The following is a 288,358-nucleotide window of genomic DNA, read 5'->3' on the forward strand; positions in this document are numbered from 1 at the left end:
CCATCCCTTCTCCCCCCTGCAATGACTGCCTAAAAATTTCCAGTTAGAAAAGCTTTTACCAGAAACATCACCTCTGTTTCCCTCCCATTAAAGACCTTAAGACCATAAGATATAGGAACAGAAATAGACCATTCTGCCCATCAAGTCCCCTCCACCATGAGCTGATCTATTCTCCTGTTCAGTCCCACTCCCCTGCTTTATAAGAATAAAGCTTCCAGCATCGATCTTCAAGGTGTGAGGAGGTTGCAGAGATTGGGTGGGACGATGAATTTGAAACATAGAAACATAGAAGATAGGAGCAGGAGTAGGTCATTCGGCCCTTCAAGCCTGGTCTGCCATTCAATGAGATCATGGCTGATCTTAAAGTTCAGTACCCCGTCCCCGCCTTCTCACCATAACCCCTAATTCCCTTATACTGAAACAGTATACTGACACAGGTGAGAATTAAAAATTTATAAATTGAGGGGACACCAGATGGTTGAACAGAACTCGAAGCAGGAACATGAACAAAGACATGTAAAGGTAGACATAACTAGAGATTAGATATACATGAGCACGTTCCCATTGATATATTGACAGACACAAATGCTACCTGAGTGTAGCTTCAGAGGTACACTTGGTTTGAGCAGGTGCAATGTTCAAACATAGAGTTTGGGTGGAGTAAGCAGGTCCTGAAATGTGAAACAAATTATATTATGCCTCTGTGCGGTGGGGGCTTTTGTTTTGGTCCATTTATTTGCGAATGGTTAGAATTCTCCTTCCCTGTAGGTAACATTCCTGTCATGTGACCTATCACCGCAGGTAGAGGTTAAGGTTCCCAGCAAAGGAAGATCAAGTATACGCAGGTGTGAAAGTCTTTCAGAAATGTTTTGATTCTTTCCACCAAATAGGATGACTTGAATTCCAAACGGATTATCAATCTTTCAAACTTGCTAACTCCTCTCTGTTATGGATAAACAAGGCACCCTGCTTAATGCCAGGACCCACAGCTGTTTCATCCTGTAAGACTCAGAAAGGTAGAAGAGTTTGGGGATATTAAAATATGGAACATTTTAGCTTTTGGATTAAATTCGGAACGAGCTTCATTTCCATTCAAAGCTCCATGGAATGAACTGATCTAGAAAAGAACATTAAAAGTACAGCAGAGACAAAGGCCACTTGACCAATCGGTTCAAAGTGTTCGTTGGGTCTGTTGCTGTTTAGATAAACGGAAGTCACAGGTAGATAGACTCATAAAGAGAGCATTTGGCATATTGGCCTTCCTAAATCAAGTATTGAGCAGAGGAGTTGGAATGTTATGTTAACGTTATACATTCATTGGTGAGGCCATATTTGGGGTAATGTGGGCAGTTTTGATCACCTAACTACAGGTAAGATATCAATAAGATTGAAAGTGTGCAGATTTATAAAGATGTTGCCCAGACTTCAAGAACTGAGTTACAGGGAAAGGTTAATTAGGTTAGGACTTTGTTCGCTGGAGTGTAGAAGAATGAGGGGAAATTTGATAGAGGTATTTAAAATTATGAGGAGTGTAGACAGAGTAAATGTAGGTAGGCTTGAGGGTAAGTGAGATACAAACCAGAAGATATGGGTCAAGAGTTAAAGGGGAAAAGTTTAGGGGAACATGAGGGGGACCATCTTCACACAGAGAGTGGTGGGAGTGTGGAACAAGTTCAATTTTAACAAGGCTCAATATGGACAGAGATAGGAGGGGTATGGAGGGCTATGTACTGGGTGTAGATCAGTGTGATTAGGCAGAATAATAGTTTGGCACAGACTAGAAGGGCTGAAAGGCCTGTTTTCTGTGCTTTAAAGTTCTATGGTTCTTTGGATGTGGTTTAGCTGTGACTTGGGAATATTTTATAACTTTCAGCAGTTTGTGAGATGTGCTCAGGGATCTACCTTATCAATCTGATCCATTCTGACACCCACTTCCTTTCCCGACTCAAACCATAATCCTGATTTTTTTTATCTTCACCCCAAGATGTGATTGCCATAGGTGCTCTATGGTTAGTAAGGGATTACTTAAGGTGGTATGTGAGTGCACAAAAAGATGGTTGAGGAACACTGGCCTATGGAATGAGCTGCCAGAGAAGAGGTAGAGATGAGTATAATTACAATCCTTAACAAAATGTTTGGATATTGGAAGGTCTTGAGCAGCCATTCTCAACGGGGGCCCTGCGGCACCCCCCCAACCCCACCCCAGAGTCCACAGCATAGTTAAGGGGGGGGGGGGCATAGATTGAAATCATAAAATCTTTTTTTATGGAGAGAAGTACAGAAGAAACCAACTAAACGACTGCTTTACAGCGAAGGGACCCATAAACTTTGAGCAGGGCCTAAGAGGGCCATAGCCAATGAAAGATTGAGGATGGCTCATCTAGAGGGAGCAAGCAACAATTTTCTGGAGCAACTCTGGGTCAAGATGCTTCTTGGAGATAATGGACAGTCAAAATTTTGGGTTGAAACCCTACTTCAGGACACTTTCCTCCACAGATACTCCCTGACCTGCTCCCAGCATTTTGTTTATAGCTCAAGATCTCAGTATCTGCAGTCTCTTACATCTCCAAAGTCCAGGAGGATGGGGGCCAACCACAGACATGAGGGATCAGTTCAAATGGGCAGAGGAAGAGCCTGTTTCTGTAACATCACACTCCATCGATCCATGAATCAGATCTGAGCAATAAACACAAACCATTTCCCCTTTGACATTTATGTGGCCATTGCTGGTAATGCCTGTTTTGGTGTTTTTTCTGTAACACTGGCCTGGAGGCAGAGGCAAGCTATCTTCTTTTTCTAATATTTTATTTATCATTTTAAATATATTTAACAGTCAACAATCATACCAAATACAAAACATCAAGAGAATCCCCTCCCTCCACCTCCTCTCTATTAAACAGAGAAAGAACAAAAACAACCCCAAAAAGCGTCCCATTGTCAGTGTGTACAGTAAAACATATGGAGACACGATAAAACCACAGTGTTAAAATCTTTACAGTGGCTGGCCAGTGAAGTACCTATATGCTGTAAATAAGGCTGCCAGATTTTTAAGAAGATGTTATATCCCTTCCTGAGATTGTATATGACATTTTCCAGTGGGATGCAGCTATTCATCTCCGAAGACCACCTATCCATGAGTAGATGGGAGTCAGACTGCCATGTTACTGCTATGCATTTCCTGGCCACACATAAGGCAATTTCTGTGAATTTAATTTGAGAATTAGTTAATGATCTACCAACCGTGGTAAAGTTCCCCAGAAGACAAAGCTCTGGGTCTACTGGGAAGGCGACTCCTGTGATCTTGGTTAGGGTGTCACAGAGGTCATACCAGAAGGGCCTCACCTTCATGCAAAGCCAGGTAGAATGTAAAAAGGAACCAATTTCTAGACCACACCTAAAACACACATCTCTGATAATTCAGGTTTATATTGGTGTAATTTCTGTGGGGTGAGGTACAGTTGATAGAGAAAATTATAATGGACCAATCTATACCTGCCATTGATAGTAGCCAACAAATGTCCCTGACATAGATCTGACCAGAGTTGTTTGTCAATTGTTGTGTCTAAGTCTGACTCCTATCTCACCCGAGATTTATGCAAGCCTGGCTTTGGCTCTCACTCATCAATAAACGAGCTGTCTTCTTGAGCGATTGTCATTTTCGTGGGTGCTCCCACAAGACGATTAGCAAAGGAGTTGCAGTATCCTTCAAAGTAGGGACCTTATTGACGTGGTTTGTGAAGGCACTGGTCCAGAAAAGTAAACGAAAGGAAAGCCCATTCGCCTTTCCTCTGAAAAATCATTTACAATCCAACCACACAAAATCCTTTGAAAGAAACTTTGGCACAAGTGTTCCCCGATGCGCAGTTAATAAAGTTATCCATCTGAGCCCTTGTGCTTTCAGGCGTGCTTAAAGAACATAAGCCTCCTTGTATGTCGGGTTTTTTGGTTGCAATCCCAGAGCAAAGCATCCTGGGTAGGATGCAAGGAGCTCAGCCTCATCACTTTCTTCCCAGCTCTCATTCCATCAAAGAGCTGGCTCATGCAGCCCATATAGGTGACAGACGTGGGCTCATGAGGAGGAAAGGGACTCAGAACATCTCCATTTCATGGATCACATAGTTTACACCATTTAGTCAATGTGCGTGCAACACCACAATTCTTTAATTATAATTATATTTGCCTTTCAGATTCACCTGACCACCTGCTTAATTTTTTTCTACAATGTGCCAGCATATTTGCGCCATTACAGCCATTTGGCCCATCTAGTCCGTGCTGAACTATTATGTAAGAGGTATAGGTGCCACAAGACTCAAATCACCAGGTACAGGAACAGCTGCTTCCCCTCCACCATCAGACTTCCCAACAACAAACTCAATCAGAGACTCATTTAAGGACTCTTACTTTTGCATTTTATTGATGTTCTTTTTTTCTCTCTGATTTGCACAGTCAGTTTATTAAAGTCTCAGAATTCAGACAATCCTGGTTGGGGACAAGCATTAATCAAAGAGCCCATCCATATTAATGACCTGGCAAATCTTTTTGGAGTAAGCCTTTTGAAGTCACAGACACACACAAGAACAGCCCCTTCAGCCCACCTTGCCCATGCCGACCCTGATGCCCACCTACACCAATACAGTTTGCCCGCAGTAACATTGGATTTCTAGCTGGACTTCAGGCCCTGAAATTTATGGAACCAGAATTCATGTTCTGCTAACATCACAGATAGCATAACACTATTACAGCGCCAGTGACCTGGTCCAAATCCAGTGCTGTCTGTAAGGAGTTTGCACATTCTCCACTTGGTTTCTTCCAAGTGCTCTGGCTTCCTCCCACCCTTCAAAACATACGTGGGTTGTAAGTTAATTGGTGTATTTGGGTGGGCACGGGCTTGAGGGCGGGAAAGGTCTGTTACTGTGCAGTATCTATAAATTAACTTGAATTAACACCTCACCATCTAATATTGTTTTGATATTTGTAGATCAATGGCCAATTTACCGGTTATTATGTCATCAACGATTTACAGCCGAGCAGCCCAATTATTCTGAGACAATGTTTATGTTCTAGCCCTTCTTTCTGAATATCCTTCTATTCCTTTCCTCCATGTGTATTTAGCAAGTTTTCTCTTAAACCTGACAACGTTATTCATCCCAACGTTTGCTGGAAGTTTACTTGCAATTTTTATTGGATTTATTTGAGATCATGATGAAACCACCTCATAATTTTAAAAGATTTGAATTCCATCATCAGTCAATCTTATTTTATAGAGACTGCTCAGTATTTTCTGGGACATAGAAGCAGGAGTCACATATTGTATCTGCATAGAACACAGAAACTGGCCCTTCTGCTCTATTTTTCTGCCTAGTCCCACTGATCTGCACTTGGACCATAACCCTCCATACCTCTGTGTCCATGTACCTGTTCAAATTTTCTTAAATGCGAAAATTGAGCCTGCATGTTCAGCTGGCAGCTTGTTCCACACTCCCACCACATACTTGACATGGTTGCCAGTTCCATCAAGTTTGTTGCTTCCACAAACTATTTTCATCCTAATTTATTTTAATTAAAATAAAAATAATTTTGGGATACAGCACGGTAACAGGTCCTTCCGGCCCATGAGTCCATGCCACCCATGTGATCAATTGACCTCCTACAGATAAGGGAGTGTGTGGATGATAGGAGATGGGAACAGGTAGGGGAGGGGGAGAATTGGGGAGGTGGGAGGAAACCAGAGAACCCGGAGAGAAGGTACAAATCTCTTACAAGCAGCAATGCATTTGAATCTTGGTCTTTGGTGCTGGAATAGCCTTGCACTAACCATGCTGCCACTTTTCCGAGGATTACTGCCCAACCCACCACATCTCCAAAAAAAGTCAGGTCAGTTGTTCTAGACTTGCAAAGAGAAATCAAGATGAAGCTTCAAAATCTTTCAATCAAGAGGGTTCAGTTAAGGATTGAGGATGGAAACTTGCCTTGGCAATAAATAATGTTTGTCAAATGATGACCTTTCAATCTCCTGCCAACTGAATGATGGTCAGCACAGAGTCAATGGGCCTAAAGGCTGTTTCCCTGCCCTATGACTCTATATCATTACACAGTGGCTTTGAGTACAGACTAGGCGTGTAACATGTCTGTGATGGTAGTCTGAAGATTACTTTTACATTTTCTTTTTTTTTTTTTTTTTTTTTTTTTTTTTAATTTTTTTATTTTTCACACCATAAATCACAATAGCCATGATATACACTTTTTCTTTTCCACACATTTACAGTGACTTTTTCTCCCTCCCCCCTCCCTCCTCCCAAGCCACCCCCCCATCCCTCCCCCCTCTCATCCATTTTAGTTATACAATCTAGGTTGCATTAATTCAGTTAGACAATGTTGTCATTCAACAAAAATACACCAGAAATTCTACTGAGTCCATTTTTTTCTTCTCTTCTCCTTCCATCAACTTAGGTAATGTTTGTTCCCGGTAGGTTTTCGCTATTGTATTTAATGTAAGGCTCCCATACTTGTTCGAATATTTCAATATTATTTCTTAAACTATATGTTATTTTTTCTAATGGAATACATTTATTCATTTCTATATACCATTGTTGTATTTTCAAATTATCTTCCAATTTCCAGGTTGACATAATACATTTTTTTGCTACAGCTAGGGCTATCTTAACAAATCTTTTTTGTGCATCCTCCAAGTCAGTTCCAAATTCTTTATTTTTTATGTTACTTAGGAGAAAGATCTCTGGATTCTTTGGTATATTGTTTTCTGTTATTTTATTTAATATCTGATTGAGATCATCCCAAAATTTTTCTACTCTCTCACATGTCCAGATTGCATGAATTGTTGTTCCCCTTTCTTTTTTACATCGAAAACATCTATCAGATACTGTTGGGTCCCATTTATTTAACTTTTGCGGTGTAATGTATAGTCTGTGTAACCAATTATATTGTATCATACGCAGCCTCGTATTTATTGTATTTCTCATCGTTCCAGAGCATAACTTCTCCCATGTTTCCTTTTTTATCTTTATATTTAAATCTTGTTCCCATTTTTGTTTAGTTTTACCATTTGTTTCCTCATTCTCCTTTTCTTGCAGTTTAATATACATATTTTTTATAAATCTTTTGATTAACATTGTATCTGTAATCACATATTCAAGGTTACTTCCCTCTGGTAAACTCAAGTTGCTTCCTAATTTATCTTTCAAGTAGGATCTCAGTTGGTAATATGCCAGCGCTGTATCTCCCGTTATATTGTACTTATCTCTCATTTGTTCAAAGGATAAGAATCTACTTCCTGAAAAACAATTTTCTATTCTTTTAATCCCTTTTTTTCCCCATTTTCTAAAGGCAAGGTTGTCTATTGTAAAAGGGAGTAGCTTATTTTGCGTCAATATTAGTTTTGGTATTTGGTAATTTATTTTATTTCTTTCTACATGAATCTTCTTCCATATATTGAGGAGATGGTGTAATACTGGAGAAGTTCTATGTTGTACCAATTTTTCGTCCCATTTATATAATATGTGTTCAGGTATCTTTTCCCCTATTTTATCTAATTCTAGTCTCGTCCAGTCTGGTTTTTCCCTTGTTTGATAAAAATCTGATAGGTACCTTAATTGTGCGGCTCTATAATAATTTTTGAAGTTTGGCAATTGTAAGCCTCCTTGTTTATACCATTCTGTTAATTTGTCTAGTGCTATCCTCGGTTTCCCCCCTCTCCATAAAAATCTCCTTATTATTTTCTTTAACTCTTTGAAGAATTTTTCTGTCAGTTGTATTGGCAATGCCTGAAATAAGTATAGTATCCTTGGAAAAATGTTCATTTTAATACAGTTTATCCTTCCTATCAGTGTTAGTGGTAGCTCTTTCCAATGCTCTAAATCGTCCTGTAATTTTTTCATTAGTGGATTGTAATTGAGTTTATATAATTGGCCTAGATTTTTGTTTATTTGCACACCTAGGTATCTTATTGCCTGCGTTTGCCATCTGAATGGGGATTCCTCCTTAAATTTTGAGAAATCCGCGTTATTCATAGGCATTGCTTCACTTTTATTTACGTTTATCTTGTATCCCGACACTTCTCCATATTCCTTCAATTTCTTATATAGTTCTTTTATTGATAGTTCTGGTTCTGTTAAGTACACTATCACATCATCCGCAAACAGACTGATTTTATATTCCCTGTCTTTTATTTTTATTCCTTTTATATTATTATCTCTTCTTATCGATTCTGCTAGTGGTTCTATAGCTAGCGCAAACAATAATGGTGATAGTGGGCATCCCTGCCGCGTTGACCTGCTTAAGTTAAATTGCTTTGATACATGTCCATTTACTGTCACTTTCGCTAACGGTCCCTTATATAATGCTTTAATCCAATTAATATACTTCTCCGGTAAACTGAATTTTTGCAATACTTTGAACAAGTAATTCCATTCTACTCTGTCGAAGGCCTTCTCTGCGTCTAAAGCAACTGCTACTGCCGGTGCTTTATTTCCTTCTACTGCATGAATTAAGTTAATAAATTTACAAATATTGTCTGTTGTGCGTCTTTTTTTGATAAATCCAGTTTGGTCTAAATTTACCATTTTCGGTACCTGTTCTGCTAATCTGTTCGCTAATAGTTTAGCTATTATCTTATAATCTGTGTTTAGCAAAGATATTGGTCTATATGACGCTGGTGAGAGTGGATCTTTCCCTTGTTTTAGTATCACTGTAATTATTGCTGTTTTACATGAATCTGGTAAGTTTTGTGTCTCATCAATCTGGTTGATTACATCCAGGAGGGGCGGTATTATTAGGTCTTTAAATGTTTTGTAGAATTCTATTGGGAGTCCATCCTCTCCTGGTGTCTTATTATTTGGTAAATTTTTTATTATCTCTTGTATTTCTACTGTTCCAAATGGTTCTGTTAATTTATTTTGTTCCTCTATTTGTAGTTTTGGTAGTTCAATTTTAGTCAAAAATTCATCTATTTTCCCTTCTTTCCCTTCGTTTTCGGTTCGGTATAATTGTTCATAGAATTCTCTGAAGTTTTCCTTAATTTCTTTTGGATTATATGTAATTTGTTTGTCTTTTTTCCTTGTTGCCAATACCATTTTCTTAGTTTGCTCTGTCTTAAGCTGCCATGCTAGGATTTTGTGTGTTTTTTCCCCTAGTTCATAATATTTCTGTTTTGTCTTCATTATATTCTTCTCCACCTTATATGTTTGTAATGTTTCATATTTTATTTTTTTATCCGCCAATTCTCTTCTTTTGGTTGTATCTTCCTTTATTGCTAATTTTTTTTCTATGTTTATTATTTCCCTTTCCAACTGCTCTGTTTCCTGATTATAGTCCTTCTTCATCTTGGTTGCATAACTTATTATTTGCCCTCTAATGAATGCTTTCATTGCGTCCCATAGTATAAACTTATCTTCCACTGATTCCGTATTTACTTCAAAGTACATTTTTAATTGTTTTTCAATAAATTCTCTAAAATCCTGTCTTTTAAGTAGCATGGGGTTTAATCTCCATCTATACATTCTTGGAGGGATGTCTTCTAGCTCTATTGCCAATAACAGGGGTGAGTGGTCCGATAATAGTCTAGCTTTATATTCCGTTTTCCTAACTCTCCCTTGTATGTGGGCTGATAACAGGAATAGGTCTATCCTTGAGTATGTTTTATGTCTAGTCGAGTAGTATGAGTATTCCTTTTCTTTTGGGTTTTGTTTCCTCCATATGTCCACAAGTTTCATTTCTTGCATTGATTTAATTATAAATTTGGTTACTTTGTTCTTCCTGTTAATTTTTTTCCCCGTTTTATCCATATTTGGATCCAAATTCAGATTGAAATCCCCTCCTATTAGTATGTTCCCTTGCGTATTAGCTACCTTCAAAAAGATATCTTGCATAAACTTTTGATCTTCTTCGTTAGGTGAATATATATTAAGTAGATTCCAAAGCTCTGAATATATCTGACATTTTATCATAACATATCTCCCTGCTGGATCTATTATTTCCTCTTCTATTTTAAATGGCACATTTTTGCTAATTAATATAGCCACTCCTCTTGCTTTTGAATTATACGATGCTGCTGTTACATGTCCTACCCAATCTCTCTTTAATTTCTTGTGCTCCAATTCAGTTAAATGTGTTTCTTGGACAAATGCTATATCTATTTTTTCCTTTTTCAGTAAATTTAGTAGTTTCTTCCTTTTAATTTGGTTATGTATTCCATTAATATTTAGAGTCATATAGTTCAGCGTAGCCATTTTATATTTTGTTTATCTTCTCTTTCCGTTTTTCCATCATTACCTTTCCTCCTTTTCCATTTCTGTTTTCTTATTTTCAACTCTTTACCAGACAACATTCCTACAACATCCAACATTTTCCTTATTCTCCTATTTCTATCTTCTTTATCCCCAATCTCCCCTTCCCCTCCTGAGTTGCCCTTTATCCCTTGTCGGACAACCACATCTCCCCTCTCCATTTGGATTTGCGAATCCACTCGCAAGCGTCAACTGATTTTGCAGTGACCGCTCTTTTCCCCCCACCCAGCCCCCCCCAGAAAAGATTTCGTTTTTTATATGTCACAAAGGTCACTCTTTTAGTTCCCTCCTTATTCTCTCTATTCCATTACCTTCCCTTATTAATTCTTGTCTATACTTTCTATGTTTTCCTCTAATTACAGATACTTTCACATATGCCCGTTGTCTCTATTCACTCTTATACCTCTTTACCCGCATACATATCAATCGTGGTCATTTTTACCCTCCTTACCCGTCTTCATCCCTCAGTCTATTTTTGTCTTTACCCACATACATATCAATCGTGATAATTTTTGCTCTCATTACCCGTCTTCATCCCTCAGTCTATTTTTGTAATTGTTCTGCAAATTTTCGTGCTTCTTCTGGATCCGAGAATAGTCTGTTTTGTTGTCCTGGAATAAATATTTTCAATACCGCAGGATGCTTCAGTGTAAATTTATATCCTTTCTTCCATAAAATCGCTTTTGCTGCATTGAACTCTTCTTTTACATTTTCTTTACAGCACAGTAGAAGTTGGTTCCAGCCATTTCAACATGCCACTGAATTACACCCAAATTAACCCACGTTTTGGAAGCTGGGATGAAACCGGAGCACCCAGGGAAAGCCCACGTGGAGAATGCACAAACTCCTTACAGACTAGAATTTGAACCCGGGTCATTGGCGCTGTAGTAGCATGTTAGTAATTAGCAGTCCTGGGGCCTGGATGAGGTCGTCTCCACAGTGGGAGTTGGGAAGTTACATTCAACTTATTAAATATATCAGGAATAAATGTTAGCTTTCAGTTCTACAGTCTCTGTAAATTACCAACCTCTATTAAAAATACAGCCAGCTTAGACCGTCCTGGTTGATCTGCTTTATTCTTAACTCAGAACAAACGGCGGTGAGGCAGACTGGAAAATGACCTGGGTAGCTGTTAATGGGTATTGTGCTGAGAACAACTTTTATTGTCTAACCCTACCTGGCCTACCCCCACTCCCACCTCATGCCATCGCTTCTGAAGCTTGCACCTGTGCCTTTGTTACCTCAAAACTTTTAGAATACTACAGTGGCTCATCCTATCTTTAAAGATTACATCATCCACAACTAACCCCGCTCTGTCCTAACTTGAATGCTACTCCTATGCTCATTGATCTACACTGGCTCACAGTTCATCAATACATTGATTTTAGAAATTTAGAATTTTCATCATTTATTTCAAAATGTACAGGAGGTTGTGTAATTGGGTATTTGGACAACATGGGCTCATGGCCAGAAAGGCCTCTTACTGTGCTATATGTCTAAAAAAATTCCAATCCATCCTTTAGTTCCCCCACCATCTCCCCCATCCTCATGCCCCTTCCCCCACCCCCTCATCTCTGTTCTCCTCTGGTCAATAAGGCTCCCAGATATTTCAAGGTAGAAAGAGTGCAGAGAAGATTTACTAGGATGTGGCCTGGACTTCAGGAATTGAGTTATAGGGAAAGGTTAGGACTTTAATATTCCCTGCCGTGTAAAAGAATGAGGGAAAATTTGATAGAAGTATTTAAAATTATGAGGGGGATAGACAGTAAATGTAGATAGGCTTTTTCCACTGAGGGTAGGTGAGATACAAACCAGAGGACGTGGGTTAAAAGTGAAAGGGGAAAAGTTTAGGGGGAACACACAGAGAGTGATGGGAGTGTGGAACGAGCTTCCAGCTGAAGTAGTGAATGCGGCTCAGTTTTAACATTTGAGAGGAATTTGGACAGGTGCATGGATGGGAGGGGTATGGAGGGCTATGGACTAGATGCAGGCCAATGGGACTAGGCAAATAAACAAAGATTCAGCACAGACCAGAAGGGCCAAAGAGGCTATAAATTTCTATGGTTCTCTGGTTCAATTTTTATCTATTACTTATTCCTGAATGAAGCCACAATAACTGTGCCTTCAGATGCCAGAGCCCCATGCTCTGACAGTTACTCTCGACACTTCCTGCCTCTGTACCTCCTTTATCCTCTTTTAAGAAGCTCCTTAAAACTTTTCCTCTTTGCCCAGTTTCCCCTGTTTGATGCTGCGCCTTGAGGTGGTACCAAAAATAAACGCTGCAGCAGTATGTCTTTCTTGTTACATTCTTTGTGGTGAAGATGCACAATACCACTGGGCGAGGACTACTAGGATTTAGAACCGGGAACAATGAAAGGAAGATGATATACTTCCAAGTCAGGATGGCGTATGACTTGGAAGTGTGTAAGTTGGAGGAGCAGATTCACCAGGATGTTGCTGGGACTGGAGGTGTTAAGTTATAACCATAACCATATAACCATTTACGGAGCGGAAACAGGCCATGTTGGCCTTTCGAGTCCGCACTGGTTCACTGATTTTGTGCGCCCTCTTCAGGCATTGGTCCCGGTTTGTATGACTCGGTCTTGCACTCGTGAAACACCTTGCAGGTGCAGATTTTTACAGTTATAGGGAGTGGTTGGATAGGTTGGGTCTTTACTCCCTATAGCACAGGACACTGAAGACTGAACTTGCATAAGATAATACAGAAAATGGATAAAGTGAATGCCTGTAGTCTTATTTCCCCGAGGTAGACAATTCTAGAGTTAGGAAGTTTAAGGTGAGAGAGAAGAGAGGAGTGAGGGGAAATCTTTTTACTCAGAGGATGGTCCATATCTTGAATGAGCTGCCAGAGGAAGCTATTATGATATCTAGAAGAAATTTAGACAGATGTAAGGATGGGGAGGGGGGGTTTAGAAGGATATGAACTAAATGCTGGTAAATGAGACTAACCCAGAAAGCCAACCTGGTCAGCAATTACTGTGCAAAACTCTGGGTTTGGTGTTCTTAACGTTTGCTCTCTTGGTGGGAATATTCTCAGGCTTTGGCAGCTTACTATGTGCAAATGGGTTGTTCCAAACATAAACTCACTTCAACAATACTTTGTTGGTCGAAAATGCAGGATCAGAATCAGAATTTACTGTCATGAACATGTCACAGAACTTGTTTTGCGTCAGCATTGCAGCGAAAACATTTCCATAAATCACCTTTTAAAATAGTTAAGAATAGTGCAAGAAAAAGTTGAAGTAAGGCAGTGTCTGTGGTTTATTGATCATTCAGGAATCTGATGGCGGAGGGGAAGCTGTTCTGTGCCTCTGAGTGCTCATCTTCAGGTTCCTGTACCTTTCTCCTAACAGTAGCAGAGTGAAGAGGCCATGGCCTGGGCGGTGGGGGACCTTGAGGATAGAGGCTGCTTTCTTAAGACACTGGCTCTTGTAGATGTCCTCAATGGAGTGAAGACTGGTGCCTGTGATGTCACAGGCTGAGTTAACAGCCTTCTGGAATTTTTTATTATCTTGAACGCTGGCACCTTCATACCAGACAGTGATGCAACCAACCATCAATAAAAGCTCTATACAAATCCACCTTTAAATCATACATTATTCCCACCCCTGGACCGAGCCATTGCTGGCACAAGATGGATGTTGAATGGGCTCCGCAGCATGAGCTGTGCAGTCCAGGAGCAATTTATTCTGCCTGAAGGTCTTTGAGGTGTTTCAATATGAAAAGGTACTGTATAAGAAAGAGCTTCCAGTCATCGGGAGCCCCTCACAACACTGGCGGCCAAAAGCACATTGCAGCCAAAGAAACTCCTTTGAAGTGCAGGCTCTGCTTATTTTGCGAGGCAAGGTGGCAGCCAGCTTGAGCTGAGGCCCCAGAAAAAGCTCTGTGATACATGACCCCATAACCTGCTGCTTGGTGGAGCAGTAAACATTGGCCGAACTCCTGAGCCCTCAAGAGGCACTGTGGTATCTCTTCCACCATCTGAAATTGGGATGGGGTTTCAAGTCAGCATCTTCTCCTCCAGTCCTTGACATTCAGGTGTTCAGGTCTGATGGGGGTGAGGCCAGAACCCTTGACATGAAGCAAAAATAATTTGTTAACTTTCACCACCCCGCCTCCATCCCTGCCCCCCCCCCCCGCCAATCCCAGGAGAGATCTGCCATTGCTACTCTGCGAGTTCGAGAGGATTCATGAAGCAAATGGTGCAGACCCAATTCCTCATACACTTCATCAGAGGGATCTCAGTGTGATTTGGGGAAATGATGGAGGGAAGAGAGACAGCAGCAATTATACTGCAATACAGCAACTAGCTTTGTACAATAAGGCCAACTGAAGCCAGCTGGAGACCTTGGGCGAGGGAGTACAAGGAATTTCATTGCCACACAAGTACCCACCAGCAGTGCGGTTTGCTGTCTTGGCAGATACGAAGCTTCGAAGTCATTTCTTTTTATTTTTTTTTAATCTGTGTGCTTTCAAACTCAAACAGAAGTGTGCTTTGTGCATTCATAGCTCTCACAGCCAGAAAACACAGGAATCCGAGATTATAACTGTCCATCTGGATGGATGAATCTGGCCCTGAGATTTATTTTGCAAAGAAACAAGCTTGCTGTCATTTCTATCAGGTTCTTATACAACAATAATAATGCACAATTGTTAGTTTTCCTGTGACACATCCCAGAGTTACTTAGCTAATTCACTTTGGTTCAAAGTGAAATGAAGAGGAATGTTTTAGTACAGCAAAGGTAACTAGGAATATTTCCTCATTAGCACTTACCTGACCTTGGGGCGGCACAGTTAGGGTGGCTGTTAGCATAATGGTATTACAGCGCCAGCGACCTGGGTTCGAATCTGGTATTGTCTGTGGGGAGATTGCATGTTTTCCCTGTGTCTGCGCGGGTTTCCTTCAGGTACACTGGCTTCCTCCCACCTAAAATGTACAGGGTTGTAGGTTAATCTGGGTTTAAATGAATGGCCGGCATGATTTTAAATGGCTGGAATCAGCCTCTACCATGTAAATAAAATTTAACATTTTAAATTTTAAAAAAACCTGGGATCTCTAGCACATAGTTCCTCAGGTCCATGAGAACATTACTCCTTTGACATCTCTTGGCCACACATCCATTGTCCATGAAGCGGATTGCAGAATATTGACCAACCTGTGCTGTGTGGTGGTTCCTTCACCACAAGGACTGAGAGGATAAAGGAAAAGGATTCAATATTCCATACAATGCCACGGGAAGTGCTCTTCTCAAATCCCCAAGAAACTCCGTATCCAGTACAGGTCATTACACAAACCAACCTCCCCTCCATCGACTCCATCTATAGCTCCTGCTGACTTGGAAAAGCTGCCAATATATTAAAGGACCCATCTCACACCGATCAAACTCTCTTCTGCCTCCTCTCGTTGGATAGAAGATATTTGAGCTGATAAATGTGAACCTCTGGATTCAAAGGTGTCTTTCTATTGATGGTGATCAACTCGCTGAGTTCCTCCAGTAGATGATAATGAGAATGAGTTTATTGTACAATGTGCAGATTCATGGAAATTCTTACTTGCAGGTACAGTAAAAAAAAAAAAGCCCTATTATCCAGAATTTAAGCAACTGGCAGCCTCAAGCAACCGGCAACAAAAAAAATAATGGAAAATAAATAGGTAAAAAAATACATGTTTAAAATTGGTGTGCCTTGCCATTAGTTCTCCAATCATGCAACATGCAGTCTCAAGCAACCAGAAAATTCACTTATCCAGCATCTATCAATCCCCATAGGTGCCGGATATCAGGGTTTTACTGCACTTAATTAAGAAGAGCTACAATTGTATATATTCAGATGACACAGTTAGCGTAGCGGTTAGCACAATGTTTTACAGTGGCAGTAAACTGGGTTCAAATCCCCCACTGCCTATAAGGAATTTGTACATTCTCCCTGTGTCTGTGTGGGTTTCCTCTGGGTGCTCCAGTTGCCTCCCACCGTTCGAAACGTACTGAGGTTGTTGGTCAATTGATGTATTTGGCATGGACTCGTGGGCCAGAATGGCCTGCAACATTTATTCCCTACACCTGTTTCTCTTTCAGAGGTGAGTTGCTTTCTTGAACTACTGCAAAATTTCTGGTGAAGGTGTCAATCAATCAGAAGGTAGCTCTAGGACCCAAGGCAGCAACCGAATGTAGTAGAAACATATGGTATATTTTTCCAGGTCAGAGAGTCGGAGATGAGTCTACAGATTGTGATTTCCCTGTACCAGATGAAAAAGGTCCTGCGTTTGCAGGTACCCCTGAACCTCTGAGAGACTCCACAGTCAGGACGATTACACAAGTAGGAAGTGGAAACATAAGCCCAATCCAACGGCAGGTGCAGTGTTTTGATTTTGAGGTGTGGTTATGCTGTGGATGCTGGTACTGCATTGTAGAAGGCACGGTCTTCAATCAGGTGCAGGCCTTCCCCTTCTCCGTGAACGCACAGGAGGCAGGAGGAAACAGATTCAAGGGGAAAGGGGCGAAGGAGAGTTGTGAGGAAGGGCAACATGCAAAAATCTAAAGAAGACCAATTCAGAAGGATCACATCGGACATGTACACCTGTGTGCCCCATTCTTTAATGTGCTTAATTACAGGGATCTTTTGTCTTGTTACTTTCTTCGTCTGTGAAGCAGAAACACTATTGATTGGATGCCCTGTGGTTTTCCATGGATGCTGCCTGGCCTGCTGAGTTCTTCCAGCACATTTGTGTATTGTTGGGATAATGTTTGACGCTAAAAGTTTGATACAATCATTGTAAAGTGATATCCCTTTAAACTTTTAGATGAGTTTTCAACATTGAAAAAAAATCTTTTCTTGGAGAGATAATGTATAAAAAAGCACATTGAGAGCAAACCCTGCATTTCTTGCCACCCTCAATTTTATCTTCTTTAAGAGCACTTAAAGCCTCTTTGGACAGACTGCAAGAGCTGATTGACACTCATTGTCTGACACTTGCTTTGCCCGAGTTGTTGTCCTTGTCCATTCAGAACATTTAGTGCTGAAGGCAGAGTGGAATGCAACTCCCTTTTGTGAATTGTGTGGCTGATTTCACCATAAACCCGACCCAATTCGGTGGGAACGTGGAGGTTCAAGGTGGCGCTTCCATCCTTGTCGAGGCCATGTTAGGAATCAGGGAGAGGGCTGGGAGAAAGTTCAGCACACATTCCACTGCTAATCATTCAGAGTCTAACAGCAGAGCTGCTTCTCAATGCTACTTGATTGCATTCCCTGAAGAGGAAGACATTTGAGCACAGTTCCAAATCGACCTCAGAAATGACCACAGTAATAACTGAGGCAAGAGTTTATTGCCATATATACAAGTACATTGTGCAGAGCTACCAAAATTCTTGCTTCAACCACAAAGGTACACATGATGTGCCAACTATAAATTAAATGCCAAGGCAGAAAGAGAGATAATAAGTACAAAAGGATAGATGAATAAATATTCATATTTACATTTATTGCAAAAAAAAGTGAAATTTCATTTGTTCAGACAGCTCTTGAGCTGGCCCTGGGTTTGATTATGTTTAGAGTAATATGAGAAGATTCAAGAGCCTGTTGGATAAAAACTGTTCTTTAACCTCAAGATGCTGGACTTCACATTTCGGTACCTTCTGCCTGAAAGTAGCAGCAAGAAGAGGTTGTGGCCAGGGTGATGGGGATCCTTTATGATGTTGGTAGTATCTCACTAAGATGTGTTGAATGAACAGAACATTGGTGCCTGTGAGAGACTTAGTTTGCCAGTATCTGTTCGAAGATAGAACATAGAACATTACAGTACAGGCCCTTCGGCCCATGATATTGTGCCGACCCATATATACCTTCTAAAAAAATACTAAATCCTCCCTACCTCATAACCCTCTATTTTTCTTTCATCCATGTCTAGTTTATTGTTATCTGATTGTACAAGTACGATCCTACGTAACAGTGTTCTACAGTCCTTGGTGCAAAACATGCAGACACATAACCAGACATAATGCATGTACAGGACAAATATTTCATCTCTACAAATAAATAAATATTGCTTCATGAATATGAGAGTCTCAAATGGTCAGTGTGAGCAGTTCCTTTGGTCGTTCAGCATTCTCACTGCCTGTGGGAAGAAGCTGTTCCTCAGCCTGGTGGTGCAGGCTCTAATCCTCCTGTATCTCTTCCCCAATGGGAGCAGCTGAAAGTTGCTGTGTGCAGGTTAGGAGTCCTCAATGATTTTGCACTCCCTCTTCAGTCAACGATCCCGCTAGATCATGCCGATGAGGGGGAGGAAGACTCTAGTAATCCTCTCTACCACTCTTATGGTCCTGTGGATTGTCCTCCAATCTATTTCTCTGCAGGAACCATGCAGACTGTGATGCAGTCAGCTAGGCCTATAGAAGGTTGACATAATAATGCTTGATAGCCTTGCCTGCTTCAGGCTTCTCAGGAAGTGCAGTCACTGTTACACCTTCCTGACAAGTGAGCAGATGTTGAGTATCTACAATAGGTCAATGGTTAAGTAAACTCCAAGGAATATGGTGCTTTCTCTCTCTCTACTACAGAGTTGTCGATGTGTAGTGGAGGGTGGTTATTCTCTGTCCTCCTGAAGTCCATGAGCATCTTTTTCTTGTCTATAATGAGACTGAATTTGTTACTCTCAAACCATTTCATGAGATTTTCCAACTCTTCTCTGTAGTGCAGCTCGTTGTTGTTGCTGATGAGGCCGATGACTGTTGTGTCACCTGCAAACTTGATGACACTGTTGGAACTGGATCTGGTGATGCAGTCATGGGTCAGTAGTGTGAATAGGAGTGGGCTGAGCACACACCCTGAGATGCGCCAGCGCTCAACGTGACAGTGCTCAACATTCTGCTACGGACCCAGACAGACTGTGGTATTTCCTTTAGTAAGTTCAGGATCCAGTTACAGAGAGGGGTGTTGAGACCCAGCAAGGACTGCTTCTCCACCAGCCTTTGGGGAAATTATCATATTAAGTGCCTAGCTGAAGTCAATGAACAGCAGCCTGGCGTGTGAGGCATCATTCTCCAGTGGGTCGGGACAGAGTGAAGGGACAGGGCTATAGCATTGTCCATGTAATGGTTTGTTCCTGTGCCTGTCTAAGAGTCTCTTAAATGTGCCTATTGTTACAGCCTCCATTGCCACCCAGGCACTTCAGGCACCCACAATTCTCTATGTTAAACACTTATCCCTGATGTATCCCCTAAACGCCTCTCTTCATTTTGTACAGAGATGTTTGCTACTCCTGCCCTGGGAAGAATGTGCATGTCTTTATCTATACCTCTCATAATCTTGTAGACCCTATTAAATCACATCTCATCTTTTGCTCCAAAGAGAAAATCCCTAGCTCTGCTAGCCTTCCTCATAAGATATATTTTCAAATCCAGGCAACATCCTGGTAAATCTCCTCTGCACCCTCTCCATAACTTTAACAGCTTTCCTGCAATGAGATGACCAGAACTGAAGACAATATTCTACATGTGATCTCACCAGTGATTTATAGAGCTGCAACATTACCTCATGACTCCTAAACTCAATCCCTCGATTAATGAAGCCCAGCATACCCTGTATGTGCCAAACCTCCTCAGGCTTCATAAGGCTCCATAAAGGTCTTGAAAGAGGACATTTTATATTCTTTATCTTTTGGTACGTAATCATTACAAGCAAGGCCAGCATTAATTTCCCATCCCTAATTCAGAACCTGCAGCATTAGTTGGAGTGGAGTGATACAAATGTCTGGCAGGATGATGATGGGAGATAATGCTGAAGGATACAAGCAAATAGATGATGATAGCTCAAGACAATAATCCAGGGCCTTAAACAGTATGTATTCCATTCAGAAAATAACTTGGACATTCACAATTAACCCTGTTTCTTATGAATGAGCCAACTCATACTGAAATGCAGGTTCACACTGAAATACAAACACACAACAATAACATATCCATAACTTACCTGATCATCAATGAGAAAAAGTCCCTATTTGGATATCTTTTTGCCACAGCCAGGCAACACAGAAATAGTCCTTCGGCCCAACTTGTCCATTCTGACTAACTTGGTGACCCAAGCTCATCTCATTTCCCTGCATTTGGCCCATTTCCAACTAAACCCTTCCTATCCATGCATCTGTTGAAATGTCTTCTAAACATTGCCATTGCACTTGCCTCTATTACTTTCTTTGGATGCTTGTTCATTATTCCGGCACCCTCTGTGTTAAAAGGATGCCCTCTGTCTCGTCTTTCAATCACCTCACAGCTTCTGACCTTTTCCCCCAATTCTTCCTCATTCCACCTGTTTGTACCTGTCACCTGCCAGTCCATGCTCCTTCCCCTTCCTCTCCTCACCCTTTTGTTCAGGCTTCTGAATAGTTTTTCATTCACTCACCTTGGAGTCAAGACTGTGACTATTTACCATATCCATGGCCCACATGATTTTATAGACCTCTGTAACAGTGGTTCTCAACATTTTTCTTTCCACCCATATGCCACCTTAAGAAATCCTTTCCTAACCACAGAGTACCAGTGACATCCTATGCCATAGGTGCTCTGTGGTTAGGAAGGGATTGTTTATGGTGGTATGTAAGTGGAAAAAAAGTTTTGAGAACCACTGCTCTGTAAGGTCCTGCCTCAATCTTATTCTCTCCAGGGAGAAAAGATCCAGCCTATCCAGCATCTCGTTATTAATTAAAAAAATTTTTTTAGACATACACACGGTAACAGGCCCTTCCGGCCCACGAGCCTGTGTGACTCAAATACTCAGATTTCCCTACAACCCCTGAACATTTTGGAGGGTGGGAGGAAAGTGGAGTCCCAGAATAACCGACAAATGCATTACAGACAGCATTGGATTCAAACCCGCGCGCTAACCACCACGCCAACCACACCACCCTTATGATTTGAGCTCGTCAGTCCCAGTAATATTCTTGTGTATCTTTTCCACACCTTTCCCAGTTTAATTGTCTCAAGACCACCGGTCTTTGTGAAAAAAATGTCTGATCATCAATGTCGTTCAGGGAAGGAAGGCTTTTCATTAGCGGCTTAGACTCCCTAACCACAGCAAAGTGGCTGACCCCCATCCGCCTCCTGAAGCAACCTGGTAAACCACATAATTTAAGGGCCAATGGGGATGGCCAGCCCTTGTAAAAAAGCATATAAGAAATTATGTCTATACCTACCTACCAAACCCAGGAAGAATGAATGAACAGGGATGAGAGGCTGGTTACGCAATGAACAGAGTGCAGTTGTGCGAAAGGGAGAATGAGAATGAGCTGGAATGGCTTATGCTGAAGTTGGCCACAGAAACCAACATGCACTATGGACAATTACAGGGCTCTTTGCTGCATTGGTGCATTGGCTATCTCAGACAGACCAGCAGAAGAAACCGTGAATTTGCCAATCTGCGTGACCCAATGTGTGGACTGTTTACCTGCAGAACCACCAGGGGTCAGTCATCATTAGAAAGTGAAGATAGATTTTATGTCTCCAATGACACACCCCCTTCCCCACCACCCCCGGACCCCGACACATCCCAGAACACAATTTGTCTAGTGAAGCATTTTTGAAAGGATTTAATTAAAATTGTCAGGAGACTGTAGTCTGATCAGTCAGGGAAGTAATAGGTGGATCCAGAAAAGGTAGAGATGATTGGTGAATGGAACCTGATGGGGAGGCAGTAGGTTTAGTGTGTGGGTGATAGGAGATGGGATCAGATAGGGAAGGGGAGAAATGGTGAACAGATGGGGGATACATTATCTTTGGCATTCCAGGAATAAGGGCACATAGTACCTCTTGATCCAGAGGACCATTAATGAGAGAGAGGATCACTGGAGTCTCCCTCCCCCACCCCCCACCATGAAGAGGGTGCGCAAAATCATTGAGGACCCCTTCCACCTTGTGCACATAATCTTTCAGCTGCTCCCATTGAAAAGAGATAGAGGAGTATCAAAGCCAGCACCACCAGGCTGAGGAACAGCTTCTTCCCACCAGCAGTGAGAATGCTGAACAACCAAAGGAACTGCTCACACTAACCATCTGAGGCTCTCATATTTACAAAATAGTGTTCATTTATTTAATCGTGTATCTGAATATTTGCCCTGAATGTGTATTGTTTGTCTGTATGTGTGTAATGTCTGGTTATGTGTCTGCATATTTTGCACCGAGGACCAGAGAACGTTGTATCGTTGATTTGACTTGATACCATTTATTCCAGATTGGGATGATTCCTAACTTCTGGATTCTTACCTGCACAAGCAGTTTCTCCCCAGTCCCACACCATCCTGATTTGGAAATATGTTGCCTGATCTCTATCATTGCTGGATCCAGATCCGGGAACTCCCTCCTCAAAGGCATAATGGGGTCACCTTCATCAAACTGGCTGCATCGTTGGAGAAAGGCAACTACTCACCATCAGCTCAATTTGGGATAGGAAAATTCAGGCAACACACTGATGTAGAAAAGGAATAAACAAACAAAACCCGAGTGCCACCTTTGAAACATTTACTATATTAAAAAAGTAACTTTGTCCAGAGCAGATGACACAAAGATTAGAGATATTGTGGACAGCGAGGAAGGTTTTCAAAGCTTGCAAAGGGATCTGGACCAGCTGGAAAAATGGGGTTGAAAGTGGCAGATAGAATTTAATGCAGATAAGTTTGAATTTTGGAAGGAAAAGCCAAGGTAGGACATGCACAGTAAGTGATAGGGCACTGAGGAGTGAGGTAGAACAGAGCGATCTGGAAATAGAGATGCATAATTCCCAGTAGATAGGGTTGTAAAGGGAGCTTTTGGCATTATTGGCCTTCATAAATCAAAGAATTGAGTATAGGAGTCGGGATGTTATGGTAAAGTGGTACAAGGCATTTGTGAGGCCACATATGGAGTAATATGTGTAATTTTGGTCACCTAACTACAGGAAATATATCAATAAAATTGAGAAAGTGCAGAGAAGACTTACTAGGATGTTGCCAGGACCTAAGGAATTGAGTTACAGTGAAAGGTTAAACGGGTTAGGACTTTATCCCCTGGAGTGTAGAAAAATGAGAGGAGATTTGTCGATGTATACAGAATTATGATGGGTAGAGAAAGAGTAAATGCAAGTAGGCTTTTTCTGCTGAGATTAGGTGAGATACAAACCAGAGGATTTGGCTTAAGTGTGAAAGTTTAGGGGAAACATTAGGGCTAATTTATTCAGATAAAGAGTGGCGGGATTATGGAAAGAGCTGGCAGCTGAAGTGGAGAATGCAGGCTCGATTTTAACATTTAAGAAAAATTTGGACACTCTATGGAAGGGTGCAGTATGGCGGGATATGGACTACATGCAGGTCAATGGGGCAAGACAGAATAGTAGTTTGACACATACTAGAAGAGCCAAAGGTCCTGTTTTCTGTGCTGTAAAGTTCTGTAGTTCTAGTCCCTGCCATTGAATTAGTATGTCTGAACTCACTTCATACTGTGAAGTAAAAAAACTTCTGATTATTATGACAATAACCTACCTTGCAAGCATTTGATTTTCTAATCAATGGGTCAATTACATTACATCCCTTGGGATGGAATTTCCCTCTAAATTCCAAAACCCACAGGTTGGGATTTTAATTTTCCACACAGTAGGTACTGTGTCTTTGCTGAACACTTCCCTGTCTCCCTCTTCCACTGAAGATCCATCTTTCCTTGCATCATCTGCACCTCCCCCCCACCCCACCATCCAGCCCATTAGCTAGATGACAGGGTTTTGAAGCAGGGCAGGTGAGTGATCCTTGAGGTCCAGATTTATATGTATTCTTCAGATGACTGCACAAGAATATGATCACATTGCTATTTGAGGGCATCTGCTCTGCATGAAATTGGTCCTCAGGTTAAAACAATGATCACAAATTAAAAGTTACTGCAGAGCAAATTGGGATAACCTGACGCCCTGTGTCAATCTAAAACTTTCTTTCCCAAAGCATGCAGATGTGTTTTAGTGAGGAAACAATTGTTACAAGCTGAGTATTCTGCCCTCATTGAGTTGGAAAATCTTGTGGTTTGGTGTTCTGTTTTGTGACTGCCAGTACGATTAATTCTGTCTTTGGAGCATTGCAATAAATCACTGTAATTAGTGACTAACAGCATCATCTTGCGCAATGAGAAAAGAAAATGCGCTGGAGCTTATCAGTCAGGACTGGTCAACTGTTGCTTGAGTTATGGAGTGAATTGTACATCGAGAAAGTCAAAGTCCGACACAAGGACCATGTATTGAACAGATGGATGCAGCCCTTGCCCCAGAGGCCGATGAATCAGTCACAATGGCCTGGAAATTAGTACGCCGGTACTGATATTGGTTTGTGGAGTTTGTCATCCCCAGGCAACTGACAAGTGAGGAGTTAAACAGGAAAGTCAGCGGTAATCTCAAGTAGTCTCTCCCATTCAGTACTGACCAGATCTTAGTCTGCATGGCTTCTCTGATCAGACATCTTCAAGCTGGTAAGGTTGAAGGATGAGCTCACATGCTGATTATGAAGGAAGTGTTCAGGAGTTACCTGATGTGCATGAGGTTCCTGTAACCCACTGAATGTGGAAGGATGCCCAAGATCATACTGCCATGGTCTTGGCAAATTGCCAGTTGACAATGCATTATGATGTTCATCTGTTCAGATATAAGATAGCTAATTTTAGCCAAAACTGCTTTGTGGGAAATTGAGAAGATGTAGTAAAAGCCATCTGTAAACACAGAGAAACACAAAAGCCACAGGTGTGGATCGAGACCGTGCGAGATTTTAATCTCGAGATCTTGGTTGAGATTTTTTCTCAATAAAGGCTCCTGACCTGGAACGTTGACTGACCATTTCTAACAAGATCCTCTGAGTACCTCCAGAAGCTCAGTGATTTATCACTTTTAAATGTAGATCCTTATAATCAGTTCTTCATTCAAGCATGTGTCAGCATTCTGTGAAAGAAAAAATACAATTGCAATCATTTTGCAATCTATAACATTGATGCTGTTCATTTACAATTAGATTAGTCCAGTTTTGCTGGAGTCAAAATCCTGACTATGATGCAAGTGAGGGCATTATAACTGAAATCCATCTGATATTTGTTGAGCAGTGGGATGGACTGGATGTCCGCATGAATGACAGAATGGGCTGGAGGGACTGATTGCCCCATTTTTCCAGTGCATCAGCACAGAGATGATCCTACGATGAGGAATGGTGATCATTTTCACCAGAGCCAAGATGACCAGAGCAAACAATGGCACTACTAACAATGAATGCAAGAAGAATCAGGCTGAGTCTGCAAATATTTTGTTTCTGTAATATTAGGGGAATAGAAAAGGGAGGGAGCTGTAGAATGCTTCAAACCCATTTCAACTTTCATAGGAACATAATGTTGTATAAAGAGAGGCACAGTTAGCATAGAGGATACCATTACACACTGTCTGTAAGGAGTTTGTGTGTTCTACCTGTAACTGTGCAGTTTCCTCTGGGTTCTCTGGTTTCCCCCCACCCTCCAAAGATGTATGGGGTTAGTAGGTTAATAGGTCTCATGGGTGTACTTGGGCAGTGTGGGCTCATGGGCCAGAAGAGCCTGTTACTGTGCAGTATCTCAAAAAAACATAAAAATCTAGTATAGATGAGTAAAAACACAAAAATGATGGAGAAACTCAGCAGGTCTTACAGCGTCCATAGAAGGTAAATATCTACTGTATAACCAATGTTATGACCTGAACCCTTCATCAAGGTATGATCAAAAAGTGACCAGGTACCTGAATAAAAAGCAAGGAGGAGCACAGGCAATCAGGCAAAAGATGAGAATTGGACATGGATAGGACAGGTGAGAGTTGATCAGGGATGGGTGTGGCTCTGTGAAAGCAGAACTGCAGGATAGGAGATGGAGAGACAGAGACACAAAGAAGAAAGCCTGAAGAAAGGAGACATGGGGATAAGGAGTGAAGCATAAAAGTCTGCAGAAGCAGTGGTTGTAGTAAAAACACACCGAAATGCTAGAGGAACTCAGCCGGTCTTTTCAGCATCCATAGGAGACAAAGATACATTGCCAACATTTTGGGCCTGAGCCCTTCTTCAAGGAATAAGCAGAATAAGCCAGAAGTAAAAAATCTCAGAATTCAGACAACGCCGGCCGGGAGGTGGAATCCATGGAAAGATAAAGATGGTGGCAGGATGCGGGGTGGGGGGGGGGGGGGGTGCGAACAGAAACCGGATAGGTCGATGTTAATGCCATCAGTTGGAGGGTTCCCAGATGGAATTTGAGGTGTTTTCCTCCAATTTATGAAGGAGGTCTCAGTCTGGCAGTGCATGAGACCATGGAAAGTGATGTCAGCAAGGGAATGATATGGGGAATTGAAATGGGTGGCCACTGAGAGATCCAGGCTATTGTGGCAGACAGAGTGAAGGTGCCCAGAAATCTCGCAGTTTTCTCCCGATCTCTGATATAGAGGAGACTACAACAGGAGCGCTAGATAGAGTAAATGACGCCTGCAGATTCACAAGTGAAGTGCTGCTGCTCTTGGAAGAACTGTTTAGGTTGATGGTTGGCAAGAACATGGTGAATTGAAAGACCAGTTCCTATATGCTGAATAAATGCAACTTAGAACAGGACAAAGCCCTTGAGTCCATTCCACCATAACAAGAGGACTATTCCACCATCCAAGCTTGCTGTGGAATGAGGCTAGCATCTGGTTGTCTCATGATGATGAGAGGTTATTGTCATATATGGAAAACCAGTGTACAGATGCAATGAAATTCCAGCTGCAACTACAGATACATAGAACACACTAACAATGAATAAGCATTAATCAAATGAACATAATCTGCTACAAGGGCTACAGGTGTACTTTGGAGAGCATTCTGTCTGGTTGCATCACTATCTGGTTTGAAGGTGCCAACGTTCAGGATAGGACGAAACTCCAGAGGGTTGTTAACCTGGCCTGCGACGTCATGGACACCAGTCTTCACTCCATTGACGACAACTACAAGAGGTGCTGACGTATGAGACCCCCACCATCCAGGCCATGCCCTCTTCACACAGCTACCATTAGGAAAAAAAGAACAGGAGCCTGAAGATGAGCACTCAGCGGCATGAAAACAGCCTCTTCACCTCTGCCATCAGTTTCCTGATTGATCAGTGACCACAGACACTGCCTCACTTTGTATTTCTCTTACACTATTTTGATTTATTTAGAAATGCAATTTATACAAATGAACTGTGATGCTGCCACAAGCAACAAATCTTGTGATATATTCATGACATTAAATTCTGATGCTGATTCTGAGCAGAAAAAGATCATAAACATAAAAGGATATAGATATATTTACAGGTGCAATAGTATAAACATTATAAAAATGATGAGCTGTCCTGCATTTTACAAACAAGGGAGCACACAATTATTATTTGGTCACTGAACCACTGAGTGATTTCATGGGAGTTTGAACGCCAACTCGGATTGGTGAGAGTGAATGGTAGACCATTGGGGTCTTGAGTGGAAAAAAGGGACTTTAATAGCCAACCCACTGAAATTGTTTGAAAAAGGAGGTTGCCAACATCAGGGTGACTTGGAATCTGCAGCTGATGTTCATATATTCTGGACCACCCAAAGCTGTTGCAATGCTGCTTTCAATTTATGAGGCAGTAGCCAGGCAGAAACGGCTGCAGATAACACATGGAACTGATAATTCTCTGACAAATCGTGGAGATTCCGAGAGCACTAGGTAAAATGCTCAGCTCTTTGTTAGCACTGTAAACAATATGATAAAGTACCAGAGTTCTCTGGGTCAAATACCTCTGGCCTGCATGAAGATAATGTACAGTAATGGGCAATCTGCAGAAATCCATTGGAAACCTGCAGAAAAGGGAGGCACTATATTAGTGTCAGCAGTTTTTTAAATAATTTGTCTTTCATGGAATGTAAAGATGAATCAAGATTTCCCAGAGAATGATTGGATCATGGAAATGTTATAGCGCAAAGGAGGCTATTCGACTTATTAATTCTTGATTCCTCGGAAAGTAATTTATTCAGTCCATTTCCCAACTCCTTCCCTGTGGCCCTGTAGATTCAGTTTCCATTTGAAAACTATACAGGCAATACTCTAGCTAATAATTATTCTCTGTATACAAAAAAAATTCTTTATATCACCCCTGTATCATTAACTGATTACGTTTTTAATTTTTTTTATTTTTTACACAATAAACCATATTGACTAAAATACATACAGACATTTTTCTCTTGAATATATACAGTGTCATTTTCTTCCCTTTTTCCCCCTCCCTTCCCTCCCTGCCTGTCCCCCCTTCCCATTTATTCAAAGTTCAATCTATAAGATACATTAAATCCGTTAAACAATGTTGTCACTTAATAAAATAAACAAGAAATTTTTATCTTTTACTTTTATATACTGAGTCAGTTCATTTCGTTATCTTCTCCTTCTGTCATTTTAGGTGGTGGAGGTTCATGGTAGGATTTCTCTATTGTATTTCATGTATGGTTCCCATATTTGTTCGAATATTGTGATGTTATTTCTTAAATTATATGTTATTTTTTCTAATGGAATACATTTATTTATTTCTATGTACCATTGTTGTATTCTCAAGTTGTCTTCTAATTTCCAGGTTGACATAATACATTTTTTTGCGACAGCTAGGGCTATCATAATAAATCTTTTCTGTTCTCCATCCAAATCGAGTCCAAATTCTTTATTTCTTATATTACTTAGAAGGAAGATCTCTGGGTTTTTTGGTATATTGCTTTTTGTGATTTTATTTAATATCTGGTTTAGATCTTCCCCAAATTTTTGCACTTTCTCACATGTCCAAATTGCATGTATTGTTGTTCCCGTTTCCTTTTTACAGCAAAAACATCTGTCTGATACTGTTGGGTCCCATTTGTCCTCGTCGTGTCCACTTCTACCAAATCTCCTCTCCACCTTCTTTTCTCTCAGGAGAATAACCCTGCTTTCTCTATTCTAACCTTAGAATGAAATGACTCATCCATGGGACCATTCCACCTGCACCTTCTCTTCATATTCCCCTTAGACACAGAGCACCAGTTGTGATCCGATCAAAATTTTGTACAGATTTATGATAACTTCCTTGGTTTGAATATTAGTAAATGAAGCCCGATATCTCAGAATCTTGAGGCTCATTTCTGGAATGAAATAAACAATACTGTAACACCGAACAATGAACCACAGAGACTACTTCATTTCCCCCTTATTTTTACACTAATTTATTTATTTTTATAGCAATATTTCAATGTGACGCTGCCCCAAAACCACCAACTTTGTGCCATTTTTATGACCAATAAATTCTGATTCACTGGAATTAGATATTTAAATTTTTGTCTGGACATGATATTTAACAATTTTACAACAGAATATTTTTATTTATAAGACCACAAGACATAGTGGACCATCAAATCCACTCCGCCATTCCATCACGAACTAATCCATTCTCCCACTCAGCCCCATTCCTCCGCCTTCTCCCCATAACCTTTGATACGCCAACTATTCAGTTACCTATCAATTGCTGCCTTAAATACATCCAACAACCTGGCCTCCCCAGCTGCCCATGGCAGAAAATTCCAGAGGTTCACCACTCTCTGGCTAAAGAAATTCTTCCACATCTCTTTTTTAAATGGGTGCCCTTTAATCCTGAAGTTGTCCTTGACTCCCCTACTGTGGGAAACAACTTTGCCACATCTACTCTGTCCAGGACTTTAAACATTTGAAATGCTTCTATGAGGTCCCCCCTCATTGTTCTGAACCCCAATGAGTATAGTCCAAGAGCCATTAAACATTTTTCATATGCTAATCCCTTCATTCCAGTAATCATTCTTGTGAACCTTCTTTGAACCCTCTCCAATAATTTCTTAAAGAAGGAGCCCAAAATTTTAACATGTACTCTAAATGAGGCCTCTGCAAGATCTGGATATTGCTGGCGTTTATTGTCCATCCTTGATAACTTCTGACAGATGAAGCAGATTAAAGTCAACCACGTCTCAGTAGCCTTGGGTTTTTCCGTTATGAGGTCACAGCCAAACTGAGGGAGAGCTATGAAAAGAATTCCTTTGTTGAGAAGAGTAACTCTGAACTGAGCTCCAGCATCATGTGTCCTTTCCACATGATGCTCTCAGCTTTGAAAGGCAGTCTACACATACATACCTGACAAAGGTTGGTGTGTCTGGAATCACATGCAAATAGGGATGGGTGATTCCCCTCCCTGAAGGACATGAGTGAACCAGGTGGGCATTGGTCAACAATCTAGCAGCTTCATGGTTACCTACTCTGAGATAGTTTCAGATCTATTTAATTATACAAATTCCCCACACAAATGAAATTTAAACTCAGTAATTGCAAGACCTCTAGATTAACCGCTATCCTACCATTCACCATGGCTATCCAAAGCGGAACATGTTCACCATACAGGATTTGCAACCCATTCTAATGAAGAGCCATTTGTTTCCTCGGGGGATGATATGGGATTTGACAGTTTATTGTCATATACACCAGTACAATGTACAGATACACCCATGTATGTATGTACAGATGGACTTCAGTTATAATGCTGCAACCACATGGGAGAGTAAGATACCTCAGCAGCAATAGCACAATTTTAATTTGCACAATGTGCCATGAGACACATTGTGGAAATGTGTCTCACGGATGCTGTGATAGTTAGTGCAACGCTGTTACAGTGGCAGCAATTGGACCAGGGTTGGAATTCCCCGCTGCCTGTAACGGGTTTGTACATTCTCCCCATGTTTGTATGAGTTCCTCCCACCTTTCAAAACATACTGGGATTGTACGTCAATTGGGTGTAATTGGGTGAAACAGGCTCATGGGATGAAATGCCTGTTGCCATGCTGTATGTCTAAATTAAGTTATTTTTTTTGAGGATAACTAAATAAATAGGCACAGATGCAGTAAAATATAAGCATACAGCATGATAACAGGCCTTTCCGGCCCATAAGTCTGTGCTACCCAAATACTCTAATTAACCTACAACCCTGGTGTGTTTTGAAGGGGGAGGAAACCGGAGAGCCTAGAGGAAACCCATGCCGATACAGGGAGAACATACAAACTCCATTCAGGCAGTGGGGGATTCGAATCCAGGCTGTTGGCACTGTAATAATGTTGCTCTAATGTTAACCGTACCACCCAGTAAACAGTGATGTTTCAAAAATATATTGAATATTTATTATCAGTCCATTTTTGTGCATTTATTGTTTTTTTTAAAATTCATTTAAGTAATTAGTATGTAGTTGTTCATTTTTTTTACAAGGTGCCTGTTTGGCAGCAGCAAGTAAGAATTTCTGTGCATATGTACACTGTCCAATGTGTATGACAATAAATTCATTGTTTTCAATGGTACAGACTATTGTCCAGGGATTGTGAGTTGCTGGAATTAGCCATCCTTTATGTGCTCTGGATAATCTTTCATTGAGTGTGTTTGAGAGAGACAGAGACAGACAGACAGACAGTGACTGAGAGGGGGAGAGAGAGAGACAGAGAAAGAATGCGAAAGAGATGGGAACTGTGCAGAAAAATGGACAAGTTGATTATTGAAAGGCAGAGCAGCATATTATTCACTCCTGCTTCTAAATTCCTGGATTCTAAAATCCTTATGCATCATGGACTTTCACCAGCACTCACCAGCTCTGAGTTAGGAGGTTGAAGGTCCCAGATCCACTCCAGTGAATTGGGCAGAAAATGTGGGGTCATAGACAGCTAAAGTCCCCGAGGTGCCATCTTTAAGATCCAGGGTGGACTGTTGTGGGCCGGGGGAGTTTTCCAATAATTAGCCTTCAGCAGACAATATTGGGGTAAAATTTGTTTTGCAGTGTGGAGGTTTTACGCTAAATCTCAATGAGTCCACAGGAGATGGACATTCTGCCATAGGTCTAATCCTAACCGTAAACCTAAAACCCTAAAGGCATGTGTGATGCATGCGCATTGTTAACATATTGTCTGTCCACAGAAGTGCCCTGTGCTGCTCTGATTTCAATTACGGTAAACCCCCTGGTATCTGGCATTTATGGGGATTAGTAGATGCTGTACAAGTGAATTTTATGGTTGCAAACCATGGCAGAGGTGGAATGCTTTTGAACTTGGGCAGTTCCTTTATGCCTCCACACTTTGTTCTTGCCATCACTCTGATACAGGTTGATCTTGGTCTCACCTGTCCACAAGACCTATTTCCAGAAATTTGCATGCTCTTTTAAATTTTTGTTGGCAAACAATATCTGGCCAGCCTTTCTGTGGCTTACTAGTGGTTTCCATCTTCCAGCGTAACTTATGAGTTTCTGTTCATGAAGTCTTCTGCAGATAGTAGACATTGACATATCCACACCTGCTTCCTGAAGAGTGTTTCTGATTTGTCGGGCAGGCGTTTGGGGATTTTTCTTCATTATAAAAATTCTTCTATCATCAGCGGAAATTCCTTGGAAGACCAGTCTCTTTGTGATTACTGAGCTCACCAGTTCGCTCTTTCATCTTAACGATGTGAACTTTTCATTACAAATTTAAAACTGTGGAGCACAGGGGCAGATAAAGGGAAAAAGAGTCTTTGTCCCAAACATTATGGAGGGCCCTGTATTTCTCAGCAAGAATCAACAAGAAACAAGAGGAAAATGGGAAGAGGAAGGGCCCAACCAATGCCTAATTTAAATGCAGCTAGGCTAAATTTCTGAGGAAGACAAGCCGGTGGAATAGCTTGTCTCAATTGTGTCAGAAAACCAATGAAAATCCACCAGAAATCCTGTCTGAAACTTGTTAGTAATGAATACCAGGTACCAACAGTCTGCACTTGAAATGCTACACTGGAGAGGTCTTCCTGTCATCACCTGCATGCCACTAATCACTGAACATCTCCCTGTTGTTTTCACTTACACATATACTGACAGCTCTCACCATTACTTTCACCTGCGGGAACCAGCAAATGGCTGTTTATCAGATTGCTGAATGTAGAAAGCACTTCGCTTACTAGTGATGGCAGAGTCCACTGTGTGCCAAGTCCGGTGATGAAGGATGTGCCAAATAATGCCAATGTTTCTCTTTTTAAAAAAATGTATAAATTTAGAATCACAAAAAAATTGCATATTTTACAATATTGCAAATCCATTTCAAATACAGTGGTGTATATAAGAAAAAAAAGAAAGAATAGAGAGAAAGACCCCTTTTAAACCCACCACCCTCCCCCTTCTAACTCCCTCCAAAGCAAAAAAGTATTGGACAAGAGATCTTCTTGTAAGGGGCACTCCTAACTATAGGGCTTCTTCAGATATACAGAGAACCTTAGGAGAAAGGGAATGCTGAGTTTCATTTAAATATTCATACCCACACTTTGTGAATATGGGCATCATATTTTCCAAAATATATGATATTTATCTCTTCTAAGTAATTTTCTCAAGTGGTATACAACTCTGAACTTCCACATGCCATCTCTCCATTCCCAAGTCTCTATCAGATTTCCAAGTTATAGCCGTACATTTTCTAGCTATTGCTAAAGCAATTTGAACAAACTTCACTTGATAGATTTTCAATTTTAATTTAGGATTAACCCCTCTAATATCATCCAATAAAAATAACATTGAATCCTGTGGGAATTTAACCCCTTTTATTCATTCAAAATCTTGGACATTGCCAAGCGGAATGCAAAAATGTACCAACTTCATGTCCACATCTGAAGCATAAATCCAAGAAAGTCTGGTTTAATTTATTTAGCTTTTGTGGTGTCAAACATAACTGATGAAGAAAATTATATTGTACCAACCTATACCTCACATTTATTGTGCTTTACCTACTTTCTCTACACAACTCAATCCAATTGTGCTCATCTATTTGCTTATTCAAATCCATTTCCCATCTTTGTCTTGATTTATGAACCCCTCCTTTCCGAGTTTTCTTTTGCAACAACCTATACATTACTGAGATACATTTCTTTATGTCTCCATTACACAACAATGACTCCACCTCTGTCTTGGCTGGCAATAATAGATCTTGACCAAATAACATGATAATAACAAAGTCTGGTACTCTCAGATACCTTTAACTTCTCCTTCATTCTAATAAAATTAATCAATTTTCCCACTTCAAACAATCTTCAATCTTCTTAATACCCTAATGTTGCCAAATCTTTAAAAATTGATTTCCCATAGAAAATGGAATAAATCTATTTTGAAATAAAGGTGTTCTTCTTGACATTAAACCTTCTCCTCTAATCTCTTTATCAACCTTATTCCAAAATTCAATATGAAAGTTTCCCTATTCCCTAATCTTGAATTCCATTTATAAATACACTCTTGTGGGCTTGCTTCCCCTATTTTAACAAGTTCTCTATTCACTCAACCTGAATTTTGTCTAAGTCGTACATTTCATTAATAAAATGCAATTGGGCTGCTTTATATTAGTTCATAAAATTGGGGGGGGCTGCAAATCTCCTAAATCATACTTCCACTTTCATTTTTCCAAAGAAACTCTTGCCATTTTCCCTTTTCATAAAAATTTCCTAACACAAGCATTTAATTCCTTCAAAATTTTTGAGAAATTACCATTAGAATCGATGGAAAAGGATATTGTATTCAGGAAGTCAGTGTTACCCTTGTCTTCAGGGAGGCTGCTATTTCACAAAACCTCAGGCAAAAGAATAGGCCACCTTCATGCAACACTCTGACAGCATCAGGTGGTGTCTGTGAGGAGTTTGCACGTGCTCCCCGTGACCCGCATGGTTTTCTTCAGGTGCTCCGGTTTCCTCCCACCCTCCAAAACATAGGGGATTCCCTGACTAGCCACCAGGTTCAGGAACAGCTGCTCCCCCTCCACCATCAGACTCCTCAACAATAAACTCAATCACGGACTCGTTTAAGGACTCTTACTTGTAGACTTTATTGATTTTTTCCATCTCTGTATTGCACAGTTTGTTTACATTTCTTTATTTGTTTGCGTATGTTTTTTTTTTAATTTTTTTTTTATTTTTTTTTATTTTTCACACCATAAATCACATTAGCCATGATGTCCCCGGTAGGTTTTCGCTATTGTATTTAATGTAAGGCTCCCATACTTGTTCGAATATTTCAATATTATTTCTTAAACTATATGTTATTTTTTCTAATGGAATACATTTATTCATTTCTATATACCATTGTTGTATTTTCAAATTATCTTCCAATTTCCAGGTTGACATAATACATTTTTTTGCTACGGCTAGGGCTATCTTAACAAATCTTTTTTGTGCATCCTCCAAATCAATTCCAAATTCTTTGTTTTTTATGTTACTTAGGAGAAAGATCTCTGGATTCTTTGGTATATTGTTTTCTGTTATTTTATTTAATATCTGATTGAGATCATCCCAAAATTTTTCTACTCTCTCACATGTCCAGATTGCATGAATTGTTGTTCCCATTTCTTTTTTACATCGAAAACATCTATCAGATACTGTTGGGTCCCATTTATTTAACTTTTGCGGTGTAATGTATAGTCTGTGTAACCAATTATATTGTATCATACGTAGCCTCGTATTTTGAGTAAGTTTTTTTTACACTGCTAGTAAGTGGAAATTCTACTGCCCCGGCAGGTTAAAAAAAATTTCAGGGTTGTTTGTGATGTCATGTATGTATTCTGACAACAGTGGTTTATATGAATGTTCGCATTGTGACGCTGCCGCAAAACAATGAATTTTGTGACGTGTTCACGACAATAAGTTCTGATTCTGAATAAATCTGAAATCTGGAATGGGCAGGCACACTTCCTATCTGCACAGAGAGCCACTGGTACTCAATGATGACACAGATCTCCACCTCCTTGGTCAGCCTTCATGCCTTATTAAACAGGAAGGAGGGGGAGGAGGCAAGGGTCAGGAAAATCATCACCAATTCTCCAGCTCCTGATGGTTTAGAGAGACAAAGCATTAATTCATACAGAGATGTTTTCCAGCAAAGACCTAAGTAAGTGACATGAACCAGGAAAGGGAAGAGTTAAATTTACTGAAATGTATAAGTTTTTTTCCCCCACAGTGCTTTATCAGAAAAGGTCAGCTCTAAATGGATAGAAATGTGTGCTGTGTCTCATGAACAAACACATTATAGCTCTTGGTTCCAGCATCTGCCCTCTCTTATGTCTGTATTATAGCTCTGTCTGCGTTTTAAACTTGGGGCCTCCAAGTTGGGGAATGTTATTGCTCGCATGTATTTCGAGTTATTTTAACACTTTATGGTTTACAAAGCACTGTTAGTAACACTCGATTTCTGGGAAAGCCCAGGCAGATTTCTGCCCTCTAGATTGTGATGCCCTCTCTGTGATTAATTTCTTATGTCAAGCAATGTAAACAACAGACACCATTTTTCAATTTGTCTATAATCTCCTGATGATTGAAATTTGGTAGACAGATCTAAATTGCTTCCCTTCCCACCCCTTCACCGCCCCCCCCCCACCCCAACTTCTCTGTCACACTCACTTCTGCTGCTTTATCAAATGGATAAGTCTTCATAAACGGACCTTTGACCTCTGACCCATCAAATTCCCATCAGGAGCAGACAACAAGAGTGTGCATGCAGGCCTTGGTTTTTACTGACAGATGACATCTTGCTATCTTTTCCCGTCTCTGTGGCCTCGAACCGCGTGCGCTGGCCAACATCAGATTGAACCACCAGATTAATCCAGACTGGGTTTAATCCTTGTTAAATATCTGACTGCATGTAGGCCTCAGACTTCTGCCCTACATCAAGTAAATACATGATAAGCCTTCACCTGGGAAGACTCTTGCACTGGCTGGGATGTGAAGGGTATGTGTTGAGAGTAAAGCCCTAGTTAGTCACACCAAATTCAAAAAGCTCAGCTGATAACTTTATCTCCTCCGCATTGTTTATGGCATGCCTGAGAAAACTATCGACAGGCGAAGATGCTCAGGAATAGAGCACAATTTTTTCCAAAATTAAACTTTATTCACAATAAAGCACTATACAAAGAAAACAGTGCAAAGTCTTTTTTGCTTCCTGAGTGACATATTCATATATACATTTCATTACTGCACATTAATTCTCTAATTTGCTATGTAGTACTGTGGCATCTTGTCGCTACACCCCCCTCCTCTGTTTGTGGAGCTTCCCCTCTGGTCTCAGCCCCTTATTGCCCGGACTCTAGGTGGTGATTCTTCACCACAAAGCTCTCGCATTGGCTGCGGCAAGCCTCACTATGTCCCTTACCACGTACTCTTGCGGCATGGAGTGTGCCAGTTGGCAGCATTCCCTCACCGACATCTCCGTGTGCTGAAAGACCAAGAAGTTTCAGGCAGAATTGAAAATCGTCCAGCACCTCTGGATGTCTGATTCTGTGTGCGTCCCTGGGAACAGCCCACGAATAAGAGAGTCCTTTGTCATGCTGCTGCCGGGGGTGAACCGTGACAAGGACCCTTGCATCCTTCCCCACATGCTCTTAGCAAATCCACAGTTGACAAAGAGATGGGTAACTGTTTCCTCCCTATTGTACAAACTAGATATTGTAATCAGCAAGGTTTTTTTTAAATTTAATTTACACCCTCCCTGTCTCTTCAGGGAACATTGATTCAAACAAGTCATAAGGTGGTAAAGATTTAGATAAATATTTTACTAATGAGCAAAGGGTTTCATATAGAAACTTATTTCACATTCAGGGTTGATTTTTTTTTTTGTTAAGCGGGGAAGAGGTTCAATATTTTCAAGTGTTGTTTTCAAGCTGTTATTTTAATGCAACTTCTTGTTAATTTATGCCGGTTCAAAATGCATTTCCTAAGCTTACCAACCCATAGAAGGTGGTGAATACAGCTCAGGACTTCACACCAACTTTCCTCCCCTCCATTCCTCCATCCTGACATAAGGCAGCCAACATACTAAAAGACCCATCCCACCCCATACACACTCAGCGAGAAGGTTTAAGAGTGTGAAATCACAAACCAGCAGGCTAAATGGCAGTTTCTCCCCTGCATCCATCAGACTACTGAACGCACTCCTGGAAAGTGCTTCATGCTGCCATTGCAACCCTGTGCTGCTTTGAACAACTGTATAAATCTTGTGAGATTGCTTGAAGAAGAACCCATCTCACTCTACCAGGTATAACCTGAACTTGAACTAGAGTCAGGCGCTTCATCCCACCATCAGATTATACTAATCTGATGACCAGCACTTGATCCCAAGCCTGCTGTACCCTGCTCATTCATCTACTTAGAGCCACTGAACACCACAGCATAGAAATAGGCCCTTTAACTCTTCTGCTCTGTGCAGAATTATTTATCTATCTTGTCCCAATAACCTGCACCTAGAACATATCCCTTCATGCACCTCCTGTTCATATACAGTGATCTGGGACAAAGTCATTTTTTCCTTTATTTTCCCGTGTTCCACAGTTTTAAATATGAAACATACTGTAGTACACATACTGAAGTACACATTCCAGATTTTATTCAAGGTTATTTGCGTCGTGCTTCTGTGGGGCAGTTGTGTTTGCACTGCATGCTTGGTGAAGAGTTGCATTGAAGCCCTAAAGACTAAATGCTTTGCTGGGGATTCACACATCCGGGCATCATGGCAGAGCATTGAAGGACCCTCTTGTGGATTTGGAACACCATTTCTACAGACACATATTTACTGAAATGCACCAACATATCAGCAAAACATGTCTTGAAATCTCATCAGCTTGGAAATCCTTCAGGACCTAGAAACAGGGTGTTGATCAGTTAACCGATGTTTTACATAGAACATTACATCACAGTACAAGTCCTTCGGCCCACATGTTGTGCTGACCTATATAAAACAACTCAACCAACTAAACCTTCCCTCCCTCACACCCATAACTCTCTTTTTTTTTGCATACGTGTGCCTGTCTAAGAGTCTTTTAAATGTCCCTATTGTTCCAGTGTCCACCACAACCCCAGGCAATGCATTCCAGGCACTCATTACTCTCTGTGTAAAAATCTTATCCCTGATATCTCCCCTAAACTTTCCTCCCCTCATGTTGTAAGGATGTCAAGTGTTGTTTGCTACTCTCCCTCAGGACAAGGGTGCTGGCTGTCCACACTTCCTTTTTTTAAAATATTTCTTTATTTATTTAAATTTCTCTCTTTTGTGTACATATCTTTTTCTTTTTTTGTAATTTTTTATTTACCGCACTATGAACCATATCAGCCAAAATATTTACAGATGTTTCTCATTAAATATGTGCAGTAACATTTTCTCTCTTGCTGTCCACCCTTTCTATGCATCTTATGTACCCATCCTCATCTTCAAAGGCCCTCCAAACTCCACCAGATCTAGGACATTATATGCTAAAGATTGCCTCTTCCCATCCCACCATTTAGCCCTTTACTCTGTGGGAGGCATCAGGTTCGGGAGACATAGATGAGGCCACAGGTAAGGCAGGTGGATGCAATGAGAAGAGGTCTCAGACTTCAGGGAAGGTTGACATTCACATCGGCAGTGACACAAACAATGGGTGCTGTAGGGAGATGGCCTTGTGGACAGGGTGGGGGTGGAATGAGTTTGGCTCCTGTAACCTTGAAGGGATGGGAGAGAGAGGATGTTGGGTGGAGTGATGTTGAGTGGATTGTCAATGAAAGTTGCATAAATGTAATTTATTCAGTCAAATTTTATTATTTATTTTCCTCTTCCTTTTGTAGTATTTATTTTTTTTCCTTTTTGTGTTAGAACACATTTTAATTTTTAATTTAGAGACACAGCACAGTAACAGCTCCTTCCAGCCTAGAAGCCCACGGTGCCCAAATACTAACTCCATGCATCTTTGGGACATGGGAGGAAACCGGAGAACCTGGAATAAACACATGGGGACATGGAGTGAACTCCTTGCAGCACAGACGTTGTAGTAGCTAGTAATTCTTGTGTCTCTTTAGTTTTTTTATTAGATTCCTCCAATTTCTTTTTTAAGTCTTCTACCTCCATTTCTGCTGCTATTGCCCGTTCTTCCATCTTGTCCATTTTTTTCCCCATTTCTGTTAAGGTCATATCCATTTTATTTATTTTCTTTTCTGTGTTGTTTATTCTTCTTCTTAAATCATTGAATTCCTGTGTTTGCCATTCTTTAAATGACTCCATGTATCCTCTAACAAGAGCAAGTACCTCCTTTACCTTGCCTTTCTTTTCTTCTTCTATTTCCCTGTACTCTTCCTCTTCCTCTTCTTCTTCCTCTAGGTTGACCATCTGTTGTTTCTTTGCTGCCCTTTCCTCCTCTTCTTTCTTGTTTCCATTGTCTTCTGTGGTCTCTTCTTGCTGCAGGTGTTCTGCAGCTGTCGTTGCCGGCTGTGGAGATCGACTCCCCAGCTGGTCCCCCCTCCCGTCGGTGTGTTTTTTTTCATGCGCGGTTGCGCACTTTTACTCGGCTCTGTGAGCCATTGTTGTAGTTCTCTTTCTACCGACCTGAGGTAGTGGGGTCTTCTCTCCACAGCGGGCCTCTTCGGACAGGTAAGGCCTTCACCTTTTTCCTCCGTTGTCTTCTCTTCCTCTCTTCTTTCCGTTGATTTTGATTTTTCTCCTTTTGTCTCCATCTTCTTTCCACCTTTATATTCACTTTTCTTTAACTTGTATTTCTGTGCCTTTGTATTTTCTCTTGTTTTTCCCGACTTTTCTGGAGAGGGCTGGAGTTCACCGTCCGGCCACTACTCCATCACGTGACTCCTCCCCACTCGACGTTGTAGTAGCAAAGCGCTAACCACCATGCTAACCGTGGAACCCATACAACGGGACAGTACCAGAACAGGCCCTTCACCTCACATGTCTGCACTGAACACGATGGCCAAGTTAAAGTTGTCCATGGTCCTCCATTCTCTGCATTGTATCTGCTTCCACAACTGCTTCTGGCAGCCTGTTCCAGGCAACATCACCCTCTGTGTAAAAAAGTTGTCTCACCTCTCCCTGAAACTCCTTCCTTCAATCCATATCCCACATTTAAACCCTATGAAAAAAAATTCTGACTGTCGACCCTATCAATGCCTCTCATGTTGTTGTGTTGTGTGTTTTCAAGTTCAAGTTTATTATCATCTGATTGACTATATTGAACCCAACGAAGCAGCATCTCTCCACACTATGATGAACATACAGAAATGCACAATACACAGTACATAATGATGACATAAATAATCAAATAGATATATATATATATTTAGAATGATTTACACAGTTGCAGTATACATTTAGATAATCTCACAGAGTGGGAGAAGAAGCTATTTCCCAACCTGATTTAGATGCTCCTGTACATCTTTCCAGATGGTAGTGGGTCAAAGATATTTTCTGGCCTTGGGATGCTGCAGCAAATCATTGCTTCTTCACATTGTACTTATGTATAGGACAATAAACTTTGCTTATTCATTCATTAGTTCATCCATTCATTCATTTTTGTGAATGCATGGTGCCCTCCATAATGTTTGGGACAAAGACACTTCTTTCCTTTATTTGCCGCTGTGCTCCAAAATTTTTAATTTGTAATCAAACAATTCAAGGTTATTTGTATACATTTTGGTTTGACCATGTCAAAATTATAGCACTTATTATGCATAATTTCCTCATTTCAGGGCAACTTAATGTTTGGGACATTTGGCTTCACACGTGTTTATGAGTACCCAGGGATGTTTAATTGCTTTATTGGTGCAGGAATAAGAGAGCTAGGGTTGCTTCTAAGCTTTTGACCACCTTTGGAGTCTGTAGTTGGCATTTTTCAACATGAGAACCAGAGCTGTGCCAATGAAACTCAAAGAAGCCATTGTAATGCAGGCGAAAGGCAGTAAACATTGTGAAGGACTCCACACACCCCTCATGTAAACTGTTCTCCTGCCATCCGGTAGGAGGTACCGTAGCACTCAGGTCATTACGTCCAGATTGGGCAACAGTTTATCCCCCCCCCCCCCAAGCCATCAGACTCCTGAATTCCCAGAACATTTGTGGATAGTGTACCATGGACTTTTACTGTATACGTCTTAATATTTCAATGTATTTAACTTTCATTCTAACTTACAATTATGTAAATATGCTCTGTAGTCCTGGAGAAACGCTATCTCATCTTTACCATGTGAGCACGGTATGAACGATAAATAAAGGTGACTTTTTTTTGACTTAACTTGATGAGGCTGAAAAATAAAAATAAAATAGTAAGAGACATTGCCCAAACCTTTGGATTACCAATGTCAACTGTTTGGAACATCATTAAGAAGCAAGAGCACACTGGTGAGGTCAGTAATCACAAAGGAAGACCTCCATAATGAAGAAAAATCCCCAACAGATCAGAACCACTCTTCAGGAGGCAGGTGTGCATACGCCAATGACTACTATCCGCAGAAGTCTTCATGAACAGAAATACAGAGGCTACACTGCAAAATGGCCACAGAAAGGATGGCCAGATTACAGTTTGCCAAAAAGTATTTAAAAGAGCCTGCAGAATTCTGAAAAATGGTCTTGTGGACAAATGAGACCAAGATTAACCTGTATCAGAGTGATGGCAAGAGCAAAGTGTGGCGGTGTAAAGGAACAGCCAAGATCCAGAGCATTACCACCTTTGCCATTCTGTTCATGAAGTCTTCTGTGGACAGTAATCACCGACATCTCATTGACATTATTGCATAGGGGCAATTAAAGGGAAAAAAAATTGTCTTTGCCCCAAACATTATGGATGGCACTATAAATCTACCTGAAGGCATTTGCCAGACTTCACAGCCTGGGACTTGTTCAAGAAAGTTTCCAACAGTGTTGTGTGCTTGTGGTCACAGCCATCAGTGGAATAATAGCTCAGACAAACAGGTGACTCAGAAGAAATATTTTGAGCCTGAGATTTCATTCAATAAAATTTCAATTTTTCTTCATATTTTTCATTGCACAAAGCAAGTGCACACAGCAGAGCTTTCAGGCCACTATTGCATTAACCAAAACAGATCATTCCCTTCCCGAAATCAGGTGGTTTATTTCCAAAACACATCAATAACTTCCTGAAACATGCCTGTTCATTGGCAAAGCTTGGGGATTATCTTCCTGAAAGAAACTGTTTTGTTGCTAAAACATGATATTTAATTAATGAGGCATGCTGTAGTGTGGAAATATGATGATGTTACAGAAACACATGATGGTTACTGGTGTGTGTCATTCATGATCAAAGACATGCCTGTAATTATGAAACACATCATTATAAGTTTAAATTCCACTCTGCTAATTAACTATATGGAGCATAACTCATTCATCAGCTACCCAAAATTATAGAAATGTTGCAGCCCAGAAGGAGACTAATCTGCCCATCATAGAACCAGAGAACACTATAACACTAAAACAGGCCCTTCAGCCCATCTAGTCCATGCCAAACTATTATTCTGTCTAGTCCCATTGACCTGCACCTGAACCATAGTCCTCCATATACTCCATCCAACCTTGTATGTATCCACATTTTCCGATGTGTCAAAATTGAGCCTCCATTCATCACTTCAGCTGGCAGTTCATTCCACAGATTTTAAATTTAAACATACTGCACGGTAACAGGCCCTTTCGGCCATTGAGCCCGTGCTGCCCATTTGCACCCAATTCACCTACGGCCCGGGACATTGTGAAGGGTGGGAGGAAACCAGAGCACCCAGAAGAAACCCATGCAAGCACAAGGAGAATGCAATATCTCCTTACGGACACCACCAGATTCGAACCCTTGTTGCTGGTGCTATTACAGCTTTATTCTAGCAGCCACACTAACCATGCTGCCCAAAGTTTCCCTATAAACATTTCCTCTTTTCACCCTTCCCTTATCTCATCCTCTAGTTTTTGTCTCACAGTGGAAAAAACCTACTTGCAATTCATTCTATACCCCTCATAATGTTGTATAGCTCCATCAAATCTCCACTCATCATGCCTGACTATTAGTCCATTCATTCCTTTTTCCTTTACCTTACAAATTTTTCCTCCCTATATTTATCCAACTCCCTCTTGAAGGCCCTAATCCCATGCTGTCCGCAAGGAGTTTGTATGTTCTCCCCATGTCCGCACGAGTTTCCTCTGGGTGCTCTGAGTTCCTTCCTTAAAACGTACAGATTGTAAGTTAACGTGGGTGTTATTGGGTGGTGCAGGTTTAAATGGCCGGAATTGGTTTCTACCATGATGTAAATTTTTAAAAAAGAGCTCTACCACATTTGGAGGCAGTTCACTCCAGATTCCAAGCACACACTGCATAATAAAGGAAAGAATGGGTATGTTGTGTGTGGCTGGTATAATTGAGCATTATGAGGCTTGAAAGTAAGGAACCTAACCTGGTCGAGATGATCTACAAGAGGGAAGATGATTTAAAGATTTTCGCATTTGCTCATTATTCGACGCCGTTAGTTTTGATTGTAATTGTGATAACAGGATGGGGATTTGTTACATTATGATGTGTGCGGTACTGATTATTAATGGAGGAAAACATCCAACACATTTAGGAGATGTTGAAGGTAGAAGGAGAATTTGGAGGTTCAAAATAAAAAGAACTGATATAGATCTGGGAGATGAGTAATGGGCCTGTGCATCGACAAGCAAGGTAAACTCATGATGCATGGAGACCAACATTTTAAAGTTCAGAGATTAGTTTATTGTCATATGTACCAAGATACATAATAAGACATAGGAGCAGAATTAGGCTATTCAGCTCATCAAGTCTGCTACGCCATATTTTTACTCTCAACCCCTTCTCCATTTGATCCATTTTAACCCTTGACAGCCTTATGAATCAAGAACCTATCAAGCTCCGCTTTATAAATGTACCCAGTGACTTGGCCTCTGCAGCCATCCATGGGAATAAATTCCACAGATTCAGCAACCTTTGGCTGAAGAAGTTTCTCCTCATCGCTGTTCTAAAGGGATGTCCTCTTACTTGAGGCAGTGTCGACTGATCCTAGGTTCTCCCTCTACTTATTCAGTAGGTTTCACCTCATCCTTCTCAACTTCAGCAAGTACAGGCCCAGAGCCATCAAACACAGGTTAACCCTTTTATCCCTGGGATACGGTTAAAAGCCTAGTCTTGACTGCTATCTGGACATCACAAAGTATTCACAACTCTCTTGGCACTCTTTTGGATTTACATTTTGGATCTCTGCCGCATTTGATGGTCTCAACAATATTCTTGTTTACTAGACAAGTATAGAAGACCCCTAACACTTACACAAATGTCATTCCATCACCCTGGTCAAAGCATCTTTCAGCTATTACCTTTGGGCAGAAGGTACAGAAACATCTCCAGGTTCAAGAACAGCTTCTTTCCAGCAGGTATCAGCCTCTTGAACCTCCCATTTTTACACTGATCAGAGACTGCTCCGACAGCACAACAGGACTGTCTGCACTGTTGTAAAGTCACTTTTTTTGCATTGGGATAGCTATGAATATTTCTTATATTTTTGTATTTATTGTCTCTGTAATTCAATTAGGTAAACTATTTTAGTTGCTTTTTTTATACAAAGTACCTGTTTGGCTGTGGAACAGCATGGTTAGCGCGACATTATTAAGCACTAGTGACTGGGTTCAAATCTGGTGTTGTCTGTAAGAGCTTGTATGTTCTCCCCATGATCTGCATGGGTTTTCCCTGGAGCTGCAGTTTTCTATCACCCTTCAAAACATATGAGGTTTGTAGGTTAATTGTGGGCCACAAGAGTCTATTAACATGTGTATGTCTAAATTGAAAAAAAAATTGATGAAGAATTTCGGTGCATATGTATATGTTCAATGAATATGACAATAAATTCAATATCATCAGTTTCCTTGTTATTGCAAAAGTTGCTGAGGAACTCATCAGTGTCCTGGAGAGGGAGAGGAGATTATGGTGGAGAGAACCAGATATGGGGAAAGGGTAGAGCCATAAATTCATGACGCAATCATGAAGAAGGCTCGCCAGCGGCTATGCCCCATGGGGTGTTTGAGGAGATTCGGTATGTCACCGAAGACTCTCAAAAACTTCTACAGGTGTACCGTGGAGAGCATTTTGTCTGGTTGCATCACTGTCTGGTATGAAAGTGCCAATGCTTAGGACAGGAAAGAACTCGAGGGTTGTTAACTCGCCCTGCGACATCTCGGGCACCAGTCTTCACTCTGTTGAGGTCATCTACAAGAGGCAGTGTCTTAAGAAAGCAGCCTCTATCCTCAAGAAACCCCACCACCCAGGCCATACCCTCTTCACTCTTCTGCCATTGAGGGAAAGGGGACAGGAGCCTGAAGTGGCGCATGACAGTTTCTTCCTCTCTGCCATCAGATTCCTGAATGATCAATGAACCACAGACACTACCTTACTTTGTCTTTTTCTTTATCTTGCAAAATTTTTATTTATTTTTGAAATGTGGTTTATAGAAATGATTGCACGGTGATGCTGCCACAAAACAACAAATTTCTTAACCTATTCATGAGAATAAATTTTGCTTCTGATAATAAAGGACCAAAGCAGTTGGGGCCTTCAGAGGTGGAGTGTTTGGAATGTGAATGGTTGGATCAAGAATCAAGGAGGGTGTCATGATTGAGTGTAGGGGTTGGGAGTTTGAGGCTGGGGTCTGATGAATGGGACCCATGTGACCTGCATTTTTACAGTGGTGGCATCTCTAGGTGGACCTGGTCATCCTCTTAAAGAAAAACAAAGCCTTACCAGATCTTAAATGGCTGTTTTTGCAATGAAGTGCTGTGTCTTTAAGGGAACACTACTGTACAACTGAATTGTTTATGAGCTACACCAAAACATGTGTTGAATGGCATCTGACAACACTGTGCATGTTCTGGGAGCCTCCATGCAGAACCACAGAAAAGGCACATGGGAGCTGAAACACAAGTTAGCATGATTGGATTTTTTGATTAAATTCCATCACGTTGTGCAAAAATGCATTCTGCTATGCAAATAATTTCATGGCCAATATAATTTGAATAGAGTCAATATAGATGTAAGTGAGGTAGGAAAAGGGTTGTAATGTCAGCTTCATATCAGAGCCAGCACCACCTGGATGAGAAACAGCTTCTTCCCACAGGCAGAGAGATTGCTGAATGTCTGAATTAACTGCTCATAGAAACCCCCGAGACTCTACTATCTAATAAAATAATATTTATTTATTTTTATTATTATGGACTGCATAAATTGTCAAATGATCCATTTTTGTCAGTAGAATATAAAAGCAATACATTATTGACATGGGGTGTCAATATTAATCAAACGTGTTCTGTTCATCCTCAGCTAAAAAAACACACAGAAAGCTGGCACATGGGTACAGCAAGTAATTAAGAAGGCAAATTGGATGTTCACTTCATTGCAAAAAAGAAAGGGGTAGAAGAGTTAGGTCTTGCTAGGATTTCATGGAACTTTATTGAGAGCACACCTGGAATATTTGGATCTCCTTACAACCAAAGAACATTACAGCACGGAAAACAGGGTCTTTGACCCTTCTAGCTTGTGCCAAACTATTATTCTACCTAGTTCCATTGACCTGCACCCATTCCATATCTCTCCATACCCTCCCATCCGTGTACCTGTTCAAATTTTTATTAAATGTCAAAAGTGAGTCCTGCATTCACCACTTCAGTTGGCAGCCCATTCCATACTCCCACCACTCTCTGTGGGAAGAAATGCCCTAATGTTTCTCCTAAACTTCTCCCCTTAACCCGTGTCCTCTGACTTGTATCTCACCTAATCTCAGTGAAAAAAGCCTGCTTACATTTACTCTAGCTATGCCCATCAAAATTTGAATACTTCTATCAAATCTCCCCTCATTCTTCAACACTCCATGGAATAAAGTCCTAACCTGTTTAACCTTTCCCTGAAACTCAGTTTTTCAAGTCCCGGCAACATCTTCTCTGCACTCTTTCAATGTCAATCTCTAAGAAGGATATAGCTGTCATGGAGGAGGTCCAATGGACGGATTTCTGGGATTATTTATCAATTTGAAACATTTGGGCCTATATTAACTGGAGTTTGGAATGATAGGATATAATCTCATTTGGACCTGAAGGGGGGGAGGGGGTAGTTTGCGGAGTCAATGCTTTGTTCCCTTGTTCCCTGAGTCAAGGCTCAGGACAGAGAATTACCCATGCCAAATGATTATGAATCTTTGCAGTACCTGGCTTGTTGAGTCCAGAACAAGAGAGCACCATTTCAGGATTGAAGGGTGCCTATTTAAAGCAGAGTTGCGGAGGAATTTCTTCAGCCAGAGAAGGGTGAACCTCTGGAATTTGCTGCCACAGGTGGCTGCAGAGGCCAAATTGTTGCATGTATTTAAGGAAGAGATTGATATAGATCTGAATAGTTAGGATATTACAGGATCTGGGGAGAAGGCAGAGGAGTGGGGCTGACTGGGAGAATGGATCAGACCATGATGAAATGGTGGAGGAGACTCAATGGCCTACTCCTGCTCCCAGATCTCATGGTCTTATTATGACTGAGTAGTATTTTTGGAAGACAGTGGAACAAAGGGTTTGAGGGATCAGGCAAGAAAGTGAAATTGAAGCTGAGGACTGATATTAAATGAAGGGGATGCAGGAAGTTGTAGATGCCGGAATCTTAAGCAAACAAAGTGAAGTTGAAGGGATTCAGCAAACCGGGAGTGAAATGGACAGTCAATCCTTTGACTCTGGGCCCATTATCAAGGCGTTATATAATGTCAGCAAAAAGGCATTTTATTCCCTGGCTCCTCTTCTATCTAAATGTCGTTCCCATGAACGGTACCCTCTCTTAGCTATGATCAGAATGCAACAATTGCAAGGAAGATCATAAATGGAATCAGAATCAGGTTTATTGTCATGAACATGTGTGCTTTGTGGGAGCATTATGGTGCAGAACAAAGTGCAAAGTGACTATAAAATTATAATTACTTAAATCCAAGATTAATAAATAAATAGATCGATAATGCAAAAAAGTGGTAGTGCCCACAGATTCTGTTCAGAAATCTGATGGCAGAAGGGAAGAAGCTGTTTTTGTAATGTTGTGTGTGCATCTTCAGGCTCCAATTCCTCCTTCCTGATGGTAGCTCTGAGAAGGGGGGCAAGGGCCTGGGTGATAAAGACCCTTGATGATAGAGGCTGCTTTATTGAGACACCGCCTCAATCCTTAAAGATGTCATTAATGGAGTGAAGACTCATGTTCATGATGACGCCGGCCAAGTCCGTAGCCTTTTCCTGTCCTGTGCATTGCCACCTCCATAAGGAAATGCAAATGAGGATAAGGAAGAAGGCAGCAAGGATATACAGGTTAGTTGTGCAAGCCATGGTATAATGCACCCTTTGACCTTAATTTCAACCTCGGTCACCTAAATATCTAATCTTGTACACAAGCACTCGTGTATATTTTTCATTCATCATATTACAAGCAAATCATTAAATGGTGGCTGGCAAGATAAACACAAAATCACACTCCACTGTTTTCCAGACAAGATGTGAACTCAGGCATGTCGATCGCAAGCTACTGCAAGCTTTTCTGTATTGGAGAGCTATTACCCATGACAACACACACTTTTCTACACTGCTCTGGATGCCAAAGTGTTTGCTTATCTGACTGATATTGATTGGAGAGGATTTTCCATTTCAAAGCTGTAATTATTCTGCTCTTGTCTCACTATTGGGTCAGAATGAAAGGTGAACAATGGCTCTAATTAATATCACTCACCACTAGTTAACCAAAGAGAAAAACTGGCCCCCGCACAGTGCTTATTAATCTGTCACACAGCCTCTTTGTATACAATATCTAACATGGAGCACAGGGGAGTAGTTTATCCTGACAGGCAGATGTGACTTCAATAGTAGACATAGCAAGCTGCTTCTAAAAGAGTCTTGAAATTGGTGCTGTAGTATTAATGTAACCTCAGACTGCAAAGGCTATAGACCAGGGGTAGCTAAACTTGCTTAATGTAAGAGCCACATATGATAAATTTCAGATGTTTGAGAGCAGCAAGCCATGAAAAAAATACCTTACATACACATTTTTACTCTCATATTCACATTTTGTTACAAAAAGATTATATATATAAAAAAAAGCAATACATATACATAATTATATTTGTTGATGTATAAAGTTTTTAAACTGTTAATTTGTATTTGTAAATTTGTAAATAATCAAAAAGCACACAGTTGAATTTTGTGGACCTATTTTTAGAGTAAAATTTAGGGGCTCGACTATTACATGCATACTACTTTTGACCGCAGTAAGTAGGTGTGTTGTTAGGTGCGTCAGAAGCTTGGATGGTCGGGCAGCTGGGCCTAAGCGAGAAGCTCGGACAGGCGGGTGGCTGGGACATTGGGAGCTCAGATGTAAGGGCAGCCAGGTTTTAAGAGCTTGGATGGGTTGGAGGCCGGGGCATCGGGAGCCTGGATGGGCAGGAGGCTGGGGACTAGGCAAGAGATGGTGGCCGGGAGTTCTGGAGGACGGGCGGCCTGGATCACATGCACTCTGCTAATTTCGCTGCTCGCAACATAAAACGTAGAACACAGTACAGTACAGGCCCTTTGGCCCTCGATGTGGCGCCAATCCATATATTCCTAAAAAAAGTATTAAGCGCTCCCTACCCCGTAACCCTCCACTTTTCCTCCATCCATATGCCTGTCTAAGAGTCTCTTAAATGCCCTTAATTTTCAATCTCCACTACCAAGGTATTCCAGGCACCCACAACTCTCTGCATAAAAAACTTACCCTTGATGTCTCCCCTAAAGTTCCCTCCCTTCACTTTGTACAGATGTCCTCTGCTGTTTGCTATTCCTTCCCTGGGAAACAGGCGCTGGCTGTCCACCCTCTTTATGCCTCTCATAATCTTATAGACCTCTATTAAGTCTCCTCTCCTCCTTCTACGCTCCAAAGAGAAAAGTTCCAGCTTTGCTAACCTTGCCTCATAAAACTTATTTTCCTATTCAGGCAACATCCTGGTAAATCTCCTCAGCACCTTCTCCATAGCTTCCACATCCTTCCTATAATGAGGCGACTAGAACTGAACACAATACTCCAAGTGTGGTCTTACCAGAGATTTGTAGAGTTGCAACATGACCTCTTGACTCTTGAAATGAAACCCCCTTTTATGAAATCCAACTTCCCATAGGTCTTCTTATCAACCTGCTTGGAGACCTTGAGAGATGTAGGATTTCAACCCCAAGGTCCCTCTATTTATCCATACTCTTAAGAAACTGACCATTAACCCTGTACTCAGCCTTCTGGTTTGACCTTCCAAAATGCATCACCTCACACTTGTCCGGATTGAACTCTATCTGCCACTTTTCTGCCTATCTCTGCTTCCTGTCTATATTCCTCTTATAACCTTTGACAACCTTCATCTCCATCCACTATTCCTCCAACCTTCATGCCATCCGCAAACTTACTGACCCATCCTTCCACCTCTTCATCCAGGTCATTTATAAAAATCACAAAGAGCAGGGGTCCCAGAGCAGATCCCTGCAGAGCTCCACTAGCCACCAACCTCCAGGCAGAATACTTTCCTTCCACTACTATTCTCCTCTCTCTTCTTGCAAGTCAGTTTTTTTTTAATCCACACAGCTAAGGTTCCACGATCCCATACCTCATGACTTTCTGGATGAGTCACTCATGTCTTTGCCTCTGCCATCAGATTCCTGAATAAACCACGGACACGGCCTTACTTTGAGTTTTTCTTTTTCTTGCACTGTTTCTATTTATTTTGTAAGGTGGTTTATATAAATGTTTTCACTGTGATGCTGTCACAAAACAAGTCTTGTGATATGTTCATGACAATAAATGCTAATTCTGAGTCTGTTATAGGTTGGCACGACATCGTGCAAAGGGCTGTACTCTGTTCTAACTTTCTATGATCTACGGATCTACGGATAGAATGGACTGATAGGGATAGATGGGGGAGAGGGTGTTGCTAATGGAAACCAGAGAAGTCAATGTTAATGATATCCAGTAAGAAGGTGCCCAGACAGAATATGAGGTATTGACAGACATGTCAACAAGGGAATGGGACGGGAAATTGCACTGGGAGATTCCCACTATTGCAGGTGCTCAATGAAGCAGTCTTCCAATCTGCATCCAGTCTCTCTGATGTAGAGGAGACCACAACGGGATCACCGGATGGAGTAGATGACCCCCGCAGATTCACTTGAAGGACTGCATGGGGCTCTGAACGGTGATGATGGAGGAGGTGCGAGACCTGTTGAGTTCTTCCAGCATTTCTGTGCTTTTACTACAACCTGCAGACTTTTATGTTTCACTCTGACCTTTGAATAAAGCTGCTACTGGAAAATTAATTTGCTTTGGTCATCTGATGGTAAACAATGAGTACATTTAATAAAGAAAACTTTGAAGAATTCTTTCCATAATATAGTAAAATCCCTAGTATCCAGCTCCTATGGGGATTGGCAGATGCTGGATAAGTGAATTTCCTGGTTGCTTGTGACGGCATGTTGCATGATGGGCGAGCTAACGGCAAGGCATGTCAATTTTAAACTTCCATATTTTTTACCCATTTATTTTCCGTGATTGCATTTTGCCAGTTTGTTGAGGAAGCCGGTTGCTTGAATTCTGAATAACAGGGATTTTAGTGTACTCTGCTTAGTTTTCTCAAAATGAGCAGTTCAAACTGATGGACAAAACCAATGTCCCTAGAGCTTTAAGTCAGATTCCATACCATGTCCAAGAGGTGAGAGGCACCACATGGGATCACTCCATCCCCTCATGTGAACCAGTTATTGTGTTCCAAGCTGATTGGCTTGGCATGTGCAGAATCTTAATGATTTATATTAATTCAGTGACATGATTTATAGCAGTTCAGCTCCAATATCAAAACAGTGCACAGCTCGCAGCTGGTGATTGCCACAGGTCGAGGGTCTGTCCCTGGAATCTGTAACCTGATTAATACCAAGTACACAATGGAATATCAGAAGCAAATTAACTGCACTTGTCACTCTCCTTCCAGGGCACAGGAGGGTTTCAAATGTCATCATACTACCAAGAACAAAGAAGGTTTTATTCTAAATTGCAGTTGTTACCATTTAATGGTCTAATTACTTTCACAGAGTCCTGAGTGAGCAAACTGGCACCCGACTGAAACGGTGACACAAAAGCTCCAGGTGATATAATGCAGTCCTCGTTCTGGTCGATATAGGAGGGGTCCTATAGAGCAACCATTCTCACAGGAACCATACAGCACATTTAAGCAAGGACACGGATTGAAATCAGAACATACTTTTTATGGGTTTTTTTTAATGTGGAGAGAAGTATGGAAGAAACCAACTAAACTTGACTCTTTCACAGGGAAGGGACCCATAAATGTTGAGCTGAGTCCTAAAGGAGCCATAGCCAAAACAAGGTTGAGAATGGCTGCTCTGGACTAATGAGGCAGATGAAAATCCTTGCTTTTGTCTATAAATTGTTACATCCACCTTTGTATTAGTCTCATCTTTTCCATATGTACTGTACTGACCTCCATCCTCTCTGTAATGGTCTTGCTCATTCTGTCCCAACACACACACCTTTCTCTCCCACTATAGTGATTTTATACCCCTCTTCAGCCCTCCCTATCTTCAGTGGACACACGCCCCTTACCCAATTTTACCATACACTCACTTTTCTCCCCCTCTACAATGGTTTTATGCATAGATGCATCCCTCTACAACCCTTCCCGTTTACAATGGGCTGAATCTCCCTCCGTTAATGTTCTCATCCAGCCGGTTAGCGCAACATTATTACAGTGCCAGTGACCCAGGTTCAAATCTGGTGCAGACTGTAAGGCGTTTGTTTGTTCTCTCTGCATCCTGTGTGGATTTTGTCAAGGTGTTCTGGTTTCCTCCCAACCTCCAAAACATATAGGGTTGGGAGACGAATTGGATGTAAATAGGAGGCACAGGTTTCGAGGGCCAGATACTGTGGCATATCATTTAAAAAATTGAAAAAAAAACCTTTCCTTCTGAAAGGACACCACTGAGAGGGTCTGGGGAACTTCTGCCAATTACTGTGTCTTAGCATCCATTCTCTTTCCTGGAAAGCAATTTCTGCATTAGCATGGGAGGCGTTTCAATTTTCACGATAGAAGGCTCATTAAATCAGAGAAATGTTTGGAAGCCAGTCGTCTGAGACACTCAGTTTTCATCAAAAGGGAAATTCCAGGAAGTAAGTGGAATGGTAAGAATATTGGTTAATCACCAGAGACCAAGAGAACTCTGATATGAGTGAAACCCCTTCAATGAACTTTTACCAGTTTCAATGCAATGCTTGTAAATGTGCAACTGATTTGACCCGAATATCTGAATGAAAAATAGAAACTGAATCAGAATTTATTGTCATGAATATGCATCACAAAATTTGTTGTTTTGCAGCAGCGTCCCAGGTGCAACATTTTTATAAAATACATTTTTTTTAAAAATGAGTGCAAAAGAAGAGAATGTGAGGCAGTGTCTGTGGTTCATTGTCCATTCAGGAATCTGATGGCAGAGGGGAAGGAGCTGCTTTTGTACTGCTGCGGGTTTGTCTTCAGGAGCCTGTACCTGTTTCCTGTTGACAGCTGTGAGAAAAGGGCATGGCCTGGATGGTGGAGGTCCTCAAGGATAGAGGCTGCTTTCCTGAGATCCCGCCTATGGTAGATGCCCTTAATGGGGTAAAAACTGATGCCCCTCATATTGCTAGCCAAGTTCACAACTCTCTGTAGTGTTTTCCTGTCTGTGCATTGACACCTCCATACCAAACAGTGATGCCACCAGCCAGAATGCTCTCCACAGTACACCTGTAACAATTTGGGGGGTATTTGGTGATGTACCAAATCTCCCCAAACTCCTCACAAAATATAGCCATTGATGAATCTTTTTCATAATTGCATGGAGTCCCGAGGAAAGATCTTCAGAGATGTTGATACCCAGGAGCTTGACATTCTTAACCTTTTCCACTGCTGACCCCCTCGATGAGGACTGGTTCGTGTTCTCCTGATTTCTCCCTCCTGAAGTTCACAATTATGTCCTTGGTTTTGCTAATGTTGAGTGCAAGATTGTTGTTGTGACAGCATTCAACTAATTGATCTATCTCCCTCCTGTGTGCTTCCTCATTGCAGTCTGTGATTCTGACCGATGGCCAATTACTCACACTCTGTTGGTTAACAGGCTGTATTTGCTCTCAAATTCTCATATTTAGTTATCAGTGGAACCAAAATATGGCGGAACAGTTACAATTAAGTTCTTCATGATTTTTATTAACAACTTGAATGAGGGGGCATAAGGGTGGGTTGGTAGGTTTGCAGATGACACAAAGGTTGGTAGTTTTGTAGATAGTGTAGAGGATTGTACAGGGATATTAATAGGATGCAGAGCTGGGCTGAGAAGTGGCAGATGGAGTTCAATCCAGAGAAGTGAGAGGTGGTACACTTTGGAAAGACAAACTCCAAGGCAGAGTACAAGATTTTTGACGGCATGGAAGAGCAGAGGGATCTGGGGGTCCATGTCCACAGACCCCTGAAAGTTGCCTCACAGGTAGACAGGGTAGTTAAGAAATCTTATGGGGTGTGGGCTTTAAATCAGTCAAGGGACTGAGTTTAACAGCCACAAGGTAATGATGCAGCTCTACAAACTTCTGGTTAGACCACATTTGGAATACTGTGTCCAGTTCTGGTCACCTCATTATAGGAAAGACAAGGAAATGTTGAAAAGGGGGCAGAGGAGATTTACCAGAATGCTGCCTGGTTTAGAGAGTATGCATTATGGGCAGACATTAAGAGAGCTAGGGCTTTACTCTTTGGAGAGAAGGAGGATGAGAGGAGACATGATAGAGGTATACAAGATATTAAGAGAAATAGATAAAGTGGACAGCCTGTGCCTCCTTCCCAGGACGCAACTGCTCACTACAAGAAGGCATGGGTTTAGGGCAGGGGTGTCAAACTCAAATTCACGGAGGGCCAAAATTAAAAACTTGGACTAAGTCGAGGGCCGAACTAAATATTTATTGAAAATTTTCAACAACATCTACATGTTTTCTCTTCTTTCAACATATGTAATGTTAAACTTTAGGATATAACTTTAGGAGGATAATGTTACAGGTCAGGAGTAGGTAGGTCAAGTTCACCCTTTGCTTGACCTGAGGGAAACCTATTTGGTCCCTGTGGAGATGTAGTCAGCATTCACAGGCTGTGTCCATTTTGGCCTGCATCAGGACTCAGCATTTCCTGCTCACTCCTCAGGCTCTAGGCCTCTATTCACCCTCGACCCACCATCCCTCTACCTGACCAGTCCTTTACCCAACCTCTACTCACCCCTCACTCCACTTGCTCTGCCTCTACCCACCCCATCCTATACACGCCCCTCTACTGCCTCTCCTCTCAACCTGTTCCTCCCTCTACCCGTCTCTCACCCTCTAATCACCCCTCCCCTACTCGCCCTGCCCCTCCCCTTTTACCTCTTCTCTATCCACCCCTCCTTCTACTCATCCCTCCCTCTAATTGCCCCTCGCACCACCATAACTTCCCCTGCCCATTACTCCTCACCTGCACCCTCTGCCCACCCCTGCTTACCCACCCACTCAGGCCCAGCGCGCTGCCGATCAGCCTTTGAGGACAGCCACCATCTCTCTCTTCACGTGCAGGGCCGAACCAGCCGTCCTTGGGGTCTGCGCAGGTGCAAGCGCTGAAGGCCGTGGCGACCGGGAGAAGTGCGCTCGCGCTGTGGAAGGGCCGTCCGGTGCCAGTCGCGCGGGGCTCGCGCTGCCTGGGGGCTGTGCGCAGCCTGCCATGCCTGTCGCGCCGACAGGCGCTCGCCGCACCGCTCGACAGGTGGGAGAAGTGACTGGTTGTGCGGGGAGCCTTCCAACTGGCTTGCCAGCTGATGACATTGACAGACGTCTCGTGTTACAATTTCTCATGTTACAATGGGGAAGGATGTGCAATGAAGGGGGAGGATGGTGGGGGTGACATTACCAAAAAAACAGCATCGGCTCTCGCTGCAGGGCGGGCCACCTCTAATACATTTTTGAAATGATCTTGCGGGCCAAATATAATTATATCGCTGGCCAAAGTTTGACGTGTGGTTTAGGGTAATGGGTGGGAGGTTCAAGGGAGACATTAGAGGAAGTTTTTTTACCCAGAGAGTGGTTGGTGTGTGGAATGCACTACTTGGTCAGTGGTGGAGGCAAGTACATTGGTGAATTTCAAGAGCAACTAGACAAGCAAATGGAGGACTTTAAAGTGGAGGTTGGCACAACATTGTGAGCTGAAGGGCAAGTCCTGTGCTGTATTGTGTTTAATCTCAACTGTTTTTGTGGGCCTTCTGTTTATGGGTTTAAACCTGAGCTTCTTGCAGCCAACCATTTTAACTCCCCCAACCATTCCTACAGAGACGTGTCTGTCCTTGGCCTCATCCATTGTCAGAGTGAAGTTAAGTGTAAACCTGAAGAACTGGCTTAAACCTAACAGCATTAACATTTTTTTTCTAATTTTAGGTTAACATCACCCCACTGTTTCCAACTCTTTCTGTTCTTATTTTTTCTCTCTAACTTTTCTTTCCTCTCCCCTTCCAAATGGTTTCTCCCTCTTGCATCTTCTCTCCTATAATTTATGACCTCCAAGCCCCACCCCAGCTTGTTTCAGCCTAACGTAAATAAATATTACAATTCTATCTTAGTTTTAATATAGGATTCACACCCGAAATTTTTACTCTCTATTTCTACCCATGAAATTCCTTGTCTACTCTTAATTCTATATGAATTTCATGACACATGTGCATGACAATAAACCAGATTCTGATTTTGAAAGAAACACACAAGGGAATTACAGATAAGGAACAACGTCCAGAAAGTGGAGACACAGGAGAGACGGCAGATGCTAGAAGAATCTGGAGCATAAAACGATCAGTTAGAGGAAACCAATGCATCAAACAGCATCATTGTGAGAAAGGGAACAGTTGATGTTTTGGGTCTGAAGCCTTTACGAAGGCCTCTGACCCTTTTGACTGGCTGATTTCCTCCAGCTTTTTTTTTTGAGATGCAATATCCAGAAAAGGCTGGAAAGAGAAGCAGTTTAATGTTTCAGATCAAGAGGTGCTGACAAAATTTCCCAGAACTGAAATGTTAACTTCTTCTCTTTCCATGGACACTACCTGACTTGTAGAATGTTTCCAATATTATCGGTTTTCATTTCACATTTTCGGCATCTGCAATGATTTTGTTTGGTTTTCATTTTTTATGATTGAGAATTGATTCCATTTAATAATTTGAAAATTATTAAAAGTGCAGAAGAATCTTAGGCTAAGGTTGTCAGCCACCCAAGAAGAATAGGAGGAAAGCATCATGCAATTGATTTTACATTTGTATGTACCACTTGGTCCTTGACCTTCTGTCATGAGCATGTCATTCATTGTAAATGATGGTTCAGGAATTTTTCTCATTTCATCTGCTATTTGCAACCTTAGAATAGTGATTTACAACCTTTTTCTTTCCCCTCACATACCACTTTAAGTAATCCCTATGCCATAGGTGCTCTGTGATTAGTAAGGGATTGCTTAAGATGGTATGTGAGGGGAAAGAAAAAGTTTGAAAACTTTGAAATTGTTTTAATCATCCCTAATTGACTCGTTATGTGCACGGTTTCAGAACTCCAAAGGAAATGGGTCAATGACAATTTTTCTCAAGCAAAATATTTCAGTAACAATTGAGTCTAGACCAGTGGTTCTCAACCTTCCCTTCCCACTGCAGGCGAGACAGTTTTGGTTGTTTAGGAGTGGGGCGATGGAAGGGTAGCAACTGTTCCTGATATAAGTTAAATTATCACAATATGCCATGAGACAGGGAAAGAGTTAATAAATATAAAATGAAGTTTGTAAATTTGATGAGAAAAATAATTCTCAAAAAATTTTCCAGCAAAAAGAAACAAAAGTATTGTGGTGGTCTGGGAAGGGGCTTGAACTTGACAGGCCCCCACACACCAAAAGTTAGTGGTATTGTTAGTGGTCCACAATAAGTTAAGGAATAATTAAGGTGATCTGTGGGTCAGAAAAGGTTGAGGGCAGCTAATGGGATCTAATGAAGGAAATGCTCTCTTTCAGGTGCTGCTTTCAAAAAGATGTATAACAGGCAGCCGACAGAAAATTACCTCCTCCGTGTGTTCCGCAGAGCTTTTCACGTCTGGAGCAGCCCAAGTGAGTGGTTATACAAATGACCTTACACGAGCTGTTAGCATTTGACCTGTCATGCGGGATTTGCACCATTTCATAACCACTTAAAATGGGCTTGGAACTGTCAACAAAATTGGCCGGGGACAATGTGATGAGATTGCATGGGTTTGGAGCTAATGAGAACTGGAACTCATCGGAGCATATGCAATGATTGGATGTTCTTCTGTTGCCAGTCGGTCCACTTGTGTGATTGCATAAATATCGGTGACCTTCACTGTTTTCTTGCTTTGATTTTTGAACTTTTGATTCACTTTGGTGAGGTATTAATGAAATTCAAATTCCATGAATAAATCATTTTTTCAGGATGGAATCATTGCAGGGGTGTGTGTGTGTGTGTGTGTGTGTGTGTGTGTCTATATAGATAGATACATAGATAAATGGATATATTCACTCATACATATGTGTGTGTTTGTCTGTTTATGTCACACATACACACATACGCGTGCACGTGTACGCACACCCTCTGATACTCAGAGCATTGTCACTTCATGGTAAAGACCATTAATATTAAAATTAAAGAGTCACTAACTCCAGATATGGTGTTGAACTATTGGTGATAGATTCCCATATTATTAAGTGACCCATGCTGGTACTACCATTCCATATCACATCACAGAAAGCTGTATCAGTGGGAAGAACTATGGGACATAGCCTCATTGTTTTGGGGAACTAGATTTAAGATAAAAATGAAATGGAGTAAATAATGTGGAGGAACTCAGTGGGTCTAGCAGCATCGATGGGCAGGAATAGTCAACATTTCAGGTCGGGACCCTTCATCGAGGTTGTGCCCTCAGCCTCCTCAGCTCCAGGGAGAAAAGTCCCAGCCTATCCAGCCTCTCCTTACAATTCAAACCCTCCAGTCCCAGTGATTTTATTCTGCCCCCTTTCCAGCTTAATGTCTTTCTGATTGCTTGTGACTTCCTTTTAGCCACTGCTCATCATGGTGAGGTGGTGCTAACATTCCGTCACGTTAATTAGAAGCTAAGCATTCTCATTGTTCTCAGATAATCCAGGGTAGCAAATTACTTCTCTATCTTCTGACAGCCTTATTCTCCCAAAGTACTTTCCATCCTCATGCGGTGTAAAGATATATGTAAATGAGAACTGGCACGTTGGATATAGGAAAGCTTCAGATGTGTACAGACCCTTCAGCCCACAATGTTGTGCTGACCTATGTAAACCTACTCCACAACAATTTAACCCTTCCCTACCATAACCAATTTCTTACGTCCATCTATAAGTCTTTTGAATGTGCCTTTTGTAACAGGCTCCACCACCAACACTGGCAGTATTGTAGTCACCCACCTCATTCCGCATCCCCTAAACTTACCTCCCCTTACCTTAAACAGTTATCCTCTGGTATTTGCGATTGTCATCTGGGAAAAAGGTGCTGGCTGTTCACCCTATCAATGCCCTTCATAATCTTATACACCTCCATTGTCTCTTCTCATCCTTCATTGATCCAAAGAGAAAATCCCTAGATTTTATAGACTAGATGAGGTGTCTTGGAGACATAGGTTAAGTACAAGACTTTAACTTTGACATGGTACAGTTGGTAGACCTTCTCTCTTCTGCAAGAATCATTCGATGCAATTGTTATTGTTTTTTAGTAAATAGATGAAATTCATCGATGCTTGTTAACCAAAGGTAGTGAGAAGTATAGAAGAAAGCCATGTACATGGGGCTAAGATTCCCTGAATGGAATGAGCTACCCCTGTTGCTGTGCTCCTGTACTAGAACTAGGAGAGAGCTGACAAACAGAGGTTTCTATACCAGTGGGTTTAGCTGAGAACATTAGGCACAAGAGATATTGCAAATGCTGAAGTCTGGAGCAAAACACAATCTGCTGGAGGAACTCAGCAGGTCGAGCAGCATCAATGGGAGGTAAAGAATGGTCACTGTTTCGGGATAGGACCCTTCATCGAGACTGTGGAGGAGAGATTGCAAATGTAATGAGGACAGGTTGGGAGCAGTCAGACAGGGACCAGTGGGGGGACTGGTGAACCAGTGAGGGGGAAGGATGATGGACAGACACCACCATTGATTGGCAGATTGAATAGCCTATATTCATTGGAATTTAGGAGAATGAGGGGGGACCTCATTGAAACATTTTGAATGTTGAAAGGCATATCAGAATAGATGTAGAAAGGTTGTTTCCAATGGTGGGAGAGTCTATGACAACGGGGTACAAATTCAGGATTGAAGGGTGACCACTTAGAACAGAGATGAGGAGGAATTTCTTCAGCCAGAGGATGGTGAATCTGTGGAATTTGTTGTCACAGGTGGTTGTGGAGGCCTGGTCTCTGGGTGTATTTAAGGGAGAGATTGATAGGGTCTTGATTAGCCAGGACATCACAAGTTATGGGGAAAAGGCCGGGCAGTGGGACTGGGTGGGAAAATGGATCAGCTCATGATTAAATGGTGGGCAGACTGAATAGCCTATTTCTGCTCCTACGTCTTATGACAGGAAAAGTGAAAGAGGGGGAGAAAAACAAAGGTTCAGGTGGAGGAGGATAAGTTGTACAGGTTGAAGGGGAGGTGATAAATGGAGAAAAAGGCTGCAGTGTTGGAATCAATAAGAGAGGATGCCATTAGTGGTACAAAGAGAGACCAGATGGAACCGGTGGGTGGGGTGGGGGGGGGGAAGAGGGGGAGAATCCAAATGGGGAAGTCAGAGTAGGAACAGAAGAATCCAAGGAGGGAGGGGGAATGAGAATTACCTCATTACACCAGACATCTTCCCTCTACGCTCTCAGTCTTGATGAAAGGTTTCGACCCGAGAGGTCGGCCATTTTTAATCTCCCACTGATGGTGCTCGAGCCACTGATTTCCTCCGACAGGGTGTGTTTAGGCCGAGAACTTTACCTGCTTGCACAAACCTTTCATTCACAAGTTCAGACACTGGGAAATATCCAAAATGAAATCACTTGTCTATGCCATTTCTCATGGTGGGGGGCGGGGGGGGGGGTGCTTTGGTGTCAGGGACACAATATAAATCAAATAATAAGGAATGAAGAAATGATTTGGTTTCTCTGGCAGTTGTTACTGATGGATTAATTGCCTACGAAGGTTGTTTGCTGATAACCTCGTGTTAATGCATTGGTTTATCCAGGTTCACTGATAATCCCTGGCTTTAGACAGCTCACCATTAGTGGTACAGTACAAACACTTGTCCAGAGAAGGCATGTAAAGCTGCCCAATATCAATGAAGAGATAACACATGTCAAAGGGGTGGGTGGGGGGTGGGGGGCTTCTTTTGGTAATTTGTTTTTAGTTTTTAAGACTGGAAAAAGTTACAGGAGTTTCTGTCATGTGAAATGGATCTCTGTTGAGATCTCTAAAGTTCTGGAGTATACCAAATTGTGGACGAAACCCCAGGATATTGGCCAACCAAGAGGGAATGTTTCTTTATATTTTAATGTTTTTCTTTATTAATTATAAAAATGCGATAGCTGGTGGAGCCAGTGAGTCTGGGCGAGAGGGGTGGGCAGCGGTGGCTTATTGTTAGAGTACCCATATTATGTATGGGTGAGCCTGCTCACTATCCCATTGGTGTGTGGCGTTGCATGTCATGTGTGATTGAGTCGGAGCTGGGGACATGTAATGTGATGAGCGGGCAGGCCAAGGTGGGTGGAGGGCAATGGCGGGGGTGGTGTCAGTGGTTGGGGGCAAGTGGGCAGTGGGGGAGGGAGTTGTGATTATCAGAACAGCAGCAACAGACTTCACTGGAACTTCACTGATCCACCAAGGTCTATAAATGCCTCCATTTGTCAGCAGACTAGACTCCGACATTCCACCTAAAGTTGATGATTGACAAATGTTAACATTGCAGAACCCTAGATCTCAGATGAGTAGTTGAGGACAGCATGGATGCGCTATAATCAGTTTTAATTTAATTTTTAATTTAGACATACAGCACAGTGACAGACCCTTCCAGCCCAGGAGCCCATGCTGCCAAAATACATTCATGTGACCAATTAGCCTACTAACCCCATACGTCTTTGGAATGTGGGAGGAAACTGGAGCATCCAAAGGAAAGCCAAGCGATGACAGGGAGAGTGAACAAACTCCTTACAGACAGTGCAGATTCGCACCCAGGTCACTGGCATTGCAATGGCTTTGCGCTAACCTTTTTGAATGGTGTGACAGGTTTGGGGGGCCCCCCTCCAGCTCCTAATTTCCTGTATTCTTATGTACTTCCATGTTGCAAGGAGCTTGACACTTAACTCCTTGATGGGATGTCCACACAAAAAGATTCCTAGTATTGTAATCAGTAACATCAGTGGTGCTAAAGGAAGCAGAATGACTCCAGCTCCAGATTTAACCCATTCCTAGCCCTTTTGATACCAGAAACCAATCCCAGAGCCTTTTTTTAAAAATGTTTTATTTTGAGAATTTTCAATTCACATTCAGTCAAAAAGAATAATCGAAAAGAAAAACACTAATATCAATAATATTAACAAAATAATACAAATATGAGTCCACATGTCGATATTAAAGAAAGTGAGAAAGATGAAGAGTCAACATGTGATTCAATGATTATAAAGAAAGAAAAATTCCAATAATACAACAAAAATGCAAATTCAATGTCCCCTTTGAACCAAAGGGAGAGAAAGAGAATAGAAAGATCATAGAGAGAAAAAAGAACAAAGTAAGAGGAACCCTCCCACGCACCCCCACCCCAGAAACAAGAATAAAGAAGAAAAAGGAAGAAAAGAGAAAGAATAAGAAAATGAAAAGATTGGCTTCACCTAGGATAAATCCCACTCCCATTAACGGACAAATAACCTAATTTATCTTGGGTCCTTGGCACTGTGAGCACTGGGGGGGGGGGAAGGGACAGGAGGGGGGAATCATTAAATATTTACCCCGATGTACCTTAGGTATGGATTCCATATTCTTAAAAATACGTCATACCTGTTTCACATTATGCATTTCTACCTTCCAGCAGGCTAAACCTAGTTGGGAATCAGATTTCCAAGTCACTGCTATGCATTTTCTGGCCACTGCTAAAGTGAGCTTAATGAATTTTAATTGATATTTCGACAGCCTTATTTCAGGTCTTGCGTCTTTTAAATTCTCCAATAAAAAAAATTCAGGTACCTGAGGGCATCGAATTTCAGTAATTTTTTTTTACAGAAGATTACCCAAATCTTCCCAGAAAGGCCTCACTTTAGGGCCTATTTCTTGACCACATTGCAAACATTGGTCTGATATTTCTGATTTGAATTTATGTGACTTTTGTGGAGTAAGTTATATTGCACCAGCCAATACCTTACATTAATCGTGTTAATCATAAGTTGGACCAGTAAAATGGATCAATTTCTATACCCAAATCTGATTCCCACCTTTGCCTTGATTTATCAAGCCCTTGTTTAGGTTAAGGTTCAGATTCCCATTTGAGGAAAGGAATACAATTTTGAAATAACTTTTTTTGTGCTCCCCTTTATCTCAGAGACTCTTGGCAGATTTCCGGGCAATTGTCTCAATTGCCCTTAATCCTCAAGAGAAAGGGGAAAATTTTTGATCCGAAAGTTCAGCGCCCTGTTGCAGAGATCACCGGGCACCCTTGTGGTTTAGATTTTACTATGTCAGTGCTCTCGACCTTGAAATGTACAAGGGGGTTTTCCACCAACTCAAAGTTCAAAGTTCAGATTTATTGTTAGAGTACATATGCATGACATCGCATAATCCTTAGATTCTTTTTCCCATGGGCCAGGCAGAATTTCTGCTCATCGCTGGTAAAAAAAATTGTACTCAAGAAGGATATGTGTCTGAAAGAGAGAAATGTAAACTAACTACGCATTACAGAAAATAAATATTCAATAATAAATAAGAAAGAATCCTTAAATTAATCTCGGATTGAACTATCGTTGATGAGACTGATTGTGGAGGGGTAACAGCTGTTCCTGAACCTGATGATACGAGTTTTGTGGCACCTGTATTTCCTTCTTGATAGTAGCAGTGAGAAGAGGGCATGTCTGGATGGTGCAGATCATCTCCGATGGCAGCATTTCCTCTAGATGTTCTCAACGGTGGGGAGAGTTTTGCTGTGCCCGCTACCTTTGGCAATGATTTAACAGGTGACACGGACCCTGATTCGCACTCAGAGCTCTTCATCTTGTAATGATGCGCACCAGGTATTTAGACTGAAGAAGAACCCAGGTTCATAGAACATTACTGCACAGAACAGGTCCTTTGGCCCATGATGTTGTCTCAACCTATATAAACCTCCAACAGAACAAACTCATTTTTCCCTACCTCAAACCCTTTATTTTACTGACATCCAAGAGTCTTTTCAATGTCCCTATTGCACCAGACTCCACTACCACACCTGCAATGTATTCCAGGCACCCATCATTCTCTGTGTAAAAAAAGTACCCTAAACTTTCCTGCACTCACTTTAACCTGATATCCTTTGATATTTGCTATTGTCACCCCAGGTGCTGGCTGTCCACCCTATTGTAGCCCCTTATAATCCTATACACTTCTAATAAGTCACCTCTTGTCCTCTGCTGAGACTTAACAAATTGCAGCTCCAGAAGAAATGAATGAGAGATGTCGAGGAATATTTTTAACACCAGGAGATTTCTTCCTTCCAGAGTTGCATATTTAGAATTCAGCAGAACGATGTGCTATGAATCTTGGAATGTAGAAGGGTTGGTGTGTGAAACAGAACTATCTGTCTACCAGCCACTTACCCTAGCACCACAATATTCCAACTTTTAAAACCTCTCTTTGAGATCAATAGCTCATTCTTCATTTTCCAACTGTGCTTAGGATACATTTGTGGATTTTTCCACAAGGAAAAACTAAGGTTTCATTTGAGAGTTCAGCAATGAGACAGCATGTGCACTTGTAGTTCATGATGGGATGACCCTTTTATCGATTTGTGGTCTGTGAAGAGCAACAAGACCATTCCAGTTCATATGAAAAACACATAAATGCTGAAGGAATTCAGCTGATCTCTCAGCGTCCATAGGAGGTAAAGATATATTACCGACCTGCTATATACGGACCTGAGCCCTTCTTCAAGGTATGAACAACAATTGGGCAGATGTCTGAGTTAAAGACTGGGGAGAGAAAGGGGAAGGAATTTGGGGGGGGAGGGGGGAAGGAGTCCTGACCAACAGACTAAAGTGTGAATCTGGCTGAGTTTTGCCAGCATTTCTGTGTGTGTTTTAAGATGAATGGCGTTAATTGGATATGACAAGAGGAGACGTGAGAATTGATTTTGGGTCAGTGAAAGGGGACAGAGGGAAAAGGGAAGAGAGAGAGAGAAAAAAACAAAGCTAGAGAAAAGAAGGCGGGAGGAATGAAGATGGGAGCAGTGTGGATTAATGGAAACCAGAGAAGTCGATGCCACTCCATTCCAGTCCAGAGTTGCATACGGACTAGACCAGAGTAGACCTTTCACCCACTGACTACTCTTAAGTATTCATTAGAATCCACCTAAAACAAACCTGCAGATCAGCACTGGAAATGTGGGGGTGCTTGTGACCTTCACCCCCTTTCCAGGCTGCCAATGGGATTTTTGTATTGCTTTGCTGGGAAATTTCTTTTTCATAATTTACACAGCTGTTTTCATGTTGCTTGTGACGTGCAGTAAACAACTGGAGAGGCAGAGTCTGAGTCACTGATTCACAATGGACAGGAACCTCATCCTGTGCCGTGACCTGGGGAAGGGTCAAGGTGTTAGAGGCAAAGAGGGAAGGGCTACAGGTACAGTCACAGGACGGGGTGGAGCCAGGTAATCAGGGATACAGCAGTTCACCACAGCTAGTTTATTATATCAATACTATTTCTTTTAATCACATTGCTGCATAACACTTATAACACACTCATGGGCTCCCAGTGGATCACGGACCCCACAGATTGAGGAATATTGGATAGGACCAATTAAAAGCTGCTGTTTTTCTTCTCCATTTGGGGACCTGTTGCATTTGATGATCGTGCAATACACGAAAGTGCTGGAGAAACTCAGCAGATCACAATTAGGAAGAGAAGGGTAACAAGTGTTTCGGGCCTAGGCCTTTCATCAAGGAATGAGCAAAAAGCAGGCAGGCGCCTGAATAACAAGCTGGGGGGAGGAGGGAAGAAGGGGGCAGGGGGTGAGGTGAATAGGCCAACAGGCAAGAGGTCATCATCGGTGAATACAAGTGGGTGGGCAGAAGAGAAAAAAGCTGGAAGTGATAGGGGGAGGCGGCATCTCTCTGAATGAGAGGGAAAGAGCTGGGGAGCTGGAGGATAGGAGACAGGAAAGGTGAAGGGGTCTAATGTAAACTGGAGAAGTTGGAGACTACAAGGTGTCGTTCCTCCAATTTGTAGGTAGCCTCAGTTTAGCAGTGCACGAGGCCATGGACAGGCATGTTGATGTGGACATGGTGGGTAGAATTAAAATAGTTGGCTATTGGGAGGAACAAAGCTTTTTAAATTCCAGATGTATCCAACTCAAACTGAACTACAACTCCAAAATATAATAATTAACTAATGCTCCCTGTGGTGCGCTATTGAACAGAAGCAAAAACACAAAACATAAAGTCTGTTCTATAGGCTTTATTCAATATAAACTTCCACAGAACTGGGTGTGAGAATGCTGTTTCAAGCTCTGAGACTGGCTTCGAAGGGCCGGATCCAGCTTATATCCCGGAGGGTGATTGACAGCCGACCGGGTGGGGCTTGGTCCTTTCAGGTCGGCTGATTGACAGCCGGCCAGGTGTTGCCTTGTCCTCCTGTGCTCTTCTGCAGGTACAGAGGTTGCCCCCTGCAGTAGGCTGGTGGTGTACCACCACACTTCCTAAGCTTCAAAATTTACTGAGGTAATTGCAACATGGTATTGACCAAGGTCAAAAGGGAGAAGTTTACCAATGACCTTTAAAAATGGCCAATTTACAGTGTAAGCACTTAGGTGAAAAATCTGTTTTCAGTAATGTTGGCCAGGAGATCTAGGATCCAAGATTCAAGAGCTCAGAAGATATAGTCACTATCTTGGAGGATCTTTCCTGGAACCAACACACCAATGGCATCATGAAGAAAGCCTCTACTTCCTCAGGAGTTTGCGGAGGAGCTAGTGGAGTTGTTCAAGTGAACCGGTACGGACTTGAAGGGCCGCCTGTTTCTGTGCTGTAAACGGTTATATAGTTATTTCTTTATTGTCATGCACTAAAAACAGTGCAACAGAAATTGCTTGAAGCGCCCCCTACAGTCAGAGAAAGAGAAGCAAAAGAGAGTCCCCTCAGAATACCCTTGTCCATGGATTTGCCCTGTTCTCCTTCAAAAAAATTGATATTGTTACATCCACCTAAGAGACAAGGTGATTCATTTGTTTAATCCCACTTCTGAAAGACAGCCTCCAAAAATAAAACAAGATAGTCTGCAGGTGCTGTGGTTGAGTATAGGCACACCTTGACGAAGGGCCTAGGCCTGAAACATCACTTAATCAGTTTCTCCAGCACGTCTGTGTTTTGCACTCTAATAGTAAAGCAGCTAGATTCGAAACACGGGTCGGTGGCATTGTAATAGTGTTCCACTAAAGAAAAGTCCTGGAGGAAATCAGTGGGTCATCCATAAAGGGAAATGGACAATCAACATTTCAGAGACAAGACAGCTACTGGTTAACTCTCTATTCTAGTTCTTATCCAAAATAGGTGAAAAGCTGTTTAGATGCACTCCACATGACTCCAACTGTAGCTATTCAGGAGAACTGAGTGAAGCATAAATCTCTTATGATGCCCCATTTCTCCAGGTATTGGGAGGTATATTTGGTCATTTTAAAGGGATAGGCTGTATCTAGTCAGAAATAAGAGCCTGAGATTATCAACTTCACTCTGTTTCTCTCCAAAGATCTGACTATTAAAAAAAAATTTGTACATGCAGCACGGTAACAACCCTTCCAGTCCACGAGCCCTTGCTGCCCAAATACCCCAATTAACTCCCAAACCCCATACATTTTGAAGGGTCGGAGGAAACCCACGCAGACACGGGGAGACCGTACAAACTCCTTACAGATGGCGCTGGATTCAAACTCAGGTCAATGGCGCTGTACTAGCGTTGTGCGGTCCGCTACGCTAACTGTGCTGCAGCTATTTCCACATATTCTGTCTTCAAATTTTCAACATCTGTGTTTTCCTTTTTGATCCTGGAGGATTTGCTGGAAGTTTCCCTTGAAAGGTACCATCCCTACAGTGATCTCTAAAAACAGTTTTTGTTTGGCGCCACAGATTATCTTCCACCCTAACGCCTTATTGTCCAATTTTTCCCCCTCTCCCCACTCACTCAGCTGAGTCCTGTGTCAATATCTAATAGGCGGAGATATAGAACAATGCTGAAGCCATATGGCACGAACAGTCGTGCCAACACGTCTCTTTTTTTGCATTAACTGCAAGTGCAAAAATTTATCTGTTTTTGTTTAATTTTATTATCGCTTTTTCAGTCTTTATTTATTGTGGTAATTTAATTTATACTATCATCTTGGTGTCTATTAACATAACCTGTGTGGATATAGCAGGCCATCAAGAGGGCAAATGCGATGTTGGCCTCCATTGCTGGAGGGATTGAATTTCAGAGCAGGGAGGTTCTGCTGCAACTCTACAGGGCACTGGTGAGGCTGCATTTGGAGGACGGCAGGTAATTTTAGTCTCCTTATTTGAGGAAGGATTTACTGGCTTTGGAGGCAGTGCAGAGGGGTTTCACCAGGTTGATTCCAGGGATGCAGGGGTGGAGTCAACTGGGACTACACTCTTTGAAATTTAGAAGAATAAGAGGGGGTCTTCTAGAAACATATGCAATTATGAAAGCCATTGATAAGATAGAGGTAGGGTTGTTTCCACTGGTAGGAAGGTCAGAACTAGGGGACATAACCTCAAGATTCAGGGGAGTAGATTTAGGACAGCGATGATGAGGACCTGCTTTTCCCAGAGGGTGGTGAATCTGTGGAATTCGCTGCTCAGGTGACCTCAGTCAGTATAATTAAGACAAGGTTGAATAGATTTTTACATAGTAGGGGAATTAAGGGATATGGGGAAAAGGCAGATCGAGATGAGCCTATTATCAGATCAGCCATGATCACATTGAATGGCAGAGCAGGCTTGATGGGCTGGATGGCCGACTTCTGCTCCTTTTTATGTCCCTATATTCTTATCAAGACTAAGATAGAAGAGGTAAAATTACATACATAAAGGACCATTAAGAGACCTTCCAGGTGAAGCAGAGCTTTGCATGCATTTAAGTCTAAACTTGACGCAGCTGATCAAGCTATTGATCGGATCTCTCTGCCGGTATCTTGGCCAACATTCATTCCTCAGCTAACTTTTTTTTTTTAGGAAATGTGTAACATAAGAAATAGAGGCAGGAGTCATCCATTCAGCCCATTATGCCAGCTCCACCGTTCAATGAGTTCATAGCTGATCTGTTGACAGGTTCATCTCCACCTACCTGCCTTTTCCCCATATCCCTCAATTCCCCTACTATGTAAAATCTATCCAACCTTGTCTTAAATTTATTCACTGAGGTCACTTCTACTGATTCACTGGGCAGCAAATTCCATAGATTCACCACCCCCCCCGCCCCACCCCAGGAAAAGCATTTCCTCCTCATCTCCATCTTAAATCTACTACCCTGAAACTTGAGGCTATGCCCCCTAGTTCTGGTCTCTCTCATTGATGGAAATAACTTACCTACCTCTATCTTATCTATGCCTTTCATAATTTTATATGTTTCTATAAGACCCCCTCTCATTCTGCCAGCAAGTACAGCCCCAGACGACTCAATCTCTCCTCAAAGTCTAACCCCCTCATCTCTGGAATCAACCTGATTGGCCATTGATCTCAAAAAGCATTTGTGCCTCTAATTGCCGTACCTTGCTCCATTCAAAAATGAAATTTCATGTAATAAATTTGAATATAATGCAAATTATTTCCCTCTGCTCTTCTGAGTCATAATTCAAACTTTTCCCTGATGGAATGTCACTGTTGGGAATGCACGACTTCTGTCAAAATATGTAATCTTAAAAGTACAAAGGCAATTCATGTCTGATACTCGGAATGCATGGTTCTGATTGACTGGTCCTGACATCAGTATTTATGTCTGAATTTCAGAAGAGATTATGGAGATTAAGTGGCCGACTTTGCTCTATCCATTGAATTAAAATAGTATTGAAACTACCTCTAGTAAAGTGAGAACAGGTCAATAGAAAAATCAGAACTGGATAATCCTGTGAATGAAACTGTGAAATGGACTGGCACATATCTGGGCTAATGCAATAGCCGAATAGAGTAAAATCTGGCACTGGGACTTCAGTCTGTTTGTCTAAACCAGCCATTCTCAACCTTTTTTTCTGGCTATGGCCCCTCCTAGAACTCTGCTAACAGTTTATGGGCTCCCTTCCCTGCTAAGCAGTCAAGTTTTGGTTTCTTCTGTACTTTGCTCCTAATGATTACATTTAAAAAAACATACATGTTATGTGAGGTGAAAAGAAAACAAGGCTGTGGCCCCCAGGGGGCCTTAGGGCACCCAATGAGAACGGTTGGTATTCTAGATCAATGGTTCTCAACCTTTTATTTCCACTCATGTACCACCTTAAGTAATCCCTTACTAACCACAGATGGTCCTATGGCATAGGATTAATATATTGCATGTTGAATAATATTGCATGTTATTCCAAGTTATACACCAACATATTTTTAATTTCATTTTCAACGATGTTATAGAGTCATTGAATAATTTTTCCAGTGAACCTGAATTAATTTAAAATGTTCACAAGAAGCTGGATCTCGGTAAATTTATTCAGGTAAAATTATGTTACTTTGCTCTGTACCACTGATCTCTCTCCCTCTACTTCAAAATCAAATTCCTAGTGTCAACATCTCCGAGGATCTGTCCTGGAGCCTGCAATCACAAAGAAGGCTCACCAGTGGCTATACTTTGTGAAGTGTCTGAGGAGATTCGGTATGTTACCAAAGACTCTCGTAAACTCCAGATGTACCATGGAGAGCATTCTGGCTGGTTGAATCACTGCCTGCTATTGAGATAACAACTCTCAGGACAAGAATAAATTCCAGAGGATTGTTAACCTGGCCTGCAACATCACAGGCACCAAACTCCATCGAGAACATCTACACGAGGTGGTGTCTTTAAAAAAAACCTCTACCCTCAAAGACCCACCCAGGCCATGCCCTCTTCATTCTGCTACCAGTGGGGAAATGGTACAGAGCCTAAAGATGAGCACTCAGCAGCAGAAGGACAGCTTCTTCCCCACTGCTGTCAGATTCCTGAATAATCAGTGATCCAAAGACACTGGCTTACTTTTTGTGCACTATTTTTGTCATTATTTGTTTATACGCCACTTCCCGGGTAAGGACATCATCCAGCTCTAGCCTCAAGGGTTGTTGAGGGAGCTGGAGCAGGGCGGATTCTTGGACTGAGCGGTTGGCACTGAAAATGGATTGGAACTGTTCGGACCATCGATTGAGGATGGAGATCTTGTCGCTGAGGAGGACTTCGCCATCTGAGCTGCGCAGAGGGCTTTGGACTTGGGGTGAGGGGCCATACACAGCCTTTAGTGTCTCATAAAAACCCCTGAAGTCGCCAATGTCGGCGCTAAGCTGGGTTCGTTTGGCGAGGCTAGTCCACCACTCATTTTGGATCTCCCGGAGTTTGCGCTGAAGGTGGCTGCATGCGAGACGGAAGGCTCGTTCTTTCTCTGGTACAAAAAGAAAGGCGAGAAATCAGACTGCTCAAATTACAGGGGAATCACGCTGCTCTCCATTGCAGGCAAAATTTTCGCTAGGATTTTCGTTAATAGACTAATACCTAGTGTCGCCGAAAATGTCCTCCCAGAATCACAGTGTGGCTTTCGCGCAACATTCATTGGTCTTTGCCCTCAGACAGCTCCAAGAAAAGTGCAGAGAATAAAACAAAGGACTCTACATCACCTTTGTTGACCTTACCAAAGCCTTTGACACCATGAGCAGGAAAGGGCTTTGGCAAATACTAGAGCGCCTAGGATGCCTCCCCAACTTCCTCAACATGGTTATCCAACTGCACGAAAACCAACAAGGTTGGGTCAGATACAGCAATGAGCTCTCCGAACCCTTCTCCATTGACAACGGCGTGAAGCAAGGCTGCGCCCTCGCACCAATCCTCTTTACTATCTTCTTCAGCATGATGCTAAAACAAGCCAATAAAGATCTCAACAATGAAGACAGTGTTTACATCCGTTACCGCACGGATGGCAGTCTCTTCAATCTGAGGCGCCTGCAAGCTCACACCAAGACACAAGAGCAACTTGTGCGTGAATTACTCTTTACAGACGATGCCGCTTTAGTTGCCCATTCAGAGCCAGCTCTCCAGCGCATGACGTCCTGTGTTGCGGAAACTGCCAAAATGTTTGGCCTGGAAGTCAGCCTGAAGAAAACTGAGGTCCTCCATCAGTCAGCTCCCCACCATGACCACCAGCCCCCCACATCTCCATCGGGCACACTGAACTCAAAACGGTCAACCAGTTTACCTACCTTGGCTACACCATTTCATCTGATGCAAGGATCGACAATGAGATAGACAACAGACTCGCCAAGGCAAATAGCGCCTTTGGAAGACTACACAAAAGAGTCTGGAAAAACAACCACGTGAAGAAACACTCAAAGATCAGCGTGTACAGGGCCGTTGTCATACCCACGCTCCTGTTCGGCTCCGAATCATGGGTCCTCTACCGGCATCACCTACGGCTCCTAGAATGCTTCCATCAGCGCTGTCTCCGCTCCATCATTGGAATGACTTCATCACCAACATCGAAGTACTCGAGCTGGCAGAGTCCGCAAGCATCGAATCCATGCTGCTGAAGACCCAACTGCGCTGGGTGGGTCACATCTCCAGAATGGAGGACCATCACCTTCCCAAGATTGTGTTCTATGGCGAGCTCCCCACTGGCCACCGAGACAGAGGTGCACCAAAGAAGGGGTACACCAAAGAAGAGGTACAAGGACTGCTTAAAGAAATCTCTTGGTGCCTGCCACATTGACCACCGCCAGTGGGCTGATATCACCTCCAACCGTGCATCTTGGCGCCTCACAGTTCGGCGGGCAGCAACCTCCTTTGAAGAAGACCACAGAGCCCACCTCACTGACAAAAGACAAAGGAGGAAAAACCCAACACCCAAACCCAACCAACCAATTTTCCCTTGCAACCACTGCAACCATGCCTGCCTGTCCCGCATCGGACTTGTCAGTCACCAACGAGCCTGCAGCAAACATGGACATACTCCTCCATAAATCTTCATCTGCGAAGCCAAACCAAAGAAAAATTTGTTTATAGTAATGTCATAAGAAGGTTATTATATGTATGTTTGCACTGTGACGCTGCCACAAAACACCAAATTTCATGACTTTTTCATATCAATAATCCTTCTCTCGCTCTCGCTCGCTCTCTCTCTCGCTCTCTCTCTCGCTCTCTCTCTCGCTCTCTCTCTCGCTCTCTCTCTCGCTCTCTCTCTCGCTCTCTCTCTCGCTCTCTCTCTCGCTCTCTCTCTCGCTCTCTCTCTCGCTCTCTCTCTCGCTCTCTCTCTCGCTCGCTCTCTCGCTCGCTCGCTCTCTCTCTCGCTCTCTCTCTCGCTCTCTCTCTCGCTCTCTCTCTCATTTAACTATCATTTAAAATAATCAACGTTCCTGTCAGGGTGCAAATACAAGTCCATATTTAACTTTACTACTTTACTAATCCTCGGAATTATTCAACGCAGAAGTTTAATGTGTGTGTGTGTGTGTGTGTGTGTGTGTGTGTGTGTGTGTGTGTGTGTGTGTGTGTGTGTGTGTGTGTGTGTGTGTGTGTGTGTGTGTGAGAGAGAGAGAGAGAGAGAAAACATGTGTGTGTGATAGGCTCTATCAATAACCACAGAGTAATTGGCTGCAGGAACAATAGGGTTTAATGCGCACAAGATTTTGGCTAGCCCAGATCCAGGTACAGGATTGCTGGAAAGTGGGAGGTAACATGACCTTTATGGCCAGGGCAAAAGGGGAGGAGATTTAAGGGATGAATCATTAGTGGGCGGGTCAGCCTCATATATACAGTAACTGGTAGGGGGTATACAATGGAGGAAAACATATCAGTACAGTGTGTATATGTGTAAGAGAGAGAGTAAGGAGGCCATTTCTTCATGCCTTCTATTCAGCCTTTGATAACAGTGCCTCTGCTTTTGAGGTTTTTTTCCCCACTGTATTCCAGGATTCTAAGAAAGGCCTTGGGTAGATGGAAGTAAGGAATGCCAACTCTGATTGGACATAATCTTTCAGGTTTCATCACATGCCCTCCTTCTGGCTATTGACACACCCCCTCACTCCTGCCATTGGTTGCCCAAAATATCAATCTTTGTAGTTCCCCAAATCTTTCTTACTAATTGGATAACAAGCAAACTCCTTCTCCATTGGACAATGTTGATTGCCAGTGTCACAGACAAGAAACCCTTTAAAAATGGCTTAATGGAATCATTGAACATTTATGGTGTGGAAGGAGTACATGTGGTCCATTGTGACAGATGTAAAGGATCTCCCTTGCCGTATCCCACCTTCCTGCACCAGGGTGTCCCTGCAGGTCACACATCTCCGAGTGCTGTTTCTCAGATTTACAGGCTGTTCCCAGGGGTGAACACAGAGACAGACATTAAGTGCTGCTGGAGGATTGTTGAAAAGCACTCTTTGCTCTCCCCGAAACTTGTTGGTCTTCCTGCACAGTGAGATGTTGGTGAGGAAATACTGCTGGCTGGCATATTCCAGGCTGCAGGAGTACGTGCTGAGGGATGTACTGAGGCCTGGAGCAGCCAATGCGAGAACTCTACGCGAAGGAGTATTGCTATTGGATATTGAGGGGCTGCTTTCGAGAAGTGGGGCAGCCACTCAAACAACTGAAGGGTGTGCCACCCTGGGGGCCACCTGAGTTATGCGATGTATGGAACAGAACCTGAATGTTCAGACTGAACTTCACTAAGAAAATCAAGAGCCTTTGTCCTGGGAGTTGATTTTTTTGTGAATAAGGTTTATTTTCAGATCAGAAAACTGTCATGAGATTTGCTACCCACATCAACCTTACAGGCAAAAATTCCAGTCTTACCACCCTCTGAGTGAAATTTGTTTTCGTCATTTCTGCTCTATTCCTTTTATCAATCACTTTAACTCAAAGATGCTCGGGTTGCTGAAGGAAATAGGTCTTCCCTTTTCATCTGGACTCTTGGTATAGTTCTCCTATTTTTCTGAAAGTGGTGCCCAAGAGGTGAATGTTTAACGCCAGGAGATTCAAAGAGCATTTTGGAAAGTTGACAACTCTACTTATAATCTCCGACGCACTGAGGGGTTGGTCCTCACTGCCAGGGACATAGTCAGGTTCTAAAGTTAGAGGGTAAATCTCTTGAGCACATAGAGTAGGCGCCACGACACATGCCAGATAGTGAGTCAGTGGTTCAGAGCGGGGATTTGGCGGTGGCGTCAGTGCGGAGGGAGTAGAGGCGGGAGCGGCAGAGCAAGGGGGGGATGGTGGCGGCAGTGTCAGAACGGGGTGGCATTGGACCAGTGGGGGGGGCACCACTTTGGAAAAATGTGCTCAGGGGAGCAGTCACTCCTCCTGCACCCCTCCCCCCACCACTTGCTATGCCATTGCTCACCGCTAGCCAACGTCAGAGGGAGGCATTCTGTTGTAGTGCCTTTTAACAGTGATGGTGCCCTGGCAGGTCTGGATGAACAGCCACCGTTCTTCAAATGTGGTCTGGATTTGACAGAAATGGGACTGGGTCCCTGGTGAGCAGAGCTGGAAGGAGTCACTTTGCCAGCGTGACTCAGTGGTTGTGCCCTCGTTTCCCAAAACTGAAGGCAGTGGCTTCGTCGCAGACTCCAAAAACTTGTGCAAAAAAATCAAACTCCCAGTGCAGTACTGAGGAAGTGCACAGACCCTGTCCTTTAAGTATGTCATACTGTACGTTTGCTGAATTGGCATCCAGATGGGGATTTTAAACTCAAGTATTTTGTGAGGTAATGTTGCACCTCAGGCTCGACCATATGTGCAGTTCTGGTCACCTCATCACAGCAAGGTTGTGGAAGCTTTAGAAAGGGTGCACAGGAGAATTTCCAGGATGTTGCCTTGACTGGCGTTCACATCTTATGAAGCATGGTGGACAGAGCTAAGGCTTTTCTCTTTGAAGCAACAAAGGATGAGAGGAGACTTAATAGATGTGTATAAGATTATGAGGGGCATAGATAGGGTGGACAGCCAGCACCTTTTCCCCAGGGTGACAATAACAGAGAACATCTGTTTAAGGTGAGTGGAGGAAAGTTTAGGGGAGATGTCATGGGTAAATTCTTTTTAAAGCAGAGAGTGATGGATACTTAGAATGGATTGCCAGGGATGGCGGTGGTGGCTGGTACAATAGGGACAATTCAAAAGCCTTTGAGATAGACTCATAGATTCAAGAAAAATGGAGGGTCATGGGTGTGTGGTTAGGAAGGGTTAGATTGTTGTGCGTAGGTTTATATCAGTTGGCATAACATTGTGGGCCGGTTTTTGTTCTGTGCTGCAATGTTCCATGTTCTATATTCATAAATCTGTAAATTAAAACACTTGCAAAATAAAACACATGATTCATTCATGCCTTTTGGGACGAGTGCTTAGGTCTTGCACAATCTGGCCTTTACATGGTTAACTCTTAATAGCCACTCAATCCCAAGACATTTGGGGATGACTAATAGATATTGGCCTTGCCCAACACAATGAATACATTAAAATACAACCCAAATTGCTCTTGTCAATGATCCCAAGTGCTTTTTCTGAAGAAGGGCAGGGGAGTTCCTTCAATTAAGCCAGATAATCTTTTCACTATCACCTCCTTCTTCCTGCAACTTTCTGGGTTGCAAATGACCAGTTGCATTTGACAATTACAACATTGATCACACTTATGCCAAGGCTCCAATGATGATAAAGGGGACACCCCAAAAATTCAAAATGAGTGTAAATTCTTTCTGAGTCTCTTCTGCTGCAGAAATGAAAGGACACTAACCCATGGGGAAAGGGCATAAAGGCACTATTGTGCAAAGTAAGAAGGTTCTCCCACACTTGGAGGGCATCTGGGTCTGTAGCACCAGCAGAGCATTGGTGGTCATCTGGGTCTGTAGCACCAGCAGAGCATTGGTGGGCATCTGGGTCTGTAGCACCAGCAAGAGCATTGGTGGTCATCTGTGTCTGAAGCACCAGCGGAGCATTGGTGGTCATCTGGGTCTGTAGCACCAGCAGAGCATTGGTGGTCATCTGGGTCTGTAGCACCAGCGGAGCATTGGTGGTCATCTGGGTCTGTAGCACCAGCGGAGCATTGGTGGTCATCTGGGTCTGTAGCACCAGCAGAGCATTGGTGGGCATCTGGGTCTGTAGCACCAGCAGAGCATTGGTGGTCATCTGGGTCTGTAGCACCAGCGGAGCATTGGTGGGCATCTGGGTCTGTAGCACCAGCGGAGCATTGGTGGGCATCTGGGTCTGTAGCACCAGCAGAGCATTGGTGGGCATCTGGGTCTGTAGCACCAGCAGAGCATTGGTGGTCATCTGGGTCTGTAGCACCAGCGGAGCATTGGTGGGCATCTGGGTCTGTAGCACCAGCGGAGCATTGGTGGTCATCTGGGTCTGTAGCACCAGCAGAGCATTGGTGGGCATCTGGGTCTGTAGCACCAGCAGAGCATTGGTGGTCATCTGGGTCTGTAGCACCAGCGGAGCATTGGTGGTCATCTGGGTCTGTAGCACCAGCGGAGCATTGGTGGTCATCTAGGTCTGTAGCACCAGCAGAGCATTGGTGGTCATCTGGGTCTGTAGCAACAGCGGAGCATTGGTGGTCATCTGGGTCTGTAGCACCAGCAGAGCATTGGTGGGCATCTGGGTCTGTAGCACCAGCGGAGCATTGGTGGTCATCTGGGTCTGTAGCACCAGCAGAGCATTGGTGGTCATCTGGGTCTGTAGCACCAGCGGAGCATTGGTGGTCATCTGGGTCTGTAGCACCAGCAGAGCATTGGTGGTCATCTGGGTCTGTAGCACCAGCGGAGCATTGGTGGTCATCTGGGTCTGTAGCACCAGCAGAGCATTGGTGGTCATCTGGGTCTGTAGCACCAGCAAGAGCATTGGTGGGCATCTGGGTCTGTAGCACCAGCGGAGCATTGGTGGGCATCTGGGTCTGTAGCACCAGCGGAGCATTGGTGGGCATCTGGGTCTGTAGCACCAGCAGAGCATTGGTGGGCATCTGGGTCTGTAGCACCAGCAGAGCATTGGTGGGCATCTGGGTCTGTAGCACCAGCAAGAGCATTGGTGGGCATCTGGGTCTGTAGCACCAGCAGAGCATTGGTGGGCATCTGGGTCTGTAGCACCAGCAGAGCATTGGTGGGCATCTGGGTCTGTAGCACCAGCAGAGCATTGGTGGTCATCTGGGTCTGTAGCACCAGCAAGAGCATTGGTGGTCATCTGGGTCTGTAGCACCAGCGGAGCATTGGTGGTCATCTGGGTCTGTAGCACCAGCAGAGCATTGGTGGTCATCTGGGTCTGTAGCACCAGCGGAGCATTGGTGGTCATCTGGGTCTGTAGCACCAGCGGAGCATTGGTGGGCATCTGGGTCTGTAGCACCAGCAGAGCATTGGTGGGCATCTGGGTCTGTAGCACCAGCGGAGCATTGGTGGTCATCTGGGTCTGTAGCACCAGCAGAGCATTGGTGGTCAACTGGGTCTGTAGCACCAGCGGAGCATTGGTGGTCATCTGGGTTTGTAGCACCAGCAAGAGCATTGGTGGTCATCTGGGTCTGTAGCACCAGCAAGAGCATTGGTGGTCATCTGGGTCTGTAGCACCAGCGGAGCATTGGTGGGCATCTGGGTCTGTAGCACCAGCGGAGCGTTGGTGGGCATCTGGGTCTGTAGAACCAGCAGAGCATTGGTGGGCATCTGGGTCTGTAGCACCAGCAAGAGCATTGGTGGGCATCTGGGTCTGTAGCACCAGCAGAGCATTGGTGGGCATCTGGGTCTGTAGCACCAGCAGAGCATTGGTGGGCATCTGGGTCTGTAGCACCAGCAGAGCATTGGTGGGCATCTGGGTCTGTAGCACCAGCAAGAGCATTGGTGGTCATCTGGGTCTGTAGCACCAGCGGAGCATTGGTGGTCATCTGGGTCTGTAGCACCAGCGGAGCATTGGTGGTCATCTGGGTCTGTAGCACCAGCGGAGCATTGGTGGTCATCTGGGTCTGTAGCACCAGCGGAGCATTGGTGGTCATCTGGGTCTGTAGCACCAGCGGAGCATTGGTGGTCATCTGGGTCTGTAGCACCAGCAGAGCATTGGTGGGCATCTGGGTCTGTAGCACCAGCAGAGCATTGGTGGTCATCTGGGTCTGTAGCACCAGCGGAGCATTGGTGGGCATCTGGGTCTGTAGCACCAGCGGAGCATTGGTGGGCATCTGGGTCTGTAGCACCAGCAGAGCATTGGTGGTCATCTGGGTCTGTAGCACCAGCAGAGCATTGGTGGTCATCTGGGTCTGTAGCACCAGCGGAGCATTGGTGGTCATCTGGGTCTGTAGCACCAGCGGAGCATTGGTGGTCATCTGGGTCTGTAGCACCAGCGGAGCATTGGTGGTCATCTGGGTCTGTAGCACCAGCAGAGCATTGGTGGGCATCTGGGTCTGTAGCACCAGCGGAGCATTGGTGGGCATCTGGGTCTGTAGCACCAGCGGAGCATTGGTGGTCATCTGGGTCTGTAGCACCAGCGGAGCATTGGTGGTCATCTGGGTCTGTAGCACCAGCGGAGCATTGGTGGTCATCTGGGTCTGTAGCACCAGCAGAGCATTGGTGGTCATCTGGGTCTGTAGCACCAGCGGAGCATTGGTGGTCATCTGGGTCTGTAGCACCAGCAGAGCATTGGTGGGCATCTGGGTCTGTAGCACCAGCGGAGCATTGGTGGTCATCTGGGTCTGTAGCACCAGCAGAGCATTGGTGGTCATCTGGGTCTGTAGCACCAGCGGAGCATTGGTGGACATCTGGGTCTGTAGCACCAGCAGAGCATTGGTGGTCATCTGGGTCTGTAGCACCAGCGGAGCATTGGTGGTCATCTGGGTCTGTAGCACCAGCAAGAGCATTGGTGGTCATCTGGGTCTGTAGCACCAGCAAGAGCATTGGTGGGCATCTGGGTCTGTAGCACCAGCGGAGCATTGGTGGTCATCTGGGTCTGTAGCACCAGCAGAGCATTGGTGGGCATCTGGGTCTGTAGCACCAGCAGAGCATTGGTGGGCATCTGGGTCTGTAGCACCAGCAAGAGCATTGGTGGGCATCTGGGTCTGTAGCACCAGCAGAGCATTGGTGGGCATCTGGGTCTGTAGCACCAGCGGAGCATTTGTGGTCATCTGGGTCTGTAGCACCAGCAGAGCATTGGTGGGCATCTGGGTCTGTAGCACCAGCAGAGCATTGGTGGTCATCTGGGTCTGTAGCACCAGCAGAGCATTGGTGGGCATCTGGGTCTGTAGCACCAGCAAGAGCATTGGTGGTCACCTGGGTCTGTAGCACCAGCAGAGCATTGGTGGGCATCTGGGTCTGTAGCACCAGCGGAGCATTGGTGGTCATCTGGGTCTGTAGCACCAGCGGAGCATTGGTGGTCATCTGGGTCTGTAGCACCAGCAGAACATTGGTGGGCATCTGGGTCTGTAGCACCAGCAAGAGCATTGGTGGGCATCTGGGTCTGTAGCACCAGCAGAGCATTGGTGGTCATCTGGGTCTGTAGCACCAGCAGAGCATTGGTGGTCATCTGGGTCTGTAGCACCAGCGGAGCATTGGTGGTCATCTGGGTCTGTAGCACCAGCAGAGCATTGGTGGGCATCTGGGTCTGTAGCACCAGCAAGAGCATTACTCTAGTGGTTGATTTCAATCTCATCTTTCTTCTGTTTCTTTTTCTATCAAATTTCCACAAGATGAACCTGATAAGTTGTTGAGCGCACTCTTTGAAACCAGTACGATGAACCCAACTTCAGTTGCTTGTGCAGACAATCTTGTTTCGTATCGCGTGCAAATGTCAGTGAATTCAAAACTGTGATTATTAAGTGCATCATGGAGCCCTTAATTTGAGATTTGTTTAAAATGTTTCACCTTTGTCAACATTGTGACAGTTGGCAAGTTATATCACTTGGTCATGGTTTAGTTCCAAACAAAAGATTAGTTTTATATCAAGCTTTCAGATAATCCTCCAATCCTCCAACAAAGGAGAACACTGTGTTAAATGTTTGTTGGAATTATTGGAAATCGTGCCAAGTTTGTGAATAATTGACATAATACTGGAAGTGACTTCTCTGTTAACTATTAGTAGAAATGGTCAGTCAATGTTTTGGCTCTAGAACTCCTTACCTTGATATTTGAGTCCCCAGTAACACAGAGATAAATGAATATTGCAGATAGCCATGACCTATCCATTGGTCAGAAGGAGCAAATGAGGTACTATAAGAGTATAGAAAATTTAAGAAAATACTTAAGAAGGAAATCAGGAATGCAAAAAGAAGTCATGAGGTTGCTGTGGTAAATAATGTGAAAGTAAACTCAAAAGGTTTCTCCAAGTAAAATTGGTCCCCTAGAAGATCAGAGTAGTCACCTATATGTGGAGGCTCACAAAATGGGGGAGATCTTAAAACAGTTTTTTTTTGCATCAGTATTTACTCAGGAACTGGCATAGTGTAAAAGGAAGGAAGGAGAACAAGCAGCAGTGTGATGGAACAAATAGAGATTAAAGAGGAGGAGACGCTTGCTGCCTTACAGTGAATAAAGGTAGATAAATCCTTTGGGCCTGACATGATATTCCCTCAGTCCTTGAAGGAATACTTTGATTTGTGAAGGCCAATATGCCAAAAGCTCTTTACAATCCTATCCACCTGTGATGCCACTTTCAAGGAATTCTATATCTGTATTTTCAGGTCCCTCTGTTCTAGCGCACTCCTCAGTGCCCGACCATGTATCTCCTTTCTTGGTTTGACCTTCCAAAATGCAGCACCTCCTACTTGCCTGCATTAAACTCCATTTGCCATTTCTTCAGTCCATTTTTCCAGCTGGTCCAGATCCCTCTACAAGCTTTGAAAACCTTCTTCGCTGTCCACAATTCATCCATTCTTAGTGTCATCTGAAAACTTGCTGATCTAATTGACCACATTATCATCCAGATCGTTGATATAGATGACAAACAACAATGATCCCAGCACCGATCCCTGAGGTACACCACTAGTCACAGGCCTCCAGTCTGAGAAGCCATCATCCTTGGGACTGCTCCAACACCCTGAGAGGACTGTCTGCACTATTGTAATGCCACTTTTTTTTTTGAACTGTATTAAATGAATATTTATTATCCTCTTTCTTTTTGTATTTGTCTCCTTTTTACATGAATTTAATGTACATTATTGTAGTTGATTAATTTCTTTAAAAAGTACCTGTTCGGCTGCAACAAGTAAAAATTTTGGTGCAGATGTAAACTCATTATCCGTGCTATGATTCAAAGTTTCTACTTATTGTCAGAGAACATACATGACATCACATACAACCCTGAGATTCTTTTTCCTGTGGGTGAGGCAGAATTACCACTTATTGGTAGTGCAAAAAAATTGTACTCAAGGAGATATACACATGTGTAAACAAATAAAAAAATGTAAACAACTTGACTGTGCAATACAAAGAAAAAAAAACAAGAAAATGCAAAGGTAAGAGTCCTTAAATGAGTCCCTGATTGAGTCTGTTGTTGAGGAGTCTGATGGTGGAGGGGTAGCAGTTGTTCCTGAACCTGGTGATGAGAGACTTTTGTGGTACCTATACCTCTTTCCTGATGGCAGCAGCGAGAAGAGAGTGTGTGCTGGGTGGTGTGGATCTTTGATGATTGCTGCTGCTCTCCGATGGCAGTGTTCCCTGTAGATGTTCTCAGATAGTGGAGCAGGTTTTGCCTGTGATGTATTGAGCTGTGTCCACTACATTTTGCAGGGCTTTATGCTCAGAGGTATTAGTGTCCCCCATACCAGCCCATGATGCAGCCGGTAACTACACTTTCCACCACACATCCGTGGAAATTTGCCAGGATTCCCAATGTCATCCCAAACCTCTGGAAACTCCTGAGGAAGTAGAGACACTTCACGATACCATTAGTGTGTTGAGTCAAGGAAAGATAGTGACTCACAAGAACTTAAATTTGGTCACCCTCTCCATCCCTGACCGCCCCCCCCCCCCCCCCAACAATGATCACTGTATCCAGCAGGAATTGATTGTGAACTATTCTGCTAAAAATATAGGTGAATAAATTCTGTCTGAGTGGTGTTTGGAAGTCAGCAAGAAACCAATTCCTTAACTCAAGAGGAAGGAACCGGAAACCAAATATCCTCTGGATTTTGAGGTGAGTTTTTCATCTTAAGCCGTATTTCTCATTTCAGGTAAGTCATCATTATTTTGATCTTGCATTTACTTATATTGCACTTTACAAGATGTCAAACATTTCAAAGTACCTGCATACTGGGAAAACACAGCAGCCAATTTGGTAACAGGAAGCTCCCCACTTCAGAAGTAAAACAATGTCCATATCTTCTGTTCTGGATGTTCTGATGTGGGTCGAGTGATGGACATGCTGCTCTTCGAGATAATGCCTCTGACACTTCCAGGTCCATTCAAGAAATAGTAACATAAGAACATGAGAAACAGGAGCAGGAGTCGGCTATCTGGCCTCTCGAGCCTGCTCTGCCATTCATTGTGATCACAGTTGATCTGATGATAGACTCAACTCCACTTACCTCTCCCCAAACCCCTTAATTCCCCGACTATGTAAAAATCCACCCAACCTTGTCTTAAATTTATTTACTGAGGTCACTTCCACTGCTTTAATGGGCAGCGAATTCTACAAATTCCCCACCCTCTGGGAAAAGCAGTTTCTCCTCATCTCCATCCTAAATCTACCCTCTGGATCCAGAGGCTATGTCCTCTAGTTCTAGTGTTACCCCTCCCCCCCTCCATGGGAACAATTTATCTATCTCAATTTAATCTCTGCCTTTTATAATTTTAATATGTTTCTATAAAATCAGACAACTCGATCTCTTTTCCATGGGCCAACCTCCCTCATCTCTGGAATCAACCTAGTGAAACTCCTCCGCACCAACTCCAAAGCCAATACATACTTCCTCATGTAAGTAATGGTTTAGTGCATAGATCAAGTGAACATGAAGGGACAAGTGAATTTTCAGGCATAGAGGCATATGAATGATGTGCAAGCATCCGAGATTTAGTTTAATTTGGGCATCATGTTTGCAGCAGACGTAGTGGGCTAAAGGGCCTGCACCTGTGCTATACTCATCTATGTACTGTAATGATAGAGTGCTAGGGCCAGTTCTGACCAATAGAGGGAGTTGGAGATGAGTTGGTTGCAACTTGGGTTGGATACAAGATGGATGCCTCCACATGGTCATGAATGAGTTCTATGGCTAATAAAGTATAACTGTTTTAAAAGAACCCAAGATTCTTTAATACAATAAAAGAACTATCACATGTACTGTATCACCCATGTCAGCTTAGACAAGTCGATAAAAGACAACCTCAGTTCTTGCTTTTAGTTTCACACCATTATAACTCATTAACCTACACCAAGTTTTTAATCTCACTGAAATTCTCTGCCCTGGCCAGTTTGAATTTTCTCATTTGAGCAAAATAAAATGCAGGGGTTGTGATCTCCTCCATCGTTCTGCTAATAGTTAATTTTTGCCTTTAAGATTGGGTTAAGTTGTCCAACTGCCAAATGTAGCACCTTTACAAGAAATCAGGTGGGGGAGTTGGGGGGGGAGAAGTAAAATTCAATTGTGTTCGGGCAGAAAGAACATTTACTGATTTATGTGATCACAATTAAATCACGAGCAACAGTACTTCCCATGAATATATAGGTCATTCTGTGTGTGTGTGTGTGTGTGTGTGTGTGTGTGTGTGTGTGTGTGTGTGTGTGTGTGTGTGTGTGTGTGTGTGTGTGTGTGTGTGTGTGTAATTTAAAGAAATCTTCAAGACCTTTCCAAAAGGTGATTAGTGGGATTAATGCATTGGGGAAGGAAGATAAATTAACTCTCTAAATGATGCTTATCAAGACGAATACATTCTAATTAATGTCTTAGTGGGCAGGACAGTACAAGAACCTGTTAATCAGTACAGAGACAGCGGAGATTTATAATTTCACTCCTACATGCACACAAAATGCAAAATGAAAACATAATACATAAAACATTATCAACTTCACAAAGATTCTGCTGGCTAGTTGTGGGAGTTTGATGAGGCATGTTATGTTGTGGAAAAACTGGATTTGCATGACTGCCACTGAGAGAACTATTAATTCTCTGAATGTTACGAGAGATGGGAAGACCTGCTGCCTACTCAGTCAGTGACTGTGCCACTTCTGAGCCAGAAAGCAAAAGGTTCAAATCCCAATGTGTCACTTTTACAGAAAGAAATGTTTGATACGTATAATATCTTGCTACACCTCAAGCCACCTCAAAGGGCTTTAATGCTCATAAAGCACCATCTTAGAAGCACAATCAGTGTAGAAATGATGCAGACATTACATCTAAATTGGGATTTGCAAGATCACAGGGTGGCACAGATGGTGTAGCGGTTAGTGCAAAGCTTTTACACCGCCAGAGATCGGGGCCGGGGTTTAAATCCTGCGCTATCTGTAAGGAGTTTGTACGTTCTCCCAGTGTCTGTATGGGCGTTCTGGTTTACTCCCATTGTTCAAAACTTATTGGGGATTGTAGGTGATTGGGTGGCATGGGCTCGTGGGCTAAAAGGGCAGTATGTCTAAAGAAAACAATCCCACAATCAACAAGCAAGATAATCGTCAGATTATCGACTTATTTGATGTCCATCACGGAAAGCCACCACAACTTTACCTAGAGATCATTAGATCTGCTCGGAAATCCAGAGGCATCTCATCCAATAACAACACCTCTTGAAGCCGCAGCAACCACCTCATTTTAGCAAGCCAATCTCCCGAGAGGGGCCTGAACCCATGATCAGCTGCGGCGGGGTTGAGTTATTGACGGAGATGCTGCAAACTCCGTTCACTGTCTCAGTTGCACCCCAGGAGGTTTTTGCAGGCAGCAAAGCAGACACGCATGTGATGAGGGAAACACAAAGAAGGTATGCAGATACCATAACATGTCAAAACTGCTAATCTGAATGCTTACCGGTTCCACTGAATCAGTTGGGTGTTACCAGTTCTATTGTGCTGTACAAGTAAATTCAAATAGTACTCTGCACAACATTCCATCTCCTTAAATAACTCCAGCTGAAACAGATTAACCAGACACTTACATTGTTTGTTCGCTCTCCAATCATTCATTGACCAAAACAGCTGTCACAAAATTGCACTTCAGGTTGGATTTTGTGGTGTGTGAATGGTTTTGTGTTGTTTGAGAGATAAGTGCTAAAATGTAAATGACCTACACAGATCAGTTATTACACACAGGATCAAGAATTTCATGGGTCACTCACGCGACAGCAGTTAAACTAGAAAGTCTGCCGATACTGGGGTTGAGTGCAAGACATGTACAGTATAGGTCCAAAGATTCAGACTGCTCAAGGATTGGGTCGGACCAAGTTTTCGGATTTATTGGATTCTCGGGCATTACTTTTAAAATTAAAATTTAAGGAGGAATAAGGAAGAGATGAACAGGTAAATTTTGATAGCTTACTCATTAGTAAATGGGGTTGAGTGCAAGACATGTACAGTATAGGTCCAAAGATTCAGACTGCTCAAGGATTGGGTCGGACCAAGTTTTCGGATTTATTGGATTCTCGGGCATTACTTTTAAAATTAAAATTTAAGGAGGAATAAGGAAGAGATGAACAGGTAAATTTTGATAGCTTACTCATTAGTAAATGCAACATGCTTCATTTATCAAAATGAGTAGTTTTAAAGAAAAATAAAGTCAACACGACGAAAAAAGCATGGTCGCTGTGAAGCTGTGGTGCTTATACACACACACACACACACACACACACACACACACACACACACACACACACACACACACACACACACACACACACACACACACCAATAAATTTTAAAAGTTTGAGAGTTCTTGAGAAGTCCAGATTCTTGGGTGGTCTGGATTTTTGGCATCTGGATTTCTACTGTAGCTGATGAAGGGCCCAGGCCCGAAACATTGGTCACCCTTTACTTCCTGTGGACACGGAATTATCTGCTGAGTTTCTCCAGCACATTTGCAGTTTTATTTGAGAAATGTACTGTGTCCTGTTATTTCCACAGACACTTCTCCATTTCTTGGCCCTTATATGTCCTTGATTTCCATTATCCGTTTCCATTGGCCTCCTTGCCTTCAACTGCCTGGATTCCAACTCTAGATTTATTTTTCCACAAACTCTCCTTCTTTCCTTTTCTCTGGTGTTGCCAAAGCCTTTGACCAGACTTTAGTCACCTGAACTAAAGTCTTCTTCCTTTAAATCAAGATTCAAGATTCTTTAATTGTTGTGTAATAAAACAGATGTAATATTACACAAAATTGCATTTAATTTTCCGTGAGGCAAAGAGTCGCCATCAGCAGAAATTGCCCAGCCTCCCTTACAGACAGTGAAAGAGAAGCAAAAGAGAGTCTCTTCAGAGTCACTAAATGTCCATGCATTCGCCTCCAGCGCTCCCTCACCCTGTTCAGTCACACAGACTCCTGTTCGATTCATCGGCAACCTATGTTCCAACTCCAAACCTCCAATATGATCGGGAAGCCTTCAGCGCCTGAGGCCCTTTGGGAGTCCCTTTTGCCCTCGGCACCCTCTAGAATCCTGGTTCCGATCACAAGTCCACCATCTCTCTGATAGCACTTGTGTGTGTGTGTGTGTGTGTGTGTGTGTGTGTGTGTGTGTGTGTGTGTGTGTGTGTGTGTGTGTGTGTGTGTGTGTGCGCGTGTGTGCGTGCACACAATTGTAAGTCTTTATAGTCAAGTCAAGTTTATTGTCATCTAATTATACAAATCTTTCTTCTTTGGCTTGGCTTCGCGGACGAAGATTTATGGAGGGGGTAAAAAAGTCCACGTCAGCTGCAGGCTCGTTTGTGGCTGACCAGTCCGATGCGGGACAGGCAGACACGATTGCAGCGGTTGCAAGGGAAAATTGGTTGGTTGGGGTTGGGTGTTGGGTTTTTCCTCCTTTGCCTTTTGTCAGTGAGGTGGGCTCTGCGGTCTTCTTCAAAGGAGGCTGCTGCCCGCCAAACTGTGAGGCGCCAAGATGCACGGTTTGAGGCGTTATCAGCCCACTGGCGGTGGTCAATGTGGCAGGCACCAAGAGATTTCTTTAGGCAGTCCTTGTACCTTTTCTTTGGTGCACCTCTGTCACGGTGGCCAGTGGAGAGCTCGCCATATAATACGATCTTGGGAAGGCGATGGTCCTCCATTCTGGAGACGTGACCCATCCAGCGCAGCTGGATCTTCAGCAGCGTGGACTCGATGCTGTCGACCTCTGCCATCTCGAGTACCTCGACGTTAGGGGTGTGAGCGCTCCAATGGATGTTGAGGATGGAGCGGAGACAACGCTGGTGGAAGCGTTCTAGGAGCCGTAGGTGGTGCCGGTAGAGGACCCATGATTCGGAGCCGAACAGGAGTGTGGGTATGACAACGGCTCTGTATACGCTTATCTTTGTGAGGTTTTTCAGTTGGTTGTTTTTCCAGACTCTTTTGTGTAGTCTTCCAAAGGCGCTATTTGCCTTGGCGAGTCTGTGAGCTCTCTGAACCCTTCTCCATTAACAATGGCGTGAAGCAAGGCTGTGTTCTCGCACCAACCCTCTTTTCAATCTTCTTCAGCATGATGCTGAACCAAGCCATGAAAGACCCCAACAATGAAGACGCTGTTTACATCCGGTACCGCACGGATGGCAGTCTCTTCAATCTGAGGCGCCTGCAAGCTCACACCAAGACACAAGAGAAACTTGTCCGTGAACTACTCTTTGCAGATGATGCCGCTTTAGTTGCCCATTCAGAGCCAGCTCTTCAGCGCTTGACGTCCTGCTTTGCGGAAACTGCCAAAATGTTTGGCCTGGAAGTCAGCCTGAAGAAAACTGAGGTCCTCCATCAGCCAGCTCCCCACCATGACTACCAGCCCCCCCACATCTCCATCGGGCACACAAAACTCAAAACGGTCAACCAGTTTACCTATCTCGGCTGCACCATTTCATCAGATGCAAGGATCGACAATGAGATAGAATTATACAAATACAACCCGACGAAACAACGTTCTCCAGTTCTCGGTGCAAAACATGCAGACACACAACCAGACATAACACACATACAGACAAAGAATACGTACATATGCAGGACAAGGATTTTATCTAAATAAATAAATATTGTTTTGCGCATATGTGAGTCTCAGATGGTTAGTGTGAGCCGTTCCTTTGATCGTTCAGCATTCTCACTGCCCTTGGGAAGAAGAACTGCCTGTTCCTCTGCCTGGTGGTGCTGGCTCTGATCCTCCTGTATCTCATCCCCGAAGGGAGCACCTGAAAGATGCTGCGTCCAGGGTGGAAGGGGTCCTCAATGATTTTTTGTGCTCCCTCTTCAGAAAACAATCCTGGTAGATCACATATGGAGACACCAGTGATCCTAGGGTGGGGTTTTGTGTGTGTGTGTGTGTGTGTGTGTGTGTGTGTGTGTGTGTGTGTGTGTGTGTGTGTGTGTGTGTGTGTGTGTGTGTGTGTGTGTGTGTACCTGCGTGAATGTATGAATCATATTTGGCCAAGATGGCACTTCACAAGCAAAATCCCAGCTTCTTGGATCCCACTCCAGGGCACAGTCACATGTTGCAGCCATTAGACTGAATTATGAAAGAATTTCCCAGCATCAGTGGAACTCACACTTTTCACATTTCCTTCAGACATTGAAGGAGGCTGTTTAGCCCATTTAGCCTGTGCTGTCATTCAGAGCAGGCTCATCAAATCCTGCGCCTCCACTTAATACACACGCCCATCTGTTTTGGCCCAGTTCTCCTGCCACCCATCCAGACCAGAGATAATTAATAGTCAGCAAAGAGCTTGCGTGTGGGAGGTGGGATGAAATTTGAGCACCCGCTGGAATGTAAGAGTGAAGACTGGCCAAGGTCATGATCGAACCATGTGTCAGGGCTATGAAGCTACAGCAATCCCTGCTGCACAATTGCTGAACAGGTCAATGCAAGTCAATCCCTTCAGAGGGAGTAAGGAAGAAAATGAAAAAAATATAGATTATTTCTAGTCCACTAAATAATCCAAATAAACCATCTCCCTCTCTATCAAATGCAAATAAAAATGGTTTCATGCACAGATTTCAATGAATAGAGATTATGTATGGATTTGTCAAAAGCATTTGCAGATGATATATTCAGTTCCATATGCCCATAGCGAGTGGTTTAGTGCAGCGACCCGGGATTGAATCCAGCACTGACTGTAATGAGTTTGTATGTTCTCCCTGTGTCTGCGTGGGTTTCCTCCGGGTGTTCCAGTTCCCTCCCACATCCCTAAGATGTATGGGGTTATGAGGTTAATTAGTCACATGGGTGTAATTGGGCCAGAATCAGAATCAGGTTTATTGTAGTGAACACAAAATTGTCACGAAATTTGTTGTTGGGCTGCAGCAGGATTGTGCAGAAGAAGGTTCAAAATTACCATTCCAAATGCAATATTTTAAAAAAGAATTAATGCAAAAAGAGAAAAAGGGAGCTAGCATCTATAGGTTCATCGTTCGTTCAGAAACCTGATGGTGGAGGGGAACAAACAGCTCCTGTAATGTTGCATGTGTGTCTTCAGTCTCCTGTACCTCCTTCCTGATGGTAGCAGTGAGAAAAAGGCATGGCCTTTCCTGGGTGGGGAGGGTCCCTGATAATCAAAGATGCTTTCTGGAGGCATTGCTTCCTGCAATTGTCCTTAATGGAGTGAAGTCTGATACCCATGACGGTGCTGGGTGAGTTCACTACTCGCTGTAGCCTATTCCTGTCCATTGGCACCTCGAGAGTGATGCAACCAGTCAGAATGACCTCCACCTTACACTTTTAGAAATTTGCAAGAGTCTTTGGTGACATACCAAATTCCTTATAAAGTATAGCTGCTGGCAAGCCTTCTTCGTGATTGAATTGACGTGATGGCCACAGGATAGATCATAAATGTTGAGACCCAGGAATTTAGTTTTTTTACCCTCTCCACTGCTGACCCCTTGATAAGGGCTAATTTGTGCTCTCTTGGATTCCCCCTCCTGAAGTCCACTATCAATCCCTTTGTGATGCATTGCAGTTCAAACAAACAAGCTCAAACTGCAAAGGCTGTACTACAGGCTTTAATTAGCTTAAAACTTGCACACAAGGTTCAGTATCTATTCTGGCTCCATATGCTCTACTCCTACCCAAGGGCCAGCATGAGCCTTTATATGGAGTAGGTGAAGCCAGCCTCCCAGGTTACCTCCCTGCAGGTACAGTGGGTTGCCCCCTGCAATAGGCAGGCAGGAATGCCAACAGGTGCAGGCAATCACAGACAGTTCAGTGGTTATATCACCATACCCTTAGTTTTGTTGACATTGTGTTCAAGGTTGTTGTTATGACACCACTCAACTAGATGATCTATCTCATTCCTGTACACTTCCTCATTGCCATCTGCGATTCTGCCAACAACCGTGGTGTCATTGGCAAATTTGTAGATAGCATTTGAATTGTGCTTCGCCACATAGTCATGGGTGCAGAGCAGTAGCCTAACCACGCAACTTTGAGGTTGATGTCAGTGAGGAGGAGATGTTGTTACCCATCCACACTAACTGTGGTCTTCTAACGAGGAAGTCAACGATCCAGTTGAAGATGGAGGTGCAGAGGCCCAGGTTTTGAAGCTTCTGAAGAGTATTGAGGGGATGATGATGTTGAAAGTTGAGCTGTAAATTATGAAAAGCAGCTTGATGTAGACCAATCCAGAATAATATATAAGTAACTACTCATCGGGCGTAAATAAATCACTGCTAAACATTCTGAACTCCCAAATGGGAATGCAAGAGTTAAGCACACAATCAATACCCATTCACCCACAGGCACAGCACACCAATGAAGAGTAAATTAATTACAACTAACAAGTATGTCAAATGAATCTGGTTTTCAGTATCGACCATGGCATGGGATCTGGGATGGGTCCATTCCGATACCCACCTGGGGCTGGCAGCCTAGACTTCCAGTATAAAGGGACCAAATAGACCCCATGCATAACTTTTCAATCAGGGCCCGTTCACGTGATTTGCTTGGACCAATCGCACTTCATCCTCACAGGTGGGCAAATCTAACCCTTGATAAATAGGGGAGGCCACTTCTGATTTCAGGCTCACATGACTTCCACAATCGACACCACAGAGCCTGTACCACCGAATTACACCCAATTGGCCTATATAATGCCAGTATGTTTTGAAGGGTTGGAGGAAACTGGAGCACCCAGAGGAATCACATGCAGACACGGGTAAAACATACAAACACCTTACAGACAGGGCCAAATTCAAACCCCGGCCGCTGGCACTGTGCCAGCGTTGCTCTAACCATTACACTAACTGTGCCGCCTCTATCAGGCCCATCATCTCCCTTAAGCATCAAATGAAACTCAGAACTTTGCCCACCTGAAATGAAATAAAAGCATAAAACAATGAAAATGCTCGGCTGACCAGGCAGCATCTGTGGGAAGAGAAACAATTAATGTTGTGATGAAGGGTTCTAGCCAGAAGTGTTGACTGCTTCTCTTACCTCAGATGCAACCTGGCCTGCTGAGTGTTTCCTGAATTTTGGGGTTTTATTACTGAAAAAAACAATTGCATTCTTTTTAATTGTCATGTACAGAAATGATCCCAGTGGGGAGGTTTCCTGGGCTCATATCCAAACATTGTACAGAGAAAGTCCTAAGGTCCAAGACTGCTCGGGGATTGGGTCAGTCTGGATTTTTGGATTTTCTGGATTCTTGGGCAGTACTTTTAAAATTCAAATCTAAGGAGAATAAACAGGTAAATTTTGATAGTTTATTATCAAAACATTTTTATATATTAAATGCAAAAAAACAAAAAAAACTTTTATATTTCTGCAACTTCCACGTGATCATTTATGGTCGCTGCGCATCTGCAGTGCTTACACACGGACGTACACATGCACGGATGCACACTAAAGCTGAGAGTTTTTGAGAACTCTGGATTCTCAGATGGTGCGGGTTTCTGTCATCCAGATTTTTGGACTTTTACTGTATTTGGGATCTTACTATGTGTGTACATCCTGTTGAGATGCTCTGAAGGCACAAAGGTGTTGACATGAATGTAAATTTTCCGATGACTTATATACGAGTATTTATGGTAAGGTGAAAATGATATAGCAGGTTGCATTTATTACCAACGCTGAATGATGTGGTTTTGAGTATGTCATGTAGAGAGCTAAATTACAGCATAATTTGCTTTTTTCTTCCTTTTATTCGTGCGGAACCCCCATCCATTCAGGCATTTAGCAAGACATCACCATCATGCCTTCAGCGGGCACTGTTTCAAACCCTCATGGAGGTCCTCATGACTGAGACTATCAAACAATGTTACAAAAATTATGCAGTTGGTCAGCATGAAATTTGAAACAAAATTGCCATGTGGTTGCAAAAAATGAGCACTAATCCTTTACAAAGACCTTGAACATATTTCATTTTCCTTCGTATTTTTGTTTTATCATCAGAACTTTTTGTTATCTTTCTGTCCTGGAGGATGTATCTGCTATCCACTCAACCTCCACAGTGCAAGTTCACATCAACATTAGTGGATTAAATAACTGGTGGCGTTTGGACTTGGTAGCGTCTTTCTGAAAATGCATCCCACTTCAGAGCCATTAAGGAATGGATTCCTTAAACGAGTTGGATGCAAATATCACTTTCCCACTCCCCTTTAAACTATGCGAGATTAAATACATGCCTTCCACCATCACTTTCATTAACCTTGGCTACTCTGCAAGATTGAAACAGCCTGTGATTTCTCTGCTCAGTTGAACCTGTTCAGTCTTCACGGACGCCTCTTCCGTCTGCACATTGTGGGGAGGCCACACACGTTTAAAAACAGCAGCTACCTGAACAGGCAATTTTCCTCTGCATTTTTTTCCGGACCCACTCCTCAATGCTAACCAAGTTGGCATTCTGGGTTAACCCCATTTGCCTGAATTTGGGCCATGTTCTTCTCAGCCCTTCCTATCCATGCATCTGTCCAAATGTCTTTTGGACGTTAACATTTTGCCCACTTCCTCTGGCAGCTCGTTCCAGATACGGACCCCCTCTGAGTGAAAAAAGTTGCCCCTTAGGTCCCTCTTAAATCGCTCCCCTCTCTTCTTAAACCTATGCTCTCTGGTTCTCAAATTGTCTCTCCAGAGAGGAAGACTGAGCATTCACTTTATTCATGTCCTTCATTATTTCATAATTGTTCACGTTCACACACCGATATGTCTGACTTTGGCCTCATCCACTGACAAACCGATGCCACCTGCAAATTGCAGGAACAACACCTTGCATTCCATCTGGGCACTCTCCAACCATACGTCATTAACATCAACTTCTCCAATTTCAAATAAACCTCTTCCCCCTGTCTCTCTTTCCTCACCTCCGTCTCCTTTCCTCCAGTTCTCCACCCCCTTCTTTACCCCTGTGACAATAAACAAATTTGAATCTGAATGCCGCCCCCTTCTTCCAGAACATGCCCCATTTGAATTGGATAAGCAATTGGCCAATGTGACACTATTTCTGCTACTGGGCAATATAAGCAATATTTTGTCAGTTAGTATCAGAACAAACAACATTGGAACATTACACCAGAGTACAGGCCCTTCAGCCCATGATGTTGTGCCAATCAATGTAAACCTACTCCATAAGATTCCTCACACTCATTACATCCATGTGCCTTTTTAAATGTTCTGATTATACCAGCCTCTATCACCATCCCAGCAATGCATTCCAAGCACCAACCACTCTCTGTGTAAAAGAAAAACACTTGCCTCTCCCCTCAACTTCCCTCCACCCACCTGGTATTTGCTCTTGTTCCCTGGAGGAAAAGGTGCTGGCCACCTCTCATGTGACGTTCTGCTTGGCAACATTGGTTATTTTCTTTTTAGCATCCAATTTTCTGGGCGAGTCTGATAATCATTTATCCCAAATCACTATCTATCATTCTTCAGAAGTAATTCGCTGCCATACACTTCTTTGCATTTTTATAAGGAGTCCATAAATAGTTATATGGTTATATGGTTAACGTCCTGTGGGAAGATAATTCTTCAGCTCGTTTGTATTGCATTTGTTGAAATGATTGATTGAATGAGTGAATGAGAGATGATAGTTACATATTTAGTAGAATGTACAGATATAATGAAGTACTTAAAATTCAGACCGACAGCATGGTAACAGCCCATTTCGGTTCACGAGCCTGTGCCGCTCAATTAACAGCCGGTACTTTTTGAACAGTGGGAGGAAACTGGATCCTCCAGGAAAAACCCACACAGACATAGGGAGAACGTACAAACTCCTTACAGACAGCGCAGGATTTGAACCTGGTCATGACTGCTGCTTTAAAGCTGTTGCGCTAACCGCTACGCCAACCGTGCTGATTGAGTAAGTCTTCCTGACTGATGAAGCAATTAGACTTGCCTCTTTTTACCAGGCACCTTTCATCAACGTAATGAGAAGCTTCCTCCAGAACAGGTACTGCATACACCTGTGTAATCATCAACTTTCTTTGAATCAATTTTTCGGGTCAACTTTGGTGGGGCTTGACTTTTGCACGGGTCCTATTTTTGACCATGGTAAGTACCTGCATCGTTCAAGGTGTTGGGAGCTCGGATGGCTGGGACCAGGTTGTGAGTCTGCGTTTGGGATGTCGGGAGCTCGGGTGAGCAGGTGGCCGAGGCGAGGGTCCGAGATCGGGGCATCAGAATTTCTGGTGGGCAGGCGGCTGAGGAAATGAACCACATTCGGGGCATCAGGATCTCCAGTGGGCGGGCAGATGGGGCATCAGGAGCTGGGATGGATGAACAGTCGGGCCCATAAAAGGTGGGAGGGGTCTACTTTTACACGGGTGTTATGAAAGCACGTGATTTTGTTGCCAAAAAGGAGGGGGGAGGGAACTATTATTTTAATGCATCTAACAAGAATCCTAGGGATCTATTTGGACAGATGGTTTGCATGACATCCAATCCAATTCCCTACATTTCCTCAGAGTGAGAGAGATTGAAATTTAAGTTAGAGATACAGCACAGTTTCAGGCCCTTCCGGCCCATGAGCCCGCACTGCCCAAATGTCACCAATAAAACGACCAACCCCGTAAGCCTTGGAACGTGGGAATCAGAATCTAAATGAATTGCCATGAACATGTTATGAAATTTGTTGTTTTGAAGCGCAGCCACGACAGGTGGAAAAATTGCTCTCAATTGCATTTTCTAAAATAAATGAATTAGTGCAAACGAAGACAAAAGAAAACTTCCCTCGGGAGTTGACATAGGAAACCCTGGCAAACGTCTACAGATGTATGGTGGAAAAAAAGTTTGAAGAAACAGAGCTCAATAAACATAAAATACAGGAAGGGAAAGATAAAGTTACAGAGAAGAGACAGAAGACGGGACCCAAAAGATAAAAAGTAAAAATAACAGAGAAAAGGGAAGAAGGAAAATCACTGGAGAAGAAAGAAGAAGGCCTTACCTGCATGTCGGAGCAGAGACCCACCGTGGAGAGGTGCGGCCGATCTCTGATGTTGGTGAGTCCCTAGAGGAGCGGTGTCCTCCCGACTGGTGGACTTCATGAGGTGCGCAACTGAGCAAGTAAAAGAAAAGGTTAACGCCGGCGGGGAGGGGGACTCAGCTGCGGAGCAGCTAGCTGAGAGACGTATAGTATCGGGGCGTTTGGCTGGGGGAAGTAAGCAAGAAAGAAGAAAAGAAGAGTGGTGAGGAAGAGAATGAAGGGCTGGAAGAGGATTAGCGGCAACAGGGAGACCGGCAGGGGGATGACCTACGGCAGGAGGCCCAGTAGTGGTCAGCCTGCAGCAGGGGCCCCAGCAGCAGGAGACACAGCAGCTGGAGGCCCAGCAAGGATACAGCTCACCAGAGAAAGATGAAGATATACAGATACAGAGAAGAGAAGATGACACAGACATAGATACAGACACAGAAGAAGAGGAGGAAGAAGACCAAGAATTTCAAAGGAAAGGAGAAGGTAAAATAGAAGGACAAAATTTAGATAAAGCCTTTTTCAAAGGACAAATGAGGTCATTAAAAGAATGGCTATCATTAGAATTTAGTCCAATCAAAAGAAAAATGAAAAGAGCTGAAGACAGAATGCAAAACTTAGAGTTGATCAGGTCTGAAATAGGGAAAAGAGTAGAAAATGTGGAGGAACGAGAAGCTGCTGTAGAAATGGAGATAAATTATTTAAGAGGGAAGTTGGAAGAGAGCGAAAAAAATTAAAGAGACACAAGATTTATTGTCACAAAAAATTGATGTATTGGAAAACTACAGTAGGTGAAACAACATAAAAATAGTGGGCCTGAAAGAAGGCAAAGAAGGGTCAGATTTGAAGGAATTTATAAAAGGATGGATTCCTAAGGTGCTAGGAACGACAGATTCACATGAAGAAATAGAAATCGAAAGGGCACATAGAGCGCTAGTACCAAAACTGCCACCACATCAAAAACCAAGATCCATATTGGTAAAACTTCTAAGATATACAGCAAAAGAAAACAAACTGGAGCAGGCAAGAAAGAAGGTTAGAGAAGACAATAAGCCATTGGAATATAAGGGACAAAAAATATATTTTTACCCGGACATAAGCTTCGAACTTTTAAAGAAGAGGAAGGAATTCAACACAGCAAAAACAATTTTATGGAAGAAAGGTTATAACTTTATATTAAGACATCCAGCAGTACTCAAAGTATTCATTTCTGGGGAATGGAATAGACTGTTCTCAGACCCAAAGAAAGGCCAAGAATTTGCTGAACATTTGCAGGACAGGAGAAGAGAAGAGGAGGAGTGACAAGAAGAAAATATACAAAAATATGTAAAAATATAAAGTAAAGATAATGTATATATAAAGATTTAAAGATGGATAAGAGAAGGGGAAGAAGAGGGAAAAAAGAGAAAGCTTGGTTATATGTATAGGAAAATATTGTTCTCTGGAGGGGGCTGGGGGTGGGAGAATAAGGGTCACTGCGAAATCGGTTGAAGCTTGCAAGTTCGCAAACTGAATGGAAAGGGGAGTTGTGGTTTCTGTCAAGGGACAAGGGGCAATCCAAGGAGGGGAGGTTCATTTGGGGTTAAAGGGTTATTGCTTGTGGGGATTGTTGGGGTATTTCATGTCTTAAGTGCATTGTCATATATTGAGATTAAAAAGTTAAACTTAGAAAACAGTAATGGAAAAAAAAGGGGGATGGAGGTGGTGAAGAGGAGGAAAAGAAGTGAAAATAAAGATATAAGATGGCCACGTTGGACTATATGACTATAAACATTAACGGAATATATAACCAAGTTATATTAAGTGTATCCCATTGGAAAAAATAATCACATATAATTTAAAAGACAAATTTACAATGTTTGAAAAAACATGGGAACCATATATGGAACATAACAGAAAGAGCAGGCCTCGGACCACCACCACCTAAGAAGATAAACACGAGCAGATTTAATGTGAATAAGTAGATGATACATCTTTTTTGTTTGTATTCCTTTTGTATAAAGATATTGTTTTATTGTATTTTATATGTTCACTATTTACTGTTTTTGGAGGGAAGGGGGAAGGGAAGGATGGGGGTAAAAAAAAAGAGAAAATGTCATTGTGAATATTTAAAGAGATGGATCTGTAAATATATTGGTTGATATGATTCATAGTGCGATAAATAAAGAATTACAAAAAAAAAACACAGCTGAACAGGTTGCTTCAAAATTTTGATAAGATATTTCAAAGAGTGGAGGAGTTAGGCAACTCCATTGGCCGTGTTTCCTTAACTAAAGCAACGAGTCCATTGTGAACATACTCATGAAGCACTTTGGGATGTGAAAGGCTGTGAAAAATGTGAAAGAAATGTTCCTGTTCCAACAGCTGTAAGGCAGTTCAAAACACCAAAGGGGTAAAATATGTTTGTGTTCATTGCACCGCTCTCCCAGGTGTGAATTAATCCCTCAATTGACAGAAAATGTATTAACTTGGCTGTTTGGGGTTTATGTTTCACATGGGCTGGGAGTTTGAATCAAACATAACATTAGGGAAGAGATTATCCCTGGCACATATCAGTCAACGTTTTAATTCCCACGCCCTTGCCAGATCAAAAATAAAAATTGGGGGACTGGTAGTGGAATTGTTACAGACAGGGTAATTTTAAACTATCACCCCAAGGTGTCTGGCAAAATGGATTTAGATGATACTTAGGGAAGTGTTTAAGTAATGTGGTGTGGCCAAGGCATAGGTGTATAGTTATTGAATAAAAAAACTTTGCTGAAATAGCAAAATTCAAGTCAAATAAAGTCAAATTTATTGACATCTAATTGTACAAGTACAACCTGACGAAACAGCATTCTGTCCTCGGTGCAAAACACACAGACATACAACACATACATATAGACAAACAATACATATGAGGACAAGTATTTATCTATACAAATAAATAAATATTGTTTCATGAATATGAGGGTCTCGGATGGTTAGTGGGAGCAGTTCCTTTGGTCGTCAGCATTCTCACTGCCCGTGGGAAGAGGCTGTTCCTCAGCCTGGTGGTGCTGGCTCTAATACTCCTGTATTTCATCCTCGAAGGGAGCACCTGAAAGATGCTGTGTGCTGGGTGGAAGGGGTCCTCAATAATTTTGTGCGTCATCTTCAGACAACAATCTCAGTAGATCACATTGATGGGGGGAGGAAGCCTCGAATGATCCTCTCTGCCTCTCTTATGGTACTGTTGATTGACCTCTGATCCATTTCTCTGCAGCAAGAGTAGAAACAGGGAAGATACAAAGGGCTTTGGGACATCAAATACTGATGCTTATAAAACAGAAAATACAGGGGTAGGTCAGGCAGGATCTAGGGGAAAAAAACCAAAAGTTTGTTTCCAGTGTGGAAAATCCCAGCATTGCACAGCTGATATCCCAGATTAAACAAGGTGTAATCTACAAACGTGCTGGAGAAACTCAGCAGGTCACACAGTATCCATAGGAAGGAAAAGGTAACCAACATTTCAGGCTTGGGCCCTTTATCAAGTATAAACAAAACCAGGCAGGTGCCTAAATAAAAAGGCAGAAGGAAGAGGGAATAGAGGAAGAGGAGAGGGGAGGAGAGGAGAGGAGGGAGAAAGAGGCAGGGAGAGGAGCACAGGCTAACAGGTAAGAAGTCATAGGTGGATACAGGAGGGGAGGGGAGAGGCAGAAAGAGGTGACAGGGGAAAGGGTGGAGGGTAAATTTGATAGGAGAAGGAAGGAAAGAGGGTGGGGAAATGGAGGAAAGGAGAGAGAATGATAGGAAAAGTGAGAGACTTGGGCAAGGGAGTTAACAGAAATTGGAGAAGTCGATGTTAATGCCATCTGGTTGAAAGCTGCCAAGACAGGATATAAAGTGTTCCACCATTTTACAGGTAACCTTGGCTTGGCTGTGCATGAGGGCATGGACAGGTGAGCAAAGTGCCATTGATTGATGAGGGAGTGAAGCCTTGTTGGGAAGATCAAATGCCTCACTGAGGTAATGAAAAGTAGACTTCATGCTGAGAAGTGGGAGATATTCGGAGAAATTAAACAATAATCTGAGAACAAATCAAAAGGTTAGTATGCTTAGATCACAATAGATATTTTGAGGGCAGATCCTGCTGGTTACCAAGAAAGGGAAAAGGGACCTCATATACTGCTAGTGTTCCACTATTCCTAAAGGTGTGCTGACATTGAGTTAATCTGAAAGTGAGGTTCTAATTTTGCCGGTTATAATTTCACTGTGGTACACCAAAAATTAGTCACTTAAGTGAAGCCACATCTTTTTCATGGCACTGGGCCCAGTTAATATGTAAAAACTTCTTTGTTGCCTCAAAATGGCGATTAGCTTCTCTTTGGTTCCAGCTATAGGTTACTATTTATAGATTTACACATAACCGTAGAACCATAGAACACCCCAGTGTGGAAGTGGGCCCTTTGGCCCATCTTGTCCATTCTGGCCTATTATTCTGCCTAGTCCCATTGACCTGCACTCAGACCATAGCCCTCTATACTCCTCCCATCCATGTACCTATCCAATTTTTTCTTAAATGTCAAGACGAAGCCTGCATTCACCACTTCAGTTAGCAGCTCATTCCACAGTCCCACCACTCTCTGTGTGAAAATGATCCCCCTAATATTCCCTCCAAACATTTCACCTTTCATCCTTAACCCATGTCCTCTAGCTATTGCCTCACCCAATCTCAGTGGAAAAAGCCTGCTTGCATTTCTTCTATCTACATCCCACAAAAATGTACATACCTTGATAAAATCTTGTTCATTCTTCTACATTCCAGGGAATAAAGTCCTAATCTGTTTGAACTTTCCCTGTAACTCAGTCCCAGCTACATCCTTGTAAATCTTCTTTGCACTCTTCCGATCTTATTAATATTTTTCCTGCTTTTCAGTTGCCTTTGGAATTAATCCATTTTCCTGAGCTCCAGCATTCTGCTGATTTTCATTTTTTTTGCACAGAAACTTGTTGTTTGATCATACGGGATCACAGGGATTACAAGATATTACTCTCTGGGCGAGACACATCAAAATATGTGCAAACAGATATTATGGGATATTGTACCTTTGAAATAAATGAAAGAATATTTAACGTTAAAGTCACATATTAAAGGGCACTTTGATTTTCAGCTTTGTTTTAAGCAAGTGTAGCTTTTGTAAACAAAACAGGAGTATACGTTAATTCTCTTTCCTGTGGAATATAATTACTGATGAAGCAGAGGCCAGGACCCCCACAGCACAATGAATGAAGTGATCTGTAGCATCCCTGCAAGACATTCCAGATTGTTGTTCCCGGCTTAGTATGAAAGCCTTTTGTGGGTATAAGTTCCACCCTCAGAATCTTGAGCTCCTGATCGCGCTAACGCTGCGTAGCCCTGGACAAGGTGTCATCTGTTCGCGAGATATTGAACTGAAGCTCTGCTCCACCCATTCGAATAGAGTTTTCTTTCCTAACTCCAGAAATTGTACAGCCAATGAAGAAAAGTAAACTGAATTAAATGAAATGCACGATGCTTCTACTGCATTTAGATATTGGCTTCCCGACTTCATCTTTACACTGAAAATTAAATGTTAGTTTCTGAAGCCATAGCGGCAAGTCAGAACAAGTTTACTGCCATCTGATTGTACAAGTACAACTCAACAAAGCAATACATATGCAGGGCAAGTATTCACATACACAAATGAAAAATTTTTTTTTTTGTAAATATGAGTGTCTTGCATGGTTATTGTGAGCAGTTCCTTGGTCGTTCAGCATCATCATTACTCCACGGGAAGAAACTGCTCCTCAGCCTGGTGGTGCTGGCTCTGATCCACCTGTATCTCTTTCCCAACAGGAGCAGCTGAAAGATGCTGTGTGCAGGGTGGAAGGGATCCTCAATGATTTTGCATGCCCTCTTCAGACAACGATTCTGGTAGATCACGTCGATGGGAGGGAGGGAGATCTTAGTTGGATGGGATACATAATGACTGCAACATTACTTTCGGGTTGGAACTGTGGAAGTATCATGTCTTGTCCCAATCTCATTCCAGAAGGGAAGGGTGCAGGGCACGCCTTCAGCCTTCTCTCTAAGGATCCAGAGGGACTGCAGGAACTTGGCAGTCAGCCAGGAGCTGAATGGGTAATGTTCCAGGTCACTGACCCTCCTCAGTTTACAGCTCCTTTTCTAGTTTTCAAATCATAGCTGGCATGGGGGGACATGAGGTGTAAGGCAAAGCCCTTGTGGAGTGAAGACAGGGAATGTAAGCCCTCCACCCCACCCCTTCTCGATTTTAGAGGGAGCATTGGTGACCCAAAGCGTGAACTGATTCCTCTTTCCACAGATGTTGCCTGGCCTGCTGAGTTCTTCCAGCATTTTTCTTTATGCTTTAGATTTTAGTATCTGCAGTTTTATTTATTTTCCATTTGTGTAACAAACTACAATTCTTCTGTTGAGATTCTGTCCATGGTCTCATGCATTGTCAAATTAAGGCAATCTGCAAATTGGAGGAACATCTTATATTTCATCTCAGCAGTTAGCAACCATACGGGATTATCATCAACCTCTCCAGTTTCCGTTAACCCCCTCTTCCGTGTCTCTCTCTTTTGCTATCTCTCCAGCTCCCACTTCCTTCCCTTCCCTCCCCTCCCCTATTAGAGAGCTGCCTTTGACCCATTCCCCATCACCTCACCTTTTTTCTCTTGTACTTCCACCCCTGTATCCACCCATGATCTCTTGTCTGTGAGCCTGTGCTCCTTCCTCGGTTCCTTCTTCCCTCCTCACCTTCATGTTCTAATGCTGGCCCCTTTTTGCTGATACCTGACGAAGGACTCAAAACGTTGGTTACCTTCAACTTCCTGTGGATGCTGCATGACCTCTTGAGTTTATCCAGAACTCTTGTGGATTGCACTTGAAATTTTAAAACTCATTTTACATATTTTAAAAGAACTTCAGCCTCTTGTGCTCTTTCGATCTGAATCTTTTGTTTGTGCAATGTGAACATTCCTGGAACCTATTGTTCTTTGCTAATTGCCTCTCTCTGAAGAATCTTTCTTGATCATTTCAGACAGCAGGTAGGGGAAAAATTGCATATGGAGTCATTCACAGGCCAGACCTGGTGAGGATACTAGATTTCTTTCCAGGTCTAAATTGGTGAACCAATTTGGCTTTTAAAGAGTTCAATAGCTTCAGAGACCACAATCCCGACACCAGCCATATTTAATGACTTGAATTTAGAGTTCCCATTTGCCATGTTGGAAGCTGAACACAGTCCTCCAAGCTCATGGCTCTGAATACTAGACCAAAGTCTCGAAAGGGCAGTGCAGTTTGTTTAACACTATTACAGTCCCAGCAACCCTGGTTCAAATCTGACACTGTAAGGAGATTGAGCGTTCTCCCAATGAACTGCGAGGATTTCTCCGGGTGCTCCGGTTTCCTCCCACCCTCCGATAATATCTGAGGGTTGTAGGTTAATTTGTGTATTTGGGGGGTCAGTTCGTGGCCTGTTACCATGCTGTACGTCTAAATTTTAAGACCAATTCAGTCATTATACCCTAATGCGATATTTTGGTTGTGGGTATCAAGGCATCACAAAAGATTTGGAAAGGGAATTTCTTTGTTGTTCCATTGTAGCTTCACTGAAATTATGGCACACACTCTTGTAAAGACATACAGGAAAAGGCTTGTTTAGGTAAAGAAAATAAGGCAGGATCCAAACAGGCTTTCAAAGAGTCACTGGCTGTATTGCAATACCGTGTAAATATAATGTTACTCCAATGGGATGAAACATGAAAGTCTGCAGATGCTGTGATTGTAGTAAAAACACACGAAAATGCTGGAGGATCTCAGCCAGTCTCGTAGTGTCCATAGGAGGTAAAGATTCATTACTGGCGTTTTGGACCTGATAATAAGCAAAGAACAGGAAGGCGTCTGAATAAAGACTAAAGAATGGGAAGGGGAGAAATACAGACCAACAGCCAAAAGGTGTTAATTGGGTATGATAAGAAGAGAGGTGAGAATTGACTTTGGCTGTGAAAGGAGATAGAGAGAAAAAGGAAGAGAGGGAGGGAGAGAGAGCTGGGGGGAAGAACCTGGTGGTGCTGGCTCTGATCCTCCTGTATCTCTTCCCTGACAGGAGCAGCTGAAAGAAACTGTGTGTGGGATGGAAGGGGTCCTCAATGATTTTGCATGCTTTCTTCACACAATGATCCAAGTGGATCACATCGATGGAGGGAGGGAGATCCACTCTGCCACTCTTATGGTCCTGTGAATTGACCTGTGATCTATTTCTCTGCAGCCGCTGTACCACACTGTGATGCAGCCAGTCAGAATGATCTCAATAGAGTCCCTGTAAAAGGCTGACATAATGAAGGGCAAGAGGGCTCCTGAATGGCCTTAGGTGCCGAAGGCTTCCTGATCTCGTCAGAAGTTTGGACCTGAAGCTCAGGTTGCCTATGGATCAAACAGGACACTGCGCAGCTGCAGAAGTTCAGGAGCACTGGAGGCAAATCCATGGATACTCTGAAGGGACACCTTTTTGCTTCTCTTTCTCTTGTACTGTAAGGGGCGTCGGACAACACTAATGGTGACTCTTGTTTGGCAGGCAGAAGGCAATTTTATGTAATATTACATGTTCTGTCTTCTTCTTTCTTTCTTTGGCTTGGCTTCGCGGATGAAGATTTATGGAGGGGTATGTCCACGTCTGCTGCAGGCTCGTTGGTGACTGACAAGTCCGATGCGGGACAGGCAGGCATGGTTGCAGCGGTTGCAAGAGAAAATTGGTTGGTTGGGGTTTTGGGTGTTGGGTTTTTCCTCCTTTGTCTTTTGTCAGTGAGGTGGGCTCTGCGGTCTTCTTCAAAGGAGGTTGCTGCCCGCCGAACTGTGAGGCGCCAAGATGCACGGTTGGAGACGATATCAGCCCACTGGCGGTGGTCAATGTGGCAGGCACCAAGAGATTTCTTTAAGCAGTCCTTGTACCTCTTAAGTACATGTTCTGTACTATTATAAAAAAGGAATCTTGACATCTTAAATGGAAGTTTGAAAAATAGATTGCTATGGCTTGTAAGGAGGGGAAGGTTTAGATTAGAGTGATGTAGAGTATATATTGGCTAGTACAACATCGTTGTCCAAAAGGCTGCAGGGCAAACAAAGGAAATATTTTTGTGTATTTTATGTACACATAACAATAAGTTGAAGCTTGAATGGCTTTATCAGAAAGCAATGCAGCTGATCATTCATCACACAGCTGGTTCATTACCCTGTGTTGCGTTTCACACTATAACTTTTAACTACAATTCATGTACAAACCCAATTCATTCTCAAATCACCCAGGGCTATCGACAAAAACTCGTAGCTTTGTGAATCCCACACCCCTTTAACACTCTCTGATTCTGTGCAACACACAAATTCTGGTGGAACTCAATGGGTCAGGCAACACGCACAGAAGGACATAGATCATCAGGGTTTCAGCCAGATATATAAACTCAGTTCAACACGAAAAATTCTGCAAACACAGTGAATGTAGTTTACACAAAAAATGCTGGAGAAACTCAGCAAGTCATTTTTGTATCAGAATCAGAATTTATTGTCATGAACATTGTCTCATGAAATTCATCGCTTTCATGGCAGCATTACAGGTGCAAAAATTTTGATAAATTACATTTTAAAAATAAATAAATTATATTTAAATTTATAGTTAAATTTAGATGTACAGCATGGTAGCAGCCATTGCAGTCTACAAGTTCGGGCCGCCCTATTGCATCCGACTGACCTATACCCCCCGGTACATTTTTGAACAGTGGGTAGATTCTGGAGCCCCTGGGAAAAACCCACTCAGACACAGGAAGGACGTACAAAGTTCTTACATACAACATGGGATTCAAACCCAGCTCCCTACCGCTAGTGCTGTAAAGGCGTTGTGCTAACTGCTAGGTCAACTATGCCGCCCCAGTGCAAAAAAAGAGAAAAAGTGAGGTCATGTCTGTGGTTCTTTGTCCATTCGGAATTCTGATAGAAGAGGGGAAGAAGCTGTTTTTGTACTATTGGGTGTTCATCTTCAGGCTCCTGCGCTTCCTTCCTGAGGTATTAAAAAATGGTGCATGACTTGTTGAGTTTCTCCAGCATATTTGCGTAAGATATATAAACTCTCTTTGTTTATACACAGATGCTGCCTGGTAACATGAGTGTTACCAGAATTTTTTTTGGTGCTTATTTCAGACTTCCAGCATTCACTGTTATTTTTTTTATTTTCATCTTTTGCTCCAGTTATTTCCCAACCCACTTCTTGAAAAAACCTGTGATCGCTCCTCCCATTCATCCATCCATGGACGAGCACCTGCTTGACTTAAGCCTCTTCACAAAGCATTCTATCATACTTCATACATTAAAGAGAACTTCTAACTACAGATGATCTATTCTTTGAACTATGATCAAAATTACTTTTCAACCAGTTTTTATTTTATTCTTTGATGATGACTAATAATATTTTGGAAGAATTGAAAACATTAACTCAGAATTCCAGATCATAAGACAAATTCTTGACTTCTTTTTCAATTCATGTCCATTTATTACATGTTTGATTTACACAATGCCTTATAAAACACAATGCCTTATAAAACACAATGCTTTTATAAAACAACAAAGCTTTTCATGCTGAATTTCTAGAGCTTAGTAACCAAAAAGCTTGGTTAAAGAGGTAGGTTTTAAGGAACATCTTAAAAAGGGGAAAAGAGGGAGAAAGGTAGATGGATTTGGGGAGAAAATTCCTGAATTCCATCCCTTGGCAGCTGAATGCATAACTACACTGAGCGCTTGGATGCCAGCTGGGAGATCATTTCATTGAGCAACTTGTATCTGTCCTCTGTATATGGGGGGATCTTCCAATGACCAACCATTTCAATTTCCCACCCCATTCCCATGCCAACATGACTGTCCGTAGCCTCAGGCACTGATAAACCAAGAAAATTCACAAATTGGAGGGACAACACCTATTATTCCATCTGGGCACTCATCAACTAGACAGCATTAACATTGACTTCTCCAGTTCCCTTTATGCCACTCCCCTGCCTTTCTCTCTTTCCCTATCTCTCTGTCTCCTTTCCTCCAGCTTCCCACCCCTTCCCTCTCCATTAAGAGTCCTACACCCTCCCCCTAAGTTTTTTTCTCTTCTACCCTCCCAACCATATCTATCTCTGACCTCTTGCCCAATGCTCCTTCTCCTGCCCCTTCTTTCCTCCTCCCATCATTTTATTGAAGTGCCCATCTGCTTTTTCCTCATACCTTGACGAAGGGCTCAGGCTCGAAAAATTGGTTATGTATCTTTGCCTCCTATGGACACTGTGGGACCTGTTGACTTTCTCCAGCACTTTTGTGTATTGCACCACAATCACAGCATCTGCAGACTTTCCTGTTTAACTCCAAATCTCCTCAGACTCCTTAAAGAGTAGAGGAAGTGCTACACAAATAGCAATTCAGTATTTTATACAAAATCTTAATTTGAAACCTGTCTACTTAAGTCATACATCAGAAGGAGATGAAACGATTTAACAGATTATCAGGTTAGTATCTCGTTACTGTTTACAGTGCAAGCAGTCTTAAAGTTACCACACTAGCTGTAAAGCACTGTGGGACATCCAGATTTTGAGAATTTTTTTCACAGAATTACACATTCTTTTATTTTTCATTATATAGAGGAGACAAAAATATTTCAGTCAAACATTGAGAAACAACCAGGACCATTGCCTGAAGAGGACGCACAAAATCAGTGAACCGGTGTGGACTCGAAAGGCCAACATGGCCTGTTTCCGCTCCGTAAATGGTTATATGGTTATATGGTTAAGTTGCCAAGTTTATTGTCATCTGTTTGTACAAGTACAACCTGACGAAACAGCGCTCTCCTGTCCTCGGTGCAAAACACACAGACGCACAACCAGACATTACACACATACAGATAAACAATATGTATGCTGGACAAGTATTCATATATACAAATGAATAGATATATAAATTATGTTTTGTGCATATGAGGGCCTCGGGGTAGTTAGTGTGAGCAGTTCCTTTGGTCGTTCAGCATTCTCACTGTGGGAAGAAGCTGTTCCTCAGCCTGGTGGTGCAGGCTCTGATACTCCTGTATCTCTTCTCCAATGGGAGCAGCTGAAAGATGCTGTGTGCAGGGTGAAAGGGGTCCTCGATGATTTTTCATGCCCTCTTCAGACAGTGATTCCAGTATATCATGTCAATGGGGAGATGGAGGCTCCAGTGTCCTCTCTGCCACTCTTACGGTCCTGTGGATTGACCTCCGATCCAATTCTCTGCAGCTACTGTATGATTAACCATTAAGAGAATGGATTTGCCTGTCAGGCTCTGTACACAGCAATTTAATGCATTCCATAAAGAATTATTCCAGTATAAGTGACAACCAGGCAATTTCTTTTTCACTACCATTACATGAGATTAAGTGGGATTTAATTTGAGACTGAGTTTAGATTTTCAATAACAAACTATCGTGCGAACTGCATTCATTATTACAAACTATTTCATATTTTGACTGTCAGAATCAGAATTTATTGTCATGAATATGTCACGGTTTACTGTTTTGCAGCAGCATGACAGGTGCGAATATTGCTATAAATCACAATTGAAAAATAAATAATTCATGCAAAAAGAGAAAATTAAGTTTGTGTCCGTGGTTCATTTCCATTCAGAAATCTGATAGTTTATGTCGCTGGATGTTCATCTTCAGGCTCCTGACAATAGCAGTGCGAAGATGGCATGGTCTGGGTGGTGGGATCCTTGAGGATGGCAAGCACCACCTCTTGCAGATGTCCTGATGGAGTGGACACTAATGCCCATGATGGTGCTGGCTGAGTTCACAACTCTCTGCAGTCTTTTCCTATCCTGTACATTGGCACCACCATTCCAGACAGTGATGCAGTCAGTCAGAATGCTCTCCATCGTACACCTGCTGAAATTTGCAAGAGGCTTTGGAGACATACCAGATCTCCTCAAAGTCCACGCTAGTGAGCCTTCTTCATGATTGCATCGCATAGAAGCTCCAGGACAGGTCTTCAGAAATGTTGACACCCAGGAATTTGAAGCTCTTAACCCTTTCCTCTGCTGACCCCTCAATGAGAACTGGTTCGTGTTCTCCTGATTTCCCCTCCTGAAGTCCACAATCAGCTCCCTAATTTTGCTGACGTTGAGTGCAAGGTTGTGGTTGTGATACCACTCAACGAGCTTTCTCATTGCCGTCTGTGATTCCGCCAACGACATTTCATAGGAAAATTGGAATCATGGCTGGCCACATACTCAGAGACGTGAAAATTCAGAAAAGACAACATAGTTATTGAACCTACTGTTCACCAAGTTCTTTCATTATTTGATGTTACCAGAGCGCAGTGAAATGAAGATTCTAATTCGAAAGGGGAACGCAAAGAAATTCACATCATTTATGTATTCTTTACTTCAATTGGGTAAATGGGAGTAATATAGATCATAACAAAGATGGGAATCTTTAACTATTAGTATTGATGATAAGACCTGGTGGAATTTATGTCGTGATTGTATGACCAATACAATTAATGTAAGATTTAGGCTAGTGCAATATAATTTTTTGCATTACAATTCTGCTGCTGTCCAATTAATATCAGCCCTCCTGCGACTGACTGCCTGTTGCCCTGATAAGGCAGGGATTTCAACCGCTTTCTGTAGACATGCTTGCTGACACCCCCACCTCGCCCTGAGACTTTATGAGATGACTTTATGAGATTACCCTGGCAAGGTAATAGGTATCTTTTAGATTGCTCATTCAAAATACTTCCTGATTTTGATTGGGGAGCTGTCTATTGAAGTCAATTTCACTTCAATGCTTAAATGATGCAACGGTGTTAGTTGCATGGTGAAGGGGGCCAAGCAATTTATTTACTTTGCACACAGGTGTTGTGAATGTAACTTTGGACATGATTGTGTTGGAAATTTGGATCTGGAACTCGGATCCTGATGAATCGAACTGCAATCTGTGCGGCTGCAGAGGCTGTGGGAGCTCTGGAGTCGAATCCGCATATACTCAGTGACCCTGAAGGGATTCTATTTTGCTTCTCTTTCTCCTATTGTTAGGGGTGCCAGGAAATGGTTATGGCGACTCCTTGTCTGCCTTACAGCAGATAAAATTTAAAGTGTATCATGTATGTTATATTTTCAATGTATTATTCTGTGACAGTAAAATGAACAACCATGAACCATTCTGAGATAATCCTTTACAGATGGTAAAAACAATGTTCTGGAATCCTCATCAGGTCAGGCAGCATCCGTGAAGTTGGAAATGGAGTAACTGACTAGAAATGGGAAAGGAGACAAATTTTAATTTGTAAAGGAAGCAGGGAGAACAGAAAGGGAGGGCTCAGTGATGGGGTGGAGACCAGAACATCTGAATGGTGCTGGCACTGGATGAAGCAGGCAGTGGAGGTTATCTCTGAAGAAGGTACAAATCAAAAGATCAGGAGATCGAGGGGTCAGCAGTGGAACGGGTTTGGAATTTTAAATTCCTGGGTGTCAACATCTTTGAATTTTCTGGGGCTTCCATGTCGATGCCATCACGAAGAAGACTCACCAGCAGCTGTACTTGGTGAGGAGTTTGAGGTGATTTTCTTTGTCATCAAAAGGCACTTGCAAATTTCTACAGGTGGACCGTGGAGAGCATTCTGGGTGGTTGTATCAATGTCTAGCATGGAGGCGCCAATGCACAGGACAGGAAAAACTCCAGCGAGTCATGAGCTCAGTCAACGAAATCACATGAATTAGTCTCTACTCCATCAAGGACATCTACAAGAGGCAGTATCTTAAGAAAGCAGCCTCTATCATCAACCCTCACCACCCAAGCCATGCCCTCGTCACGCTGCTACAGGAGCCTGAAGGCAAATTTCCAATGGTACAAAAACAGCTTGTTCTCCATGGTCATCATATTTTTGAATGGACAATGAACCACAAACACTACCTCACTTTTTCTTCTTTTCCACTATTTATTGTCTTAATGTAATTTATAGCAATACTTGCAAAACAACTAACTTTGTGGCATATTCATGATAATAAATTCTGAGTCGGATTCAAATGAAATCTGAATTAGGAGGAGAGTGTATTTGACTTAAACTGATTGCTCCTGCACAGACGCATGCATTAACAGCTCTTGCTGCAGCAGCCAAATGTCAAATATTTAGACAATGCGGGCAGTAACGTCTATCTTGTCAAAACATTTAAATTTACCGCCATGGTACTTTCACACTAGATTTACATTCCAGGCCAGAGCACACCTAAACTAGCTTTCTCCTACCGGAAGGTTAATTCTCCTTTGGCCTGAAGGCACACCAGACATCAACTCCAACATCATGTTTCCTCCAAAGTGGAAATTGTTTCACATTAAGACTAAATTATAAACTCCATGACTGCGTATAGTATTAAATCTTGATCTGATAACAAGTCACTTCCCACATACTATATGATGTTCATAACAATACAGTAACTTACTGAGACATTGACTGATACCTGGTGATTATATGCGGGTATTAATGCTGTCAACTGCACATTCATTTTTAAAATAAAGATCTAAAATTACAAAAGGAAGCGATAAGTGAAGCAAGGAGGTCGTTTCCACTGGTAGGTGGGACCAAAATTTGGGGACATGGTTTCAAGTTTGGAGGAAAGTAGATTAAGACAGAGATAAGGAGGTTCTGTTTTCCCCAAAAATCGAGAATCTGTGGAATTCTCTATCCAAGGAAATAGTGGAGTCTGCTTCACTGAATATATTTAAGATATGGCAGATGGGTTATTGAAAAATAAGGGAATTAAGAGTTATGGGGAGCCAGCGGGAAAGTGGAGCTGAGTCCACTGCCAGATCAGCTGTCATCTTTTTGAATGGCAGAGTGGGCTTGATGGGCCAGTTGGCCAATTTTTGCTCCTATTTCTATTTTCATGTTTAAAAAAAAATATTCTCAGGATTGGCGGAGCAGATATCGCATCCCCTTTACAGCACCAGTGATTTTGGGATTTGAATCCTGCGTTGTCTGTAAAGAATTTGTATGTTCTCCCCACCTCTGGGGATTTTCCCCAGAGGCTCCAGTTTCCTCTCACCACTCAAAACATACCAGGGGTGTAAATTGAGTGGCACGGACTAGTGGGCCAAAATGGCCTGACACCATCCTCTATGTCTAAATTTTAAAAATGAAAGCTTTCAAATCTACATAGTTCACTGAAGAACCATTGCCCAAATAGATCCCATGGTGCCACACAGGAGAATGAAGCCAAACGCAATCTGCTGGAGGAACTCAGTGGGTCGAGCAACATCTGTGGGAGAAAAAGAATGGTCGCTGTTTGAGAACAAAAAGCCTTCATCGGGACTAAGGAAAGTTAGAACAAAAGTTGTGTAAAGAGAACAGGATGGGAAGTGTGGGATGGTGGCCTCTCCCATGGGGCCAATTAGTTGGCCAATCTCATCTGGGATCCCTGCCTCATCCTTCCCATCCTGCCCTATTTACACAGTCACTGGTACCACCAGGTTCAGAATCAGTTTCTACCCCTCCACCATCAAACTGCTTAACAACAAACTCAATCATGAGCTCATTTAAGGATTCTTACTTGTGCACTTTATTTATTTTTTCTCTGCATTGCACAGACAGGTTACTTACATTTCTTTATTTGTTTACATGTGTAGGCATCTTCTTGAGTACAGTTTTATTTTGCACTACCAATGTAGTAATTCTGCCTCACCTGCATCAGGGTTATATATGATGTTATGTATATATTCTGACAATAAATCTGAACTTTGAATTTTGACTGTACTAACTTTCCTCTGTCCCTATGAAGAGTTTTGGCTCAAAAGGTTGACCATTCTTTCTTTCCCACTGATCCTGCTTGAGCCACTGAGTTCCTCCAGTAGATTGTGTTTGGCTTCAGATCCTATTGGCGAGTGACCCTCACATCAGTTAGGGAAATTATTGGAAAGGATATTGAGGGATAAGTTTCGTGGAAAGGCATGGTCAGATTCATCAACTTGGCTCTCTATGAGACAGGTCATCTCCTACAAACACAATTGAGCCTTTGGAGGTGACGGTGAAGTGCAAAAGATCTGGGGATTAAGATCCATGATCCTTAAAAGTGGCAATGCCAGTAGATAGAGGTGATAAAGCAGGTGTACAGGTGAATAGGGAAATGAGTCTAAAAGTTGCAGCTGGATGAAACTTTGGAGAGGCCACATATGGTATTTTTAAAAACATTTTTTAGACATACAGGACAGTAACAGGCCATTTCGGCCCATGAGTCTGTCCACCCCCCCCCCCACCCCCACAATTTACACCTAATTGACCTACAACCTCCGGATTGTTTCAAACAGTGGGAGGAAACCTGGGCCCCCAGGGAAAACCCACACCAACACAGGGAGAATGTACAAACTCTTTACAGGTAGCATGGGATTCGAACCCCGGTCACAATTGCTGGCACCGTAAAGGGGTTGCACTAAACACTACACCAACTGTCCAGCCTTAAATTTTGTATATTGCCAGCAGTTCTGGTCACTTAATTACTGGAAGGAAATGGGGGCTTTGGAAAGGGTATAGGACTCCTGGACTAGAAGGTAGATCTATGGGAAGAGGTTGGATAAACCTCTTTTTCTCTGGAGCATTGATAGTAGATAGAAGTTTATACCATTATGAGAGCCATTGATACTGTAGACAGTCAGAATCTTTCTCCCAGGATAAAAATATCACACATTGGAGGACATGCATTTAAGATGCGGGAGCTTGATGAAGGACTCAAACCAGAAACTTTGGTAATGAACCTCTATCTTTGCACTGTTTGACCTGCTAAGATTATCCAACATTGTGTTTTATTTTTAACTGTATTGATAAATGTTATTTGCATGTTCAATTATATTTCTAAAGAGGGGAAGGGGAGGGACCGAGATATTTCAGATGGGAAGTGCAGAAATTTGGACACCAGTAAGGTGAACCTTATAGCAATCATATTTCTGTTTATGTCCTTTTCGCACTCAGTTATGTTTTTTTCTGGGTTATAAATCGAATTTTAGAACTAAAATACTGCATTTATTTCTACACCTCTTGATTTTGAGGGTTTGTTTTTGGCCACATGATGATTGGAATTTGAATCAATCAGTGTGACATGGCCGAGGAGGTGAAGTTCACTGTTCAAACTCATCCCGTCAACTCGGCGTTGAGCTCCTTCCCAGATTGTTACTGGCAGATACAGACCAGTGGGAGAGGGGACAGCAAGACACAGGATTTCCTCCCCCCCCCCCCAAAAAAAACAAACAATAGACCCTGACCTTCTTAAACCGCGCAATGGTCATTGTTTCAATGGGTTAGACTTGGCTGTGAACACGGCAACTGGGGATGAGGGAGCTGGGGGTTGTTCTGACAAACTCCAACACTGTTCCGTCAATGACTCTCACTCCGATAACAGTGGGGGATTTCGACAGGACTTTGGGCGAACTTAATGACGTTATCGCCTAACCCCTCTCTCTCTTCCTCACTCTCCCTCTCACTTTTTGTTCTCTCTTGATCTCTCTTCTCCGACTCTTTATCTCCTCCTGTCATGACGAGCTCAAACACACACACACATAAACACACACACACAGACACACACAAACACACACCACACACAAACACACACACCACACAAACATACACACAAACACATACACACCACACACATAAACACACACACCACACACACACACACAGACACACACAAACACACACCACACAAACACACACACCACACAAACACACACACACACACACAAACACACACCACACAAACACACACACAAACACACACCACACACACACCACACAAACACACACACACCACACACACAAAAACACACACCACACAAACACACACACAAACACACACCACACAAACACACACACACACCACACACACAAACACACACCACACACACACAAACACACACCACACAAACACACACACACACCACACACACAAACACACACCACACACACACACCACACAAACACACACACACACCACACACACAAACACACACCACACACACACAAACACACACCACACAAACACACACACACCACACACACAAACACACACACAAAAACACACCACACAAACAAACACACACAACACACCACATACACACAAACACACATCACACAAACACACACACACACACACACACCAGTAGAGGGTTATGGGTGTGAGGTAAGGATGGTTGAGTAGGTTTATATAGGTAGGCACAACATCGTGGGCCGAAGGGCCTGTACTGTGGTGAAATGTTCTATATGCACTATATATGTTTTGAATTTTGACTACACTAAGTTTGAGAGATACATTTTGACTACACTTGACCATTCAGAAACCTGGGGCTGCTGGGAAGAAGCCTTAGGCGTGCTTTCACATTCTGAAGACTCGGAGAGAAAGAGATGTGTATGTTCGCTGCCTTTCGGAAGAAGTGGGAGATGTAGACCATTAGAGGGAAGGGGAGTTTGTATGATGTTCTATGCAGCATTCGCTGCCCTCTGCTGCTTCTTTCGATCTTGGCCAGAATAGCGGTCATCCAACCACGAAGTATGCAAAAGAAAAATCAGTCTCTGCCTTAAATATCTGCCTGTCAGTCGCCTTTATATGTATTTCAATGTGATCAGTGCATATTTTTCTAAATTCCAGTGAGTATGGATCAATTCATTACAATACTCCTTCAGAGGGCAACCACAACCCACATCCACACAGAACTGAACCGCTGCCCAGGGCAAGAATATCCCTCCTTGGATGGAGTGAACAAAATGCACTCATGCCCTCAGTGTGGCCTGTAGCAAAGGTTCCAATCGCGGGTAGAAAGGGCTGTGTACCAGCAACCGTTGTGAATGTTTGATGTTACCTTAACGTTTTCATGTATTCAGAATTGCCCTGTATTTGTTCTGGGCGTACAAATCAAACACATCTCCGCAGATAATTCGCACACTAATGCACATATATATTCCACAACTTTCATGGACACCACATGCACGAAACTCCAACACGTAGACCTATTATAAATGCCTGAACAAAAACACACAAAGGTTGCACACATATATGACGCCTTGAATCATAATCATTCCATACTGAGATACGACACAGATACATGTAGAGACACGGAAGTCCCTATCCTCCACACGCACGTATTTCACCCTCAGGCATCACAATCAAGTCCACAGTGTCATGATAATGAATATGTATGAGATGTACCAGAAGTCACGTGGTATGAGAGAGAGATAAGAGCACAAGCAGGAGGACAAAGGAAACTGGAGAATAAAGACTCTGAGAAGTTTACCTGATAAAACTTGTGTTTAATGTTTTATTAACTTCACATTTCGGGCCACAAATGTGACATTGGCGACGAGGATGAAAGAAGCTTAAAGAAAATTGAAGACTAAACAAGATTACAGAGGATTACAGAGAACTTCAAGGTGATAAGAATTTTCTCTTTGACTCAGTACTTTTGGGGCTGGAATATTTCCTCATGGCTGGGGCAGACAGTGACTTTCTAACGCATAGTGGAATTGCTCATTTTGATCCAACGGGTGATGCAAGCACTGTAAGTGTGAAGTGGAAGGCATGGCTGGAAGAATTTGAATCCTACGCCGACAGTCGTGGCCTATTTCTAGATACCAGTACGGTTGAACAAAAAGCGCAGAGAAGGGCGTTACTTCTTTTCACGGCTGGATCCGCAGTTCGGGAAACATTTAAGACACTTTTGAATACTGGAAGGAAGGATGAGTACCGGAAAGCGGTAGATGCATTAAATGCACACTATGTAGTGACACCGAATGCTACATTTCAACGCCATTTGTTTCGGAGAACGAGACAAGAAGATGGCCAGACAATTGCTCAGTATGTGACGAGACTACGCCAGCTAGCTGTTGGATGCAATTACATGCCAGCTGATTTGGACAACCAATTATTGGATCAAGTCGTACAGCACTGTAGATCAGATAAACTCAGAAGACGTCTACTGGAAAGAGGGAGTGAGTTGGAACTCACCGATGCTTTAGCCATTGCTGCTGCATTAGAGGCTGTTGAAGGGCAATTTCATAACTTGACCCTCAAAGACAACTCAAGCCAGCAAATTAAGAGGCTCTCACATCACCATAACCAGCCAAGATATACGTCGACACAGGACGTGGAGTGTTATAGATGTGGAAACCGAGGTCACTTTGGAAAAGACCCATATTGCCCGGCCAAAGGCAAAGTTTGCAGAAAGTGTGGAGGTAAGGACCACTTTGCAAAGAAGTGCAAAAGCAAGTCCAATGCAGACCAGAAGAGGAAGAGTACAACTTCCAAAGGCAAAGCCTGGGGGAAATGAAAGTATCCTGGAAAGAAAGATACCATTCGCCAGATAGACGGTGACGATGATGATACCCAGGAGGAACAGAGTTGTTACCAATTTACGTTGAATGAAGTACATCATGAGAAGGTCCCAGTGATCATTGGTGGAGTGACAGTGCAGGTCATTGTAGACTCAGGCAGTGACAGTAATGTGATTGATCGACATTTATGGGAGAAGTTGAAAAAGAAAAAGATCATCTGTACCTCAAAGAAGTGTTCCAAGAAACTGTATCCATACACAGCAACCAAGCCATTGCAGACCATTGGATGTTTTACTGCAACTGTTGAAGCTGGAGATAAGTACACCGAAGCAGAGTTTATGGTCATAGAAGAGAGGGGAGAACCATTGCTTAGTAGAAGCACAGCGCAAGACCTGGCAATACTTTATATTGGAGCTTGTGTCAATTCAATTCAGTCATACGAGGATATGAAGCAAGAATTCCCCGCAGTCTTCCAAGGAGTAGGAAAGCTGAAAGGTCGACAATTGAAGCTAGCAGTAGATGAAACGGTCAAACTCAAGGCACAACCAATGCGCTGAACTCCGTTTGGACTTCGTGGGAAAGTCGAAGCCAAAATTAAAGAATTGATTGAACAAGACATTATTGAACCGGTGGAACATTCGACACAATGGGTCAGTCCCGTAGTGATTGTGCCCAAACCAAAGGGTGACATAAGACTATGTGTTGACATGAGAATGGCCAATGAAGCTATAATTAGAGAATGACACCCTATACCAACAGTGGAGGAAATACTTCAAGAACTAACTACCAGCAAGGTATTCTCAAAAATTGATCTGAAATGGGGCTATCATCAATTAGAGCTGGATCCAGGTTCCCGAGATGTAACAACATTTGTGACTCACTGTGGATTGTATCGTTACAAGAGACTATCATTTGGAATTAATGCAGCTTCGGAGATCTACCAGTATGAAATCCATCGAGTGATTCAAGGCATTCCTGGAGTTGCCAACATTTCTGAGGACATCATAGTCCATGCACCAACGAAGGAAGAACATGACAAACAGTTGAGGCGTGTACTATCTAGACTACAGGAGGCAGGCCTTACCGTGAATGGAAACAAGTGCCAGTTCGGTGTGTCAGAAATGGACTTCATGGGACACAGACTTACACGGGAAGGACTAAACCCTGCAGAGGCCAAGGTGAAAGCTATTGCAGAGGCACGTGCACCTCAGAACGCAACAGAGGTGAGGAGTTTCCTGGGATTGGTCAATTTTTGTGCAAAGTTCATTCCTAATTTCGCTACAGTGGCAGAACCACTAAGGAAACTAACCAGGAAAGGTGTACCATTTCATTTTGGATCTGAGCAGAAGAAAGCGTTCACAGCGCTGAAGCAAAGCCTGACAGATGCAAAAACTCTTGGATATTACGATCCGGCGGCATCAACCAAAGCCATAGCGGATGCCAGCCCGGTTGGTTTAGGAGTCGTGTTAGTCCAGATGCATGATGGAGGACCAAGAATCATTGCCTATGCCAGCAGATCGTTATCAGATGTGGAAAGAAGATACTCTCAGACAGAGAAAGAAGCACTCGGACTTGTATGGGCCTGTGAGAGGTTCCATGCATATTTATATGGCATTGAATTTGAACTCATCACAGATCATAAGCCATTAGAGGTGATCTATGCACCTAGATCCAAACCATGTGCCAGAATAGAGAGATGGGTACTCAGACTACAACCCTACAAATATAAAGTAATCCACATTGCAGGGAAAGCAAACATTGCTGATCCGCTCTCCAGATTGGTGAAGGATGGTGGTCCACAATCCAAGTCAGAATTGGAACAGAAACGGAGAGCTTTGTACGCTTCGTAGCTATTCAGTCGACACCGAAAGCTGTGACTACGAAGGAAGTCGAGAGAGAATCCGAACGTGATCCAGAACTCATGGAAGTAAGAGAATGCATACAGAGTGGACAATGAGACAAGTGTACTCACAAGGCTTACATTCCCATTAGAGACGAACTTTGTTGCATCGGACAGTGTGTATTAAGAGGTTGCAGATTGGTGATACCGCAAAGATTGAGACCGAAGATCGTATCCTTAGCGCATGAAGGACACCTAGGCATTGTAGGTACCAAGCAAAACCTCGACCAAGGTATGGTGGCCAGGTTGTGATAAAGACGCAGAGAAATTTGTTAAAACTTGTCACGGATGTCAAATCACAAGTAGGAGTAATCCGCCAGAACCGATCCGGAGTACGCTACACCCGACAGGACCATGGATCGACGTAGCTGTTGATTTTCTTGGACCTTTACCGACGGGTGAATCAATTATGGTAGTGATAGATTACTACAGCAGATACTATGAGTACGTGGTGTTGAAGTCCACAACCACTGAAAAAACAATACAAGCGTTAGCAGAGATATTCGCAAGATATGGATTACCTGTTACATTATACTCTGACAATGGTCCACAATTCATTTCAGAGACATTTGCAGAATACATGAGGACCACAGGTATCCACCATCATAAAGTAACTCCGAAATGGCCGCAAGCCAACGGAGAAGTAGAGAGACAAAATCAGTCCATTGAAAAACGATTGAGGATTGCACACGCAGAAGGACAAAATTGGCGAGAAGCATTGCTATCTTATGTGGCTGTCTATCGAGCAACGCCTCATGCAACCACTGGAAAAAGTCCTGCAGAAGCATTTTTTGGGAGAAAAATCCGCACAAAAATGCCAGAAATAAAGGAAATCCGAGACGACCAGGAGATGAGGGGCCACGATGCTGAAAAGAAAGGTGCAGCAAAGCTGTACACAGATTCGAAACGTGGAGCCAAGTACTCAGACATCATGCCAGGAGATAATGTTCTAGTGAGGCATGAAACTGGTGGTAAGCTAGACACACCTTATTACCATCAACCCTATACTGTCGTATCCAGAAGTGGCAGTATGGTGACAGTCAGGTCTCCGACTGGTGTCCTGTATAAGAGAAATGTATCAGGTGTAAAAAGGTACCAGTCCAGAGATACATCGAGCAAAGAGGTTGAAAGGCCAATACGAGATGCTGAAACTGAGAGACCTGATGATGTTCCAGAGGCAGTTACCAGCACTCCTGATGAAGTGACTAGAGCGCCAGAAACACCCGAAGCTGTGGCGAGCAGTATGTCCGATGCCGAGAGTGAACAACCGAGAAGCGACGACAATATCGCAGGCAGGCCGAAACGAAACCAGAAAGTGCCCAAACGATACGAAGACATTGTGCCATAGTTTTAATAAGAACTTTGGGACAGTATTTTAATCTTATATCATAAAGTGCATGTATGAGTGCTGTAGGAAGTAAATTTTATGTAGTTGAGTTATAGTATTACCATTAGTTACGATGTTTGTAGGTTTCCGAGGGATATTGATAAGTGAAGGTAAAGTTTATTTCTGATTAAAGGAGGGATGTCATGATAATGAATATGTATGAGATGTACCGGAAGTCACGTAGTATGAGAGAGAGATAAGAGCACAAGCAGGAGAACAAAGGAAACTGGAGAATAAAGACTCTGAGAAGTTTACCTGATAAAACTTGTGTTTAATGTTTTATTAACTTCACATTTCGGGCCACAAATGTGACACACGGCACTTGGACTAATGTGCTGCGCCAACAATTTTAGATCATCTCATTGTATTAAAATAGTTTCAACGTGATTCGATAATAGCAACGAGTTTCGCTTCATGAGTTATATTTATACGCTGTTGCAAAATCCGTTTTGTATCCACTTGAAATATTAATCTATTGCCTGTTAATTTCATGTTTTCTGCATTCGTCACAAAATATATAAATGAGGATGAATGGTCTGAATGATTAGCTGAGTTTCTCTCCTCAGATGACACTAAAAGGATGATTTTAGTTAACCAAGGATGAAATGTTCGACGACACCTTTTAAATAACAAGATGTAATAGGTGGACTAGGTGCATGAGATGCAACAGATGGTAATTCTGGATCCGAAAGGACAACCGATTGACCAGGAGGAAGGAGGAAGGAGTCAATTCAAGGTCAAGGAGGTTCGCAAAGTTTCTTGAAAAGTGTAACTGTCTGACCCGCTCCTGGGAAATCCCCGTCCGTGATGCAACATTCGGTGCGCATTGAGAACCCCCCCCCCGTCCGTTCATTAGGACCAAACGGTGCCGGTTCCCAATTCGTCCAGTCAAGCATCCCCTGTCCCACCTGTGAGACAATCTCAGTGCATCTTATTACACCATCAGCGAAGGAGAGGCCCTCCTAACTGGAAGTGTCGTCGACTTCTGGAGTTGCCGAGACGACGGCTCAGGAAGTTTCACATTAATAATTCCGAAATGTATATATTTTATCTCATGGAAATCAAAACAAAACAGATTCTATTATTTCAAACGATGTCATTATCAGTCAGGGTTTTTGAAAGTAAGAGGGGAATATCATGCAAGTGTTTTCTAATATATTCAGGCACTGCAAATGTGACTGTTTCACGGAACTAAACGAAGGATATGCACGTGGTTTTACTCAGGAATGCTGGAAATCAATTCCAGACCTTTTGAAATATTGCAGATATGCAGTTAGCAGTTTTAATTGATATATTTATAGTCAGAAATTTGATGACGAATCAATCCCCATTTAGTAAAAACGCATAACTGGAATAAAAACGAAGAGTCACAGTCTGCAGACACCGTGACTGAGGCGTATGCTGGAGAAGCTCAAATTGTGTCCTTTATACAGCAAAGATAAAGATACATAACCAAAGTTTTGGGTCTGAGCCCTTAATCAAGGTATGAGAAAAATGTCGGCAGGCGCCCGAACAAAATGTTTTATTTAAATATTCAGTGAAATGTTTTATTCCAGGTGCAGTGGAGCGCACTGATCGATTTGGAAATCACTGAACATCTAGATCTCTTCAAAGGACTTGCGGTCGAAAGCTGACGATGGGAGTAATTATTTTTAATAAACAAATTAAATATTGCCGTCGAATGGTTCTAACAAACAGTTAACTTGCTAAGTATGAGGGTTAGTCAAATTGCGACACACTCTGTTGATGTAATTCGATGCACAACTTCCTTGCGGCGTATTACAGGTAAATACAAAATAGTGAACATTATTTTTAAAAAAAGACAAAGTGCTCTTTGTTTTCCCAAAGTTGGGTTGTGCAAAAATAACCCATTCACTTTGGTGGGGGGGGGGGGGGGGAATAAATGATTCAGCAAGGTAGAGAGGGAAATGCTCGCCGAGAGAGCTGCAGAAACAATAAGAAGCCGGAGGGATTCTGCAGGGCAGTCAACGTTTCGGTTTGGCACAATTTATCTCTCAAGCAGGAAAGGGGGTGATATTCAGAATGGAGAGCGGGGAAGAAGCTGGGGAGAGGCTAAGAGGTGAGTGGGAGAAGGAGCGAGGGCGGATTTCGAATGAATAGTAAAGAAGAGATGGAAGCAGTAACTGTAGCCAGTGCCCTAAGGAGGCGAGAGGTTCTATCCAATAGCTGAATCAAATCTCCCGAAGAGGGAGCGACGAGGATGGGACAGTGTGTAATGTGATCAGGCGATGTATCAGAGATCCGGTTAGATAGCATTTCCCTCCATTGTCATTGCTAGAATGAATACCGTACTGTGTGTGTTTGCTTAAGGGAGGGTAAAACCACAAAACGTCCGAGTATTGATCATTATACATTTATTATTATTTCAGATTTCCAGCATCTATATTTTTAAAATTATTTTTGGTACCGACAGAGCGGCTTGGTGAGTTTAGAGGCGCAAGGCTATCATAGAGCCAGTGACGCGGGCTCGAATCCGGCGCTGTCTGTCATGACGGTACGTTCTCCCTGTGTCTGCGAGGGTTCCTCCGGGTGCTCTTGTTTCCTCCCACCTTTCCAAAGAAAAAACGCACGGGGTTTCTATGTTCATTGATGTATTTGGAGGGCAAGAACTCGTGGGCAGGAAGGGCCTGTCTAATTATTTTTAAAATTAACTATTGAAAATCTTTTGTCGTTAGACTCATCTCTTTCACAGATGGAATTCAGCGTCGGGACTTGGTAGAAGGACTAAAAAAGTCATTTATTTTCTAAACCAGGAGAGAATTCAGAAATTAGAAGCCCCAGTGCAGGATTCCCTAAAGATCGGAAGTAAGGAAATCAAATGCCATGTTGGAATAGAAAGGCAGACATGTAATGCTGAGGCTTTATAAGATGTTGGTCAGACTTTCCTCAAGATCCAATTTTTAAAAAAATTGGAAATATTTTTGATACAGAATTGAAATTAAATAAATATCAAAAAGAATGTATTAAAATAACTCGAGCTGTAGCGAGAAAATGTGTGGCAGTAACTTGGAAGTCAGGGGCATATTTGGGAATGAGTAGATGGCAAACTGAAATAGGTAGTTGAAAAGATTACATATAATTTACATAATAAATTTGAAGTTTTTCGAAAGACTTGAAACCCATATTTTCAAACTGCAGGAATTAGGTTGTAATCACCCAATCTGAATCTTCCGACTCCTAAAATTAAGATGTGTTTGATTTTATTTGATAGTTTTATTAGTCTTTGACTTAAATAATATCCAGATGCTCTCTTTATTTTTTTTCTTTTCTATGGGGATGATTTATTTGGGGGGGGGGTAATTTTTTAAATCACACTATGTATTAATCTTTAATGTTTTGAACAAACCAATTTATGAATAAGTTTTAATGCATATTGGAAATTAAATTTAATATTTTTTAAAGGGGGTTGGTCAAACCACATTTGGAGTATTGTGAGAAGTTTTGGGTCCTATATCTATGGAAAGATGTGCTGGAATTGGAGAGGGTCCAGAGGTTTACAAGATAATGAGAGGATTAGCATATAATGAGCATTTGATAGCTCTGGGCCTGTAAAATGTTAGCTGGAGTCATCACTCAATGGGTTTTGCAACTGGCATTCCATGGATATAGTTAACTCAAAGCCACCGTGTCTAAGTGCATGTGGTAATAAACAATTCAATTCAATACTATCTCAAATTCCTGCTCAATTTGTTCAGAACTCCATGACTTGGGCATGATGGGCTGAAGGGCCTGTACTAGGTTGCAGTGTTCTCAGGTTCTTTGAGAGTTAGTGTGTGTCAGAGGATTAACAGCTCTGTCTCACCCCTCCCTCTCACTTCTATTTACTGACTATTTTCCCTCTAAGCTCTCAGTCCTGATGCAGGGTCTCGACCTCAAATGCTAACCATCCCTTTAATTCCACATATCTTGACCTGCTGATCTCTTCCAGCAGTTCACTTTTGATTCCAAATTCCAACATTTGCAGTCCTTTGTGTATTCACAAACTTTCTTGTTTAAGACCAAGGTAAAGATTTTAAATAAGAGGGTGAGATCACTCTTTATGTAATAAAGAAAAAAATTCTGTTCAAGTACATTTGGGGCTCCTGCTAAGTTAAATCTTTTTAGTTTAATTTCAATTTGGAGATACAGCATGGTAACAGGCCCTTCTGCCCATGAGCCCGTGCTGCCCAATCATACCCATGTGACCAAATAACTAACTAACCTATATGTCTTTAAAATGTGGGAGAAAACCAGAGAACCCAGAGGAAAACCCATGTGGTCATGGGGAGATCATACAAACTCCTTACAGACAGTGCCAAATTTGAACCAGGTCATTGGCTGTGTTACAGCAAAGCTATCATGCCATCCTTATTTTCTTCTTTAACATCAATATGATTAAATAGTTCATTTAAATTCAATAACCTACCAGGAATGGTGAAAATTTGGTTTGCCTTCTGTTCATAAGAACATAAGAAATAAGAGCAGGTGTTTGCCATCCAGCCTGTCAAGCCTTCTCCACCACTCAACGTGATCATGGCTGGTCTGATGATAGGCTCATCTCCACTGAACTGCCTTTTTTCACATATCCCTTAATTTCTATCCAACCTTGTTTTAAATATGTTCACTGAAGGCACCTCCACTACTTCAATGGCCAGCGAATTCCACAGATTCACCACCTCTGGGAAAAGTAGTTCTGCTTCATCTCCATCTTAAATCTACTACCCTGAATCTAGAGACTACGTCCCCTATTTCTTGTCTCAACCCCCAATGAACTACCTCTTCTTATCTATGCCTTTCATAATTTTATATATTTCATCTTTTGACAGCCAAGTTCTTTCATAAAGTTACAGCTGCACACTAGGTGAAACTCAAGTAGTTAAGGTATATAAATAGTAAAGCAGGTCAGAAGCTAGGTATCCTGTTGGCAAGTGACTTACCTCCTGAAGGTGTAAAGCCTTTCCATCACAATGCAGGAGTCAGCATTATTTTACAGAATAATAAAAACAGATTTCTGCAGATGCTGTAAATTTCCATTGAGAACCTGTCACCACCGTGGACATTCATCCCCTCCATCACAGACCACAGAGCCTGCCTGCAGTGTTCTCCAAATATAAAATTTGCTGCAGTTATAACCATAGAGTCACAACATGGATACAGGCCCTTGTGCTCCTGAACTTTGGCCCAAAGTTTCCTTTCCTATCTATAAACTGGTTCAAATATCTTTTCAATATTGCAATTGTGCCAACTACAACGACCACTGCCCTTGTTGTCAAAACTTTGCCTTTCAGGTTATTTAAATCATCCACCTCTCATCTTAAACCTATGTCCTCTAGGATTAGACTCCCCTACCCATGATATGCCCTAACTGCAATAGCACCTCACAAATCCATAATCTCTATCACCAGAAAGATTAGTGCATGGGAACACCAGCATGTTCCCCTCCAAATTACATACCATCTTAACCAGAAAATGCATTGAAATTCCTTCATCCTCACTCAGTCTAATTGTGAACTCCCTCCTTAACACACTGTGCAGGTACCTTCACTGAAAGAACTGCTGTGCTCTCAAAAAATGACCTGCCACTGCCCTCTCGGAGGCAATGAAGCAAATAAATGCTGGCCTTATCAATGTGCCAGATTCCAAGTAACAAACAAATAAATCAGTGAACAGATATATAAATAACAATTTTTCTTATCTATGGCCCCATTATTTGTTAAAATCTTTACGTTCCCTCTTAGCTTCCTACACCTAAGAGAGATAAGTCCCTGTCTATCCATCCTCAAGCTTACTGATCCCAGTAACATGATTATGAACTTCAGGAGGGGGGAAATCAGGAGAATTCAAACCAGCTCATCGAGGGGATCAGCAGTGGAAAGAATTAAGAACTTTAAGTTCCAGGGTGCCAACATCTCTGAAGTTCTATCCTGGCACCTCCATGTCAAAGCAATCATTGAGGAGATTTGGTATGACACCAAAGACTCTCACAAATTTCTATAGGTGTACTGTGGAGAGCATTCTGAATGGGTGCATCATTGTCTGGTATAGAGGTGCCAATGCACAAGACAGGAAAAGACTCAACCAGTGCCATCATGGACATGAGTCTTCATTCCATCAAAGTCGACGACAAGAGGCGGAGTCTCAAAAAAGCAGCATCTATCCTCACAAGGACCCTCACCACCCAAGCTATGCCTTCTTCACTCTGCTCCCATCAGCAAGGAAGTACAGGAGCCTGAACACACAACATACAAAAACAGCTTTTTCCCCTCTAGCATCAAATTTCTGAATGGACACCTCACTTTCTTTTTATCACTAATTTATTTATTTTTAAAAATGTAATTTAGAGCACTTGTGCTGGCAAAAATACAATGGACCTTGTGACATGTTCATGAAAATAAAATCTGATTCAATTGTCGTATATTTTATGATTTATGCCTTTTAGTTCCAGTAATATTATTGTGAATCTTTTCTGAACCTTTTCCAGCTTAATGTCTGAGTGATCAGAACTCCAAGTGCATATCCATCAAGCCTTGTGCAATATAATAGTGTTCTTGCTCCTGAATGGCTTGACCAATGATATCAAGCAGGCCAAATGCCTTCCTCGCCACCCGTGTCTACCCATGTTGTCACTTTCATTAAACTACCTGTAACCCAAAGCCCCTCCATTTAATAACATTCCTCAGCGGTTTGCCATTCACAATATAAGTTTTGCCCTGATTTAACCCATCAAAGGGCAACAAATTGTCTGAGTTAAATTCCATCTGTCATTTCTTGGCCCATTTTCCCAGTGCATCTTGATTCTCTTATCTTAAATAACTTTTTTCACTGTCCACTATACCACCAATTCTGGTGTCATCCAAAAATGTACTAACCATCCCAGCTATCTTGTCATCTAAGTCATTAATATAGATTACAAATAACAGTAAACCCAACAACCATCTCTGCAGCATACCACTGGTCACAGACCTCCAATGTCTCCTACCATCAAGCAAATTCTCTATTGGATAGAGAATCTCACCAATCTGAGATACATGTTCTGTTCCAAACTTCCCTCCCTATCTTGCTCTCTTGAGCATGTTTGTACCTGAACATAATAGAGGGAAAACATTTTAATGTTCTGTAATCAGCCCTTCATTGCCACTGATGGTGATTCTGTAACCACTGATAAACATTTACACCATAATTCTTGAACTAAATTCATTTCCAATTGATAATAATAATAATTCTGATGATAGACCATATTCATATATCAATATACTGTATTGCCAGAGCAAAACACCTCAATGTTCAAACTCTCAACAATTTCCTTATCATCTCACATCAATGAACAAGTTGTAAGATAAGTGGTCGTTGTGTTCATTGGTCATCTTGGTGATTGTCAATGTGGGTTAATTCGATGTTGTATTTGCCCCGACTGCCATGGAGGGGTGGAATCTTGAGGAGACAATTTGGTGGATGGATACTTGTTGAGAATAAAATGGGATCATTGGAGAACTGGTTTAGATCAGTGGTTTTCAACCTTTTCACTCACATGCCATTTTAAGTAATCCCTTACTAATCACAGAACACCAGTGGCATAGGCTGAGAACCATTGGTCTGGGCTGAAGAGCCTGATTCTGAGCTATATTCATCTAGGACAGTTGTTCTCAACCTTTTTCTTTCTGCTCTCATACCACCTGAAGTAACTCCTAACGAACCACAGAGCACCTATGGAATCCTCTGCCACAGACGCTCTGTGGTTAGTAATGGATTACTTCAGATGGTAAGTGAGTGGAAAAAAAGGTTGAGAAGCACTGATCTATATTGTAATGGTGTGTTCAAACACCATTGAACAGGAGACACACTGGTGACTGTAGAAATCTAGACGAAGAAACAATCTACTGGAGGAAATCCCCGGAATCAGTAGGAGAAAAAAGAATGGGAACCTGTACTGTTGGGAATCCCGGAAAAAAAGTGTTTATATGATGACCCCAGAAGCCAATAGTTTGACGTCTGAAATCCGCAGACTGTCTCCTGCCAATTCAGTTAGAGTTCTTTAAAGAAAGAGAAATTAAGAATCAACTTTGTGAAACTATTTTACGGTATGAGGAGTGCATCGGACATCTTGTCAGAAGAGTAGTTAGTCGTAGATCGCTCGGCAACAACCATCCCCGGGATGGTCACTTTCTTGAAACACATGTTTTTAATGAGAATGGACACTGTTATACTGGATGAAGACTAAAATCACCTAGTCTGTACAGCACGAGTTTAATTGGAATTGGCCGCTCCCAGGATTCATGGTAAAGCAACGACCTCGCCGGAGTTGGCTGACAAATCCATTCAATAAGAAGATTCCATCTGGATACTTTTAAATTAAACTGAGCTCGTTTCTATTTCACTCGACGTGGTTCAGTACTCAGTAAGATCCGTTCACGGTGGGGCGAAATCCCGTTGAGCCATACATTTCCCAATGAAGGACGTGAAAGCTATGGAGAGGGTGCAGAGAAGACTTGCCTGGAGTGGAGAACGTGCCTTATGAGGCAAGGCTTTTTTTTCTTTGGAGTGAAGAAGGGTGGGACTTCATCGAGGTGAGTGAAGCGGGATGTCGAGATGGGGCGAGGGGTTAAGGAATGGAAGATGAGGTGGTGTTGACGAAACAACGCACAATTCCCTCTCCAGTCATGTCCGTTTCCCATCATCTCAACAATATCGGCGAACAGTGGAACCGTGTCTCCAGAATAGGAACATCTTCTACTTGAAGACCAACTGCTTGCTTGAGATCTTGTGAATCACCCGGAGGGATATATCATTTACCAGACCCATGTAAACACATTTAAATGTTTAGTTAAGTGATGGGACCCTGGGTATTGACGCCAGCTTTAAGGTACTGCACAGAATCTCCACAGCAGATCACTTCTGCACCCCCGAGATCTCCTACGACTCTCTCTCTCTCTCTCTCTTCATGCCCCTCAGAAATAGCCCCGTCCTAAAATTTGTCCAGCACCCTATCACTTCTTGGCCTTTCCCTTCGCTTCTTTCCCCTTCATACACAGAGTATCACCCCCCCCCCCACCATCACCCTTCTTACACATTTAGACACATTATTGAGACCCGACCCGAAACATTGAGTGGCCATTTCTACCCATTTAGATAGAATAAGTGTAAACAGGCTTTTTTTCTTTCTGAGGTTGGGTGAGACAAGAACTAGAGCACATGGGTTAAGGGTGAAAGGTGAAATGTTCAAAGGGAACTTTAGGGGGAACTTTCACGCCAAGTGGTGAGTGCGTGGAAAGAGCTGCCAGCTGGAGTGGTGAACAGTGGGGTATGGTCTGGGTGCAGGTCATTGGGACGAGACGGAAGAACAGTTCGAGACTGACTCGATGGGCTGCCGGCCGGTTTCTGTGTCCTGTTTCCAAATATACGTAAACATTTTGCAAACAAACGGCGCTCAGTGCTTGCCCGCTTTTAGCTCAAACCCCGAGGAAGGACTCCGGCCCGAAGCAGCTCATTGCTCGCTCAACATTGCAACATCTGCAGAATTTGTAATCTTCAATCATGATTTAAACTCCGATCCCAACGCTGCAGAAAAGATTTCAAAAATTAAAAGCCGATCCCAGAACTAAGCTCTGACCATCAATATCCTTTATTTATTTCCCCCTCTATGCAGGAACTTCTCTATTATTTTTAAACTTCGTTTTCTCGTCCCTGTGTCACGTTTTAATCAACACCGATCACCCACGTTTTGATAATACTAATCCACGGTGGTTCTCAACCTTCTTTCCCACTCTCATGCCGCTTTCAACAATCCCTTACTCACTACAGAGCACCTATGACAACCTATGCCATAAAAGCTCTGCGGCGGTATATTGCGGGTGGGGGGGGGGGGTGGTTTGAGAACTATTGTACTAATCGATAACGGGGAACTGATTCAATAAACAGGCTTCAAAGTGCAACAGCGGCACGGGTGCAGGGAGGGGGGGGGGGGGGCGAAAATCAAAAACTGCAGATGCTGAAAGGTGAAAGTGGGACCTTCAACTCCACAGATGCTGTCTGACCCGTTGAGTATCCCGGCATGTTGTATACAGGAGGGAGTTTGCTTAAGACGTGGACAGGAGGACCCTGTTTAAGACGCGGAATCGTTCATGGTCGGTAACGTTTACTCTATTTTTTAATATCTTTGATTCTTATAAATCTTATTAATCTCAGATCCAAAATTTGCCGGAAATCCATGACAGAACAGAGTTTCATATTCTCTGTGCGCAGAATTTTTTTTTTCATTTTTAGTCCTATCCCTCGTTCTCCAAAACCGACAGAAATAATTTATCCGCCCCCATGAACTTCTTGAGTGGAGGATAAATGGTTGGGCGGGGAGAGGGGGAACGAGAGAACGAGACCAATGGGAGATACATAAGTATTACAGATGCTGGAATCTTGATGAACAAAGAGAAATTGGAGAGACTCATCCCCATATTGTTCCAATCTACGGGCTAATGACACCTTCCCTGTTGCATTCGATTAGAATTTGGTGATCTGACTCCACAAATATATATGATATACGGCCGAGATTTTTCTTTCAATTCCAAACAATCATTACAAGAGGATGTTTTCGTCAAACTAAATACTGCTCCAACACCAATGAAAAGGAGAACGGCTATGGGTGACATCGCAGAGGAAGCTTTGGCCCGGTCATGAGGTTAATATATAATGTCTTCTGTTGTTTCGTTCAAAACACAAAGCTGGAGAAACTCAATAGGTCAAGCAGTGTCCTTTATATAGCCACGGTAAAAATATATAACTGACGTTTCGGGCTAGAGCCCTTCATCAAGGTATAGGAAAATGTCGGCAAGCGTCCGAACAAAAGAGTAAGGGAGAGGCGTGGTCACAAAGGCTGGAGGTGATAGGTGGAGAAGGCCAGGAGCGGACAACATCGATCAAGGGGAGGAGGGATGGCAGAGTGAACAGAGGAGGAAGGGTGGGAGGAGAACTGGAAAGGGGAAGGAAGTAGGGGGGTGTCCAGCTTTGTGTTTTTACTTCGACCACCGTGTCTGCAGATTTTCGTGCTTTACTTCTGCCGCTTTACATTTCGGACCAACCAGAGGGACTTTGAACGCACATTTGTTCTGGACGGTCACACGAAGAAGGGAAGCCTTGGTTTGAAGTTGTCAATCATCGTCACCTTGATTTAGAGATATTGTTAGGAGGACCTGCCACTCTGGGTTTAACCGTTGTGACGTTAAACGCAATACGGAAAAAAAAATCAATTTCGCATGAATTTTTTGTTACCTTAAAAAATTATTTAATGTCGAAGATTTGTGAATTAATTTGAGCTGTCTACTGAATCTTTTCAACGCTTTGGTGTAATTTTTCGACCAAAAAAAACTCGCCAGATTCCTGGGGGGAGAGGGGTGGTCTCCAGCTCAGGTGGGGAGAAGATGTTTTTAATCCTGTGCGGATGCTTGAACTAGGGGGACGGGTCACTATTTAAAAATAAAGCTTCGCCCATTTTGCAGCCATGAAATAATATATTATTTCTGTCTCTCCATTCATAAATCTTTGGAATTCTGCCCTTGCAGTGCGGAGGAAGCAAATCGTTGACTGGTTTTAAAACAGAAGTAATTAGATTCTTTAAAAAGCAGGGGGTGGGGGGAGGTTCCCGGGAGGACCGTTATGAAGTTTAAATCAGGTCTGTCATTTTCTTTACTCGTGGGCGAACGGGGGCGGGGTGTAATTTCGTATGTTCATATTTAAACACATAATTGTTTGCACATCCAACGCTTTTGTGTAAATGGGTTTAACAGGCATTTAGATAGAATGTCTGTGCACCTGATCAACTCTAATGAATTCGTTTCAAACCATTGTACCCTTTTACACCCGGATAGAAGGTTCATTGTGCCAACTCACGATGTTTCCGATAAGCTTGGGTTACACCCTCCAGTAAGGAGGTGAATCTGCCTTGCTACATTATCTGATTTTCACTCACCACATACTTTATTAAAATTATTTTTAAAAAATACATTGGAAGTGCAACTCGTGACCCTTCGAAAGGGTCACCACCCACAGACATGCAGCGGGTACTGGAATAGACGGTGCGCCAGGAAGAATCGAACAAAATTAATAAATATCAATCGATTGGGGTTTTTTTTTCCAATTCAACCGATGAACCTCCGCACAAAGGAGTAGGAATAAACAGCCCCCTAAATTGCCAGCTGTGCTTTATCTCCTGCCAGTTCTAAACAATCGACACTCGAGTTAAGGTTTATTGCAATTCCTGGAAAAGTGGCTATTGCCCAAAATTAGTCGCACCGAAACACCCCCGTGGCGGTTTACCAGAACTCTAGTAAAACAGCCTGAACCCTTAGCCCTACAACTCGTTAGATCGTTTCCCGGAGGTGATTGAAACGAAACGACCACCAGAGTTAAATACAAATCGTACAAAGTAAATGGTGCTTTTAGGAAGGATATTGTAGGACAATCGCCAGGAACTTCCTGACTTTTACAAACGAATGGCCGTCCTTCCAACAGAGGTTGTTTTACGTTAGTTTGGTTTATTTATTATTTAGCATAAAGTTTATTTAAAAAGATAACTACAGCAAATCTTTGGCGAGAAAGGGCCAGAAATATACATTTAATTGTGCAAACATGAACAACTACATCACGTAAATTAACAATTGTTCTTTCAAAAAATATAAATGGAATTAGCAAGCTCTGAGAGGGATGCAAGCAGAAAAGATAGAAATCGACATATTTTAACTATGGTGAAATTCGTTTCAAGCATTGCAATAGCACCAGCACTTGAAGTTTAAATGCAAAGTTTAAATATATATTTATAACATTCTGCTTGTATTTTGTTAGTTACTTGCAGAAAGCAGTGCAAACAAAAATACACCTTCCGGACGGCTGGTTTTGAAAACGAAACCATTCCTTTAAAGTCACATCCTTCCATTTATTTTCTAATGTAGAAAAACCATAGTCAAGTATTCATTGGAAAATGCGCTTTGGGTCTCACTGGAAATATTTGGGTTCTCGCTTTGGAGAATGACTTCGTGACCTGTCCGGCTGCTCGACCATCGGCAAACGGTTGGTCAGTACCAGCGCGTAACAAGGTTTATCACTGAGAAAATGATAAGGGAACAAACTATTTTGTTGCTTTAATGCAAATAGTCGCCGCGTTCTCTGGACTTCCCCCCCTCCCCTTGCTTCTATCCCATTCCTCATCCCGTCCAACAATCCCTAAAGAACGATCATTCAGACTGTCCTTGCTTCTCAGGGAACCCTTGTTTCAAAGAGGAAAGCAAAAGTGTGTTAACGCGTGGGCGATCGGGTGGCAGGCGATTGCAGACCACTTTGGTTGACGGGCGTGCGTATGGTCCATTATATATATATGAATTTTTTTAAAATTTGTCTCTTTTCCTCTGAACCTTCTGACCCTTGTCCTTTCAATGAGTTCCGCCGCAGAGCGGGATGACAGAAGAGGGCCAGGCGGGGAGACAGTACATGTACGGATAGTATTGATACGCCTGATACAGCGAAAGTAAATGCTGATTTCCAAGTTCGTCCGGGCAGTACTGTCTCTCATTGTCTCGGACCAGCACCCTGACTGCGACTTTCTTGGCCGCAGTGGGCACCGGGTGGACGACCAACTCTGCGGCCATCTGCCTCTTCTTGGTTTTGTATCTTCGGTTCTGGAACCAGATTTTAACCTGCGTCTCCGTCAGTTTGAGAGCGGCCGCCAAGTCTGCCCGCTCAGGGCCCGACAGATATCTCTGGTGATTGAATCTCCTCTCCAGCTCGAAGACCTGAGCGTGGGAGAAAGCGGCCCGGGAGCGCTTCTTACCCGATTTACCGGGCTGGTCGCAGGGCAGAAGTCTCTCCGTCTTCTCGTCGTCGACCATTGGCGTCTGGCGATCTGAGTGTGGAATAATTGAACAAAGTTGGTCATAATATTGAAGAATTTCGTGCTGAAATGCTATTTATGTCCTGGCTTTATTCTCTGCAAAATAGTAAACTTTAATCTTTAGTACATCTCCGGTAACTAGAGAAAGCGCGAGGAATTAGAGCCGCCCTTTAAGTTAAGGGATCTTGTCCACACGTATGTGAATCAACAAGTGATATCTGAACAACCAACAAGTTACAATTCCAGCAGGAACACGAATTCACTGCTTATCCTGAGCAGCGCTTAGATAAGATTATCTTTTATAAATATAATTCAAAAAAGATACATGCGAGAAAAGGACACTTGTGATAAAAGATATTCGGTGTCAATATTTTTTCGGATGGAAACTCTTGCAATCTGGCATAACATTCACTTTAAAACGGCGTTCCTCTTGCTCACGAAAGGGTCTAGCTGTTTTTTTTTAAATTCGCCCCCACAGCGACTTTCCAGCTTTTAATTTCTCTTGCATTTTGCTTTCCATCTCTCAAATCATTCACCAATTGCTTCACCCTGCGGCCTACTTTTAGACACAAGCGCTCGGTATGTTTAAGAAGTCTTTGAGAACGTGTGTAGTTGTGTGTGTGTGTTTATGCGTGTTAGAGTGCATGTGTGTGTTTGTGAATTAAATTGCTTCTGAATTCACAAAGCAAAGATCAAAAAGATGCATTACAATTTTATAAATGGTTGACAAAAGATTCATAGAGATGGGCAGATTTAGAAAAGCTATCTTCATTCTCCTTTATTTAACAGAACAATTAAAAAGATTGTTAAAGTCTGATACTTGCAATCATAATTTAAAGCGGATATTCAAATTGCAAAAATTTTCGGCCACATAAAGAACTGTTTCTTGGTTTTATATAGATTATCGATGTGGCAATTATCTGGGCTTAAGATCTCAGACCTTTCATGGCATTTGTTGGCATTTAAAGAAAAACCGTGCGAAAATTAGAAATAAATCGTTCGCATCCCATTCGCCAAGCGCATTTGTAGATTATAATAATATTCTGTTCGCTGGTTTACTCCAAATATTTTGGGAAAAGTTGAAAAATGGCGCAATTAACGAGAGGGAGGAGAGAATCTCAGCCCCTCTCTGCGCTTCCGTCCAGATCTGCTTCATGAGTAAAACAACTAATATTTTGGCGTGGTTTTTTTTAAATCACGAGGACAAGATCTAAAATTAAAACCAAAAATGTTGCATGTTTCACTGTTAAAAATGTGGGCTGGGGTCATTTTCTAAATGCATGCGGAATTCAGCCAACGATATATATTTTTAAAATTTTTTCAAGAATGTTTATTAATATTGAAATTTCACATCCAAAAATACAGAATCTATGTTAAAACTCAAAAGGATACATTACACTTGAATCATATCACTCCACATTTCATCAAACAGATTCTATTATATAAAAAAGGAAAATCTAAACTAGATATTAAAGTATGAGGTCAAACAGTGTCCTTCATGTAGCAAAGATAAAGATACAGGAACAATATATTCATCTGTTCCACAAGAACCATTAAAAAAATATATTTAGCCGCAACCACTTTCTATCTGCTTACCTTTCTCAAATTTTTCGGCGTTATTTTTCCAGTTATTTCCTTCGTTGGATTCCTCGTTGAAAGTCTCCAGGTACAACCGCTCGCGTCCTATCTCCTGTGCAGGTTCCTCGCCGTTCGTCGCGTCGGGCGGTCGCTGCTGACTTCTGCCTTCGCCCGGGCCACCCGTGAACTCGTCGCCGTGCTTCTGCTCCACCCGGATCACAATCAAGGGGGTCCCCCGTTCCCTCTCCTGCTCCCGCAGCGGGTTCAAGCCCCGCGGCCGCGCCTTCTCCCGCTCCTGCAGCGAGCTCCGAACGTGCCTTGTGTCGTTGCCCCGGGTCAGGATGTCCTGGATGGTGAACGGGGTCAAGGCGCCTCCTTGGACAGCCATCTCTCCGGGACTCGTTCGCGGGTGTCTATTGAAAGTGGGAGACGTTGCTCTGCTCCCAGTCGGAGCCAATTCCAAGTTTGCACTTTCCCCCCAGGGATAAAAGCAAAGCTCGGCACATCCGCCTTTTTTTTTCGTTTGGATGAATCTTTCGAACCCTTGAGAGGACCCGCTGCCTCCTGAATTCGCTTCAGGCATTCGATCCTGAGAGAAAGGCGGGGGGGACAAGTCAAATCCGCGAAAACGTCAGTCGAGCAATTGCAGGATCACTTTTTCTTCACTTTATTTACATGCTTTATTGACAGATGGGTTGGATGAGTCTGATTGGTCGCCTGATGGCGTCTCGCTCCTCCCACTTCCAGCATGGTTGGGTGATGGACACCTTGAAAGTGGAAGATTGACAGGCGTGGGAGGCTGGTTCAGAAGGTTCAAGGCACGTGGACTCCCAGGAAAGTTGGCTAATTGGATCCCAAATTGGTTTCATGACAGAGCACTGGTTCTCCACCTTTTTCTTTCCACTCACATACTACCTCAAAGTATCTATGCCTTCCAATGCTATAGGTGCTCTGTGGTGAGTAAGGGGTGACGGAAGGTGGTGTGTGAGTGGAAAAAAGTTTGAGAACTACTGTGACAGAGGGTAGTGATAGAAGGATGGGATTTTTTTCCCCCATTGGAAGTTAGATGCCAATCGATTGCTGGGACTTTTGTTGGGTGCGGGTGTGGGCTGTATGGTTCATAAGTCTAAGGATGTCTCAAAACCCAGTGGTGCTGTGGATAGCAAGGACGGGTGTCTAAGGTTGCAGCAGGATGAAGAATGAATGGAAAGATGGGCAGGGTATTGGAAGATGAAATTTAATCTTGCCATGTCCAAGGGATAGGACGTATATAGGAACTGGTAGGACACTAAGGAATATTGATGAATGAAAGGACCTTGAGGGTCTGCATTATAGTTCTCAGAAAATAGCGAAACGGGTGTTTAGGATAATGAAGAACCCAAATGCCATGTCTGCCTACATACTGTAGGCCACACATAGAATTTAAAAGTTGTAATACCTTATTGTAGCATTATGATATGAAAGACTGTTGTCATGTACACAGTGAATAACAGTGAATAGTAGGGAGTGGGGGAGTTTTGCAGAGCAGCTGGATTTAGGAGAACAGGTACATAGTACGTTGAAATTCATGTCCCATGTCCTCAGGAGCCTGAGGGGTAAATTTAGTTTACACAGAGGCAATGAGTATATGAAATTGGCTGCAGGAGGAAGGAGGTAGTTAAGAAAAAATTGGGTGGGTACGTGGATATAATAGGTTTAAAGTAATATGAGCCAGATGCAGGCAGGTGGGACAAGTGTGTGTGTGAGACATTTTAGTCAGCGTGGGCAAGTTGGGCTGAAGCCTGAAGGGCCTGTTGCCATGATGTCTGACTCTATGACTCTACAGTAAGTACAATGTACAGAGCCACAAAAATTCCTGCTTGCTGCAGCCTTACAGGTATGATACACCAACAACAAAGGTATTAACTTTCTAAAATTTGCCATAAAACAGAAAAGGGAGCTGATAAATATAAAGGGATAGATAAATAAATATCCATGTCCATGAATAAATATTCACACTTTACAAAACACTGGTTCGACGACATTTAGAGTATTGTGTGTAGATTTATTTGTTACTATATCGGAATTATGTGATTGGGCTGGAGAGAGTCTAGAGTAGATTTTTCAGGTTATTGCTTGGATTGGAGGACCATAGTCATGGGAAGAGATTAGATAGGCAGGACTTATTTCCCAGGACTGAAGGTAATTGAAGGGTGACTCGAGGTATATAAAAATATGAGGCACAGATGGGGTAGATAGTCTGAATCTTGCATCTATGCTCGGGGTATCAAAAACAGAAGGAGTTTTAAAGTAGATTTAAGGGGAAAGTATTTTGCACAGAGAGCTGTTGCATCTGGAACTCACTGCCAGACAAAATCAGCATGTTTAAGAGACATTTGGATGTACTTAATTAACTGAACCTGGTACTTTCCAAAAGAGACACAAAAGGTGTTCTGCAGTAGTTTTACTGTCAATGGATTTTTGAGTAGATCTGCCAATCCTGCTGGCTTCGGCCACGAGACTGTTAAAAATCAGGAACTCATAAAGTGTGGGTTGTGCCTGACTCTTGCTACTAACAAGGCCCTCACTGCTTTCTCTACACTGGCGGAGAGCAGTGCCATACTCAATTCTGATAATTCAGGGAATACAGTCTATAAATTTTTAGGATATTAGGTACACAATAAATGTTTTTTTCCTTTTGGACATTAAGGGGGATCGAGTTAGAGCATTTGCACATGCAAGGAATGCTGAGGTAACCGATATTAAATAACAGAATAAGTGTGAGGGGGAGAAACGCCCTCCTTTTACTTACATTCTTTTAATCAATGTGGCCGACTCCAAAACCTGCTGTTCAATCTACATTGTAATCAATTAAGTAGCAACAGAATGTCTTATCAACATTTCTCTGTTGGCTTCACATTACTGTGTGGATTAACTCTCCAGCACAGACAATGCAGAGAAACAAATTGGAAGAATACCACAGCTATGACTCTGGTATAGATTTTTAAATTCAATCTCTCTGAATAATAGGCACAAAATACCCATATCTAGAAAGCAAAATTAAGTTCTTTGGGTATGAATTTGTGTGAGTGATGCATTGTTGGAATGAAATCTGATTCCAATGGGCCTGTTTGGCGTGACATCACTGGGGCACCAACATATTTCAGTGAGAGAAGCTGTGTCACAGGGCATAAGGGAAATAGAATGAAGATCATCAGCTTCTGGAGCTGTTCTGTAAGGTGATGGCTGATCTGATTGTGACCCCCAACTCTGCTTTTCCTGCCTGTTCTCCTTGGCTCTTGACTGCAGAACAAAAATATATCAATGTCATATCTGTTCAACGTTTCCACCTCCACAACATTCTGGGATGGGGCTTCCCAAAGATACATGACCCCGAGAAAAGAAATTGATTCTCATTTTTGACGTGGGTGTTCCCATTCTTCTGAGGCATCTTTCCCTAGCTGTGGGCTCCCTACAAGGGAAGGCCTCTTAACACCAATTACATTGCTAAGCACTGGTAGTTATTTTCTCCAGAACAGTAGCATCTAAGCCTTGTTGATGTTGGGACCACTGCACATTCTCACTGAAAGAAGCCAAGGATGGAAAACCACTGGGTTGAAAAGCCTCAAAAGAGCATTTTGTTTTGGAGCCTGTAAATTTACAGCCACCCTGGTCTAAAATATAAAACCAGAACTCCCCTAACTTAAGAGTAAATACACAAAAGTGCTAGAACTCAGCAGGTCCCGAGGCAAAAGTAGGTCATCAACATTTCAGTCTGGAACCCTTCAACAAGCTCAGGCCAGAAATATCGGTTGCATTCTTGGGTTTTAATTTCAGATAATGAGCTGGTAAGTTGCTCAACTCCATCCTAACCCAGCAGGTGCCATATTCAATAAATATGGGCCTGAGTGGCTTTCCTTAATGTATCTCCTATACCTAAGTACTAAGAAGAGTCAGTCTTATCCCTGCCTCAATTATTTCTGAACATCATATTGTGGAGAAAAATAAATTACTGTACCCAATAGAGAGAAAAGAAATACCAAACGACCAGTAGTTTGTGATCTTCTGACCTTGTTTCAAACTTTGGTGATCTTCCTTGGTCTCTTTCCTATATTTTTCAACAAGAAAATTTATTTCATATCAGATTCATATAACTCACATGGCAAGGAATTATTCATAGCTAAGGTAATATTTTCTGATTAATGCATGGCAGATCATCATTTTTTTTCTCTCTGAGTAAAATTAACATTACATTTGTAATTGCACCTTAGTTCAGTAGGACGCTGCACATTTAAGTTTTACATTGGCTCTTGAACAACAAGATATATCTGATCCTAAAAACACAATCTGCTGGAGGAACTCGGTGGCGGGTTAGAGGGGTGGGGTGGGGGCATTCTTTGTCTCTCATTGATTCTGCTTAAGCTGATGAGTACCTGCAACAGATTGTTTTTTTTTGCTCCAGATTTCAGCATCTGAAGACTCTTGTACTGTATATCCGATTCTCCTCTGCAATGTACCCTTCAGAATCAGAATATAAATCAGGTTTATGATCATGAAAATGTATCACAAAATTTGTTGTTTTGCGACCGCAGTGTTGTGCAGAACAAGATGCAAAATTACTGTACATTAGAATTCTATAAATGAAAGATTAAAAAAATAAATAACTGGTCCAAAAAAGAGGATAATTGTCCATTCAGAAATCTGATAGTGGAGGGGGAAAAGTTGTTTTTGAAATTTTAAGTGTGTGCCTTCAGGCTCCTGTATCTCCTTCCTGATGGTAGCAGTGAGTAAAGGGCATGACCTGGGTGGTGAGGGTCTTTGATGACAGAAGCTGCTTTCTTGAGGCTCCATCTCTTAAAGATATCCTTAATGGAGTGAGGACTCCGTGCTGGCTGAGTTTACAACACTCTGTAGCCTGTTCCTGTCCTGAGCACTGGTACTTCCCTTGTCAGATGTGTTGTCTTTCAGATTCAATATTAAATCAAGGACTGCTCATTGATGTATAAAATATTTCCATGGTAGCATTCAAATTGCAACAAAGGATATTTTCTGAGCATCTCGCAGACATTTACCTCTTAGTTGGGTAAATGCACATTTTGTACCATTACTCCAGAGATTTGAACACAACCGAAAATTAGGCTGAGCCTACTGTACTGAGGGGATGAAATGTTAAAGCCAATATATTCCAGGTGAGATGCCTTAGACAATCTGCCCTCACTGACGGGTGTAGAAGATTCCATGGGATTATTTTGATGAGAGCATGAAGTGAACCCCAGTATCCTTGCCAATATTTTTCTCTTCATCAGGTTGAGAAGGAGAGATTTAATTGAAGTTAGTAAAAGTAATGAGAGGCATCCCCAAACTGAGAGGTTAGTAATAAACAGATGTAGGGATAAATTAATAAACAGAAGTTTTAAAGGGAATAAGGACATATAATTTCAACTAAAGAAAATTTGAGTTTCAGAATTCTCTGATGGAAGCCCTCATTACATTTAAAAAGAATTGGATGAGCACCTGATTCATCCTGAAATATTTATATGTATTTATTTAAAATTATATCTTTTTGGTTGGAAAATATGTCTTATAAGGCAAGGTTAGCAGAGCTAGGGCTTTTCTCTTTGGAATGAAGAAGGATGAGAGGTGACTGAATAGAAGTCTACAAGATGACGAGAAGTGTAGATAAGGTAGACAGCCAGCACCTTTTGCCCAGGGCGGGGGTAGAAAAAAAACAGAGGACATCTATACAAAGTGAAGGGAGGAAGGTTTAGGGGAGACATGAGGGGTAATCTTTTTACACAGAGTGTTGTGGGTACCTGAAATGCATATCCAGGGGTGGTAGTGGAGGCTGGAACAATAGGAGAATTTAAAAAAAAACTTTTAGGCATATGGATAGAAGAAAAATATGAGGTTATAAGGGAGGGAGAATTTCGTTTTCTTTTGAGGGGGTAGGTAGGTTGACACAACATTGTGAGCCGAAGGGCCTGTACTGTGCTGTAGTATTCTATGTACTGTGTACATATGTATTTATTATGTGCTGTGTATTGTGTGTGTATGTGAGGTTTGAGAAACACTGTTTTATATGGTGAAATACTGTATGTACAGTTAGTTAATAATAAACATGAACTGGAAAATCTATAATTTGTGAAACTGCAGACTAAGAACTGGGAAGTGATATTATCCTGAATAGCTCATTTTTTTTCTTTGGTTATATGGCTATCACTTGCTGTTTGTGAACATCACAAAATAGGCAAATGTTTATCTTAAATCACAACAGCAACTCCACTTCAAAGCTATGATGTGAGCTGCAAAGTTATTTATCATGACCTGAGGCTTGAAACTTGTTGTAGAAATGAAAGCCCCTCTGTCGTACCATCTGTGAGGCAGTTCCTGAAGTATCTGCTGAGTGGGTTCAATAAGAGCAGTGATTATAGTTCCAAGCTCATTAACTCACCATGATATGCAATGACCCACAGTGCGGGTGGCAAAAAGTGTTGTGCTGTCGCCAGGCCATATCCTAATCAAATTAATGAACATGTGCATTAAATAATGGATATAGCATTAATGTACAATGTGATAAGCATTTGTGTATTATGATGCATCACAGTTTCTGGACTTAAATTCTGAACAGGCTGTGATTGAAAACCTACAGACTAAAGCACAGTAGGCACAGTTAGCCACAGCTTCACAGCTCCAGCAATCATCTCCCCCTGTCCTTCTCTCCACCATTTTGTTTGGACGCCTGCCTACATTTTGTCATACATGACAATAATGGAACCTTTGCCTTTTTACCTTTACCTTGATGAGGGGCTCAAGCCCAAAACATTGGTTGTGTATCTTTATCTGTGCTCTATAAAGAACACTGACCTGCTGAGTTTCTCCAGCATTATGTTTTTCCTTCAATCCTGACCCTTGGTGCTGCCTGTGTAGAGTTTGTATGTTTTCCATATGATCATGTGGGTGCTCTGTTCCTTTCCACCTTCCAAAGACGTATGGGTTAGTAAGCTAATTGGCCACTCTAATTTTCCCCTACTGTGTAAGTGCAAATGACTGGGAGAATTGGACCATAAGACATTGGAGCAGAAATAGGCTATTCAGCCCATCCAGCCTGCCCCACTATTCCATCATGAGTTGATCCATTTTTCCATAACTCCACTGTCTACCTTCTCTGCATAACCTTTGATGCTCTGCCTAATCAAGAATCTATCAATCTTTCTTTTAAATATACCAAATAATATGGCTTCTACAACCACATGTGTCAACAAATACACCAACCTCTGGCTAAAAGATGATTGGGGAAGAGTTGATAGGAACGTAACTATAGAATTCATGTAAATTCGTGTAAATGGGTGCATGCTGGTCAACACTAGCCAAAGGGTCTGTGTCAATGCTATATCACTCCTGGACTCATTTTGAAGAAGTCTAGTCAACTCTTTAGTCTCCTGAGATGATCTAATGAGTTGAAGTTTCCCAACAGTGCATAACAATTTCAATTTTCTGAACTCACCTTTTTTTTGTTGGCAGTTCCTCATAATGTTGCATGTTATGGTTTTGACATGTCTCATCTGGTGAAGAATGTCTGCAGACAATTACAGTACCTGAGCGAAACCATCCAACACTTGCTGTTGCACGCCACCTTGGCTTCTTCAGCATCATATTTTGGTAACAAAAGAACTACACGCTTGACAAAAGGTTTGCAAGCAACAACCTCAGTGTGGTTAAATGAATGCTTTTGACATTAAGGTGTGAATGAAAGGATGTTGTTTCTCTGTTCTTCAAGTGTCATGAACTGCATGTCAAATGATTTATGTCACTTGACGTTTGTCATAAAAGGTGTTAAGTTTTCTTTAGCTTACACACACGATAAATGCTAAATATTTGGCACAGTTTCAACCATCAGTGTCTTTGTACAAGATACTTTTGCAACAATGGGAGACAGTTTCATCTTTAAGTTAAAAAAATGCAAAAGTAATGTGATTTTTGTTAAAAATTTATTAACAGATACAATTATAATCATATTGTAATCTTAACAAGATGGATTTAGATGGCGAGGAACTTCATCTTATTAGATATTACCCAGCTGTGGCCACGGTTACTTTGATTGGATAATCTATTCCTCTATTTATCGTGAGCTGCAGTGATCAATGTCAGACAAAAATCTCCAAGGCCTGTATTTTTATGACTAATCATTTCCAGGAGCAGCAAAAAAACTCCTATCCCCAATAATCATTAATATTTCATACTCATTTTAGCATTCAGAGTCCTTCCTGTGTACATTTGCATAAACACCTTCGCAAAAACAGGTTGGGGGACAATCTTTGAGTCCATTGTGTCTGACCTGTGCACCCATCAAGAGCCTTACATTTCAAGATGAGGAAGAAGATGTTGATAGCAGCACATTTATCAATCGTGTCACATCCGAGATCCGTTCATCTACACAAGTCAGCAAAAAAAAGTATCACAGGTAAAGTCATTGTACTTACTTGCATTGACACAATCTGAGATTGTCTCAATGCGCTTTTAAATATGACGTTGAAAGGTTTCAAATGCGCAGCCAACTTGGGCACAGCCAGCCTTCACGGACGACAATTAAATTGGTTACCAGATTGAGTTATAGAGTCGTGGGACAGGTGCTTCAGCCTAACTTACCCAAGTTGGCATTCTGGGCTAGATCTATTTGCCTACCCTTTGACCTGTGGTCTGTGATTAGTAAGGGATTGCTTGAAGTGGTATGTGAGTGGGAAGGGAAGAATGAGAATCATTGCTCTAGACCCATTTGTTACTGAAATATTTTGCTTGAGAAAAATTGTCTTTGGCCCAGTTCCTTTGGAGTTACGAAACCGTGCACATAACAAGTCAATTAGGTACGATTAAAACAGTGGTTTCAAATTATTTTTTTCCACTCACATACTACCTTAAGCAATTCCTTACTAATCACAGAGTACTTATGGCATAGGGATTACCTACAATAGAATGTGAGTTTAGGGGGGCAAAAACTTAAGATTTTATATGCCATAGGTGCTCTGTGGTTAGAAAGGGATTACTTAAGGTGAAAAGGTTGAGAACCACTGCTCCGCATAAAATAGTGCGTCTGATAAAGCAGACAGATGGGTTAACCCCTCATTTGATAGATGCCAACCCCTGCAATGAAACAATTTCTCAATGATGTGCAGTGCTTAAATACCCATACTTGTTCTAACTTGGGGCCTTCTGATTCACAGGTACACAATGTTCTTTTTCTAGTGGATGATTCTTGTCTATTACTTAATGGTGAAGAATTCTCATCTCACATCTTTTCATGTGTGAGAGAAACATCTTTTCCATCACCATCCAACAGGGCTGTCAACTCTGCACTCAGGTGGATTCTGTTAGTCTTAGTGAATCTTTTTTAGCTTCCAAGAAGGCAATGCAACCAATCTCAACAGAGACAGAAAATGATAGAAATATCCTACAAGTCAAGCAGAAACAGCAGAGAAAGAAAAACAATCTTTCCAGGCACCAAAACTGGTAAATGTTATTGGGTTTTAAAGTACCAAGGAAGGAATGGGAAGAGAGAAAAGGGGATATTGGAAGGGTTTGTTACAGGAGACCATAAATGACCAAAGAGATGATTAAGCAAGGATAACAGGATAGTAGCAGGGTGTGTAAAGGAATGAATGATTGGTCCGGAAAAGTCAAACCATTATCTAAAATGATCAGATAGCATGGTGTTCGATTCCATAAGACCATAAGGTATAGGAGCAGAAGTAGGCCACTCAGCCCATCGAGTCTGCGCTGAACTGATAAATTCTCCCACTCAGCCCCACTCCCCTCCATTCTCCCTATAACCTTTGATACCCTGACTATTCAGATAACTATTAATCTCTGCCTTAAACACACCCAATGACCTGGCCTCCACTCTGGCAGCAAATCCCTATCTTCCCCCTCTCCCTCCCTATTCCCCTCCCTTCCCCATCTTTCCCTCCCTCTCTCCACCCCTCCTTTGCCCTCTCCCACTTCCCTCCCCATCCTTTCCCTTCCCCTCTCATTCCCCCTCCCTCCCTCCTCCCCCCACCCCCAGACACAGCTGGGGAACAGCAGAGACAGCCCGCGGCTCGGACACATGCTGCTGCTCACCACTCTCTGGCTAAAGAAATTTGACTGCATCACTGTTCTAAATGAGTGTCCTTCAATAATCCTGAAGTTGTGCCCTCTTGTTCTAGACTCCCCTACCATGGGAAACAACTTTGCCTCATCTATTCTGTCCAGGCCTTTCAACATTCAAAATCCTTCTATGAGGTCCACCTCATTCCTTTGAACTTCAAAGAGTACAGTTAAGAGCTCTCAAACGTTCCTCATATCCCTTCATTCTAGGAATCATTCTTGTAAATTTTCTGTGAACCATCTCCAATACCAGCACGTCCTTCCTTAAATGAAATAAAATACAGGAAATGCTGGAAATTTGACTTGAAATTGATCAATTCAGAAAGCTGTTATGCATTCATTCCATCTTTAATGAAAATCCTGGATATACACACTGAAATAAAAAGGATTGCATTTACTTAATGCTTTCCATAATCTTAAGGCAGAAACATCAGTCTGAAGATGCTATGATTGTAGTAGAAGCACACTGAACACTGGAGGAACTCCACAGGTCTCACAGCATCATAGGAGGCAAAGATATATTACTGACATTTCGGGCCTGAGCAAATAGCAGGCAGATGTCTGAACAAAGATTGGGGAGAGAAAGGGGTAAAAATAGGAGAGGGAAGAGTCCAGACCTACAGACAAAAATGTTAATTGGATATCGTAAGTAGAATGGCGAGAATTGATTTTCTCTGTGAAAGGAGATAGAGGGAAAAGGGAGTAGAGACAGAGAGGCAGACAGACTGAACTAGAGAAATGGAGACAGGGACATGAAGGGGGTGTTTTAACAGAAACTGAAGAAGTCGATGTTAATGCCTTCCGAGGTTCCCAGGCGGATGGTGAGGTGTTGTTCCTCCAATTTGCGGGTGGGCTCAGTCTGATAATGGATGAGACCATAGACAGACTTGTCAGCAAGGGAATGCGATAGGGAATTGAAAAGGGTGGCCATTTAATCTTAAGGTGATTCAAGGAACTTCGCAGCTGGTTAAATAGTTCCATTTGATCACTGTTTCGATGTGCAAAATGAATCAGACAATTTTCACACAGCATGGCTCTTGAAATTGGAATGAGAAGATGAGTTAAAGGGAAAATGTGGCTTACTCCCACCATTCAATATGATTGAGGCTGATCTTTTACCTCAACACCACTTCTCTCTACTTATCCCAGAGCCCTTGCGTACTTAAATGTCTAATCATCAACTGTTGCAAATGGATTCTGTAACTGATTCTCCACAGCCCTCCTGGGTAGAGAATTCTGAAGATTACTTTCAACATAGCCTGGAAAGGCTTAGTCCTGATTAGAGATTTTGCGGTCGCGATGACAGATCCCTTACTTTGAGATCATGAGGAGGTTGGTTTGTGCGATGTATTCACATCTCTCTGCAATTTCTTGTGGTCTTGAGCGGACCAGTTCCTGTCCCAAGTTGTGATGCATCCTGAAAGAATGCTTTCTTTGGGACATCTACAAAAATTGGCAAGAAACCTCAGAGACACGTCGAATTTCCTTAGCCTCCTGAGGAAGCAGAGGCATTGGGTGCACTTTCCTGGTGAAGCATCAGCGTGAATGGAGCAGGACAAATTCTTGGTGATATTTATGCCAAGAAATTTTTGACCATCTACACCTCACTGCTAGTGACACAGACCAATAAGCATCTCAACTATGAAATGGTATTGTCAGAGATTTGATGGTAATAATATTTTTCACCAAGGATCTCAGTATGAGCATTAACTTTCTCAAATGCATGCAAGCACCCTGTTGTATGGTCACAGAGTCAGGGTTGTTTTTATCAGTTATGTATGTGTGTAATGTAGAGAAGGTTCATGGAGTTGATTCTTGGGATGAAGGAATTACCTCTGCAGGGAGAGTGAGTAATGTTGATTTTATCTAGAGCTGAAAACAAATGAGAGGGGGGATCTCATTGAAAGATAAAAAAATTCTGATGGAGACCGACAGAATCATCACTGGGGAATCTAGAATTAGGCAGTAAATGGGTGACCATTATCCTGAGAATAAGACTTTGAAGTGGAGGTATTCTTTCCCTCAGTGGGTTATGATTATTGGAATTCGCCATCTTAAGGATATGTGGATAATATGTCCTTCAGAAGGGAGTCAGGGGAACATGACCCAGTCCTCATCGAGGTCTCAATAGTGGAGAGGGTCAAGACTTTAAATTCCTGGGTGTCAACACCTCTGAGGATCTGTCCCAGAGCTGCCTTGTTGATGCAACCACAAAGAAGGCCCGGCCCTGGCTTGACTTTGTGAGTTGCTTGAGGACTGTCACTGAAGACTCTCGAAAATTTCTACAGATGTACCATGGAGAGGATTCTGACTGGTTGCATCACTCTCTTATATGGAGGCGCCAAATCGCAGGACAAGAATAAACTCCAGAGGGTTTTTAACTCAGCCTGCAACATCACAGGACCAGACTTCACTCCATCGAGGATATCCACATGAGGCGGTGTCTTTAAAAAGCAGCCTCTATCCTCAAAGATACCCACCACCCAGGCCATGCACTCTTCACTCTGCTACCATCAGGAAGGAGGTACAGGAGCCTGAAGCCGAGCACTCAGCAGCACAGGGACAGATTCTTCTCCGCTGTCATCAGGTTCCTGGATGATCAATGAACCAAAGACACTGCCTTACTTTTTGTGCACTATTATTTTAATTTTACATATATAAATACACACACACACACACACACACACACACACATTAGTGTTGTAAGATGGTTCATAATATGAATGTTTACACTATGACGCTGCAGCAAAACACCAAATTTCGTGACTTGTTCATGACAATAAATTCTGATTCTGATTCTGAAGACAGCTGAGGGTTAAGGTGGGTCTTTTACAGAGAATCAAGAATAATGAAAATCAGGCAGGGAAGTGCTAAGGTCAACGTTAAAAGCAACCATGATCTTACCGAGTGACAAAACAGGCTTGGGAGTCCATATGGCTCTTAAATCCAACTCCTGATCTGATTTCTTCTGTTCTTGTGTTTCCACATTTTAAAAACTCAAATCCCATATTGACAGGTTATGAAGCGCAGACATAGGATTAAAGGAGACCTTTTGGAAAATTTCCAACATAACAGTGACTGTGTCTGATTATGGTGAGAAAGTAGAATTCACGAGTTGTGTGTTCAACTTCAACTTCACTCACGCCTGAGTTCAAGACCCCTATCAGAGTATTGGACCAGAATCAAGGCCGTGTATTGGTGCTGGACTCAGGAAGCGAGGCTCTGCTGAAGTGTTTGGAAAAATGCATAATCATGTTTGCCTTCTCAAGTAAATACAAAAGAATCCATGCCAGTATTCTGAAGAGCTGAGAAATACCCTGCAGGCCACCATATATTGCTCTAACCAACACCACTGACACAGTTACCTATTTATTAATATTTGCATTGTGGGTTTTACTTCACACAAATTAGCTGCCTGTAATTCTTCCAAGATAATGGTGATGAAATGTTTTGAACCATTTCAGAAAATCCTACCATTTGGAAAAATGTATAAATGCAATTATTTTCCTTGATAAATGTATAGAATTTTTGGATACTTCATGAAATAATTTTTGCAATAACTCTTTTAAGTTCTGTTGTACAGTAAAACCCCTGTTATTCAGAATTCAAGCAATAATTGCAGGAAATAAATTGTTAAAAAATACGAAGTTTAAAATTGGCCTGTCTCGCCACTAGTTCACCAATCCACCAACACGCAATCTCAAGCAACCAGAAAATTCACTTATCCACCATCTACCAATCCCGATAGGTGCTGGATACCAGAGGTTTTTATTGTATTCAGATACATTTCTGAAAATGTTTACTTTGGTCAATCCCAGAATAAAGGAGTTATGGTGGATGAAAGGTTGGGGAATCATGCAGGAAACTGCAGATAAAAATCTGAAGCTAAAAAAGTCTGTTGGAAGAACTCGGCAGGTCAATCAGCATCTGTGGGAGGAAAAGAATGGTTGATGTCTGGAGCCAATACTCTTCATCAAGAGTGAGGGAAGTTCAAACACAAGCAAGTGTAAAGAGGGTGGAGGTGGGAGGGGTGGAACAGGTTCACCAATCCTGTGTGGGGGCCCTATCTCACCCTCCCATCCTATCTTCATTACACTAGATCTGTTCTATGTCCAGATGCACTTTGGCCTGAAATTTCAACCATTCTTTTACTTCCATTGATGCTGCTCAATCCCCTGGCAAAGTGTGTTTGAAAAGTTGAGGAGGTTGGATTCGTGCTCCTGAGGTTTCAGAAGAATGACAGGTGAAGCATATCAGATCATAGAATTATACAGCACAGTAATGGGCCCTTTCAGACGACCTTATCCATGTCAAATTTAATACTTATCAATGCTAACTCCATTTGCCTACATGAGGCCCATATCCCTCTATGCATCTCCCGTCGGATAGCCTGTCCAAATGCCTTTTAAATGTTGTAATTGTATCTTCTTCTCTCATCTCTTTCAGCACCTCATTCCAGAAAATCATCACTCACTTTGTGAAAATTCTACCCGTCCTTTAAATTTCTCCTCTATCACTTTAAACCAATACCTTCTAATTCTAGACCCGCCTGTTCTGGAAAAAGTCTCCGTCTATGCCCCACATGATTTTATAAACCTCTATAAGATTCATATGTTTCTATGAGAGTAAACCAGGGCATCCAATCTCTCCTAACTGGAGCCCTCCATTCCAGACAGCGTCCCAGTGAATCTTTTCTGTACTCCCTTTACTGCTACCACTTCCTACCTGTAGTGTAGGGTCGTGATCAGCACTGTATGTGGTCTGACCATGGTTTAACCAATATTTTGTACAGTTGCAACATGATATCCCAACTCTCCTACTCAGTCCCTCATTTTATGAAGGCAAGCATACAAATCAACACCTAAGTGTCTTGACATTTACTTGGGGCCTTCGTATTCATTGTGACATTGTGCCGATGTCTTGCAGCATCTTTTTCATCATTTGCAATTTCACCAATGTCCACATCCATCTGCAACAGATTCTGAAGGGTTTGAGAGATGTTTTCCCTCGTCATGGAATCAGGAGGCAAGGGGTTGAAGCTTCAGATCAAGGAGCTTCCCATTTACGATGGGAAGAAAATGTCCATCATCCAAAGACCAGGATTTGAGGGATCATCTAACCCAAGCATTCAAGGAAACTGAACTACTGTGAAGAATGGGCAGAACCTCATTGATGAGAAGGGCTAGCATGAGAGGCCAAATGGCCTCTTGCATTATTCTGTCTGAAGGCAAATTAACAAACCATATTAACTTTTAAACATTTCTACTGTTGAACACTAATTTCCACTATTCTCTGCATAAAGAGCATCGCAGGTAGAATAATGGTCAGCGCAACACTGTTACAGTGCCAGTGGCCTGGGCTTAAATCCACGCTGTCTGTAAGAAGTTTGTATATTCTCCCATATCTGTCTGGGTTTTCTTTTAAATTAACTGGTGCTCCAGTTTCCTCCCACCCTTGAAAACATATGGGGGTTGTAGATTAATTGTGTGTATGGAGTGGCATGGGCTTGTGGGTTGGAAGAGCCTGTTACCATGTTGCATGTCCAAATTTTTTTTTAAAGTTTGACTCATTGTAATGCCACACTTTGCACATTTGTCTTCTTATTACACTATCTGTTGCATTTAAATATGGGTTACTTGCCTGGATAAACAAAGCTTTTCACTGCATCTTGGTACACATGACAATAAACAATTCAATCCCATGAGCAGAATTTGGCCCATCGAATTTGGTCCACCATTCCAATCATGGCTGATGTATTTTTTTTGACCTAACCCCATTTTTCCCACCTTCTCCCCATAACCTGTGACTTCTTTATTAATCAAGTACCTTTCAAATTCCGCTTTAAGTATGCCCAATGATGGCCTCCACAGCCACCTGTGGCATCAACTTCCACAGATTCACCCCCTTCTGGCTGAAGAACTCTCTCATCCTCTCTGTTCTAAAGGAATGTCCTTTTATACTAACACTGTGCCCTTTGGTCCTAGATTCGCCCACTCAAGCCCAAAAAGTATTAGAGCTAGCACCGCCAGGCTTAGGAACAGTTTCATCCCACAAAACAATATCTACCTATCTATCTGTCCCTCTCTTTATCTATCTATCTATTTATTTATTTGTCTGTCTGTCTATCTATTTATTTATTACAGATAGAATACTTGTCCTGAATATGCATTGTTTGTCTGTGTGTTATGTCTGGTTGTGCGGCTACGTGTTTTGCACCGAGGACCAGAGAAATCTGTTTCTTCGGGTTGTACTTGTACAATCAGATGACAATAAACTTGACTTTATCTTTGGCATATAAAGGACACTTTATATACTGAGTTTCTCCAGCTTTGTATTTTTTATTTCAACCACGGTGTCTACAGACTTCCCTGTTTTACCACTGGAAGTACCTCCACGTCCATTCTCTCCAGCTCGTTCAACGTTCGGTAGGTTTTAATGAGATTCTCCTCATCCTGAACTCCAGCGAGTTTTTGATAGCCATCCTTCAAGACAAAATCTTGCAAATGCTCTGATTTTAATTTAAAAGAACCAAAGTATTTTTATGAACATCCACGCATTAAAAAAAAAATTCTGCACTCTTGTTGTTCGTACCCTCTCGTCGCTTGTAGAAGTGGAGGGACATGGGCGCAGATGAAGGAATGAATGTGTTTTATTTTGAAACATCGCAGTTCCATCCGGGAGTTTATTTTTTTGGATCTCCTTGAGCTAAATCCTGGAAGCTGGGTGGTCTCGGGATTTCTCTGACATGCGCCTCACCTCCTGCAAACAATTTATCACCCGCCAGACGAGACCTGTCACCTTCACCAGCTCTTAATTTATGGGGAGTTTGTTTTTTGTAGCAACCAGACTGCCAGTTCAACAGGACAGTAACGAATTCGTGAAGGGACCGCGCTGAAAGTTTTATGAAGAGAGTTTTAATAAGAAAATAACCAATGAATTAATGTACTTACTCACTACCCGCTTGAAACAGGACCTTCTCATCTCTTAATAGACGTGTCTATCCTGCCGCAGGTGTGAAGGTACTGGACTGGAGTTTCGTGGAGTTGTCAATTAGAAATGATGACGAGAAAATTAACCTTGAGTGAGGTACGCAGATCATTCTCTGCAATGCTTTATGTAGGAAGGAAGCAGGATTAAAACAGTGTAATTTCCCCATGTTGTTTGAAGATGAGGAATTATGTCTCTCGTCTTCGCTCCACCTGTCATAATACCCTGGAATTTGAAAGGAGCGTTTTCCCTGCAAGAGGACCCGTAAAATACTTGCCCAACGCGAGAAATCAGGTTTGGCTTGAAAAATCCATTGGGAAAGGTATCTGGTGCTCCGCAGACTGCCTTTGTAGAGCTGAACGGTATCAGTACAGTAGAGGGTATTTATAGCACATAACTATTGGTGTCTGTGGGTAAAAATCTGTCAGACAAGGATGCATAAATCGATACATGTTGTGCGTGACGTTGCAGACACGTCATAAGCAGAATCCCTATAAATGCAATAATCGGCTCATTTGAGTGTGGGTGAGCGGGCTGCAGTTAGGACAACTCGGACTTCAACTCTGAAGGAGTTTCTCCCCGTGCGTTTCCTCCGGGTGCTCTGGTTTTCTCCCATCCTTCAAAATGTCCGGAGATTGTAGGTTAATTGGGCGGCACGGACTCGTGGGCCGGAAGGGCCTGTTACCGTTCTGTCTGTCTATTTTTCTTGAGAGGACGTGCTCCGCATGTTACGATATGGTGTGTTTTTCTCTGCTAAAAGGAGCGGAACTCCCGCAATTTAACGCCAGGTGCACAGTCCCCCCAAACCATCCCCAGCAACGTTACTTCTGAATACACGATTAAAAAATACCAAAAGAGTGACTAAAATATGACAAAAGAAAACATGGTCGAACTGATGTGTTCGCTCGGCGAGTGTCAACTCTTTTGTCAAAATCCCAACCGCACAATTAACTCCACCTCTGACTCTAAATATGCGACGGTGCCCTTCCCGTGAGGAGTTGGGAGGTCCTGGAACCGCAGGCCCATGATGGCAGTCCTGAAGGCTCACGTCTCCTCGTCGGACTTCTGGTCCCGGGCGAGCTGGTTGAACTCGAGGCAGGTTGTTAGCGCGCAAATGGCCGGGGTGATAGTGCGTCGGTGACCACATTGTGCCGAATGTCAGTGGTGAACTCCCACACGTGGTGACGCTGTTGGCGGGCAGACCAGGGATCTCTTGCCATGAAGGTATGGCCTAGGAACTGCATGGACTGAATGAGGGGTTTGTGGTCGGTAAAAATGGCGAAAGGCCTCCCCTCCAAGAAATAGTGGAAATGGCGCATCGCCAGGTACATGCCCAGCAACTCACGACTGAAAGCGCTATACTTGCGCTCTGGCGGGCGAAGAAGTTGGCTAAAGAATGCCAGTGGTTTCCACTGTCCTTTCACCTGCTGCTTCAGGACGGTGCCAATGGTAGAGACATCGATGGAGAGCGTCATATGCAGGTCAGTGCGTGGGTGGACAAGAGGGTAGTCTTCATGAGGGCATCTTTTGTGGCTTCGAATGCCCTGCTGGCCTCTGGAGTCCAGGCGAGTGTCGTGTCTTTGGCCAGAATGAGGGCAAAGAGCGGCTGCATGATGCGTGCAGCACCTGGAATGAGGCGGTTATAGAAATTGATCATACCCGCGAACTCCTGTAGCCCCTTGAGGTTGTCCGGGCGTGGGAACTCCCCGATTGCAGCGACCTTCATAGTGGCAGGTGTGGCTCCTTCGGCCGTGATGGTATGGCCTAGGAACTGCATGGACTCTTTCCCGAACTGGCACTTGACCAGATTGATCATCAGGCCGAAGTCAGCCAGTCAGGAGAAGAGGGTGCACAGGTGAGACTTATGTTGTGCCTGGTCTTTGCTGGTGACAAGGATGTTGTCCAGGTAAATGAATACGAAATTCAAATCCCTGCCCATTGTGTCCATAAAGCGCTGGGAGGTCTGGGTGGCGTTCTTGAGCCCGAACGGCATACGTAGGAACTCGAATAAGCTGAAGGGGTGATGAGGGCCATTTTGGGTATGTCCTCGGGGTGCACTGGGATTTGGTGATACCTACGCACCAGATCGACCTTGGAGAATATCTTCACACCATGCAGGTTGTGCTGGATGTGAGGGATCGGTTAACAGTCAGGTACTGTCGTGTCGTTAAGCCGTCGATAATATCCGCAGGGGCGCCAGTTGCTGGAGGCTTTCAGGACCAGGTGGAGTGGTGAGGCCCAAGGACTGTCGGAGCATTGGATGTTCCCCAGCTCCTGCAGATGCGAGAACTCTTCCTTCGCTATCTGGAGCTTATCTGGCGGGAGCCAGCATGCCTTGGTGTGGACCGCCAGGCCTTGGGTGGGGATGTAATGAAACACCCCGTGGCATGGTGAGGCAGTGGAGAACTATGGGTTGAGGAGGGACAGGAACTCATCCAGGATAGCTGAAACTTGTCCTTGGTCGTGCTGACCATGGCCATCTGTGGCTGCTCTGTGCGGGAGGCGTTGAGGCGAACAGATTGGAAGGTACGGGCATCTACCAGTCTCCTACCTTGAATGCCGACCAGTAGTCTGTGGGTGAGGAGGAAGTCGACACCCAGGATGGCGGTTGGAAGGGACGAAATGGTTAACCTCCATGAGAACTTCCGCTGGCCGATCTGGAAGTGAACAGTCTTGTCTCCATATGTTTAGATCTCCGTCAAATTGGCTGCATGGAGGGGAGGTCCTCGAGGTCGGTTCCAGGACTCGATGGCTGTGGCCGGAATGACGCTGATCTGGGCCCTGGTGTCGATGAGGAAGCGTCGACCGCTGACTGAATCCCGCAGGTAGAGAAGGCTGTGTTCTTGGCCAGCCGCCGCAGCCATTAACAGTGGCCAGTCTGCTCATTTCCCTGGAACAAGCAGGACTTATGACACTTCTGAGCCTTGGCTCCCCAGCGCTGGTGGAAGAAGCAGAGGCCTGAAGTGGATGACTTGCTTCTGGCTATGCTCTTTGAGGCCTCTGCAGGGGCCGGGTGCTCCACCGCAGTGCTAGAGGAAGGCTTGGTGTGGTCATGCCCATGACTCGTATCCTGCTGGACTTCTGAGCCCTCCGGGTATCGTTTGAGCCACATCTCCTTCCTAGGGTCGACAAAGCTGTCTTGGGACAGTAATGGCTGGGTGTCTTCAGGCAGATGGTCGAGGAAGATGCACTTGAAGAGTGGGCAGTTGGTGTGATTGCCCATATGTGTGAGGATCTCGTCCATCAACTCAATTGGAGTTTGTCCCCCAAGGCATCGAGGCACAGCATCTGAGCGGCACGCTGGCGCCTGGAGAGGCCGAGGGAGCCGGTGAGCACCCGCTTGATGGTCCCATACTTATCTTCCGCAGGTGGGTGTTGAACAAGGTGCAGCACTCGTTTGGCGGTGGCCTGGTCCAGGGCCAGGTAAAACTTGGTCGAATCCGATGAATTCTGTCAGAGGTGAAACTGAGCCTCTGCATGGCTGAACCAGGTCTCCAGCTCCTGAACCCAGAAGCCAGGAAGCTTGATGGCTATAGCGTTAATCGAAGGGTCATTCATGTTGGGTTCAAAGATGTTTGAACCTGTTGGGGTCACCAATTGTAATGGCGGCTACACTGCTAACTGAAGGATCACACAACCAGAGTTCAGTGAGCAAAAAACTGATTTATTGCAGGCTGTCTGTCTGGTCTTATACTCACAGCTCAGACCTGGCTGAGAACCGTGGTGGGGGGCCCCAACATCACCGGGGCGTCACGTGGGTCCACAAGTGCGGGCTTCTGAGTCCAGTCCCGAGGTCGGGAGGAAAGCCCCAACAATGCCATTTTGGCCGGCTGCCCCGCCGCGTGCGTGACAAGCGGGACCGGTTCGCCTGTTTAATGGCATACCACCACAAAATCACAATTATATTGCAGTAATTATTCATTTTCTGAATGTGTAAATGCAATGAGATTCAGGAACTGAGTCACAGGGAAAGGTTAAACAGGTTAGGACTTTATTCCCTGGAGTGTAGAAGAATGAAAATTGTGAGCCGGATAGACAGAGTAAATGAAGATAGGCTTTTTCCCCATTGAGGGTATGTGAGATTCAAACCAGAGGACATGGGTTAAGAATAAAAGGGGAAAGTTTAGTGGGGAATATTTGGGGGAACTTCTTCACATCGAGAGTGGTGGTCGTGTGGAACGAGCTGAAGTGGTGAATGCAGGCTCAATTTTGACATTTAAAAAGAATTTGGACAGGTACATGGATGAGAGAGTTATGGAGGGCTATGGACTGGGTGCAGATCAGTGGGACGAGGCAAAAATGGTTTGGCACAAGACTAGAAGGGCCGAAGAGTCCTTCTATGCTGCCTTTGAAATGCAAATCTGTACTCCAGTCTAAAGAGATGATAAAAATCTCAGCCATCCGCCTCTAAGAAATGCTTGGGGAACGGTATGTGATTATTTGAAGCTTTGCTGTCCTTTTACAATTTGACAATAAGATAGTGTTGATTTCTTATCACTTAGACAAAATAATGTGAAATCAAACTAACCCATTCCTTTGGCTCGCCAGAAATGAGCAAAGAAATTTGACTAACAGTGCCTCGTGGTGTCCAAGACTGGTATAGCGGTTGAATTAAATCCTGATGTTAAATCAGACAGCAATTCCAGGCTTTTATCGGATCGAGCCTGTTCCAATGAAAGGTCTTCAAAATGTTAACTAATTTCTCCTCTCTCTGCCTTGGTTTGACTTCAGCGCCTGCAATTTCCTACCTTCCAGTTCCCGCACAGCTTCAGCGGGCATTAGAGCGCTGGTCTTCCACAGATGGAATCCCTAACGATTCTCCATTGGAGGACATGGAGAAACTCGACATTCTGAATTCTGTAATTGCAAGAAGCTTGAGATTTCAGAATTCATCCTGATATTTTGAGGTACATGTTGGAAGTCCAGTGTGGAAATGCTCACATTTCCCAAACGAGTTCTGACAATGGATTATTGTTTCAGTAAAGACTTCCACAAGTATAATTAAGTTTCAGGACCATAAAGTGTTGAAACAGTTACTACCATATTTGTTGGTAAATCATAAACTACTTCAGAAGCACCAAAAGGGGAAGTTCTCACACAACGTGGGTGGGGGGGGGGGGGGTGTCCACGAGGTGAGGGGTGAAAGTACCATAGTGTGGCAATAGGAAGAACAAATGTAACAATGTACATTAATGAGAATGTACAGATGTGGCTGACATTAGGGGTGTAAAAAAGACTTTGAATGGTTTTCTCTTTTGTAAATAATTTATTGTGAATAAAGTCTATTTTTGGTTAAAAAGATCTGTATGCACAACTGAAACACTACATTTTTCTTGCAATAACTACAACTGTGAATATTTAAATTTAATTTTTTTTTAAATTTAGACATACAGCATGGTAACAGGCCATTTCAGCCCGAGTCCGTGTCGCCCAATTACACCCAATTAACCTAAGCCCCCAGTACGTTTTGAACGGCGGGAGGAAAAGGAGCCCCCGCGGAAATCCACGCAGACAAGGGGAGAAAGTGCAAACTTCTTACAGACAGTGTGGGATTTGAACCCCGGTCCTGATCACTGCCTCTGTAACAGCGTGGCACTGACCACTTTACCAACCGTGCCATCCACCTTTTATCCATCGTTTTATATTTATTATTTTCTTAGCATGTTGTAGTAATTTAATTGATGCTATAGTAGTTTGGTATATCTTATATACCTGTGTGGTTATAATTTCAGTGCATCTGTACATTGTTCTTATGTATAAAACAATAAACTCTTATCATCGTCCCATCTTGAGATTTATCACACATTTCCTGCTGGTGTATTCCACTGGAGGGTAACTCCAAAACACATTTTACATATCTTTCAGAAGATGTAATCAAGACTAGCTGGAATAGAGTACAATAGCAGGGATATGATGCTGAGGCTTTATAAGGCACTGGTGAGACCTAACTTGGAGTATTGTGAGCCGTTTTGGGCTCCTCATGTAAGAAAGGATGTATTGATGTTGGAGATGGTTTAGAAGAGGTTCACTAGGATGATTTCAGGAATGAAAGAGTTATATAAGGAATATTTGATAGCTCTTGGCCTATACTCGTTGAAATTTAGGAGAATGAGGAGGATCTCATTGAAACATTTCGAATGTTGAAAGGCATGGACTGTGTAGATGTAGAAAAGTTATGACCCATGGTGGCAAGAGGGCAAAACTTCAGGATTCAAGAAGATTAGAACAGAGATACAGAGGAATTTCTTGAGACAGACGGTGGTGAATCTGTGGAATTTTGTTTCCACAGGTGGATGGGGAGACCAAGTTATTTGGTGTATTTAAGGCAGAGATGGATAGGTTGTTGATTAGACAGGGCATCAAAGGTTTTTTTGAGGAAGGCCAGGCAGTGGGGCTGAGAAGAGGTCAGGCCAAAAACATCATTTATATATGTTTACCTCCTATGGATGCTACAAGACCTGCTGAAATACTCCAGAATGTCTGTGTTTTTCAGCTCATGATTGAATGGCAGGTAGTCTTGATGGGCTGAATAGCCCATTTCTGGTCCTAAGTCTTATGGCCTAGCAAGTCGTTGTTCTCTTCATGAACCTCTTACAATACAGCCAATGTGTATTTTATTTTTGATGATACACAATGCTTTCAGTCGTATTTATTTTTAGTCGAATCAACGTAGAGTATGAATTAACCAGACAAAATTATAGACCGGGGGCGGCCAAACTGCAGTTCACGAGCCATGTGTGGCTCTTTGACATATAATGTGTGGCTCGTGAAAATATGTTGACTGAGACAGGAATCGTACGATGGTCGTTTTAGTGAGCGTAGCTTGTATTTGAAAATATTTGGTATGTACACTGTATATATGCGTGTAAAAGTCAACCCCCTATTTTTGTCCACAGCCACCTTCCCATCTGGGCTCACGACTCTTGACTGTAGACTCTCACCTAGGCCCAGACCACCCAACCATCCATCTGAGCTCCCGACACCCCAAACGACGCAAGTACTTTTGTGGATGAAAGTAATAATTGACCCCTAAATTTTACCCTAAAAATTGGTCCACACAATTTGACTATTTTACTTTTCAATTCTTAAAACCAATACAAAATAGGATTTTAAAAACTACATACATGAATAAATATTATATACATGTATTTCTTAATATTTGCATAACATTTTTAAATAAAATATGCATGTAAGAATAAAAATGTATGTAATATTTGTGATTTTTTTGCGGCTTTCAAACATCTGAAGTTTATTGCATGTGGCTTTTATGTTAAGCAAGTTTGGCCCAGCCTTGTTATAGACCATTCATAATATAAGGTTGTAATCACATTAGTGTAGGTGGGATCTTGGAGTGCCCAGGACATCTCCTGCATTTCCTACATTTTAACTGTAATGTACTTCTGGATATTCTGAAAGAGATGAAATGAGTATTGAATACATGTTAACCTGCTATTTTATCAAGGAGGCAAAAACATCATGGGTGAAAATAGAATTGGATAAAATAGGAGAGAATGGCAGAGGATTTTCTATATAAATGGTACATGAAATTAGTAACTGGTGAAAAAGAAATCGTTAAAACATTTAATCAATACTTGCTATAAACTAAATAGTGCTCATAACCGGCTTATTCCTTTGTACAATGGGTATCCAAATTTTTGAAATTTGATCTCATAAAGGAATTAGATACATCAAAGATTGTTATGAGCGAGGAGTCACGTGATGGAGTAGTGGCCGGACGGTGAACTCCAGCCCTCTCCAGAAAAGTCGGGAAAAACAAAGGAAAACACAAAGGCACAGAAATAAAAGTTACAGAAAAGTGAGTATAAAGGTGGAAAGAAGATGGCGACAAAAAAAGAAAAATCGAAAGCAACGGTAAGAAGAGAGGAAGAGAAGACAAAGGAGGAAAAAGGTGAAGGCCTTACCTGTCCGAAGAGGCCCGCTGCGGAGAGAGAAACCCGCTCCCTCAGGTCGGTAAATAATGGACTACAAAAATGGCTCGCTGAGCCGAGTAAAAGTGCGCAACCGCGCATGCGCGAAGAATCACGCATGCGCGATGCGAATGAAAAAAAACACACCGACGGGAGGGGGGACCAGCTGGGGAGTCGATCTCCACAGCCGGCAACGACAGCTGCAGAACACCTGCAGCAAGAAGAGACCACAGAAGACAATAGAAACAAGAAAGAAGAGGAGGAAAGGGCACCAAAGAAACAACAAATGGCCAACCCAGAGGAAGAGGACAGAGAAATAGAAGAAGAAAAGAAAGGCAAGATAAAGGATATACTTTCTCTTATTAAAGGATACATGGAGTCATTTAAAGAATGGCAAACACAGGAATTTAAGGATTTAAGAAAAAGAATAAACAACACAGAAGAGAAAATGAATAAAATAGAGATGACCTTAACAGAAATGGGAAAGAAAATGGACAAGATGGAAGAGCGGGCAGTAGCAGCAGAAATGGAGGTAGAAGACTTAAAAAAGAAATTGGAGGAATCTAATAAAAAAACTAAAGAGACACAAGAACTACTAGCTCAAAAAATAGATACAATGGAAAACCATAACAGAAGAAATAACATAAAGATAGTGGGCCTTAAGGAAGATGAAGAAGGCAAGAATATGAGGGAGTTTATAAAAGAGTGGATCCCTAAGACCCTAGGATGTCCAGAACTACAGCAAGAAATGGAAATAGAAAGGGCACATAGAGTATTGGCCCCTAAACCACAACCACAACAAAAACCAAGATCTATTGTAGTAAAATTCCTAAGATATACTACAAGAGAAAAGGTACTGGAGAAGACAATGGAAAAAGTAAGAGAGGGCAACAAACCACTGGAGTATAAAGGGCAAAAAATCTTCATTTATCCAGATATAAGTTTTGAACTCCTAAAGAAGAGAAAAGAGTTCAATACAGCAAAGGCGATTTTATGGAAGAAAGGGTATAAATTTATACTAAAGCATCCAGCGGTATTGAAAATATTTATTCCAGGACAACAAAACAGACTATTCTCGGATCCAGAAGAAGCACGAAAATTTGCAGAACAATTACAAAAATAGACTGAGGGAGGAAGACGGGTAATGAGAGTAAAAATGATCACGATTGATATGTATGTGGGTAAAGACAAAAATAGACTGAGGGGTGAAGACGGGTAATGAGAGTAAAAATGATCACGATTGATATGTATGTGGGTAAAGACAAAAATAGACTGAGGGGTGAAGACGGGTAATGAGAGTAAAAATGATCACGATTGATATGTATGCGGGTAAAGAGGTATAAGAGTGAATAGAGACAATGTGCATACGTGAATGTATCTGTACTTAGAGGAAAATATAGATAGTATAGACAAGAATTAATAAGGGAAGGTAATGGAATAGAGAGAATAAGGAGGGAATTAAAAGAGTGACCTTTGTGACATATGAAAAGTGAAATCTTTTCTGGGGGGGGCGGGGTGGGGGGGAAATAGCGGTCACTGCAAAATCAGTTGACGCTTGCGAGTGGATTCGCAAATCCAAATGGAGAGGGGAGATGTGGTTGTCCGACAAGGGATAAAGGACAACTCAGGAGGGGAAGGGGAGATTGGGGATAAATAAGATAGAAATAGGAGAATAAGGAAAATGTTGGATGTTGTAGGAATGTTGTCTTATAAAGAGTTGAAAATAAGAAAACAGAAATGGAAAAGGAGGAAAGGTAATGATGGAAAAACGGAAAGAGAAGATAAACAAAATATAAAAGGGCTACGCTGAACTATATGACTTTAAATAGTAAGGGATTACATAACCAAATTAAAAGGAAGAAACTACTAAATTTAAATGAATAAATGTATTCCATTAGAAAAAATAACATATAGGTTAAGAAATAATATTGAAATATTCGAACAAGTATAGGAGCCTTACATTAAATACAATAGCGAAAACCTACCGGGGACAAACATTACCTAAGTTGATGGAAGGAGAAGGAAAGAAAAGAATGGACTCAGTAGAATTTCTGGTGTATTTTTGTTGAATGACAACATTCTCTGACTGGCTTCATGCAACCTAGATTGTATACCTAAAATGGATGAGAGGGGGGGGGGGGTGGGGGGGTGGCTTGGGAGGAGGGGGGGGGAGAAAAAGTCACTGTATATGTGTGAAAAAGAAATAGTGTATATCATGGCTAATGTGATTTATGGTGTGAAAAATAAAACATTTAAATTAAAAAAAAAGATTGTTATGAGCAGGGGCAACTGATGTCATATGAACAATTAAAACATAAGTATGGAATTCCTAACAACACAATTTTCTGCTATTTTCAAATGAGTGTGTATCAAAGGGACAAACCAGGCCCAACAATGTTTTTACCAAATTGTAGTGATGTGGAGACTCTTATTCGAAAGGGAAGTTCAAAGAAATTTACTTCAGCAATGTACCTCTTGCTTCAAATGGGAACTCCCAAACAAGGGGTTCACAAGTCCAGGCAGAGATGGGATTCAGACTTAAATGTAAGAATTGGCAAGCAAAACTGGTCTGAATTATATTGGGATTGTATGACTAATACGATCAATTGAAGCTATAGATTAGTACAATATATTTTTGCTTTTTTTATATCTCACGCCACAGAAATGAAATTAATTAAAATCAGACCTATCAGACCAATGTTTTAGATGTGATGAGGAGGTAGGAACCTTTCTACATTCAACTTGCTCATGTTCTAAAATGAGACCTTTTTGGTTAGAAAATTTCTTACAGCAGATTACAGGAATTCAATTTCCACAAATCCCAGAATTATTTTTACTGGGGAATATTATAGGGATAATACCTAAACTGAAACTGTCCAAACAGCACACAGAATTTGTTAAAATTGCACTGGCAGTGGCCAGAAAATGTAGAGCAGTTACGTGCAAGTCTGATTCCCATCCAGGTATGGCAGGTTGAAATGTGGAAATGCATAGTTGTATTCCCTTTGAGAAGATTACCTATAACTTAAGAAATAAGTACGACATTTTTACAAGTTGGGGTCCATATTTACAAATCTCAGGTGTAAATCTTTAGTTGTGTTCTTCAAGCCCTCAAGACCTGCATTGATCTTCTCCAAAGAAAATGAAATAGAATATAAAATCATGATCCATGGAGTGTGCGGCACTTTTCAGCAATCCGTTCTGCTTTTTCTTCCTTTACTTTTTCTTGCTTTTCTTTTTCTATATCCACATCTTTATCTTTGGGGTCTTTTCTGGGATGGTTGAGGATTGGATGGATTGGGGTACAACCATGATGGAGTAAATACTGGATTTACTTTTTTACCTGTACTTTCTAACTTTGCAGTTGACTGCATGTACAGACAAAAAATTTAAATAAAATATTTTTTTTCAAAGAGGCAATAACATGTCCCTCATGGTTGTTTGCTCAAGTATTTTCCTTTTCATCAAAGCAATTGCACGATTTTTAATTTATTCCAAAATCTCACCTCATGCATTTCTCTCTGATGACTAATTATTTCTCCATTTCATGTTTATGTAATTGTTTGCATCTCTCTATCATTCAGTCACATCCTCCATTCATATGTGCTGTTCTAATTATACATATATAGTTGTGTTTCAGTACATTGTTGCCTTTACTCTGACACCTTCCTGTTCTTTGTTTATTCCTTGAAGAAGGACTTAGGTCCAAAACGTGGTGAAACTTTTCATGAGGACATTGCAACCATGGTAAAGAGATATCAGGACAAATGGAATCCATCAGTGCTGGCTGACTTTTGTTGGATACTGACATGAGAGGCATCAGATGCTGAGTACAAACTAAAATTAGCAGCAAAACATTTTTAGGTCAGTTGAACTAACACAATGTGTTACGTGATTAAACATGTTAAATTCAATAAAAGTTAATCTAATGTTTCTCCAACTTCCTATGTGATACAGCAAATCTGAAATTATCTTTGTGTTCAGCGTGAGGTTGTCTATCATAATCCCCAATTTTCTTTCAGGAAGCAAACCTTTTGAAAACAATTGTCCAGTGTTTGATTTGATGTTAACTACCAGAAGGAGACCTGATTTTTGTCAAATGCTGTAGATGGCTTCTATTGAAAAACAGCTAACAATTTGCAAATAAAAAGTAAGCCAGGAATTTAACACAGTATAAATACATGGCTGCATCACTATGTGCAGTCAGATTGAATTGATGGCACATGAACAGTCTCCTGCGTGGTAGAGGTTTATTTACTATTCATCTTCAAGATATTCTTAAAATCTTATTAAAGTGCTTCTCCAATTTCCATTCTCTTTAACTGTCCTGGAGGCATTGACTGGGTTTGGTATGGGCCTGTGCTTTTTTTTTTAAGCCTTTGTTACTAATGAACAATAACTTTTGTTTGCAACTTGAGATAACTTGCAATGTGCAGGTGCCTCCATATCAGGTTCTCTACAGGTGCGGTGGGCATATTAAACATGAAGAGGTCTGTTCAAAAATATATGTAATGGTGTCAGCTATTAAATCCAAATCAACCCCTAATAGTAACAAAAGCAATCCTAAATCTTCAATTTGATCTTTAATGTGACATTGTTTCAATTATAATTTTCTTTTAGCCAATAGGCATAAGTACTGGGGAACCTTTATGAAGTAAGCAATGGCTGCTTTACTGGGCTAATAAGACAGATTGTCAGACTAATAATTCAGTCGATTGATTGTTTAAGTTCCTCTGTGGGAATGTGGGAATTTGTAATGAGATTAAAAACATCTGGAAATTTTTAAAAGTGCTGTCAATAAAACTAAGCATAAAAATGCATAAAGAATGTGATACAATCCTCAGATTCAGTATTGTCTCCTAAAGAACTAAAATCTTTTTTTCTTGCCCAATTTATCCTTCATATTCCAACTAGTTGGGTTTATAAGTGGTCTCTCTGACCGTAACAAATTACGAAGAGTTTCATGACTTTGGATGCAAGAGCAGGCCAGCTAATAAACTTATTGTATCACAGCTTCAGGAAACCAATTCAATCCTGACCTCCACTGTTGTCTGCATGGAGTTTGCTTATTTTCCCCATAACCATATGAGCTTCCCCTGATGCCACGGTTTTCCCAATATCCCAAAATATGTGTGGATTGTTGAGTGAATTGACCATTACAAATTACCCTGATGGTGTAGACAAGTGGCAATATCTGGAAGGAATTGATGGAATGTGGAGACCATAAAATGGGATTTGTATAGATGAGGTTACAGAGACAGGTTCAATTACAATAGTTCAAAGACATTTGGACTGATACATAAATGGGAAAGGTTTAGAGCAGCTATTCGCAACAGGGGCCATATGGCTCCCCTGGGAGCCAGAGCACATTTACGTAAAAGGCTTGTTTTCCTTTCACCTTACTTAACAAATTTTTTAAAATTAAATAAGTATGGAAGAAACCAACTAAACTTGATTGTTTCACGGCCCATAAACTTTGATCAGAATCCTAAAGGCGGCATAGGCAAAACAAAGATATGCAGTTGGGTGGGTTAGAGGATTGAGGGCCAAATGGAAGAAAACAGGATTGACATGGATTGACGTTTTGGCTGGCATGGACAAGTTGAGCTGAAGGGCCTGTTTCCTTGTTATATAACTGTATGAATCTATAATTGGAATAAATGGATGGTTAATGGTTGGCACAGACACTGTTGGCCCATTTGCACTCAGTTTTCAAACTGCTTGAGTCTATGAACCCTTTAACCCAATAATTACGTCTGACATCAATGCATCTGACATCTGACTGATAATGCTAATCAGCCAACCAAATATACTGCACAGCAAGTACAAAATCTCTGGACAAGTTTCTTCTCTGGGCCATTGGGGGTGGCCAGAAACAGGAGTCATTGCCTGGGAACAAGTGTGTAATGATAGAGGCAAACAGTATTCGCTTTCAGGAATTCAGGGTGAATCATGGCTTAAATGGAAATTAGATCTGCTTCTCTTCCACTCCAGTAATGTGCTTAATATCACAGTGTGTGTAATGTTAATAAAATCAGTGTAATTATCTCAGTTAATATTAATTCTGCTTTTATTTCAATGGTGGAAAGTGGATAGTTTATTGATAATGATTAAGTAAGACAAGTGGTCTCTCCCTTTACCTGTCTCTCTCCCACTTTCTGTCCATTACCCTATCACCTCTTGACCCCCTCCCCAGCTTCTTCCCCCCCTTCATATTTGTAATGTCACCCCCTTTTTTACTTTAGTCTCTATAAAGGGTCCTGACCCAAAATGTTGACTGATCTTTTCTACTCATAGATATTGCCTGGTCTGCTGAGTTCCCCAAGTAGCTCATTGTGTAATAAAGACAATTGTCTGGTGCAATAAAAGACCCCTCTTTTGGCCATTTCTAAATTCCATATATATCCCGCGTGAGACTTCAGAATGAGACAGAAAATAATTGTCAGTTGCATTTTGGTTAAAAAAAAACATCCAACATATTTACTGGGACAAGAGTTGAGGTATCTCGTTCAGCTGATTTGTGGGAAGCTTACTCTGTGTCTTGAGCTGCTCTACCTCTTCTGGCAGTGTCTGACATTGATACTTGGGTACCTAAAGATTTTCATTTCTTATTTCAATGGCTATTACTTGGTAATATTGCTCTGTGATAGACCTCATTGTGCCAAAACACCAGATTCTGTCAAATATACTTCATCCCAAATCATCTGTTTGTATGGTCTGTCTGGAAGTAAAGGATTTTTCATTTACATAGCACCTTTAATGGTAGCAGGGTGATCCATTCTGGTTTAAAATAATGTAGCAAAGGCAGCTGCCTTGGCTTGGTTGACAATGTAATGCATCCACAGAGCTAAGATTACCCCTCCAATTATAGCTTTTTTTCAACAGGTAAACAACCCAGGTTTCCCCATTAGTTCTAGGATCAACAGGTTAATTGTTGATTTAATTCACAAGTTTGGCATTGGTACTAAACAATGGTTTATGTTTCTTTTTGTTGCAGATACAATTTGATTTACATTGCCTCTTGGATAATTCCACCCAAAATACTAACTCTGTTTCCCTCTGCAAAGATGCTAACTGACCTGTTGAAAATTTGCAGCTATCTTTAATTTTACAGTATGTTTGTTTGACATGGTAGGTCATAACTTAACTTCTAAGTGTGTGTGTGTGTGTGTGTGTGTGAGAGAGAGAGAGAGAGGGGGAGTCACAGTCATTGTTCCACGATTAATTATAAGTGCACGGTAACTGTATCTTGGGAGCACGAAGGCTCAGTTGACAGTCAACACTACTGTAGTTGTCCGTTCAGTAACACCTGCCCCAGCTCAGAAGGCCGGGGGTGAAGGAGAGCAGGTCGACTCCAATTTCACACGAACGAATTGACACATGCCAAGGTCAGGGTGAGCTGAAATGTTAAGTATTTGGGGCCACAGCTGTCCGGAGGTCGAGCTCCTCGAGCTCGGCTCTATTCAAGTGTCAGTTCGTGCGGCCGGGTGGAGGGGTGGTGGTATAAACATGTGTCCGAATTTCCAGGGATGTTGTTCCTGGCGAGTTGATCCGCCACTTCAGATCCATGAATCGCCCTCAGGGGGAAACATTAACTCAGAAATGAAGTGAAATTTAATTTTGGATGAAATTTGGATTGCCACCATAACTTGTTTCACGCAAAAGCGTTACTGCTTTGTGGTTCATTTCAACCAAGACAGCGGAACAACTTTCTAGTTTAATCCATATTGAACTACAATCACAGCGTCGACACTTTCGTGTTTAACGTGGCTGTTAAATCATACCAAAAAAAAACTGCATGCGTTAGGCTCTTCACCCCTGTGTCTTCTATGCATTGAATAGATCCACGAGAACCTTATTTCGTCGGGTTGAGCAACCAGATGACTATAAAATTGACTTAATATTAGTCTCCCACCCGTTTCCTTGCTCATCAACCTTGATTACAGCATCGTTCAGCTGCTCCTATCGGGGAAGAGATAGAGCCAGTGCCACCAGGCTCAGGAACAGCTTCTTCCCACAGGCAGTTGAGAATGGTGAACGACCAAAGGAACTGTTCCCACTAACCATCCGAGACTCTCATATTCATGTAACAATATCTCTCTACCTACCTCCTTGTTTGTTTGTTTATCTATGAATACTTGTACTGCATATCTCTTGTCTGTATATTTGGTTGTGTGTCTGGCTGTGTCCCTGCGTGTTTTTACACCGAGGACCGGAGAACGCTGTTTCAAAGGATTGTACTTGTACAATCAAATGACAAGAAACTTGACTTGTCCTGCAGACATTGGTTGCCTCTCTGTGTATTGTTTGCCCTTCCTCGATCTGTAGCTTGCCCTCATCCAACCATCTGGCCGTGAGCCCATCCACTTATGATCGTACGGTTCATTTTAAGTTCCTGCCGTGATCTGCGCATCCAACACTGACGGTTTCTCCGGTTGATCGACGTTCCTCGGTGTTCCCCTGTAAACGTCTTGTTTTATTTCAGTCTGACTCCATTGTTCCAGCGAATAGGTCAACTACTGAGCACGGCTGAGTCTCTCGATCCAGTTATTTATTTCCCAACTCCTGATTCTCTGGAGTTTCTAATTTGCCAAGATCATTGTCTCCCATCGCGTCTTAGAGTCACGGATTTGGCCCCTCCAACTCTCCCACCTTTCATTTAGAATTTAGATAATTGTTATATTTAGAATTCCCCCAGTTTCCTTCGTGTCCCACCCGCCTCCTTCCTTTGGCAGCGCTTTCAGCCGCCTTCCCCCCCCCCCCCCCTTCCTCGCCCCTGCTTCCATCCGCCCAGTTTTCACTCCCCACTCCATCATTTTCCTCTTTCTGTCTCCCAACTCCATGCTTCCAGCTTCCCGACTGCAACCTGGAGGTAGTAGAGTTCAGGCTTCTGTGCCGGAAGGCAGCAACGAGAAGACGTGGGGACCTGGGTGACGGAGATCCTTCAGAACGCTGGCTCACACCGACGCTTTCAATGGACCGGAGGTCGGTGCCGGTGCTGGACAGAGCTAGGATTGCCACTGCCTCGAGGAACTGGATAAGAACTTCAGATGAATAATTTGAGTCTTGGGAATGGGACTGGAAAGATTGATTTACTTATAGCCTTCAGGAAAAAAGTATAGGTGCCAAAAGACTCGACCCACCAGTTTCAGGAACTGCTGCTACCCCTCCACCATCAGACCCCTAAAGAACCATCCCAATCAGAGACTCATTTAAGGATTCTTACTTTTCCACATTATTTATTATTGAATATTTATTTCTGTTTACATTTCTTTATTTACTTTTCTCTCTTTTACATACAGTTCGTATCTTTACTTGAGTACATTGTTTTGGGGACTACGGATAAGGGGTAATTTCTGCTTCGCCCGCAGGACAAAGAATCTCAGGGTTGTATGTGATGTCATGTATGGACTCTGACAATAAATCTGAACGTTGACATTTGAAATGACTCAGATAGTCTCTTGTAACCTCCACCTCCAACCGTATTCCCGTGTCTCCACACATCTTTGGTTCTAGTTCTGGGCTCACTTTAACCCTTTAGACTTCGGCCATTTTTAACCTTTCATAACATTTACATCGGACTGGGTATGTGGATAAACTACAGGACGAACACCTGTCCGAACCAGCAAATGGTTGGGTATAAAACCAGTCCCGGAAAACGGAGACACGGTTCATAGGCGCGTGTTGATAGTCCCTGAAAACAGGGACGAAGTCCAAAGGGTTAAACCCCAAACTTTGCCACCACCCATTAATACTTCCCGGCCCTCTTTAATCTTTCCGCCTATAACTTAAAACTCGATAGAATTGCTTTGGTCATACAGCACGGAAACAAACCCAACTCCGCCGTGCCAACTATGTTACTTGGAACGAAGGGTTCTGCCCGCAACGCTGCCCATTCTTTTTCTCCTATTGATGCTGCTCGGCTCGCTGAGTTTCGCAGTTAATTCATCTTTGCGCCAAATTCGAGCATCGATGGTCTCTTGTGTCTCCAAATTGCTTTGATGCAATTAGTCTCACATTCCTGTGTTTGGTCCTCGTCGCTCTCAACTTTCCTACTCATTACTTACATTTTTCAGAGCTTTATCTAAAATAAAAAGTGCACTGCTCTTAAAAGAAGCGTTGTAAACAGATCGGTGTACTAGATTTGGTGGTATCATCTTTCCGATGCGATGTTAAACCGAGGCCAAGTCTGCTCACCCGGGCGACCGTGAAATGATCCAACGGCATTACTATATTTCAACGAGAGAGAAATTCCGACTTCATACCACCCGCTCCATCTCCTACACATCATTTGTCTTTCAAACAGAATGACTGAACCAAATTACCTTCGCAGTTGAGTCGTGTGTGTGTGTGCGTCCTGCCAATGGAGGGCAAAGTCTGTATGTGTGTATGTCTGGTTGTGTGCCTGCATGTTTTGCACCGAGGACCGGAAAAGGCTGTTTCGTCGGGTTGTACTTGTTGCAATCAGATGACAATAATTGACTTGATATAAACTCAGCGCCCTTCTTTTAATCTTGATGAAGGGTTTCGATCCGAATCGTGAACCATTCTTATTTTGCTACTGGTGCTTGTTTCACACGCTGAGTGAGTTCCTCCAGCAGGTTACGTTTGGCTCCACAGACAAGCACCTGCAATCGCCTCCTTTTCATCGTCTTCTTGTTTATTGTTACAGGATCTCGAAGCTGACCAGTGTAACCCCACGGTGAGCTCAGAAGGCTAGGCGGGGCTGTATTGCTATTATTGGGCGAGGTAATCCCTTGGCGTTTGAACTTTGGGTTCCGTGCAGCCGCTGTCCAATATTATCCCTTTCACACCAGGTGCATCCCAACGAATCAAATGGATCGACACCGCGATGGGCTGGCTTTCCCCAATATTAATTAGGACCCGACTAAACTGGACTTCGTGTCCTGGTTTTCAAGGACTACCGACAAGCGTATATATTCCGTGTCTCCATTTCTGGGGACTGGTTTTATATCCCGCCACCAGCTGGTTTGTACTGTAGTTTACCCATGGACCCAGTCCGATGTATATATTATGTAAGGTTAAAAATGGCGGGAGTCCAAAGGGTTAATTTAGATACTTGTTGATAGAAGCCCCTTAACCTGAATTGCTTGTATAAACTCTTTATAAAAGCAAAAATAGACTTTATTCACAATAAATTAAAACTCATTCAAAGTCTTTTCCCACTCTTAGTTTGGTATCCATGCATTTCCATCTCTATATTGTTACATCCATCTTTACCACCAATGTGGCATCTTGTCGCTTCTCCTGAACTCTTGCCAATCGGTTCGGCTGCAGAGTGAATGTGGGGCGGAAGTATTAATAGAATTGGAGTATTGTGTCGCGCGTGTGCTTTTTATTTAGCGAGTTGAATACATGCTATTTTCAAGGTATTTTAGCAGGTTGACAACAACAATAGGATTTTTGAAAGAGAATAACGTAATTCTGTAATCCGGATAGTTGTTTAGACGCAAGGTTGCGTGTGTGACGTGGGACAAGGTGGTAGCCAATCTGCGCACTGCAAGGTCCCACTGGCACCAGTTCGGTCATGACCTGCTGGAAGGGGTGTTGGTGGAGTGATTAACTTTGTCAGGGCGGTCGTGTTTGAAAGGTCCCAGGGCACCGATTTGACGGCCACCCGTGGGCTCCGTCCGCCTCCTCCTTTCTTGGAAAGGAAGTCACTCCGCAGTGCGGAACCTCCCTCCCTTTGCAACGCGGTTCTGGATTTGGGGCTGAATCCGACCACCTGTTGACTCTAAGGTGAGGACACTGCTCTGAAATTTTATTTAAATGTATGACATTTTTAAAAAAGCGTGTTCATCAAATGAACTCCTACATTTCAATGGTTAGATTTATCATATATTTTGCTGTCTTGCATTTGTGTTATTCCAGTTAGTGTACCTTGCGTCCCCGTGTAGTTGCAGAAAGAATATCTGCACATTTTATTTCTGTATCTGATAACAAACTGACATTGATCGTTGAACATTGACGTGCGTTATTTGCAGCAAAGCCTGCTGAATATTGTGATACTTTAGGAAAGACCGACATCTACTGGTGATGACAGGGAATTCAAGGTGAGGTCAAGAGCCGCAGGAACCTGCCTCTCTTCATTTTTGGAACCAATTAAAACAAAGTCAAATTACATTTAAAATACTCGCACGCTGAAGATAGAGAACTGAGAAACCCAGGTTGCTTGGATTGAAGATTTTGAAGCGGACAGTAGGAGTGAGGTTTAAGAAAGCAGGTTTAGACTTTGTCGAAGAGAACTAGTCCCCCACCGCCATTTTCGTGAATTAACCCTCCCGCCTCGTGAATGTCTGTGTGAAAATGCCAAGTTTCCTTTTACATGAGCCGGGCACATTATATTCAGATGGAGGGTGTCGGAAACGAGTGAAGATCTGTGACCATGGTTGTCAACATGAATTCGCCGCAATTTTTCATTCTTATCTGGAATTGGAACAGACCAAAATCATAAAATAAACGAGGCCGGTGTTCTGGGGAAATATTATGGTTTTAGTTTACGGTTTGGAACAAAACGATTGGCCACGCGGATACTGGAATCTGCTTCACTTGGCAGTTAATTTCTTGTAAATGAACAATAGATAAGTCTTGTAAATACTCTGCGCGTTCCCCTCTAACTCCATGATTTAAAAACATAATTCTACAAGTTCAAATGATAGAAAGAAAAATAAACTCAAAACACAGAATCTTGAGCAAACAAAGGATTGCTGGAGGAACTCAGCGGGTCAGACAGCATCCGCGGATAGAAATGGCCTGTTAACCTTTCCTGGTCCCGCGCCGCGCAGGAGGGACGCAGAGTTAGAGAGGTAGAATCGGACGGAGGATGCAGGTCCGTCGAACGATGAAGAGGGCGCAGACAGAGCGAGGGGGAAAGGGCACGGAGGCCGTGGAAGTGCGGAGACACATTGGAACAGACGAGCACTCCTAACAGGTCAGTGCGACCCAGATCTCATGCGCAGGAATGAAGGGGTGGCCGGAAAAGAGACCCAGCATCATCCTCGGAGAGAAGGGCAAACTATGCATATGTGGGAAACTTGAACTCCGCAGGTCAGACCGCATGCGTGGTCATTCAACATTGAGGGCCAGGACTCTTCAGACTGAGATCGGAAGGTGTAATATCAGGAATATTGGGGGGGGAGGGGGGTTGAGAAAAATACAATGTCAGACAGATGGCAGTGATAGACTATATAGCACAGCAGTAACAACAGGTCTCTCATGTAACAGAGCACCCGCTTTGCAAATTGTGTTGTATTCGCATTAGTTATCATATACTTCTTTATATTTAATTTAAGTTAACACCAGTAGAAATCTGCGTGGGTGCATTGTTGCCTAACACTGGTGAGATGGAAACTCTGATATTAAAAAATCGGTGTCAGACCAGGCAGAGCGGAATGGACGAGCAAAAGGGAGAGGAATAATGAGAGGAAGCGAGAGATGCGGGAGGGGAGGGGAAGGAGGAGGGAGGGAGGTGGAAGGAAGGGAGGGGAGGGAAGGAGGGGGAGGGCGGCGGGAGGAGGGAAGGAGGAGGGAGGGAGGTGGAAGGGAGGGGAGGGAAGAGAGAGAAGGAAGGGAAGGAGGGGGCGGCGGGAGGGAGGAGAAGGGAAGGAGGGGGGAGGTGGAAGGAAGGAGGGGGAGGGAGGAGGAGGAGGGCGGGAAGGAGGAGGGAGGGAGGTGGAGGTGGAGGGAAGAAAGAGAAGGAAGGAGGGCGGCTGGAGGGAGGAGAAGGGAAGGAGGAGGGAGGGAGGAGAAGGGAAGGAGGAGGGAGGGAGGAGAAGGGAAGGAGGAGGGAGGGAGGAGAAGGGAAGGAGGAGGGAGGGAGGAGAAGGGAAGGGGGAGGGAGGGAAGGAGGAGGGAGGGAAGAGAAGGGAGGGAGGGAAGAGGGAGGAGGGGAGGAGAAGGGAAGGAGGTGGAAGGGAAGGGAGGGAAGAGGGAGGCGGGAGGAGGGAGGGAGGAGAAGGGAAGGAGGAGGGAGGGGGAAGGGATGGGAGGTAGGAGGAAGGGATAAGGAAGAAGAGAGAGAAAGAGTGTTGGTTGAACCACAGAGTGTGGGCGAGAGAAAATAAACGATTTCTGGCGGTGCAGAACCAGAGATGCAGCAACATCGCCAAGCAACCGTATTGCCCAGAAATGAAACACCGCCCAAACCCTGTGTAACAAAGAAGGGCAGCCGCGGGCGACACTTGGAGTTAGACGCGGGCTCTGGTCACCGCTGACGCTTCGGTCTGGCGGAAAGCGAATAGGCCGTGCGTTTAAATGCTCGGCTTTTCTCTATCGGGCGTGGGAAATTGCACCTCCCTGTTTGGAAAGAGAAAAATGGGCATCGAATCCACTCCCACAAATACTTTGGAGCAGGATGGGAATGTTGTGGGGGGGGGGGGGGGGGAGTAAAAAACACTGGAAATGTGCTGATTTTCGTGTCTCCGTTAAGTTTAAAAATTCGGTCGCTTTGGGAAAAATGTGGAGGATGTAACTTCCAGATGTTTGATTGGACGTGGGTGTGTTTGTGGGGGGTCAACATTATTCCCATAGCAACTGGTATTTTCCAGCGCTCATACGGCGCAGCTAAGCATTTCCACATAGCAGACACAAACATGACAAAAATCTCATGCTGTCTCCAGGCCGAGAGATCTTCGCAAGCGGGCCAATGAGGAGAGCGTGATCCAATTTGAGTGGAAATACTTTGATATTGCAGAGTGAGGAGATCGAAGTTGGGGATGTAACAATAATGATTTGCCCTCGAAGGGATTGTAAAATGTTTTCCAGTCTTTTCAGGAAAGGATAAACGAAAGACGGATTGGGGGAGGGGTGACCCTGCACTAAAATGTATATATCCGGGATCTATATTGGGAGCTGACCTCTCTCAATATATATAGAAATATAAATAAACAAGAATATATGGACATAGAACTGACCAGGTGCATGCAGTTTACACACAAATGCTGGAGAAACTCAGCAAATTCTGCAGCGTTCTTGATGTAGCAAGATAAAGACATATAACCAACGTAATGGGTTTGAGAACTTCATCAAGGTAGGAGCAAATTGCAGGCAGGCGTCTGAATAATAAAAAAAAAATGCCTACACTGGTAAAGACACAATGCTGGAGAAGCTCAGCAAAGATAAAGATACATAACCCACGTTTCAGGCTTGAGGTCCGTGTTTTAATGTATCGATTCGGGTCACGGTCAGCCCAACGCTTGTGACAGCCACCTGAGTTCGAATCCGGCGCTGTCGATAAGGAGTTTCTACGTTCTTCCCGTGACCTGGGTGGATTTTCTCCGGATGCTCCGGTTTCCACCCACCCTCCAAAACGAACGGAGTTGGCCGGTGTAATGAGGCAGAACGGGTTTCATGGGCTGTAAATGGGTGCATGAATAAACAATATAAAGTCATAGTATATCAGGAAATATCTAGCATGCCTATACAGAGATGAAGTTACAGATTGATGCTAGTCTAATATTTCTTCTGATAATTTGTTCAGTTCACGGGCACCTGGTCATTGATTTCCAAATGAACAATTTTTAAAAAATGCTCATTGTTTGCTTGTTGGTGTCGGTGCAATGTGCTTTGTTCATGGTTGCGGGTATCTGCTTATCCGTGTACGCACGCATGAGACGGGCGAGAAAGGGCGCGCAGGCTTTGTTCAAACACAAGAGTGCAGTTCCTGAACATGGTTTCCTATTCATGGCAGGACCAAAAGTAGAGAAAATTGGTTTGTGTTTTCTTGGAGGGCGGAGAGGTAGAGAGGAGAATGAATAGGGTAATATTCGTTATTCAAATCTTATTGTTGTGTGTGGTTCAAGATACACTGTATCTGTTCAGAGTGTGTCAAACTTTTCCCATTGCCTAATAAGCGTCTGTGGTTGTACATTATAACGAATTCAGATTTCTGCGCTGAACATGGTGCCAAATTAAATTGAAATCCCTTCATTCCTGGTATATTCACGTCGATTTAGAAGCCTCTCAGACGCTACTATTATATCTGCTTCCACCACCACTAAGTACCCTGGCACCTACCACTCACTTTGTGTAAAATAAAACCTTGTCCCGCACATCTGCTTTAAACTTTCCCTCCTTCGTCTTAAATTCATGTCATATTGTATTTGACATTTTCCTCTGCCTCTCGTAATTTTGTAAACGTCTATCAGGTCTCTTCTCAGCCACGGTCACTCCAGGGAAAACAACTTAGGTTTGTCCAACGTCTCCCTACAGCTCATGCCCTCTGGTCAAAGTAGCATCCTGGTAAAAATCTATTCGGAACCCTTTCCATTAGTGGATCATGATTAAACGTGAACCATAGCTCCTGGGCTCGCGAGGAGAGGGGATCATTGCTCGCCTGTAAAATATATTACCTACGGTAAACAACTTGGACGGGTGGGGTCAAATGCCTGCACGCTTGCTTAAAAAAAGCTCTCTAGCTCCATAACTTCAAAGTACTAGAAATTAAATGTCTCTCTAAAATCTTCCAAATGCATTTGAAGCGTCCTCTCCCATAACAACTACTTAAGCCTAATAACACTCCAGTTCCACTAGGATGCAGCTCAATGGGATGGCAGAATAATAGTTGGCACCGACTAGATGGGCTGAAAGGCCTGCTTCTGTGCTGAACTGTTCCATCTAGTTGGATGGTTACGCGGGCAATTTCCTTCGCTTGCCCGCAAAACAGATATTCTTCTCCAAGTCCCATCACAGCTGGGCCGGATAAAGGAAATAAAGATGATATCAAAAGTTCATGATTCAATTGAATTCTTGCCCCAATTGGTTCTCAGAATGGAGGAGAATCCAGGATCGCACTGTCCACCCATCAGGAGGACCAGTACCAACGCAAACTATCTACCCGTTGGCTCTCTCAAGCACTTCCTCCTTCACCCGTCCCTCATCTTGGCCTCACCAACGCCTCATTATCCACAGAATATCCTCCACTCTGTCGGGACTGCTCCTGCCCCCTCTCAGATACGCTTGATAGGGTGTGGCCAACAATGCAATTTGCTGAGAAAGTCTGCAGGGTGTAACCCATTGGAGAGAAGGACAGCGACGGCACGAAGATTTCCCATAGTCACATACAGCCATTTAGCGGAATTTCTTCATATTGGTTCAATATTGCAATTGAAATTTCCTGCTTGATTTTAATTTTTTTTTTAAAAAGGTGCCTGGTCGGTATTTTATCAAGGGAAGTAAATGAATGGCAGTAAATTAGTTCGTTTTTGGGCAAAGCAACATACACGCTGCCTACTAGTATTTATACCCACACAAGTTTCTTAGATTCAGATTTCAGGTTTCAGATTTATTGTTAGATACATACATGCCAATACATTATTGGATTGTTTTATACATGTGCGATGTTTTTCCTGCCGGGAGGCAGAATTACCACTTACTGGTGGTGGTGGTGGTGGGTGGGGGGCTGTACACGTGAAAATAAAATGAAATGTAAACAAACTGACTGTGCAATACAGAGAGAAAAAAAATCAATGAAGTACAAAAGTAAGAACCTTGATTGAGTTTGAGGGGTCTGATAGAGGAGGGGTAGCAGCTGTTTCTGAACCTGGTGATGTGTGTCATGTGGCACTTGTAGCTCTTTCCTGATGGTAGCAGCAAGAACAGAACATGTGCTGGGTGGTGTGGATCCTTGATGATCGCTGCTGACATTCCCTGTAGATGTTCTTAATGGTGGGGAGGATTTTGCCTGTGATGTCCTGTCCTTTTTGCAGGGCTTTACATTCAGAGTATTGTTGTTCCCATACCAGACCGTGATGCAACCTGTCAGCACACTTTCTCACCACACCTCTGTAGAAATTTGTCAGGGTTTTGGATGTCATACTAAACCTCCGCAATCTCTTAATTGTTGTGTTAGATATAATTCTGCATCATGGCACAGTTGACATTCTCAACCAATGCTGCTTGTGGCCTGTGTTTAGTCTTGACTTGCAATGCTGTCTGTGTGGAATTTGGCTGTTTTCTCTGGGTTTGGTCCAGGTGCTCCGATTTACCCCTGCAACATGCTGGCGTTAATGACCCCTTTTGTGGGTGGGTAGCAGAGCAGTTGGACAAGCTGATGGGGAAGGAAGGAAGAACAGACTAAAGGGAAATATAGGAAAATGGAGCTGTTAAGAATGCTAGGAATCCTCTGGTCAGCATGGACTCGATGGGCCAAATGCCCCCCTATGATGTTTGAATGTTAAAGTGGATTGTTTTATACATAAGTGCAATGTGCATTGTGCATATGCAATGGAAGTCTCACTTGTTGCAGCTAAAACACACTGAAATGTTGGAGGAACTCAGCCGGTCTTGTTCCGTCCAGTTTTGTTGCTGCATCATGTACCCATAATGTAGGCTTCATCCACTTTACTGCCATCTTCCACCCCAACCTCAAATTCACTTGATCTATCTCTAGAAACATTCTCCCTTTCTTCGATCTCTGTCTCCATCTCAGGATGCGAGCTCTCCACAGATATCTTCAACAAACCTACCAACTCCCAGCTATTTAAAAAATATATGGGCACAGCGAGATTGGCTGAGTTTCTCCAGCATTTTGGTGTGTTTTAATTACAGTCACAGCGTCTGCAGACTTTCCTGTTTCACTCCCTTGTTGCTGCTGCCCAGGTACACAACGCAGAACAACATACAAGAGAAAACAAAAGTGATAGTACAAAAGAGGAAATAAATAATGACATCATAATAAATAAATAATAAAATAGAATTTACTGATACTAACTAATAATAAATGGTAATAATATATCACGAGGAAATGGGAAATCAAATTATCCAATACCCTGAACCCGGTTTGTAGGCAACTTCTTGATTTTTTTCCCCACTTGTTTTCATCTGGAATCCAAAAGTTCAAAGAAAATGGATCTACTTTCCCTCTTAATTCTGGGTACAATTGACATAAAACAGTTGTAAAGCATAATTTGATTGAATTACTAATTGCTCATAATATTTTCAGCTCAATTATCTTCTACATGGACATTAACAGCACCATTTCCACCTGAAACAGTTAACGGTGGTTCTGTCTAATGACACATCACTGCCATCTTCAGCCAGACACTCATTTCTTGCTGGGCATTTCTACACCACATACACATAGGGTTGAGGGGGGAGGGGGGCGGGAGAGAGCAAGAGAGAGAGAGCGAGAGAGACTATCTGACTTGCTGAGAATTTGCAGCTATTTTTAGTTTGACAGTGTATTTGTTTGACATGGCGTGTGGGTGACAGAGAAAGAAGTGTGGGAGAGAGGGGAAGAGAGAGAAGAATCAGAATCGGGATTTATTGTCATGAACAAGTTATAAAATTTGGTGTTTTGTGGCAGCATCATCGTGCAAACATTCATATTATGAATCCTCTCATGACGTTACTATAAAAAATAAAATAAAATAATAATTACAATAATCGTGCACAATAAGTAAGACAATGTCTTTGGTTCATTGATTTATTTTCAGGAATCTGATGGCAGTGGGGAAGAAGCTGTCTTTGTGCACTGAGTGTTCATCTTTAGGCTCCTGTACCTTTTCCCAAAGGTACAGAGTGAAGGGGGCATGGCCTGGGTGGTGAGAGTCTTTGAAGATTGAGTCTGCTTTTTTCAAAACACACTGCCTCATGTAAATGTCCTCGATGGAGCCTGTGATGTCGCAGGCCGAGTTAACTGGCCTCTGGAGTTCATTCATGTCCTGAGAGTTGGCACCTCAATGCCAGGTAGTGATGCAACCAGCCAGAATGCTCTCCAAGGTATCCCTGAAGAAGTGACACACCGAACCACCTCAGACACCTCACAAAGTATAGCTGCTGGTGAGCCTTCTTTGTGATTGGATCAACATGAGGCTCCAGGACAGATCCTCCGAGTTGTTGAAACCCAGGAATTTGAAGTTCTTGACCCTGTCCACTATTGAGTCCTCAATGACAATTATCTCCTTGATTTTGGTGACATTGAGTGCAAGGTTGTAATTACACATTCAACGATCTTATCTACCCCCCCCCCCCCCATAAGCTTTCTCATTGGCATTTATGATTTGGTTGACAACTTCACTGTGCTTTTATCAGCAAATGTAGATGGCATTGGAATTATGCCTGGCCACACAGTCATGGGTGTATAACAAGTAGAGCAGTGGGCTAAGCACACATCCTTGGAGTGCATCTGTGTTGACTATCAGTGAGGAGGAGTACTGACTGTGGCCTTTCAATGTGAAAGCTAAGAATCCATTTGCAGAGGTGGGTATAGAGGCCTAGTTTTAGTTTCTTGACCAGCACTGAGGGAATAATAGTATTGAAGGCTGAATTTTAGATATGAAGCATAATTTGATTGAATTACTAATTGCTCATAATATTTTCAGCTCAATTATCTTCTACATGGACATTAACAGCACCATTTCCATCTGAAACAGTTAATGGTGGTTCTATCTTATGACACATCACTGCCATCTTCAGCCAGATACTCATTTCTTGCTGGGCATTTCTGCACCGGGTTCAGCCGTGTATATGAGTTGCTGTTTTCGAGGTTATGGAGAACTGAGTGGAGAGCCAGTGATATTGCATCTGCTGTGGAGTGATTGTGACAATAGGTGAATTGCAGTGGGTCCAGATCTTTTCTTAGGTAAGTGTTAATTCTAGCCATGATCAGCCTCTCAAAGTAGTTCATCACAGCAGAAGTTAGTGGTACTGGGTATTAGTCATTGAAGCACCCTGCAATACTCTTCTTGGGTACTGGATGATTGATGCCTCTTTAAAGCTGGTGGGAACCTCTGACTGCCACAATGAGAGGTTGAACATTTTCGTGAGCACGCCAGCGAGTTGGTTGGTGCGCATTTTCAATACCCTGCCAGATAGCCGTCACGGCCTGATGCCTTGCAAGGGTTCACCCTCTTGAATGATGTTCTGATATCAACCTCAGAAGCAGATATCACAGGATGCTCAGCTTTTTCAATGATTTAGTGGGCATTGTTTGGTTCTTCTTCTCAAAGCGGGTATAGAAGGTGTTCAGGTCATTGGGTAGTGAAGCCATCTATAGTGTTTGCCTTGGCCATGTTTCTGTCTCTGGAATTGGCACTTTGCTTCGGAGATGGTCTTCCGAAAATAGTACATGGACTTCTCGTAAAGATCTCGATCCCCACCTTTAAACAGGTTGCTGCGGGGGAGAACGAGATAGAGATAGAGAGAGATGTGGGAGAGGAGACGGCGGGGGGGGGGGGGGGGGGGGAGGGTTAGAGAGGAGAAAGAGAGAGAGAGATTATTTAGTCTGCCGTGCCTGGGCTGGTTTTCTGAAAGAGCGATAGAAATCGAATCACGCGTCATAACGCTGCATTCTTTCCCTTTTGAGGTACGTATCCAATTTGAAAGTTGTCATTGAATCTGCCTCTCCGCCCCTTTCAAACCGGGACTCCAATTAATAACTGGCTGCAAAGCTGAATTTTTCGCCTCCTCTCCGGTTTTGTCAATTGCCGTGAGACTGTGGCCACTGGCACTGCAAAAAAAAAAGACTCCTTGTTGTGAGTCTGAACAACTCCACGTTAGACCTTCACTCCTCAGAATAACCCTCAACTCGCAGTTGACTGTTGTTGAAGTTGTTGAGTTCGAATCGCATTACTTCATGCGGCGATTTTCTTTTCTCTCTTCTACCTCGACGTTCAGCTTTTAGGGGCCCTGGGATCCGACACGCACCCACCATTGCAGGCTGGTTTTGAAAAATGTGGGACTGGGAAGGGGTATAAGATACTCGAAGGACAATAAATTGGGTCTGTAAACTAATCGGTGATCTCTTGAAATGGAGGTATGCAGTTACCATGCAAAATTTGATGAACATCGAGCCGGAGGGACTCAGCGGGTCGACCAGCATCCAGGGATAGAAGAAGCCTTTATCGAGACTCCAGACAACCCTCACGGGGAACCACCCCACAGTATCCACCCAATCCCGCAATGCTTGCAGGACGTTCCCAGCTTCCCACCGCCTTAATGAAGGACTAACCTTGATGTAGGACTCAAGCCCGAAACGTTGGTTATGTATCTATCTTTGCTGCATAAGGTATAATCCAGAATTATATTGTATCATTCAAGGTGTCTGCAAACTTTCATGCTTTAATTTTATTTCCCCACTGCCTTAAGTACGTGATCAAGGGTGTTTGGAACAACTTTTTCTTGACTGGCTATTATTTCTCTCCGTGACGCGCGGAGGTCCTCCCACAGTATCTCATTGTTTGTTCAAGATTCCAGTATTTGTGGTTTTTTTGTTCCTCTCGCAAATTTTAAACTTATCAACACGAGAGATACTTGTCCGTAACAGTGCAGTATCATTGATACTTTTCATTTATTCTCCTTCGTTTTATGGTTTTTTAAAAATTTCCATTTGAAAAACAATTGAAATGCCTTTCATGGGATCTTGCTAACCCCTTTGGCCTACCCAAAACAAAAAAAAATTATAGAAAAAGGTTTCCATTGCAGGGTTTCGGGTCAGGTGATCTGATACCAATCTGAAACTCCAATTGCATTGCAAACACTCACCAGCTCTTGGTTAATGTGGTCCGCGGGCATCGCCACGCTGTCGCCACTTTTATTTACTCGGATTCAATGCAAGGATCTTATCCTGCAAATGCGGGTGTATCTCACCGGTAGTGAAGCAGCCGGGAAAGTGGGCCTCGTCTTCTGGACAGTCACCACTTAAAGACCATCCTATTGTTTCCGACTAATTACCTCCCCATTAGACCCTCTGACCCACAATGGTAGCAACAGGTCCCATCTTATCTCTTCGGGATGATCGGTAGATGTGTCTGTCCCTGTAAGCAAGTCGTGTCTGAACACATTGACAGGTCCAAATGAGAATAATATATGACTACCTTTTCAAGCTAATCACAGTGCCTGTGTGAGCAACATTCTCTGCTGTTGTGTCCATTTATTTTTACTGTGTTTTTTAAACTTATCAGTCTTTTTGCTTGTTTGAATAATGAGGCCCAAGTTTCTGGACATAATGTGTGGGGCCCATGTAAACGCCGTGTTTCGCTCGTTTCCTTCTTTTTTAAGAATCATTTCCAACGAAACCTTTAGCACCTGTTTATTTCACAGTTCTGCAAGGTGAGTTCCGAGGTGGTTCGTAAATTAGAATAACAAACAGCTGGTTTACTAAACGAAGAGCATCAGGTTTGCAACTGGAGACTTACATTAATTGTGACACGAAGTCGTGCCCCACCACTGCAGCTGGGAAGTCTAAATTTATTCACATGCATTTCGAATGCAAAGTTGGTATTCCTATTAGGGCAAGAGCACCGACGGGTTGTGTTTAAAAAAAATGTGATCACTGTTGTCGGTCAGAGGTAGATATCTATCAATGCCCAGCGGCCTGGCCAGAACGAGAGCACTGTGTAGTGTTATCTTGTTGGTTTCTTAGTTCAAGGACAGGTAAGGATAATTGACCTATATGCCAGAAGTGAGTGAAGAATTAAAACAACTTGATCCGTTGTTAGCTGGAAAATCGACAAATTTCCAAAAAAAATGGATGAAGGGAAAAAAATGAGCAAGGTAGTTTGTTGCCCATACTCCCCTCAACCCTCAAGAGCCTCTGCTCACAGATGACAACCCCATCTCGATTTCCAACCCCGCACTAATTCTCCATTTCTTCCCAAATATATAAAAGAACAAAACGCAGTTCACCAGACCGTTTGCCATCTGCTGTTCGATCTTTTGGAAAGGAACGAGGGTTACTGTTTGGGCAACTGAGTCTGGAGTTTTCCAGATCCGCGGCTCATAACTAGAAAGAACAGTGTAGCGCGTCGAATTGATCAGAACTGTATTGAAGAAGGGTGAACGAACTCCCATTACGGAATTATATTCGGCTTAATTTGAATTTAACAGTGGTGCGGAGGTTAAACTCTCTTGTTTGGGATCAAAGAGAAAGGGAGAGGGAGAAAAACAGACCCCCGTGAATGTGGTTGATGTACTTGCAAAGTCCTACTCACCTGGTTTCTGTATGCACGTATAATTCACATGTGTATATTCCTGTCACCGTCTGAATGTATTTCAAATAGTGCGTGCACGTGCGTGGAGCATTATGCCGTGTGAATTAGTGCATGAGAACTAGGAATATGAACAACACTCCGGTTAATTTGCATTCACGAATGAGACAGGCTTCAAATATTACGAGATAATAATTCTTTATAGCGTTAAATCAATCGTTTTTTTTAAATAATAAAATCTGATTTCATTAGCCACTATTTTAAGGTGCTGAGATAATGTTCTAAAATAATACTTTGTATAAATTCCTAGTTAAAATACTGCTTTCGTTAAGGGAAGGGTGCATGCGAGAGACTGGAAAAGGGAAGTCTAATCTCTTCAGAGCTGTCTGTGAGGTTTTACATGTAGCTCAGTGGAACGTGACATTTCCGGCTTTCTCGCCATCGCGTTCAGTTTTAGTTTTGCACGTTATGGGTTTCTTTGCACAATTCTGAAAGAAACTCTCCCCATTCAATTGGAGGGTTCCGGTTCTTTAAAACGAGGACCAACTCGCCACCGACTCAGTGCTTAAATAACACGACCTCAAAGTCCATTAGCGCTCTCGAGCATTTTTCCTTACCTGCTGTAAATTGTGGTTTAAATGTTTCTGTGGATGGTCGTTAACTGAACTGTTTTGTTTCCCTCTCGCCGTCTATAAGCCTGTTCTCTTTTGCCCACCACCCCCCCCCCCCTTCCCATTTCTGTGCCTCGCAAAGTTGCAACACGGAGAGGAGGGACTTGAAACTTTAAAAAAAAATCCCAGCACAAGTAGACAGACTTGCAACAATAATAATGCCGCTCCGACCAGTGTACCTCCCGCTGAATCCTTGGCCTTAAGGCGGCGAGTTGCTGCGGGAACCTCCCCTCTTCCTAATCAGACGCTTTTCACCGAGGACACACACACAAAAGTTAAGATGGAGTGAAGGATTGGGACAATAAAAGCAAACAGATTTTGGGCATCGTTCTATTAATCAGCTTATTAAATGAGGCATATTTACAAACGTCAATCTCGGCGCTTTCGGGTTTTGTTTCCTAGCGAACTCTCTGTCCCTCCAACACACAACTTTTGTTCAAAAACTAGTAAAAGCCATTGTACGTCCTTTGCTCTCGAATTCGGACATTCTTTCAGCGTTATTTAGGGATCCTAATCACACCTCTCAAAGGGCTTTTTTTCCCCCCGAAATAATAACTTTCTCTTTCACCGCGCTTGGCACATGAACAATTCGTGCCGAGTGTGGCAGGAGATATCCTGCCCTCCTCTCTTTGAGAGGCGATTTAGCAAAGGACACGCTCAAACAAAAGCGGCTTTTTGGGCGGTTTTGCACAGCGTTTGAATCAACATGTAATTATTTTTGAACACGGAGAATTAAATTTCGTCCAGCGATGCACTCTCTTTAAAAAAAAAATAACAATTTCAACCCCCCTCCCCCAAACAAAACAAAACGATGGTTTCCGTACCTGATGACTTGTTAGACTCCTCAAAAAAGTTGAGGTGGCGCTTTCATTCTTATGCTGAACTCTCCACGTTGTGAACCTGTCGTCTCCCTCCCTTCACACGAGTACTTGGATCAGTTAAAATGTGGAAAAATGCAAGCACTGTGCTCTCTCATAACCTGCAGGTGAAGCTGCCTTGCGTTTAAGTGCATTTGTATGTTTATAGTGAAGTTTGCGCTCTTACCGACGGTTGTTGTCAGGTACTGATATCCAATCACCCGGCAGATGGGGAAGACATTTTAGCTGCTGCATTTGAACGACCAACGTTTGCTAACGTCCCTCTTGTTTTTTTTTGACGAAGTTGTTGGATTTATATTAAGGTCGTTGCCTGTCAAAATAATGGGCCCAAAACAAACATGTCTACACAAACTACATGTATGAACATATTGCACCTCAACGTTTATTTTTTTAAAACTTCATTTAGTGTATTCCAACTGTTCTTTGTATAGTAGTATGCATTGTACAAGCTGGGGGAGGGGAAATCCTTCAGTAACAATGGGCTATACTCTCTACACAACTTTATACATGTGGTTTAAAATTTTACAGTCATAACTAGAGTACAATTTTAAACGAGGCTTCGGATGCACAATCCATTTCTGGACAAAAATGTAGATGCGTTGATATATTTCTAGCGCATGTTAAAGAAACCCTGTCTCTGAACATTTAGTTTTAACGCGTTCTTTTTGCTTTGGTGGTGTTTTGAGACACTGAACCTGCGCACAACCTCTATTCTAAAAAAATGCTGTCCGGGGTCTCTTGGATCACCCTCAAAAGTAGGGGAAAGCAAATCTTCGGTGCCGATGGCGATTGGAGGTTCAAATGAGGCGTGGCCGCCCTCCACCCAGAAACAATGTGGGGGAAATGTCCTGTATAAAGACCAAACCGTGCAGTTGGAAAACTTGAACTCAGGGTATAAAATCTGGAAATAAACATGGCCACAGTTAAAGTCCCGCAAATACCCTGTTTACCATGTTCTTTGGAACAAGTAACCTTTTAGTGAGTCTGGTCCCACCCATACAAGGTTGCTTTTCAAGTGGACTTCATCAGTTCAAGAAGGCGCCACGCAACCTTTAGAGAAGCGTGTGGGATGATGGGCAGTCCAACCACATCTACATAGCTTGGAGGCCCCATTTTCTCTTTGTCACCTCTGCCCAAACATGGTGGCAGGGATAATGAGTCGTCAGGAATCTACAAACGGCTGCAAAATGAAAGCCTGACACTAAATTTGGGGTGTAGCTGGAATTCCCACCCCCTCCCCTTTTACCTTCCTAACACCCCCATTCACCTGTGGTGGCTCACACAGTTCAAGAGGGCAGATATGGCTCTGGTGCCTGGGGGAACCTTAATTACACAGGTTAGGAGATATTAAGCAAGAGTCAGGCAGAAGACCTGGTTAATATTTGGCATACAGCTTCCCAGCGATGGTATTTAATACAGGCTTCTCCAGGCTGGTCTCTTGAAATGTATTTCCAACAGTGGCCGTTTTTGTTTCAAATTACCTAATTAAAAATGGTTAGAGCAGCTGAATACATCCACAAGCGTTTGCTGTCACAAGTTTGCTCACCAGGCTCTGATACCCTGTAGAGTTCCTTGGCAAGCAGGCATGGCGGCTGCTTGATGAGACTGGGCCTGCATCGTGCTGTTAACGTTAGTGAGGTCCACGTTCATGAAGGCATTGGGTGCCGAGGAAGGCTGCAGTGAAGGTATGCTGGTGTATGTGTAGTTTGCGTTGTAGGCCGGGCTGCCGCCGTAACCGGCATACGATGATGGGTAGCCGTTGTAAGCGTACGCGTTGGCGCCGACGCTGTAAGGACTGGCGTAACTCTGGGATCCCGCCATGCAGGGCTTGCCGTCCCGGACCAGGACCGGGACGGCCACGCGTCTGGGAGGAGGTGGATGGTGATGGCCCGCGAGTTCCAAGGATTTGTCCTGACGTTGCCTTTTGCACTTGTAGCGCCGGTTCTGAAACCAGATCTTGACCTGAGTGGAGGTGAGTTTGAGAGTGTTGGCCAGATGTTCCCTCTCCGGGGCGGACAGGTATCTTTGCTGCTTAAACCTTCTCTCCAGTTCGAAGACCTGGGCTTGTGAGAAAAGCACACGGGGTTTCCGTCTCTGCCTCTGCTTCGGTCGCTCGGCATCTTCGCTCTTGTCCTCACTTTCCGGAGACTTCTTCAAACTGCAGTTTTCTGCAGGAAACAAAAAACGCCAATTAATAGGATGATTGTCCTAAACCCCAGGCAAGAGGGAATGAGATTTCAGGATCTGGGAGTATTTTTTTCAAGATTGCATCGATAATGTTAGGGATTAAAATCCACTTCAAATTTCAGATTTAGAGGTGATTCTCACAATGTCTGGAATTCAGGAACTGTATTAAATCGTTGCACTGATTTAAGTTCAACTCTCACCGCGCGCATTATAGAGAACATCATTTCAATTGCGCTGGATGAAATAAAACCATTCTGTTTCCTCACCGGAATGTTTGTGAAGGCAACATTTTCAACAAGTACAAGGTTCGCCTTTTTCCAGAGTATGATTTGACAACGGTGCAGAACTAGATCTCAGTAGGATCCGTTAACACCAAAGCACAACAGCAAATTACTTCAGCACGTTTGAATAACTGTGTTAAGCGACCACTGTGGAACAGAGGTCGAAAATAAGGACACGAACTTTTGCAGCTTGTTTGAACCTCCAATAGGAACCCATTGTAACAATGAGTTAAAACACAGGCGTGACAGGAACGTCAGCGAGTAGAAGTTAGTCTTAATTATTATTTGAATAAAACGAGTTATAAATCCGAGGTTGCCAGTGGAAACCAACCCCACTTTCCTGAATAAGGCTTTTCAACATAAAACACCACCTAACGGAATCCCCACTTGCAATTCAAAGTAGTTTGAGCCCTCGGAGTGTTTAAATGTCCTCGACAATAAATTTAAGGAGTGATTCTCGACCCAAACCGTTACGTTACGAGGTGAAATTTTGACCCCATGTAAATAGGCTCGGCGAGGATTGTATAACTTCTATTGAAGCGATAATAGAATTAGCAGTTTTTACGTTGGAACTCAGCATCAAAACAAACGCTTCAATCAAACAGGAAAGTCTGTAGACACCGTGTTGAAGTAAAAACACAATTCTGGAGAAACTCAGCAGGTCAAACAGTCTCCTTAATGAAACGTTGGTTATTATTCTTTATTTGAACACTGTTTGGCCTGCATTGTTTTCACAAATACCGCAACGCCGGCTTTGCAAAAGAACATTTTAAACCAGTTGCAACAGTGCCGTGGTATTAAACTGGAAAAGCAGAGGTTTGCCACATTAACAGAGCAATGAAAAGGTTGACAACAAAAATGTGCTTTCGAGTACTTACTCTTGTCCGCATTCCGTAGAATCGCGTCCTCTAACTTGTTTTCACACGGACTCCTGAGAGCTCCATGAATATAAAGGTCGGGCGAGAGACTGGCGTCCCCGTGACTGTCTTGTGCCGACAGAGAGTTCAGAAAGGAGATTTTCTCCTCGCTGTCCGCGAAACTGGACATTTCTCCCGTGGCGTGCATGCAAGAGGACGGGGATTGGAACTGAGACGGTAAATCCGGCCGCAAATGATGGTGCGACTGCTGCTCCAGATTCAGGATGTCTTTGACCGAGAATGGCGTCGACGTGACCGGACTTGGAAGCATCATTGAGGAAGATGCGACGAATTTAGGAATGAATCCGCCAGTTTAAACGCCTTTTCTTTGGGGGAAAAAAATCCAGCACGCTTGTTCTTCCTCTTTCTAAATTGCAATAGAAACGCAAAAGATTTAAAACTCCCCGTAATTGCAAGCGATTCTCCAGAAAAATTACATGCAGTCACCGTGTATGAGGTGGGAATTTTTTGCCCCACATCATTCACTGTGCACGATCGACCAGTCCAGTTTTGTGACTGCTCGGCCACCCCGGGAAGCGGGTGTCGTCACAATGGAAGAGAGGCGGAGCAGAGCCCGGGGACGTCGCTCGTTCACTTGCGCCTCAGATGGGAGGGAGAGAGTGGGAAGCAGGGAAAGGAGCCCAGTTGTTACCCGCTCTCCGATTGGCCGAGCTGGGCCTCTCACGTCTGCTTGACATCAACCTCCTCTGGGCAAAGGAAGGTCGCGCGCCCTAAGGTAGCCGCTAGAAATAGATATATTCCCCCTTGCGCGAAGTCATGCAAAATATGATTTCAAATGAAACCTTTTAATCCTTGCTTTGATACTGTAGATATTAAGTGCCCGGTGCAAGCTGTCCTTCATATAAAAGATATTTAAAGTAAAGTATTTACTTGAAACAAAGCTCGAAAAAAAAAGTACTGTACTGGATAAGTTTTACTAAATTTCATAATTGCACCATAGCCATTCCTGTTAGATATATATATATATATATATAAAGGAACACTGCAGACACCGTGATTGAAGTAAAAACACAAGGCTGGAGACACTCAGCAGGTCAAACAGCGTACTTTATAGAGCAACGATAAAGATGCATAACCAACATTTCGGGCTTGAGCTCTTCCTATCTTTGCTCTATAAAGTACACGGGTGGACCTGCTGTTTCTCCAGCCTTGTGTTTTATATCAAAAAATAAACCATCCCAGTTTATTAATACGTAAGTTTATTGTCATCTGATTGTACCCGACGAAACAGCGTTCTCCGGTCCTCGGTGCACCAGACACAACACACATACAGACAAGCAATACATATGCAGGACAAGTTTTTTTTGGTAAAATGTAGTATTAATGACTATGTTTTATTAAGTATGTCCAGACTAAATTGTCGCTATTTCTTGTGATCATTTTACTCAGTGGAAATAACATCGTCCTCGAACATAAATTGGAAGAAATCGACAAGTTAGTGAATCTTTGGCGCTTAAGTTTAAGATTATGTTTATTTATCACGGTACACATATGGAACGTTTCAAAACAAGAACACTTTCGAAGAGATCGATAAATATTGTTTAATATCGAAGCAGTCGCGAGGAACCGAATTGCCAATTACTTCGATTTATGCGGGGTTCCCCCCCCCCCACGTGTTGATAAAAAATATATGTACAAACGTATATGCAGATGAAAGTGAAAACACAGAAATGCTGGAGGAACTCAGCAGGCCTCGCAGCGTCCATGCAAGGTCCCCATACAGATAAAAGTAATTGGTAAATTACACCAATCGTCTTTCGGTTTTAAATGTAGCCTGTATACTTAATGTTTAATTGTAGTTCTGGTATAAAAACAAAATTAGGAGGCAACTCCTGGCTGCAATATACATCACAATATATACATAGGTTTACCCTTTTTTTTCGCGAATTTCAAACTTTAATCGGAGATCACGGCGAACCTGAAGCACGCTCAATTCATTCTGTAAATTCGATATATTTAAACAAAAAACTATCAGTGAATAAATACTAGTTTGTGCAACGAGCGCCTGTGGATTGATTTTCATCTTAGGGGTTGAACAGTTCAGAACCGCAACGCGACAATGAAGTTTTCCCGTGGAACGATTCTTCAGTTATTGAGGAGAAAAATTGAACTCCGACACCATGACAGGCATTTCAAAAAAATGGAAGCCCTTCGAAAAAAACCCGTCGCCTTCAACTTAATCTCCTTCTTTGCGTTTCCTTCGAAGGGTTGAATGCAGGCGTGGAATCGGACCCAATGCTTCAGGGTAAACTTATAAAGTGCCCACAAACAAATATCTTGCTTTTAAACAAAATGCTTCGATTATGATGCCCTCAAAGCAAACTCGAGCTGCTGACTAGGGCTGGTGGGGATGTCAAATATCGGGAGCATCGAGGTATAATTATCCCACTCCCTCCAAAACGGAGGGCATTAACTGGAAGTAGACGCCGTTATTGAGAAGGGTGGCTTTATTGGAACCGGTTCAGTATTAATAATAAAACAATGTGTGAACAAGTGCTATTGTTAAATAGAATTCCAATAATCGTTGATGCATCCTCAATTTAACACGCATTATCGTTATTCAAAAAATAATAAAGGAAGTGTCATATAATTCACCCACAATATAAACTACTCAATCCACTTCATTTATTACAAGCAGTTCAATCGTCTCTAATTTACTTGCTTGTTGAATTGTTTACATTTCTGTAATCTACTGTCTTTTAAAACTTGAGATTAGTGCTATCTCATCAACAGCTGCTCCACCCGCCCCATTTCTTTAAAACAGCTGCCGTAAATATGAAAGACGCGAATTAGAAACAATATCGTTTCGAGGACGTATGTACTTTGTGGGTGGCGGCAGCTCTATTTGCGCGAGTCTTCTCGCAAGATCGGATAACAGCCGATGGAATTAGTAAAGTGGCTGCAGTAATGGGGCTCCCGCTCCGTTTCATTCATAAAATAACACGCATGTTTAAATTAAAACAGCGAGAGTGCGGGGAGCTTCGGATGCGCGGGAGTTGCACTGTATCTCATCTCCCTGAACACCAGCAAAGCACTGGGATAAATCGAAAGATATCTCTTTGTTCCTCTCTGTAACTCCACGGGGACTCAGCAAACAGAAGCAGATTATCATTAGGAAGAGCTAATTTCCGAATGCGGGTGTTTCCTTTGCAAAACAATGTTTAAATAATATTTACATGTCGGTTAATTTCGCAATGCCCTTCAATTTCTAGGGTAATTGCAATCCGAAATATCAAAAGCATTTTCCGACACTAAACCGACACCAGTTCTGTGAAGTACGGCCAAAATTGAACTCTTGTTACAAAGCACGTTGCTGGAAATTAGTTGGCAATTTCACTAACCGCTATTCTGTTAATCATTTCAATTATTTGCAAGAACTGAAGCCGCTGAACTTGTCACTTCTCCATTCAAGAGTTCAGTTAAAACACGAGTTACCATGATGGTCGACAGGCCTGTCAGCAAACGCTTTTCAGGATTGGTAAAGCACTGGGGGGGGGTCAAACAATTTGGGTGGATTCTAACCAGAGACAATGTAATTGGACCCGATTGCAATTTTACCACAAAAAATATTAGGAAATGACTTGATGGGCACTGGAAGTTTAAAGAATTTGCGGGAAATCCATTTATAATATTCATTCATGTAGCATCTGATAATTTGTCAGTATGGACGAGTTGATGCAACTGTGTGACTTCAAACAAGAATTATTTTTTCTCTTTCTGGCGGCATTGCTCTTGTTTCAAACGTTCACTCGCTTTTCCTTATACACGTATGATTTGCATATGGTTAGACCTGTTGGAATCAAGAAGTCATTTCAAAAGCCTGCGTCCTGCCAAACCGCAAACTAGCGATAACAGGAGTGCAGAAGCACTTAGGGCAGATATGTAACACCTCTTTCCTCTGTAACACCTCCCTCCATTCAGTTCTTTAACTGAACTGGGAACTACAGCCTTAAACTTTGGGCGAGTTCCCAGATGAACGAGCACAGACACGACTGTCGATCGATTCATCCGGAGGATAATTTAACTCATTACCATGAATATAGAAAGTGTACAGTTACAGTGATGGCTGCAAAACGTGGCAGTGTTGGCGTAAGCAAAGAAGACACATTTGATTGATACATGCGTTTGACAGTTTATACCAGCTCTTTTTAAAGATATATAGTGACGGTATTCAAGTGATGAGGGAAAAAAAGTATTTTAAGTATGTATCATATAGGGTAGTCCCACAGAACAAAAGAGACGTTTTTAAATCGCCCCTTTTTCATTTGCAAAATAAATTGTGGAAAGCAATCCACTATTATGCATTTAGAATCTCGCCAACCGATGAATTAGGATTTGCTGGAAACTATTTAAAACGCAATCTGAGAGGTTCACCTGCCTTGCTGTTTTATCATGAGCCGTTTTGGAACAAGTTTCATTGCGCATTTAATAGGATCATCGATTTCAGGAGTTCCAGTTTAGCAATCAGAATTGTAAATATAGTTAAAAGTTACTTTGGCAGCCCCAGTACATGTACCACTCTCGATCATACAATTCCTTTGCACATTCTGATTTCTGTGCTCCAAGAAAACGAAATTGTTTGACGGGTGGTTTCGAAAATTTTAGTCCTCCACAGCTAATTTTTATTAACTTGCATCGTACTTTTTATTTTGTCTTGGAAATCCCTATTTTACCTTTTGCATGTAACGATAAGGCGCTAAAGAGAGTAAAATAAAATAAATGAGTTGCAATCCTTTCAGTTTTAAATCTTACAAGCAGTTCATTCGTCTCTAATTTACGAGCCTTCGTTTCCAAAAGGACAGAGCTTCATTTTACTATCATCTCGTGTGGTGATTTCATTTTACTATTTATTAGTGATTTGTACGCACCTGTGCATCTGCAGGAAGAGGAATTTCAGTACTTTTCTACACTGTCATTACTCAGAACTACGACCATTCGAGTTGCGACCAAGGTTTGCGTTGTTTCCAACAGTCATCAAACGGGACATTACAAATCGAGATCTTCTATTCATCCACACATGCCTTTCTCAATGTATCCTTTCCAAATCACCGCATTTTAACGATCAAAGTTTGTAGCTGGCCGACCGAGCGAACAGAATACTCTCAATTATGAATCTTCTCTCCCAAGAGTCTGGATTGCCAATTTCCCAAGCAGAAATCTTCGGATGTTTAGCATCCTTCCCGCAATCTCATTCATGCGTGGGTTTAAATCAACATTTTACGAAATTTGGGAATGCTTCCTGTGCGGATTTTTAATTCGCTTTGGGTGCGAATAAAATCCCAATAAAACAGCGACCGTTCCTGGAGCAGCGATTAACGCAAGCAACATATTATATTACACCTGCTTCCATCTGTCTCCCAGGCCTTCGCTTAAATCGACATTTAATAGGCCCATCACGTGATGGTTGTCAAATTATAAATTGTTAAAGCTATTGGAAGCTACTTTATTAATCTGACAATATTTAGAGGTCGACTCTGCCTGCGACGTGTTAACTAGATCTTTCCGAATATAAATAGTAGCGTGGCTTTAGATTTCTTCAATCGGTTTCACAACTCAAGGGAAGTATCTCAATATTGTACAATCTCTATTGCCTGTGCTTGTCTTTTAAAGCCGATAAGCTCTGTTTATTAATATCTTATCACGTGAAAGACGCCCATCTACTTCAATTAAAATTCCTACGACTAACAGGACTGGTGGTGTTGGCCGACAGGATCTGACACTCTCAAAGCTGACTTTTTGTTAGGGACCAACTCCGGAATCGTTTGAGACCCTTCACACACTAAGAAACCAAGGGGTTTCAAGAGAGGGTGAGAAAGAGAGCAGTTAAGAGACCGACAAACCTCAGTTTTTAAAAAAAAAAGAGATAGAGTGACTGAAGATAACATAATCGCCAAGTAGGTTCGGGCAGCCTGCTATATATAAACCAGCTTTGAATAGAACATTGGTCGTTTAAAAAAGTGAAGGGAACAGGAAGCTCCTAGTGTTTACGGTATTCATTGTCATGGGGTTTCAGAGGCCTCATTTATATCTGTTATGCCATAGTTTATCCAAACTGCTGAGCTTCCCACTGACTTAATAACAACACGCGCACCGTTACAGATATGCAGCTGTGAAGCATATCAGCCGAAAGAACTCGGTGAAGGGCTCAGGCCCGAAAGGTCGACTGCATTTTACTTCCGCTGAATGCTGCGTGACCTGCTGACACCCCCCCCCCCCTCGCCGCGTTGGTGTATAGAACTCGATGGCAAACAGGGTTCAGTTTTGAACCTTACTGTTTGGACTCCGAGATGAGAATGAGCGCGCGCACGCACCCGCACACACACACACACACACACACACACACACACACACACACACACACACACATTCTGCCTCTCTCTCACACACAAACACATACACTATATTTCTCTCTCACACACTCTCTCCCTCTCTCACAAACACTCTCACACATTCTCTCTCTCACACACACGCACTATATTTCTCTCTCACACACTCACATTCACACTCTCTCCCTCTCACACATTCTCTCTCTCTCACACACACTTTCACACACTCTGCCTCTCTCTCACACACACATACACACACACTATATTTCTCTCTCACACACTCACATTCACTCTCTCCCTCTCACACATTCTCTCTCTCACACACACACACATTCTCTCTCTCACACACACTCTGCCTCTCTCACACACATACACACACTATATTTCCTCTCACACACTCACATTCACACTCTCTCCCTCTCTCACACATTCTCTCTCTCTCACACACACATTCTCTCTCTCTCTCTCTCTCTCTCTCACACACACACACACACACACACACACACACACACACACACACACACACACACACACACACACAAGCCATGCTTTATGAAAACCAATATATTACCGGAGCTCTAACACGATGCCGCCAAAAGGGGGTAAATAATTAATAGATTCGTGGATCAACATCTATGAACGACCAGGTCACCATTTTTGCATTTCATACGAGGAATAAGTATCTTCTCCGATGCGACCCACGTTTCGGATGTGCGAAATATTGCAAATACCAAGCAGACGCATGTTACAGTTTTCCACTGTGTCTCGCTACACATGTCAATCAACAATTCAATCCATTGGATTATTCTGTAAGGGCGATCGAGACTTTTATCCCGTAAAACCGCCATTCCAAACAACACGAGTAAAGATGTTTCAATTCATTTTGTTTATTCTTCGGATACATGAGCATCCGGGGCCTTTAAATAATTCCTCTCCCTCCCTTCCAACAGTATAAACAAAAATTCCCACTGCCTCGATGCGGTCAGCTGGTAATAAATCACAGAACACGTTTTGCTGGGAAAATGTTGCCGAGAGCTTTCCGCGTTTTTGCTGTCATGCGATTAGGAACCTTTTTTCTCTATTATTTAGAACTGTTTCCAAATTCTTTAAATCGAACCTGAACCTCGTGTTGTCTCACTTCCTAAACCAGCGAATTTATAAATATCATACTCGTCACAATATATACTGCTATCTAATCGAGATATCGCTTGGTGTGTGCCCACAAAGCTGTGTTTGTGTCTGTAAATATATGCGATAAATATATGTAAATATATTTTTGGTATGTATATGCGTGTGCGCCAGGAAGTAAATAGGGACACGCACAGAGAAGTTTATGTTGCTAAGTACATCATCTACCTAATTGGTCGTGGGTCTGTGTGTAAATGCATCCTTGGATCTATATAATCGCCCCCTATGTTTGAGGGCGCTTGCAGAGAAAAGGCGAATAGTTCGTGGATCTTGGAATCACCATTTGCGATGCAAATATTTCAATGAGACCGGGCGATAAAAATGCATTTTCTGTTTAAAATAATTTCCCTTAATTTTATTCATGCCAATTTTTCCCTAGGCAATACTCGCTAATTAAACAAATTAAAAATAGGAATGATCTTTTTTTTAAAAAAGTATAGAGGTACAACTATATGGATCTACATAACATAGACTCAAACGCAAAGCCGCTCAACGAAATGAGCGAGCAGGATAACTGGGATGTTGCTTTAAACTAATAATTAACCTTTCAATTACATTTTAAGCAATTGTTATTTTCCAACATCTAGCAACGAGTTCTATTTTATTAGCGCACAACGAGACCTACAAAATCATAGACCTCAGCAATAAACACAATAGCCTCCCACCCCACCTCCCCCCCCCCAAAAAAAAACAAAGTTGGGTTCTGCGAGAAATACCGTTTGTGGTGTTTTCACTTGATTTCTTTTCCAACGTTGGGAGATGCGGCAGATCATCTCTTGGCTGAAAAACGCAGAGTCGTCGTATTATCTCTCTGTCACTTGCATGTGTGCATCCTTTACCTGGCTCAGCGGGGTATGTAAAAAAAAGCAAAGAGAAAGGCTACACCTGTCACATAACTCGGCGCCACTGGCAAATGCTTGGATGCTACTGAGGCTCCGGCAGAAGACGGCTTGATAATCCCCATCCGCTTCCCATCAAGAATATCTTGTTTAGGTTGAAAACTCCGCGCTCTTCTCGGCGCTTCTACCCCAGACTGTTAGGACAGACAAATAGCTTTTGTCTTTAAATGGAGAAATCGAGGCACGAACTGTTTTTTTCCATGATGCAATACCTCGCCGACAATCTACAACCTTTGGTAAAAGAAACAATAGAAATAATCCCCCCCCCCCCCCGGTCTCCAAATGCACCCCAAACTCCCCAGAATGTTTCGTTGTTATCATGGCGTTGCAGAGACCTGAACAGTTTGCATCACAGTATAGGAGTAAGACACGAAAGTCTGCAGACATAGTGAATAAAGTAGAAGCACAATGTTGGTCAAACAGTGTCCTTTATGTAGCAAAGATAAAGGTACATAACTAACGTTTCGGGCTTCATCAAGGCACAACAGTACTTAATGTATTAATCTATTAAAATATACTGGTATATTAATTAGCAGGGCATGGTTGATGATGTTAGGGGTTCATACTGGTTTCGTCATCTTCTCACGTATTTCCACCACTGTAAAAAAAATTGTCCAGAGTCCACAAAGATAAGCCGGCACAATCGTCCAGTAGCACTAACGATCAACCAAGTTACACTAATAAAGCGTTGAAATAATCTCAAGTACAAGTTTTTAAACTTCTCCTTATCAATTCCGACAAGCGCTACCATTGAGAGTTTAAGGCGAAAGCGTATTTTAATTTAATTCACCCTCTGTTTTTGTAAATTATTCCGCGAACACAACAAGGTTATTGGAGGAGACACGGGAGAGACCGCAGACGCTGGAATCTGGAGCAAAGTTGTTCGATATTTCCTTGTCTCGCCTCAAACACATGAAAGAAAGGTCCAACAACTGTCTTTTATGAATAGGCATGCATTTTTTTAAAAAAAAGGGTTGTAATTCCTAAGACGAGGTGGATAATGTTGAGGCATTTAAAGGGTCCCATGCTGTGGAGTGGCAATGATTTAAAAAGGTAGTACTGTGCTTTCGCCCTCGTAATAAATCACGCCGAAAGATGCGCTATCTGTTCGTGGGAAGATTGTTCTGAACGGAGTCGCTCCTATTAATCTTTATTTTTAAAATCCACTGGACCAGTGTAAATCTGTGGGTTCTTGCGCTACCAGCTTTGCGTGTATCCCGTTTGGAGGAATTGAGAACTATTACAACAAACTTCACGAGCAGCAATGACGAGTGTTCAGAAGAATGAAGATGCTCTTCTGAGCAAATATGAACTTAAACGCAGAATCATTTAATAAATCGATCCTGTCCGCTTGCTGCGACAGGCCCTGATAACAATAGCCGCACACCAGGCGAACTCATAATCCTTCCAACGATCATTATTTCCATTCCAATGGACGTGTTTGTTGGTCAGCTCACAGCTTCCAGAGAAGCGCATGTGAAATTGAAATAGAACCAAATTCCATATAGAAAATTGCTCTCGTTCCTCACGGAGTCCGGAATCGCCACGTCAACCACCCGACGGATTTGGCAGGATCTTTTGGAAAATTTATGTGTGCTAACAAACTTCAATAATTCATGGAGACGACTCCTTCAAAAATATGGATATCCTCAGAATTTCCACGCGGCCATTCGGCCCACGAGCCCGCACCTATCATCAGCGCAATAATCCTGCACGAGGCTGCCGATCGATTGCAAGAACTGGTAATAGGTAATAGGTTAAACTCCACGAAAATACTTTCCCAGAATATGAATGTTTATAGATGTGGTGAATTTAGAATTTGTTTGGAATTTGATTTTGAAATTCCATTTTATTCTCTTCCGGTTAATTAGCGATGTATGGTCGAATTATTTCATGAACGATTGTTGAGCTTCGGTCGCGGTTAACCAATTTTCATTATCTGATTATATATTTTGCTCAATTTAATGTAAAAGGGGCTGAAATAAGTCTCGACCCGATAACATTTCTGATATGTTTAATTTGGGACAATACAAAAGTTAGGTTTTGAACTGGTTAATACTTTACATTTGATATTGATTATCACATCCGTTACTGGAATTCTGGTTCTTTATTGTATAGTTCTATCACCCATGAGCGTGCGCTTAAATATTTGGTGATACGCTTTGAGGAGCGAGAGAAAATGATTAGAAATTCCCCGGTCAACAGTTGAAATCTGACTTCCGAGGAGACAAAACATAAGTCCGAAATCCCAACAAACCGGCGTTTCAACATCTGTCGAATGATGGCTGACAAATATAATCTCTGTGTTGTAGCCTTGATGTTACGTTTCACGTTTCAACACTATCTTTCAAATCATATCCCTGAGCCGTGAACTTCTCACAATATCCATTTACAGTGGTCCGGCCCAGAGCTGCCATCGGCCTGGATAAATTGGAAAACATGGTTGGATAAAGCGAGAGTTCATCTGTAGGTAGTAAAGAAGTGTTAATGTCAAATAAAAAGTAAATTCGGGAATAAAATATTCTGAAGGATAAAAATGACATTTCACTTCATTGCATGTAACAGCCGTGCATTTCTGTCGCGTGTTGAATTTGAGGTTGGAAGCGGGGTTATAATGTGTGGGTGAGGGTTTTCTGAACCCCGTTAAGGTCCAGAGGGACCGAACCTTCGGTGGCATGGCTCAGCCGGGTGAAGGCTGAGTTATTTTTAATCTCTGCATCCGTCAATATTTGCTCTAGAAAATCAACATGCACAGAGATCCACAGACTTTCTTCGAATGATAGAAATATGTGTGCCATCTCGAACTCTTTTAAATTCCATTTGTGGCCCCAATCCAGAAGATCATTTTAACATCAACTAAATATTGCGATTTTCCATAAACAGCACATTGAGATTAATAACAGGATTGGGTAGTTTGTCAACTTTATTTTGGTAGACATGGCACAACCTAAAAGAAAATAGCGACAGGAAGCCCCAATACCACGTGGTCCATGACTGTTCAATGAAATTACTGTCTATAAAATTTAAACTATATAACACGCACATTCATTAATCAAATTAGACGCCGATTCCGGCCATTGAAACCCGTGCCACCCAATTCCGTCCATATTAACCTACCAACCCCGTACATTTTTGGAGGGTGATGGAGAACCGGAGCAGCCGGTGAAAACCCACGCAGGTCATGGGGAGGACGTACCAATTCTTTCCCAGCCCTCGCCGGATTCCACGGGTTACTGGCGCTGTAATCATATTGAGCAACGCTAAATTGCGTCTGGATTTGGTTGAGAATCGGAACTTCCTAAAACTCTGGCCTTCATTTAGAGGGAATATCTTTCCCAGTTACTTCCAAAGACCATTTTCCATTAACTAGTAACCCGGTCTCGACGAAGGGTCCCGACCCGAAACGCCGGCTGGCCATTTCTACCAACTCACTGCCTGACCTGCTGAGTCCCTCCGTCTGCTCGAGATTCCAGCATCGGTAGTTTTTGAGTATCTCTCTTTTGCAACCCGGCTCCGAGCTCCCCATTGGGAGGAAGAGCCGAGGCCAGTTAATGTGGGTTCCCTGTGCAAATAAATCCACCAAAACATCTCGAATGTTGTTCACTTTTCCTAACGAAATCTTCAAGGACCTCTAGAGAGTACAACGCAAATTAACAGCAAAACAATCGGTTTCATGCACATTTGCCAAGTGATGCCGAGAAGAAACAGGTTACTCATGAACAGAGTGGCCTTTCCATACTTGCAATTGGGTGTATGTGTTTAGAATTGAATGGCAACCTCGGGCGGGCGACACGAAGACCCACCCGTCCGTTTTGTAGGAAACATCCCGTCGCCCCATTTCTAGTCTGCGGCGGGAACGAGTGTCTCAACAATCGTCCATGCATTCCGCTTTCCGGATCGGATGTGCTGGCGCAGGAAGAGTGAAAGAAACCTTTAGGATTGGCAACTCTGTTCCCTTTTCACGGATGCTTACGCTCACCATTGAACGCCCGGCTGCCGTTAGCTCACCGGAAATATTACATGATGGCAACTGATGCCTTTTGGAAGGTCACACTGGAAGGCATATTGCACTATTAATGGAGGATTCTTAACAGTGCAGAAAAACAGAGGAACGTCAAGGTCTAAATCAGTGGTTTTCAAACTTTTTCTGTTCACTCACATACCACCTTAAGTAATCCCTGTGTCATAGGTGCTCTGTGATTAGTAAGGGATTGTTTAAGGTGGTATGTGAGTGGATAGAAAGAGTTTGAAAACTAGTGGTTTAAATCCATAGATCTCTCAAGTTTGCAGGGCAGTTTGATCGAGTAGTTAAGAGGGCTTATGGTATGTTGGCTTTCATTAGTCGGGGGATTGAGTTCCAGAGTGATGAGGTAATGTTGCAGGTCTGTAAAACTCTGGTTAGACCGCACTTGGAATATTGTGTTCAGTTCTGGACGCCTCATTATAGGAAGATTGTGGAAGCAATGGAGAGGGTGCAGAGGAGATTTACTAGTATGTTGCCTGGATTGGAAAACGTGTCCCATGAGGCAAGGTTAACATCTCGAGGGCTTTTATCTTTGGAGTGAAAAAGGAGACGACTTTCTAAATCTTCAAGGACCTCCAGAGAGAGTAAAATACAAAATGGGAGCAGAATGAAGTCTACTAGATTATGAGAGACATAGATGGATGGGGTGGACAGCCAGCATCTTTTTTTGGGGGGGGGGGTGCGACAGTAGCAAAAAAAAGATGACATCTGTGCAAGGTGAGGGGAGGAGAGTTTAGGGGAGACGTCAGGGCTAAGTTATTTTTACATAGAGAGTGCCTAGAATGCATTGCCAGGAGTGGTGGTGGAGGCTGGTACATTACGGATATTTAAGAGACTCGTTGACAGGCACATGAATGGAAGAAACATAGAGGGAAATGGGTGTGAGGTAGGGAAGGTTCAAATTGTTGAGAAAGTTTGGCACAACATCGTTGGCCAAGGGGCCTGTACTGTCCTGGAATGCTCTATATTTTAACTCCAGAGTCTGCTTCAATCTTTTCATGCAATCAGACACCATTGAAGACCATTTAAATGTACTAAATTCCGAACACATTCAACAATGTGATGGTATTTCAAAATAATGGATAATTTTGGAGTTTCTCTTTTGGATTATCGCAATTATTTATCGGTAGTTCACAGTGATAATCCGTTGAGGGTTCGCTTTCATTATAAAACCTAGATTACGCTCGCTTTCTTTTGGTTACCAACCCGCTGAATTTTTGTGTCAGGATAATAAAATAATGCGGAACATCGATGTTTCAAATCATCCGGGAAAATGACGGTGTCGCTATTGTTGGATAACGCGGAGAGATGGGATGGGGAAGAACAGGACTAAACATGACTACACGTCTCAAGAGTGAAACGTTGGACCAGTAAGATTTTTAAAAAGTTATTTAGAACTGAACTTAAATCTGGTCTGGACACTAAATGTGACTGCCTCAATAAGACGGTCCTGACTCGATACGTCAATTGACCCATGACCATGAAACCATTAGACATAGGAGCAAAGTTAGTCCATCGAGTCTGAAGCGCCATTCAAACCGTGACTGATGATCTTTTCCTCTCAAATCCATTCTCCCACCTTACCCCCCTAACATTTGATGCCCTTACTAATCAAGAACCTATCAACATCGACTTAAAATATATCTAATGACGGCCTCCGCAGCCGTATGTTGCCACGAATTCTACAGATTCACACCCTCGGACTGAAGAAATTTCTGCTCATTGCTGTTCTAAAGAGACTTCTTTTTACTCAAAAGCTACTTTCTATACCGAATGTGCCGTCTGGTCCAGGCTCGTGGATGCTGCCTGACCCGCTACGTTCTTTCAGCTTTTCTTTATTCACTCAAGATTCCAGGCTATGCAGAATTGTGCTGCACTAAATATGAGTCTACAGGTTGGGGGAGGAGGGGGAGCTGTGTTTATGATCATTTTCCTTTGTAAATGAGGTTCAAATCAGTAACACCAGAGTTAAATGTGTGTGTGTGTGTGTGTGAGTGGGTGGGTGACAGGGTGAGTGAGGGAGAGAGGGGGTGGGGGAGAGAGAGGGGGGGGGGAGGAGAGGGAGAGAGAGAGAGAGAGAGAGGGAGAGAGAGAGAAAGAGAGAGCATGGAGTAATTGTCCTCTGTAGCCTAGAGCCAGAATTTAGGATATTTTTCGTAAAAGATCCCAACGCCTCGGAGTTCAAAGTAAAACGTTCAGAAGCACATACCATGGAGTAGACAGAGCTGTGGCTGGATTGAAAGAGTTCAGTGAAATCCCCAGACATACATCAAAGGGACGGCAATCTCGCTGAAGTGCAGGATAGAAACCGGGCAGATCAGACGCAAGGTTTAAAGTGGTTAATAGTTGCAGCTCCCCCCCCCCCAACCAAAATGTTAAAAGTAATAATGTAGAGAAGAAACAAGTTGCCCGAGCCAGTTTTGAAAGCATGCAATCTTCAAATCGTGTCCAAAGTCAAGAGCGTCGAGGAAACCATTTTCTCCGTGGAAGGTTAAGTAACCGTGGGATGTTCTGTTAGAATCCAGACGATTTTTTTTAAAAAAGCGTGATACAAATAAGTAATTGGAAAAGGTAAAATCAGAGTACTGGAAAGTTTCACAGCGCCCGTACAAACTTAACAAATGCTAGGGTTCCATAAAACTATTGGGGTAACAATAAGATTAATGAATCACTCTCCATCTAAATGTAAAGGATCTTATGTGAGTCCACACGTATTTTATTGCACATCGTTTTGATGCTAAATTTAATTTTATTTGCTTTAACTGCATCTTCTCCCATGGATTGACCAGAGGCCACTTCACTTAACTCTTCCTGGGATGAAGTCACAATGGGAATTTATCGCTGGTCTTTGATTCTGAAGGACATTACTCATGGCATTAAGGAATTCACGGGGCAAAGAAACAGGGTCGGTGAGCCAAAAAGTCTTCCTGATTTGTCAAGAGCATATTCCAGTCGTTTGATCTCTCATGATAAGTGGCAAAGGATTTTAAAAATAGACCATCTTTCTTCTCAGTTGAAGTCATAACTTGAAAACAACTGTCGTTCTGCAAATATCTCTCACCAAATGGAAGTGTCCACTTGCCTTTTCGATTTATAACTCCTCATTATAGATAGCACGAAAGGACACGCTTCACACTCGCCTGCAAGCCACCTTGAAAGTAAACCGCAGCACTGAATTGCCCCAGAGTTCCACATGGCGACTTCTTGCCTTTGGGAGCTTATTAGAGCAGTGTGGTGTCTCCAAATGTATATGAAAACATGACATTACGATTAGTGTTCAATACACAATTCTCACCTTGAAACAGGGTTTCGCAATAGAATTTCCGATGCCCCAAAGAAAAATAAAAAGACGCAGAGACGACAGAAGTGAAATGGGACACATTTTCCAAATTATTATATTATTTATTGTTTTCTGATTTCATCAGTTTATTGTAATTAATCAGCGAGTGAATTGATCGATCAAGGTCAAAATAAAGTACATATTATTGATTAAACAGGGGGGGGTTCAATGAACCTTTTGTGAAATTAGAAACGTACGTTTATTTTCAGTTGGAATTGGAATGTTGTGGATTCAATGAAGAACTGGTTGGACAATTGCAAATGTGATTGTTTATTACTGGTTCCGAATCGTCTCGACGTTGTTCATGAATGCCTCAGAAAACTTCTTCAGTGGAGGAAATATTTCAAGGCTCCATGCCGAGTTGTACCTGCAGCCAAGAGGTTGCCGAACAATGGTATCTACCTGACAAAGTGGAATACGCCCTCCCCCTTGTTATTACTCTCTTGGGTTCCTGATCCCTCTGGCTCCAGTCATTTTCGTTCCCCTCCCAGCCCTCTGGACCTGCCCTTCCTTCCGCTCTCCACCCCTTCCCTTCTTTCCACAGTCCTCTCCAATCAGAGTGCAGTTTTCTAAGCTCGCCGCCTCTTCCTCTTACCACCTCCTAGCTTCTTATATTATTCCCATTTCTTTCTCCCCTTCCAGCCACCTTCTTTCATCCAACCTCCAACCACTATCACACGACAGTTCCTGCTGCTCCCTACACCACCTTTTTATCCTGGCATGAATACTGCCCGAGGTTCTCCATCATTTTGTGCGTTGCTCCAGTTTTCCAGCATTTGCGGCCTTTCTTGTTTGTCAGTGTGGACAAGTTTTCCCCTGCTCTCAAAATGCATGAAAAAAATTGAAAGTGTTAAAGTGAACCGAGTTGCTCCAAAGCAAAGCTGCACAAACACATTTTAATTACTTTGCAAAGTATGAGAACTCTGTTACAGCAAGAAACACTTCCACAAGCAGCAAACCCATAACAAAGGAATGTGGATGGCTTACAATATCACTTCATTGATAGTTTTTAACCTCTAGTTTTTTAGAGCATTCAAACTGCTCCATGTAAGTACATATTCCTTAACATTCTCGTTAGTTAGTCGCACACCACCCTACCAAATAAGGAGCTTCTTATCAGCCACGAAGCTGATAACAAGAAAGGAATGCAGCACTCCTTTTCCCTTCCAGACATCATTTTAAAAACTTACATTTTTATTATATGCTAAAAACCACTTTACAATCAATCTAACCTCAATCATCAGTAAAACAAAGATGACAGTCTTATTAAGAGGCATATACAATACTTGGCAATAAATGGCTTAATGATGTCCAGTTTTGACTCCATAGGACCATTCAATTCCAGGCTTTATCACACTTGGGTTGAAGCATAGATCATTACTACTGCCCAGTCTCCAACCCTAACATCTCACTGTTCATCTTTGAAAACTTATTAGATCTGCCCACAACCAATATCACTACAAGAGCAGGCCAGAGACTTGGTATTCTGCAGTGAATCTACAAAGCAAGCGTGCAATAACTTTTGCTTGCCTGGATGGGTCCAGTTCCAACAACATCCATGAAGTTCAACATCATCCAGGGTAAACAATTCCCTTTGATTGATGTTTCATCCACTATCCCAATCATTCATTCCCTTCACCATGTAGGATGCAATGCATACCAAAGAGGCTGCAGTTACTTATCCAGGGTATTCTGACAGGATCTCCCACATCCATGACCTCTATGGGAAGGACAAAGGCAGAAGGCATATTAGCACCAACAGATTTCTCCCCGACCCGACTGTTTGATTGTCACAGGCTTTAAGAGCTGGAACTCCCTGACCAGGAGCAACATTAGACTATCTTCACCAGGATAACTGCAGCAGTTCAAGATGACACCTCACCAGCACCTTCTCAAATGTATTTTGAATGGACAATAAACACGAGTCTGCACCCACAATCAGAAACATTATTAAGAAAACAAACACAAGAGGCTGTAAGGCTGGAATCCAGATGAAGGGTTTAGAAGATTTAAAAAAAACTGACAGTACAGGGCTCTTTAGCCCTCCTGTCTGTAACTAAGCATGATGTTCAAATCAAACTTGCACTTAATACATACCTTCTCCCCCTCCACCCCTTCAGATTCATCCACCTATTCAGAAGCTTAGGACAAGAGGGCACAACTTCAGGACTGAAGTTCATCCACTTAGAATAGAGATGTGGAGGAATTTCTTCATTCTGAGGGTGGTAAATCTGTGGAATTTGTTGCCACAGGCAGTTGTGGAGGCCAGATCATTGGCTGTATTAAGGCAGAAATAGAAAATGCTGGAGAAATTCAGCTGGTGAATCATTAAAGCAGAGATTGATAGGTTCTTGATTAGCCAGGGCATCAAAGGTTATGGGGAGAAGACCAAAGCAGTGGGGCTGAGTGGGAAAATGAATCAGGTCATGATTAAATGGTGGGGAAGTCTCAATGGGCTGAATAGCCTATTTCTGCCCTTATGTCTTATAGTCTAAATCCTCCCATTCTACTTGCTTTCTCTGGCAGCTTGTTCCAGGCACCCAACATTCTCTGTTTTTAAAAAAATCACCTGGCTCATCTGTTAACAATTCCTCCCCCCCTGCCCTCCCCTCTCCTCACCTGAAACATTGACCATTCATTTTCTTTCATGCATGCTGCTTGACCCACTGAGTTCCTCCAGCAATGAGTGTTTTTGCAAACAACAAGCAGTGACTTGGATTAATGGTAAAGGAAGTAAATTCAATGTGATTTGGATATGTTCCCTGAACCGACTGGTCTCTGGGAAACAACACGAGGTGCATGTGTTTTGCAAAGGAAAACGAGCACACGGAGAAACATTAAAGTAATTGTCAGTTAATTTTGGCCTATGCAAGAATAATCTGAAGGTTCAGTTGAAAGGATGAGTTTTGTTTTAAATGATGATAGAAGCAGAAATATTTGCACAGACTCCAAAGATAACGTGAGATGATTCGGTCAATAACAGATTCTACATTCCGAGAGGGTAGGGGTAGAGGTGGTGGGGCGGAAGGATCAGTGTAGGATGTGCCACAATAAAGTCCACTGTTGGAAGCAGATTTTGATGCTGTGCTTTGGATTTGTAGCTCCAAAAAAAAATCACGTCAACAGGGATAAATAAATCAAATTTATTATCATCTGGTCCTCGGTGCAAAAGATGCAGGCACACAACCAGACGTAACGCACATACAGACAAAAAATACATATGCAGAATAAGTATTCATATCTACAAATAAATGAATAGTGTATGAGAGTATCGAATGGTTAGTGTGAGCAGTTCCTTTGGTCATTCAGCTGACTCTGATACTTGTATTTCTATCCATGTCCACTCATACGTGCTCTTTCATTGTCCTTTCGTGGACTTACCTGTGCAGGATCACTGCCAAAGATGGGGACAGATCAAGAATCAACCCCATCCATTTTGGCTGCTTAAGACGTTTCATATTTTTATTCGTCAGCGAATTCCAACAGGTGGAAGAAACCATACACATCAACAAATTACCGAGAGTTTGGGTCTTTAAGTTAATGCATGACCCACTTGTCGCACCAATCACACCACTATAAATTCCATTGTTATCAGCTTTTGTATTCTGCTCAACTCCCAGAAGGCATTCTCCAATCAGGTGGCCAAAAGCGAATTCGGTCAACTCACACTTTTCTCATCTCTTCAACAGATCTAATTTTAAGGCAAGTATTCTATTTCCCCTCTGAAACAATATTTTCTCCTTGGCCTTAGCTAATCCTTCTTGGTTCAGTGCAGTGTCCCCATCCTTGACACGATTGGGGGATGAAAAGTGACCTTGCTGGAAATACTCATCACGTCAAGCAGCATCCGTGGACATTTTGTTAACATTTTGAGTTGGCTTCTCATCAGATTAATTCACAGGAACCAACTCTTTGTCACACCCTGGCACCTTTCCACCCTCAGCCATCTCCTCCCCTCACCTCCACCCATCCTATTGCAATGGTGCACACTTTTGAGACTCAAGAGAGATGATTCTCAAATCATTATCCAATGATACGATTAAAAAAACAATACTTGTATTGACATAGTGCTCTGAAGTGAGATCATGTAGAAATTGTGGCAGCAAATTTATGCAAAAAAAATTCGAAAGCAGCAATAGAATAATTATCCAGTTGTTCATATGCTTTTGGCGCAGTCAATTGGATGCTGATGGGACTTCTTGGAATGCATTGTAGCATTTTCAAGGGATAAAGAATCTTGTTCCAACCAACTTCGAGCTGAATTGGAATCACTCACTCCAGGGCAGGACCCACAGGGTTCCCGCCAGAAAACATAACTAAAGCCATTGCATTTTCCCACAGTCCAGACCAGCTGGTTACCTTTGTTGCCAGCATGTATTGTTTTTTTTTAGAAAACTCAAGAAATGGCAGAAATAAAACACGAATGTCTGCAGACTCTGTGGCTGAAGTAAAAACACAATGGTGGAGAAAATTACCAGGGGGAAGAGCACAGTCCCACAGGCAGGAGGTAATAGAGAGGGAAAACACAGCAGCAAGTAGGGGAGGAGGGATGGCTCTGTGAATGGATGGGGAACTGGAGGAAAGGAGACAGAGGAAAGGGGGAGAAGGGAGAGTAGGCGATGTTAATACCATCTGGCTGGAGAGCACCCAGACGGAAAATCAAGTGTTGTTCCTCAAATTTATGGGTGATCTTGGTGGTCCCGGACAGTGGCCATGGACAGACATGTGAGCGTGGGAGTGGGGCATGGAATTAAAGCAGTTGGCCATTGGGAGATCACTGTCACAGATAAAACGGCAGTCCCTTCAAAGCAAACAGGAGCTGGAGGGACCTGGTGGGTCAGGCAAAGTGAACTGCCAGTGGTTCGGGTTGGGACAAAGATGGGAAGGGAAAATATCAAACCAAAAATAAGAGACAGCGGGTGTAAACTTCTGAATGATTTTTTTTCTCCATCAATTGCCATGACAGGATTTCAATTCAACACCAACACTGCTGGAGGAATGCACGAAATAATGAAAGTTTTTACCATGCCTTTTCCTTTTCAAAGTTGATCGCTTTAGGGCCGCGATATAAATCAACTCGCCAAACTTGCCTTCTTCCATTCTCCTCGCCCTCCACCACCCTCTCCCATTCCCATATGGTCCAAAAACAAAGGATATGAAACGTGCTTGCAGGTTTCGTCTGCCGTTGTCGTGTGTATTTATGCTTCATAGAAGTTGCTGTCCTTGACCCTGCAGTTGATTGGAGTTGTAAGTAGATTGGATATTTGATACGGACACACACGTAGCTGGCGGCAGAAGCAGGGGCATTAGACCATCAGGAGAACTGTTGTAGTGAGCTTGAAATTTTATATTCAAGTGTAAATTGAGGGAGTTCTATAATTTCAATTCATCAGAAGGAGAATGTTAACCACGCACTTGGAGATCGCACTGCTGGAAGTGTGTGTGTGTGTGTGTGTGTGTGTGTGTGTGTGTGTGTGTGTGTGTGTGTGTGTGTGTGTGTGTGTGTGTGTGTGTGTGTGTGTGTGTGTGTGTGTGTGTGTGTGTGGTGTTTTGTGTGTGTGTGTGTGTGTGTGTGTGTGGTGTTTTGTGTGTGTGTGTGTGTGTGTGGCTTTGCCATTTCAAGCGTTCCCTGCCGTGCGTATATTCTCATTATATTGTGTGTGCTAAATAAAGCATTGCCATTCTGCCAGTTTTGAACAATTCAAAATTGTACAAGGTACGGGCTAGATTTTGATCACTTGGCCCATCGAGTCTTTACTAACTCTCAGGGCAATTCCATTCTCCCATTTAGTTCCCTGTACCCTATTCTCTCAGGAATGCCCAACATCGCCGCCCACCCCATTTCTCCACTCATTCAAACCAGGGCCAATCAGGGTCTTGGGGACGTGGAAGGGGCATCACACAGACAGCATTCGAGCTCCGGGCAAGCAACGTGCCGCCACTTTGCAGTCCCCAATCTTGGAAAAAGTTGCATCTCGCTGCACACATTTGAAGGATGTATGGGAGCACCCGCTTTAGGTCTCCCCAAAGAACAGCTCTGACCACGCAGGTCTGTGCACAGGAGAATGAGTCTTATTAAAGTGCATGGTTGTTAAGGAGAGAGTTGAATCCAATCCTTAGTCGGACTAATACCAGCACTCATTCAGAAAGAATGTTGGTGGAGCCAATAGTTTATTTTTGCAACTTCTTGCGATACCCTAATATCTTGAGTTCAACAGTCGAGAGGTCATGTTGCAACTCTACAATTCTTTGGTGAGGCCATACTTAGAATATTGTGTTCAGTTCTGGTCATCTCATTGTAGGAAGGATGTGGAAGCTATGGAGAAGGTGCAGAGAAGATTTGCCTGGATTGGCAAAGAAGTCTTATGAGGCAAAATCAGCGGAACTGGGCTTTTCTCTTTGGAGTGAAGGATGAGAGGAGACAATAGAGGTCTACAAGATTCTGAGAAGCACAGACAGGGTGGACAGCCAGCACCTTTTTACCCTGGACAGGAACAGCAAACACCAGAGGACATCTGTTCAAGGTGAAGGAAGTAAAGTTTGGGGGAGACATCAGAGGTAATTTTTTTTTACTCAAAGAATTGTGGGTGCCTGGAATACCTTACCAGGGATGGAGGTGGATGCTGAAGCATTAGGGGCATTTAAGAGTCTCTTAGATAGGCATATGGATGAAAGAAAAATAGAGGGTTTAGTATTTTTTTGGAATGAATATGTGGGTCAGCACAACACTGAGGACCAAAGGGCCTGAACTATGCTGTAGTATTCTATGTTCTATACAGGGGTGGCTGAACTGTGGGTCTTCGACATATATTGTGCTGCTTGTGGAAATATGTTGTCTGAGACAGGAATCATACGAGCCGGTGCTCACAATGGTAGTTTTAGTGGGCCTGGCTTCTGATTGACAACAATTGTTATGTATACCATATGTACATGTGTGATAGTCGATACCATGTTAAAGTTGACCCCCCCTATATTTTTCCCCAGCCAGCCTCCCATTTGAGCTCATGACGCCCTGGCCATCCTTCCATCCGATCACCCAATGCCCCAAACTCAGACTTACCACCTGGTCCCGTCCACACATCTGAGCTTCCAACACCCTGGCCATCCTTCCATCTTAGCTCCCGACGACTCAACCACAGACTCTCACCCAGGCCCCGGCCTCCTGCCATCTGTGCTCATGATGCCCTGGCCACCCTCCCATCTGAGCTCTCGATGCCCCAGCTGTGGAGTCTTGCAAAGGCCCTGGCCTTCCGCCCATCTGAGTTCCCGACATCTTGAACAACACAGATACTTATGATGGACAAAAATATAGCATGTGTAATAGTCGACCCTGCAAATTTTACCCTAAAAATTGGTCCACAAATTCAACTTTAACACGTATATATGCAGTTGAAACATATAAATTAGCAGTTTAAAAACTGCAAACATGAATAAATATTATTATGCACATGTATTTCTTAATATTTATAGAAAACCTTTGTAACAACATGTGCATGTAAGAGTCAAAATGTGTGTATGATATGTTTTCATGTCTTGCAGCTCTTAAACATCTGAAATTTATCGGATTTGGCTCTTATATTAAGCAAGTTTGGCCACCGCTGTTCTCTACAGTGAGGACACGATGAGCGCAGACATTTGCTTCTGTACGCAGTACCTCACTGTGACCAACCACCCACTCATTTGAACAAAATCTGGTGACTGTTTGGAGGGATTAAAATATTTTTTTCCATGATTGGAGTTTGTTTGACAGAACCCTTAAACTTTGCTTTATTACTCCTTCCATGAGTTGTGCAGATACAGTAAATATTGATATATGTTTTATTTGGAAGCTTATACAACTGAAATAAAAGCTCAGGATAAAGCGCCAGGAGTTGGTTGACGTGCCCACACCATCTGAAGGATGATGGGTGGGAATTCTCAGACAGCATATGTGGAGAGAGAAACAGTTTCAAGTTGATGACCTTTCAGCCATTCTGGTTCTAAAAAATAAGTTTGGATTTTCTCCAGAAAAGAAACATTCCTCTCCCCCACACCAACCCCCCCCCCCCCCCCACCACCCAGTTCCCGCATCCTTCTCGATTTTAAACCACATCCCTTGTGCATGGGATTTTGGTGGATTTTTTAGCTTGAAACCACAGAGTGCAGAGTTTGGTGAGTGAAAAGGAATTTTGCACATTAGACAACTCAGGTGGGAGCTTTTCTTTGTTTGCGGAGGAGTGATAATTACAGGTAAACAAATAAACAGGGGAGCAACCTGAAACCTCGCTCTCATTTATCTCCAGAGGGCTTGGGAACAGGATCCAAAATATCTGGGTAGTATAGAAACCCTTCCAAGCAGCGAGTCTTTTATTCCAATAATGACCAGAGTTGTTGCAATTGAATTTTAAAATGACGTACACAATAATAAAAAGGGTTCCATACAATGGACGAAGGCTGTATTTTTCTCAACAAGAAAGTCTGTAGATGCTGGGGCCCAGTGCAATACACAAACATGCTGGAGAAACTCAGCAGGTTGTGCACGAAGCATCCATAAGAAGTAAAGGTTAATTGTCAGGTATCAACTTTGGATAACTGCATTAATTAGAAGTCAACATCCATTGGAGTAGTCAAATTATTTTTTGAATATATATTTTTCTCAATAAAGCAAGTCAACTGCCCCTGAAGAAGGGCTCAGGCCCAAAATGTTAGTTGGATATGTTTGCCTTCTATGGTCGCTGTGGGACCTGCTGTGTTTCTCCAGCATTTTTACTGCCTAGTCCATTCTCAGAGTAACTCCATCAGTCCATTCAGAAGCAGAATTTATTGTCATGTCATGGCAGCATTACAGAGCAAATATTGCTATAAATTAAATGTGAACATTTTGAGCTAGGACTCTTTATCGAGATTATGTTTCTCTGCTGTTCCTTTGTTGTCTAACTATCAAGACATTAAACCTCAATAAGTGCTGAATGTGAAATGATAGATTAAAAATTCAGTTTTCATCAAGGTCAGACCCCACAACTATATTAAATAGAACCTGTTTATATATATCTTATATGTTATTTTTAATTTATTGTGGGGGGGCCCTTCTTATGGGGCCCTAGTTCAGCTGTACCATGGTAAACCTGGCAATGGAAAAATCTCTGCAGTGCTGCCTTCCGTTGGTGCCCTAAGCACGCGCTTATTTTGCTTAATGGTTAATTCAGGCCTGCCACATCTACCCCAATTCTCTGATGCATCTGCACACTGGGAACAATTTACAGTGGTCAATTACACTACCATCCGTTGTGTCTTTCTGATGTGGGAGGGAGCGATCATGGGGGCCAGAAGGGTCTGTTACCGTGCTGTATGCCTGAAAGAAAATGGTCATTGGAACCAAAGTAACCAAACCTGGGTGGTCACAGGGTAAACTTGCACAGCCCACACTGAGAACATGAGAGGATTGAACCCAGGATGTTGGAGCTATGAGGCAGGTGCACCACTGAGCTGCCCATATATTATTCATATTTTCTGATGACATGAGGCCATTCAGTCCATGAAGATCATGTTGCCTGGAGCACATGAATTGTCTTTATCAAACCAGACCTATCCATGGTCTGACCCCACATGAGCATCTTGCCTACCTTCTGAAATGACCTTTCTAATGGACATTGAATCCTGGTCTTTCTAAGAAAGATAATACTAAAGGGAGATATGACCCTTGCTAAAATCCTATCGACTCATAAAAATGATCCTGAGGCATTATATGACTGACCATGTTGAAAGTGTTACTTCAAAGATAAAGGCAATGTGATTCTATTCCTTTTGTGCAAAATGCTTTCCAAAGGCCTGCTGAAAAAAAAACTGAAACAAAGATAATATTGGAAAATATTGGGCAATTGGAAGGCAGAGTACATGGTTACATGAGTGTAACCATGTACATATCAAGAAATCCCTTGATATTGCCGTAAGGAAGACCTGGCATTAAGTCAGCTTTGGTAATTTATACTGAACTAAACAGTGTGTCTATTTGCACACCAAACCGGCATTCCGAGAGCAAAAGAGGTGAGGCATGTAACACAACAGCGTCAGCGTCCAGTGTCACGTATAACATAGCATATTTGACGGCATGTTAGACTCATTTTTTTTCCAAAAATGGCTACAAAGTTGAAATTAGGGTGATAATGGTGAATAACGCCATCAGTGATCATTGTTGCTGATGACTCTCCCGGCAGCTCACTGTCGGTCCCCACACTGGTCATTGTGTTAAGAAAGTGTCAGGTTTGAGAGAGATGAGTCTGGACACAAGGGTTTGCAATCAAATGTTACTTTTATTAACACACAACAATTAATTGAAGAGTGTGAGAAAATCATAGCGGGAATAAAACACACTCGTACAGTTTATAAAAGAGCACAGGAAAATCTACTGCAAGGATTGATCTATAGCAGTAGATTTTAAACTTTTTCTTTCCACTCGCATACCACTTTATGTAATCCCTATGCCATAGGTGCTCTGTGATTAGTAAGGGATTATGTAAGGTGGTATGTGAGTGGGGAAAAAAATGGTTGAGAACCACTGCTCCAGACCCAATTGTTACTGAAATATTTTGGTTGAGAAAAATTGCCATTGGACCATTTCCTTTGGAGTTCTGAAACCGTGCACGTAATAAGTCAATTAGGTATGATTAAAACAGTGGTTTTCAAACTTTTTCTTTCCACTCACATACCACCTTAAACACCTTGAGCTGTTGGAGGGGAGTGGGGCAGTGGGTTTCAGACTGTTCAAACTGAGGACAAACCCACAGAATAGCTTGCTCAATTAGAGACACCTGGGGACAGCTGGGAGCTGAGCGGAGGGATCAGTGTGAGGTCTGGTTTTTTAATCACAATCTAATAACACTAATCTAATCTCCCTTAATATCTGAAGGCCTGTCAGTTATGTTTTTTACACAGCTGCTGTGTTCCAGGGAATGTAGGTGCCATTCTCATTATGACATTTTACCTCCTAGACCCCTCATCATTTTCCTGTAATGCCTGCAGTCAAAACTGATCTGCAGGCATTCTGTGACCAAGGGGCTAATGAATGTGATGTAGCGATGATGTGCGATGACATGTAAAGTGTGTAACATTGCAAGGCACGATTTTCAAATTTGCAGCAAGCAGACATTAAGCTATCAGTATCAGACACATCATGAAATTAACCTGTGTTTGAATAGTGCTTCATATGTGTTAGGTCTGCTTTGTTCATGAATGAGTGAGACAAACACCAGACTGAGTCGAAATCAGGGTTCTTTGTTCTTTATTACCGGATTGTAACACTTGCGACTAACAATGTTAGTCGGAGAATGCATTCTGCCGTTATCAGCAAAATGGTGATTTTTTTATACCCTTGGATACATGCTTAGAACATCATCATATCATTACTTGTCCAATGACTAAAACTGTTGCTATCCTTTCCCTGCTAGCTTCCTGCCTCTCAATCCATCAATGTCTCTCTTATCTTGTAAGTACAAGGATGCATTCACATCTTGTTACAGCCCTGTACAGGGTAACTCCTTACACATTCCCATCTCATGATGTTTTACCTTACATATGCTACTTGCATTAAAAGTACCTCGGGATCAACAGCCATTTTCCTCTGTTGGACACGTAAGATTCTGTTGACGTCGATGGAGTGACGCTGTACATCCCATGTATATTATATGTCATGGTTGACGTCCCATCTCTTTACGTACCGCACTTCTGGTATGCTATCTAAACTCACAGTCAGAAACGGAGATTTGCAATTTTAGTTATTCCTGTTTGAACGACCACTGGGATGCCGGGAGACTCTTCATAAATGTAAAATCCCATGAAGTCTATGTAAAAAAGCACTAGAGACTGTCTTGAATACATTCAGTAACTGAGCATTCACACCCTCCTTCTGTTGCGCTCCAGATTCGGTTCCATTTTTATCTTATTCGTGAATGATCAAGCCCTAATTTGAAAAACCAACAACCACCCCACATCTGCCCTATCAAATCAATTACTTATGAATTAAATCCTCTTATTCTCTTCCCAGCAACACATCAGTGCTTCACCCATGTAATGAAACGGTGAGTCCAGTAGAGGATGCGTAACTATTTCACCACAAGCTCATTTCATCTCCAGCACCAGCCATTTCATCTACAACTCATTTCGGACCTGCATTTATGGGAGCATGCATAGACATCAGAGATGGGCTAAATCCCAAGTGCCTGCCTATTGAACTACTCGCTGTCTGCCAGATTGACTCTGCCTTTTACCTTTGCTGTATAATTGCAGGGCTGCTGGGAGAGAGCGGGAGAGTGGTATTATTATTTTTAAAATTTCCTGTTGTCCCACTTGCATTTTTTGCCTGTAAATATATTTTAAAAATAGTACAGCATCAGTCTCAGATGCTGGATTGGGCTTTTATACAGAAAACATTCTGGTGCCCTGCTACTACCTCTGCTGCTGTACAAAAAAGATGGGATTAGAATGATCCCCCTCCCCCATTCTGTGTCAGTGCTTTGATACATAGCGAGTGTAGTGTAAAAAGCCTCTAAGATCCTGGAACGAAGTGGCAGTGTAAAAATCACTATGGATACTTAACAGTGTGAAAGAACAGAGGGATCATGGTGTCCAAATCCATAGATCTCTCAAGGTTGCTGTATTGGTTGATAGGACAGGTCTTTGGTATCCTTGGCTACATTCGTTGGGGAATTGAGTTCAGGAGTTATGAGGTAAAGTGGCAGCTCTATAAATCTCTGGTGAGATCACATTGGGAATATTATGTTCAGTTCTAGTCACCTCATTACAAGATGGATGTGGAAGGTTGCAGAGGATATTTACCAGGATGTTGCCTGGATTGGCAAGTTTAGCAGAGCTAGGGCTTTTTTCTTTAGAGCGAGGAAGGATAAGAGGAGAGTTAATAGAGGTCTACAAGATTATGAGAGGCATGGATAAGGTGGACAGCTAGCAATTTTTCCCAAGGCAGGAGTAGCAAACACCAGAGGACATCTGTACAAAATGAAGGGAGGAAATTTTAGGGTAGACATGAGAGATAAGTTTGTTACACAGAGAGTTGTGGAGACTGAAACATTAGGGACATTTAAGAGACATGAATGAAAGAAAAATAGAGGATTTATGAAGTAGTCAGGGTTTAGTTCTTTTGGGTAGGCTGGCCCAACATCATGAGCTGAAGGGCCTGTACTATGCTCTATGTTCTAAGAGATATTTGTGGAACCCAGAGTTTAATCCTGAGAAGTTCATGATCCGAATGAATAATTTCCAATAAATTAATATTAATAAGCAGACTACCTTATTAAAATGATAATTTATTGTAGTTTAATGTAAATGATGTAGTAAAGCCCTCAGGAAAAGGCTCTGAAGGTGAGTAGTACAAATAATGTAGCACTTCCTCAATACTGTAGTGCAGTGTGGTCTTAGATTAGATTACAGTGTTGGGTGGTGGTGGAGACGGAGGTTTGCTGGAGGGATGTGGCTTCATCTACAACTGTCTAAAAGAGCAACTCATGGTGGGAATCTCACTCTGCAAAACATTATATTCGTTTGTCAGAATTAGTTGCAAGAATTGGTTTTGGGTTCAGTTATCTGTTCTCCAAATAAACGGGCTTCAATGAATGGAATTTGCTGTGTTATGTTTTGATCTGTGATTTTTTTTTAAAGCAAGTATTGACTGTTATAGATGTGTTATTTCCACCATAGCTCCTTGTAGAAATTCTGTATTAGCTCAGTCATCTGCTGGGAATAGTTCAACAGGTTTGCAATGACAATTTTCCTTTGTGTCATGAAGATAAATACCTGGTTGTAATTTAAACTAAACGGCAAGCAAATCTTTTCAACTAGCTTCAATTTTCTTTAAGACTTTGCCTTATTTTGGGAACTGGCCTTTCAGATTTCAGATTTCAGATTTATTGCCGGAGTACATAACGACATCACATACAACCCTGAGATTCTTTTTCCTGCAGGCGAGGCAGAAATGACCACTTATTGGTAATGCCTGTATTACCAATAAGCACCTCCTGTGCTACCGTCTTCTACCACAGTAACATCATATATTTTTTGCTTTAATTGCAACTGAAAATATTTATCTATCCTTTCATATTTATTATCTTTTTATTTCTCTCTCATGTGGTAATTTAATTTATACTTACTGTCAACAAGTACACCTGAGTAAGTGCAGCCACGCAAGAAGAAGTGAATAAGGTAAGTGGTCATTTCTGCCTTGCCTGCAGGAAAAAGAATTTCAGGGTTGTATGTGATGTCATTATGTACACCAGCAATAAATCTGAAATCTGAAAGGCCAGTTCCCACTTATTATTGGGCAGCGTGTTTAGTGTGATGCTCTCACAGTGCCAGTGACCTGGGTTCAAATCCCATGCTGTCTGTAAGGAGTTTGTACGTTCTCCCCGTGTCTGCATGGGTTTCCTCCAGGTGCTCCGATTTCTTCCCATCTTCCAAAGCATATGGGATTGTGGGTTAATTTGGGCTCACGGGTTTAATTGGCCGGGATTGTCTTCTACCATGTTGTAAATAAAAATTTAAAAGAACGTCACTACATGTATGTATTGTACTTATGTGTATGACATTAACCTCTCATTGTCTAGAAGTTAAGGAGAGAAACTGATCATGTCTCCCAACCATTAGACTTAAAGGGACAGCAAAATAATGTTTGTCCAGGTTCGCTGAGAGTGTGCCAATATTTGAGGTGGTTCACTGAGACTTTGGGGCGGCATAATTAGTGTAGTGGTTAGCATGTTGCCTTTACAGCGCCAGTGATTGGGACCGGGTTTCGAATCCCGCACTGCCTGTATGTTCTCCTCATGTCTATGTGGGTTTTCCCTGGGGGCTCTGGTTTCCTCCCAGCATTTGAAACGTACCAGGGGTGTAGGTTAATTGGGGGTAAATTGGGTGGCATGGACTCCGGGGCCATAATGGCTTGTTACCATGCTGTATATCTAAATGTAAAAATTTATCGAGTCACAAGGAGGATTTTGATAACGTTATATCACACTGACAACAAAACTGCTTAACAGACAGAATAAGTGAGTGTTTGCATTGCTTGGACTACTGACATTAATGAGAATAGACTGAATCCTGAGTTGAAACATGAGCCGCAAATGTGGTATTTCCTGCTGGATATCAACAGAATGTCCTTTTGTGTTGCTAACCTTCAGAGTTGAGCATTTCTTGAGCTTTTGGCACCCAATCTATTGCACTGAGGTGTATTAAATTGTAATTATAATGAAATCAATTTGCTGATTGATATTGATTTGTTGCAAACTTCTCAACTCTAATTTAACAAGTAGTTTATAAATAGTGAATAGTCCTGAGGTGTAATTTGTTAAAGGATTTAATGAGCTACTCTCAGAAAAAAAAGGACAAATCAGTAATATCCAGGTACTGTATCCCCTAACCCAATTCAATACAATATACTTCTGCCATACGATAAACTGCTTTTCCCTGATAGGAATGAAAATTTGACTGACATGTGGTATTCCTGCTTTGTTTTCCCATCCCTGACTTGTTGCTCAGTTCATTTTCCATCCAGGAACAATTTTAATTTTTCTCCCCTGTTTGGGGCAGCCTTCAAATATTGACAAAGTCTTGGCTAACCATCTCAAATATTGACGCACTCTCAGGAAACCCCTGCAAATGTTGACACATTCCCCTGGGATCCCGTGCAAATATCGACGTACTCTTGGGGAATCCCTGTAAATGTTAGCACACACTCTGCAGATGTTGAAACTCTTCCAGTGACGCTCCTCAACCTCAAATGCTAGTTTTAGAAATTACTTGGAGAAATTGATTTCCCAGGCAAAACCAACATCTGCGTGGAGACACAAATACCTTTGAGAGTAAAGCTCTGCAAAAGGTAGTGGACACAGCCCAAAACATCACAGGCAAAACCCTACAGGGACATCTATGGAGAACACTGTTGTTGGAGAGCTGCAGCAATCATCAAGGATCCACACCACCCAACATTTGCTTTGTTCTCATTGTTACCATCGGGAAAGAGGTACAGGTACCACAAGACTTGCACCAACAGGTTCAGGACAACTGCTACCCCTCCTCCATCAGACTCCTCACAACAAACTCAATTAGGGATCCATTTAAGGACTCTTACTTTTGTACTTTATCGATTTTTAAAAATCTCTCTCCATATTGCATAGTCAGTTAGTTTACATTTCTTTATTTGTTTACATGTGTACAGTTTTTTTTTGCATTACCAATAAGTGGTAATTCTGTCTCACCCATCGGAAAAAGAATCTCAGGGTTGTATGTGATATCATGTGTGAACTTTGACAATAAATCTGAAATCTTTAAGTTGAAAGGCTTGCTGAGCTATTTCATCAGGGAATTTTAATGGTCAATCATTTTATCTGGGTCTAGAAATAAGATCAGACAGAGTAAATGCATTAGATTTCCATTGTGAACCAGATGTGTTTTGTACAATCATCCTGCCATTTCACAGACATCAGAGGTGGTGGTGAGGATTTGGAGAGGCTGCAGAGAGACTTGGATAGATGAGGAGAATAGGCAAAGGGATGGCAGATGAAATACATTGTTGCAAAGAGGACGATCGTGCACTTTGGTCGAAGAAATAGACAGGCAGACTATTATTAAGATGGGGGAAAATTCAAAACTCCGAGGTGCAAAAGTACTTGGGAGTACTTGCAAGGGGTATTTTGCACTTTATAGTTAGTTCTTAATATTAACTTGACTCCTAGCCCTTCCATTGCTATTTTTGGAGTGAGTGGGGCCAATGGATTTAATACCGACTTTTTCCCAATTCCGTGTGGTGGCTTTTGCTTCCCTCATTGCTCGAAGGCCCATTTTGCTGGGATGGAAAGATGCTGTCCCTCCCACTCATACTCAGTGGTCGTTGGATGTGATGCATGTCTTTCTTGAGAAAAAATAAGGGTTCTACTACTGCAATGGATCTTAACTTTCTTTCTCTTTGAGGTCCTTTTCTCAATTACTTTCAAAACTTGTGTTTCGTCTTTTTTTTTCATGACCCCATAATTATTATTATCAGAAATGGACCCTTTAACTTGGCCAGCAGTCCTCATAGGGTGGGTTTGAATCTTAGTTTAGGAATATATGGTTTTTTTTCTCTTTCCCTTTTTTCCATTTAATTACATGGGTTCATATGTACATTGAACATTGTTATTTGATGCTTGTATTGATATTAATTTACTTTATTACCTATGTACTTTGCATATGTTAAAAACCAATAAAAAGATTGAAAAAGAAAGGAGGGGATTCTAGGACAAGAGGGCATAACTTTGGGATAAAAGTGCATCAATTTAAAACAGATGCATGGAAAAAAATGTCTTTGGTCAGAGGGTCACGAGTCTGTGGAACTTGTTGCCACAGACGGCTGTGGAAGTGAGGCCGTTGGGTGTATTTAAGGCAGAAATTGACAGGTATTTGATTTGTCAGGGCATCAAGGGTTACAGACAGAAAGCCAGGGAGTGGGGCTGAGTGAGAGGATGGATCAGCTATGATTAAAATGGCAGAGCAGGCTCAATGGGCCAACTGGCCCACTTCTGCTCCTATAATTTGTGATCTTGTGACCATCATTCATTGTTTGTGAAATTACAAATTTATTTTGTTTATGAAATTATCTTTCCAGCCCGAATGATGAGATTTGAAAATGTTTATCTGGATCATTTACACAGTATTATAATGACTATTATGGTACAGTGGAAAACATTTGTTTGTTTGCAATATTAATGATATAGGTCAGTGCAAAACTATTACAGAGCCTGTGACCAAGGTTCAAATCTAGTGCTGCCCGTAAGGAGTTTGTCCGTCCTCCCTCGAGAGTTTCCTCCCATGTCCCAAGGATGTACGGGGGTAGTCGATTAATTGGTCACATGGGCGGGTGGGCTGGAAGGCCCTGTTAACATGCCGCAACTCTGAATTTAAATTAAAGATGAAAAAATATACTGGTAACTCAAAAATATTTTTTTTGTACAATGAATTCTCGTTAAAAATCTAATGGACCTCCAGGAAGAAACTTCCAATCCCCTCGTTCCCCATTTGACCCTCTTTAAAATCTCCACTGTACAGGAGACCTACTTATCTTTTAATCACCCTTCTGTTCAAGGATGTAGACTTTAACATTAACCTGTCTTTTCCGTGGAAGTGCGTTCTCAGCCAAACATTTCCAGATTTCCAGCCTGTGCAGTTGATTCTATTGTTCAGTCTTTAAACCAAACTTCTAATCCTGTTCTTTCCAATATTTAATGCAAAATGAACAAATCACATGACAAAAATGTTCAAGTTGAATAAAGATGAATCATATTTGAAAACTGACATTTTTCAATCATTTTAAAGGCTACTGTGAATCATTCCTCCTCTAGCATTTAATGCTCAAAAGCATGGTGAACAGATTGCATGCAAAGTGGTGTAAAATTAAACAAGAGCAATAATGATGAGCCAGTTCGTTCTTGTTGGCAGCTTTAGAAACTGACTTTATTGATGATGAAGGATATGCAGAAAAAAAAATCAATATTACCCTTATTGCAAGAGTCAGTAGTTTTACAAGCACAGTTTGTTAATTCTGGTTACTTAACTCAATAAGTAGATTTATAAATTAGATTTATAAATATGGTTTGTGTGGTGCGTCAGGAAAGAGACAGTCAGCCTGTTTGGCTTATAGTGTATACCTTCTCCCGGCTGCAGACACTGTTATAGATACTATAGTGTTGTTTGTCAGTAAAACAAATGACCCTAATATAAACACCATTATTCTGCAATGGCTATCCTGCCATCCATTAACAATGAGACATTTCCCTTCCTTTATAAATAGGAAAGAAAAAAAAATGCACAAAATGTCCCTTCACTTCACTCCTTTCCTCACAACCCGAGATTTATTTTAATCCCTTCAACATATTTTTGAGATTTTAAGTGTCACAGTCCAAGTTTTGCTGGTGGTGATCTCAGCAGGCAAAAGTTTTACAGCTTCAGATAACATGTCACTGTCCACTATTGGATTACCAACCCCAAATTGCAGTAAATGAAGGGACCAACTGGAACTTGCATGATGGTGGTTGATAAACGTTAATTGAAGGGGAAAACAGATTTGATGGGTCAAATGGCCTTCTTCTTTGCCTATACTCTCATTTTAAAGTTGCCTTTAAACTTTGAGCAATGGCATAAGTATTAATAAGGGCGGCACGGTTAGTGTGGTGGTTACAGCGCCAGTGATCAGGGTTCAAATCCGGTGCTGTCTGTAAGTTGTTTGTACGTTCTCCCCATGTCTGCATGGATTTCCTCTGGGTTCTCCAGTTTTCTCCACCTTCAGAACATATGGGGGATGTAAGTTAATTGGTATATTTGGGTGGCATGGGCTCATAGGCCAGAAGGGCTTGTATGTCTAAATTTAAGCAAGTGCAATTAATGGTCATTTCTAGATTCAAATTTTCAATAATAACATTAATATCTGTCAATGTTAAACCTAAAATAATGTTTTTTTTTTATCAGCAGTATAAATGATATATTATTCAGCTGCTGGCGTTGAGCAATGCACTTTTTTGATACAAACTCTTGTTGCTAGATCACAAACATTGGGTATGATCAATTGGAATTAAGTTGCTATTTGGACTGCTAGTCGGAACACAGGATTTATTGGCTGGTTTTCAGTTAGTCTTAGGGTGTTGGCCAGCCAGTGCAGAGATTCTGATTGCAATGTGAAAAATTTTTTTCATTTGGGGGAGGGGTGCTTTCCAAATTGTCTCAAATCAGTGTGTGCAGTTCCGAAAGGGTGACAGGCTCACAGCCTAATCTTCTACTATTTCCAAATATCCTATGTTTTTGCTTGGGATATGTCAGGTGAAGTAGTTTATTTAAACCAATAGTTCTCAACCTTTTTCTTTCCACTCACAGGCCATCTTAAGTAATCCCTTACTAACCACAGAGCACTTATGACATCCTATGCTACAGGTGCTCTATGGTTAGTAAGGGGTTATTTAAGGTGGTATGTAAGTGGGAAAAAAAGGTTGAGCCTTTAACACACACCTTGAAACTTACCTCCTAATATCGCTATGGATTTCAGTTAAGAAGCTTCTACATTTTAGAATAATTCGAAACAGAGTTGTTGTCTGGAGTCAAAAGTCCAATTCTTGCTTTGCCACAAAATCTTATTCAAGATTCAAGATTCCTTTATTGTCATGTACGGAACATGTAATATGACACCAAATTGCATTCTGCCTGCCATAAGGCAGACAAAGAGTCGCCATTAGTGACACCAAGCGCCCCTTACAGTACGAGAGAAAGAGAAGCAAAAGAGAGCCCCTTCAGAATCACTACTGAGTGTCCGTGGATTTGCCTCCACTGCTCGCTCCTGCAGTCTCAGCAGCTGCTTCTTTTCGATCCATCAGCCACCCGAGCTCCAGATGCAAACTTCTGACGTGATCAGAAAGCCTTCAATGTTTGAATAAGTTTATGTGAATGCAATTTAAGGGAATATGAGATATTTTGGTTTTGATATTTCACATTGTAGATTTCATTTGTTTTAAAAGCTAAGCACAGAAATTTCTGAAATAAATTTGAAATCTTACAGAGGGTTTTCTTTATTGTTGACAGCTCAATTTTTGTAGAAGCATTGTGAATACTTGCATTTGCAAAAGCAGGTAATTGTTGCACGCATCATAATAAAACAATAAGAGAGATAATGAATTGATGGTTATACACTTAAATACAATTTGCTATGCTTCTCTGTGGATTGTCACCTTGTTGTGGTGGAGAAGCTTGTGGGGTCCTGTGATCCTGAAAGTGATGCGGTCTGGAGCTGTGCTCCTGGTAGGGCCACCCATGGCAGTAAGGTCGAGGGTTGAGATCCCTGAGAAAGGACAATCCAACGAAGTCCTCAGTGGGGGAACAGGCGGACAAAGTTACTCTGAACTCAATGGGTGTGAAGGCGGACGAAGGCTGCAACAAATCCATCAGCTTCAATCGTCATGGTTTTTATGCCATTGAAATGAGTTGGTTGATTTGTGAAGTATTGTGTGCTTCTTGGAGTGCAACATCAAGTACACGTTAAACAACACACGCATAAGCGTTTTTGCTCTGTGGATCAATAGAACGAAGGCCATCATCCTCCATCTCGAGGGTAAGCACGATGATATACTTATGAATATTTCAATGGGATGTTGTGCAGAAAGCAAAGAATCTAGTTATTGCATTTACAGGAATAACATTTCTCGAACCAAAGTGATTTTGTACTAATCCCACTCTCATGCTACATTACCCAATGAACAATCAGAACCACAGGAATTTATCAGCTTTTAATCATATAAACACATGCTCCTTTCCTGCTTAATGCAGGGTACACTGTTAGTCCTTTTTCCTTAGTGTTAAAGATCATTAATAACCTTCCTGCCGCCCCCAAGTCCCGGCTTCTCTGACAGGAGAGGAAGGCAGTAAGAAATTTATTTTACTCTCACACAGTGGTCTGTTAGAAGGCCGAGGAGCACCACCATTATACCAGAGCCCTAGATATACACAGGGAGCTCAGTTCCATACAAATAAAAATGGTGACAGCATCTGCTAACATTTGTCAAATTGGGAAGAGCCACCAAAAATACGTTGATGTCGAGCAAGTCCTATCTTTGGCAATAAGGAATTGCAAAGAGTGGTGTAACAGCGGTGGTCGCATTAGCGTGGTGCTATTACAATGCCAATGCCTGGGTTCGAATCTGAGCTGTCGCTAAGGAGTTTGTACATTCTCCCCATGCGTGGGTTTTCTCTAGGTGCTCCAGCTACGTCCCATATTCTAAAACTGTACGGGGTTAGTTAATTGGTTGCATGGGTGTATTTGGGCTGCATAGGTTGGTAGGGCCTGTTATCGTGCTGTGTCTCAAATTAAAAATAATTAAATTGACATGAGAATGAAAAAAACAGGAGCAGGAGTCGGCCATCTGGCTCATTGGAGCCTGCACTGCCAGTCAATAAGGTCAGAGCTGATCTGGTCATGGACTCAGTTGCTCACTATTCCCCATAACCCAGTGCTTCCCAACTTTTTTTTTCCCCACTCTGATACCATCTTCAGTCATCCTTTACTAACCACAGAGCATCTGTGGCATAGGATCCCATTGGTGCTCTGTGGTTAGTAAAGGATGACTAAAGGTGGTATGCGAATGAAAAAAATGCTTGAGAACCACTGCCATAACCCATAATTTTCCCATTCTTTAAAAAAATGCATCTTTAATTTGGATCTGCATTCTTTAGAATTTTGGAAGGGGGGTGGTGTAGAATCCTACTGAAACACATCAAATCAAAAAGGGGTTTGACAGTCGTCAAGTCAAGTTTATTATCATCTGATTGCACAAGTACACCTCGGTGAAACAGCATTCTCCGATCCTCGGTGCAAAACACGCAGACGCACAACCAGACAACACACATACAGACAGACAATACATATAGAAGACCAGTATTCATCTATACAAATAAATAAATAAATAAATGTTGCTTCATAAATATGAGGGTCTCGGATGGTTAGTGTGAGCAGTTCCTTTGGTTGTTCAGCATTCCCAGTGCCCATGGGAAGAGGGTGTTCCTCAGCTTGGTGATGCTGGCTTTGATACTCCTGTATCTCAGGTAGACGTTGAGATATTTTCACCAGTAGGAGAGAGTCGTGCGAGAGCACATAATTGTAAAAACATATGGATGGTCATTTACAACTGAGATAGATAAGCAAAAATTCCTTCTCACAAGAGTGCAGTGAATTTTCTGCCCCAGAGGGTTGCAGAGGCAAGGACACTGAGGATATTTTTAAAAAGAGAAGATAAATACATTTTGAAAGATCGGGGAATTGAGGGTGAAGAGAAAGTGGCATAAAAGAGGAGATGAAGCCTGGGGAAGGTCAGTCTTGATCATGGTAAATAGTGGGACAAGCTTGAGGTGTTGTGTCCAACTCCTGCTCTACCTTCTTGTGTTTAAGTTGCCCATTTCTGAGATTTTTCTGACAGGCATTTTAAATAAAATTGCCCATACACTGATGTAATTGTGATTAGATGTAGTGTCATAAAAGTGGCAGAGCTGCTCCAAAGGGCTTGAATGCCAGTGACTCCGTATGGACGTTAAATGTCTGTTAGAGGAGCCAACAGTAACTTTAAAGTAAAATCTTGCAACTCCGGGGTCTGTGCCTAAGGTGAGTGCACCTGTGCTTGGCAGTGGCCACGAGGGGTTGCAGATTCAGGAGGAGTAGCAGACTGGCACAGGACACCAAAAACAGGGGGATCGCCCTCCCCCCCACCATTGAGAAGAAGAAGTAGAGGGAATGACCCTCCAAGATGGTGACGATGGTAGCTGAAGGGGGTCAGGGACCCACACAGGCTGCGGGCGACTTGTGTTCAGGGGACCCACAGGGGTTGTGGACTCCTGGAGAGTGACTCATGGGAACCAAGTATTGGAGCTGGGATTCAAGAGGGTGCTGAGGGCAAGAAGAGCTCCTGAAGGGCCTCGGGCACTGAAGGTTTCCTGATCGTGTCGGAGGTTTGGATCTGGAGCTCGGGTTGCCAAGGGATGGGACAGGACTGGAGTCTGTGTGGCTGCAGAGGCTGGAGGAGTGCTGGAGGTGAATCTATGGCTACTCAGTGACTCTGAAGGGACTCTCTTTTGCTTTTTTCTCTCTTACTGTAAGAGGCACTGGGCAACACTAATGGCGACAATTTGTCTGCTTTCTGGCAGGAAGAAGGGAATTTTGTGTAATATACAAGTTCTGTATTATTACACGACAATAAAGGAATCTTAAACTTGAAGAAAATTTGATTTGCTGCAACATTCGAATTGACTATTACACAGCTTATGATCTTCAGTGGACATACAAAGCCTCCTCTCAGCCAACAGGCTTTGCTGAGAAACAAAGGGTCTCAGGTGTTAGGGGTGTGAAATCTAATGTTACTTCTACAGGGGTACCATAGAGAGCATTCTGCCTGTTGCATCACTGCCTGGTATTGGAGGTGCCAACTCTCAGGACAAGAATAAGCTCCAGAGGGCTGTTAACTCGGCCTGCGACATCACAGGCACCAGACTTCGGACATCTATATGAGACGGTGTCTTAAAAAAAGCAACCTCTATCCTCAAAGACCCCCACCACCCAGGGCATGCCCTCTTCACTCTGCTACCATTGGGAAAAAAAGGTACAGGAGCCTACAGACGAGCACTCAGTAGCACAAGGACAGCTTCTTCCCCGCTGCCATCAGATTCCTGCTGCCTTAATTTTGCGTGCACTACTATTTTAATTTTTTTATAGTAATGTTGTAAGATGAATGTTTACACTGTGATGCTGCCACAAAACACCAAATTTCATTACTTGTTCATGACAATAAATCCTGATTTTGATTAAAGTTCATTCCCTTCCACTTCTCTACACCGTGTGAATATCCTTCTTGTAACATGGTTACCAGAGTCAATATAATGTGTGGTCTGTGCATTTAAGCTTGACTTACTATGGTTTAGACTGTATGCTGAACCAAAAAAAAGTTTGCCAATAATTTTTTTCCTGAAGAGAGTGCATTTTTAAGGTCTGCTGATTTTCCCCCTGCACAAATGTGTTTATTGGTGCAGAAAAGGGCTCTTCCTTTTTAATAGTGGCATAAAATTACAATATAATTCCAGAGTCTGATTTCTCGCCTTTGTTTTTGTACAGGGTGATGATGGTGGCATCACGAAGATCCTGAGGCAGTTTACCTTGGTCCCAACAAAGCTTGAAAAACTCATGCAGTTTGGCATGCAGAGTTTTGCCGCCAGCCTTCCAGACTTCTGGGGGGATTCCATCCATACCTGCTGCTTTGCCACTTTTCAGTTGTTCGATTGCCTTATATGTCTCATCCAGGGTGGGAACCTCATCCAGCTCTAGCCTTAGGGGCTGTTGAGGGAGCTGGAGCAGGGCGGAATCTTGGACTGAGCGGTTGGTACTGAAAAGAGATTGGAAGTGTTCTGACCATCGGTTGAGGATGGAGATCTTGTCGCTGAGGAGGACTTTGCCGTCTGAGCTGCGCAGCGGGCTTTGGACTTGGGGTGAGGGGCCGTACACAGCCTTTAGAGCCTCGTAGAAACCCCTGAAGTCGCCAATGTCCGCGCTGAGCTGTGTTCGTTTGGCGAGGCTAGTCCACCACTCATTTTGGATCTCCCGGAGTTTGCGCTGAAGATGGCTGCATGCGCGACGGAAGGCTTGTTTCTTCTCTGGACAGGACGGCTTTGTAAGGTGAGCCTGGTGGGCAGCTCGCTTCTTTGCCAGCAGCTCCTGGATTTCCTGGCTGTTTTCGTCAAACCAGTCCTTGTTTTTCCTGGAGGAGAAGCCCAGTACCTCTTCAGTGGATTGCAGTATGGTAGCCTTCAACTGATCCCAGAGGGTTTCAGGGGACGGGTCCGTGAGGCGGGTTGCAACGTCGAGCTTTGCTTTGAGGTTTGCCTGGAAGTTTCCTCTCGCTTCGTCTGACTGCAGTTTTCCAACATTGAACCTCTTTCTGGGGGGCTTTATTGTTCCTGGGCTTTGGCTTGAAGTGAAGGTTGAGCTTGCAGCGAACCAGCCGGTGGTCAGTGTGGCATTCCGCGCTAGGCATGACCCTGGTGTGGAGCACATCTTGTTTGTCACTTTCTCGCACCAGGATGTAGTCCAGGAGGTGCCAGTGTTTGGATCGGGGATGCATCCAGGTGGTCTTAAGGCTGTCCCTCTGCTGAAAAAGGGTGTTTGTAATGACAAGCCGCTGTTCTGAGATCCCAAGATCTCAAGATCTCATATAATACGATCCCAAGATCGTATTATATGGCGAGCTCTCCACTGGCCACCGTGACAGAGGTGCACCAAAGAAAAGGTACAAGGACTGCCTAAAGAAATCTCTTGGTGCCTGCCACATTGACCACCGCCAGTGGGCTGATAACGCCTCAAACCGTGCATCTTGGCGCCTCACAGTTTGGCAGGCAGCAGCCTCCTTTGAAGAAGACCGCAGAGCCCACCTCACTGACAAAAGGCAAAGGAGGAAAAACCCAACACCCAACCCCAACCAACCAATTTTCCCTTGCAACCGCTGCAATCGTGTCTGCCTGTCCCGCATCGGACTGGTCAGCCACAAACGAGCCTGCAGCTGACGTGGACTTTTTTACCCCCTCCATAAATCTTCGTCCGCGAAGCCAAGCCAAAGAAAAGAAGGAATTCCAGAGTAATGTACCCCCATTCACCTAAATCACGATGGGAAGGAATGAGGCTACTGACATTGGAGACTTGATTTAAATTGGTATGGTTTCACAACAGTGAAGTTGTAGGATTCACAGCCAGTTGTTGTACCATTGACCCGATAATCCAAGTTTGAGTTCTAGATTGGCATCTGGAGAATTGAAGTTCAGCTCATGAATTATGCGATAAAACTCCAATAATGCAGCACCCTTCGGGCTTTGGTGGTGCTGTATTCATGGATTCCCTCAAGTAGTGCAAGTTCCTCCAATCACTATCCAAACACACTTTTTTTTAATGTAGCGGTTAGCGCCAGCGACCAGGGTTTAAATATGGCGGTCTCGGTAAGGAGTCTGCACACTCTCCCTGTGTCTGCGTGAAATTCCTCCAGGAGCTCTGGTTTCTTCCCACTGTCCAAAATGTACTGGGGTTGTAAGTCGACTGCGTGTAATTGGGTGGTACAGGCTCGTGGGCCGAAAGGGCCTGTTACCGTGCTGTATGTCTAAATGTATCGACTGGCCCCATGAACAGATAAAGACGGTAAAAAAATAATCCATTTGTGAAATGTTCAATCCATGGTATTAATGCTACATTTATATTGCATAAATTTAAAAAAATGATGCAATACAGAGGGAGTAATTTGGCCATTGTTGTTTATGGAGACTCTGTGAAAGAGTTATCAATTTTTCAAGTTGCTCTGTAGTCTTACAAACATTTCATTTTTCAGATTTGAATCCAACTTCATTTTAAAGTTATGATTGAAAAATTTCTCTCAATTTTTCACATCATGAATCAGTAAGTAAAACAAAAATTCATTTAATCTTTCCTTGATTCTTTTGCTGATGAATCTGTGGCCTCTTTGTCTTCTGTCAATAGAATTATTTCATCCCTCCATTAAAGCCCCTGCTAAATTATTCTTGCAATTGCAGCAGGTCAAGCGCTTCACATGGAAGAGTAATCACAGAAAAGAATAAATATGCATAAAACTTGCCCAAAACTAAATGGCATCTGAGGAAACACACAACCTAATGGGCAGTACGGCTAGTGTAGCAGTTAGTGCAACATTCTTACAGTGCTGGTGACGTGGGTTTGAATCCACCTCTGTCCGTAAGGTGTGATCTGAATGGGGTTTGGCCACCTTCCAACACATATGGGGGTTCATAGGTTAATTGGATGTAATTGGGTGGCACAGGCTTCAATGGCTGGAATCAGCTTCGGCTGTGATGGAAATCAATTTAAAACCAGTAGGAATTAATTTCATTCCCCTTCCTTATTTTCTTGTCGTGCTGCAGTTTGTACCCTATCATAGAGTTCCTTCATAAAACAGGTGAATCGTTCCCTGAAAGTGATGAGTCAGACGATAAGGTGGTGAAGAAGGCAGCTGGCATGTTGGACTTCATTGGGAGGGGTATTGAGGACAAATGTGGGACCTCATTTTTTTTCAACCAAAAATAGACTTTATTCACAATAAATTATTTACAAAAGGAAAACTGTTCAAAGTCGCTTCTCATCCTTAGTGTTATATCCCTACATTTCCATCACTGAGTATTGTTACACTCATTTTCTATTTACACGGTTGTCACCGCGGTGGTATCTTGTCATTACTCGCCCCTCTGTTGATTGAGAGACTTCCCCTCAGTCTCAGCCCTTCATAGCCTGGTAACAGAATGACTCCGGACCTTCCCCACAGTGCCCTCACATCGTCTGTGCTAAGCCTAAGTGCATCCCTTAGCACATACTCCTGCAGCCTGGAACGTGCCAGTTGGCAGCATTCTCTCACCAATATCTCCATGTGCTGAAAGGCCAACAGGTCTCAGGCAGACCAAAGAGCGTCTTTCACCTCGTTGATGGTCTTCCAGCAGTTCTGGATGTTCTCGGGAACAGCCTATAAATCAGAGAGTTGTCAGTCGCGCTGCTGCTGCCAGATGAACTGTGACAAGGTGAACATTCTGCACACGCTCTTAGCAAATTTACATTCAGCGAAGAGGTGGTCAACTGTCTCCACTCCACCACAGTCATCTTGCGGACAACATGGGTGATGTTCCGATTGGAGAGGAAGCATCTGACTGGGAGGGCTCAACTCACTGCCAGCCAGGCCAAGTCCCGGTGCTTGTTCATGAGCACTGGCGATAAGGCATTCCTCCAGGTGACCTGGATGGTCACTCCACTGTGTCCTCATCTCTCAGTGTCTGCAGAATGTTCAGTGCTGACCACTGCCTGTTAGCCTTCTAATCAATCTTTTCCACGAAGGATAGGAGGTGTGGCAAAGTCCATATGCTGGGACATTGCACAGCAACAGGACTAGGCCCATCGTTCACAACACCTGGGACAGGTAGAACTTCAGAACAGAGTGATACTTGGTGCCCTCATACCTTGGTTCCAAGCACAGCCTGATGCAGCTACATCTGAAGATAGTTATTAGTGTAACCTTATGATTCAGCTATAGAAGATGTTTAAAACTTAGGTGCTGCACCAAGGATTGTTTTGCTTCATGCATTTATTGTAAGCTCTTTTAACATGCATGAGATCTTGTGTTATAGCTTAACCAGGGAGGCATCTCTCTGCATGCTCAGCTGCATTCCTCATTGAAAAAGGAAGTTAGATGTTAACTGCCCTGTTGTGAGCTTAGACAAGTGTAGTCCAGACTAGGTATGTAAAGTCATGAGGGATATAGAAAGGGCAGGGTGCAGGGACCTATACTGCATATCAGAGATAGATAAAATTAGAGGATTTAGATTAAAGGTGATATTCACAGGCAAAAGCTTTACAGCTTCATATAATATGTCTCTGTCCAGTATTTTGTTCGATTACAAACCTAACATCTTCCCTCAAATTGCTGTAAATGAAGGGGACCAATGGAGCTTCAGTATGGTGGTTGATAAATGTTCATTGAAGGCGAAGAACGCGTTTGATGGGCCAAGTAGCCTTCTTCCTTACCTATGCTCTCATTTTGAAGTCGGTTTAGTTGCCTTTAAATTTGGAGACTGAGCAATGTATTAATAAGGGCAGCACGGTTAGATAATGGTTAGCATGACGCTGTTACAGTCATGAGGGATATAGATTGGGTAGGCTCCAAGAAACTATTCTCCATCTCAGAGGTAGATAAAACTTAGATTAAAGGTAAGAGATTTAGAGGGGACCTTTCTCAACCAGAGAATGATGAGTACCTGGAAAGCACTCTCTCAAGGAGCAGTGGAAGAAAAGTTACTGATGGCAGTTAAGTGTCTAGATGAGCACATGAATCCCTGAGGCACAGAGGGTTAGAGTTAGAAGATAGGATTAATAAGAGATGGACTCCACTGGTCATGTTGTGGATCGAATAGCATCAGGATCAAAGGTGCCAAACTGGTAGATACAGTAAAACCCCCATTATCCAGCACTCAATCAACTGGAAATTCAAACAACTGGCAAAAATGTCAAGGAAATAAATAAATACATTTAAAAATAATTAAAGTTTTAAATAGAAGTTAAAATAAAAGTTTCAAATCGTAAAAGTAAATGTTCTCCAAAGCAACACACAACCCCTTGGTGAAGATGGGAGCAAACATTCAGCCAGCGGAGCACCCTAGTTGTGCTCCCCCAAACCTCCCCCTCCGCACCAGCTGTTTGAACAAAGTTTCAATAAAGTTTGAATAAAATGGTGGTGCCCACAATCCCTGTAAGTTTCGGATCATGGACATTTTATTGTAGTTGGAGTATTTTTCCCAGGATGGAAGTGCCTAATATTCGAGGGCGTGGCTTTAAAGTGAGAGGGAGAAAGTTTAAAGGGGATTAATGAGGCAGGTTTTCTGCACAGGTAGATGCTTGGAACATGTTACCAGGGGATTATTTTTAATATGTACAACATGGAAGAAGCTGATTCCAGCCATTTAAACCAATGCTGCCCAATTGCACACAATTAACTTTCAACCTTGTACATTTTGGAGAGTGGGAGAAACCCCAGGGACCTGGGGATAATCCATGCAGGTCATGAGGAGAACGTACAAACCCCTTACACACAGGGCTGGATTCGAACCTGTTGTTGGTGCTGTAATAGTGTTGTGTTATCTGCCACACTAACCATCGAGGCAGATACAGCAGAAACATTGAAGAGGAATTTAGATAAACACATGAACAGACAGGGAATGGAGAGATATAGGTCATGTGCAGGCAGATGTGCAGTTTAAATTGGCATCACGGTCAGGGCAGACATCATTTTCCTGTTCTGTACTCTTCCATATTCTATGTTCTCTGGCCTCGTCCCCATCTAATTTTCTATCATATTGTCCTCAGTCACATTAATTACAAACAGGACCTTTTCCAAACAGTGACAGCAGCTTGCTGACCCGCCCTACAGCTCTCTCCATCAGCTCACTGCCCCTCCAATATCCAGGACTAGATGTGCAGAAATGTTCTTCACTTAAATACCATAGAGCCCCTGCTATCTGGAATCCAAGCAACCGGCAGCCTCAAGCAACTGGCAAAAAAAGCAAGGAAAATAAATAAAAATTAAAATAAATAAGAATAAAATAATAGGTAATAAAAATGTTTTAAATTGGCACACCTTGCATTTCTTTGCCCATCCATCACTCATGCACCAGGCTACACCTGTAACCAGTCCCTGCCTTGTGACCAACATAAACAAACAGAGATTCCGTTTTGCAGGACATTATTTTGAACAAATTTCCCCCCGAACCGTTACCATGATGAAGGAAAAACAACCAGGCAGTCGTAAGTGTGTAGTGCTTGCCTTAAACAGAAGATGGAGATATGCAACAGACCGGAAAAGGGTGAAAGTCGTACAGTAGATATGGAGGAATTTAACGTTGGCTCATCAACCATCTCTGGCATTAAGGCCTAGTCTCAGAAAATTAACCACTTTTATATGAAGTCCGACACCGCTGAATGTTTTTACACACTCTTCATACCACCAAGGTGGGATTTGCTGACCAGGTTCTTTTTGAATGTTTTAGTTTGAAAAAGTCGGAAGGTGGTTGCATATCAGGGTCCATGTTGCAAAATAAAGGAGTTCCACAAGAAGATAAGTATTGAGGCACAGTCTTTTTCAAGTGGCTGGTTTAGCAGATTCAAGATTTGTCATGGTATCTGTATATTAGTCAAGTTTATTGTCATCTGATTGTACAAGTACAATCCGACGAAACAGTGTTCTCTGGTCCTCGGTGCCAAACGTGCAAATGCACAACCGGACATAACACACATACAGACATTAATATATATGCAAGACAAATATTGCATCTATACAAATAAATAAATAAATATTGCTTTGTATATATGAGACTCTCGGATGGTTAGTGTGAGCAGCTCCTTTGGTCGTTCAGCCTTCTCACTGCCTGTGGGAAGAAGCTGTTCCTCAGCCTGGTGGTGGTGGCTCTGATCCTCCTGTACCTCTTCCCTGACAGGAGCAGCTGAAAGGTGCTGTGTGCAGGGTGGAAGGGGTCCTGGTGAGCAGAAATCAATGGAACATGAGGCAGCAGAGAAGTTTTTGTTACGCATTGTAAGAGCAAGTCTCAAGCAAATGGAAGACACACGTACCCAGCATCTACCAATCCCCAGAGGTGCTGGATACCAGGGGGTTTTACTCTATTGGGAAGATAGAAACCACTCTCCTTGGTCACTGACACAATCCCGCTTTCTGGCAGTTACCTGATGTCTGAACCAGATGTTTTGCCATGAAAGGCTCATATTTGACTTGATATTGAGCTTCTGGCAACAGAGCTGACAATTTCCAGCAAAAGCATTATTAGCAGCTGGAGGAACTCAGTGGGACAAGCAGCATCAGTGGGAGAAAAACAATTGTTGGGCCTTTGAGCTGGAACTCTTCGTTAGGTCTTGCCGAAAGGCCGAAACATTGGTGATTCTTCTTTTCCCACTGACGCTGCTTGACCCACTGAGTTCCTCCAGCAGATTGTTTGCTGTTCCAGATTCCAGTAGCTGCCATCTCTCATGTATCTCCAAATCCAATCACGAACTGGTCAAGACTGAATCTGTGTTTCTACTCCAGGAGAGCTGCAGACTGGTGCAGGGCACCAGAAGTGGGAAAAACATCCCCCACTCTTGAGAAGGCAAAGCATGGGAGACGACTCTGCAGGATGGTGACCACGGCAGTGGATTAGCAAAGAGCTCAGCGGCTGAAGGACCCACAGTCTAGGGGCTATCGGCAACTTGCAGCCAAAGGAGCAACACAGGCTGCGGGCTGCTGGCGACTGCCTCAAGGGAACCAAGTATCAGAATTGGGATTCAAGAGGATGCTGAGGGCAAGAAGGGCTCCCAAAGGGCTTTAGGCACTGAAGGCTTCCTGATTATGTCAGAGGTTTGGATCTAGAGCTCAGTTTGCTAATGGATAGAACAAGGGTCTGTGCGGTTGCCAAGGCTGCGGGAATGCTGGAGGCGAATCCACGGACACTCAGTGTCTCTGAAAGGACTCTCTTTTTCTTACAGCAGACTCACGGATATTTTGTGCATATTATGTATTCTGTTTTATTACATGACAATAAAAGAATCTTGAATCTTGGTTCTGTGAGGCAGTAGCCTACTAGCTGTGTGACTGTGCCTGAAGTAAGTGATAAGTAACCTGATTATTAATTTGGATCCTAACTCAGGATTGTTATGGTGAAGTTGTATAAGATATTGGTGAGGCCAAATTTGGAGTATTGTGATATCAATAAAATTGAAAGAGTGCAGAGAAGATTTACTAGGATGTTGCCATGACTTGAGGAATTGTGTTGAAGAGAAAGGTTCGGACTTTATTCCCTGAAGCATCGGAGAATGAGGGAGATTTGATAGAGGTATACAAAACTATGAGGGGTATAGATAGAATAAATGCAAGTAGACTTTTTCCACAGGGGTTCGATAAGATATAAACCAGAGGATATGAATTAAGGGTGAAAGGGGAAAATGTAAGAGGAACATTAGGGGGAATCTCTTCACACAGAAGTGATAAAGGCAGGCTCAATTTTAACATTTAAGAAACGTTTGGACAGGTACATGGATGGGAGAGGTTTGGAGAGATATGGACTGGGTGCAGGTCAGTGGGGCTAGGCAAGTAATAGTTTGGCACAGACTAGAAGGGCCAGACCTTATTTCTGTGCTTTAGTGTTCTATGGTTCTCAGACCATTACATACTACAGTGTAACTGCCAAGTTATTAGGTCTCTTTGAGACAGAGATTGATAGGTAATTGATTAGCCAGGGGATCAAAGGTTATGGGGAGAAGGCCTGGGGAGTGGTCGATTGGGAGAATGGATCAACTCATGATTGAATGGCTGGGCAGACTGGATGGGCTGAATAGCTTTTTCCTGCTCCTGTTACCTTATGGCCTTATAACTGTTGTGCCACTTTATGTGCACCTTTCAGATTTCATATAAATTGCTATTTAATTTAATTTAATAGATAGGTCCATTAGATTTCCTCCTACAAAGTACTGTAACAAAGCAAATAGCCCAACTCACAAAGCATGACACGAACTATGGCAGAATATACCACAGACCTAACTCAATTTAGAATGTGCATGCCTCAATGGTTATAACACATCAGAATCAGAATCAGGTTTATTGTCATGACCATGTCACAAAATTTGTTGTTTGGTGGCAGCGTAATTGTGCATTAAAGGTGCAAAATTGCTATAAATTATAGTTCTGCAAATACAATATTTTAAAATGAATAATTAGTGCAAAAAGAGAAAAAAACTGAGCGAGTGACTAGGTTCATTGTCTATTCAGAAATCTGATGGCAGAGGGGAATAAGCTGTTTCTGAACTGTTGGGTGTGTCTTAAAGTTCCTATACCTCCTTGCTGATGGTAGCAGTGAGAAAAGGGCATGGTCTGGGTGGTGAGGGTCCTTAATGTTAGAGGCTACTTCCTCTAACAGGTTACGGAGAGAAGGCGGGGACGGGGTACCGAACTTTAAGATCAGCCATGATCTCATTGAATGGCGGAGCAGGCTCGAAGGGTCGAATGACCTACTTCTGCTCCTATCTTCTATGTTTCTATGTTTGAGACACCAACTCTTAAAGATGCCATTAATGGAGTGAAGATAATGCCCATGATGGTGCTGGCCAAGTTTACAACTCTTTGTAGTCTTTTCCTGTCCTTTACATTGTCATCTCCATACTAGACAGTGATGCCACCAGTCAGAATTCTCTCCATGGTACACCTGTAGAAATTTATAAATTATAAGTAAACTTAATTATAAATACACATTATAAAGAAATAAGGAACTAAATGGTTTGGATATTTGAGTGGACAATAAGAAACAACTCGTGCTTATCAGAGGGGATTAATTTAACTGTATTAAAAGAGTTAAAAATTGGTAAAGATCAAGAGACAAACTGATGGATTTTTATTTCCACTTGGTATGACTAGAAGAAAGTAAAAGAGCAAGTTTCAACTCTGCCCAGATCAGCTTTATCATAGCTTAAGGAGAATTCATGACTTGGCTGCCAGTTCTCCACCTGAGTCTTTTCAAAATTTTTGATTATGACTTTGGATTTCAGTGTTTTGCTTTAGAGTTCTCCGTGCACTGCCAGCCACAAAACAGTTAACAAACTTGGGATGTGCTAGTTGGGAGGGTTACCTAGGCAGTTGACAGCAGTTGAGCAAAACAAACTTGGCCCGGGAATGATGGTTTCCAGAAACCCACAAAACCACTTTCCAGAAACATATTAACCCTTTCAGAACTGTTCACAAATCTTGTGCTTATAGCGGCATTATCTGTTGATTGTCAATTAACCATAGAAGCATAGAACATTAGAGTACAGAAAAACAGATCCTTTGGCCCTTCTAGTCTGTGCTGAATTATTATTCTGCCTGATCCCACTGACTTGCCCCCAGTCCATAACCCTCCATACCTCTGCCATCCATGTACTTGAACAAATTTTTCTTAAAATTGAGCCTGCTTTCACCACTTTTCCACACTTCCATCACTCTCTGTTTGAAGAAGTTCCCCCTAAACTTTTCCCCTTTTACCCTTAACCCATGTTCTCTGGTTTGTATCACACCTACCCTCAGTAGTAAAAGCCTAGTTACATTTACTCTGTCTAGACCCTTCGTAATTTTAAATACCTCTATCAAATCTCCCCTCATTCTTCTATGCTCCAGTGTATAAAGTCCTAACCTGTTTAACCTTACCCTGTGACTCAGTTCCTGAAGTCTGGGCAAAATCCTGGTAAATTTTCTCTGCACTCCTTAAATCTTATTGATATCTTTCCTGTAGTTAGGTGACCAAATCTATACACAATACTCTAAATTTGGCCTCACCAATGTCTTATGTAACTTTACCATAATTTGGGGGTTCTTTGAGGTGATGCATTTTGGAAGGACAAACCAAGAAAGGACAGACTTGGTAAATGATTTAAGAAGGGCAATAAGCCAACAACTCTTTTTACAACCCTATCCACCTGTGACACCGTTTTTACGGAATTATGTACCTGTATTCCCAGATCCCTGTGTTCTACCGCACTCTTCAGAGCCCTACCATCTACCAAGTCTGTCCTTTCTTGGTTTGTCCTTCCAAAATGCAACACCTCACAGAACCCCCAAAATTATGTTGTTTATGTCAAGGCAACCCATGGTTAGTGATGCCTAGAAACAGGTAGATTTAATAAAAAATATGAAAGGTTTACAAAAAATTGTCATCTATTTGTTATGGAGTAGGTTTCCATAGGTTGGAACCATATTGTGGGCCAAAGGGCCTGTTCTATGCTGTAATTATCTTTGTTATTGTTGGAAACTGGCAGCAAAGTGAGTAGGACTATAAACCAAAGAATTAACCCACTAATTCACTCATATTTTTCACACCCCTCCCATTGATTGTGGGGAGGGTGGAGGGAGACTCCAGTGATCCTCTCTTATAGTCCTGTGGATTGACCTCTGATCCATTTCTCTGCAGAAACCATTCCAAACTATGATGCAGCCAGCCAGGCCGTTCTCAATGAACCCCTATAGAAGGTTGAAATGATGGTGCCGGTAGCCTTCTCAAGAGATACAGTTGCTGTGCGCCTTCCTGACAAATGTCCACGATAGGTTACTAGTTAAGTGAACTGTAAGCAAGTTGGTGCTCACCACTCTCTCTACTACAGAGTTGTTGATGGGTAATGCAGATGGATCATTCCTGGTCCTCCTGAAGTCCACGATCATCTCCTTCATCTTGTCCATGGTGAGACTCAAGTTGTTACCCTCACACCATATCACAAGATTTCCACCTCTTCTCAGGGCACCCATAATCTGGGGATTTTTTTTTCCTAGGCCCCCTCCCCCCCCTTTTGACATTACACCACATGCAGAGGAATGGAAACAAGCAATCAATTTCCAGGATTTTAGGATTGCTTCCAAATCCTCATCAGTTAGGGAAGTGGAAAAGGGATTAACTATGGAGGTTCAGTCGCTGAGCATATTCAAGATGGAGATTGATAGATTTTTAGATCTGATGGAGCTCGTTCTGGAAAGTATTGCTGAGATAAAGAATCTTCTAGAGGGTCAGAGAATGTTGAATGGCCTGCTCCTGTTTTTGCTTCCTATGGCTATCTCTTACATGCACCTGAGATCATGGCTGCAGTCCACCCATCTGATAAGTGGGTTGAGCCCACTGCAATTAGATTCTCAACTTCCATTTGGGGAGACATCAGCAGTCCGGATCAGTAACTGTACTTCCAAGACCATCATGTTGAGCATGGGGGGGGGGGTGTGGGGGTGTATGCATCTTTGCTGTCCAGATGTTCCAGGGCTTTGTGTAGGACCAGTGAGATGACATCCGCTGTAGACCTTTTGCCGCAATAAGTGAACTGGAATGGATCTATGTCATCAATCAGAGAGGAGCTGATATGCTTCACCCAGGGGTGTGTGCTTAGTCCACTGTTGTTCACTCTGCAGACCCACAACTGTGTGGCTAAATACAGCTCGAACTACATCATCAAGTTCACTGACAACACAACCGTGGTGGGCCTGATTAGTAAGAATGAGGAGTCAGCGTACAGAGACGAGGTGCAGTCGCTAACGGACTGGGGCAGAGCCAACAACCTCTATCTGAACATTAATAAAACAAAAGAAATGTTGTCAACTTCAGGAGGGCCTGAGGGGACCTCACTCCACTGACCATTGATGGCTCCACTGTTGAGGTCATCAAGAATATCAAGTTCCTTGGAGCGCACTTGGTAGAGAATCTCACCTGGTCCCTTAACATCAGCTCCATAGCCATGAAAGCCCAGCAGCATCTCTACTTCCTGCAAAGGCTGAGGCAAGTTCATCTCCCACCTCCATCCTCACTACATTCTACAGAGGATGTATCGAGAACATTCTGTGCAACTGCATCACCATCTGGTTTGGAAGCTGTACTTCCTCGGACCGCAAGACCCTGCAGAGGATTGTGAAGTAAGCAGAAAAGATCATTGGGGGAATCTCTTCTTCCCATGAAGAACATCTACAACACTTGACATAGGTGAAAGGCAATAAACATTGTGAAGGACCTCACACACCCCTCATGTAATCTGTTCTCCCTTCTGCCATCTGGTAGGAGATACCGTAGCACTTGGGCCCTTACATCCAGATTGGGCCACAATTTTTTTCCCCCAAGCCATCCGGCTCTTGAATTCCCAGAACAGTTGTGGATAGGGTACTGTGGACTTTTACTACATACGTCTTAATATTTTAATGTGTTTAACTTCTATTCTAACTTCATGGATATCTTCAATATCTCACTCCAGCAGGGCGTGGTACCCACCTGTTTCAAAAAGGTGTCAATCCTACCAGTGCCCAAGAAGAGTGTAGTAACCTACCTTAATGACTATCGACCAGTAGCGCTTTCATCAAGAGTGATGAAGTGTTTTGAAAGTCTGGTGGTGAAGCATATCAGCTCCTGTCTGAGCGATGACATAGATCCATTCCAGTTCACTTATTGCGGCAAAAGGTCTACAGCGGATGTCATCTCACTGGCCCTACACAAAGCCCTGGAACATCTAGACAGCAAAGATGCATACATCAGGATACCCTTTATTGTCTACAGTTCAGCATTTAACACCATCATCTCCTCAAAACTAATCAGCAAGCTCCAAGACTTGGAAATTAGCACCCTACTGTGTAATTGAATTATGGATTTCCCCACCTCCAGACCACAATTAGTGAAAATTGTTAAGAAATTCTTCTCCACAATCTCCATCTGTACCAGAGCACCACAGGGCTGTGTTCGTAGACCCCTGCTCTACTCACTATAGACCTATGACTGTGTGGCTTGGTACGACAATAACACCATCTATAAATTTGGCAACAATACCATGGTAGTGGGTTATATAAAGGAAGGGGATGAGTCTGCATACAGATTGGAGATTGAAAACTTGGATGAATGGCAAACCAACAAACAACTTTGCACTCAATGTCATCAAAACTAAGGAGCTGATTGCTGACTTCAGGAAAGGAAAACCAGAGGAATTCAATCCAGTGATCATTGGGGGATCAGAGGTGGAGAGAGTAAGCACATTTAGGTTCTTGGGAGTCACCATCTCGGAGGATCTTTCCTGGACCCAACACACCAATGGCATCATGAAGAAAGCACATCAGTGCCTCTACTTCCTCAGGAGTTTGTGGAGGTTTGGTATGACATCAGAAACCCTGGTAAATTTCTACAAATGTGTGGTGGAACGTGAGTTGGCTGGCTGTATCACAGTCTGGTATGGGAACACCAACACCCGTGAACATAAAGCACTCCAAAAGGTAGTGGACACAGCCCAGGACATTATAGGCAAAAGCCTCCTCACTCTTGAGTTCATCTTCAGGGAACACTGTTGTTGGAGAGCAACAGCAATCATCAAAGACCATCACCACCCGGCACACGCTCTCTTCTCACTGCTGCCATCAGGAAAGAGGTATAGGTGCTATAAGACTTGCACCATCAGGTTTAGGAACAGCTGCTACCCCTCCACCATCAGACTCCTCAACGACAAACTCAAACAGGATTCTTACTTGTGCAATTTATTGATTTTCTTTGCTCTCCCTGTATTGCACAGTCAGTTTGTTAACATTTATTATGTTTACAGTTCTTTTGATTGTTTACATGATCAATGAAGCAAACGCACTGCCTTACTTTGACTTCTCGTGTACTATTTTTAGTTTTATTTTTTGCGAAATGGTTTAAATACATGTTTGCACTGTGATGCGGCCGCAAAGCAACGAACTTCATGACATGTTCATGAGAATAAATTCTGATTCTGATTCACCCAGTGACTCTGGGAGATCTCTCTTTTGCTTCTCTTTCTCTGACTGTAAGAGGCACTTCAGGCAGTTTCTGCTGATGGCGAATCTGTCTGCTTTATGGCAGACAAAAGGCAATTTGGTGTAATATGACACTGTTGCTATTACATGACAATAAATTGAATCTTGAATCTTGGAATCTCTTGGATTTCTGTTCTCAGGGCACAGAATGAGCCACAGCTGACACTATGAGGGAAAGTCAACTCTCCACTTCCCTCCACAGCTGCTGAGTTGAGTTCCTCCAGCGGTTTGTTTTTTTCATGAGAATGTTTTAAATGAACAATTTAATCTGGGCTAAATTCTCCTCAGGCAAATTAATGGAGCTGGGTTAAAAATGTTAAAGAATCGCCATTTTAGCAAACTACCTGTTTGTGGATTGATAGGTCGATTTTACATATAATTTATTTTACTGTGTGCCCTCTCTCAATTGCCTGATGCTAATCAATCAAAGGCCTTCATTTTTAAAAGAGATTTTTTTCTCTCTCAAGTCAGAAAAACAAACAGGACTGGACTCTTTGTTTTGGGCTTGACATTGTCTCCGCCAAAGCCACACAGTGTAGAATGTAAGACAAGCAGGATAAAGTGTCAGGGATTGATGAATGGAAGAGAAACTGACCATAAACTGTAGGCCCTGGTGGTCATTGACCGCCTGTTCTGTTTATAAAAAGGAAGAAGCTGTTTCCGGGAGCTAACGAAAACCAGGCCTGCAAGCAAGGGGATATAGATCATATTTGTGGGAGACTGAATGAAGATCTTCAGGTCAAGGTATCCCCAAACTCCATTTGTATTGTTTCTTTGCGTGAGAGTGGGAAGGTATCACAGTGTCATTTTAAACAGGAAGGTTTATAAATTGCCCGGTATGAGTGTGTTCAATGTTAAAACCTGCAGTGGCATTTATTAATGGTCTTACTTGTCAATTAATTAAATTGGAGTTAAAAATGTTCCAGAAGGTGTTGGCCATTTTTCTGAAGGCCGAGAAATGCTGGGTTGACTTCCTTTCGTCATTGAATTATAGTGAGTATTGGTGAAATTTTATGTACCATATATTCCAATATATTTGGAAATTTGCAATTCAAATTGAATTGAATTAATTGTCACGTTTATCAGGATACTGCAGAAAGCTTTGTTTTGAGTGTTATCTAGGCAAGTCAATTCATACAGTAAAGACACAAAGCTGGAGAAACTCACAGGCCACACTGCATACTTTATTAGCAAAGATAAAGATATTATTATAACCAATGTTTTGAGCCTGATCCTGAGCCTTTCATCAAGATATGAGTAAAATATAGGCAGGTGCCTGAATTAAATGGTAGGGGTGAGGGGCAGGGGGAAGAGCACAGTTACACAGCTAAACAGTGGATAAGGGAGAGGGGAGGGCACAAGAGAAAACAGGGGGAGGGGGATGGCTCTGTTAATAGGGAGGGAATGGGGTAGAGAGCTAGAGGAAAGGAGATGGAGGAAAGACGGATAACGGAGTGGTCCAGCGGAAACCGAAGAAGTTGATGTTAATGTCATCTGCGTGGGGAGTGTCCAGACAATCAATTCCTGCAGCAGGTAGTGTAATAATAAAAAATAACAAATAGACAAACAACAGTAGGGAATAGTGTTACGTTCACTCAAACAATGCAGGACAGAGTGTAACAAAAACATGGTATAGAACATAGTTTGGTTAAAAACAGTGCAAGGTCATCATCTTTTGACAGTGTAAGTGCCATTTAAGAATCTGATACCACCAGGGAAGAAAGTGTCCTTGAAACTGGAGGTTCATATGTTCGGATGTACCATCTGCATGATGGAAAGGGAGAGAAGAGAGTGTGACCGGGGGTGGGATGGGTACTTTCATATGTTGGCAGCTTTCCCCAGACAGCAGGAGACAGAGACGGTGAGAAAGAAGGACAGGTATTCGTATTTCACCATCTTTCAGGATGTCTAAAAGCTGATGGCTCATTTGTGCACATTAAATAACTGAAGTCGTCCTGATGTACCCCGCTAAGGTATGACGAGACACTAATTTGTGCAGGGGAAGATCTCACAGGATGCAATGGGATGATAACTAGATAACTTTTCTCTCAGGATGGTTAAGAGAATCTTCAGGCTTTTTTTCAAAATTATGACTTGGTATCTCTGCGTCCACTTGAGAGAGCTGACAGTCCTTGATGGAGTATTTCAGCATCACAATCTGCAATGACAGCATGGAATCAGTCTTTCATGCCTGGGTGAAGATCTTGATGGTGAGAGCTTATTGTCATATACATAAGTGCAATGTACAAATACACTGAAATTCTTGAGTAAAACATGAAAGTTTTGAAACATTGAAATCAAAACACAATGTTGGAGAAACTCAGCAGATCAAATGATGCATTTTATTTAAATTTATTTTTAAATTTAGACACACAGCACGGAGACAGTCCCTTTTGGCTCATGGGCCTGTGCCGACCAATTACACCCAATTGACCTACAAACCCCGCACGTTTTGAAGGGTGGGAGGAAACCGGAGCACCTGGAGAAAACCCACACAGACGTGGGGAAAATGTACAAACTGGGTACAGACAATGCCAAATGTGAACCCCATTCACTGATGGTGTAACAGTGTTGCGCTAACAGCTACACTAACTGTGCCAAGGTATACCTCGATGCTCAAGCCCGAAACATTTGTTATGTATCTTTATCTTTGCTATATAAAGTACATTGCAGCATTGTGTTTTTACACTGACATACAGCACGGTAACAGGCCATTTCAGCCTACAATTCTCTGCCGCCCAATTTACACCAAATTAACTTACAACCCCTAGCACATTCTGAATAATGGGAGAGCCCCCAGAAGAAACCCACGTAGATACAGGGAGAACGTACAAACTCCTTACAGACAGTGTGGAATTCCAACCCCAGTTCTGATTGGTGGAACTGTAAATGCATTATGTTAACCTGCTAATTGTGCCGCCTTGGCTAAAATAGACAAACAAAGAATCTTCTTCTTCTTTGGCTTGGCTTCGCGGACGAAGATTTATGGAGGGGTAATGTCCACGTCTGCTGCAGGCTCGTTGGTGACTGACAAGTCCGATGCGGGACCGGCAGGCACGATTACAACGGTTGCAAGGGAAAATTGGTGGGTCGGGGTTGGGTGTTGGGTTTGTCTTTTGTCAGTGAGGTGGGCTCTGAGGTCTTCTTCAAAGGAGGTTGCTGCCCGCCGAACTGTGAGGCGCCAAGATGCACGGTTGGAGGCGATATCGGCCCACTGGCGATGCTCAATGTGGCAGGCACCAAGAGATTTCTTTAGGCAGTCCTTGTACCTCTTCTTTGGTGCACCTCTGTCTTGGTGGCCAGTGGAGAGCTCGCCATAGAACACGATCTTGGGAAGGCGATGGTCCTCCATTCTGGAGACGTGATCCACCCAGCGCAGTTGGGTCTTCAGCAGCGTGGAGCAAACAAAGAATACCCATTACATTACCATACATAAATAAAAATTATACTAAATAAAATAGGATCGATAAATATTTACAGTTGCAGTCAGTGCAAAAAATGTGTTGTTACAATAGTGCATGGATCAGTGGTGTTCCTGGAGTATTTTCTGGTTAGGGGTAGGTTAGTACAGGGAAGTTCCAGAGGTTGTTAGCTGTTGGAAAAACAAAACTGTTCTTGAAGGTGCTGGAATTCAGGCAGTTTTACCTTCTGTCTGAAGGGAGCAGTGAGAAGAGGTGTAATCAGGTGATGAGGATCCTTTATGACTTGGCTGCCATGGGCCTTGTACCCGACAGCTTCTGACTCAGTTAAGAACATATCCAACTGAGTCACAACAGCAGAGCTGGAAACCATTGATACCATGCCTCATGGGTGCATGCGTGCACACCTGGGAGAGCGGAAAGAGGGGCAGAATATAAGGTGAGAACAGTGTCGGTTCATCTGCCAGACCTATCCCTGCTGCTTGCTTTCAAGTTTCAGAGATGAATAATAGCCACTTGAGGTCCTGGAGAGCGCCTGGTGCCCTCAAGCCCATCTTGAGGTGACAGAAGGGGAAGGAAAGTTGGTAATTCGCAAATTATTACTCTCTCTGAACTTACAGACTCCCAAAATCAGCACCAATGCTGTGCTGGTGTCACAGAGGATTGCAAGAGAAATACCTTTGCAAGAAAACCACATTTTGGTCCCAGAAATCGCGAGAAGATACATGCCAGCTGCAGGGAGGAGCCCACTGCAGTTAGACCCTGGACTTCTGTCAAGACCTTTCACGGGACCATTTATTTTACCAAATGTGTTAATTCATGGAATGTGGATGGCTCTAGGAATTGTAACCTGGTTTATAGTCCACTTCAGAGACTAAAGAGTCAACTAGGGCAGCAAGGTTAGTGTAGCACTTAGCACGACCCTATTACAGAGCCAGCAAGCCAGATTCAAATCCAGCACTGACTGGAAGGAGTTTGTATGTTTTCCCCATGTCTGTGTGAGTTTTTCCCGGGAGGTCTGGTTACCTCCCACCCTCCAAATCGTATGGGGTTGTAGATTAATTTGGGTGCAATTGGGTGGCATGGGTTTAAATAGCTGGAATTGGCTTCTACCGTACTGTAAAAATCTAGCTAGATGAATCGGTTGGGGATCACATACGGGTCAGACTGGGTAAGGATCGGTGATTATCTTCCGATCATTGATGATCAAGTGTTTTCCCAGTCATAGAGACTGAATGTATGTACTCTAGATCCTTGGATCAACTAGATGCATGTTTAGTGGTACTCAAGAAAAGAGCAAAATGTAAACAAAGAAAAAAGTGCAAACAAATTGACTGCAATACAGAAAATAAATAATCAGTGCTGTGATAAATAATGTGCAAAGTATGAGTCCTGAAGTGAGTCTCTGTGCAACAGCAAAAGTACTGAGGTCAAACAGACCAGCAGAGCTCATGAACACGTGACAGAATGGAAATGAGCTATTTTACCAAATGCATGTCCATCTCGAGATGAAGTCCAACTGATTCATCTTTCTCTCATAGAATCATATAGCAAGGAAACAGGCCCTTCATCCCACAATGATCTTTTTACCCACCAACACTAACCCACTACCTCTGAGCAGAAAGCTTTGCAAAAGATAATGGACACAGCCCAGTACATCACAGGAAAATCTAACCCCACCATTGAGAACATCTACAGGGAACACTGTTGTTGGACAGCAGGAGGAATCATCAGATTCTGATTTCAGATTTATTGTCAGATACATACACTGTACATGACACCACATATAACCCTAAGATTCATTTTTCACTAATTGGTAGTGCAAAAAATAAACTGTACACTGCGCAAAACATGTAAACAAACAAAGAACTGTAAACAAACTGATTGTGCAATACAGAGAGAGCAAAAAGAAAAACAATAAAGTGTCCAAGCGAGAGTCCTTAAATGAGTCTCTGATTGAGTTTATTGTTGAGGAGTCTGATGATGGAGGGGTAGCAGCTGTTCCTGAACCTGGCGGTACAAGTCTTGTGAAACCTATACCTCTTTCCTGCTGGCAGCAGCGAGAAGAGAGCTTGGGCTGGGTGGTGAGGGTCCTTGATGATTGCTGCTGCTCTCTGATGGCACCATTCCCTGTAGATATGCTCAATAGTGGGGAGGATCCACACCATCCAGGATCCACACCAAGTGCAGAATCAAGGACCCACACCACCCAGCACACGCTCTGTTCTCGCTGCTGCCATCAGGAAAAAGGTCTAGGTGCCACAAGACTCGCACCTCCAGGTTCAGGAACAGCTACTCCCCCTCCACCATCAGACTCCTCAACAACAAACTCAATCAAGGACTCATTTAAATACTCTTTACACGTTATTTATTACTGAATATTTATTTTATGTATTGCACAGTTTGTTTGTACTTCTTTCTTTGTTTCTATTTCTCTCTTTTGTATACGCATCTTTTCTTGAGTACAGTTTTTGTCATTACCTATAAGTAGAAATTTTGCCTGGATTGCAGGAAAAAGGATCTCAGGGTTTATGTGATGTCATGTGTGTACTCTGACAATAAATCTGAACTTTGAATTTTGTTTGCCTGCAATCAGATTATGTCTTCTATGCTTTAAGTATCTCCCTAAATGCAGCTTATAATTGTTGTCTGATCACTTTACTTACTTACTATAATACTGATGGAGGCCATTCACCCATCAAGTTTATGTTAGCTCTCAGCAGAGCAATCCCATCTGCCTTATTCCCCCTCTTCTTTCACTTTAGCCCTGAAACCTGCTCTTAGTCAGTATGGACAAATTGGGTCTGTTCTATGCTGGTCATCTTCCCGTCTCTACGCTATCAAAATCCTGCTTGGATTCTTTACCTCCCACCAGCAGGTAGGGCATTGTATAGAGGGCAATTAACCTTCCAGCACATCTTCAGGATGTGGGCGATATCCTGAGCATCCATGGTCAGAAGAGGAGAGTGTAAACCCTACCACAAATGACACTGAATGTCAAGATTGAACCAATTACTTCATCACCATTCTCCCGACCTCTGCACCTCACAGGATCCACCCATTGGACCATGGTACCTAATTTTCTGGTGTCTAGGTTAGATTCATTAAGCCATAAAATGGGTCAGTGCAGAATTAGGCCCTTCAGCCCACTGAGTCCATACTATCCACCTGCTATTTATACTCATCCTGTTTATATTCTCATTCACCTACCATGGAGATCATTCTGTCTGGTTGCGTCATTGTCTGGTAGAGAGGTGCCAATGCTCAGGACAATAAAAAATAACTCCATAGGGTTGTTAACTCAGCCAGCGACATCATGGGAACCAGTGTTCACTCCATCGAGGACACCTACATGAGGCGGTGTCTTAAGAAAGCAGCTTCTATCCTCAAGGACCCCAAGCACTCAGGCCATGGCCTCTTCACACTGCTACCATCAGGAAAAAGGAACAGGAGCCTGAAAACGAGCCATCAGATTCCAACAAACCTTACTTTGACATTTTCTTGAACTATTTTTATTTATTTTGTAAGGTGGTTTATAGAAATGTTGGCCCTGTGATGCTCCATAAAAACAATGAAATTTGTGATATATTATAAGTTCTGATCCTGATTCTGAAAGGATCAATCTCGAATCCTGTCAGCTGGTATCCACTGGAAGGAATGTGGCTGGAAAGGAGGGAGTAAAAATCAGCCAGAGATCCTATTATGTATTGCACACACAATCAGAGGTCCATTTAGGTAACTTTATATATGTAGCAGCAGTTACCAACTCAGGGCGTCCCAGTCCAGTCATTGATGTACTTCTCAAGTGCAGCTGGGACGTAACTGCAAGGAGCCACAGTGCATAGCAAAATCCCACTAAGAGCAAAGAGATAATGCCTATAAAAACATGATAATGGGAACACCACCACCTATAGGTTCCATCCAAAGGTGCATCGCCCTGACTTGGAAACGTGTTTAAAAGGGAAAGTCTGAAGATGCTGTGATTGTAGTGCAGGTCACAAAGGTGCTGCAGAAACTCAGCAGGTCACCCAGCATCTGTAGGAAGTAAAGGATAACCACCATTTTGGGCCTGAGTCTTTATAAAAGTATGAGCAAGAAGTAGGCAGATGCCTGAATAAAAAAGATAGGGATGGGGGGATGAGAGGAAGGGACAGGGAGAAGAGTATAGGCTAACAGCTAAGAGGTTAGTGGATATATATATATAAAGGAAAATGTTCCATTATTGTCATGCAATACTAATTTTAGAATGTAACATACATGAAATTCTTTAACTTTTGTCTACCGTAAGGCAGATTGAGAGCTGGCATTTTGTCCACCGCCCCTCACAGAAACCTACAGCAGTTGGTGTCCCAAGGTGGTCTCCCCAAGTACTTACCAAGCCTGAGTCTGCTTCGCTTCGGAGATCAGACATTCCCAGATGTATTCAGGCTATTAGGTACAAGGGCAGTAGAGAAAAATGCCGAGAAGTGATAGTAACTCTCTGAATGGAGAGGGACGGGAAGAGGATGGCAGAGCTGGAAGAAAGGAGGCAGAGGGAGAGGGAAAGGGAGAGACTCTGGGGAGGGTGATAATGGAAACTGAAGTCGATTTAAGGGTGTCTGATGGTAGAGTGCCGAGACAGAATACTATAAAAACATGAAAAGTATGTATTGCACACACAATCAGAGGTCCATTTTGCGGGTAGCTTTGGTTTGGCAGTGTGTGAAGCCATGGATGGTGGTGTAGGAATGATGTGTGGAATTAAAGTGGTTGGCCACTGGGAGATCCCTGTTATTGCAGAGAACCGAACGCAGGTGCTTAGTGAAGCGATCTCCCAGTCTGAGTCCAGTGTCTCCGAAGTAGAGGAGGCCACAACGGAAGCATTGAAAGCAGTGGATGACCACTACAGACTCATAAGTGAAATGTTGTTTCACCTAGAAAAACTGTTGAGGCCCCAAATGGTGGAGAGGGAGGAGGTGTCGGTGTTGGTGAATATTACTTGCTGACTTACATCTTGAATGTGGACAAACATTGAAGCTGAAAGGACAGATGGGCTGCCACAATGGCAAATCAGTCCTGTGTTCTCGTCTTTCCTGCTCTTCTCCTGCAGGCATTAATTTATCCTCATGGAACACTATAGCACAGAAACAGGCCCTTCAACCCATATAGTCTGTGCTGACTATCCTTCTGCCTCGTCCCATCCACCTGCACTAGGGCCACAGCCCACCATACCCTTCCATCCATGTACCTATGCAGTCTTCTGTTCAATAGTGAAAGCAAACTCGCTGGCAGGTCGTTCCACACACTTACTACTCTCGTATGAAGAAGTTCCCCAAAAATTTCACTTTTCATTTTTGATCCATGTCCTTTAGTTCTTGTCTCACCCCACCTCAATGTAAAAAGCCTGGGTGAATTTCCCCTATCTTGAATGCATTGCCAGGGATGGTGGTAGTTGGGGAAACTGATACAACAGGGTCATAGATGGAAGTTTGGAGAGACATTCAATTCCATAGATAGTATTTTTTTAACATTCTTTCAGGCAAAGTTGACAGAGCTAGGGCTTTTCTCTTTGGATGAAAGATGAGAGGTGACTTAATAGAAGTGTATAAGATTATGAGGGACTTAGATAGGGTGGACAGCCAGCAGCTTATTACTGGGTCGACAATAGCAGACACCAGAGGACATTTAAGGAGAGTGGTGGAAAGTTTAGAGGAGATGTCAGCGTTAGGTTCTTTACACGGAGAAGACATTTAAAAGACTTGGAGGTAAGAAGAATAATGGGTGTGAAATGGGGAAGGATTAGATTGGGGCCTGTACTGTGCTGTGATGTTCTATGTTATATACCCTGTGCTCTTTGACTTATTTTGACACCTCACCTTGCACCTTTATTTTATAATTCCACAAGCTCTGTACTTAAAGACGAGTTGACTTTCCTGGATAGCACACACAAAACAATTTTTTTCACTGTATCTCAGTGCACTTGACAACAAGCAATTCAATTACTGATGAATGTCGGTATCTAGTGCACTGATCTCCCTGTCTTCCTTCAGTAGCACTCTCTCCCGCTTGTGGCCCCTACAGGGTTTGCTACCATCTTCCCCGGTCCTCACAAAATCTCCTTCACACTGACATTGCCAAAGGTCAACCTGAGTTTTCATCCATGAAGAAATGGAGAAACATTCTATCTACAGAGAGTTATTGTCCAATCCAAAAGTGGAAAATACTTCCACTGGGGGCAATGGTGAAGTCAGTGAAGAGGGCAGGGAGCCATAATCTTCCAAGACTTTCTTGCCTTCTGGTACAGACAGTATAGCTGCTGCCTCACTGCTCCAGGTTCGATCCTGACCTTTGGTGCTGTCTGTGCGGAGTTTGCCCAATCTCTCTCTGATACTGTGTGGGTTTCAAAGTTCAAAGTTCAGATATTTTGCCAGAGAAAATACATGATATCACATACAACCCTGAGATTCTTTTTCCTGGGAGCCAGGCAGAATTTATACTTATTGGTAGTGAGCTGCCTCTTTTACCATCACCCAGTAGCATTCACATCTACTGTGACCCTCACCACCCAGGCCATGCTGAAGTTGTGAAACTGATCGGCTTTTATTAACTGTAGACTGAAACACCCGTCAACCTCATTGACTGATCAAGACAAAGTGGAGCATGCAAAGGGCTATGGGTAGGATCAGTCTCAGGAGGCGTGTCCAGCAGGCAGCAGCCAATCATAGCATAACAGTGGTTTACCACAACCTCTTCACTTCGCCACCATCAGGAAGGAGGTACAGGAGCCTGAAAACCCAGTGGCACCAGGGCAGCTTCTTCCCCTCCGCCATCAGATTTCTGAATGGGGCAATGATCCACAGACACTGCCTCACTTTCTCTTCTTTTTGCACAAGTTTTTAAAAAAATGGAATTTATAGGAATAGTTGCGCTGTGATTGTGGCTGCAAAACAATGAATTTTGTGGCATGTCCATGACAATAAATTATTTTTTTGATTCTGATAGCTGGGTGACCACAATGCTCCAAGAGCCATCTTCCACCTTCCTGATTTTCATGAGTTCACCATTGTTGGATGTGACTTCTGAGTCTTAAACCCCATGCTGTCAAATCTTCCAGGGAGTAGCTATAGTCATTAGGAAGGCTGTTGGTGATGGTACGATGTAACAAATGCTTTCAAAATTGAAAAAGAATAAATGAAAATGCATTATTTTAATCATCTGCACTCCAGTTACAAAAGACTACAGACGAGGAAAAATTGAGGTACTTAAGGTTTTGGTAAACATGAAGGAACGCAAGCAGATTACTCTCTCTCTCTCTCTCTCTCTCTCTCTCTCTCTCTATTATAGTCTGTGATTTATCTTCTATCCTCAAGGACCCCCACCACTATGCCCTCTTCGCTTGGGAAAAAGGTATGGGAGCCTGAAGACGAACACCCGGCGGCACAAGGACAGCGTTTTCCCCTCTGCCATCAGATTCCTGAATAACTACAGACATTGTCTTACTTTGGTTTTTTTCTTTTTCTTGCACCATTTTATTTATTTTGTAAGGTGGTTTGTAGAAATGTTTTCACTCCGATCCTTCTGCAAAACAATGTTCATGTTCATGACAATAAATTCTGATTCTAATTTATTGTCCTGCTCCATCTGCTTATGGATTGCAATGGTGGATCTGGGCTATAAATGGCTATCCCTCATCATTGAATGGGTCCACTGATCCCCGGGAACACTGAATCATCAGATCATTTAAGTATTTCTGTCAAGAGATAAGCTGCTTGATGGTCCAAGTCTGATTTTATAATCCAGGTTGGGATAGCTGTTATCAGCTTTTCCTGCATCTTGATGCTCTGCAGGTCTGGTCTTTCTTGCAGGCCTCCAATCTGCTTTCCTACTTCCATAGCCCAACAGCGCTGACAGGTTGAGGGATGTTAGAGCATGGGAGACGAGTACTGGCGTAGGTGACACGCCATACAGACAACAGAGATAGCCTCAAGGTGGGGGAGGGCTACAGCTTCACTGACTCTATATACAGAACATTCCCAGTCTCAGTGAACGGAGGCAATATATTGATGCTCGAATCCCATGGTTCTTGTTCAAAACTATTCCTGATTTGCAAAAGCAGTGGTTGGGGGATAGAGATAACATTAGCTTATGAGGAGAGATAAGGTACCCTGGGATTCTACTTTAGAAGGTTGGGGGGGGGGGGAATCGTATGGAAACATAAAATTATGAAAGGAATACAGCAATACCCCCTAGTATCCAGCATCTATAAGGATTGTTAGATGCTGGATATGAGAATTTTCTGGATGCTTGAGACTCACTCTTACAATGCTTAACTAATACACCAGCATTAAGAAAAAGCAGTTTAAAAGACAAAAGACAGTGAAAAATGTAAAGTAATTTGAAAAAAAAATCAGTATTGTCATCTTACTTATGTAAAGTTCACTTTAATCAGGTAATTCAGATTCAGATTTTGATTTATTGTCAGAGTACATACATGACATCACATACAACCTTGAGATTCTTTTTTTCCTGTGGGCTAGATAGAATTACCACTAATAGGTCGTGCAAAAAAATTCCCGTAACTTACAAAATTTTAATTTATATTTTGGAACCCTGGTCACAGTGTTGCGCTAACTGTTACGCTAACCATGATTAATTCCCCCTCCCCAAGTTTACAGATAAGGCCATATTAGTATACTTAATAATATACTAATAAAGATAAAGACTCTTACCAGGCAGGGATAGGGAGACATTTTGGGAGAGTCGTCCCAGCAGCGAGCGGCATTGGCCAGCCCTTCATTCTGGGCGCTGCCAATTTATTCAAACACAACTATATTGAAACTTATGCAGACAGCTGCTGTGGGCAGGACATGGCTGGGCACTCCGCTGGCTAAATGTTTGCTCCCATCTTCACCAAGAGGTAGTGTGTTGCTTTGAGAACATTTACAATTTTAAATGTTTATTAAAATTTTTATTTATACTTATTTGTTTTAAAAATCAATTCTATTTATTTATTTATTTCCTAAAAAAAAAATTAAATCTGCGGGTTGCTTGAATTCCAGATAATGGGGATTTTACTGTATACACAATGGACAGAGGGAGGTTGTTTCAACTGGCAGGTGAGACTAGAACTATAGGCAGCACCTCAAAACTTCAAGATTTGGGAAAGCAGATTTAAGACAGAGATGAGGAGGAACTCCTTCTCCCGGAGAGTGGAGAATCTGTGGAATCCGCCTCCCAATGAGGCTGTCAAGGCCTGCTTCATCATGTGTATTGAAGACATGGCGAGATAGATTTTTCAATAGTAGTAGTAAACATGTGAATCTCCAGCCAGATCAGCCATGGTCTTATTGAATGGTGGAGCAGGCTCAACAGGCCAGATAGTCAATTCTGCATTTATTTCTTATGTTCTTATGTCCTAAGATCTGAGGTATTGCAAACAGCATGATCTAACTTAGATGAATGCGTAATATAGTTTCAGTTATACACAGCTGCTGTATTCACTGGCACCACTCTGCCCCTTTGTTCAATTTGTTATCATTTGTGAATATGGTCATATTGGAGAAATTAATAAGACAAAGGAGCAGAAAGTGATTATTCAGCCCATCGAGGCTGGCCACCATTTAATCATGAGCTGATCCATTTTCCCACTCAGCCCCACTCCCCAACCTTTTCCCCATAACCCTTGATGTCCTGGTTAAACAAGAACTTATCAATTTCTCCTTTAAATTCACCCAATGATCTTGCATCCACAACTGCCTGTGGCAACAAATTCCACAGATTCACCACCTTCTGGCTACAGAAATTTCTCCACATCTCTGTTCTATGTGGACGCCCTTCAATGCTGATTTAATTTCTCCTGTGGCTTCCAACAGACTCTGAGATATTTGGTGGAGCAGGTTCAAGGGGTCATTGGGCCATCTCCTACTCCCATCTAGTGCTGCCTATAGAAGGCAATATCATAAAGGACCCCGATCACTACCTCTTCTCACTATGACCTTTAGGCAGAAGGAATGGAAGCTTGAAGTCCAGGACTTATAGACTCAAGAACAGTATTTTTCCACAGCCATCTGGCTCTAGAACCTCTCCATACTACCCTAACCCTATCAATAAACTCCATTAGGACCACCAAAAGATTTGTCTGGTTGAATGAACTTGGTTTGATTGAGTGAAGTTGGTATTTGGTGTGATGGAGGATGAGGGGTGACTTAATAGAGAAGTCTAAGATGCTGAGAGCCATCAATCATGTAGATGGCCAGAAGCTTTATCCCAGGGCTGAAATGGTTAACATGAGGGGGGCAGGGGGATAGATTTCAGGTCTTTGGGAGTAAATAAAGGGGGATTGCAAGAGGCAAGTTTTTCACGCAGAGAATGACGGGTGCATGGAATGTGCTGTTCCAAATTCTTTATTTTTTATGTTACTTAGGAGAAAGATCTCTGGATTCTTTGGTATATTGTTTTCTGTTATTTTATTTAATATCTGATTGAGATCATCCCAAAATTTTTCTACTTTCTCACATGTCCAGATTGCATGAATTGTTGTTCCCCTTTCTTTTTTTACATCGAAAACATCTATCAGATACTGTTGGGTCCCATTTATTTAACTTTTGCGGTGTAATGTATAGTCTGTGTAACCAATTATATTGTATCATACGTAGCCTCGTATTTATTGTATTTCTCATCGTTCCAGAACATAATTTCTCCCATGTTTCCTTTTTTATCTTTATATTTAAATCTTGTTCCCATTTTTGTTTAGTTTCACCATTTGTTTCCTTATTCTCCTTTTCTTGCAGTTTAATATACATATTTGTTAGAATGTGCTGTTGATAACAGTGGTTGAGACAGGTACAATAGGATTTTTAAAGAGACTATTAGGTAGGCACATGGAACTCAGAAAAATGGAGGATTATACAGCAGGGAAATTCTAGGCATTTGTTAGAGTAGCTTATTAGGTTGGCACAATACTGTGGGCTGAAGAGCCTATGCTGTACTGTAGATTTTTATGTTCTATGTTTATTGAAACATACTATCCTTTATATTTATTATACACAAAAGTGTTGGAGAAACTCAGCAGGTCATGCAGCGCCCATAGGAAGCCAAGGTATATAGGGTATATGGAAGCACAGGTCCACAGGCAAAGAGGTCCTAGGTGGAAGGGCAGAAGAGAAGTGATCGGGGAAGGGGCAGTTCTCTGAGTGGAGAGGGGAGGGGCAGGATGCTGGAGGAAAGCAGATAGCGAGATGGAGGAAAGATTCAGGGAAGAAGTTGATGTTAATGCCATCTGGCTGGAAAGTACCCAGACAGAATATTAGGTGTTGTTCCTACAATGTAAGGTATTGATGAAGGGCTCAAGACCAAACTGTTGGTTATGTTTGTTTATCTTTGCTCCATAAAAGGACACTGACCCAATGAGTTTCTCCAGCTTTGTGATTTTACTTCAATCACGGTGTCTGCAAACTTTTCTGTTTTACTTTCCCTTTTTTATTCACGCGCCTGTCTGGTTTCTACTTGTACCTTGATGAGGGGCTCAGACCCACAACATTGGTCCCATTGGTCCAACAATATATCCCTTTGCTTCCTATGGGCACCGCGTGACCTGCTGAGTTTCTCCAGCACTTTTGTGCATGGCACGACAATTTCTGCACTTTCCTGTATAACTTTATATTTATTATAATTTTTTTCTGCCGTATATTGTAGTCAGTTTAATCTATGCTATTGTTGATGTATCATGTCTGTGTGGCTGCAGCAAGTAAGAATGTCGATGTTTTCACACTGAATATGACAAAATCTCTCGTGCTAATATTCCCATTTCTTGGATTATTTTATTTCATTTTTTTCCCTCTACCACTGCCCACGCAATATTATTCAATCACACCCCCACTCTACTTCAAATGATGAGTTTGTGCACAGGGTTTGTAGTCATACTAAATGCAAGGAGTCGAACTGCCGCATCGTGCAATGGTGGGAAATGTCAGAAGCAATATCAACACATTTGACCTTTTTCCTGACCTTCAAGGGAGTGATGAGGCATAGGCTACAAACCTACCATCATACATTTTATTCCATTGCACAAGGCCACTACTTGCTCCAATCTTGTTTCAAAATCCCAGAGGGCAAACTGCCTGTGTTGTATAATGTGTAAAATATTTATGGTATTCAGTGGAGCATGTTTACAAGATTTATGGTAATCACACACAGCGGGAGTGGATAATGAACATCAAGTCATGAAGGTGATACACAATGAGATGATGTCAACAGTACCATGTAACAGGTCTATTTCTCTATGGCTCTTGACTGATGTGAATCTGGCTACAGACCTCACAATAAAGCATGCATTGTTCAAGTAACTCATACATTCTGAGGTCTTAAAATTATCTTATTGTCATGTAATAAAGCATAAAATGTGATATTACACCAAATCTCCTTTCGTCTACTGTAACACCTTCAGCAGAAATTGCCCGGCATCCCTTAAAGCCAGAGAAAGAGAAGCCTTTATTCCAAACCATTGGCAGCCTGAGGTCCAGATGCAAACTTCTGACATGATCAGGAAGCCTCCAGCACCCTTGGCACCTTCTCATATCTTGATTCTGATAATCTGGTACCCCTTCAACCAGTCTCGAGCAGTTCACAGCCTGGTGCGTTTCCCTTGACTGCAGTCGCCAGTATGCCGCAGCCTGTGGGAAGTGTGTTCTTCAGCCTCAGAGCCCCTCACTCGTCTGCTGCTGTGGTCACTGTCCCATGAGTCTGCAACCCCTGGTGGCTGATGCCAATCATAGGCGGTCATGGGATTTTAAAACAAACTATTGTCGACTCCTTTAACAGGCCATTTAAAGCCTGTCCAGAGCTGACGGTAGTTGGACTGGGAAATTGGACTCCATGGGTGAGCATTGTGACTCCGCTCCCTGTTCTCCACAGGCCCACACCAGTGGCAGCCCTGCTGTAACAGCAGCTCCTGTAGCGCCACCAGTTTTTTTTTAAAGCAGTGAAGCAACAAAATAAGCAAAGGAACTTCCGCAATAATAGAGAAGAACAAACATTCAGATAGCACCATAAATGTGGCAAAACACACCAGACTCCACAGTGGCTAAGAGTTTACTCTCATCTAGATTAATATCAAATGGTTTATATTCTGTGGGATTGGCATTGAAGTGTTAACTGATTAGAGAGGACTGAACTTGGAGATCATGTGGAAAGATTAAGGGGTTAGCCATGTCGGGCTGGGGTGGGGAGATATGGATCTTTGGAACCCTTTTACCCTGTGGGTGCTCAGCTATTGTATATAACATAAAAGAATTCTAAGGGTACAGGGATAAACCAGCAAAGTGTAGTCAAAGGGATGAATTAGTGATGACTTCATTCAAGGGGCTGAATGGCTTTATACTCCACCTATCACTTAGGTTCTTAAAATATGACTCAGAGGCACAAAGGGATATTAGCTAAGGTTGTTAAAAAGCTTCCCCCTTGGCAAGAAATCTGGAGGATGGATGGGGATTTTCTGGTTAAGGCATCAGAGGTGAGGGGATATTGGAAACTAGGCCACATAGGAAGAGATTTATAACTGCATATTGCACTGGGTTGATATAGAGAGGCCACCCGCAAATTGGAGGAACAACCTTGTATTCCTTCTTGGCAGTCTTTAACCAGATGGCATCAATATCAACTCTTCCTGTTTCCATTAACCCCCTCCTCCCCATGTCTCTCCCTTTCTCTATCCTTCCGGCTCCTTTCCTCCAGCTCCGCACCCCATTCTGTGCCTTCAAGAGTTACTCCCTGCCCTCTTCCCCTATCACTTCTCACCCTCCCATCTGTATCCATCTTTGACCTGTACTCCTCCCCCTGCCCTTTCCTTCTTCCTAGAACAAAAACAGGACTCTTCAGCCCTTCTAGTCTGTGCCGAACCATTATTTTTGACTAGACCCACTGACTGACACCCAGTCCATAGCCCTCCATATCTCTCCCATCCATATACCTGTCTAAATTCCTCTTGAGAAATTGAGTCCAATTTCTCCACTTCAGCTGGAAACTCGTTCCACACTTCCACCTCTCTCTATATAAAGAAAATCCCCTTCATATTCCCCCTAAACTTTTCCCCTTTCACTCTTAATCCATGTCCTCTGGTTTGTATCTCACCTACCCTCAATGGAAAAAAACCTCCCTACATTTACTCTGTCTAACCCCCTCATAATTTTAAATCTCTCTCAAATCTCCCTTCATTCTTCTACATTCCAGGGAATAAAGTCCTAACCTGTTTAACCTTTCGCTGTAACTCAGTTCCTGAAGTCCGGGCAACATCCCAGTAAATCCTTTCTGCACTCTCATCCCTGACAAATGAGCCCAGATTCGAAGCATTGGTTACCCTTCACTTCCTAAGGATGCTGCATGACCTGCTGAGTTTCTCCAACATCTTTGTGCTTTGCACAGATAGACTTCCACGTTGATAAGGCAGCACTGAGATATAGCAGGTAAGGTTCCTGGCTAATGGTATTGTGTTCAATCCTGCACTCTGATACTGTCTCTGTGGAGTTTGCACATTCTCTCTGTTCCCAAATTGGTTTCCACGCTCAATGCATTTCTGTGGGTTACGGCCACTGTAGGCAGGTGAGTAGGAGAATCTGGGAGGAGGGGGATCAATGAGAATGGAGGGAGAGGGAGAATAAAAAACATTGGGTGAATGTAGGATCAGTGTAAGGTGGTGTACAAGTGGGGAAGTGATGGGGAACTGAATGGCCTGTTGCTGTGTCTATGTGCCTGTGACTATGGCTACACAGGAGACTGCAGATTCAGGAATCTGGAGTAAAAGACAATCAGCTGGAGGAACTCAGTGGGTCGAGCAGCATCAATGCAAGAGATAGAACAGTCAATGGTTCAGGCCCTAATCATTGACCATTCTTTCTCTCTCACTGATGCTGCTCGACCCGCTGAGTTCCTCCAGCTGATTGTTTTCCTTTTGCATACTCTACGACTATGTCAGGTTCCTGGGACAAAGCTCCAGGGAACAGCCGGTGGCTGCCAATCTACAATGAGTTAAAATTGTCTGGGAGGGAGAAGGGCTTTGGCAGATAGCCACTTCATGACTCATGATGGTTGGTCAGAATGTTTCTGGGATTATTGTCCATGTTTTGGGAGAGCTCATTTTGGATGATTCACAGTTGGCAAGCACAAGCAAGGCTTTGTGTAAAATTATGTCATGTTCTGTGTGTAATAAACTTTTACAAAGTGTGCATGGTGTTGTAGTTCACTGGGCGCCTGATGTACTTCACCATCTGTGAAGCTTCAAAATTTAACCTCCAACCTCCATTCCTTGGGAACTTCATTGGCGTATTTGCACCACACCCAAGGACATTGCAAACTTAGAATGTTTCCATCCTTCGTCTTTTTCGGAATGCTTTGTTTGTGCGGAGACCCTAAAAGGAGAATGGATGGCCCAAGAAGATGGACTGGGGGAGGGGGAATGGAGGGGATTTTCTCACCAAGACTCCTGACCTATGCCTCCACATTACTTATCTGGAAACTGAGAGAAATGGGTCAAAGTTCAGTGAAGGGCAGCTTGATGCCTTTTCTATGTGTTTGATTTGAAATGTGCTCCGAGGCTTCCCAGAAGCTGCTTTCTTTTTTCCATAATTTTCCCTTCGGCTGTCCATTGCTGAGATTTTTGACAACATAGCCATTACGATGTTCTTTCAGCAGTATTCCCATCCCCCAATTTATGCAAAACCTTTCTGCCCATTATCTTATCCCACAGTAAATCTCTGATCTATATATCCTCATAGTTAACATTTTCTATGGACTCAGAGCTCCTCTTCTTGGCAACCCCATCTTCACAATTACCAACCTCCCCATCTTTTTTTTCCCAACTTCAATCTCTGAAATCCACTTCCTATGCATTCCTCATTGCTTTTGTCCCATGGTCTTCTTGCTTGAGGAAGGATGTATTGGCTTTGGAGCTGGTGCAGAGGAGGTTCACTAAATTGATGTCAGGGATGAGAGGTTTGGCCTATGAGGAGATATTGAGTCATCTGAGACTGTACTCACTGGAATTTAGAAGATTGAAAGGGGATCTTATATTCAAAGGCAGAGTTAAGATTGAGGTGGATGTTATTTTCATTGGTAGAGGAGACCAGAACTAGGGGACATAGTTTCAAGATTCAGGGTAGTAGATTTAGGATGGAGATGAGGAGGAACTGCTTTTCCCAGGGGTGGTGAATCTGTGGAATTCGCTGCTCATTGAAGCAGTGGAGGTGGCCTCAGTAACTGTACTTAAGACAAGGTTGGATAGATTTTTACATAGTCAGGGAATTAAGGAATATGGGGAAAAGGCAAGTAGTTTGAGATGAGCCTATCACCAGATCAGCTGTGATCTCATTAAATGGCGGAAAAGGCTTGACAGCCAGGATGGCCGATTCCTGTTCCTACAAGAAAATTGGATAAAGTGAGGTAGTGTCTGTGGTTCATTGTCCATTCAGGATTCCGATGACGGAGGGGAAGAAGCTGTCCTAGTGCCACTGAGTGCTTGTCTTCAGGCTCCTGTATCTTTTTCCCGATGGTTGCAGTGTGAAGAGGGACCAGGGCATGGCCTGGGTAGTGAGGATCCTTGAGACAACCCTCTAGAGCCTTTTCCTGTCCTGCGCTTTGGCCACCTCTATACCAGACAGTGATGCAACCACACAGTACCTCTGTAGAAATGTTCAAGAGTCTGATGACATACCAAATGACCTGTGGAAGGCCATCTCTGAAGCAAAGTGGCAATTCCGGAGGAAGCTAAAGACAGATACAAATATTCACCAGCTATGGCAGGGAGTGCAGGCCATTACAGCCTATAAAATGAGGGTGAACCACTAATGTGATGCTTCATTACCCAATGAGCTGAACATCTTTGATGCCTGCTTTGAGAAGAAGAACCAAACAGTGCCTACTAGAATCCCTGAAAAGGCTGAGGACCCTGTGATATCTGTCTTGAGGATGATGTCAGAACATCATTCACATGGGTGAACCCTCGCAAGGCATCAGGCCCTGACAGTGTACTTGTCAGGATACTGAAAATCTGCACTAACCAACTAGCTGGAGTTTTCAACCTCTCATTGAAGTTCCCACCTACTTTGAAAGGACATCAATGATCCCGGTGCCCAAGAACAGCTGTGTGAACTGCCACAATGACTATCACCCAGTGGAACTAACTTCTATCGTGATGAAAGACTTTGAGAGGCTGGTCGAGGCCAAAATTAACATGTACCTAAGCAAAGGTCTGGACCCACTGCAATTCACCTATTGTCACAATCAGTCCACCGCAGGCACAATATCGTTGGCTCTTCATTTAGTTCTGGATCATCTGGAAAACAGCAACTCATACACAGGCTGCTCTTCATCCACTACAGCTCAGTCTTCAATACCATTATTCCCTTAGTGCTGTTCAAGAAGCTACAAACTCTGAGCCTCTGTACCCCCCTCTGCAACTGTATCTTTGACTTCCTCATCGGATGACCACAGTCTGTACAAATTGGAAACAACATCTCATCCTCAAGGATGCTTAGCCCATTGCTCTACTTGTTATACACCCATGACTGTGCGGCCAGGCACAATTCCAATGCTATCTACAAGTTTGCCGATGATACCACAGTTGTTGGCAGAATCAAAAACATCAATGAGGAAGTGAACAGGAGGGACATAGATCAGCTCTATGTCACACTAACAACCTTGAGCTCAACATTAGCAAAACCAAGGAGATGATTGTGGACTTCAGAAGAAAATCAGGAGACTATGACCCAGTCCTCATTGAGGGCTGAGAAGTGAAGAGGGTCAAGAGCTTCAAATTCCTGGGTGTCAACATCTCCAAGGATCTTCCCTGGAGCCTCCATGTCGATGCAATCATGAAGAAGGCTTGCCAGCGGCTATACTTTGTGAGGTGTTTGAGAAGATTCAGTATGTCACTGAAGTCTCTCGAAAACTTCTATGTGGAGAACATTCTGGATGGTTGCACCACTGTCTGGTATAGAGGTGCCAACTCTCAGGACAAGAAAAATCTCCAGAGGGTTGTTAACTCGGCCTGTGATATAACGAGATCCAGACTTCACTCCATTGAGGACATCGACAAGAGGTGGTGCCTTAAAAAAGCAGTCTCTATCCTCAAGGACCCCCACCACGCAGGCCATGCCCTCTTCACTCTGGTACCATCAGGAAAAAGGTACAGGGGCCTAAAGACGAGCGTATTCCTGAATAATCAATGAACCAAAGACATTAGCTTACTTTTCTTGCACTATTTTTTTATTGTTGTAAGGTGGTTTATAGGAATATTTACACTCTGACGCTGCCGCAAAACAGAATTTTGTGACTTGGCTTTGATAATAAATTCCGATCTCCTCAAAATCATCTCTGGCGAGCCTTCTTTTTTTTAAAATTTTTTATTTTTTCACACTATAAACCACATTGATCAAGATACATACATTTTCCTTTTCAAATATATACAGTGTCGTTTTCTACCCCCCCTTCCCCTCCCTCCCTCCCTCCCTCACGTCCCCTCCCATTCATTTAAAGTTCAGAATCTAAGATACATTAAACCTGTCAAACAATGTTGTCACTCAATAAAAATAAACAAGAAATTCCACTGAGTCAATTCTTTTCATTCCCTTCTCCTTCTGTCATTTTAGGTGGTAGATGTTCATTTATTCATTTCTATATACCATTGTTGTATTCTCAAGTTATCTTCTAATTTCCAGGCTGACAGCTGGCGAGCCTTCTTCATGATTGCTCAACATGTGGTGTATATTGGCATGCAAGTTGGAACGTCCTCAATGTCTCGTTCTAATTTTTATTGATGCATCACAGAATGTATCCTGTCTGGATGCGACACACCTTGGTGCAGGAATTGGTCTGCCCAAGAAGAGTGAGGGATTGCAATGAGTGATGAATGTTGCTCAGGCCAATCCACTAACCAACCTCTCCTCTATCAACTCAGACGACACATCCTCTGCCTCGGGAGAGCCGCAAATACATTCCCATCCCACCCCAGTCACATTCTTGTCTCCCCCACCCCCTATCCCACCCCAGTCACATTCTTGTCTCCCCCACCCCCTATCCCACCCCAGTCACATTCTCCTCTCCCACTCATTCCTTTGGGTGGAAGATACAAGTTTGAAAACATGCATCACCTGATTGTTTCCTGCTGTTATCAGACTCTTAAAGGGACCTCACATTTGTAAAATGATGATGCTCTTGCACTGTTTTAACTGAATTTTTTTAGTTTTAAAACTGTACTCTGCTCTTCTTTATCATTTACATGCAATGAAAAATGAACAAAAAAAATGGCAGCTTTGCAGGAGATGCTGCAACGGCAGCACTGCCACTGGTATGGACCCGGGGAGTGGAGATACAGCGCTCCCTCGCAAGGTGCAACTCCCCAGGTTTACTACCGTCGGCTCCATGCAGGTTTTAAATGGCCTGTTAAAAGAGCTGAAGTTGTTTAATTTTAAAATCTTGCAACTGCGGGGTCTGGGCCTAAGATGACAGTGTCTGTGCTGGCAGTAGGGGGGGTTTCAGTCTCTAGGGAAGCAGAGGACTGGCACAGGGCACTAGTAACTATCTTCTGGTATTTATGTTGTTGGCGACATCACCTTTTCCACAATTCCTCATTAAAGTAAACTGCTCCACAAAACAACACACAAACATCCTTTCGGGGCAACACAGTTAGCACAATGCTATTACAACGCCAGCTACCAGGGTTCGAATTCAGCGCAGTCTGTTAGGAATTTGTACGTTTTTCCCATGTCTGCGTGGGTTCCCTTTGAGGGCTCTGGTTTCCTCCCACCCTTCAAAATGTTCTGAGGGTTGTAGGGCAATTGGGTGTAATTGGGCAGCATGGGCTCATGGGCTGAAAGAGCCTGTTACATTGCTGTATGTCTAAATTAAAATTTAAAATGTATCAGTGGGAGCAACACCCCCCCTCCCCCCACTCCATTTGAGAAAGAGAAGCAGAGGAGAGGAACCACAGGATGATGACCATGGCAGCGGACTAGTGAGGGGCTCTGCGGTTGAGGAACACATAGGCTGTCAGCTACTTGAGGCAAGGAACCCACGTGGGATGCAGGCTGCTGGAAACCTGCAGTTAAATGACTCATACCAGGTTGCAGGCTGCAGGAGACTGACTGGAGACTGGCTGAAGGGGTAGCAGGTGCCACAACCGGGATAAAAGAGGATGCCGAGGAGGGGATGGGCTCCTGAGGGGCCTCTGGCACTGAAGGCTTCTCCATCATGTCGGGGGTTTGGATCTGATGTTCAGGTTATTGATGGTTGGGTCAGAAGTCTGTGTGGCTCCACTGTTTGCAGGAGCACAAGTCTACAGAACTCAGTGACTGAAGTGACTCTTTTCCTTCTCGTTCTTTGACTAAGAAGGACCAGGCCATTTCTGCTGATGGCAAATCTTTTCTGCCTTATGGCAGATAAATGCAATCTTGTGTAATGTTACATTTATTTTATGACATGACAATAAAAGAATCTTGAATCTTCAATGTTGTACGTATTTATGTATGGGTTTGCTTGTTTGGATAGCATGCAAAATAAAGTTTTTCATTGAATCTTGTTGCATTTGACAATATATGGATGTATCTCCTTGTGATAAATGCAACAATGGAGATGCCTCATTATGTTCTGGACATGTCAGAGTCTTAAGAAATATTGAAACCATTTGGTATTGTTAGAAAGTGACATAACTTTAACAGTATCTCAGCTGCATGTATTAGTTTTTATTTCTCTTAAGGTGAGGTGGGCGGTGTTGCTGGGATGCTGGGATGTTACCCTGCCTTATCAGGCTCAATGGCTATATGATGTCACGTCATATTTACATCTAGAGAAGATTTAATGCTCAATTTCTGATTTGAATTCAAATTTTAAAACACTCTTGGGACCTTTTTGAGTTACTTTTACAATCTTTGATTTGTTATGAAGGTAGAACTGTTGACTAATGAGGTAATTTAACACTGAGAAGAATTCTGCCTTCCTATTTTTTTGGCCAAACAGCTTCTTTCTTGGTAGTGGGTTTAGATTTTCCTTTTTTATAATAAAATATCAATGCCATATAATCTGTTTGATTAAAATGTGGGGAACCTTGGATGAAATGATATGATTCAAGTGTAATGTATCTTTTTGACTTTTACCATATTATCTGTACTCTGTATTTTTGGATTGAAATTTCAATGTTAATAAAAATATTGAAAAAGACACTATACAATTCAGTTGAATTCAAAACCCAGGATGACGTTGGTCCTTGGGATTCATGCTCTTTGAGCAGTGAAGTACACACAATGAATTTTAATATATTTTTAAAAATTTAGACAAACAGGACAGTTACAGACCTTTCTGGCCCATGGACTCCCCAATGCTGCCCAAACTCCCCAATTAGCCTACGACACCTGTATGGTTTTTAAGGATGGGAGGAAATCGGTACACCTGGTCACATGGAGAATATACAAAGTCCTTACAGATAGCACCAGATTCAAACCCGGGTCAGTGGTGCTGTAATAGCGTTGCGCTAACACTATGCTAACCGTGCTACTCATATGAAGATTGATATAATCATTACCTTTTTGGTAAATGCTGATGCTTTGATTTGTTGTGATTCTGATAGGCTCTGTATCCTCCACGGAACTATGGAATTAGAAGATTATTGTAAAGATCCATCCAGCTCCCTGTTGCCTGTTAAGAAAGGAAAATTACCAGTCACACTCTTTGTGGCTCAAACCTTACCTGTGGCATTTCACTCTTTACAGCCTCAATTCATAGAGTCATGAAGTAGGGAACAAGCCCTTTGGCCCATCTCCTCTGTGTGGCTTTCTGGGCTCGTCCCATTTTCCTACATTTGGCCTATCTCCTTCTAAGCCCTTCCTGATTATACATCTTTCTCAATGCCTTTGAATGTCAAAAGTGTGCCTACTTCTACAGTTTCCTCTGGTAGCTTGTCCCAGATATAGATCATTCCCTGAGTGAAAAAGTTGCCCTCAAGTCCCTCTTAAATCTCTCCCATTTTGCCTTAAACTTAAGCCCTCTGGATCTAGAATCTTCTACCCTGGGGAAAAGACCATGAGCATTTACTCATGATTCTATAAACTTCTAATAAGATAGGAGGACAGGAGAGAAGAAAGATGAGCGTTGACTGGTGGAGGGGGAATGAATGAAGAGCTGGAGGAAAAAGAGAGAGAGCAAGGGGAAATGAGACCTAGGGTTAGATAGATGGGTGGGGGTTTTGGCTAACAAAACTGGAGAAGTCAGTGTTAATGCCATTTGGCTGGAAAGCACCCAGACAGAATATGAGACCTTCCTCAAATTTGTGAGTAGCAAATGCTCTTTTCAATGTTCCACATTCTATAAATTGTGGAAGAAGTTTTCCAACACTGTCCATTGCTGTTCCTATATGAATCTTGCTCTCTGGAGTCTGGAAAATGTTGACCTTGAAATCATTATTTCACCGCTGGACAAACAGTACCTGAAAACACCAAGCTCGGTTACCATAAACTGCACTGAATGTAAATATCTTGTTCCGACACATTTAAATGGCTTTCTCAATGCTCAAAGGTGATACCCTTGCACTTTCTCTATACTGTACTGTTGTACTATTTTCTATACCTTGCACTCCTTCCTACATTTGTTACTATTGCTTTTCCTGCTGTTTAAATTGATGTGCCTGGATAGCATGAATAATGAAGCATTTTACTATATCTTGGTAAACATGATAATAAACAATTCAGTTCAATATAATCCTTACAAACATTCCCTCAAGACATTTTGATGGGACCTTTAATCACAATTTTGATTTACACAGAGGAAATCCAAAAAGAGCGCGCAAACTCTACACAGAAAGCAGCCAAGGCCAGGAATCAATACCTGGTCACTGGAGCTGAGGTTACAGCACTTTCTGCTGCTGCACCATTCCATTGCCATGCATCAGCTCTTTTTTCCCACAGCATCCTCTGTGAGAAGGTTTAGAAGCAGATTTAAAAAGTTTTAACTGTGATGAAAAGCTGAAAGAAAATTAGTTCATCCATTGAAAAGTAAATATGACAATTTAACTCCAAGGCGACCTTGGAGAAACTTCCTTTGTTTTCTTTTTCTTTTCTCTGTCCACAGGTTTAAAGTCTGCAGGGGCAAGATTTCTTGGTCTCAGAAACTTTTGATTATCCACGTGGCAATTGTAGGCTGTGTAATTCCCATTTGATGCACTGTGGTGCCACCATGTGGACAGAGTAGATATTACCTCCACAGAACATCAATGTGAGTTTTATTGTCACAAGTACAACTTCCAGGTGCATTGAAATTCTTACTTGCTGTGGCCAAACAGGTTCGTATGATACACCAACTACATTAGAAAAATTAAATGTTGCAGCTGTATAAAACTCTAGTTAGACCACACTTGGAATATTATGTTCAGTTCTGGTCACCTCATTACAGGAAGGATGTGGAAGCTGTGGAGAGGGTGAGAGGAGATTTATCAGGATGATGCCTGGATTGGAGAACGTATCTGCTGAGGCAAGGTTAGCAGAGCTAGGGCTTTTCTCTTTGGAGCAACGAAAGATGAGAGTGACAAGAGGGGAGGGGAGGAAAGTTTAGAAGAGATGTCAAGGATAGGTTTTTTTTTACATTAAGCGTGGTGGGTGTCTGGAATGCATTGTCAAGGCTGGTGGCTGAGCCTGGTGCAATAGGGACATGTAAAAGACTTAGGCAGGTACATGGATGCAACAAGGGTGTGAGGTTGGGAAGGTTTAGTGTGTTGAGAAGGTTTACATAGGTCAGCACAACATTGTGGGCTAAAAGGCCTGGACTGTGCTGTAATGTTCTATGTTTAACCACAAATGCCAATGTAGAAAAAAGGACAGAAAAAGGCATATAAAAGGATGAATAAATGAATATTCACAATTGCAGGATCAGGTCATACAGCACAGATGGAGGCCCTTTGACCCACCATTATACTCAATTATATGCCATCTACGCCTTGGAGATTCATGTGCTTAATCTGGATGCTTCTCAATTGTTGAGAAATTACATGCTTCCACCATCCCTTCAGATGTTCCAGATCCCTATCACTGTGTGAAAATGTTCCCCGCTACCTCTCACCCTTATACCTATGCGTAGAAATGTAATATATATATTGAATTTAGAGATACAGGCACTTCTAGCCTCATGCCCGTGCTGCCTACAAACCCCGTACATTTTTGAGGGGTGGGGGGAAACTGCAGCACACAGAGGAAACCACGCAGACACAGGGAGAATGTACAAACTCCTTACAGACTGCGCTGGATTTGAAATTTGGGTCACTGGTGCAGTAATGGCGTTGTGCTAATTGCACCATTAACTGTACCACCCTCGTAATTCTGTGTACCTTTAAAAGGTCACCCCTCAGCCTCCTCCACTCCAGGGTAGGCAAACTCAGCCTATCTAATCTCTCTATATAACTGAAAATATCCACCCTCCAATCCAGCAATATCATGTATCCTCTGCACCCTCTCAATCCAATCACTTCCTTCTCAGACCATGACAACCAGAACTGCATGCCATACTGCAGATGGGACTGAAGAAATGTTTAATAAAGTTGTAACGTGAAATCACAGCTTTTATACTGTACACCACAGCCAATGAAGGCAAGTATTGCCTATGCCTTCTTCACCACCCTCTGTTGTTCCCTTAGGACCCTCTGTTCATCAACACCCCCTGTGGCTCCACTATGAACTGCAAATGTTCTGGTCATATTTGACCTTTCAAAATCCATCACTTTGCACTTGTCAGAATTAAATTCCATCTGTCAAATCTCTGTCCAACTTTCCAGCTGATCTATATCCTGCTGCAGCTTAAGGCAATCCCCCAAAAACAACACCACAAATCTTCGTGTCCTCCCCAAACTTACTAACCCTACCTCCTCATTCTCATCCAAGTTGTTAACAATCTGATAAATGGTTTTGCAGAACAAATTTGCCAGCCACAAAAGTAATATACCACAGATGCCAAAATTCCAAACTAAAATGGGAACACGTGGAAGTGCTCAGACAGTGCGATCCTTTCCGAATGTTTCTGGCCTTGAATACACCAAGGATATGCTTCAGAAGTGGAGCCTCAACAGGCAGGAGCAGGGTGCAGAGGATCTAACCTATTGGATTGGATCTTGGTGGCTATTACTGGTGGTTCTGATTGGAATCACCAGTAATATCCAGGAACTGATTGGAATTTAATAATATTTACTGATGTTTATCTATGTATATTATGTACTGCATATGTAGCATTTAACTGTATGTGTGTATGACTATATGTGCGTTTAGCATATTTTTGCACTGAGCACCAGAGAATGCTTTTCATTGGGTTGTACTTGAACAATCAGAGAATAATAAACTTGAACTTCAACTGGAATCAGTCAGCAATTGAAATGTAATAGGTCCTGGGTCTGCATACATGTGCTGTCAAAGGCCAGTGTCTGGAACTTACTGAGAGACTGAAAGAGAGAGAAAGAACGCAATGCTAGAGAAACTCAGCAGGTCAAACTGTGTCATTTATATAGCAAAGACAAAGGTACATAACCAATGTTTTGGGCTTGAGCCCTTCATCGAAGTGTCTGCATACTTTCGCTTTTCAAATCTGAGAGAGTGAAATCCCTCAAGTTAATTCCCTCAAGCCATGCCTTTGCAGAATTCCACTGGAGGAATCACATCTTGCATCTCACTCCAGGTTATACCTGATCCCGGATGGGAGTCCATTGATTATTAAAGATACTGGAGAAGGAATTAAGAGGTAAAGATGAAGTTTGTCTTCTTATAATTATTTTGGACCATTTTAAAATACTTCAATCGTATAAGTATTGTTGCTTAACTTTTAAAAAAATAATAATTTGCTTCCATTTAAAAAAAAATTCCGGTCTTTAAATGTCAGAGGTAATTAAAAACTTGTCAGAAAAATGCCCTCAGTCTTGTTCCTATCAAGGGCTGCGTTGGTTCGTTCAGGAATACTGGAGACCCCTGTCACCACTGGCAGCCGATAAGTGGAGAACTCATTTAGGGCACCAGAAAATGGGGAGACCACCCCCTGTTTGAGAAGGAAGAGCAGAGGAGATAACCCATGGGACATTGACCACAGTGGTGGACCAGTGATGGGCTCTGAAGCTGAAGAAACATATAAGGGGCGGGCTGTTAGTGAATTTAGGCGAGGCTGTGTGTTGCTGGTGACTACAGTTGAGGGACTCACACTGGGCTGTAGACTTCTGGAAACTGGCTCAAGACTGGCTGAAGGAGTATCAGGCATTGGAACTGGATGCGTGAGGGGGCCAAGAGTGCTGAAAGTTTCCTGATCGTGTCAGAAGTTCAGATCTGGTTCTCAGGTTGCTGATGGTTTGGATGGGACTCTTTGTGGCTGCGGAGGTTATTGGAGTGCTGGAGGCGAATCCACAGACATCGGGACTCTGAGGGGACTCTCTTTTGCTTCTCTTTCTCTGACTGCAAGAGGTACTTCAGGCAATTCCTGCAAACGGTGAATCTCTCTGCCTTACAGCAGATGAAAACGAATTCCGTGTAATATTGCACTGTCTTTATTACATGACAACAAATTGAATCTTAAATCTTGAATATCCCTTCATAGCTGGGCAGGGGAATGTCAACAGTGTACAATGTGTTGAGCCAGCCTTTTTAAAAAAAATAAATTAAATTGGTTTATTATCACGTGCACCAAGATACAGTGAAAGGCTTTGTTTTGCTTTCTATCCAGGGAATGCAAAAATAAAAACTCAGTGTTACCATGAAACAAAGGTGCAAGGTAGAGAGTCACAAAAGACAAAAGTGCAGGGTATAGTGTTGAAGAGAAAAGGACAGTTAAACAATTGAAGGCATTATCGTATACTCATGGAAGCTCCACTAGAGTCTGGCAACAGAAGGAAAGAAACTCTCCTTGAATCTGGAGCTGGCAAGTATGTTTCAGGTTTTGCCTTTCTTCTTTCATTCATTCAGGACAGCATCTAGCCAGATTCAGAACCGCTGAATCATACCACATGAAAAAAGGCTCTTTGCCCATTGTCTCCTTCCTGATCAGAAGCATCCAATTTGACTAAACTGACACTAGTTTCATTTTATTCTCCCAACTTCCCACATATGATCAGTCTCACTTATTTTTATCCCAAATTGGCTTCATTACTAAGACAATGATTTGTCCTCATTCAAATCTTGCCTGGAAAGCATGACTAAATTGCCAAGAGAACCCTGTGAAGTGACCTATCATGGACACACAACATCTCCTCATTTTTCAGAAAGGCGCCACAGTGACTGCATTTCCTGAGATGACTAAAGCAGGCAATGAGACCGGCCACCATTTCATCCACCTTCTATGGAAGCTCTATTGAGAGCATCCTGGCTGGCTGTATCACAATGTGGGACGGTTGTTGTAGACTATCGGATCAGAGGTCAATCCAGAGGACCGTAAGGGAGGCTCACTGGGGTCTCTCTCCCCCCTATCAAAGTGATCACCAGGATCGTTGCCTGAAGAAGGCACTCAAAATCATTAAGGACCCCTTCCACCCTGCACACAGCATCTTCCAGCTACTCCCGTCGGGGAAGAGATACATGAGGATCAGAGCCAGCACCACCAGGCTGAGGAACAGCTTCTTCCCACGGGCAGTGAGAACGATGAACGACTGAAATGAACTGCTCATACGATCCCTCCGTGACTCTCCAATTTATTTATTGCAACAAAGAACGCTGTTTTGTTAGTTGTACTTGTGCAATCAGATGCCAATAAACTTGAAGTCTGCAGACACCATGGTTGAACTAAAAAGACAATACGGAGAAACTCAACAGGTCAAACAGTGTACTTTATATAACAAAGATACATAGCCAACATTGATTAAGGAATGAACAAAATGTAGGCAGGCACCCAAAGCAAATAGTGGGGGAGGGGTGTGGGGAGGGTCAGGGGGAGGACCATAGGTGGAAAAGGGAGGGAGAGCACACCAGCAAATGGGAGGCAAGAGATGGCTCTAGAAAAAAGAGAAGGAAGGGGATGGAGAGCTGGAGGAAAGAGAGAATGGGAAAGACAGGGAGTGAATTTCCCTCTGTCTGTCACAATAGTATGGCTCTCCCAGTGGCCACCCATTTCAACCTCCCGTCCCATTCTGACATGTCTGTCCATGGTCTCCTCCACTGCCAGACTGAGACCACCCACATTCTTCCATATGGGTACCCTCTAACTGGATTTCATTAACTTCTCTTGTTTCCGTTAAATCACACCCCTCTCTCCTTTCTCTTCCCCAGTGCCTTTTCCCCCAGCTTTCTCCCTCTGTTTCCTTTCACAGAGACCACGACAATCCTCACTCTTCTATCATAGCCAATTAACACCTTTTGTTGGTCTAGACTCCTCCCCCGGCCAGTATTCAGTCTCTTTATTAATGTGCCCTTCTATTCTTTGCTTATTCCTTGAAATGTTGGTAATATATCTTTACCCCCACATGGATGGCTGAGCTCCCACAGTAGTTCTGTGTGGTCATTTTTAACTACAATCACAGTGTCTGCAAACTTTCATAATTCACTCTCCCAATGGGTAACCATTTCAATTCTAGGCTCCATTCTGTATAAAGTTTACTGTTGGACCTATGGTTTTATTTAATGAACTTAAACTTTGAACTGAATGTTTCACACCTGTCTTTTGCTTCTTTCTGTACTGGTGCAATTTATTGCATACTCTTGAAGATGTTGCTTTACAAAAGTACCTGTTTGGCTGCAGCATAGGAATTTTGAGCATGACAATAAACTGATCAGTGGTTGTTGTTGGCCGATTAGGAATACCCAGAATGCCACGCGAGCACACCTGGCCATCTTCGAGTTGGAAGACCCGCCTCCTGTATGGTGTCAGCCAATTAGGTTGGAGCGGGGACGACCACCGCGCGCCGATTGGCGCAGCGTTCGTCCGTCAGCAAGAGCGTCACGAGCAGCGGTCGCAGGCGGGCTGAAGGTCGCGGTGGTGGATTGTTGGCCGCGACGGGGTGACCCTCACCGCTCGACAGCCTCGACCCGATGGCGTGTGCCTCGTCCTTCGCCGCCGTCCCTCTGGCGGCACCTGTCGTCATCTTCAGGCTGACGTCTGACTTCAAGGAGGATCCCAACCCCAACAAGGTCAACCTGGGAGTCGGAGGTAAAGGCGCCGGGGTGAGGCCGATGCCGGACGCCCTGCGGCGCTCACTAACTCTGCGTTCGGTCGCCCGGACCGGCGGAGGCGGGTTGGAGCTGGGTGTTTGCTGAGGCCCGTAACTGGGTGACATTTCAACCGCCTCAGCTGGGAAATTGGGTGACCCTTTCCCCCCCCCCCCCCCCCCCCGAATACCCGAGGCTAGGAACCGGATGGATGACCTCTGATGCAGGGAATGGGGTGACCTTTGAACTGTCTGGTAGGGAACTGGATGACCTCTGAACCCCTGAGGTGAGGAATGCAACCTTTGAACCCCCTCTGATAGGGAGCTGGATAACCTCTGAAACTCCCAAAGATAAGAATGACCCCTGCACCTTGATGACATCTGAACTGCTGAGGCAGGGATCTGTTTGACACCTGAACCCTGGAGATGATCAGGCAGGGTACTGGATGACCTCTGAACCCTCTCAAATAGACAAATGACCTTTTATGTCCTCAGAAAGGGATGACCCCTTAACACCACTTTTGCCACCTTATCTACTTACTTAGCCACTGTAAAGGAGCTATGGACCAGGATTCCCTGATCCTTCAATGTGTGAATACTTTTAAGAGCCACAACAAAGTGCAACACCTCACACTTGTCTGGATTAAACTCCACCTGCCATTTCTCTGGCCATATTGTAATTGATTTATATCCTGTTTTATTCTTTGACAACCCTCTACTCCACCAATCTTTGTCCACAACTCCACCATTCTTTGTATGAACTGCAAACTTACTAACCCTCTCCACCTACTTTTTTCATTGTCATTTATGTACATCATAAACAACAGGATCTCGATACTGATCCCTGCAAAACACCTCTGGTCACAGGGCTACTGGCAAGTATTAGAACTGGTGGATAACATTTTTGAGGGGTGGGGCAGATTGGCAATCCAAGTCAAGTTTATTGTCATCTGATTGCACTTGTACAGCATTCTCCAGTCCTCACTGCAAAACACTCAGACATACAACCCATTGTAACACACATACAAACAATACATATGCAGGACAAGTATTCATCCATGCAAATAAATAAATATTGTTTCATGAATATGAGAGTCTTGGATGGTTATAATGTGAGGAGTTCCTTTGGTCATTCAGCATGAATATGAGAGTCTTGGATGGTTATAATGTGAGCAGTTCCTTTGGTCATTCAGCCTTCTCACTGCCAATGGGAACAGCTGTTCCTCAACCTGATGGTGCTGGGTCTGATACTTTTGTATCTTTTTTGATAGGAGCAGCTAACAGATGCTGTGCACAGGTTGGAAGGGGTCCTCAATGACTTTGCGTGCCCTCTTCAGACAACGATTGCAGTATGGGCGGGTGGGGGGGGGGGGGGAGTGAATCCACTCATAATGAAGAACAAGTCTTGAATTTCCACTTGTTCTCTCCTGTAGTGGAGGACAATGCAGTTTCCCAGCAACCTATTGATAAACCCACCCATTCCAATTTCCTTGCCCCAATTCCATGCCAAGATGTCTGTCCATGGTCTTATGCACTGGTCCTTTACCCCCAAGACCTACTGAGTTCCTCAAATGCTTTTGTGTTTTCACTGCACTCACAGCATCTGTGGACTTTTGTGTTGCAAAACATACCACATGTGATACCTTGTGGCCACTGCAAACAGCTGGGACATGTTTTTCTTCTAGGATAAGGATATTTTGATGGACTTTGAGCTGCCTGAGTATTGAACTCCATTTAGGTGATGTTTTCCTCAATCTGACTGTATTTACAGTAACTATGACTGTTGAAATGTATCAGCATTACATCCTACATATTCAAATGAAGGTAATAGTGTAACGTGCCAGTTCCTGTGGCCTAAATCATAGGGGCAGTGCTCAGATTTTGTACCATTGTAATATTATTACAAAATACAGATTCCTTAAGTATCAGTTTCACATTATTTGAGCCAGTGGTTCTATTATGAAGAACATAGTGTGGGAATTGCATTTTCAGGGTGTTCTGAAGCCCAAAGCTCAACATATGAATTGTTAAATGCAAATTATATTCCTGGTGTAATTTGAACTTCAGTTATGGGAATAGGTACAGATGGGGCATGAGGTTCCCAATAGGACTGAGCCCTTCTTCAGGGGAGTAAAGAATCAGGCAGATGTTTGAATAAAAGGTGGGGTGGGGTGGTGAGAGTGGGAAGGTGAGAAACACTGGCCAACAGGTGATGGTGGATACAGGTGGGAGGGTAGAAGAGATAAACGCTGAGAAGTGATGGGGAGAGAGGACAAAGGGCAAAAAGTGGGAGCACTGATAGAATGAAGGGAAGAGGTGGGGAGCTGGAGGAGATAGAGGGATGAGGAGTTTGATGGGATTGAAGAGGTTGATGTTAATATTGTCTTGTTGGAGTCTGCCAAGACAGAATACAAGCTGTTGATCCTTAAATTTGCAGTGGCCTTGGTTTGGGAGTTTGATGCCATGGACATGTGTATTGATGTGGCAGCGGTGTATAGAATTAAAACAATTGGCCACTGGGAGGGAGATTCTTGCTTTTTCACCAGGCAGAGTGAAGGTGTTCAATGAAACAGTCTCCTAGTCTGCGTAGAGAAGGCTAAATGAGGAGCACTGGATACAGTAAATGACCCTTCTAGATTCACAAATGGTGTTGCTTCACTTGGAAGGAAAGTATGGGGCCTGAAGAGTGGTGAGGGAGGGGTTGTAGATGCAAGTGCAGTACTTTCAGAGGTCACAGGGCTAGGTACCAAAGGGACGATTTGTAGGAAGGGGTGAGAGGATAAGGGAGTCCTGGAGAGAGCAGTCCCTATGGAAAGCAGAGAGGGGAAGATGTTCCTGGTGATGGGATCCCATTGTACGTGGCCGAAATTGTGGAGAATAATGTGTTAAATACGGAGGCTGGTGAGTGGTTGGTGAGGTCGAGGGGAGGCCAGGAAGGACTCCTCCTTGGAGCAGATGTGGCAGAGATGGAGGAATTGAGAGAAAGGAAATGAATCCTTACAGGAGATAGGGTGGGAAGAATGGCTCATCCTGAAGTCATTTTCTCTGTCTGCTTGCTAACTTCTTCCCATGATCGAACTAGAGTATCTGCTCAGGAAATCCTAAAATTGGGGATGTGAACAACGTGACCTGATTAACAAGTCTAAGCCTTTGGGGGGGGGGGGGGGGGGCGGGGAAGGTTTGAAAGGGTGAGACAGGTGGGAATGTCCAGGTAGTTGATGCCCTGTCAACAATTAGAGATTAAGAGTTCTTTGACCTGAAACATTGACCATTTCTCTCCATGGAAGCTGCCTAAGCTGCTGAGTCCCCCAGCTTCTCTTAGTTCGTTTAACTAGGGTCTAGTATTGGGAAGGTTGGCCTGGGAGAGGACACTTCACATCCCAGTGTATCACCCAGAGAATTTTGTGGAGACACTGGTGGTGGTCGACATCCAGTGCTTTGGGATACTTACTTGGTCTTAGAAGTATATTAGCATGTCAGAGGTTACTGCATCTAATGGACCATATGTTTTGTGTTGGTTCTGAGCTCTTGATTTCAGGTAACTTTTCCCTGTGTGATCTCATTGAAGTCTATGGACGATTTTCATCATGTGCTTACTCACCTCGTGTACCAGGAATGCAAATCTCTCTGTTTCATAAAAAGAGATAATGCTGCAAATACTCAGCAGGTCCAGCAGCATCTCTGATAAAGCAACTTCATTATTCTGTTCGATTTCATCACTGTTAAAACATGGCACTCAGGTGTCTGTGCAAGTACAAAAGAACATTGTCACTGACTGTCCATCCATGTGTGGAAGAGTCTGCTAACCCACAAAAACTGAGTGGAAAGCATCTCATTCTCCAACCTAGGGATTCCTGAATAAGCCAGAAAGTCATAGCCTGACTGCCAGTCAAATCACAATTTCAGCACAAAGCCACAGGATGGCAGCACAGGAATAAAATACCTCTTCCCAGTGGATTGTAAATTGGGGATTTTTTCATATAAAGTAATATGGCCGAAGTAAAAACTCATTTCATATTGAGCAAGCCCAGTCCCAGTCTTTTCCTTCTGCCCTCTAGTGTGCTCTCTATGGCTTGGCTTCGCGGACGAAGATTAATGGAGGGGTAATGACCACGTCAACTGCAGGAGTGTGCTCTAACACTTGTGTAATTGACATAGCAGTTTTCTTAAAATTTTCTGTACTTTTCCCTTGATTTCCACCAGAGATTTCTTATCTCAAATTTCAAGTTTAAAGTTTGGATTTATTGTCAGAGCATATACATGACATCACACACAACCCTGAAATTCTTTCTCCTGCAGGCCAGGCAGAGTTTCTACTTATTGGTAACGCAAATAAAAACTACTCCAGAAAAGATTGGTATGTGTAAACAAGGAGTGCAAACTGAAATATAGAAAATAAATATTGAGAAATAAATATTTTAAGGTGTTTAACCTGTATTCTAACTTACATTTATGTAAATATGCACTGCAGTACTGGAGAAACATTCTCATCTTTAGTGTGCGAACATGGTATGATCGATAAATAAAGGTGACTTGACTTTAATTTGGATGCTTACTCTTCCATAATACCAAGTAAGTTAACAGATTTTAACAACCTTAAAAGAACAATCACCACGCACTGCCGTAGAAAAATTCAATGGAAGAATTTCACTTTTGTGCACATTCAATTTATAACCTGAGAATTGACTAAATTGTGTAGGCAATGACATCATACGGAGAAGGGAAGTAATTGGAACGAAATATAAAGTAAGAAATCATCTGCATAAAGAGAGACCTTGTGTTCAATCCCTTTCCGCCACATTCCCAAGATGCCCTTGCACCCACGAAATGGAATTGCCAATGGTTCAATTGCCAGATCAAATGATAAAGGGCTTAATGGGCATCCTTGATGAGCGCCACGTTACAGATTAAAAGGTTGAGCTTTGTTGTAAATTAGTTAGAATTGTGGCAGAGGGTCGCAGCCACAATAGTTTAACCCACAATAGTCGCAGCCACAATAGAATTGTGGCAGAGGGTCGCAGCCACAATAGTTTATAAAATCAGAACCAAAATTAAAATTTTCAAGGGTTGTAAACAAATATGTCCATTCTATCTGATAATAATTTTTTTCAGCATCCAATGAAAGGATACATTCAGGAATTTTCCCGGAAGGCAAATACATAATATTCATTAAACAATGTATATTAAATTGGGTTTTAATAAACCCTGCTTGTTCTTCGGAAATAACCGATGGTAAAATGTTTTCCATCCAATTAGCTAAAATTTTAGGGAGATCGGTCCATAAGACGAATATTTGCTTGTGGCTTTCCTTTTTTCACAATTAAAGATATATAAGCCTCATTAAATGAGTCTGGAGGTTTACCCTGTTCAAACAAATCAGCAAATACTATCTGTAAGTAAGGTGTAAGCTGTTGAAAAAATAATTTGAAAAATTCCATCAGACACCCATCAGGTCTAGGGGCCTTTCCAGATTGTAATGAGGAAATAGATTCATCCAATTTGATTTGACTGTCTATTTTGTAAGGTTAATATAATGTTTGCACTGTGAATGCTGCTGCAACACAATGAATTTTGTGACATGTGTTTGATAATTATATTTGCAGATCTTGTGAATAAATATTTTGTGGGAAAAATATATTTGAGTGGATAAAATAAGCTGAATGGTGTGCTGTCAATTTTTACTCTGTCCTTGAACTGTTTCCCATTTTGCCACTTTGACCCTAATGTGTCTCAAATGATATTTCTTACATTTCCAATAAAATTGGATTATCTGCAATGGACTTACTTGCCAGCGTCTACTTTTACAATTGTTTTTAAAAAGAACACCATGTTTTTATTGTATTTTACTTTTAATTTGTATTTGGAGCTTCTCACCTCAATGTTATTTTAAAAGTTACATTCTGAATGCACAGCAACAAATTCAGATTTGTTCATGTTTTCCATGAGGTTTAAAAAACATTCATTTTAATCTGGTGCCATTTGTCATGAATTGTCTGATGTGTACAGTGAATTCGTCCTGAAATGTCTTCGTGTGTTCCACAATAAGGTTTTACTCAGTTACTCCCTCTGATGTCCCTCCCCGATTGTATCTTGCAGCTTATCGCACTGACGAAGGTAAACCCTGGGTGTTGCCTGTTGTGAGGAAGGTAGAAAAATGCCTGGCTAATAATGATGGTCTCAATCACGAATACGTGCCCATTTTGGGAATTCCCGAATTCACCCAGAGTGCTTGTGAAATAATTCTTGGAAAGGACAGTCCTGCCATTACAGACAACAGAGTAAGTTTCCCATTTTGTCTGAACTGTTTGTTAAATTCATGGGTTGGGGAGTGGTGTAAGAAATGGAATATATTTTAAAAGTTCTTGATAGTCCAAGTGCTTTTATTAAAATATTAATGGAGATGGTACCAGTGATGTACAATTGAAAAACAATAAATTGCAGATTCTGGAAAGTGAAATAAAAACCAGGAATGCTGGAAATGTTCAGTTGGTCAAGCAGCATCTGTAGAGAGAAAAAATAATCTTCATCAACTGTGGGACAGCACGTTTAATGTTGGGGCGGCACGGTTAGCATAACGCAATGCTCTTACAGCAACCTGGGTTTGAATCTGGTGCTGTCTTTAAGGAGTATGTATGTTCGCCCTGTGTCTGCATGGATTTCCTCTGGGTACTCTGTTTTCCTCCCACCCTTCAAAATGTATGGCAGGGGTGGGGGTGGGGGGTGGAATTGCAGGTTAATTGGGTGTATTTGGGTGGTAATGGACTGATGGGCCAGAAGGGCATGTAACCGTGCTGTATGTCTCTTTTTTTAAAAACCCATCCATTTCCCTTTTCGCTGCACCTTCCCATTGCAACTGCTGCATCTGCTCTTTTATTACCTTCCCATCATTCAGGGACTCAAACAATCCTTTCTGGAGGAGAAGTGATTCGTCTCCTTCCCCCTTAAATGCACTGTATTTTGTGTCTAATGATTTTGCCTCTTTTACAATGGAGAAACCAACACTAGGTACTTTCTCTCTTTCAATCTTTTTATCGAGTTTTATAGAACAAGCACACATTGTATAGAGAACACAAGGTTACCAAATTTTAAGAATATAAGTACATTTCCAAAAATAAAACAACAGTGATATACCCCCCCCTTCCCCTTATAATTCTGTCAGAACGACAAAGAAGAAAAATACACACCAAAGAAAAACCTTAACCCCCCCCCAACTGGAAAAAAAACTGGGGTGTTTTGACACAAAAATTAAAAGTAATACAGTTCTGCTGAATCTATAAAATGTTACTAACTGAAGGAAAAACCGTCTGCATAAATAAATACATTCAGTGATCAAGGCACAGAGATTTAATGAGCACGAAAATAGTCCATAAAAGGGCTCCAAATTTTATGAAAATTAGTGTTAGTGTATAATGCAGAACACCTGATCTTTTCTCAATTAAGGCAAGGCATGACATAACCACTGAGTACTAGTGGGTGAAACAGGATCTTTCCATCTAAGAAGGATAGCTCTTTGTGCCATTAGAGTTGTAAATAGTATGACTTGATGATCAGATGAAGAAAATAGCTCGTTAATATAATCTAACATTCCAAACAAAGCCGTTAAAGGGTTAGGTTCAAGATTAATGTAATATTATTGAGAAAACATGAAAAATCTCCCTCAAATAAGGTTCAAGAGCTCGACAAGAGCAGAACATATGTATGAAGTTGCTTCCCTGTTGTCACATCAGGGATTTAGATCAGGAAATATATGGCATAATTTGATATTTAGGTACTTTCATTACTCTGCAGAACAGCACTATTCGATCCACAGGAGTGATCCTGAGCTTCCACTTACCTGGCACTTTACTTCACCACCTCACTCCACCCTAAGTTGGGTCTTCAGTGTTTTGATTGTGGATGGATTTCATCAAACCAAATCTACAGTAACATTGTCCATAAGATGGAGAGTGATTGAATTTAAATAAGGTCAATTTTTCTAATGAGTTTGCATGTTTTTAAACTTTTGGATACCTTGTTTAGAAAGCTGATCTAATTAGCACTGCATGAATTGCAGTTGTTGGTGTTGTAATACTACTTCACAAATCACCCAGCTGATTTGCAAAAGAGAAATAGACTGGTACTAATAGAGGAGAAAATTCTAAACTTCCAAAAAAAACTGTTGCTGAATATGTTTTGTCTCAGTATTAACTCATGGTAAATACATGTCCACTGTGATTTTCAAGGTTCCTCTTTATATCAAGCGTCCTCTTTATATCAAGCAACCTCTTTATATCAAGCGTCCTCTTTATATCAAGCGTCCTCTTTATATCAAGCGTCCTCTTTATATCAAGCGTCCTCTTTATATCAAGCGTCCTCTTTATATCAAGCGTCCTCTTTATATCAAGCGTCCTCTTTATATCAAGCGTCCTCTTTATATCAAGCGTCCTCTTTATATCAAGCGTCCTCTTTATATCAAGC

The 288,358-nt window shown here is 42.6% G+C and overlaps 3 protein-coding genes and 3 long non-coding RNA genes across 7 annotated transcripts in view; 3 read left to right on the forward strand and 3 right to left on the reverse strand.

The window, feature by feature from the left end:
• Positions 1–36,040: 36,040 nt before the first annotated feature.
• Positions 36,041–124,486, forward strand: LOC138744302 (uncharacterized). 2 transcript variants are annotated; one of them, XR_011345435.1, is made up of 4 exons: positions 36,041–36,257; positions 59,277–59,369; positions 84,691–84,791; positions 124,348–124,486. It is a non-coding gene; the product is annotated as an uncharacterized lncRNA (long non-coding RNA). The 2 variants fall into 2 exon arrangements; XR_011345436.1 differs by lacking the exon at positions 124,348–124,486 and adding an exon at positions 85,471–85,556.
• Positions 124,487–135,310: 10,824 nt separating this feature from the next.
• On the reverse strand, positions 135,311–138,890 carry LOC138743910 (homeobox protein zampogna-like). Its single transcript, XM_069899476.1, has 2 exons — positions 138,258–138,890; positions 135,311–136,673 (listed from the first exon to the last, which is right to left on the reverse strand). The coding sequence occupies exons 1-2, from the start codon at positions 138,820–138,822 to the stop codon at positions 136,204–136,206; spliced, it is 1,035 nt and encodes a 344-aa protein (XP_069755577.1). The 5' UTR covers positions 138,823–138,890; the 3' UTR covers positions 135,311–136,203.
• A 7,379-nt stretch (positions 138,891–146,269) lies between these two features.
• On the reverse strand, positions 146,270–156,459 carry LOC138744303 (uncharacterized). The gene is made up of 3 exons (XR_011345437.1): positions 155,309–156,459; positions 150,839–150,949; positions 146,270–146,648 (listed from the first exon to the last, which is right to left on the reverse strand). It is a non-coding gene; the product is annotated as an uncharacterized lncRNA (long non-coding RNA).
• A 32,687-nt stretch (positions 156,460–189,146) lies between these two features.
• nkx2.3 (NK2 homeobox 3) lies at positions 189,147–192,692 on the reverse strand. The gene is made up of 2 exons (XM_069899477.1): positions 192,117–192,692; positions 189,147–190,938 (listed from the first exon to the last, which is right to left on the reverse strand). Exons 1-2 carry the CDS (start codon positions 192,427–192,429, stop codon positions 190,313–190,315), a joined length of 939 nt encoding a protein of 312 aa, XP_069755578.1. The 5' UTR covers positions 192,430–192,692; the 3' UTR covers positions 189,147–190,312.
• A 14,516-nt stretch (positions 192,693–207,208) lies between these two features.
• LOC138743913 (uncharacterized) lies at positions 207,209–208,107 on the forward strand. The gene is made up of 2 exons (XR_011345111.1): positions 207,209–207,312; positions 207,403–208,107. It is a non-coding gene; the product is annotated as an uncharacterized lncRNA (long non-coding RNA).
• A 71,568-nt stretch (positions 208,108–279,675) lies between these two features.
• The window catches only part of got1 (glutamic-oxaloacetic transaminase 1, soluble), a 54,972-nt gene continuing 46,289 nt past the window's right edge, over positions 279,676–288,358 (forward strand). The window contains exons 1-2 of the mRNA XM_069900210.1: positions 279,676–279,903; positions 285,998–286,179. Coding sequence (XP_069756311.1) covers positions 279,786–279,903; positions 285,998–286,179 — 300 coding nt within the window. The 5' untranslated portion in view covers positions 279,676–279,785. The remainder of the gene's footprint in view (positions 279,904–285,997; positions 286,180–288,358) is intronic.

This window comes from Narcine bancroftii, chromosome 10 (genome assembly GCF_036971445.1).
Source record: "Narcine bancroftii isolate sNarBan1 chromosome 10, sNarBan1.hap1, whole genome shotgun sequence".
Classification (NCBI taxonomy): domain Eukaryota; kingdom Metazoa; phylum Chordata; class Chondrichthyes; order Torpediniformes; family Narcinidae; genus Narcine; species Narcine bancroftii.

What these genes read in the sequence shown, in the direction of transcription:
- LOC138743910 (XM_069899476.1), bottom strand. Translation starts at nt 138,822, where the DNA reads ATGCCTGAAGCGAATTCAGGAGGCAGCGGGTCCTCTCAAGGGTTCGAA. An exon ending in CGCCGAAAAATTTGAGAAAG is followed by an intron (nt 136,674 to 138,257) that starts GTAAGCAGATAG and finishes TTCCACACTCAG; the next exon opens with ATCGCCAGACGCCAATGGTC.
- nkx2.3 (XM_069899477.1), bottom strand. Translation starts at nt 192,429, where the DNA reads ATGATGCTTCCAAGTCCGGTCACGTCGACGCCATTCTCGGTCAAAGAC. An exon ending in TCTACGGAATGCGGACAAGA is followed by an intron (nt 190,939 to 192,116) that starts GTAAGTACTCGA and finishes TGTTTCCTGCAG; the next exon opens with AAAACTGCAGTTTGAAGAAG.